At 49.0% G+C, this 235,019-nt stretch overlaps 2 protein-coding genes and 2 long non-coding RNA genes across 18 annotated transcripts; 2 read left to right on the top strand and 2 right to left on the bottom strand.

Moving 5' to 3' along the window:
• Positions 1-42,802: 42,802 nt before the first annotated feature.
• LOC144733838 (uncharacterized) lies at positions 42,803-52,518 on the top strand. Its single transcript, XR_013588430.1, has 3 exons — positions 42,803-46,267; positions 48,064-48,389; positions 49,348-52,518. It is a non-coding gene; the product is annotated as an uncharacterized LOC144733838 (long non-coding RNA).
• Positions 52,519-54,602: 2,084 nt separating this feature from the next.
• On the bottom strand, positions 54,603-108,282 carry LOC144733837 (immunoglobulin superfamily member 11-like). Of its 7 annotated transcripts, XR_013588425.1 has the most exons (8): positions 107,980-108,282; positions 106,275-106,399; positions 96,819-96,869; positions 94,958-95,024; positions 93,319-93,476; positions 68,551-68,764; positions 66,447-66,585; positions 54,603-56,810 (listed from the first exon to the last, which is right to left on the bottom strand). XR_013588425.1 is itself a non-coding variant. In XM_078615843.1 (6 exons), the coding sequence occupies exons 1-6, from the start codon at positions 107,999-108,001 to the stop codon at positions 56,774-56,776; spliced, it is 621 nt and encodes a 206-aa protein (XP_078471969.1). In that variant the 5' UTR covers positions 108,002-108,278; the 3' UTR covers positions 54,603-56,773. The 7 variants fall into 7 exon arrangements, 2 of the variants coding, with proteins under 2 accessions (XP_078471969.1, XP_078471968.1); XR_013588426.1 differs by lacking the exon at positions 94,958-95,024 and having other exon boundaries at positions 107,980-108,280; XR_013588428.1 differs by lacking the exon at positions 106,275-106,399 and having other exon boundaries at positions 107,980-108,279.
• Positions 108,283-111,655: 3,373 nt separating this feature from the next.
• On the top strand, positions 111,656-183,142 carry LOC144733836 (NXPE family member 3-like). 2 transcript variants are annotated; one of them, XM_078615841.1, is made up of 7 exons: positions 111,656-112,362; positions 113,562-113,712; positions 114,010-114,366; positions 137,133-137,500; positions 140,549-140,604; positions 140,892-141,116; positions 180,177-183,142. In XM_078615841.1, the coding sequence occupies exons 2-7, from the start codon at positions 113,587-113,589 to the stop codon at positions 180,710-180,712; spliced, it is 1,668 nt and encodes a 555-aa protein (XP_078471967.1). In that variant the 5' UTR covers positions 111,656-112,362; positions 113,562-113,586; the 3' UTR covers positions 180,713-183,142. The 2 variants fall into 2 exon arrangements, with proteins under 2 accessions (XP_078471967.1, XP_078471966.1); XM_078615840.1 differs by lacking the exon at positions 111,656-112,362 and adding an exon at positions 112,899-113,151.
• Positions 183,143-201,027: 17,885 nt separating this feature from the next.
• On the bottom strand, positions 201,028-224,615 carry LOC144733834 (uncharacterized). 8 transcript variants are annotated; one of them, XR_013588418.1, is made up of 7 exons: positions 223,215-224,615; positions 222,701-222,785; positions 213,808-219,050; positions 213,294-213,378; positions 204,609-204,745; positions 204,180-204,393; positions 201,028-201,940 (listed from the first exon to the last, which is right to left on the bottom strand). It is a non-coding gene; the product is annotated as an uncharacterized LOC144733834 (long non-coding RNA). The 8 variants fall into 8 exon arrangements; XR_013588420.1 differs by having other exon boundaries at positions 224,147-224,615; XR_013588416.1 differs by having other exon boundaries at positions 222,701-224,615.
• Between the last annotated feature and the right edge of the window lie 10,404 nt (positions 224,616-235,019).

The following is a 235,019-nucleotide window of genomic DNA, read 5'->3' as shown; positions in this document are numbered from 1 at the left end:
AGTATGTCCCTCAGAGGGCGCTAGCGCGGGGGACCCCATCACTCGGTTGGCGGGGGCCAGGCGGGAGCCAACCGACGCGGTGGAGGAGGGAGCGGAACAGGCGGACGTCGCGCTCCACCTGCCTAGCGAGGGCGGGGGGTGGACGTCGGGCCCCACAGTTGAACGTATAATTATTTCTGACATAAACGATGCCATGCCAATCACAGTGGTATTCGGAGCTTCAGAAACGCGAGTACCCTCAGCACTGCACTGGACGAGTCGCGTGCCGCATAGGAACAACATTCGCACGGGCTGTGTCAGATAATCGTGTGTGCAATAAACGAGGAACTCCTGATTATCGTACCAGTGAAAGAGCGAACCGGTGGCATTGATGGCATTTGTTGCAAAAAAAGCAACCAACCTTCACAACATAAACTTACGGCAGTTGCAACGGATGTGGGGGGCTCCATCTATGCTCGGGTCTGTAACGTGGATCTGTTTGGGGGATATGCATCAGGCTGATGACAGCTTCCCTCAATTCTGGATGTTCCACTGCCGCCATTCATCGGCAACAACCGGTGTCGAAAATGCTGCAATTTAGACCACTTCATTTTAAACCCGTGCTGGAGGTTAAACGAAACTTTTTTTTATTGTACCAGGTAAAGTGTAGCTATACCTGGTAAAGGTACCAGTTGGAGCTTTACCAGGTAAAGCTCCACTGAGCGACGTCTTTCTTTTTCAGAAGCGCACCTGGCTATCACAAATGATAGTTCAACTAAGTGGTTTATTGCGTGGAAATTATAGACGCATAGAGACGCACAGAGACCCATAGACTCAATTTAAACTAAATATATTTTAAAATTTTACCAGGTAAGGCCCACTGAGCTGTATAGCTCTATTTCAGCAGCGCACCTGCCCACATGATAGCTCAAGGAAGTGGCTTATCACACTGGATGTAATTACCGGCAAAATGTCACCGGATACTCGAAATGTAGTGGGTTTACTCTACAACACACAACCGGTTAGTGCTGAACTCGTAACTAATTAGCACGTTTTGTTTACGTTACAAACCTTACTGATTGGCTGTGTCGGCTGGTGGTGGGTTTAACGACACATTTATACTTACGTGATCTCACCAAAAAACCCTCTATTATGGAGATATATTCTTGTAAACTGAACTATGATAGCCATTCAAGTTATATGAGGATATTAAAAACTATTTACCTTTTTGGCTCTCAGTCTGTTACAGGTTGACCACCCCCCCCCCTGTATAAGACAGTGTGGGGAGTGGTGGCGCAGTGGCTGGCGCTGAATCCGACAACCCAAGTTCGATTCCCGCTCGCGGCCATTCACACTGACAGCGAATATCTGAACCAGTAATTGGACTTCCTCGAGGTCGAGTCAGCCTCAAATGAGTACCGGGTGGGGTGTGTAAAGTTCAGTTACGGGGGAGACAAAGGCGGATGGTTGTGGTGCTGTTCGCTCACCCTCCTCGTGTGCCGTGCCAGCCTTCAAAGCACCTCGTTAACAGCACTTGCCCCAACAGTCTGCATTGGTTATATGGGGAACCTTCGTATGTGCGTGTGGAGCCGTGACGCAGTGGTCAGCGCACTGTGCTACGAACCGAGTTTGATATCGATCAGCAGCGGGGAGTGGGTAACCGCATCCTGGATACCACAACGAGTCTGGGGGTTGCCCCTAGGTCGACTCCGACTTAAACGTGTGTGTGTGGCGTGTGTAAACATCCGCCATTGGGGGGATACAAAGGCGTCCGGGCGTTGTGCGATTCACACCGCTCGACTCAGAGGTGTTCGCTAACAGCACTTGCCCCATCAGTCTGTTTAAGGCTTTCACGGGGGACCTGTGTCTTTAGGAACGTTCACACTTGTGGATGTTGCTGAGTGATGCGCTGTGCTGAAACCGGCGATTCGAGTTCGATTCCCGCTGACGGCCCCCATCAGTGTCAGGGGCTATCTGGACTGGAACTCGGGCCTCTCCGATGTCGATGCAACCTGGAAATGATTGCCTGGTGCAGCGTTTAAACATCAGCACTTGGGAGAGACAAAGGCGGCCGAGCGCGTGTTTGGTCTGCACTCACTTCCTCACCAAGTGAGTCGATCTCCAATCGCTCTTTTATCGCTATTGCCATAGTGGCTGGTCCCGTGAACTCCACTCTCATCGAGTCCTCTACTCACGCTGAGGTCTACAGACGTCCACCACACTGCGTTCCACCACCACCAACACCAGCACACTGCAGGTCACCACAACTCCCCCACTCACTCATTTACACACACACTCACATTCATTCACTCATTTACACACACAATCACTTACCCACTCATTCACACACACACTCACCCACTCATTTACACACACTCACCCATTCACCGCAGGTCACCACACCTTACCCACTCACTCATTTACACACACTCGCCGACTCACTCATTTGCACACACACTCACCACCACTCACTCACCCACTAATCCAACCACTCACACAATCTCCAATTCACTCATTTACAAACTCACCCACCAACTAGTCCACTCTCTCACTCACTCACACACTCAGTCACTCTATTATTTATCAGCTCGTCGACCCGTGGGGGTGTGTGTGGGGGGAATGCGCCTCAACCGCGGTGGCCGAATGCCCCACGCCGCGACCATACCATATTAAGGCCGGTCGCAGCGCCGCGGCGCAACGTAGCGTCGGGGGAGGTCGTCCAATTCCCTGATCGCCGGAAACCGTGAGAGTTAATCCCGATAAGGGTTTCTCGGATAAAAACCGGTCGATCAGGTGATCTCCCCTTCCAGCTCTATGGGTGGGGGGAAAATGCGTGCGGGTGTGTTCATGTGAGGTGAGGTGAGGGGGACGATGGGTTGGCTCCGTTGCTTGGTGGTGGCGAAGTCGGGGATGGGGCGCCTGCCGAACGGCTTCGTGGCGGCGGCATCACACATGCAATGCATGCAGGAGCAGACGGGTGTCAGCTTCTTCATGCGTGGAGTGCAGCTCTGCTACATCTTCACACTCATCTTCTGTCAACTTGTAGCAGGTTTACTCACAGGTCATGGACAGCACCTTGCCATGCAGCATCTCTTTGTATCGTGGGAGTTTCCACTCTTCCACCAGAAACTTGATGAGACTGGTCTTTTTGGAGGGACTGCACAGGAATGTTCTCCTCTGCTGGACGTGGTATCCCCCTGCAAGGTTCTTGTACTGGAGAGTGGTGTCTGCACCCCGGTTCAGTCGTTCAGCATCTTTGATCGAAGTCTGTCGGTAGACATCAAAAACAACATCAATCCTTTCACTCTGCCCCCTCGTGGAGGACCTGGGTCAATGCTGACTCTGCCACCTATGCAAAGGTTTTGTTGTTGCCATTCATTTCTTTAGACCAAGCTCATCACATCAATGATGGAAGTAGATGGGGTTGGGATGTCTTCTGCAGGAGACACATTCTTTTCAAGCTCTCTGGCAAGTGCAGCCTTGTTGGTTTTTCTTAGGGACCCGTCAGCATTTGCCAGTGCCCATGGCAGTGGGTCCAATGGGTGGGCAAGGATATCCTTCAAATTCACCTTTCTGCTTTCAACTACCAGGATCATGTGGCTGAACAGGTTTGTATCTGCTTTCAGAACCACATTCTGTGCTTTCTTTCCTCGTGCTGTTTTTGTGCTGATATTGGAGAATGTCTTCAGACTTTAATTCTAGATTTGAAGCTTTCGTGACTGCAAGGATTCATATTCTTAGGTTTTTTCGGTAAAGTCACGTAGGTCTTCAGACTTTGCTTGGTCATCTTGTCGTGGAATTTCTCAGATGGTGGGCCCTCAGCTAACCTTGTTTGCTTCAATACCTGGTAGGCCTCCTCTCTTATCCCCGGTCACATCAGGTGGAGCCATGGTGCCATTGGAGAGGCTCTCTCAATTTAATGGCTGCTTTGGCTATAACATCTTGAGCACCGATACTTTTCAGGGTCTGCAGCTCCCTTTTGAGAGACTGATTTTCTTTGGCAAGTTCCCTCATGAACAGGTTATCTGGATAGAGGAGGAGTTTTTTTCCCATCAGGGAAGATGTGCAAGACTCCAGCAAACGCACTCTCCAGCGTTCGCCTTATGTGCTTCTTGGTTGAGTTATTGGCTTGGACAATGCCTAGGGAGTTCATTGAAGCAACCAGTCTAGAAGTGAGATCAGTCATTGTCATCACTTGATGATTGCCAAAAAGCTCCATCCTGATGAAGAGGAGCAGCTCATTGTATGACTAATTCACAGCAGCTTCGTACTGTGCTGCAGCATCATTATCTTCATTGCTAGTGTAGTAGGTTCGAATTAGGTGCACACACACGCAGCTTGGAGGCAATACTATTTATTAAACGGTAAGTAATATAACACTGTACATGAGGTGTTGACCACCTCCCTCAACTCTGGAACGCGACACAGACTGGACCAAGCAGGCAACGGCCTGCCTGGCCCAGGACGACGACTCGGGACTTGACGACCGATGATGTCTTCACTTCGGAGTAGAGTACAACAGCCTCGCTCTGCGTTCACACCACGCTTATATCTGCTTTGGCGTGGCCGGCTCCGCCCAGGCGTGGCTGGCTCTCTCCAGGCCACGCCTCCCTTCCCAGGACACGCCTCACTTCCCCCACCTCTGGGAAGGTCCGGATCCCTCCACCACGTGACCCCCCAGGCACCCCGTACGGGCCGACACAGTAGTGACCGTTCTATGTCACTACACTAGCAACCTCTTCTTTGGAAACCTCCTCTTTGACGTACAGTCGAGAGCATGGCCTGTGGTCATGCCCTTCAGCTGCTACAAGGTCTCTATTCACAATGGCAATGATTCTGCTGTCCGTTTTATTTGTGACTGCACTCCTGATCTTTGCATCAGTTTGCAGTTCTCGACACTGTGTAGTGAGTTCAACTGAAAATTAGTGAGTGGGCGAGTGGGTGAGTGTGTGTGTGTGTGTAAATGAGTGAGTGGGTGAGGTGTGGTGACCTGCAGTGAATGGGTGAATGTGTGTGTGTGAGTGGGTGAGCGAGTTATTGTGTGTGTAAATGAGTGAATGAGTGTAAGTGGGTGAGTTGTGGTGACCTGCAGTGTGCTGGTGCTGGTGGTGGTTGAACGCAGTGTGGTGGATGTCTGTAGACCTCAGCGTGAGTAGAAGACTCGAGGAGAGTGGAGTTCACGGGACCAGCCACTATGGCAGTAGCGATAAAAGAGCGATTGGAGATTTACTCACTTGGTGAGGAAGTGAGTGCAGACCAAACACGCGCCCGGCCGCCTTTATCTCTCCCATGTGCTGATGCTTAAACGCTGCACTAGGCAATCATTTCCAGGTTGCGTCGACCTAGGGGAGGTCCGAGACCAGTCCAGATAGCCCCTGACACTGATTGGGCCGTCAGCGGGAATCGAAGTTGGATCACCGGGTTCAGCACAGCGCATCACTCAGCAACATCCACAAGTGTGAACGTTCCTAAAGACACATGTCCCCCGTGAAAGCCTTAAACAAACTGGTGGGGCAAGTGCTGTTAGCGAACACCTCTTAGTCGAGCGGTGTGAATCGCACAACGCCCGGACGCCTTTGTATCCCCCCAATGGCGGATGTTTACACACGCCACACACACACGTTTAAGTCGGAGTCGACCTAGGGGCAACCCCCTGACTCGTTGTGGTGTCACAGATGCGGTTACCCACTCCCCGCTGCTGATCGATATCAAACTCGGTTCGTAGCACAGTGCGCTGACCACTGCGTCACGGCTCCACACGCACATACGAAGGTTTTCCATGTAACCAATGCAAACTGTTGGGGCAAGTGCTGTTAGCGAGGTGCTTTGAAGGCTGGCACAGCACACGAGGAGGGTGAGCAAATAGCACCACAACCATCCGCCTTTGTCTCCCCAGAAACTGATGTTTACACACCCCATCCGGTACTCATTTGAGGCTGAGTCGACCTAGGGGAGGTCAAATTACTGGTTCAGATATTCGCTGTCAGTGTGAATGGCCGCGAGCGGGAATCGAACTTGGGTTGTCGGATTCAGCGCCAGTCACTGCGCCACCACTCCCCGCACTCACCGAGTGTTTATACAGGGGCGGTGGTCAACCTGGAACAGACTGAGAGCCAAAAAGGTACCCGTGAGTTTTGCAAAGAGCTAAATGTGTCTATAATATAATATCCTACAGCTTTAATGGGGTATAGTTTTTAATATCATTATATAACTTTAATGGCTATCATAGTTAAAAGTTTTCAAGAATATAACTCCATAATACAGGAGTTTTTTTGCTTAGAATTCGAGTATCCGGTGACGGATACTCGAATTGTCCCCTAGAGGGACCGGCATTATTGTTCATCCTGAAGAAACCTTCGTCTACGTCCTACCGAGTCTCCAACACGTGGACCTGAACCCGAGCTGTGGTCCCGGTCCATAGTACCTAGTTACGTTGTAATTAGTGTAGTTAGCCTGGTGGTCACCACCGGAGGTTGTTATTCTGTTAAGGGGCAGTGACCCCGGGGTGTTGGTGTTAAGTAAATGTGTTGCCTCCAAGTGTACGTCTGCGACTCAGTTGAACTCACTACACAGAGGTCGTGGGCGTGGTTAAACAGCGAGCAGAGTCAGATGGGACATGGACGGAGAAATTGTGTAGAGAAAACCCAGATTTGCCCCATGCGCAGCGGACCGAACTGCGGTCGTTGTTGAGTGAATTCTCCGACGTTATCAGCCAAAGGAAATATGATATTGGGCACACTAACTTGTTGCAACATCAAATTGATATGGGCGACGCAGCTCCAATTCTTCAGAACTCATATCGGCTGAGTCCTGTTGAAAAAAAACATGTACACCAGGCGTTGGGGGAAATGTTGGCCGCAGACATAATTTCACCTTCAAACAGCCCTTGGGGAGCCCCTGTGGTGTTGGTTAAGAAGTAGGATGGCAGCTTGTGCTTTTGCGTTGACTTCTGCATATTGAATAAGGTCTCGGTGGCAGACGCTTACCCGCTGCCATGTAAGGACGACTCCCTGGACATGTTGGCGGGCACTCTTTTTTCCACTCTGGACCTACTTTCGGGATTTTGGAAACTTTCCTTAGACGAATCTTCCAAGCCAAAAACGGCATTCCGCACGCCCCAGGGACTTCCAGTTTAATTGCCTCCCAATGGGATTGCATTCAGCCCCGGTCACTTTCCAATGCCTTATGGAATTGGTGCTGGCAGGACTACAGTGGGACTCCTGTCTAATTTACTTGGGCGACATCATCGTCTTTGGCTGAACATTTGACGAGCATTTGCAGTGGTTACAGACTGTGCTCTCTTGGATACAGTCAGAAAACCTTAAATGAAAACCTGCCAAGTACCATTTGTTACAGACCTCCGTGCGGTACTTGGGCCACTTTGTTGGATCTGGACAAGACTGCGTGCGTGCGTGAATGGCCAACCCCCAAGTCGGTGGGCGAGGTGCGCAGTTTTGTTGGGTTTGTGTCATAATACCGGAGGTTTGTTCCACAGTTTGCGATGGTTGCAAAACCCTTACATGCCCTGATGGGTAAGAATCAGAAATTTAAATGGGGCCAAGATGAGGAGGCCACGTTCGCTGTGTTGCGCGATCGCTTTTCCAATGCGCCTCCTCTTGACTATCCAGACTTTTCCCTGCCATTCGTACTAGACACGGACGCTAGTGACATGGGCATAGGGGCTGTCTTGTCCGAGATTAAGAACATGGTGGAACGGGTGATTGCATAGCGGAGTCGCATCCTGTCACCCGCTGAACAGTGATATTGTGTCACCCGCAGGGAATTGTTGGCCAGGGTGTACTTTATCCAACAGCACAGGCCATATCTCTACGGCAGATATTTTGTTGTCCGCATGAACCATGCGGCCCTCTAGTTCTCTCTGAGAGTGGACCAGCCATCCGGCCAGCTCTCTCGATGGTTAGAAATACTCCAGGAGTATTCCTTCCAAGTGGTTTACCGCCGGGGTGTGAGGCACTGCAATGCCGATGCATTATCGCGCTTGCCATTGAACGATCGCTGTGCATGCTCGTCAGGTGCAGGCCAGTGTAGATTGCCTGCGCGTGGGTCACCTGGGGTCATAGTGGCCTCAGGTGACCTGTCGCCCCCCCTGGCGGGCGCACATAGGGATGACATGCTGGGCCTCACGCAGGCAGAATGGGGAAAGTTGCAGATGGAGGATGTCTCCCTCTTGAACTTGCGACGCTGCGCGGATTCTGACCACAAAAACCCTGGCTATAAGGGGATCTCTTGGTTCGTCCTTCGGGAAGGGTTGCTAAAGTGGTGGCAGGAGGTTTCTGGGCGGTTGTCTATCGTGGTTTCCACAGGCCTGCGAGGCAGGTTATCGTGGGCAGTGCATGCCGACAAGCTGATGCACCTTGGCCATCGGAAAACCTTGCTTATAGTGCAAAGAGATTTCTATTGGCCGTGGATGTCTACAAATGTCTTCCATTTCATCAAAGGTTGCACTGATTGTGCGTTCAACCCCCTTTACAATCTATCACGGTGTCTCGTGTTAATGAATTGGTCACGCTGGACATCCTGGGGCCTTTCCTGACTACGCAAAATGGAAATACATTTCTCCTTGTCAGGGTTGAGGATTTTTCCTGGTGGCCAATGGCCTGGCCATTCATTGCCCGACCAAACAGCTGCGTCCATAGCCAATGCATCTTTGCACGGGTATGTGATGGATAAGGGGGCTCCCGAGCAGCTTCTGGTTAGAATTTCTCCTCCAAGCTGCTTCGGGAAGTGTATGATGTACTGGGCACAAAGAAAATCAGAACGTCACCATACCATCCCCAAACAGATGGTATGGTGGAATGCCTGCACCGGACCCTGACATCAATGTTGTGTCAGGCAGTTAATGAGGCACAAACGGATTGGAATTTGCACGTCCCGGGAACAGGGTGGCCCCACATGCCTCTACGTGATTCTCCCCATTTTGTTCTCATGTACAGCCGGGAGAACGAGGCCGCTATTGATGTACAATTGGGATTGGCCTCAGGGAGAAAGGGGGCGGCCGTGCCCACCACCTTGCAGGTCACACTGTGTTGTGTCTCTGAAGCCCACGAAGCAGCCAGACAAAACCCTGCAAAGACGGAAACCACTAACGAAAAGAACATGGAGCGGTACAAGCATATGGTTAAATGGGCGTTAGGGGACAGGGCATGATTATACTACCTTCAGGTACCACTGGGTACGTCCCCCATGGCAGGGTCTTGTCGAGGTGGTGAAAGTCAGGAGGCCCCAGTGTGCGAAAATTCGCTGGTTTGGTCACCCGTCATGCCTGAAACCATACGTTCGGCTCCCTGTTGACAGCTCACCACCAAGCCCGGTGCGGCCGATGTCTGGGGTGCTTTACGAGCCGAGGCAATCGGACAAGGAATTTGTGTTTCAGGGGAAGTGCGTTATTCCACCCACAGTTCCCAAGTCCCTGATGCCAGGGAAAACCGCAAGAAGCTGCCGCACGCGATGGACTGTTGGCTGGAGCCCGGTCAACTTCCTCGGAGGAGTCCAGAGATAAACCCGACCCTTCAGGGCCTTTGTGCAAGCCCCCGTTGTCCGCAGAGGCGCAGAAATCCACTACAACTGATGGACTGGCGTCGAGAACCTGATCTAAATGTGTCCGGTTCCGCTGATCGGGTCTCCCATGCTTATGGCGGATTGTATTTTTGTGTGCAGTGTCCCGCCCTATTGTCGTCGGTTGTTGTGAGTCAAGATGAGATTGGGGGGGGGGGGGTGATGTTGAGACAGTGTGGAGAGAGAGACAGGGTGTGTGTGGAGACAGTACGTGGAGAGGAGACAGTGCGGGTGCAGGGACAGTGCGTGGCCAAGTGGTCACGAGGGATAATTACAGGAGGGAACCATCGGGGAAGATTGGGATCGGTTGAGGCAATTCCAGAAAGGAGACGTGGCCGGGGGCAGAGCGAGGCCACGCCAGAGAGAAATATTAGGCCGTGGGTGTGATTGGGGTCGTCTGTCTCCACGCCTTCGCTGTCTTCAGGCCATCACTGTCTTCACGTCGCCGCTACTCATGTGTTATCCTCGCCCAAATATATGTATGGTATCCTATCCCAAGTATCTGTATACTAGCCAAATATCTGTATGTTACTCCTAGCCCAAGTATCTGTAGGACACGAGATTAGGTTATCTGCACGACGCGCCTTAATAAATGAATAAAGAATACTACAGAGGTTGTCCGAGAGTCATTAGACAAGTACGGCCGGAACTGCTTCCATGTGAAGACTACGGAAATACAATTCCTGCCGGGCCAAACAGTAATTCAGCTCGGCCCCTGTCAGGGTCCGGCTGGCATATGCAATGACATGCTCCATGTGACAGAATGGCTCCCAACATACTGCTGCAGGCACTGGTGTCCAAAATAACACCTGCGGAAAAGTCAGGAATGAGGTCATCCTTGAGCATGGTGATGGCCACTTGGCAGGCCTCCGTCCAACTGTAGACGTCCTTGGGGGGAAGTAAGTTTGGTTAGTGGGCGTGCAATCTTACTGAATCCCTTCACAACCCAATAATAATAAGGGGCCAGACCCAGGAATCACCTGATCTCTGTCACATGTCTGACCTCGGCCACTCCACCAGGGAGCATACCTTTTCTGGGTCGGTTCGCAGCCCTGCTTCACTCACGCGGTCCCTGAGGTTCCCACCTCGTGCTGCGTGATACATCACTTACGCGGCTTGAGTTTGAGGTGAGCCACTTGCAGTCATTGCAACACCTCCCGCAACCTGGACAAGTGTTCAGGCAGGGATTTACTGAACCCTATCATGCCATCCAGATAAATCAAACAGTGGCGGGGTGGTTGTTGGGGCGTGGTTTGCGCAAGGAGTAGCTTCAATGCTGTGGCATCACACATGCTTTAACAGATTTTGTTCCACTGGAAAGAGGGGGTTAAACGGGCGCGGTAAGGGCTAGAGAGAAGATGGAGTGATCTGTTACAAAAGGGTGTGGACATGAGTGGACTTGCCGATGACTGGTACCAGCTGTGTCAAGATCGGCCTATGTGGAGGAGGCTCGTGAAGGACGCTACTGGGTAGTTGGAGGTAGCCGCCCTCCAGCAACAACAGAGGACAGAGGAGCGATTCTCACAACAACGAGCGGAGTGCCAGGTGGCTAAAAGTCAGCAAGTTAGTACAGCAGGGAGCACAGGTTGTGCATTGGCCAATCATCTCAGTCAGTCAACCCAGGGTACCAGGATCTGTTATATTACCTGTCAACGGGCATTCGACACTTCACGTGGCCTTAACGTGCACATAGCCTGGCACAATTGCCGTGGTGACGCTACCGCTACTTAGTGGTAAATGGCGGTAGTTGTTGTTGGTGAGAGGAGGCTAATGGGGTGATTGGAGATGAGCGGTGGTGTGTGGAGTGAGTGGTGGTGGGTGGGGTGAAAGGTGGTGAGTGGGGTGAGTGGTGGTGTGTGGGTTGAGTTGCGTCAATGATGGTGAGTGGAGGTGAATCCGGTCAGTGGAATGAGTGGGGGTGAGTGGAGGTCAGTGGTGCTGTGTGGGCTAAATGGGGTGAGTGGAGGTGAGTGGGGTGAGTGGGGTGAGTGGAGGTGAGTGGGGTGAGTCGAGGTGAGTGGAGGTGAGTGGCGTGAGTGGAGGTCAGTGGTGGTGTGTGGGCTAAATGGGGTGAGTGGAGGTGAGTGGGGTGAGTGGGGTGAGTGGAGGTGAGTGGGGTTAGTGGAGGTGAGTTGGGTAAGTAGGGGTGAGTGGGGTGAGTGGGGTGAGTGGAGTGAGTGGGCCTTATCTGGTTAAAATAGAAGTAGTTTTTAGTTGAAAAGCGGAAGGAAGTCATGGCGACGTCTCCTAGCGTTGTGCAGGTGAACAGTGAACCAGAACAGCACGCGCTTTAGTCGTGAGCTTGCATTTTCCACTGCAAGTCTGGACTGAGATTATTTTTTGGTATTTTAAACTAGCCTCCTTATCGCTTTCGTGCAGCCTTTAGTCGGCTGTGGTATGGGTCGCCTGCTCCTTGCCTACAGATTGGATCACTCACTGGTTGGAAATCCGCCTCCATAATGGTAACAACGCAATGAGTCCCAACTGATAAAATTTTAAACCAGGGACGTGATTCCATACCTGATGGCTTTGGGGGAGGCCGTCATCATCCAGCAGTTGATTAACCAAGGCTACTACTGCTGATGACTATGTAGACGCTGCCCTTCCATTTGTATCTGAACGCTCTAAATGACCCTTGTGAGTTGTTGACCCCAATGTGTCCCCTTGTGCCTCGCTTTGGTCAATCGGGACTGCAGGCTGGCTGAGTATGTTACCGACACACACAGAGAGAGAGAACGCAGTCAGCCCAATAAGCTGACTCGAACTGTGAGCGAGGAGTTCAATAATAATAACGATAAGCACAGTTTATACAACCGACAGCACGATTTATAATCGATTTATTTGGGGTCAGATGGCCGTGTAAGTTAAACGTTGTGTCATACACCCCTCCTCCACCCGACACGAACACAATACACTTGTCACGTAGTGAGCAAAAATTTAGAATTACTTCTTCACCAGCAGCTCACCACTGGTAAAGTTGGAGAGCGATGCACAAAGACTAATATCCCTGCAGAGCCTTTCACAGACTGTTGGGGCAAGTGTTGTTAGCGAGCACCAATGAAAGCTGGCAAGGCACGCGAGGGGTGGGTGGCCTTTGTCTCCCTAGTGGCGATGTTGACACACCGCACCAGGTACTCATTTAAGGCTCAGTCGACCTAGGGGAGGCCCAGGACCGGTCCAGATAATCGTCACTGATTTTGGCCGTGAGCGGGAATCGAATTCGGATCGCCAGGTTTGTAGCGCAGCGCCCTAACCGCTACATTACCGCTCCCCACTACACTACACACAGACACACATAAACACAAAGACAGACACAAAGACAGACACACACACACACGCGTTCATAGTTGTGTACGGTTGTTCTGGTCGAAAGTTACAGCCTACAGGGTCAGGGCAAGTTGCCCAGAGTCTTGAAGAGGCCCTCCAGTCCCACTGTGGCCTCCCCACCCCCAAAGCAGTGGGGCCCGGGGCGGTCTCCCCGATTCACCGTACCCTGGGGGAGGACTCCGTCTCAGGAGGTGGCAGGCAGTGATAGGCGAAGTTTTACGTGTTCACAAGTAAAATATTTGTTAGATTATACAAATAAATTTTGAAAAAAACGTCGCAATATATTTTAATGTGAGGTCACATACATTTACGTGGTCACGCAGGTTATTCGTATTAAATTAGTTATACGAAACCAATTGGTAATGTTATCGAGGCATGTGCATACCCTCTCTATTGTGGTTGTTAATGTTTTTTTTCCTGGTCCTGATACCAGATCCAAAAGATATCCCTCGCTGGCAGCGTGTGACTCATGGTTACAGAAGGATTATATTATCACGGATGTACAAAACATACACACACACAGAACGTGGTTATCCCAATCTCCGGTAAAACACAGAAGGACGGCGTGGCTTAGCGGAATAAATATTCATTGGTTATTTCGGTAAAGTCACGTAGATAGAAAATTACTATAAAGTGAATAAAAAACAAAATAAAAAAAATAACATAAATGTAGACTGTAGCCTGGTTCTTAATCGGAGTGAGTGTACTGGTAGTCTATAATGTAGACTGTAGCCTGGTTATTAAGCTGGGTTAGTGTACTGGCAGTCTATAATGTAGATTGTAGCCTGGTTCTTAACCTCAGCGAGCATACTGGCAGTCTATAATGTAGACTGTAGCCTGGTTTGTAAGCTTGGTGAGCGTATTGGCATTCTAAAATGTAGAGCATAGCAATGGTTACTTAAACTGAGTAAGTGTACTGGCAGTCTATAATGTAGACTGTAGCCTGGTTCTTAACCTGAGTGAGCATACTGGCAGTCTAGAATGTAGACCTATTCTTGGTTCTTTCAGTAATAAAAAATAAGAATAAAATAAATATAGATAACAAAAATATAAAAACAAAAACCACGACGTTTCGATCACAAGACAAGCGATCGTCTTCAGGAGGAAAGAGGGAGATGGTCACCTAAGGCAACCGTTTATAAAGATTTCAAAATGGGCGTGGCAGAAGAGCAAAAGATCCTGTGGCGCAACGAAGTGGGCGGGGCATATGTGCCCTGGGGCAAGACAACAAGAAAACGACACAAATCAAGTCATGGCTTGACCTGTGCTCCCCCGACAAGAGAACACAAATCAAGTACCGACCCAAAGTGGTTGATGACATCTTTACAATGATTGCTGATTTTATAACCATCCTCTCGGTTGAAATTGCGTCTGTGTTTGTATATATGGATGGCTTCATGATCGAAACTTTTATGATAGCCACTGGATTTGCAAAGTACCATCGTCTTAGAGAAATCAATTTCCTGTAAGCCAGCCGCATTAAAATAATGATCAGCCATGGCAGAAGTATTGGTCCTACCATGTTTCAAATCTGCCTTATGCTCACGAACACGGTCCGAGACATGTCGCTAAGGTTCCCCAAAGTAACTGCTGCTGCAGATTTAACTTAGTTTGTAGATGCTGGGATATTGCATGTCAGGAATCTTGTCCTTTACAGATGGATCAGATCACGAATTTTATGTAATGTGTTAAATCGGACCTGGATCTTGTGTTTGTTCATTATTTTGGAAATATTTTTAGCTACCCCTGCTATGTATGGCAGGGTGATGGTTTTGATTTGATCCTCAGATGGCTCCTTCCTCACGTACTCCTTCCTCACGGTTGTGGTGATTGCTTTGCGGATTGTATAGTCAGAATATCCATTCGCCTTGAGAGCCTGGTGTACTTGTTTGAGTTCACTAGTTAGGTGTTCATGGTTAGAGATACATTGAGCTCTATGGTGTAGCGTTTTGGTGAGGGAATTCTTCTGGGATGGATGGTGGTAGGAATCAGGCTTTAGGTCGGCGTCAGTATGGGATACTTTCCTGTAGACAGAATGGCTCATTGAGCCATCTGGTCTCTTTTTGATTAGGACATCCAGGAAAGGTAGCATGCCATCCTCTTCTACCTCCATGGTGAATTTCATGGCTGATTGTATGGAATTGATGTCGTTGAGGAATTGGTTCATAGCCGGTCGGCCATGTGGCCAGATGACAAACGTGTCATCCACGTACCTCTTCCACAAGGATGGGTGTAGAGTGGATGCCTGGATGGCGTCTGTCTCAAAATTTTCCGTGAAAATATTGGCTACAACCAGAGATAAGGGAGAACCCATTCGGGTGCCTTCAGTTTGTTTGTAGCATATTCCATTCCAGGTGAAGTATGTGTTGGTGAGGCAGTGTCTCACCAGGGCTGGTACATCAGCATTCAATCCTTGTTGGACCAAATCACTTTCGTCATCTGGCCACATAGCCTCCCAGCATTGAACCACTTCTTGGACCACATCAATTCCAGACACCCATCCATCAGATTCACTATGGAAGTGGAGAAAAATGGTAAACTACCATTCTTGGATATTCTGTTTGAGAGGAGACCTGACGGATCCTTGGGACATTCTGTCTACAAGAAAGCCACCCACACAGATTCCTACTTGAAACCGGATTCCCACCACCACCCATCTCAAAAGAATTCTCTCATCAAAACGCTATACCACAGAGCCCATGGCATTTCTGACCAACACCACCTGGCCGGTGAATTAAGACATGTACATCGGGCCCTCAGGATGAACCGATACTCTGACTGCACCATCCGCCATGCTGTTTCTCCCACCATACATAAACAGCCACATGAAACTCCGACCAAAACTATCACGTTACCATACATAGCAGGCGTGACCAAAAAGATCTCCAAAATTCTAAACAAACATAAGATCCAAGTCCGATTCAGTACAGTGCATAAAATCCGTGATCTGATTCCATCTGTGAAGGATGTCGTTCCCGACTTACAGCAGAGGTGTGGACTCGAGTCATGTGACTTGGACTCGAGTCAGACTCGAGTCATGAATTTGATGACTTGCGACTCGACTTGGACTTGCATAACAATGACTTTGTCCCACCTATGAGATGTGGACTCGAGTCATGTGACTTGGACTCGAGTCAGACTCGAGTCATGAATTTGATGACGTGCGACTCGACTTGGACTTGCATAACAATGACTGTGTCCCACCTCTGACTTACAGTATCCTGGAGTCTACAAACTGAGTTGCAGTTGTGGTGATTGCTACATTGGAGAAACGAAACGTCATGTTTCTGATCGTGTCCGCGAGCACAAGTCAGATCTGAAACACGGCAGAACTGATTCTTCGGCCGTTGCCGATCATTGCTACAACTCTGTGGGCTCTCATGAAATTGTCTTTTCCGAGACCAAGGTGCTCTGCAAACCGCCTGGCTACCATCAAAGGTTTGTACACAAAGCCATACGAAGATACAAACACAGACATAATTTCAACCGTGATGATGGTTACAAACTGAGTAATCATTGGAAAGATGTGATTAACCATGCAAAAAAGATTTAATTACACTTATTTGGACCGTCTTATTTGACAGACAACTATTACAGGTTACTGATAGACAGCCAGTTTTGTTTAACCAGGTTTAGTTTTTCTTTTTTCACACTTTTGTTATGTAGGCTAGGCGTAGTCACAAACCGCACCTCTCCATAACAAAGGCTCAGTCTTTTGTTATGCAGTCTATTCTTAGTCTTAAGCCTCACCTTACCATATTAATGAAAAGTGTGCTGTTCCTGGCCCTTCCCCCCTTCAATCATTATATATACGGAGTGGTATCTCTTGTAATCTCTCATTTACTTGATACAGCTTTCGTAGCTGTGACGGTTCCACCTGAAGACGGAAGCTTGTGTTGCCTCCGAAACGTCGTGATTTTTTATTTTTATTCTATTTTACTTTTATTAATTTTCATTTTAATTTTTTACCCACTTGACTTTACCGAAAAAACCTAAGAATATGAATCCTTGCAGTCACGAAAGCTTCAAATCTAGAAAAGAAACAACTCTGATAATGATAATGATATGCACTGTCCTTGAAGTTGATTGGTCCACACCTATCGTGCGCTGTTTTTGAGTTGTCCGCCTTTTGGCGTCATCTGATCCAACACCAATGGAGACTAGGCTCTAAGAAAAGCTGTCTCGGGTGTGAACCAATCAACTCCAAGGCCAGTGCATATCATTATCATTATCAGAGTTGTTTCTTTTTGTTTGCATTTTGACTGCTTGTGTTGTGGTTATTGCAAATATGATCCCTTGTATAGAGGTGTCAGTTTTTGTACCAGTTGAAAGGGTAAAAACCTATGACTATATTTTGCCACTGGTAAAAGAGGTCTCATAGTGTAAATGCTTACCCCGAGCTCTCAATACTCTGATAGTGCGCTGTAGACTAGGCTCTAAGAAAAGCTGTCTCGGATGTGGACCAATCAACTTCAAGGACTGTGCATATCATTATCATTATCAAAGTTGTTTCTTTTTGTTTGCATTTTGACTGCTTGTGTTGTGGTTATTACAAATATGGTCCCTTGTATAAAGGTGTTCAATTTTTGTACCAGTTGAAAGGGTGAAAACCTATTATTATAGCAGAGGTAACCAAAAATATTTCCAAAATCATGAACAAACACAAGATCCAGGTCTGATTTAACACATTACATAAAATTCGTGATCTGATCCCATCTGTGAAGGACAAGATTCCTGACATGCAATATCCCGGCGTCTACAAACTAAGCTGTATCTGTGGCAGCAGTTACATTGGGGAAACTAAGCGACATGTCTCAAACCGTGTTCGAGAGCATGAGGCAGATTTGACACACGGTAGGACCAATACCTCTACTGTGGCTGATCATAATTTTAATGTGGCTAGCTCACACGAAATTGATTTCTATAAGACGATGGTACTTTGCAAGCCCATTGGCTATCAACAAAGTTTCGATCATGAAGCCATCCATATATACAAACACAGACGTAATTTCAACCGAGAGGATGGTTATAAAATCAGCAATCGTTGGAAAGATGTCATTAACCACTTTGGGTCGTGACTTGATTTGTGTTTTCTTGTCGGAGTAGCACAGGTCAAGTCATGACTTGATTTGTGTCGTTTTCTTGTTGTATTGCCCCAGGGCACATGTGCCCCGCCCACTTCGTTCTGACACCGAGACGAGCCGTGGCACTGCATGTTCTGTGCTTCACATTGGTGCTCTCTGACCCCAGGGCACATATGCCCCGCCCACTTCGTTGCACCGCAGGAGCTTTTTCTCTTGTGCCACGACCATTTTGAAACCTTTATAAACGACTACCTTAGGTGACGATCTCCTTCTTCCCTCCTGAAGACGATCGCCTGTGTTGTGATCTAAACGTCGTGGTTTTTGTTGTTTATTTTTTTTCCTCTTTTTTTCTCTTTTTTTACTGAAAGAACCAAGAATAAGTCTACATTATAGACTGCCAGTACGCTCACTCAGTTTAATAACAGTCTACAGTCTACATTATAGAATTCCAATACGCTCACCAAGCTTAAAAACCAGTCTACATTCTAGACTACCAGTACACTCACCGAGGTTAAGAACCAGGCTACAGTCTACATTCTAGAATGTCAGTACACTCACCCAGCTTAATAACCATTACTACAGTCTGCACTATAGACTGCCAGTACACTCACCAAACGTAATAACCAAGCTATAGTCTACATTATAGACTGCCATTACACTCACTCCGATTAAAAACCAGGCTACAGTCTACATTCATGTTTTTTTTAGCATTTTTATTTTCATTCAGTTTATTTAAATGTTTATAACTACGTGACTTTACCGAAAGAACCAAAGAACATGAATTCCTCTAGTCACGAACGTTTTAAGTGAAAATATAGCAGAAGAAAGTCTGAGATAGGAGGCACGGGGAGCTGGGAGGGACGCAGGGAGCGTTGAGTGCGACTCTGTGGGGGCCGTTGGCCCCCGAGATCCCTCCCTCCATCATCCCCTATTCCGTTTGTTACCCCACCTCCCTAATACCCGCTAGGGTTTCGCCGGCCTTCGAACGCGACGCCCTTACCCATACGGCTTCACGCAGCGCTCCCACGCTGCAAGCATACGTGCGCACGGCATCATCAATCATACGCCATACTCCCCCTCTTTACGCCGCTACATACAGCTCTCGCACGCTGCGAGCGTGCGCCCGTCTACAGCCCTGGGCGGCACTCGCCTCCACGTCGAATACCCACGTTACCAATGCGCACCCGTATCCGACACGTAACGACTGTATGCGCACTCACGCACACCGCTCCCCGCGGCACTCACTCACCACTGAATACTCGCGTTATGATCGCGCACCTGTATCGCACACGGAGCGAACGCACGCGCACACACGCAGCTCTACACGCGACACCCACTCTCGCGCCGCTCAGCGCAGCGCTCCCCCGAGGCGAGCCGCAGCGCTTCACGCGTTCACACCTCTCCACGAGATCACACGAGCACACGCAAGCGGGGCACACGCCGACACAACGACTCAAGTTGCCGCCGCCGTGCGCGCGAGATAAACCGTACAACAATGCGCAGCCGATTACGCGCTCGAGCCGCGGGGTTGGGGGTCAGGGGTCCACCACCGCGCCGCACTTTACGCAAGTAACGAGCACATGCAAGCTTGCACAAAGCTAACAGCTTCACTGTGCACCGCGGTTTCGCACACGCGAGCGGGGCGCACGCCGACACGACGACTCGTCCCCTCCCGCACTCGCGCGTGCACGTCAACACAAGTATCGTACAAGGACGATTCTCCTCTCACACGGCTGCGCAAGCACGCCAACACACAAAAGTGCTCTCCCCGGGCGTTAACACCCACACCTCCGTACCCGCACAATCGTACAGAGACCACGGCCTTTACGCATACAACGACCACACACCCGCGAATGCAGTGCACGCTAATACCACGTTCAAAAACACCCAACAACACGGTTCCGTTGCTACGCTCGAGATTTTATTAGCCCTTGTTAACTCACCGAGCCACCCGTGTGTGTGTGCGGGCCAGCAAGGCGCTCCCAACCCACTCTTTGGTGGCGTGCAGCCCTACTCTATGCCGCGCTCTCTGCTAAACCGCTTTCCTACCCGTCCTTACCCCGAGCTAACCCTCTCCCACGGATCCTACTCTCCGCTCTGAGGTGTTGTAAGGCGCGCAACACGATACCGTCTGTAGTCCCTGGTGACCTTGCGGCGCTCAGATCGTCCTGCAGACAATCTAGCGGCTCGCCCGATGACTCCTTCGTCGCCGACTCCGTGTCCAAACTCCAGAAGAAGAGACTTCCCTACTGCCCCTGCGTTTTCTTTTAAGCTATCCACATCAAAGGCTAGGCGCCCCCGTCCCGACCGCCTTGGTCTCTCGACCAATCCTGAGCCTAGGATTTCCCGCTCTTTTGCGATCCCGCCGGCCTTTGACCTTTCGACCAATCAGTCGTCCCGGGTCCTGATCCCAGCTATCTGCCCTGCTGACCCGTGTTTGTGTTTGTATGCGTTTCTAACTGCGGGGCTCTCTGAGCTCGCCGTGGTCGTGCGATCTCAAATCCGCCCACGGCGCCGCAGTGTTACTTGGCCTGGGAAGGGTCCTGTCCAATTCCCTGGCCCTGAGAAACCGTGGGGTAACCCCCCTTGGGGGCCCTCGGGTGAAAACTCAGGCTAGGTGACCCGACCACGAGGCCCTACGTGGGTGCGGGTGCGTGTTTATGTGGGGGGGGTGATGGGGGGCAGTGCGGCGGTGGAAGCAGGGCGGCTCCCTGGCTCGGCAGAGCGGCCCCGTCGCTGTGGCACCACATAGCCCCCCGGGGTGCCAGTCCCCGTCCCGGGTTGACTGGAGCACCTCGCCTGGGTTGCCCCCACGAGGTATCGCCGCGGGGTCCGCAGGATTCGTCCAGCCCTTGTGGCTGGCCTCGGGGGTGGCGGCTCCGTCTCCTGGGGCTCCGGCGGTGGTCTCCTCCTCCATTCCAACGGCTCCCCTCGGTCTCTGGCACCTGCGGGCTGGGGAACAAACTCAGAGGCGGTGGGGTTTAAGGGTCGCCGTCCTCGTCGCCCCCGGCCCCGCCCGGGGCCCCTCGGAGCCCGGGGCTCCGTGGGGCCCATATACTGCGCGAGGCCCCCGGGCACGGGGGGTGGGGGGACCCCGGGGTTTCGGGGTACTTGGACGGCGGGGCTCCCCCCCTCGGGGGCTGCTCGCCACGGCTTCAGTCGGCGGATGTTGACCACCATCTCCCGGCCCCTCTCTCCTCCCTGAATCAGCACCGTCCATGGTGAGATCTGCCGTCTCACAATCCAGGGTCCTCGCCAGTAGGTGGTCAGCTTCCCCACCTGTCCGGCACCGACGCGGGGAGTGTACAGCCACACCTCGGAGCCCGCAGTGTAGAAGGGGGGCTCCATACGGGGTCGGGCGCCCTGCTCTTGCCGCTGGTGCGCGGCCTCTCCGTGCGGGTAGGCTCGGCCCCTGGCCCCTCGCAGGGTCTCCAGCAAGTGCTCCACGGGGTGGCTCCCTTCCTCCCGTTGCGGCGGAGGGACACCGAACAGCAGATCTGCGGGCAGGCGAGACTCGCGACCAAACATCATTAGGAACGGGGTCTGTCCTGTAGATGTGTGAGCGGCGGTGGTGTAGGCGAACAGGGCATAGGGGAGGTGTTCGTCCCAGTCCTGTTGATTCGCGGCCGCCATGCGTTTAAGCTTCCCGGCCAGAGTCTGGTTCATCCTCTCTACCATCCCGTTCGCCTGGGGGTGATACGCCGTGGTTCGGTCCTTCTGGATCCCGAACTCTCGGCACAGTGCCTGGAATAGTTCGGCCTCGAATTCACTACCCTGGTCGGTAATGACTCGTTCGGGGATCCCGCACTTAAGTACGTAGTTTTCCACGAAGGCCCGGGCCACTACGAGGGCTGTTTTATCCGGGATAGCCACCGCCACGGGGTAGCGGGTGAAGTACTCCACCGCTACGAGAATATATCGGTTGCCCCGGTGGGATCGTGGAAAGGGCCCCTGCAGGTCGATTCCGACCAACTGATTCGTCCGACTGACTCGGAACGGCCTCAGGGGTACCTGGTACCTCGCCGGCTTTTGCCCACACTGCTGACAGGCCCGGCAGCCCTGCACCCAGGCGGCCACATCTTGCGCCAATTTAGGCCAGAGATACTGGCGACGCAGAGTCTCCCGGGTGCGCCGTTCCCCATCATGGCCCCCGAGCGGGTGGTCGTGTACCAGTCGTAGTAGTTGGGGTCGCACATGGGCGGGAACGCAGATGCACCCCGGCTGCCCAGCGTCGGCCAGTTCCCTCACCACCCCGTTTTCTACACACAACCGGGCATACAAACCGCTCCAGGGCCCTGGTAGTGCATCCTTCTTCTCTCGCAGTGCCGCCTCCACCGCCGCCAGATCCGGATCCCGCTGCTGGGTTTGTCGCAGCTGCTCGTCGTCCAAGCCCGGGAAGGCGCAGCCGACATCCTCTTGGATCCGCCCGGTTGGGGTGGGATGATCCTTCTGTCCCTGGGCGCCTTCTGCAGGGGTTCCTGCGGCGCACACCGCACTCTCTCTCGGGGGGGGGAGTTTAGTTTCCGCGCGCTCCTTGGGTTCTGCTGCCTGGCGGCAGCGTCCCCCCGTGAAGCACGGGCAGGCGTCTCCCTCCCTCGTCTCAGCGCGCACCGCGGGCCGTCTTGACAAGGCGTCCGCGTTCGCGTGTGTCCGCCCCGCTCGGTACTCGATTTGCAGGTTGTACTCCTGCAACTGCGCCAACCACCGGGCCATCTGCCCCCGCGGCTCCTTGAATGTAAGAAGAAACTGCAGAGCATAATGGTCAGTGCGTACGCGACATCTCCTGCCGTACAAATACGGCCGGAACTGTTTGCATGCGAAAATCACGGCGTACAACTCTTGGCGTGTCACGCAATAGTTCAGCTCGGCCCCGCTCAGGGTCCGACTGGCGTACGCGATGACCCGCTCCGTCCCACCCTGCACTTGCGACAGCACCGCGCCCAGCCCACTGCTGCAGGCGTCAGTGTCCAAAATAAAATCGGTGGTGAAATCTGGGAAAGCCAAGGTGGGGGTGTGGGTGAGGTGGTCTTTGAGTGTGGTGAAAGCCGTCTGACAGGCCTCCGACCACTGATAGGGGTTCTTAGGGGAGGTGAGTTGGGTGAGGGGGCGTGCAATCTCACTGAATCCCTTTACAAATCGACGGTAATAAGTGGCGAGTCCCAAGAATGACCTGATCTCCGTCAGGTTCCTCGGCCGCGGCCAATCCACTACGGCACGCACCTTCTCGGGATCGGTGCTCACCCCTGCCTCGCTGACTCGGTGTCCGAGGTACCCCACCTCGCGCTGCGCAATGTAACACTTACGCGGCTTGAGCTTGAGATGGGCAGCTCGCAGTCGCTGGAATACTTCCCGCAGCCTGGACCAGTGTTCGGACAGCGACCTACTGAACACTATTACGTCGTCCAGGTAAATCAGGCACTGTTCCCACTGCAAGCCCCGCATCACCAACTCCATCAACCGCTGGAACGTCGCGGGCGCGTTAGTGAGTCCGAACGGCAACACTCGAAACTCAAACAGGCCCATCGGGGTGGTGAATGCTGTTTTTGGCCGATCCTCCTCCGTCATCTCCACCTGCCAGTAACCGGACGCCAGATCGAGGGTGGAAAAATACCGCGCTCCTGCGAGACTGTCGAAGGTGTCGTCGATGCGGGGTATGGGGAAGGCATCGCCGAGCGTGACTGTATTTAGTTTACGGTAATCGACGCAGAACCGGGTTGACCCATCCTTTTTCGTTACTAGTACCACTGGGGCTGACCAGGGGCTCGCCGAGGGCTGAATTATGTTATCGCGTAGCATATCCGTGACTGCCTCTTTGATCTGGGTCCGTTCAGGCGCGCCCACTCGGTATGCGGGGAGTTTGATGGGTCGGGCTGCACCTGTGTCAATTTGGTGCTTGACCAGGTCGGTCCGGCCCACGTCCGAATCGTGCTCACTGAACACGTCGGCGTACTCCCGCAATAACCCGCGCAGCTGATCGGCCTCCCCCTTAGGTAAGGCTGCCCAAGGCACATGTAACGCATCCTGCAGGGGAACATTCTCGGCTCGGGGGGTCGGGCCGACCCGCCAGGACAGATCCTGGCTGTCCTCGGGGTGGCCAGGGTCCTCCGCCCAGAGTGCGAACACCGAGTCGTTTGAGTGGCGAGCGTGCAGGGGGTGTACGGTGGCTACCGGGGTGCGTCGTCGTATCATTACCGGGGTACTGTGTGGGTTAAACACACGTATAAACAGCCGGCCCCCATCTGCGTTTACCAGTGTGGCTGACCCTACCACCCCGTATCGCGATGCCAACTCCGGGTGAGGAGTCAGCATTACCTCGCCCGAGGGTCGATGGGTTGGGTCGGTGGAGAGGGTTGCCACTGGCACCAGCATCTCGGCGAGAGGCCCGATGGTGACGGCCGACACCAGCGTAGCGGCCACGGGTGTGAAGCGTGGGCGATTCGGCTCCTGTCCTAGGAACGGAATCCGCTCCCCGCTGCCCTCCACCGTAGCGCATCGTTGCCGGGGCTGTACGTTAAGTCCCAACTTTTCCAGGAGGTCCGTTCCTGCAATGCACTCGTGGCACAACACACTCGAAACGTAGAATTCCTGTGTGCACACCTGGTTTCCTAGACGGACCTCGAGGGAGACCTTCCCCAGCAACCCCATCCCGGCTCCGCTTGCCGTGTGCAGCGCGCGATCCGGGGCCTGCAGGCAGCCCACGTCCACCCCGAGCATGCTGCAGTGCGCGGCGCTCATGAGAGAGGCCACGGCGCCCGTGTCCAGCAGGATCCGGGTGCGCTGCCCGTTCACCTGGCCTTCCACCAGCGACGTGGCCCCCGTTATCCCTGCCACCAGCTCCCGCAGCCAATCGCCCGAGGTCCCTGCGCCTTTGGGTGTTGTCGTTGTAACCTGTTTATGGATCACTCGCTCGCCATTATTATTACAGCTGGTTTGGGTCGGGTCTACGTCGATTTCATCCCCCGGTGGTCCCCTCTCTAGGGGGCCCTTAGTGTTTGACCTATGCATCTGCCTCGCGCGGGCGAGCTGAGGGCAGTCCCTCATTCGGTGTCCCCGTTGGTCGCATATATGGCATGGAGGGGGAAGGTTGGCGGCTCTGTGGCGAACTTTCTGCCCACTCCCTCCTCCCCCCGTGCGCTGTTGCTCATACTCTGCCTCTAGTCGCGCCACTCTCCCAGTTAATCCTCCTACCTCGGCTTGGACCGTCTCTACCATTGTCTCCAGCGTAGTCATGTGTGCCCGTACTTGGGTTACCTTGTTGTCTACTTGGGTTACCCTGTCACCTACCTGGGTTACCCTGTCGCCTACCTGGGTTACCTTGTTGTCTATCTGGGTTACCTGGCCGGAGACATCCTTTATACCCGTTTGTATACCGGCAACCCATCCCGGGGTTGTCTCGCGGGACACTGTAGGCTCTCTTTCCCGGTCCCTTACCGTCCTCGCGAGCTCCTGTTCCTCCTCCTCGTCTTCCGAGAGCAGGCTCGCAATGGCGCGCTCTCGTCCAGCCCCCGGAGCTGCGCGCGTTCGCTGTGAATTTTTTCACACTTACGCGCGCGCTCGACAAGGGCGTTAAAGGGAAGACGTGGGCAGTTCATGTCTGGCTGCCACCACGCCGTGCGAGACAGGTACCGCTGGATTTTCTCGGCGGCCAGTTCCTCAATAACATCAGTTGCGTACCCCGGGCGTGCGATCTTTGTTAACTCGCGCACATCCTCGGCGTAATCACGTAGATCTTCGCCAGGTTGGCGACGGCGCGCCTCTAAGGCCGATTTTGCTTCCTCCTCGTCACGCGTGCCAAAACGCTGATCGAGTCGGCGCATCAGCTCCTCTAGCTGTGTCTGTGCGCTCGCGGGTAACGCTTCTACAAAATCGGCTGCCCGCCCATCAAGATTCATATTAAGTTGACGTACTGCCTGCGCGTCCGTCCATCCATTTATTTCCTTGGCCCCTAAGAGATTGCGGGCGAATGCCTTCCACGAAGGGGCCCCCCGGCCGGTAAATATTAGTCTTATTTTAGCGTGAGGTAACGCGGGGGTCCATCCCACTTCTGACACCAATTTGTGGGGGCCGTTGGCCCCCGAGATCCCTCCCTCCATCATCCCCTATTCCGTTTGTTACCCCACCTCCCTAATACCCGCTAGGGTTTCGCCGGCCTTCGAACGCGACGCCCTTACCCATACGGCTTCACGCAGCGCTCCCACGCTGCAAGCATACGTGCGCACGGCATCATCAATCATACGCCATACTCCCCCTCTTTACGCCGCTACATACAGCTCTCGCACGCTGCGAGCGTGCGCCCGTCTACAGCCCTGGGCGGCACTCGCCTCCACGTCGAATACCCACGTTACCAATGCGCACCCGTATCCGACACGTAACGACGGTATGCGCACTCACGCACACCGCTCCCCGCGGCACTCACTCACCACTGAATACTCGCGTTATGATCGCGCACCTGTATCGCACACGGAGCGAACGCACGCGCACACACGCAGCTCTACACGCGACACCCACTCTCGCGCCGCTCGGCGCAGCGCTCCCCCGAGGCGAGCCGCAGCGCTTCACGCGTTCACACCTCTCCACGAGATCACACGAGCACACGCAAGCGGGGCACACGCCGACACAACGACTCAAGTTGCCGCCGCCGTGCGCGCGAGATAAACCGTACAACAATGCGCAGCCGATTACGCGCTCGAGCCGCGGGGTTGGGGGTCAGGGGTCCACCACCGCGCCGCACTTTACGCAAGTAACGAGCACACGCAAGCTTGCACAAAGCTAACAGCTTCACTGTGCACCGCGGTTTCGCACACGCGAGCGGGGCGCACGCCGACACGACGACTCGTCCCCTCCCGCACTCGCGCGTGCACGTCAACACAAGTATCGTACAAGGACGATTCTCCTCTCACACGGCTGCGCAAGCACGCCAACACACAAAAGTGCTCTCCCCGGGCGTTAACACCCACACCTCCGTACCCGCACAATCGTACAGAGACCACGGCCTTTACGCATACAACGACCACACACCCGCGAATGCAGTGCACGCTAATACCACGTTCAAAAACACCCAACAACACGGTTCCGTTGCTACGCTCGAGATTTTATTAGCCCTTGTTAACTCACCGAGCCACCCGTGTGTGTGTGCGGGCCAGCAAGGCGCTCCCAACCCACTCTTTGGTGGCGTGCAGCCCTACTCTATGCCGCGCTCTCTGCTAAACCGCTTTCCTACCCGTCCTTACCCCGAGCTAACCCTCTCCCACGGATCCTACTCTCCGCTCTGAGGTGTTGTAAGGCGCGCAACACGATACCGTCTGTAGTCCCTGGTGACCTTGCGGCGCTCAGATCGTCCTGCAGACAATCTAGCGGCTCGCCCGATGACTCCTTCGTCGCCGACTCCGTGTCCAAACTCCAGAAGAAGAGACTTCCCTACTGCCCCTGCGTTTTCTTTTAAGCTATCCACATCAAAGGCTAGGCGCCCCCGTCCCGACCGCCTTGGTCTCTCGACCAATCCTGAGCCTAGGATTTCCCGCTCTTTTGCGATCCCGCCGGCCTTTGACCTTTCGACCAATCAGTCGTCCCGGGTCCTGATCCCAGCTATCTGCCCTGCTGACCCGTGTTTGTGTTTGTATGCGTTTCTAACTGCGGGGCTCTCTGAGCTCGCCGTGGTCGTGCGATCTCAAATCCGCCCACGGCGCCGCAGTGTTACTTGGCCTGGGAAGGGTCCTGTCCAATTCCCTGGCCCTGAGAAACCGTGGGGTAACCCCCCTTGGGGGCCCTCGGGTGAAAACTCAGGCTAGGTGACCCGACCACGAGGCCCTACGTGGGTGCGGGTGCGTGTTTATGTGGGGGGGGTGATGGGGGGCAGTGCGGCGGTGGAAGCAGGGCGGCTCCCTGGCTCGGCAGAGCGGCCCCGTCGCTGTGGCACCACAACTCCACTCTGTAACTCGACAGGCCACTCTACGGGTTGACATTGCGGCTACGCTTACGGGATATTTTGGTTCTTTTTTTAATTCATACTGTTTTCGTACCAGGTTATTAGTTGATTAGAAGTTAAGCCTCTTAATTTTTGCATCCACTATAGAAAAAAAAGTGTTTTTGTTCGGAGTTAAATCGCGTAAATATAAATGTGTTGCTAACCCACTACCACCACCCGACACGGCCAATCACATAAGATTTGTCATGTAAACAAAACGTGGCATGTACGTGGAGTAAGAATTGGCATGTTTTGTTTACGTGACAAACCTTACTTAATTGGCTGTCGGGTGGTGGTAGGTTTAACGACACATTCATATTTATGCAATCTAACCAAACAAAAAGCTCTCTTATGGATAAATCCACAACAATTACAAATTGAGTAACGCGACGTTTCGCTGGTAATTCAATTCCAGCTTCATCGGGTGATTATTTGTTGTTGCCAGAATTAATTACACTCTTCTTGCCTTTATAGGCGGCTACAAGAAAGCAACACTTCAGTTATCAAAGACTAACACTTCTGGAAACATTCCCTTCCCAAAATGCCACGTGCATTGATAATGGGTGACATTGTTAAGCGTATTTCATCGACATTTAGAAATAATGCGAGTTTGGATTTAAGAATGGTTGTTTTTTTCTCCAATTCGACCAACACAATCAAATGATTCGATCAACTCTAATATCGCTTGTCATCTATCTTTTGTTTTAGAAGCTTTTTGTTCTTTCTTAGGTACGATAGAAGGTACGAATTTTCGGTACGATATATATTTTCCGAGTACGAAATACAAAAATGTAATCGTTCCATACCTAGCCACCGCGAGCGCTGCGGTGGCTATGAGATATTAACTACATCGCCTGGTATGCAGGAGGTCGAGGGTTCGATCCTGACCCCGACGATGCATGCTGCATATTTCGAGTTTAGGTGTCTCTCTCTCATCATCACGGTCTTGAGATGTTAACTGCCTCGCCTGGTATACAGCAGGTCGTAGGGTCAATCTCGACCCTGACGCCGGCTGTATATTTGGAGTTTGTTGTCCGTGGTTGCGTGGATTTTTCTCCGAGTCCTCCGGTTTTCCTTCCATATTTAGAGCCGACGTCACGCGTTTAGAGTATTTGTCTGCTATACATTTCCACATGATGATAAGCCACTTTGTTGAGCTATAATTTGTGATGACCAGGTCGCTTCTGAAAGAGAGCTATATAGCTCAGTGGGCCTTACCTGGTTAAATAAAAAAAAATTGCATAGTTATAGTTTAGAGACGGCATAAACGCAAACGTCGCGACGTTATAATGGAACACTTTCTCTATTGTTCTGGCGATGGTATAATGAAACAGCATTTATCGAATCGACGTTAAGCGGGGACTCTCTGTGCCCGCGGCGTTATGGGAACAGCATCAGCACTGGGGAGACAAAGTCAGCTGGCCTTGGTGCTGTGTGGGCCTTCATAGGTGCTGCTTCTGTTAGAGGTTACACAGGGAATTTTTGTCTCTCTCTGTACGTGTATGTGTGCTTTATACATTTACACTAACATCACTTGCCCTAACAGGCTGTGTGGGCTATACGGGGATCTTTGTCGTAGCAAATTTACTCGGAAACAAACAGGTGGCGTTTCCATTCTCTCAGCCACCAAATAAACTTTTTGTCACAATCAGCCATGCTCAATCCACTGCTGGATAAATATCAATGTGATGATGTCTCTACCCTGTGCGTGTTCTCTAATCTACGTATTCCGTTCTCTCTGTCTCTCAGTGTAATCACCATCGCCATGCTCTATCTTTGGCTGGATTGAGACAAATGTGATGATGATGTCTCTACCCTGCATGTGTTCTCTAATCCACGTGTTCATCTATCTATATCTCAATATGAACACCATCAACCATGCTTAATCCACTGCTGGATGAAGATCAGTGTGATGATGATGTCTCAACCCTGCGTGCGTTCTCTAATGCATGTGTTCCTCTCTTTCTCTGCCTCCCAGTGTAATTCCACGCATGTATCTTTCTCTTGCAAACCTGTAAGATTTTGTTTCCTTTTCTGTGTCGATGTTCGTCTTTCTGAACGCGCGTTACAGCACGTGGAGCACACGGATCCAAACCTCTCTCGAGCCAGCTTTTATTGTCAAAGTAGCAGAGAGAAGGCTGAGTGGCGGGTTTGACAGAGAGTGTTGAGGGGAGAGGTAGGAGAGTGCGTGGAGGGGAGTGGAGTGAGATGAGATGGGTGAGGGGAGTAGTGAGATGAGAGGGGAGAAGCAAGAGAGTGAGATGAGAGGGAAGAGGCAGGAGAGTGCGTCGAGGGGAGTGGAGTGAGATGAGAGAGGCAGGAGAGTGCGTGGAGAGGATTGGAATGAGATGAGAGAGGTAGGAAGGTGCGTCGAGGGGAGTGGAGTGAGATGAGAGAGGCACGAGAGTGCGTGGAGGGGAGTGGAACGAGATGATAGGGGAGAGGTAGAAGAGTGTGGAGGGGAGGAGAGTGAGATGAAAGGGGTGAGGCAGGAGCATGCATGGAGGGGAGTATGGTGAGATGAGAAGGGAGAGACAGGAGAGTATGGCGATAAGGGAGAGTTAGTAGAGTGAGATGAGAGGGGAGAGTCAATCTGTGAGTGCGATCACGAAATTAATCCTGGAGCAGGAGTCAGAAGAGAGACAGGGGGTTAATGATCGTCTCTGACACGGACATTATGAACCTGATCGAGAGACAAGCACACACACGCAGCTCTGCTCGCGCCTGCGTGAACAGCATCAACGCCGCCGCAATTTCCCCGAAAGGAAATCGAACTTCTCACCGAGCGAGCAACGTCATTGCGAGGAGCTCCAGCACGGAGCGGGAGACGCGAGCAGCGGGAGATCGAGGCCGAGTCGACCTAGGGGAGGCCCACGACCGCTATCGAGCACCGGTGTTGGGTGGCCGTGAGCGGGAATCGAACTCGCGTCGCCGTGGCCTGCGGCGCAGTAGTACGCTAACCGCTGCGCCACCGCTCCCCCGCGCCTGTGCGTCACACGGGTGAGAGACACGCACCCCATACCCCAGCAGTCTGTTGGAGACCACAGGTGTATCTTTTGTCTTAGTCTGTGCAGTGCGCTCAAGGCAGACTCGCGAGTACCGCTTTCCACCACGTGTATCCGTAGCGGATAGCGCGCAGCGCTACGAACCCAGCAGAGACCCGAGTTCGATTCTCGGAAGCGTGTTGTTTTCACTTTAAATCAGACGGCAGTTTCATAAAACAAGATCAATGCATTCTTTACTACAAGTTTTTGTTTTATTCATTAACAAACTCAATTTTCTTAACTTAAACATAATTTATACCGAAATTGGTGTTTTTTGGCATAGAGATCCGTTGAAAATTGATATATTTTAATTATGTTATCCGCAGCCATCCTCCCAGTCATTATCGCGGATAATTGAGAGTCTACTCTATTTGCCACTGCTATAAATGTCCATTCGGTGATTAGCCACTTCGTTGAGTTATCATTTGTGATGGCCAGGTCACTTCTGAAAAAGAGCTACACAGCTCAGTGGGTTTTACCTGGTAAAATAAAAGCAGTTTATAGTTGAAGGCGGCAGGAAGTCGTGGTGACGTCTCCTCGCGCTGTGCAGGTGAACAGTGAACCACAGAGCAGCACGCGCTTTAGTCGTGATAAAATGATATTTTTTACTTTAAACGAGTCCCCTTATCGCTTGCATGCAGCCTTTATTTGGCTCCAGTGTGTATCGCCTGCTCCTTACCTACAGATTGAATGACTCACTGGTTGGAAATCCGCCTCTACATTGGTATCAACGCAATGAGTCCCCACTGATTGAATGTTACACCAAGGACGTGAGACGTTGCCTGATGGCTTTGAGGGAGGCAGTCACCATCCAGCAGTTAATTGACCAAGGCTGCTGCTGCAGCATACTGAACCACTGTACTGCTCAGCCGCGCAGCTCAAGAAAATCGTTCAACGTCGACCACTCAGGAGCCGCGTTATAACGGGGGGGGGGGGCGCATTTCGCGTTATAACGGGGGGCACATTACACGTTATAAAGGGGGGCGCATTCCGCGTTATAATGGGGGGCGCATTCCGCGTTATGCTAATGCATTCTGGAATGGAAGAAGCACATTATTACATACCAAATAATGTCGACTATAACTATTTGATTTACACCGTGCCTTGGGTTTAGATGAACGCAGTTCGCACAGTGAAAGTATTCATAAAAACAATCAATTGAAAGATTACGGCTACTCACAATTAAGTTATCCTGCGTCTTTCATGCCGGGTCCATGAGTCTTGGATTTCCTCAAAGGGGTGTGGATCGCGCAACTTGATGCTGCTGCTCTATTGATTCGATAGCCAGATGCGTTAATGATCAGGCTTGGTCCAAGGTAGACCGCAGGTAGTTTATTTTTAATGAATGAAAAAATGTAACTCATTGTATCTTCATATTTAGTTTTACTTGTTTATCTGTTGATTAGGGGGCTCCTATACTCGGCATAACGCTGCCACGTCCACCCAGCACCTGGAGTTTAACCAGTTGCCCTTTCGCGCCCTTTATGCTCCTCTTCGACTATTCTCGAAGTGGAATCACGGGGGAGTGCTGCAGTCGTGTACTTGCGCAGTACAGCAGCGGACTGTGAGGCCCCTCTGTTGCCATCCAACATCCTGAAACTTTTCACCTTCGTCGCCTTTTGTACTATTTTTGCCTTCTCTGTGTTTAAAAAAAATATATACAGGATTTGTCGATTGCAGGGGGTCTAACCACCACCTAGTTGAGTGGAGGAAGTGAGCACCAAACGGTAGAACGTTGATTGGTTGAGCTCATTAAGGCAGAGTCGTAGGGCAGACTCCGCTCGTGGTGGTGGTGGGTTTGCTGTTGTCTGCCATGGCATAGTAGACGAGCCAACAGCAAGCAGCAGCAGAAGTCAGGGTCATAGAGAAACACGAGCAGGCACTTGGGGGAAAGTGTGGCTGGAAGTGGACCGATGATCGCCAACTAGTATCATTCATAATATAGGTTTTTGGGTCAGATCGCGTTATTTATAAATGTGTCGCAACCCTCCACCGCCCGACACGGCCAAACAGTAAAAAATGTGTCACGTTTTCGAAGGAAAAATTAATTGACTTCTTTAGCCCACCGGTGTGCTGAAGAGAGAATCAACAGCTTTTTAAAATTTGAGTACGACGTTTCGCTGATAATTACAATCAGCTTCATCGGGCAAGAATGGTGAAGCTCTCATGTTGCTTTCGGTCTTAAATAGAGCAGCATCAGGGTGACGTAATCAATTAATTTAATTCAATCTGGTGCAGTGATTCGCGGCAAGGAGGGTATTGTAATTATATAGATTGGTAATCATTCAATTGTTATTAATTGGTATTTGTTTCCCCTATAAGGAATAGTAATTGTATTTATTTGATAATACGCTTCCAGGCCGCACTAAGCCTGTAGCTGTCAGAGCGATTGAAGTTATTTCTGTTTCTCTCAATTTCAATGGATTCTCTAATTAGTCTTGGCCAGTAATAATTAGTTTTACACAACACTTCAACGTTATCAAAATCAATTGAGTGTCCTTGTTGACAAGCATGCTCTGCCACTGCCGACAGTTGTGTTTGGGGTAATTTAATGTTTCTTTGGTGTTCTTTTAGTCTTACATTGATGTTGCGTCCCGTCTGTCCAATATAGCATCTGCCACATAAACAATAAATCCGATATACACCTTCTGTTGATAATTTAGGCAATTCGTCTTTAGTGCCAGATACTAAAAACGAACAATTTAAAAACAAAACCGTAATGAACTTATCTTACACTGTTTTAACCAGTGACATGATTTCTGTCTTTTCTAAAGGCCTTAACTTAGCCGTTACTCCACGCACAACTCCAGTGGATGAGATAATTGCTGAGGTAGAATCAGCAGTAAGACTACTTCCACATAATGAGGCAGAGATGACTAGACACGAGGTTGCCAAAATAATTGAGAATAGTAAAGTACCAAAATTAAATATTAGCTTGAACGAAGCAAAAGCCTTAAGAGAGCTCCGATTAAATAGAGATATTCAAATCCTGGCAGCTGATAAAGGCCGCACTACTGTAGTGATGTCACGAGCTGATTATGATGATACAATTAAAGATTTACTAGATGAAAGTACCTACATTAAAATTAAACGAGATCCAACCAATACTTTAGAACGTAAGACTACTGCAATCATTGCAAATTCATTAATTCCTAAGAATGAGCAATACCGAATTAAGCCAAGGGCTTCAAAACCACCGCGATTGAATGGGCTACCAAAGGTTCATAAAATCGGCATCCCATTACGACCCATAGTCAATACAATTGGCTCTGCCACATAAAAATTAGCAAAATATATAACTAAACAAATACAGCCCTACATCGGTAGGACATCTTCATTCATTAAAAATTCAGAACATCTTGTGAATGTGATTAAAGATTTCAAACTTAACCCTAATGATATTCTGGTGAGTTGTGATGTGATTTCTCTATTCACTAAGGTTCCAGTGAACGATTCGCTTAAATTACTTGATACACTGGTAAAGAATACAGGTTTACCAAAAGATGTTCCAGAAACTAGCTGATCATTGTTTAAATAACACTTACTTCTTATGGAGAGGCGATTTCTTTAAACAAAGGGAAGGAGCCGCAATGGGCTCTCCTTTATATCCTGCTATAGCCAATCTGTACATGGAGAATTTTGAAACAAGAGCATTTGCCTCGAGTACATTAAAACCATCCTTTTGGTTTAGATATGTTAATGACACTTTGGTTGTCTGGCCACATGGTAAAAATGCACTTAATGATTTCCTAAATCATCTCAATGCACAAAACCCGGCTATCCAGTTCACCATGGAAATGGAGGTATATAACAAACTCCCGTTCCTAGATATTTTGCTGGGACATGGTCTTAATGGCAAAATAACACACAGCGTTTACCAAAAGCAAACGCACACTGATGCCTATCTGAATGCAGATTCACATCATCACCCAGCTCAGAAATCGTCTCTTATCAAAACACTCATACATCGGGCAAAAACAGTGTCAGATGGTGAGAGTCTAGTGAGAGAGATGAAACATGTTAAAGAAGCACTAAGGCAGAATGGCTACAATAATGCTCAAATTAACAGAGCACTGAAGGCCAAATCACGAACGCAAAGCAACACTGCTGAAAGCGATAAGATTGTTCAAACAATCAAAATTCCATACATCTCAGGAGTAACTGACAAATTAGCCCGGGTTTTGCAAAAGCAAAACATTAAAGTAATATTTGGTACAGTGCACAAAATTCAAAAACTGGTATCTGGCACTAAAGACGAATTGCCTAAATTATCAACAGAAGGTGTATATCGGATTAATTGTTTATGTGGCAGATGCTATATTGGACAGACGGGACGCAACATCAGTGTAAGACTAAAAGAACACCAAAGAAACATTAAATGATCTCAAACACAACTGTCGGCAGTGGAAGAGCATGCTTGTCAACAAGGACACTCAATTGATTTTGATAACGTTGAAGTGTTGTGTAAAACTAATTATTACTCGCCAAGACTAATTAGAGCATCCTTTGAAATTGAGAGAAACAGAAATAACTTCAATCGCTCTGACAGCTACAGGCTTAGTGCGGCCTGGAAGCGTATTATCAAATAAATACAATTACAATTCCTTATAAGGGAAACAAATACCAATGAATAACAATTGAATGATTACCAATCTATATAATTATAATATCCTCCTCCTCCTTGCCTCGAATCACTGCACCAGATTGAATTGAATTAAATGATGACGTCACCCTGATGCTGCTCTTTTTAAGACCGGAAGCAACATGAGAGTTTCACCATTCTTGCCCGATGAAGCTGATTGTAATTATCAGCGAAACGTCGTACTCAAATTTTAAAATGCTGTTGATTCTATCTTCAGCACACCGGTGGGCTAAAGAAGTCAATTAATTTGTCCTTTGAAAACGTGACACATTTTTTACTGTTTGGCCGTGTCGGGTGGTGGAGGGTTACGACACATTTATAAATAACGCGATCTGACCCAAAAACCTATATTATGAATAATATTGGTCGCGAAAGTCTACGTGTTAAACTAGTATCATCATCACACGCCCACCATCATAATCGTCATCATTCAAGGTAAATACAACTTCTAAATGTGTTGATGTGTTTTGCCTCGTGTTAGTGTCTATTTCTATTACCGCACAATTTAAACCAAGCGTAAGGATATTATTTGTTAGCACAGTTCATCTAACGTTGTTGAGACGTTTTCACTTTCTCGGTGAGACCACATGGCTCACGTAGCGCCCCCATCGCTCAATGTGACAGACATGAGGAGTTCTCTCGGACGTGTCACTCATAGCCACCATCAGGCGTCTATCGAATTGATGCATTTGTATGAGTACAAACTCATAAGTGAACTGCACCTCATGGATTCCGTCCAGTTACAGACAGGTCTAATAATATAATCAGAGCGGTCACTCCTATCCGCTACAGATTAAACGATACAGATTTTCGGTTTCTATGAACGCATTTGCGATTCGAATAATCTTGAGTTGAGAGTGGTGATGCAGTGGTTAGCGTGCTGCGATAAGCACCCGACGACCCGAGTTCGATTCCCGCTCACGGCCAACACCAGTGACGATTATTGGAACCGGTCTTGGGCTTCCCCTCGATGTCCATTCACCCATTCTCACTGACCGGCGGTGGTGAAGTATGGTCGACCAATCCCCATAACTAGTTTTTCCTGTGATGTCGTCTTGTAAACCAAACCCAGATGGCGGAACACTGTCGAGGCTTTTGAAGTCAGCTGTCGGCTGTGAATCAGTTGCTGGATCTGACATTGGGACGTGACTGGTGGTGGCATCAGATGCATTAGCACCACGGTGGCGAGATGTTAACTAGATCGCCTGGTCGTGGGTTGGATGCCGACCATAAGGCTTGCATATTTGGAGTTTGCATGTATGCGTGTAGAATTTATTTCGCGCCGTATGTAGCCAACTGCGCTCATCAGAGGTGCGGGGTAAGGACAACAATCTAACACAAAAAGCAGTTTTAAAGAAATTAGTTTTCAATATATATTTAAAGTGCATAGCTCCAGTGACTTCATAATCTCCCCGTGGATTTTTTTTCCGGGTCCTCTGGTTTTTCCCTCCACATTAAGAATCAACATCGCGCGTGTAAAGCATTTGACTGCTTGTATACATTTCCACGCGATGATGATACGCCACTTCGTTGAGCTACCATTTGTGGCTCAGTCACTTTTGAAAAAGAGCTACATGGCTCAGTGTGCCTTAGCTGGTGAAATAAAAATAGTTGTTAACATAGTTTATTGGCTGTGACGACCTCCTGCAACCACGCGTGCCCTTTTCAAAACGTTGAATCGTTCCCCACGTTTTACCCCGATTGTGCTATCGACATATCGCGAGATATGCAACCTCAGAGCTACATCTGAAATCCCTTCCAATGACACTCCCCCACCTGCACTGCCACCCGAGAGTGATGTTCGTCGATTTACAGTCAAACCGCTATGTATTACAGTACTTCCCACAGCTGGGGTTTTCATAATGAGTCTGTGTGGAGAGAGACGGTGTGTGGTTGATACCCACGCATTAACAACGTTCAATGCTGGTCCCTGCATTCGTTTTGCACATTTTCCTTGTACAGAAAATGGCCCCATTGAGCACTTGGGTGCCACCGTGCCTAGGATAAGTTAACTACCTCGCCTGGTATGCAGGAGGTCGTGGGTTCAATCCCGACCATGACGATGCCTCTATGTTTGGAGTTTGCGTATTCTCCCCGTGGTCACGTGGATTTTCTCCGGGACTCCGGTTTTCTCTCGACATTTAAAAACAAGAGTTTGGCTGTTATACATTTCCAAATGATACGTCACTTCGTTGAAAAATCATGTGGTCAGGTCCCTTCTGCAAATATATATATATATATAGCTCTGTGGACCTTAATTGTAAAAATAAAATACAAATTTTAGTTTGAGTTTACATGACGGCTATTGATGGCGAGGAGTGTGTTCCTTAACTGGCACAGCTTTGAGTATTGCAATTTATCTCAGACACGTGTGTTATATCAGTTTGGGGATCATTAAGTGAACACAATGTACTTATTTATTGCTATACTCAGTGTGCATTGTCAGTCATGCAGAATGTACTGTAATATTGCTGAAGACATCGTGAGTGGTTCCATTTGTAGTGACTGGGAATGTCACTGTGTGCCGGCCTGCGAGGCCATGGCGGGATGTATACTGTTGTGTGTACACCCCGGACACGGGGTGTAGTACCAGCCCTAGTGGGGGCTTGGGTGAGCGCTGGTTAAGCGCGGTGGCACCACGCACAGCATGCGGTGCGGGCTCCCGTTGAGAGAGCGAGGGAGTGTCAGCCAGCTAGGGTTACATTGGGGGCATGATACTCTGGCTGACCTGGGGACATGTGACCGACCTGGGGACATGTGACCGGATGATACTGTAGGGGGGCCACCAGTGGAGGGGGTCAATGGGTGGTCACGTGGTCCGAGAAGAACTCTCGAGAGCCTTCGGGCAAGGGCGAGAGAGATCGAGAAGGTGGGTGGGGCAAGAGGCGGAGCCAACCCCAGCCCGGCCCGATATAAGGGGGGCCCTGAGAGGGGCTCAGGGTTCTTACTGTTGGAGAGGCAGGAGGTCCACGTCAAGCTTGAAGAAGCTTCCAGCCACGCGGTCCGGGACCCAGCTTGTGGTCCGGACCGGAATAGTGGAACCATATCTAGTTCCACCGTAGCGTGGTGAGTTGGGTGGTCACCACCCGAGGGTATATTGTGTTAATAGCTCTGGAGTATGTTGTGCAAATAGTTAATAATCGTGTTGCTCCTAAGACATCGTCTGCGACTCAGTTAGACTCACTACATATTCAGAGGCAGCCTTTGTCAGTCCTATCGTCGATAGGACTGACAATCATCATCAGAGATCCGTCGTCATCAGAGATCCGTCTGTTTGAAATTTTTATACGAACTCTGTTGCTCCTCAACAGCAGGAGTAGCAGGTAGCACGCGCATCGATCATTAGTATTCATTCTCGATCGAAAGTGTAACAATGAAAATCGTAATTTGTGCTTCATTTTGAGTGATTTATTCAATCATTTATTTTGTGAGTTTTAATTTACTAAACTGTGCGATGTCAGAGAAACCGAAGCGTGTTGTTTTAACTTTGCTTTAAGGAAAAGAGAGCCGCGGAAAATGGATATTTTTGGATTACCTGCGGTTTTTAATTATCCGCGGCCATCCTCCCCGTGATTAGCGCGGATAATCAAGAGTCTACTGTAAAGCCGTATACCACCCGCGTTTAAAGCAGAGGAATGCAGAGCGTGTGTTTCGCATCTATATTCGCTAGGATTCACCATTGCTATGCACTGTTTGCAGGACGGACTCAACAGCTTTAACACATTATATTAAAAAAAGAATAGGTTTTTACCCTTTCTGGCAATAACACAGTTGTGTTAAGATGTTCAAACGCCAAATAGATATGCCTTTTTGCAAGGAATCAAGTCTACATTAGCCACACAAACTTGTGGTGAACATTCACACAGACACTCTCTCATGTATGCATTGTCTTTGAAACTGATTGCCCTACAGCAGACAGCCTTCTTTATGGCCTTGTCTCACCACCAGTGTTAGACGAGAGAACGCCAAAAGGCAAACAGTAGCTCGAGTCGAGCAGCTATATCATGGGATACTTTTTTGCCAGTAGTGTAGGCGAATTCAGTTGCATGTTTATTTATGCCAATTTCACAGAGTAAAATAATTGAAAAACCAAAAAAAAGACAAAATCGAAAATATATGTATTACAAGAATGGGCAACAATAAGCTATTTTCAATAACAATGTAGTGATGATATGGATGAAATGTTTTTTTTTATCTAGCGGAACATAACTTTGCATCTGAGGTTTTGAATGGTTCAATCTAAATATGACACTAGAATTATATTTTTTCAGATCATATTTGGAGAATGTGATACCACTTACGAGTGTATCAGGGCCGTGTTATCCAATAGGCCGCAGTAAACACTGTGCCTAGGGCCTACGAAAACTAAAGGACCTACGACAAACATTGGACCATTTTAATATTTGTGTAGTGACTCACTCGTAGACAGGGTTCTTAAGGCACCTTCTTTTATTCTACATGTCAGGGAACAACAGACACCCTACGTACTTATACGCTGGTCACACATCCGTCTCTTTTGAAGGCACTACCTAGCTAGTACAGTTGACAGGCTGTCTAGCTAGAGGCGTCTGAAGGTGGTCAAGACGGCAGCGACGATGGTGACGAACAGCGACACCGCGAGGGGATCCACTTCCAGCAACAGCCCCGAGTTCTCGACCCGGACCCCCTTTTATTCTCCCGGCGTGGCCTCGCTCCGCCCTTGCCACGCCCTCTTTCTGGAATCGACTAGTAGGTTCCCGGGCTTCCAGATGGACCCCTTCCTGGGCTTTTCCTTAAATCTCCTCACCCCTGTATATACTCCCTCTGCTGACGTGTACTGCCCCCTGTTGCCAGTACCACTGTAATAAAGGACTCCGTCATACGATGTTGATCTCCGTTGGTCCTTTATTTGTGTTCGCCTTCCACTCACCCCGCTGGCCTCCTCCTCGGCCCAGCGTCGTCTCTCCTTGCGCCCCGCGCACTCTGCAGCTACCCTGCTGCTCCGCTCTGCAGCCACACTGCTGCTCCGCTAGCCCTGCAGCTATTCTGCTGCCTGTGCAACCTCGCACCCTCTGCTAGCCTCCGCTAGCTCTGCAGCTACTCTGCTGCTTGTGCAACCTCGCACCCTCTGCTAGCCTCCGCTAGCTCTGCAGCTACTCTGCTGCTCCGTGCAACCTCGCACGCCCTGTGCTAGCCTCCGCTAGCTCTGCAGCTACACTGCTGCTCCGTGCAACCTCACATGCCCTGTGCTAGCCTCCGCTAGCTCTGCAGCTACTCTGCTGCTCCGTGCAACCCCGCACGCCCTGTGCGCCCCGCACACTCTCCCTCTGCTCTCTCCGCACCCAGCTGGCTGGCGTCGTCCGGTGAGGATAAAAGGGGGGGCAAAGGAGAGATCGGGCTCTCTTACTCCAGCGCCAGGCGACAAGACGCAGCTCCAGCCCAGCGACCCGGACGTCCGTGAGACGCACCGAGGTACGCTGCGAGCAGGGGATCAACGGACCGCCGTGAGCACCTAACAGTGAGTAAGGAGGTGAATTAGAATCATAGCAGATAAATCGGGAATAGGCATAAAGGTATCAGCGTAGGCCAGCCTCGTCGACTCACTGATTTAACACCTAGTTCCAGGTAGCGGACAATAAATCATTAATAGCGAAGCGTGGCCTCGTGTGATCTCGTGAGCGGTGCGAACGCGTGTAGTGCTGCGGCTCGCCTCGTGGGAGCGCTGCGCAGAATGGCGCGAGAGTGGGTGTCGCGTGTAGAGCTGCGTGTGTGCGCGTGCGTTCGCTCCGCGTAGGATACAGGTGCGCGATCATAACGTGAGTAGTCAGTGTGGAGTTGGAGTGCACGGAGCTGTGTGTGTGTGCGTACGTTCGATCCGTGTGGGTTGCAGGTACGCGATTAGGAAAGGGAGGTATCATGGTAGCGTAAAGGGGGCATAATACTACTCGGTATCTAACCATGCCTACTACGCGGACCCGCGGTGGAGGGGAATCCTCGAGCGACGGCTCCCACACCATGGGTGAGGAACCGAGCAGCGGTTCGCTTAGCAGCGGGGGGGGGGCGAGGGATGATGTTAGCCCGGCCGTTAGCATTACCGAGGGAGGGATCTCGGGGGCCAGCGACCCCCACACTTCCACGTGCCCCTGACTCCTCCCTCTCGGATCGTCACATCCGGCCTGCCCATTTACGCTCGCATTACACCACCTCCCCCCCGTAAACAAAAATCCAGCCGTCCTCGGCTAAAACAGGACAAAATAATGCGAGCGAAGGCATCACAATCAGTAGTCCCCCAGACACAACAGAGATTATAACAACAACAACACAAGTAACGAAAGGGGAGGGATCAGGATCCGGAACAGAACACCGGCCCGTCCTCCGCGCAACAACAACAAGAATAAGAATGGAACAATGCACAACAACGGCAACCGACACGCAAGAATGGCCGACGCGCATAACCCAGGAATGTGGTGTCTTAGAGCGTGTCCATGTTGCTGTTCCATCCGCTAGGCTCAAGTCCAACGTCAAAGAGCAATTGGTAGAGCAGGAATGATGAACGGGCGCCCAATTTCTCCTTTAAGTCCTCATCCAGTTAGCACACCAGGTAACACCCAGTGTGTCAGGCGCCGAAGATCTGTGACGAGAAGGAGAATCCAACCCCCTGAGGCACAGCACAACAACGCACATCCGCATGTCGTACACGACAGCCACCCAAACCCAGGGTAGTGGAGATGATGTAAATCCGGCCCGCTTAAGAAAACCCCAATAAATACCCAAAATAGACGCCCCAGTATTTACATTTTAACAACAATATTATTTACACGTGACTACAACAACAACAAAAATTCCTGCTCTTGCCCACTAGCAGTCCTCTCTTGAGGACCAGCACAGACATCTCACGTACACAGCATGTACCCACTGTCACTCTCAATAAAGCCCCCAGTCGCACACCCTCGCGTGGAGAGAGCCACGCTCCCCAGCGGTAACGTTTAACTCGCCATAACCCTCACCTTGGTCGTCAAACCACAGCATACTCTCGGCTAGTGCAATTTCGGGGATGAGCAGCAACTCGGCCATGCTCCTCCCTTATTATCCCATCAGCGATGGACACACACCAGCATCTTATAGTCTGACGCTTTATAGCCAAGGGAAGATTCATCCCTCGGCAAGGCCAGACACCATCGACCCCCCCCCCCCCCCCACGGGGCAATGTTCCCTTATACATTCAACAACACCCTAACCCAGAGCGGAACAAGTCCGCGGCCCTTCCCGCTGGAGGACCCGCATAGAGAATCCCTGCTCCATGCCAGCCAGGTTACCCCGTTCGCTGGCACGTAACAAAACCTCCACTCCAGAATCCCGTGAGCCCCCGGCACACCAGGTTCAGTCTGCCACCGCACAACTGAACCACGACTCCCCGAGCCATATGAGCACACGGACCATTAATTCGAGACATACCACGGAGTGTCTTGCCTCCGGGCTGTCAGGTCAGCCATCAGCCATAGGCCGATGTGAGCACAACTCGGGCATCACCCACTCAACAATGGCAGGCATATACAGATGAAATATTTGCCCCACCGAGGGTTTCCCCGCGCGCTCAAAATGGCGGCCCCCTGCACAAAGCGCATCGTCGCAATTTCTGGAGCGCACTCAAAATGGCGGGCCAACGTGCGAACACGTCGCCAGATTTCCCCGTGCGTGCACCCCAGCTGCCCTTTGCTGGGGGCACAACACACATTCCCCGTCACGTTTTAACAACCCCCCAATGATAGGACGCACAGCCGCAGCTCGCTGCGCACAGCAGTCGTATCGGGGGATTTTTTACCCATATTTGACCAAACACATTTCTTACACACACCGACTCGCAAAACAACCCCTGGCCGCATGCAATCAACAGAATGAGCGACGCCACTTGGCGGCAATTTACGGCCCCTTCACCCTTAACAGCAGAGTCACCAACAACAGCATCATTGCGCACTCTCATCGCGCGCCCTCTCTCTCAACAAGCGCAATTACCCATGAATACACACGCAATCTCGTGTGCATAAACACCCATACAACCACATTTTTGGGTCCCCCCCGAATTTTTACCAATTTCCAAACAGGTACGCACAATTAATGACAATCCCGAACCCAAAGGTCAAGCAATGCACCGCACTCCGTATATCCATACAAAACAGTGTAAACAGCACATGCTGTTTACACAAGCGTACATTTAAGCACAATAGCAAGCAGATCTGCAGGCAACCATAACACCATTAACTCTGTCGCACCTTGCAGCAACAACAAAAATATTCTCTCTTTTGCAATCAACCACATCGCACACGGAACCTTGCAGCAACAACACACCAAAAAAATTTTTTTTTTTCAATTTAGCACGTCGCACACGGCAACCCACGAGATGGTAGCAACGCGGGATTCACTACGCAACCGAGTTAATAATTAACTTCGCCATGAAGATAACATCTCCTTGCCACAACGCACACACACTAATTGACACCGAGCAAACAAGCAGATAGCGCGTCCATTGTCAACACACACACACAGCCCGAACCGCGCTCTGCACGCTCGAGACATGACAACAATCGCACCCCGGCACACGCTAGATGGGTGAGGTGTGTGTTAGGGCCGGGTGCGTATCGTTACGACTCGCCCGGGGCAGCAGCAAGCAGAGGACGGCAGGGTGGTAACTTGAGACGCCTCGCAGAACTCGTTCGGTGACTTGACTGCTCCGGTGTCTCGCACACGAGCCAGGACGGAAGAGCTCCCGCCCCAGCTGCAGCAGCGTCGGCGTCCTCTCCTTGCGGCTCCTCCTCGCAAAACAGCAGCTCAGCAACAGGCTGCACACCACGCGGCGCCTCCAGATGGCAGCGCACGGCCGCCTCTCCGCCGCGATGTTGAAGATGGCGGCGTCTTCCCGCCGCGGCGACGACAAGATGGCGGCTTCCCGCCGTTTCTCCCCGACCACACCCAAGATGGCGGCGCCCTGCCACGTGTTGGAGAGGCGGGAAGCGTGGGCCAGGCCCCAATGGCGGACGGCTCAGCCCCACTCGGAGGCTCACCGCTTCCAGGCCCGTCGCGTGGCCGATCCGGCCTCGTCGCCGGCGCCACCAGGGTGACAAAATCCAGCAGACTGGCCCGCAGCGATGCAAGTTGGACCCCCACGTGGCCGCTGGAGGACGTGTGCCGACGGCCGTTTTTTCGTCGTCAGAAGACGTAACAAGTGGGTTATGCTTTTTCAAGTGCTCGGCCCTCTTCCTCGATGTTATTTTGCCTTGAAAAAGTCCACTCTGACACCAATGTAATAAAGGACTCCGCCACACGATGTTGATCTCCGTTGGTCCTTTATTTGTGTTCGTCTTCCGCTCACCCCGCTGGCCTCCTCCTCGGCCCAGCGTCGTCTCTCCTTGCGCCCCGCGCACTCTGCAGCTACCCTGCTGCTCCGCTCTGCAGCCACACTGCTGCTACGCTAGCCCTGCAGCTACTCTGCTGCCTGTGCAACCTCGCACCCTCTGCTAGCCTCCGCTAGCTCTGTAGCTACTCTGCTGCTCCGTGCAACCCCGCACGCTCTGTGTGCCCCGCACACTCTCCCTCTGCTCTCTCCGCACCCCGCTGGCTGGCGCCGTCCGGTGAGCCCCCTCAGCCTCCAGGCTGAGGGCACGGCGGCCACCCAATGTGGTCTCCCTCTTCACTCCCTCGACTCTTCAGATGTCTTCCTGTCTCCTTCCTATAACCTCACCCCCACGTGACCCTGACTCCACCCTCTTTCACGTGACCCTGACTCCTCCCTCTCGGATCGTCACATCCGGCCTGCCCATTTACGCTCGCATTACACCACTTTGCCGTCAGCAGCCCGTGTTATTACATTACATTTTGTGATAAAAAATTGAACCAAGATATATTTTTGAATGCATATATTTTTTATGGCTGCTCGTTGCAATTAATTTGCAGTGGTAACAAGTCGTTGACTCGTTGTAAGTGAGGCATATTACTCCTAAAATAACAGTCAATTTTAAAGCAACATGGCGCTTACCATGCGGTCGTCCTGTCAGAACATTTAATTTGTTTTCGATGAATATGAATGGCATCCTTTTAAAGCTGTGTAATCCGATATGATCATCGTAGTAAAAACATTGTTGACATTTTAGCTCATAATATTTTTAGGCTTACCTTGTTTTTTTCCAATAATTTCAAATTAATTCTGCTTATCTGCAGCACATAGTCGAATGAGGGCACCGTAACGACATCCATCCAGCGGCTGGACGAAGTTCTGCGTTAAAAAAGCGGAGTGACAGTGGCGGTAGTAAGATGGGCAGCAGAACCAGCTGTAGGAAGTTATCACTGAAGGCCTATGAAACAAGTACCTCGGGCCACCTAGACGAACCTTCATCCGGCCCTGGTATGTATAAACACATTCTAATGTGCATCTATTAAGACAAATTGCTAAACATGCAATGTATCTTTTTCCACAGGTTATATATTGTCAAATTCAATATATCACATTCCTGCCAGCCATTTTTCTTATGCCATGTGATGGTTTTTCCTCTGGCAACCTTCGCAATGGGAATGTCTTCATCAAAGATTTAAGTCCCAGCAATCACGAGTGGCATCACTAGGATACAAAAAGTGGCTGTCGCTCTGCAGATGGCTCACAACTTGAGGGTGCATTCTACAGGTAATTCCACAAAGCTTGAGATGTAATGAAACGCCTAAACTGTACACACACATACTTATGCCTTCACATCAATGCTTCATTCAATGGCATTAAACTACACAATGTATGGATGCATCTGCACAATTATAACGGTGCATCCATTAATGCATCTTGAAGTCACAAAACATGCATCCTATGGCATGTGTAAGGATTCGATGATTCTATACTTGCATGTTGCTCTTATGTGTTCAGCTCACATTGCCCTCCCCGTAGCCACCAGAAGCCACTCCATTCACCACAATGTACGGATGATTGATTGTTGAATCAAATCGCGACAATGAATACCTTGTACCCCGGATTGCTCTCAACGAGAGAAAAACACGTGAAGAAAAATCATGTGCACGTATGGGTAATGTAAAGATTTATGAAAAATAAGAATGGGTTTTTACCCTGTCTGGCAATGAAACGGGAGTTCTTTCAAGGTTTTCAAACACCACGTAGATGTGTTTTGCAAGGCATCAAGTCTGCATTAAACACATGTACTTGTGGCAAAACATGCAAACAAACATAATGTATGTGTAATAAAGGTCGCGGAGGCAACTTCTGGAATCAGGCTTGTTTAGTAACTTTCTTCCACAGCTCTCATCGTACGGGCTCCTCTGCTATCTGACTCCTTCACGCTGTTGGCAGACAGCGTGAGAGGGAGGGATAGAGAGTCAGAGAGATGACCGTCACGGCCACATGGCAGGCTCTGGACCTGCGCTCCCGCGTGGCTTCTCCCTTCGTTCGTTCCAGTTCTGACCACGTGTTGCCCGTCTCCACCCCTTTTAATCCCTGGATCACGTGGTGCCTCTCAGCCAGTCCTGGGTAACCTCCCTGGAATCTTCCAGATACCATCCTCCGGTCCCAGGACCACGCCCCTAACTCGTCCCCCCATTGGCTGTGGCTGAAGCCAGCAGGGCCAATCATCTCCTTCCAGGTGTCACCTTCACATTACGTCAGGGCCACGCCTCTACTCCTCTCCCCATTGGTTATGGGCCTGGACCGGTAGAGTCAATCATTATCAATAAGGTGTGACCACTTAATCACCCAGGTGTACCCTCACATTACATATGCATTGCCTTGGTAACTGATCGGCCTACACCAGAGACAGCCTTTTATATGGCCTTGTCTCACCACCAGTGTTAGATCAGAGAATGCCAGTACAAGACAATGCAAATATCACTACATTATACAGTTACATTTATGGGACCCACAAGTACATGTGGTTTATGCAGACTCGATGCCTTGCAATATATATCTATTTGGTGTTTGAAAATCTTAACACAACTCATGTTTTATTGCCAGAAAGGGTAAAATCCATTATTTTTCATAATTTTGGATACTGGCAAAGAGGTCCCCACAGATATATGTAAAGCTTACTAACATGCGTTTATCCTCGACAGTAATGAATTAGGATTACATAAACTGACAGGCAGCTATCAGGACAAAAACGCAAATGAATGTTGTGAAATCATTACTTTTGGTTCTTGCATGGATTGCGTCCGAACATTTTTTTTACTGTGGCTTGATTTTTTTTTTTACTGTGGCTTGATTTTTTTTATTACTGTGGCTTTGTTTTTGTCTTCAGTTCAGTAAGCCCCCCCCCCCCCAATCGCAACACAACCTCACGGCCGAGCCTTTGCTCACAGAGGATAACACGTGGCAGGGTTATCCTGGTCCCATGTTTACACACAGACGACACATGCGTGGTGCATGGTCACTTTTAACCTCGGTTGGAGAAAACCGTTTACCAGCAGTGTCCTCTTCTCCCACAGGCACCGCTGCTGCTGCCACCCAGGTCATAGCATCGGCAGGGACATCAACAACTCAACCGTATCTTACCCTTGCCGTAACGGTGTGGACTCTGGTCTTCCTTCTGTTGCTGCTGGTGCTTCTGTACTCGTGCCATCGCCACTGCTGCCACAACAGTGATTGGTGCTGTTGGAGGAGACTCAGAAGTATTTGTAGCCGCAGCGGTGAAGGTGGTGGTAGAAGGAGTATCAGAGAGGGTCACCCTACGGCACAGGGGAAGGAAGGCTCGGACGAGACGCTGCACCCTGCTGCTGGAGAAACGCGCCCCGTGGAGCTGGAGATGAGTGAGGTTTGTGAAATCCTTATCCTTAAATCGATCTCAATCTCCATGTTTGTAGATATTTAGCTGGGTGGTGGAGTTGGTGGCCACCGTGGCGCCCATGGAAGAGGTGGGAGTACCCAAACTTTGCCCCACCACCACAGGCGACCTGCTGATCGACTGCCTCTGGGGGAAGGGGGGGGGTATGGAGGGATTTAATCAAATTTCTAGAGTGCAGGTCACCTTGGGTTGTGCTGCTCATCAATGAAACCACGGCAGCATCTTTGCATCACAGTGGAGCCGCGTGGTTTGCGTTGCTGCCCTTTGCTGCCCGCCGCCACGGCATGGTGGGATAACTCCACCATACAAGCGCGTTGGCCACAACCTACCCTCTCGGTGTGCCGTGTCGATCTTCGTAGGTGCTACCAGCCACGGTGGCTAGGATATGTTAACTACCTTGCATGAAATACAGGAGGTCGTGTGTTCGATTCCGACCCTGACGCCTGCTGTATACTGTATTTGGATTTTGTGGTGTCTCTCTCTCTGCCCATGGTGAGATTTTAACTACCTCGCCTGGTATACAGGAGTCCGTGGGTTTGATCCCGACCCTGATGCCTGCTGTGTATTTGGAGTCTGCGTGTATCTCTCCCCGTGGAGCAAATTGGCAAAGTAGGGGGCACAGGTGGTGCATCGGCCAGTGATCTCAGTCGGCCAACCGATGGAACCTGGGTCTGCCCGTGACCTCCTCCTGCACCTAGCCTAGCACGGCAGTCAACCAATAGTACCTGGGTCTATCCCGTCACCTCCTCCTGCACCTAGCCTGGCATAGCAGTCAGCCCATGACCTGTTAGTAGAGAGCCTTAATATACTGCAAGGGGCTTCCGAGTGCACCTGGCCTGGCATAGGCGTCGTGATGACCTCATCACTTATACGTGGCGGTATTGGTATTGGTGTTCATGTGTGAATTTGTGTGCGTGAATGTCGACAGATCGTGTATGCAAGCCTTCAAACGGAGCCTCTCCCTCCTGGCACGCAGGCTCACGGAGCTCCCGTAGAGGACGTGACAACGGTATATGCGACTATCGTGGCATTCGGTGGGGAGAACGAACTTCCAGACTGAAGAAATGAACCGGCGTGCATCACTAAGTGGCGGAGACGTCACCACGTGCGCTTGTGCTAGGCTAGGTGCACTTTGAGGCCATCACGTGAAGTGTTGAAGTCCCGATGGCAGGGGGTCACGCGACAGACCCAGCAGGTACCATGGGTTTGACTGACTGAAACGACTGGCAGATGCACCAACTGTGCTCCCCACTGTGCCAGGCTAGGTGCAGGAGGTTATGAAACAGACCCAGGTGCCATGGGTTTACTGTTGTGCCAGGCTAGGCGCAGGAGGTCGCGGAACAGATCCTGGTGCCATCGATTTTACTGAGTTGGCTGGCAGATGCACCACTGTACCAACTCGGTGCATTTTATTCGCCCGGCGCTCCGCTCGTTGTGAGCGATATTCATTTGCCGTCTGTAGTTGCTGGAGGGCGATCCCTCACCTAGCCAGTGTCAAGCCATTGTCACGCCGCAGTTGAAGAAGGCTGGAGCAGACACTTCTGACGTGAAAACTACAGGGCGAAGCTATTATAAATCTTGTGGCTATTCTTGGGCGTGAAAAAAATCTCATCCCGAGTCTGCAGTCAGCGTGCCAGCTAGGTCACTGAAGAGACATCACTCCTGAAGTTTAACCACGACACTTGCATGGCAGCCGCCTACACATGGCCGGATTGAGGTTCTTGTATGCCCTCGGTACTTCTGTTTCGTAGGCCTTCGGCGATAACTTTCTACAGCTGGTACTGCTGCTCATGTTACTACCTCCGCTGCAACTCCGCTTGTTTCATGCGATACTTCAAATTGTGAAAGGGAGCCTTCTTTTTCGAAGCTAAAGCTGATTAAAAAATATCTCTACAACCAACCGTAGGACAAAAACGCTTGTCTTCCCTTTGCACTGCTCTCTATTGAGAATGAGATTGTGCTAAAACACCATTATAAGATGTTATTTGCAAATTTAGCAATTCATCTCGAAAAGTTCATCTCCAGTGTTAAGTTCTCACCTTATTCAAAAACCGACTGACACGACTGCCTCTTTGTATATACATTATTCCTATCCTTGCTATATAAATATATTTGTTCAAGAAGATACCTTGGTAAAAATTGTTATCATACAAACAACAAAGCAACATGGTCAACATTTTTATTCGTAGACCCTTTATTTTTCGTAGGCCCCAGGCACTTTGCCTACTGTGGCCTATTTGATAATACGGCCCTGTACCCACAGTAAAGCCGTCTTACCGGATCTGTGTGATTCGGTTTGACATGGACGAGCTTGACACCTCGGGTGATCGCCTGCAGAGCACATCCGGACTTATGGGTGCCGTGACCTCACGGACTGAAGTCTTCACTGCGAGTCGGCCACATGCGGTGTGACATTTGCTCGAGGCCAGTCAATGAGACTACAGGTGTCACGCGATTCCCCGCAAGGAAGTTGATTCAGTCCAGTGTGCTTCACCACCAGATGTCACGGTATCAAACTAAACTAGTTTTATTTTTCTCTCCGCCTAAAGACGACCGCTTGTGTTGTAATCAAAATGTCGTCGTTTTTTATTTTATTTTTTATAAATTTGAATCTATCTACGTGACTTTACCGAAAGACCCAAAGAATAGGTAAAGCCCACTGAGCTTCCTAGCTCTTGGCCACACGTGATAGCTCGATCAAAGTGGCCTATCATTACGTTCAAATGGAAAGAAGCCAAATACTCTAAACGCGTGATTGTTGATCGTAAATGTGGAGGGGAAAAAAATTGGAGGACCCGGATAAAAATCCATGTGAGCACGGGGAGAGACACTGCAAACTCCAAGTGTACGGCAGGCGTCAGGGTCGGGATCTAACCCACAACCTACTGTATACCAGGCGAGGGAGTTAATATCTAGTAACAGCTTGCTGTCGTACGCCGGACACACAACTCTATCTGCATTTGTATGGCTCGCATATTCCACGCCTGATATCAGAATATGTATTTATCTTGTAGATACCCAGATGAGCTACTGAGGATCGTTTTCATGTCCAGTTGGGGTACGGGGTCAGAGAGTTAAAACAAAAAACAATACAAATAAAATAAAAGATACGAGAGCAAAGCATCGAAAAGGAAAGCAAATCACAAAAAATACTTAAAATAGATAAACGTAAAGCACGTGTGTATGTCCGTTGAACTTCGTTCGCACCAACCACTGCACAACGATGGATGGATCAAAGTTATCAGAATTCATAGAATCACCACCTAACGTGAGTTGCTGAATGTCAGCTCAACGTTGACAAGGACGCCGATACACATTTACGCTCGTAAACATAAAAAATTTAATAAGTAAAAACCCACATGAAGCTGTCCAAACACAGCTTACAACGCGAACGGCTCTGCTTCCAAGTCGCCTTGTCGGAGAGTGATTGCAGACTCACGTATTTTGCTGCGATACAGCGGACATTTATTAAATTCCCTTTCGTAACAACCCGTTTTGGGAATAAGGGATTGCACAAAAATCCGTGGCCTATGCAAGAAATAACCTCAGTTATTTGGCTGTCTAATGGAGGCGGGCCTACGATACGATTATTGGATCGGTTATAATCAATTATGTTCGAGGGCACCGATAACCTCTCTGAAATAACCTCAGTGAGGACAGCTTGCACATAGTCTCAGTGAGGACAGCCTGTACACAGAGACTCAGTGAGGTCAGCTTGTGTAATGTGAGGTTACACCTGGATGATAATGATAGGCTCTGCCGGCCTCAGCCCGCAACCAATGGGGAGTCGAGCCAGGGGCGTGGCCCTGGAGCTGGACAGTATCTTCGGGAAAGTTCCAGGAGTGTGGCTGAGGATTGGCTGCGTGGTATCACGTGGGCCAGGGATTATAAGGGGTGGAGAAAGACAGCACGTGGTCAGTGTGTGTAGGAACGAAGGGGGAAGCCACGCTGGTGCCGTGGTCCCGAGCCAGCCACGTGGCGGGCCGCGGCAGTCTCTCTCTCACCCTGTCAGCCAGCAGCGGGAAGGAGCAAGGGAACCGAGTGTACGAATGCGGTGGAAGGATGTGAACGGAAAACGAATAAACAACTCAATTTCGGAGCTTTCGTGACTGCAGGAATTATTCTGCCCCCTCCCTCTCTCCACCCCGCCCCCTCTCTATATTTAAGGCCTCGTCACAGAAACGACCTCTCTCTTTGTGCTGATACGTGTTCTCTCTCTCTGTGTGTGTCTTTGTGATGTCTGTCTGCTTGTATGTCTGTCTATAGTTTTCTGGTTAGATTTTTGTTGCTATTTCTTTTATACCTGATGAAGATTGCTTGTGTTGCAATCGAAACGTCGTAGTATGCTATTATTTAATTTATTATTTTATCTTTATACGTGTCTGAACGGGATTTATTACACTTGTACACAGAGACTCAATCGAGTCACCCCCTAGTATTGTCTGTGAGCTCACCTCTATATCGAGAGCTTCCATGCTGATTAAATTCTGTAGTTGCTTGACCGGACTCAATGTGTTGTATGTTACGCAAAACTAAACGCTACATGATGAGGTATTCAAAAGTTGGCTCCGCCGATCAACATGTGTAGGGAATCTCCACTGGCATGGGGTGGGGGGGGGGGGTCTGTGATGAATGGGCTGTGTGCATGTGTAGTGAGTCCAACTGAGTCGCAGCCGTTATCTTGGGAGCAACACTATTTCGCATTAACACGTAACACAACACGATCTACACTCGGGTCTCGAATGCCCATCTAACCACGCTATGGCAGAACTAGACACGGTTCGCTATCCCAGTCCGGACCACAAGCTGGGTTCCGGACCGCGTGGCTAGAGGCTTCCTTCTCCCCATCGTGGATCTTCGTAACACCAGCACACGAAGAACCCTGAGCTACTCACAGGGCCCTTGTTATATGCCCCCAGGCTGGGGCTGGCTCCGCCCTTCGTCCCGCCCACCTTCCAGGCCTTTCCAGCTCCTTCTCGAAGGTTCCCGAGAGCTCCTTTGGACCACGTGACCACCCCTCGGCCCCCGTCCACCGGTGGCCCCCCTCCAATATTGTCCGGTCACGTGACAGCAGGTCAACCAGTGTATCATGCCCCAAGGTAACCCTGGCTGGCTAATGCTCCCTCTCGCTCCCTCACAGGGAGCCCGCACTGCACACTGCTCACGTTGCCTCCGAGCTAATCCGCGCTCACCCAAGCCCCGCTAGGGCTGGTACTACATCCCTTAACCAGGGTTGCCCGTAATGACAACACATTACCGGCCGTGGCTTCGTAAGAAAGAGTGACGAGCAACGGCAAGCAATCAACCTGGAGGAAGGGCGGAAAAGCACCAAGCATCGAACAAGCCAGCATCGCAGAGGACCAGCTGCAAGCGCAATCGTGCACCGCCAGAGAGCACGGAGCAGGAGAGAGTGCGCAGCCAGCGCCACCAGCTCCACCGAGCAAGGGTGGCTGCCACCAGCGAACGAGCTACGAGCACATCTTGCATCGCCAAAGAGTACGAGCAGGAGGAAGGGTGTCAGCTGCTAGCGGACGAGCTGCGAGCGCGATCGAGCACCTTCAAAGACAAGCGTCGTGCTGACTCAGCTCATCCAGCAGTGAAAGGAGCCTGCAGCTGCCGCCGAGCGAGAGAGAGCGAGGAAGCCGTGTGTATGATACACCCACACTCACACCACTCATCGCAACAAGGAATGCCCAACCTCGACGTCTGCTTAACGCAAAGAGTTGAGCAAGGAGACAATCCACCCACACACACATAACGCGCATATTGGGACTAATGAGAGTACTCCAAAGTTATCTCTGTGTTTCAAAAATGGTGGCCATCCTAAGGTGGTGCATCAACTATTAGCTGATCATGAAAAGCATTGCTGCCCATTGAGTTACGTGGGATATGGTCGTTTAGAAGTATTTTTGTCATTCTTTTTGTTAATTGCATAACTGTACCAATGAATTAATTGATGAAACTAAACATTTAGAAACTTATGTTACGAATCTACACACTCACAGGGAGACTTGTGTTGAAATCTTTTTTTTGATGACAGAATCTTGCCCGCAAATTTATTGAAGCCTTAACCAATTGATAAGCATTTGCTAGACAAGCAGGCACACTGCCGCACACCATTGTTCCAAGACATTTCGTTAATTGCATAATATTACCAATGAATCCATTGAAGTCTACTTTTGCTTTCAGAACATGTTTCTTTATTGCTGTTCGTATGAATATTGTTACATTCATTTTTAAGAACTTTTTCCTATCGCCGTATATGCTTGCTTTACTCTGAGGAATTAATCGATTGCTCTGTTATCCAGTTTAACAAACGTAATCATTGAGGGTTAAATGTACGGATCAATGAGGAGAACATCTCCAGGAGTACTGTGTTGACAATTCCAAGCAAAAGAGTTCGTATATTCGAGTGTTATGTTTTTTTTGTTTAGAGATTAAAGTTGTTTAACACAGAAGTGTCTGAGTAGTGCCTTCCTAAGTTCATGCATAATAATCTTGATTATAAGAACTGTATCCTGCGAAGAGATTCGAATTTTGAGACCTGACATAAAAATACTAAAACATAATCAGTAAAGTTAAAGTGAAATTCATTGTATTATCCCGATTGATAATACAACCCTAGACAACGAAGCCGAGCTTAATCAGCATACTAACATCACACTTGCATAACTTCATACCATTAATTGTATTATCCGGATTGATAATGCAACCCAAGACAACGAGGCAGAACCCAATTATCATAATTGAATACATTATCATAATTGCATACACTTGCATATCATAATACAATCACAACTCTCTAATTAGTATACATTACGTGCATAATTGTATAAATTAACATAGCTTTGGAAAATTATACGTTTTTCCATTTTGACTACATTTTTCTTATTTTAGTCATTTTTCAAGACCCGATATATGCAACACGGAGACGCACAAACACGTCGGTGAATCCACTTATTTTGCAATAAAATAATGTGTCATAGGACGCCATTCCACGAATGATTAATTATCGAAGTTTCTGTGGACCCTGCTGTTCCCGTGGATTAAAACGTCGCCCATGACAGTTCATCTGGCAGCAAGACAGCTCTGCCTCCTTTGCATGTTTGTTCCTCGACATTTGTTTAGGCTGCAGCTTGGAAGTGACCATTAATAACCAACTCAAGGCAAGCCTGAAGGTTCTTGTAGGCCATAGGCACTTCTGATAATTATCATATTTTGCTACTGGCAAAGGAGGTTCCAATGGTGTAAATGCTTACCCGAGCTCTCATACTCTGATGGTGCATTGTCTTTGAGTTGTGCGCCTTTTGGCGTTATCTGGTCCAACACCATGTGAGACTAGGCTATAAGAAAAGCTGTCTCGGTTGTGGACCAATCAATTTCAAGAACAGTGCATACATTATCAGAGTTGTGTTTTTTGTTTGCATTCTGACCGCAGGTATTGTGGTCAATGCAAATTTGACTCCTAATAAAAACAGGTGTCAGTTTTGTTACCAGATTAAAGGACAAAAAGCCAATTATCATATTTTGCTACTGGCAAAGGAGGTTCCAATGGCATAGGCACTTCTGTTAGTAGGCCGTCAGTGATAACTTTCTACAGTTGGCACTGCTGCCCACTCGCTTGGTTGTGCGAAAAACACAAAAGGTGTTATTGATAATTTTGCAATAAAAACATCTCGAAAAGTCCACCTACAATGTTAATTTCTCGAAACTTATGAAAAAAAACGATTGAAATTACTCTGCCTTTTTGTTGATACACTGTGCCTATCCTTGCTATATAAATATATTTATTCAAGAAGATATCTTGGTAACATTTTTTATCGTACAAACAACAACAAAACATTGTAACATTTTTGTTTTCGTCAGCCCTAGGCACAGTGCCTACTTTGGCCTATTGGATAACACGGCCGTGACCCAGAGAGAGAGATGTCTCGTCGAGCTTGAGAACACGGTGGCTAAGAGATGTTCACTACCTTGCCTAGTACACAGGAAGTCGTGGCTTTGATCCCGACCTGGACGATACCTGTTGTATATTGGGATTGTGCGGTGTCTCTCTCTCTCATTCTCCATGATAGCATAGATTTTTCTCCGGATCCTCCGTTTTTTTCCTCTACATTTAAAATCTACGTCATGCGTTCAGGGTATTTGTATGCTGCTAAAAATGTCCACGTGACAATAAGCCACTTCGTTGAGCAATCATTTGTGGCAAGATCACTTCTGAAAAAAGAGCTGCATAGAGCAGTGGGGCCTTGCCTTTCCCACACCTCCGATCTGCATGGTTGGCTGCGCACGGTGTAAAAGAAGTTCTAAATAAATACCTGGAAAAAGAAAAATAAAATAGATGACTTCTATGTTTAAATGGCATTGAGGGGAACTTCTTGCTCAGTCGATCTATGAAGGAACAAGAGAGACAAAACAATGAGCTTCAGTTTTGAGAGTAATAACAATAGATGAGTTTGGTGGATTCCATTTACGATATATTAATTATTTGGATGGGAATGGTGGGTGTATAACACATACTTGTGGCTGAGAGACGGGAGTCATAATAATAATGATTGTCAGTTTAACAGGTAGGAGGCTTTCACAAACCAATATTATTCATAATAGATGTTTTTTTGGGTTAGATCGTTTAAGACCGAAACAGGGGAAGGATTTCTCCCCAACTCTGGCTGTTGCCTGATGAGGCTGAATTGTAATTATCGGCGAAACGTCACAAGGGTACTGGAATTGTAAATGTAGTTGTGGGTTACTCTCCAACACACAACCGGGAACTAATAACTAATTTAATAGTAGGTTTTTACCCTTTTAACTGGTACAAAACTGACACCTTTATTCAAGGCATCATGTTTGCAATGACCACAACACAAGTAGTCAAAAAAGCAAACAAAAAGAAGCAACTCTGATAAGGATGATAATATGCACTGTCCTTGAAGTTGATTGGCCCACACCCGAGACGGCTTTCTTTAGAGCCTAGTCCCCATTGGTGTAGGGCCAGATGACACCAGAAGGCGTACAACTCAAACACAGTGCAATATCAGAGTATTGAGAGCTCGGGGTAAGCATTTACACTATGAGATCTCTTTTACCAGTGGCAAAATATAATAGTAGGTTTTTACCCTTTTAACTGGTACAAAACTGACACCTTTATTCAAGGCATCATGTTTGCAATGACCACAACACAAGTAGTCAAAAAAGCAAACAAAAAGAAGCAACTCTGATAAGGATGATAATATGCACTGTCCTTGAAGTTGATTGGCCCACACCCGAGACGGCTTTCTTTAGAGCCTAGTCCCCATTGGTGTAGGGCCAGATGACACCAGAAGGCGTACAACCAAAACACAGTGCAATATCAGAGTATTGAGAGCTCGGGGTAAGCATTTACACTATGAGATCTCTTTTACCAGTGGCAAAATATAATAGTAGGTTTTTACCCTTTTAACTGGTACAAAACTGACACCTTTATTCAAGGCATCATGTTTGCAATGACCACAACACAAGTAGTCAAAAAAGCAAACAAAAAGAAGCAACTCTGATAAGGATGATAATATGCACTGTCCTTGAAGTTGATTGGCCCACACCAGTTAAAAGGGTAAAAACCTACTATTATATTTTGCCACTGGTAAAAGAGATCTCATAATTTCGATTTAAAGCTTTCGTGACTGCAGGGATTCATCTTCTTGGTTCTTTCGGTAAAGTCACGTAGAAGGGAAGTAATAAAATAATAAAAATAAAACATAATAAAACAATTCTCACGACGTTTCGGCCACAACGCAAGCAGCCATCCTCAGGCGAAGAATGAAACACCCCAAGCTTGGAGCGTATATTTAAGCTGGGTTAGAGGGGGGGGAGGTGGGAAGAAGAGCGCCTAAACAAAATAATTTGCATATCAAGAGGAATTCAGCATATGGAAAATGCGTAGGAGGTGGGCGGGGGGGGTTCCAAATCAATACTATGCCCGTGCATTATGCAGGATTAGCAGCATCAAAGGGGGGGGGGGAAGGGGGGGAGCATTAACAAAGGAAAGGAATGTTAATAGTATGTAGCTGTAGTTACTAAACAACCACGTAAAAAACTACAGTATAAACTGCATGACAAACTAAAGTATAAACTACATAGCATCATCAGTAAACTAACTATACTCTACAATAAGCTGAGTTACTAACAGTAAGTAATACATGAAAAATTCTACGTTGTAAAAAATTATATAATATGCTTCCATCTAAACTTTATTCTCTTACATCACACGCGTCTATACCGTACTATATACTTCCATAGGCAAAACCAACATTAAATTACATACTGTATTGCTATAAACCACCCTATACCTTATACATTTTTAATATAACACTATGTATTATTCTACCCACCCTAATGTGTATCAAAATGGTTTATTACGTCCTTCCAGTGATTGCTAAGCCAGAATCCATCTTCTCGGTTAAAATTGTCTCTGTGTTTGATATGCAAATTATTTTGTTTAGGCGCTCTTCTTCCCACCTCCCCCCCCTCTAACCCAGCTTAAATATACGCTCCAAGCTTGGGGTGTTTCATTCTTCGCCTGAGGATGGCTGCTTGCGTTGTGGCCGAAACGTCGTGAGAATTGTTTTATTATGTTTTATTTTTATTATTTTATTACTTCCCTTCTACGTGACTTTACCGAAAGAACCAAGAAGAAGATCTCATAATGTAAATGCTTACCCCGAGCTCTCAATACTCTGATATTGCACTGTGTTTGAGTTGTACGCCTTCTGGTGTCATCTGGCCCTACACCAATGGGGACTAGGCTCTAAAGAAAGCCGTCTCGGGTGTGGGCCAATCAACTTCAAGGACAGTGCATATTATCATCCTTATCAGAGTTGCTTCTTTTTGTTTGCTTTTTTGACTACTTGTGTTGTGGTCATTGCAAACATGATGCCTTGAATAAAGGTGTCAGTTTTGTACCAGTTAAAAGGGTAAAAACCTACTATTATATTTTGCCACTGGTAAAAGAGATCTCATAGTGTAAATGCTTACCCCGAGCTCTCAATACTCTGATATTGCACTGTGTTTGAGTTGTACGCCTTCTGGTGTCATCTGGCCCTACATCAATGGGGACTAGGCTCTAAAGAAAGCCGTCTCGGGTGTGGGCCAATCAACTTCAAGGACAGTGCATATTATCATCCTTATCAGAGTTGCTTCTTTTTGTTTGCTTTTTTGACTACTTGTGTTGTGGTCATTGCAAACATGATGCCTTGAATAAAGGTGTCAGTTTTGTACCAGTTAAAAGGGTAAAAACCTACTATTATATTTTGCCACTGGTAAAAGAGATCTCATAGTGTAAATGCTTACCCCGAGCTCTCAATACTCTGATATTGCACTGTGTTTGAGTTGTACGCCTTCTGGTGTCATCTGGCCCTACACCAATGGGGACTAGGCTCTAAAAAAAGCCGTCTCGGGTGTGGGCCAATCAACTTCAAGGACAGTGCATATTATCATCCTTATCAGAGTTGCTTCTTTTTGTTTGCTTTTTTGACTACTTGTGTTGTGGTCATTGCAAACATGATGCCTTGAATAAAGGTGTCAGTTTTGTACCAGTTAAAAGGGTAAAAACCTACTATTATATTTTGCCACTGGTAAAAGAGATCTCATAGTGTAATAACTAATTAGCACGTTTTGTTTACGTGGCAAACCTTACTGATTGGCTGTCGGGTGGTGGCGACGGGTTTAACAACACATTTACACTTACACAATCTAACTCAACAAAACTTCTTATTGTGAATAATAATAATAATTTCGATTAACAAAACGTGCATTTCGAAACGCTGGGAATTGGGAAGCATGCATTTTTTTACGTAAAAAAGTGATTTATTTTATTTTATTCTTGCATTCATAGCAATATGTTCATGAGCTGACCGCCAATGTTGAAGTCTGATAGCCACCAAAAAAATTGCCTCAGGCCAGAGATTTTGTGCAGTTTTGCCATTTCTCTAGTACAAGAGCGCAGACTACGGTGGCTTATGATATGATCCATAGGTTGGCTTGCATGACAAACTATCGCATTTCTGTGGCTTATCTTGAATGCATCTCCGTGAGTTCAGAAACGCAGTCTGAAAGCTTGCTGAAACAAACTAATTTGTTGCAGCGTATTAAGGCAGACTAAACACCAGTATTTTCAGGACATCCTTGGATTCACAAGGTGATCCCAAACGTATCTGTTAGACCCTGAAGGAAGGCCCTTGAAGGTAAAAGGTCTGAGACTGCGAGTTGCAGTCGCCTTCCTGATCAAGTTGGGTAACTCCGGCATGGATCTGCCAGTCCAGTGGTATGATTTTCGATCCACCAATTGACCAATCACACCCCACCACGAAACATTAATTTAAAATCCTACATATTTCAGACATTGAAGTATTAACCTCTATATATATCACTTCTATATATGACAAAACAACTTCCTCTGGTGATGGTGCCGATGGCCCTTCCCAACTTTGCACTTCATTGATGGGGCAAACCCTCATTGCAAAACGCCCAAGGCCAGGGAGTCGGAAACAACAATAACAAGAAGAGGAATTTTGATAAACTGGACTACCATGGTAAACTGGACTGCCATGGTAAACTGGACTCCCATGGTAACCTATTGTTTTGATGCCTTGCACCAAGCTTGCATTTCGTGGTAAAATATCAGCAAAAATGTATGTACCCTATGCAATTATAATTTTTGGTTAATTGTGTAGTGACATAAAATCGGTCAAGTAGCAGCTGGCAGGGAAGGGGATCTACAGCTTACAGCAGCCTTGACTGACAGCAGGCCACGTGATAGACCAGAGAGGGATCTAGGGGAAAGGTTACGGAAAGGGCACATCGAGAACCTGCTAGTAGGTTCCAGAAGGGGGCGTGGTCGGGGCCGGAGACAGGCCATGCTGACAATATAAGAGGGGCCCCGGGAGGGGACCTCAGGGCTGTCGTTTTGAGTGGGATCCCATCGTGCTGCTGGAGTCTTCTCCTCGCCTTCGTCTTCCTCTGCCCTGCTGACCTCTGCTTCCTCGGGCCCACAGGCAAGTCGTGATGCATCAAACACCCGGCCACCACAGTCACTTCACGCATCTCCCTGTTCGAGCGCGTCGGGTTCGCACACTGCTATCCCTCATCATGTCACGGCGCGCGAACGTCGGATTTCGGCATGTAATGGGTGGCCGCAGGGCGTGGGGCAATGGACTGCATTGGCACAATGTGTTGTGGCAGCGGCGGTGGGATCGTCCACTGTTGTCGGGTTCGTGCAGGGTGTCGAGCTAAGGGTGCTCATTGATATGGGAGTGTCGGCTAGTATAATTTCAGAACTTATTTATAAGTCTTTGCCGCCGAGGTCATATTGTCTTAATCCGGTGAATAGTGCATGTGTTGCCGCTAATGGCAGGAATTTGGGTATTATCGGACAGATATTGGCGACAGTACGCATTGGGGACATTTAATTGGCGGGGCCAGTGTTGGTTTCTCAACATTGGCCAATCCCTGTCTGTTGGGCACCGATTTCCTCAGAAGGATGCCCCTTTAGATCCTCGTGGATAAAGGGTGTATTGAACTGGTCTCAGGGCGGCGGTTGGCATTTTTGAAGTCCCCAACTTGATTGAAGAGGCCCGACGCCACGGTTCAGGCCCTAGTGAAGGAGACCGTCATGGTTCCTCCAGGCGCTCAGATGTTGGTGCCTTTGTGGCTGCAGAAGCAGCTTGATCACGCAGACACCATTGGAGGGGTCCTTTTAACCCCTTCAAACAGAGTGATTCGGGGTCTCGCGTTGGTGGGGGCCCAAACGATAGTATGGGGGGACCAGGATCCCTTTCTGCAAGTGTTGAACGTCGGGCTTGGGCACCGTGGTGGTGCAGGCGGTTACGGTCTTGGCCCACATGACGATTGCGTGTTGTGAGGAGGCCAGCGATATAGCCGCAGAGGTCGTTGCCATGGTGGAGCGGGGAGGCAAGTCAGATGAGGCTTGGATGGATGTGCTGTGTAAAGAAACTTCTAAGTTGTCCGGTGAGCAGCGGGGCGAGTTGCGTGCATTGCTCCGGGAATTTGCTGATATTTTTAGTCAGGAGAAATATGATATTGGCTGCACGTCACTATTGCAGCACCATATTTATTGATATGCATAACACCGCTCCTATACGTCAAAATTCGTATAGGCCAAGTCCCAAGGAAAAGGACCATGTTCGCCAGGCGGTCGACGAAATGTTGGCTGCCGACATTATCTCTCCTTCCACCAGTCCGTGGGAGGCTCCCATTGGTTTAAAAGCGGGATGGGAGTTGGCATTTTTTTTGTAAATTAAGTCTCCGTGGTGAACGCATACCCGTTCCCACGGATGGATGACTCCTTGAAGGCCCTGTCGGGTGCGCAGTTTTTCTCCACCCTCGACCTGCTGTCAGGGTTTTGGCAGTTGCCTTTTGATGTAGGTTCCAAACCTAAAACCGCATTCCGAACACCCCAGGGATTGTTCTAATTTAACTGTCTTCCGATGGGTCTTCACTCCGCTCTGGCCACATTTCAGCGATTTATGGAGCAAGTCTTCAATGGGACTCGTGCCTCATTTATTTGGATGACGTAATTGTGTTCGGACGCACGTTGCAGGAACACTTGCAGCAGTTGCAGTCGGTGTTTGTCAGGGTGCGGGCGGCCAACCTTAAATTCAAGTCGCAAAAGTGTCATTTTTTGCAGACATCGGTTTGCTATTTGGGCCACATTGTCAGCGAGTCTGGGATAGCTACAGATCCCGATAAAACTGCGTGTGTGTGCACATGGCCGACCCCCCACATCAATGGGTGAAGTCCGCAGTTTTGCTGGGTTCGCGTCATACTACCGCCGGTTCCGACCCAAGTTTTCGACTATCACTAAACCGCTCCACGGGCCAGAGATGTCAATGGGAGGAGGAGGAGGCCGCGTTTGTCGCACTGCGTGATGGCCTCGCCAACGTACCTCCCCTTGGATACCCCAATTTCTCTCTGCCGTTTGTGTTGGATACAGATGCCAGCGACACCGGAATCGGCACTGTACTGTTGCAGGTGAACGTTGTGGAGAGGGTTTTCGCTTATGGAAACCGTGTGCTGTCCCCCGCAGAGCAGCATTATTGTGTTGACGCACCGTGAATTGTTGGCCATTGTGCATTTTGTACAGCAGTACAGGCCGTACCTTTGCGGAAGGCAATTTATCATGCACACGGATCATGCGGCCCTTCAATATGCTTTGCGGGTTGACCAGCCGTCAGGCCAACTTTCCCGCTGGTTAGAAACTTTGCAGGACTACTCTCTCACGGTCACCTACAGGAGGGGTGCACGCCACTGCAACGTGGACGCGTTGTCGCGGTTACCGCCGAGGGACCGCTGTGCATGTTTGATGGGTGTCGGCCGATGTAAACCTGCAGCTGCAGGATATCCGTGCACTGTTGTAGCGTCGGTTGATGTTCCACCACCCGCGGCAACCGCTCCCTGTGACAACATGATTGGTCTCATGCACACTGAATGTGGCTGCCTTCAGGTTGAGAATGCATCCTTATTAAAATTACGGTGTCACGTTGGAACGAGAGGTAGTAAAAAGGTACCAGCAGGAATGTCTCTCATAGCCCTTCGTGATGGGCTGTTTGATGGGGTGGGATGAGAAATTGCAGTGTTATTGCACGGGTTGTCCACATAAAGTTAATGCGCCTTGGGGTGCGGAAAACATTGTTTACCTTGAAGCGTGACTTCTTTTGGCCCGGAATGTCGAAGGATGTGTACCACATGGTCAGCCACCGTTGTAATCCATTGTGATGTCTCGTATTAACGAGCTCATTGCCCTCGACATCCTCGGCCTGTTTCCCGCCGCTCAGAGGGGAAACAAATTCCTTCTTGTCGGGGTGGAATATCTGTCCCGGTGGCCGTTGGATCAGTCGGCCGCGTCCATCACGGACACATGGGTACGTTTTGGAGAAAGGGGCCCTGGACCACCTCCTTACAGACCAGGGTCGAAATTTTTCATCAGATTTGTTAAAGGAGGTGTGCGACTCCCTGGGCACTAAAAAGATCCGGACATCGTCCTACTACCCCCAGACTGAGGGGATGGTAGAGCACTTGCACAGGACTTTTACGTCCATGCTGTGCCAACAGGTTAACGAGGCACAATCTAAATCTTGACTTAAATCTTTCGTGACTGCAGGAATTCATATTCTTGGGTATTTCGGTAAAGTCACATAGATAGGTTCAAAGAAAATAACAAAAAAATTCACAAAAACTACGACGTTTCGATCACAACAAACTGAAGATGCCCGCTTGTGTTGCGATCGAAATGTCGTAGTTTTTTGTTATTTTGGGTTTTATTTTTTTAACCTATCTACGTGACTTTACCGAAAAACTCAAGAATATGAGACAGTCTGACTGGGATTTGCACATTCCGCATGTTCTTGCCGCGTATAGAATGGCCCCCCATGCCTCAACATGGTTCTCCCCCTTTGTCCTCATGTATGGGACGGGATGTGACTCCCCATGGAGGCTCAGTTAGGCATGGACCTGGGTGAAAAGAAGGTCGCTGAGCCCATGCCCATGAAGCTTATGATCAGGCGGCTGACGGAAGCGCAGGAGGCATGTCAGGGAAATTCTGCCAAACAGCAGGCCGCCAATGAGAAGCTTGTAGGACTCTGTGAATCCGGAAACCCATGGACCCCTAGGGACAAGGCATGGATACATTGCCCCCAGGTACCCCTGGGCACATCCCCTAAATAGCACCTGCCATGGCACAGCCCGTTGAGGTGATTGAGGTCAGAAGGCCGCATTGTGTGCGTATCCAGGTCGGTCGCAAGCGCCTGAGTGCCGGGTGTCTGATGTGTCCAGCGAGCCAGGGCGAGCAGGCTTGGAGGGTGCGCCTCAGCAGGATTCCATACAGATGGACTGGGGGCGACAGAACTGCTGTCATCTTCTTCTTATCCCTCATCTTCTTCTCGGGAGGGGGCCGCGCCCATGAGGCCATTTATGCATCGTCCCCAGGGAGTCCATTCTTGTCCCACCTGAGGGCCCAACAATGAGAACCCGCTCCAAAAGTGTTAGATTTCGATAACCCACCTCTCTTTATAATCCCTGGGATATGGGTTCAATACTGTGGGTTCTCGCCATAAATTGATAATTCTCCCTGTTGGTTTTCTATTGTTCTTGAAGCTTCCTGCTATGCGGGTGAGTGATGTCAGCCGAGATGGCTTAATTTTTTTGTTTTTACGGGGGGGGGGGGGGGGGGGGTGTGATGTAGTGACATATAATCGGTCAAGTAGCAGCATAGGGCTGGCTGCTGGCAGGGAAGGGGATCTGCAGCTTGCAGCAGCCCTGACTGACAGCAGGCCACATCATAGACTAGAGAGGGATCTAGGGGGTTACGGAAGGGGCACATCAAGAACCTGCTAGTAGGTTCCAGAAGGGGGCATGGCCGGGAGCAGAGCCAGGCTACGCTGACAGTATAAGAGGGGCCCCGGGAGGGGACCTCGGGGCTGTCGTTTGGAGTGGGATCCCCGTCGTGCTGCTGGAGTCTTCACCATCGTCTCCGTCTTCACCATCTCGGCGTCGCCAGTCAGGCAGTCTACCAGCTGTCCTAACTGGAAACCATAGTTACCAAGTGTAAACTGTTAGGCCGTGTTAATATAAATAATTTCCATTGTTTAAGCACCAGTTTTGCCTACAACTCTTAACGTGTTATACATTCCATTGTTGCATTCATCCTCCGTTTGGGTCACTTTGATGCTGTTGTCTTTCTAGGCTTATGCATCGCAGACCCCCTTGAAAACTAATAGGGGGACTGGCTAAAACGCGACTTTGCGTGTAACAAATTAAAGTCTATTGATATCATTTTTGTCAGCAGAAAAATATAGCTTGTATTGCGATCGAAAAAATTGGTTTTTATTCCATTTTAATTTTTTATTCATTTCATTATTTTATCTTATTATTTGCTATGTGACTTTACCAAAAGAACCAAAGAATACAGAAAAATATATCCGAATAAGTGTGAGCTACATAATCATGGAACCCGTAAGACATGCAACTTTCTCGTACCTCTGCGTGATATCTTGTTGTGTAGATTCAGATTTCCACTTTTTACAGACATAGTATCCGAAGGCACCACTTAGAAGACAAACAAGGACTGCCACTGAAGCTATACTTATACGGATGTAAGGTGACTGAGGCACCGATTCTGGAAACAGACAGACAACAGCGAACGTTACGTTGCAAATTAGTAGCTGATTCTCCACTGCAATTCAGAGCAAACCTAATCTATGAACAAAACCATTTATATTGTTCCAGGTAAGGCCTACTGAGCTGGATAGCTTTTTTTTAACCGACCAGGCCACAAATGATAGCTCATTGAAGTGGCTTACCATGTGGACATTTGAACCTTATTGGGTCCCATAAGCTCTCACATAAACATTATAATATAATGTAAACAAAAACTTTGCTCTTTTTTACCAACGGGTTTGAAGGATGTTGGCAAGTGTTGTCTTGTTAAACTATGCCTTTAAAACTGAAAACTACTTACCTGCAGTACCTCTATTTAAATACACTATCGAAAACATAATTTCCCCCCCCCCCTCTGTCAATCATCGTGTTTCTCAGTGTGGATTTGTGAACATACTTTGTAAACAATACATAAAATTGTACCCGTTTATAATGTGCTGTTCATATTGTAACAAGCATTTATACCAATGTTACTATACATAGGAGTCGGTCGCCACTCCTCTTATCCACATTGGTACGAGTGGTATGTGGAAACTATGGCTTGACCGCAAAAAAAAACTATCTGCACAAATGCATACGGACAAAAGAAGTATTATCAAACAGGAGGAAGTAACGGTGCAATGCATTTCATCTGTAAAGTATCTGCAGGTAATAGGATTGTCATTGATTGATCTTGGCTGCAGACATTGGTAGGTCACAAATAAACACATTTCTGCGAAGGGAGCTGGTAGGAACGTTGGGTTGCTCGGTCAATGGCCAGGGTCAATGGCGGCGTGGTGTATTTCGCAAATATGCCCGACTGTGAGGGCGGGCACAAGCCGGCGTGAGTAGGTTAAACGTTGAGTTTTATAAGGGCACCACAGGGTGATCAGCCCCTCCCCACCCAGCCCCACCCCTCCCACCCCCCACCCAGTCCCACCCAGCCCCTTCCCACCCTCCCCACCCAGCCCCTCCCCACCCTCCCCACCCAGCCCCTTCCCACCCTCTCCTCCCCACCCAGCCCACTCAGTCCCTCCCCACCCTCCCCTCCCCATCCAGCCCCTCCCTCCCCACCCAGCCCCTCCCTCCCCACCCAGCCCCTTCCTCCCCACCCAGCCCCTTCCTCCCCACCCAGCCCCTCTCTGCATGACGGACACAATAATCCCCTGTTGGCTGGTGTAACCAGGAGGTTCCTAACAGTATAATGAAGATAATAGAGCAGTTTCACTGTATTATGCATACCGTTATGACAAATAAAGGACTAAAGTCGTGTAGGCAGTTTGAGCAGCTTTGGATAAAACTTATGATCCTGCCCATACCCGAGCATGGAGTGCATTCGCTTGTTCAGCTCTTCTGCGCATTCGTCCTCGCTGTTGTGCTTGGATGAAATGACAACAGAATGATCCACGCCAGGTGGGTCGCGGCGTTTACGTGTGTGGTGGGACGGAGTGGCCAAAAATAAATACATTAAGTACGATTTTGACTTCCGTTTATTCTGGACCACGGGGTCCCGCCATAAGGTTCAACTGTATTTGGGCTGCTGCTATAAACGTCCACGTGAAAGAACGCCACTTCATTGGCCAGGTCGCGTCTGAGAAAAATATATGCAACTCAAAGGGCCTTTTCGGGTAAAATATACAAAATAGTCTGGTTTCTAGAGCTTAAAAGGCATCGACTCTGAGCAAATTAAACAGTGAGCTTTTAGCAAGCGAAAATAAAACATGACCCGACTTGACAGTATTTTCTGATCGTTTCATCTTCATCAACCAAAAAATGTCGAGGGAAAAACCGGAGGACTCGGATAAAAATTCATGCCACCAACACGAGAAGAGAAAACTTGTGGACTCCAAATATATAACAGGCATCATCAGGGCCTGGTACAGAACCCAAGACCTCCTGACTAACAGGCAAGGGAGATAGCATAGACGTGGTGCCCCACACTCACCGTGTCCCCCGTCCCTTGCGGCCACCACCTCCAGGATGAGCGATGTATGACCCTCATTGAAGGAGGGCAGCAGCAGCACTTGGCACAGGTAGGATCCTGAGTCGGAGGGCCGCACGTCACGTATAGCGATGGAGGCGTTGCACAAGTCGGTGGTGCCAAGCCAGTGAGCTCGCTCCAAGAAGGTAACCTCTCCCTTGCTGTTCTTCGAGAAGATCTGCAACGTCCAGAGATAAAGTAAAGGGTGAATTGATAAATCGTCATCACACCGACAACCAAATACAAATTCCCCTTGTATAGCCTTAACAGACTGTTGAGGGCCAATGCTGTTAGCGAGCAGCACCTATGAAGGCTGACACGGCACATGAGAGGGTGGGTGGCCAGCACCACGCCTGGCCGCCTTTGTCTCCCGAGTGGCAATGTTTTAAACATTGCACCAGGTACTCATTTGAGGCTGAGTCGATCTAGCGCAGTCCCAGGACCGGTTCAGATGATCGTCACTAGTGTTCGCCATGAGTGGGAATCGGCCTTAGGTCACCACGTTCGGGCTGATGGTAAGGCCAGACATCTTTGTAGCACGCTCCTCTTCTAGCAGCAGCGCCTCCAACTCCTCTGAATGAGCAGCAATCACCAGATCATCAGCATACATAACGTGGTTAACCAATAGGGAATGTGGGGGTCGCTAGCCCCCGAGATCCCTCCCTCGACAATGCTAACGGCCGGGCTAACATCATCAATCGCCCCCCCGCTGCTAAGCGAACCGCCGCTAGGCTCCTCACCCATGGTGTGGGAGCCGTCGCCCGAGGATTCCCCTCCACCGCGGGTCCGCGTAGCAGGCATGGTTAACCACGTACGCGCACACCCCCACACAGCTCTGCACGGCACTCACTCAACACTGACCACTCACGTTAGGATCGCGCACCTGTATTACACCCGTCGCGAACGTGCGCGCACACACGTACAGCTCCACACGCGATACCCACTCTTGCGCCGCTCTGCGCCGCGCTGGCCGCTCACGTTACGATCGCGCACCTGGGGTACGCCGATTTCGCACGCCGAGAGCTTACGCAAGTAACGAGCACACGCAAGCGGGGCACACGCTCGAGCGAGAGCACGTAAAACCCCCCTCTTGCGCGGCCGCGCGTTTATACAAATACACTGTGCGATCCCCGGGCGTTAACACCCACACCTCCGTACCCGCACAATCGTACAGAGACCACGGCCTTTACGCATACAACGACCACACACCCGCGAATGCAGTGCACGCTAATACCACGTTCCAAAAACACCCAACAACACGGTTTTGTTACTACGCTCGAGATTTTATTAGCGCTTGCTAACCAACCGAGCCACCCGTGTGTGTGTGCGGGCCAGCAAGGCGCTTCTAACCCACACTCTGGTGCCGTGTAGCCCTATTCTATGCTGCGCTCTCTGCTAAACCGCTTTCCTACTCGTCCTTACCCCGAACTAACCCTCTCCTACGGATCCTACTCTCCGCTCTGAGGTGTTGTAAGGCGCGCAACACGATACCGTCTGTAGTCCTTGGTGACCTTGCGGCGCTCAGATCGTCCTGCAGACAATCTAGCGGCTCGCCCGATGACTCCTTCGTCGCTGACCCCGTGTCCAAACTCCAGAAGAAGAGACCTCCCTACTGCCCCTGCGTTTTCTTTTAAACTATTCGCATCAAAGGCTAGGCGCCCCCGTCCCGACCGCCTTGGTCTCTCGACCAATCCTGAGCCTAGGATTTCCCGCTCTTTTGCGATCCCGCCGGCCTTTGACCTTTCGACCAATCAGTCGTCCCGGGTTCTGATCCCAGCTATCTGCCCTGCTGACCCGTGTTTGTGTTTGTATGCGTTTCTAACTGCGGGGCTCTCTGAGCTCGCCGTGGTCGTGCGATCTCAAATCCGCCCACGGCGCCGCAGTGTTACTTGGCCTGGGAAGGGTCCTGTCCAATTTCCTGGCCCTGAGAAACCGTGGGGTAACCCCCCTAGGGGGCCCTCGGGTGAAAACTCAGGGTAGGCGACCCGACCACGAGGCCCTACGTGGGTGCGGGTGCGTGTTTATGTGGGGGTGGTGATGGGGGGCAATGCGGCGGTGGAAGCCGGGCGGCTCCCTGGCTCGGCAGAGCGGCCCCGTCGCTGTGGCACCACAGGAACCATCCATCGACCGCACCCGCGGAACGATTGGACAGAGAGAGAACACGTGGTCTCCAAATATACAACAGGCATCGTCAGGGTCTGGGATCGAACCCAAGAACTCCTGCATACCAGACGAGGGAAATAACATGTCGCCACCATGGCACCCAGACTCAGAAGCACTAGGAGTAGGAACCACACTATGGGCGGGAAGGCAGCAGCAGTTACGCAGTGAACCGGGGCTACCAACAATTGCCCCAAGCTTTGCCGGCCCTCTGCATATGCAGGTGTTGTGTTGGAGAAAATCTGAGCAGCCAGAGAAAACCCACGCGTGCGTGCGAGGGGGAAACACTCAATCCCATCGTACAGACAGGTGGAGTCGGCACGCACTCTGCTGCTGTACCACCTTCTCCTGACAGAGCCAGGGGTATGGCTCCTCCTCGATGCCCACCCATGGGTATAAGGAATGGGTATAAGGAACAGATATAGATTAGTCCACACACTTTACTGTACCTGTGGTGCCACAGCAAAGGAGCAACTCTGCCAGCGCTGCTATCCCCTCGCACCCCCCCCCCCACACGAACGCACGCACACCCCCACTAAACACACACATGCACCCACGTAGGGTCTCGTGGGGGATCACCTGGTACCCTGGGTTTTTACCCAAGGGGCCCCTCGTGGGGACGTCCCACGGTTTCCCAGTGCCAGGAGATTGGCCGACCCCCCCCCCCCCCCAGGCCGAATTGCATTGCGGCCCCGTGAATTAGCTTAAAATTGTATGGGCACAACGAGCTCACCAAGCAAACCGCAGTGAGAACGCACCCAGCACAGGGGAATAGGGCCTTGGGGGAGCAAAACACCCAGCGAGCAATGCACGAGAGGAGGTGGGAGGGAAATTCCTGAGCTGACTAAAGCTAAACCTTAACAGAATGGCCACCCCGATGAAACCAGTTGAGTCCGGGGGAGAGGACGGGTGCGCAAACAATGGGTGAAGGTACGCCGGCGGCGCCGCGCCAGGTAGGGGCGGGGCATCGTTTTAAAATCGAAAGGTAGGCGCCCGAATGGTCGGCGGGGTAACACCACGTGACCCTGGATTTTTGGATTCGGAGGAGACAAAGAGAAGGAAGCAAAAAACGTTAGTCAGTTCTCCTCGAGTGGTTCAGCTACCTCAGGGGTCCTCAAACTACGGCCCGCGGGCCACATGCGGCCCGCTGAGGACATTTATCCGGCCCATGGTCACTAATTGGGCTGCGCTTGTGAGCACTAATTGGACTGCGCTGGTGAGCACTAATTGGGCTGCGCTGGTGAGCACTCATTGAGCTGCGGCGGTGGGCACTGATTGAGCTGCGGCGGTGGGCACTCATTGTGCCCACCGCACTGCGATCTGTGAACAAAACTGCAGGTGTAATTAACTTTTTAATGGCACCCGCACACCAGTGTTAGCCTGGGGTAAAAGCGGAGTTCCCCCAATCAGACTGCATTGATGGGCAGTGCAGTCTGTATGTCTCTGTGTGGGCAAAGTTATTGCTGGTATATTGTTTTTGTAGCGTTGTATATATATATTGGTATTTTACTAATAGCAATTTTGACTCCCTAGGAAACAATGATGTCAAGAAAGAGAAAAATTGACTCGGAGTGTAGGATATTCAAATAACAGTGGACTTATGATTACTTTTTCATGCAGTACAAGGAAAGAGCTGTGTGTCTGATATGCCAGAATATAGTGTCTGTGTTCAAAGAATACAATTTACGTCGACACTATGAAACTCAACATAAAGATGATTGTTTGGTCGGAGAAGTGAGAAAAGATAAAATATTAAAACTGAAAAATACATCTTCTTGGTTCTTTCGGTAAAGTCACGTAGAAGGGAAGTAATAAAATAATAAAAATAAAACATAATTTTATTATTTTATTACTTCCCTTCTACGTGACTTTACCGAAAGAACCAAGAAGATGAATCCCTGCAGTCACGAAAGCTTTAAACCGAAACTGAAAAATACATTAACAACTCAGCAAAATACTTTTGTGAAGCAGAAGCAGCTAAATATTTCATCACTGCGAGCAAGTTTTCAAGTTGCCAAGCTAATGGCGTGCACTGGCAGACCATTCGTGGAGGGAGAATTTGTTAAAGAATGCCTTCTTTCTGTTTCCAAAGAGATGTGTCCAGAGAAGGCCGATTTATTTAGTACAGTGAGTCTTTCAGGACCTACAATTACACGGAGGATTGAAGAAATGGGAGACAATTTGCATCAGCATTTGCGAAACTCCACAAAAAAACTTTCCTATTTTTCCTTGGCACTCGACGAAAGCAATGATGTTCGTGATTCTGCACAACTTCTAATTTTTATTCGTGGGACGAATGACTATTTCAAAGTCATAGAAGAGCTTGCTGCACTGCAAAGCATCAAAGGAACAACTACAGGAGAGGATATCTATGAAAAGGTTTGCCAAACTGTGAATGGTTTGGAGCTGAACTGGGCTAAACTAGCCAGCGTGACAACTGATGGTGCTCCTAGCATGGTGGGGTCTAAGAAAGGAGTAATTGCTCGCATTAACCAAGAGATGGACAAACATAACCATTCTCATCCAATAGCCATACACTGCCTCATCCACCAACAAGCGCTGTGTGGTAAATCACTGAAGTGGGACTCTGTTATGAAAGTTGTGGTATCTTGTGTTAACTTCATTAGAGCTCATGCACTAAACCACAGACAATTTCAGGAATTTCTGTCTGAGCTAAATGTTGACTATGAAGATGTTCTGTACCACACAGAAGTCCGTTGGCTGAGTCGAGGGAGAGTTTTGAAACGTTTCTATGACTTACTTCCACAGATTACAGCTTTTCTGCTTTCAAAAAACAAAAAAGTACCAGAGCTCAATGATGCAGAATGGAAATGGCACCTTGCCTTTCTGACAGATGTAACAGAGCTACTCAACAGTTTCAATGTGCAACTTCAAGGAAAGGGGAAGCTCATCTGTGATATGCAATCACATGTCAAAGCATTTGAAGTAAAATTAGGCCTCCTCATCAAACAAGTGAAGGAGGAAAACTTCTGCCATCTCCCCACAACTCAAAATCTATTAGCGGAAAAACCATTGGTTGCATTCCCAAACAAAACATGTGTGGATTCACTGGAAAAATTGCAAAAGGAGTTCCAATTTAGATTTAAAAAGCTTCATCTCCATGAACAGGACATACAGCTTTTCCGTAACCCATTTTCTATTGACATTGAAAATGTGGATACAATTTACCAAGTGAAACTGGCTGAACTGCAGAATTGTGACTCTCTGAAAGACGCATTCAAGTCAAGCAGCCTTCATAATTTCTATGCATCTCTCCCCTCTGAGACATATCCTCATCTCAGGAACCATGCACTCAATATGGCAACCACCTTTGGCAGCACTTATGTCTGTGAACAGACTTTTTCCAGAATGAAACATTTGAAATCTCCAACCAGATCTAGACTAACGGATGCACACTTGCATCACTTGTTACGACTAGCAGTGACAAATATGTAACCGAACATTGGCCATCTCATTAGCCAAAAGCAGGCCCATAGTTCCCATTGAAATACTGGCAAGTTTGTTGATTTAACTTTACTTGTTCTTCATTTTAAATATTGTATTTTTCCCGTTTTGTTTCTTCACTTCAAAATAAGATATATGCAGTGTGCATAGGAATTTGTTCATAGTTTTTTTTTAACTATAGTCCGGCCCTCCAACGGTCTGAGGGACAGTGAAGTGGCCCCCTGTTTAAAAAGTTTGAGGACCCCTGAGCTACCTGGTCGGACTCCCAGCCACTCGCAGCGTCCGAGCGACGCGGGTGAGTGCTGCTACGACTCGACCCCAGGCAGAGACCTCTCGGTCCCTCGTCCCTCCGACTCCCACCGCATCCGTGTGACACCGTGAGTACATCCGCGGGGTGAGAAGTAGCGTAAGGGTCCACCTAGGGTTTGACTAGGAATAGATTTGGCGCTGCTCGCTGAGAATTTTTCTCCGGGCCATGCAGGGTTTTTCTTCAGGCGCACCAATAATAAACTTTAGTACAGAACACCGACACCGCGTGATTTCTGTATGTGTGGGAAGAGCGTAGGTGTGGTGTGAGTACGTGCATACGTGTGAAGCGCGCGTGTATTCAATCAAACGATCGCTGACGTTCGCGTGCGTGTTTACATAGCGTGTTTTAGGCAGTGTGTTCTTGTAGCGACCATAGCACTCAGCGGTGGAACGCGCGAATATTATCGTCAACCCGGCCGTCGTTTTTGCCCTTGTGCCCGTGCCCGCGTGCGTGTTCGCACTGCGGATTGAGGCCGACCCAACGGGAGGTGGGGAGAGACGCGTGCATATTCATACGGCTATTTTTAGCGCGAGCCGTGGTGAGCAACCTGCGCAGGCACGCGCGAGCACGCAGCCATCTCCGGACATTTGGGGGTAGTGTACGTGGGGAGTGTGTAGGATAACTCCAGACGTGGTGAGCAGCGTGCACCTGCACAGGCACGCGCATGCAAGTAGCCACCTCGGCATTAGTGGTGGTGCACGTGGGGAGTGTGTGGGATAACCCCAGGCGGTGGGGAGCCAGCCACTAGCCATGTCCCTCAGAGATGGACGCTGGTGCGGGGAGACCAATCACCCGATCGGCAGCAGCCCGGCGAGAAGGGGCGGAGAAGGAGGGGGGAGAGGAGGAGGGGGGCCTCAGCCTCCACATAATGGTGTCAGAAGTGGTACGACCCCCCACACCTCAAAGAGAGAGAGTCGCCCCACCCCAAGCTAAGGTAAGATGGGTATTCACCAGGCAAGGGATTCCTTCATGGAAGTCGTTTGCCCACAACCTCACATACGCAAAATATATTAATGGCTGGACGGACGCGCAAGCGTTACAACAGCTAAACATGCATTTGGATGGGCGGGCAGCCGACTTTGTAGAAGCGCTACCCGCAAGCGCGCAAGCGCAGTGGGGTGAACTAATACACCGACTCGACCAACGCTTCGGCACGCGCAATGAGGAGGAGGCAAAGGCGGCACTAGATGCGCGCCGCTGCCAGCCTGCCGAGGACCTCCGCAACTACACCGAGGACGTGCGCTCGCTAACGCAGAGCGCAGGCCCGGGGTACGCTGCGGAAATAATTGAGGACCTCGCCGCTGAGAAGGTCCAGCAATATCTGGCTGGCACCTCGTGGTGGCAGCCCGATGTAAGCTGCACGCGCCTTCCATTTAACACCCTTGCTGAGTGCGCACGTGCATGCGAGAGACTCGCCAGTGAGCACGCAGTTCCGAGGGCTGGGACGGGAGCGCACCATTGCGAGCCTTCTTGCAGAGCAGGAAGAGGAGGAGGAGCTCGCCAGGATGGTAAGGGGGGAGCGAGGGAGCCTCCGGGACCCCACGAGACAGCCCCAAGATGGATGGCAGGGCTACAGACTGGCATAGGGGATATAGCCGGTCAAGTGACCCATGTACGCGAAGAGGCGAACCGAAATATGACCAAGCTGCATTCTACAGTTGAGACAATCCAATCCGAGATGGGAGAGCTATGCTCCACGGTAGGGGGGCTGACCGGGCAGGTGTCTCAGAGTCAGAGTTCGGGCAGATGCGGAGAGGGAGAGGAAGTGGGCAGGTGGCCTCCTACGGAGTCGCCACCCTCCCCCGGGCGTGTTATTTATGCGACCGTCAGGGGCATCTCGTGAGAGACTGTCCCCAGATCACCTGCGCTAGACACACGCCAGGGTTAAACACCAACGCCCCCTAGAGAGTGGACCAACTAGGGGTCCAATCGACATGGTCCCAATACAGATAGACGATAATAATAATAATGGTGAGCAATAATAATAATGACCTCCACGCAGATGCCGACAACAACACCCAAGGACACGGTGACTGCAGGCGACTGGCTGCGGGAGCTGGTGGTGGGAATCACGAGGGCCACGTCGCTGGTGGAAGGACAGGTAAATGGGTGGCGTACCCGGATTCTGTTGGACACGGGGGCGGTAGCCTCGCTCGTGAGCCTGGCACACTGCAACGTGGTCGGGGTGACGTGGGCCGCCTACAGGCCCCGGACCACGCGCTGCACATGGCGAGTGGAGCCGGGATGGGACTGCTGGGGAGGGTCACCCTGGAGGTCCATCTCGGACGCCAGGTGTGTGACCAAGTATTCTACGTGTCGAGCGTGTATTGGAAAAGTTGGGGCTCAATGTACAGCCCCACCAGCGATGCGCCACCGTGGAAAGCAGCAGGGAGCAGATTCCATTCCTGGGACAGGAGCCGGATCGCCCCCGCTTCACAACCGTGGCCGCTACCCTGGTGTCGGCCGTCACCATCAGGCCGCTCGCAGAGATGCTGGTGCCGGTGGAAACACCCTCCACCGACCCCGCACACCGAACCATCGGGTGAGGTAATGCTGACTCCTCACCCGGAGTTGGTGGCATGGGGTTGTGGGGTCAGCCACGCTAGTAAACGCGGATGGGGGCCGACTGTTTATGCGAGTATTTAACCCCCACGGTACCCCGGTAATGCTGCGACGGCGCACCACGGTAGCCACAGTAGACCCCCTGCACGTACGCCACTCTAACAACTCAGTGTTTGCTCTCTGGGCTGAGGACCCCTGCCGCCCCGAGGACAACCAGGACATGGCCTGGCGAGTCGGCCCGACTTCCAGAGACGAGGTCGTCCCGCTGCTTGACGCGCTATATGTACCCTGGGCAGATTTACCCAAGGGGGAGGCAGATCAGCTGCGTGGGTTATTGCGGGAGTACGCCGACATGTTCAGTGCGCACGATTCGGATGTGGGCCGGACAGACCTCGTCAAGCATCAAATTGACACAGGTGCCACCCAACCCATTAAACTCCCCGCATACCGAGTGGTTGCACCTGAACGGGCCCACATTAAAGAGGCAGTCATGGATATGCTCCACGATAACATAATCCAGCCCTCAGCGAGCGCCTGGTCTGCCCCGGTTGTACTGGTGACAAAAAAGAATGGGTCGACCCGGTTTTGCTTGCCTAATCGAAAGTTGAATGCAGGTACCCTCGGCGATGCCTTCTCCATCCCTCACATCGATGACACGTTTGAAAGCCTTGCAGGGGCTCGATCTAGCGTCCGGATACTGGCAGGTGGAGATGGCGGAGGAGGATCAGCCAAAGACCGCCTTAACCACCCCGATGGGACTGTTCGAGTTCCGAGTACTCCCGTTCGGACTTACTAACGCGCCAGCGACATTCCAGCAGTTGATGGAGTTGGTGATGCAGGGCTTGCAATGGGAACAGTGCCTAATTTACCTGGATAACGTGATAGTGTTCAGTAGGTCCCTGTCTGAGCACTGGTCCAGGTTATGGGAGGTGTTCCAACGACTGCGAGCAGCTCATCTCAAGCTCAAGCCGCGTAAGTGTCATATTGTGTAGCGCGAGGTTGGGTACCTTTGACACCGCGTCAGCGAGGCAAGGGTGCGCACCAACCCGGAAAAGGTACGCGCCATAGTGGAATGGCCACGGCCGAGGAACCTGACGGAGATCAGGTCATTTGTGGGGCTAGCCACTTACTATCGTCGATTTGTGAAGGGATTCAGCGAGATTGCACGCCCCCTCACCCAACTCACTTCCCCTAAGAACCCCTATCAGTGGACGGAGGCCTGCCAGACGGCCTTCACCACCCTCAAGGACCACCTCAACCATACCACCACCCTGGCTTTTCCTGACTTTTCCACCAATTTATTTTGGACACCGATGCCTGCAGCAGTGGGCTGGGCGCGATCTTGTCACAGGTGCAGGATGGGACGGAGCGGGTCATCGCATACGCCAGCCGGACCCTGAGCGGGGCCGAACTGAATTATTGCGTGACCCGTCAGGAACTGTATACCGTGATTTTCGCATGTAAGCAGTTCCGGCCGTATTTGTACGGCAGGAAATGTCGCGTGTGCACTGACCATTATGCTCTGCAGTTCCTCCTCACATTAAAGGAACCACGGGGGCAGATGGCCCGGTGGCTGACGCAGTTGCAGGAGTATAACCTGCAAATCGAGTATAAGGCTGGGCGGACGCACGCAAATGCGGACACCTTGTCAAGGCGACCCGCGGTGTGCGCCGAGACAAGGGCGGAGGAGGCCTGCCCGTGCTTCACGGGGGGACGCTGCCGACAGGCAATGGCCCCCTGGAGCGCCTTGAGACTAACCCCCCCCCAATTGAGAGAAAGTGCCGTGTGTGCCACAGAGGTCCCTACAGGAAGAGCCAGGGACCCAGTGGACCGCCCGGCTGGCACAAGGCCCACACCCTGGGGCTCGACGGGCAGCTCAGCCCCGCCCGGTCGGATCCAAGAGGACGTCAGCTGTGCGTTCCTGGGCCTGGATGACAAGCAGCTGAGACAGGCCCAGCAGTGGGACCCGGACCTGGCGGCGGTGGTGGCGGCCCTGCGGGATGAAAAGGTCGTCCTGCAGGGACCCTGGAGTGGTTTGTATGCCCGGTTGTATGTAAAGAACGGGGTGGTGCGAGAACTAACCGAAGCCGGGCAGCCGGGGTGCATCTGTGTTCCCGCCCAGGTGCTGCCCCAGCTGCTACGATTGGTGCACGACCACCCGATCAGGGGCCCTGATGGGGAACGGCGCACTCGGGAGACCCTGCGTCGCCAGTATCTCTGGCCCAAATTGGCGCAAGACGTGGCCGCCTGGGTACAGGGCTGCCGCTCTTGTCAGCAATGTGGGCAGAAACCGGCGCGGTATCAGATGCCCCTGAGGCCGTTCCGCGTCAGCCGGGCGAACCAGCTAGTTGGGATCGACCTACAGGGGCCATTTCCACGATCCCACCGAGGCAACCGGTATATCCTCAGGGCGATGGAGTATTTCACCCAATCGGCGGCATCCCGGCGAGAAGGGGCGGAGAAGGGGGAGAGGAGGAGGGGGCGTCAGCCCCCACATACCACCTTCTCCTGGCAGTGCCAGGGTACGGCTCCTCATTGATGCCTTAAATGTGTACCTGGCACAGTGTGTGATAAATATCAGCACTGGGAATACAAAGGCGACTCTGCGTGGTGTTATTGTTTTACCACCCATCCCCCTGTGCGTCAAGCTGGCCTTTATTAGGTGCTCGCCAACGGCACTTGCCTCAATAGGGTGTTGAAGGTAACAAGGGGGATATGTGTGCTTTTGTCCCTGTATTTCCATGACGCTATGTGTTTCTTTAGTGTTTTGGAAATCCCCATTCACTCCCTGGATCGAATTACCCTTTGTAGGGGAAGATGAAACGATCAGAAAATACTGTCAAGTCGGGTCATGTTTTATTTTCGCTCGCTAAAAGCTCTCTGTTTAATTTGCTCAGGGTCGCTGCCTCTTAAGCTCAACTATAAACCAAACTATTTTGTTTATTTTACCCGGTAATGCCCACTAAGCTGCCTAGATTTTGCTTGGATGCGACCTGGCTAATGAAGTAGCATCCTTTCACGTGGACATTTATAGCAGCAGTCAAAATCGTACTTAATTTATTTATTTTTGGCGACTCCGTCCCACCACGCACATAAACGCCACAACCCACCTGGCGCGGATCATTCTGTTGTCATGTCGCCCAAGCAGCAACGACGAATGCGCAGAAGAGCTGAACAAGCGAATGCACTCCATGCTCGGGTATGGGCAGGATAATAAGTCTTATCCAAAGCTGATCAAACTGCCTACACGATTAAAGTCCTTTATTTGTCATAACGGTATGCATAATACAGTGAAACTGCTGTATTATCTTCATTATTATTTGTGACCTACCAATGTCTGCAGCCAGGATCAATCGATGACAATCCTAGTACCTGCAGATATTTAACAGATAAAATGCGTTGCACCGTTAATCCCTCCTGTTTGATAATACTTCTCTTGTCCGTATGCATCTGTGCAGATAGGTTTTTTTGCGGTCAAGCCATAGTGCCCACATACCGCTCATACAATGTGGATGAGAGGAGTGGCGACCCACTCCTATGTAGAGTAACATTGGTATAAACGCTTGTTACAATATGAATAGCACATTGAAAACGCGTACTATTGTATGTACTGTTTACAAAGTGTGTTCACAAATCCGCACTGAGAAACACGATGATTGACAGAGCGGTGTGAATTATTATTTCGAAAGTGTATTTAAAAATGCAAGTAAGTAGTTTTCAATTTGGGACCTCCTTTGCCAGTACCAAAATATACCAATAGGGTTTTCCCCTTTTTTTCTGGCAACAAAACTGACACCTTTTGCAAGGAATCATGTCTACATTAACCGCAATACTTGCAGTCAAATGCAAACAAAAAACAATACTCTGGTAATTTATGCATTGTCTTTAAAACTGATTGGTCCACACCAGAGACAGCTTTCTTTGGAGCCTCGTCTCATATGGTGTTCGACCAGATGACGCCAAAAGGCGCACAGTTCAAGACAACGCACAACCAGAGTAATAAGGACTCGGGGTAAGCAGCTACAATTTGGGACCTCCTTTGCCAGTACCAAAATATACCAATAGGGTTTTCCCCTTTTTTCTGGCAACAAAACTGACACCTTTTGCAAGGAATCATGTCTACATTAACCGCAATACTTGCAGTCAAATGCAAACAAAAAACAATACTCTGGTAATTTATGCATTGTCTTTGAAACTGATTGGTCCACACCAGAGACAGCTTTCTTTGGAGCCTCGTCTCATATGGTGTTCGACCAGATGACGCCAAAAGGCGCACAGTTCAAGACAACGCACAACCAGAGTAATAAGGACTCGGGGTAAGCAGCTACAATTTGGGACCTCCTTTGCCAGTACCAAAATATACCAATAGGGGTTTTCCCCTTTTTTCTGGCAACAAAACTGACACCTTTTGAAAGGAATCATGTCTACATTAACCGCAATACTTGCAGTCAAATGCAAAAAAAAACAATACTCTGGTAATTTATGCATTGTCTTTGAAACTGATTGGTCCACACCAGAGACAGCTTTCTTTGGAGCCTCGTCTCATATGGTGTTCGACCAGATGACGCCAAAAGGCGCACAGTTCAAGACAACGCACAACCAGAGTAATAAGGACTCGGGGTAAGCAGCTACAATTTGGGACCTCCTTTGCCAGTACCAAAATATACCAATAGGGGTTTTCCCTTTTTTCTGGCAACAAAACTGACACCTTTTGCAAGGAATCATGTCTACATTAACCGCAATACTTGCAGTCAAATGCAAACAAAAAAAATGCATAAATTACCAGAGTATTGTTTTTTGTTTGCATTTGAGGCTTATATTTGGGGCTTATATCCAGCTATTTCCAACATTTTCTGGCGGTCTCGGGCCGATCGGGTGAAAAAGGAAAAAGACACCGTCAGCCTTTTAAGAAAAATAGCTACGCTTGAATTCAGCGGACCGAAGCACGAGGATGTAATTATCAATCCGTTCATCAGCAGTGTTACTGAGGAGGTGTGGTGAGTTGCTGACACGCCAAAGCTTTCTGGAACTTTGCGGCGTTCAGAAGCCTTTTTGGACCGGCCCAGATCTTCTGGAGTTCATTTCACCATCAGAATCAGAATATTTATTTCTACTGGAGGAAACCGATGAGCTATAAAGCTCTTTTTTAGATGTCGAGTAGGGGCACGGGGTAAGAACGTAACAACAAACAAAACACAAATATAATAGCAGTGCAAAGCACAAGAAAGGTAAACAAATCACCCACATATACAAATAAAACTCACCCATAAATGGTAGGCTTCCATTGACAGACTATATCGCCTTGCAGTCAGTACATGCAAAAGGAGATAAATTTACATCATTGACTGACACAGAGTTTGACCCTGGTTGCGAGTTGAGACTTAGATGTACTGGGTAAACCCCATGGAACCCAGAATTATCCAGCAGATCTGATGCGAAACCGTCTGAGGGGTCATCAATCGAAGCGTTAAAGTCCCCCAGCGCAATAGTGCGGGGGATTTCCAGCACCAAAGGTGAGTCTACATCAGAGAGGTCCGGGATATAATTTGCCCGGTCTCCGGCTGGCCTGCATACCAGGGTGAAGTACAGAATTTGATCTCCACCGAGGGCGCAGAAAACTGTCAATAACATGGTGACTTTTAAAAGAAAGCATGCAATAGATCAGAGGCGTCCCTGGGGTACGGTGTATATGGGCGACCGCCCCGGGCCCCGTCACCTTTGACTACTCATTGGCTATTAACAGACTGTTGGGGCACGTGTTGTTACCGAGCACCTATGAAGGCCAGCACAGTACACGAGGGGGTGAGTTGCCAGCAGCACGCCCGGCCGCCTTGTCTCCCCAGTGGCAATGTTCACACATCGCACCAGATACTCATTTGAGGCTGAGTTGACCTAAGGGAGACTCAGAACCCGTTCAGATAATCGTCGCTGGTGTTGACCATGAGCGGGACTTGAACCCGGGTCGCCAGATTCGCATAGCAGCGCGCTGACCACTCAGTCACCACTCCCCCGCACACAAACACTGATTACATGTCACGTAGGATCGCTCCTCTGAATAAAATAGTTCCGCAGCTCAGTTTGTAAGTGCGAGTTGGCGTTTTAAATTGATGTAAACAAAATAATACAGCATATATAATGGAAGCTTTCGTAAGTGCAGATATTAGTAAGTCGGGTATTTGTAAGTCAAGGACTGTCTGTACTTGTGGTGAACCATAGGTATAACTGCTCTCATAACCTGCATATTTGATTAACCGGCACAATCCGTTCCCCATAGATGCCGAATAATAGAGCGTTTGCAATTCTATGAATTGTTAGAGCTAGGATTTAGCCAAACTAATTGAAGAACCAAATGAAATGTCATTGGTAACTGGGTTGAGCCCATCACCTCATTGCAATCCAGAAACCACATTAATCACAGGCAAAGGCTGATACCTGGAATTGAAACCAGGATCTCAGCTGTAGTTTCACAGCGCTGACCTCCCACCCGACTACTTTATTATTAGTCTATGAGCACTGTTAATCTATGGGAACTGTAAGTCTATGGAAAATGTTAGTCTATGGGAAATGTTACTAAATTGAGAATCAAATTAAATGTATATAGTATATGGGCAATGTTAGTCTATGGGAAATGTTACTAAATTGAGAATAAAATTAAATGTATATAGTATATGGGAAATGTTAACCTATGGGACATGTTAGTACAGTAGACTCTCGATTTTCCACGCTAATGACGGGGAGGACTATCATGGACAATTCAAAATAGCAGATAATAAAAAAATATTCATTTTCCGCGGATCTCTATGCCAAAAACCACATGATATTTCAGTAAAAAAAATGTATTTGCTAATGAACAATACAAAAACTTGTAGTAAAGAATGCATTGAACTTGTTGTTTTATATAACTTCCATCTGATTCAAAGTGAAAACAACACGTTTCCGTTTATATATCAATCGCACAGTTTCGTAAATAAAAATAAATCCAATAAATTACTCAAAATGAAGCACAACTGACGATTTTGATTGTTACTCTTTCGATTGAGAACGAATACTATCGACCCATCGATGATGCGCTTGCTCAGTGATAACACTTTCCTGCTCCTGCCCAGCACAAGACTTTGCCCACTAAGTGTACAGCAGAGCGACGCCAATCGACATCAATCAAACTCCGGCGCTGTTGTAAAGAAGATTATTAAATTGGATTTAAGGGAAAATCCATGAGTTATTAATTTATGTCAAAATCTCAGGTGCTCAGGTAATCGAGAGTCTGTTGTGTGTGTTTATATACAGAGAGAATGTACCATGAAACGGCACAATTGAACAGTGCCACACAATGGGGCGCCAGGTGCAAGTTTTACAATGGCAACCATCGCAACTGTGCACACAAAGCTAAATAAAGTCCTGTCAACAATGTGAACGATTGGGTGCAACCGGCGGAACATTACATGCACAGTAGATACCGTGAGCAGAGCTAAACTAAAATTCTAAATTACAGTTTACGCATTGGGATCCTAGGATGTAATGCGCATAATTAATTTGAATTATTAGTAGGAGTTGATAATCGATTATCCGGCTTCCAACATTATCCAGCGGTCCCGGGCCAATCCGGAGAAACCGGCAAAGCCGCTCCAAAGGCTGTGAACCAGTCTGGCGATCGGCACCGTGCGCCTGACAAAGTAGCTACGCTTGATTTCAGTGTTAAATAGTCTATACAGAACATTATACACTACATACAACACAATGAAAATACTGCTCGTATATGTTTGATGACTAATAACGACAGTAATACAAACAGAATATAAAGTGCAATCTGACGAAAATAGTAGCCTTCGCATCAGTCCGGCGATCGTCAAAACACAAGTTGTTGAAACAAGAGCTTAGTAGTAATAGCACGTTCATCACCCCATGATGCTGAGTCTTCGAGCTTGGAGTGGCAAGTATGGTACAGTAAATACAGAAACTTTTTACAGTAGGATATTATTTTTGTCTCCATGCATGTTTATTTATGACACTTTCACGTAGTAAACACATTTTAAACAAGACAAAAAGCATTTACATACATAAAAACATGTTTTACAAAAAGGTGCAAAAATAAGCTATTTAAATCCGGCGCCCCCACTCCTCCGAAGCCGGAGGATAATTAGTCGATAATTGACTAATTTTCATGTTGTCAGGAAAAGCGCACTGAGCTACTACTACTCGCTCTTTTATCAGAAGCCACCTTGCTATCACACAATGTCTCAAGGAAGAGTGGTTTATTATCGCCTTGTGGAAATGTATAGCGGTAGCCAACGACTATAAATGCGCGATGTTGATTCTAAATCACCATTTATTGACGCGCTGCTAGGGCTGGCTCCGCTTTGCTGTTGCCAGTCACCCCACGCAGGCTGTCTGCCGCTGTTTACCGTTTAAACAGCGGTCTCTTATCACAAAGCGGCCAGGTGCGTTCACATCCTGGTTGGTTGGGTGCTGGGATGAAATACAGGTGGGGCGGTTAACTCAGCCAAGTGTCGTCCCTCCCGGGGCAGGTCGATAAAATAACAACCACTTTGTGAGAAAAACATCAGCGGTGGTTTGTCTTTTTATCTTATCTCATTTTAATTTATACAGCAGCCTAACTAAAGAGCTTAACGTATATTTACTCAATTGTACAGCAGCATGCTGTTATTAGATGAGTTTATGAGAAGGATGGTAAGTGCGTGAATATGATGATAATCATGACAGTAACAATGAGTGGTTAATGATGAGCGAGTGTGATGGATGGGTAGGGGGTGGGTTTTGCTCAGCGAGGGAACATCAGTGAGTGTGTTTTAAGGCACGAACCGAAAAATAGACGCTTATGTCGATTGTTTGACGTATAGGAGCAGCTTGTTTCAGTCTCAGGTACTGGAATTGTAAATCCTGTTGTAGGTTTGTAGTGATTTAAACTGAGTCGCAGACATAATCTTGGAGGCCACACATTTATTTAACACCAACACACGGGGTAACTGCCCCTTAACAGAATAACAACCTATGGTGGTGTACCACCAGGCTAATTACAACGTAACCAGCTACAACGGACCAGGACCAACAGCTCGGGTCCAGGTCCACATGTTGTAAACTTGTAGAACGTAGGACGTCGACGAAGGTTTCTTCAGGAAAGACAACAGCGCTGGCCCCTCTGGGGTAACCGGCTTATATTCTCTGCAGCGTGGCTGGCTCCGCCCTTGGCCACGACCACCTTCCAGAATCCTCGAGCAGGATCTGGACACTGACCATGTGACCACCCCGAGCCCCCACTTGGGGCCCCTTTATAGACATTAAAATTGTCACGTGTCCTCTCAGGTCAACTAGAGTGCCACGACCTTTAGTAACCCCATTTCAATGGCCGGCCCTCCCACACCCTATCCTGTAGGGGCCGGCACTGCACGCCAAGCGTGGTGCCATCCAGCACTATCGATCGGCGCTCACCGAGCCCTTCTACAGCCTGTACTGCACCCACATCCTAGTGGTGTCCGCGATGTCAATACAGGTTCACTCTCCAACACACAACTGGTAAGTGCTGAACTAGTAAACTAGTTGCAATGTTTTCTTTACGTGACAAACCCTTACTGATTGGCTGTGTCAGGTGGTGGGTTTACATTTATGCGATCTGACTCAAAAAAACCTCCATTGTGGAAAATAACATCATAATAAAATAACATACACACCTGCCATGATTGTTAATCTGTCGGATCAGTAGCTACGTGATGCCGATCCCTCTGAGTGGCAGTGTTAGGAGTGCATCCATACCCCCCCCCCGGCCGCTGGGTTCAGTAGGAACAGGGGGACCATCTTGATCACAGCTTCTTAACAACGTAGAGGACCGCAGCGCTTGGGTCAATGGCGAAATGTTAACTACCTCGCCTGGTATACAGGAGGTCGTGCGTTCCATCCCGACCCTAACGCCTGTTGTATATTTGGAGTTTGCGGTGTCTCTCTCCCCGTTATGGCATGGATTTTTTTCCTGGGCCTCCAGTTTTTTCTGCACATTTCGAATCAAGAGTATTTGGTTGCTGCTATATATTTTCACATTTTAAGCCACTTATCATGTAAAAGCAGGGGCCAAATTCGATTCCTATTTGCACCCACCAACACAGGTGATAATTATCTGAACCGGTTCCTGAGCCTCATGAAGGTCGACTCAGCCTCAAAACGAGTTAGTGGTCCAGTGTGTAAACATCGCTGCTATGGAGACAAAGGTGGGTGGGCGTCGTGATGGCCACCCACCCCCTCGTCTCTTGCCGGCCTTCATAGGTGCTACTCGCACAGCACCTGGGCGAATAGTTTGTAAACACTCCAGGGGGGATCTTTGTCTTGTTTGTTTATATGTCCTGCAGCTTGGTGGGTCTGAGAGCAGGTGTGTTGATGGTCTGGCAAAAACGACCCCCTACCTCCTCGATGGTGCCGGACGGCAACGCTGTGGTGGGCAGTGCTGTGGAGGAGGGCCTATTTAGATTGGCCATTCCCCTCATGGCAATTGTAACCACCACAGCGGCCAAATGGGGGCTCAGGATGGGTGCGAGGGGCGGGTAACTCCTCCACCTTTAATTAATTACCACAAAACCACGACTGAAAAATGTAATTAATAAGCTTGTGCCGGAGGCCCCGGGGGGGGGGGGGGGGGGGGGGCAGTCGTCTATGACGTCTCAGGGCCAAACCCCATTTGGCAGAGCCAGGAGACTGAATCCTTACCCTCGGAGCTCCTCCAGAAATAACAAAAAACCAATGCCACGTGGAATGTTTGAATGCTCACTGCGGAGTAGAGGCTGCCACTCCTCTGTTGGGAGCTGGACCGGTATCGCCTGGATCTCTGTGATATTCAGGAGGTCCGGTGGACTGGCTCTGGCTCCTGCCACCATGAGGGGTGGACAGTCCTCTACTTGGGCAGGAGACTGCCAAACAACAGGGAGTGGCTCTTCTTCTGAACAAAATAATTAAGGGGGCATGGGAGCCCATGGGCTTGTAATTACCAACACGGCATCAGCGCATCCACACAACATCATGGATGCATGCCGGATCCAAGCAAAAACATCTGCTGGACTACATAATGATGGAACAGTGGATGCCGGCCCATGTCCTTGACACCAGGACCTACCGTGGAGCTGATCTGCCCACTGACCCATCGACTTGCCATCTGTAAGATGTGCCAGACATTCTTCCACTCCGGTGGTGAGTGTACACCCAGGACCCCATTCAAACCCAAAGTAGCATGGTCTCAACAAGCTGATGAAAGTTAGAAGTGAGCATTTGCGGCTGGGGTTGTCATCGTCCTCCACTCCTCCGGATGTCGAGGGGAAATGGGCGAGATTTAGGACTGTGGCTAATGCAGCTGCAATGATTGCTTTGGCTACATGGTCTAGACTTCCCCGGAGACCCTGTGTGACAGAGGAGGTGTTCAGGCTGGCTGATAAAAAGCGACAGGCCCACTCTCATCGGCGACAGCATCCCACATCGGAGAATGAGGAGGCTTACCCGCAGCCTTCGCTCAGAGGTTCAGAGAGCCGTGAGGTGCTGCAAGGATGGGTGGTGATCACGGGTTGATGAGGAGATGGAGTCTGCCTCAATGGCCCATGATAACAAATCGCTCTTTAACTCCATCAAAAGAGTAACACTTCCTACCATCATTAGGGGAAAAACGGTGATCCAATCTCCAACCCCCAGGAACAGGTTAGCAGATTTGCTGAGCATTTCTGTGAGGTCCTGGGGAAGGGGAAATCCCTCAGCCTGGAAAACAACATGGCACAAAGTGGGGATGACCCTGCTGAGGCTGCGGTGCCTCAAATATTGGAAGAAGAAGTCACCTCCTGTAAGTGGCTGACTGAGGTGCCATCTGTTGAGGAAATACTGACGGCATTCCGGAGTTTGAGACCAGGAAAGGCACCGGGCAGAGATGCTCTCCCAAGCGAAATGCTGAGGGAGGGTGGCGTTTGTGCACAGACTGCCCTACATGACATCATAACAACAGTCTGGATGACTGGACGGGTTCCGCAGGATTGGAAGGATGTCATGGTGGTCCACCCCCTTTAAGAAGGGGGACCACACTGACTGTAACAACTACAGGGGCATCTCACTCCTCAGTGTGCCGTGAAAGGTGCTGGCAAGGATTATTCAACATCGCCTTGCTAGGCACGCTGAGGAGAGGATTGCAGAGCCCCAATGCGGTTTCAGGAAAGGGCAGTCCTGCACAGATGCCATATTTTCTGTCCCTCTGCTACAGCAGCGGTGTAGGGATTTCCAACAAGACTTACTCTCTGCTTTATTGACCTGGTCAAGGCCTATGATACCATCAGTAGGCCTGGGCTCTGGGTTGTTCTTCGTGCTTTGGAAGTCCCTGACTCTCTGCTCACGATCATTAATGACCATCATGATGGTGAGCGGGCCCGGGTAAAATTACGTGGCCAGGAGTCGGAGCCAATCCTTGTACACCTTGGGGTGCGACAGGGATGTCCTCTAGCTCCCACATTATTTAACATCTATTTTGACCACGTAGTTTGTGAAGCCTTCAATAGCTGTACTGGAGGAATTTCCATCTGGTACAGATACAATGGGAGGCTGATCGATGCCCAGGTACGGTCAAGGGATGGCTCCCTATTTCTCAACCATGTTATGCATGCCGATAATCTGGTAATTGCTGCTCACTCAGAGGAGGAGTTGGAGGCACTGCTGCTGAACCTGGAGCTTGCCATTAAGAGGTGGGGCCTTACCATCAGCCCCACCAAAACTAAGCAAATACCTGGGTATTTTTGTGCCATCAGACACTCCACCCCCACAACTCCCAATTGATGATGGGGCAGTTGTGGAGAGAGTGGAGAGTTTCCCATACCTGGACAGTGTGCTCATGACCGGCTCCGGTTTGACAGCAGAGGTCTTAGTCCGAATCAGTCGAGCGGCATTATCTTTTCATCTGTTGCGTAACGCTGCTGTGTGGAAGCTATCTGCTCTGTCGCTCTGCATGAAGCTTCAGGTCTTCTCGGCCACACTCATTCTCTTCCTTCTGTACATTTGCGAAACGTGGACCCCTCTGGTGGAACATCTGCGCCGGTTAGAAACATTTAAGGTGGCCTGCCTATGATCCATCTTGGGTTTAACCAGGCTGAATTGTGTGAGTAGCTCACATATCCTTGAAAGGTCTGGACAAAGTCCCATCCGGCAGGTAAGGCTGCATTGGCTGGATCATTTAGCCTACATGCCCAGCCACGGCATGCCTAAACAGCTTTTGTTCGGCCGGATCGCGGGGGCTAAATGGGTGCGGCATGGGCGCGAGAAGAGATGGACTAATGTGGTACAGGAGGATGTGGAGCTGAGTGGACTTTCCGATGATTGGTACCAGCGGTGTCAAGATTGGCCTCTGTGGAGGAGGCTCGTGAAGGACGCTACTGGGCAGTTGGAGGCATTCGCCCTCCAACAACAACAGGGGGCAGAGGAGTGACACTCACAACAACGAGCGGAGCGCCAGGTGTCTAAAGCACAGCAAGTTGACACAGTAGGGGGCACAGGTGGTGCATCAGCCAGTCATCTCAGTCAGTCAACCCTTGGAACCTGGGTGTGCCCCGTGAGCTCGTGCCAGCGGGCGTTCGATTCTTCACGTGGCCTCAACATGCACATCGCCTGGCACAAGCGTCATGGTGATGTCACCGCCACTTAGTGGAGAATGGCATTTGTTGTTGTTACGACCTGCATTAGAATCAACACACTTGTGCCTGCTGCTATACATTTCCACAAATAGTGATAATCTACTTCTTTGAGCTATTGTGATGGCCAGGTCGCTTCTGAAAAATAGCTACATAGCTCAGTGGGCCTTACTTGGTAAAATAACAAAAACGTATAAAAGATACAGTATACAGTGAGGGAAGAAAGTATTTGATCCCCTGCTGATTTTGTACGTTTGCCCACTGACAAAGAAATGATCAGTCTATAATTTCAATGGTAGGTTTATTTGAACAGTCAGAGACAGAATAACAACAAAACGCATGTCAAAAATGTTATAAATTGATTTGCATTTTAATGAGGGAAATAAGTATTTGACCCCTGTGCAAAACATGACTTAGAACTTGGTGGCAAAACCCTTGTTGGCAATCACAGAGGTCAGACATTTCTTGTAGTTGGCCACCAGGTTTGCACACATCTCAGGAGGGATTTTGTCCCACTCCTCTTTGCAGATTTTCTCTAAGTCATTAAGGTTTCGAGGCTGACGTTTGGCAACTCGAACCTTCAGCTCCCTCCACAGATTTTCTATGGGATTAAGGTCTGGAGACTGGCTAGGCCACTCCAGGACCTTAATGTGCTTCTTCTTGAGCCACCCCTTTGTTGCCTTGGCCGTGTGTTTTGGGTCATTGTCATGCTGGGATACCCATCCACGACCCATTTTCAATGCCCTGGCTGAGGGAAGGAGGTTCTCACCCAAGATTTGACGGTAAATGGCCCCATCCATCGTCCCTTTGATGCGATGAAGTTGTCCTGTCCCCTTAGCAGAACCCCCCCCCCAAAGCATAATGTTTCCACCTTCATGATTGACGGTGGGGATGGTGTTCTTGGGGTCATAGGCAGCATTCCTCCTCCTCCAAACACGGCGAGTTGAGCTGATGCCAAAGAGCTCCATTTTGGTCTCATCTGACCACAACACTTTCACCCAGTTGTCCTCTGAATCATTCAGATGTTCATTGGCAAACTTCAGACGGGCATGTATATGTGCTTGCTTGAGCAGGGGGACCTTGCGGGCGCTGCAGGATTTCAGTCCTTCACGGCATAGTGTGTTACCAACTGTGTTCTTGGTGACTATGGTCCCAGCTGCCTTGAGATCATTGACAAGATCCTCCCGTGTAGTTCTGGGCTGATTCCTCACCGTTCTCATGATCATTACAACTCCACGAGGTGAGATCTTGCATGGAGCCCCGGGCCGAGGGAGATTGACAGTTCTTTTGTGTTTCTTCCATTTGAGAATAATTGCACCAACTGTTGTCACCTTCTCACCAAGCTGCTTGGTGATTATCTTGTAGCCCATTCCAGCCTTGTGTTGGTCTACAATCTTGTCCCTGACATCCTTGGAGAGCTCTTTGGTCTTGGCCATGGTGGAGAGTTTGGAATCTGATTGATTGATTGCTTCTGTGAACAGGTGTCTTTTTACAGGTAACAAGCTGAGATTAGGAGCACTCCCTTTAAGAGTGTGCTCCTAATCTCAGCTCGTTACCTGTATAAAAGACACCTGGGAGCCAGAAATCTTTCTGATTGAGAGGGGGTCAAATACTTATTTCCCTCATTAAAATGCAAATCAATTTAAAACATTTTTGACATGCGTTTTTCTGGATTTTGTTGTTGTTATTCTGTCTCTCACTGTTCAAATAAACCTACCATTAAAATTATAGACCGATAATTTCTTTGTCAGTGGGCAAACTTTTTTCCCTCACTGTATATACTATGTATATTATAAGATAACATAATGTTTTGGTAGTGCCGGATCATTGAGACGGTGACGAGCGAATGCTGTCCAATGGTCGCACTGCAGAGTTTCAAGTTGACATCGTTGCTATGATTTTTTTTCATTAAACCCTGACTTGATGACCCACTCGAGCAGGGAAAGACCCACTCGGAGTGTTTGATAATGCACAGCAAGAGCGGAGCACACGTTTACGGCTGAGCGGACCTAGGGGGCAGTGATGGTGGCCACCTAATTGATGAATTTGTATACGTTATTTATTTTATATTCAGTGACTTTCTTAACCTTTCCTATACTTTGCACTGCTATCGTTGTTTAAGTTTAACATGTAGGCTTCACGATCGATATTATCCATAATAAGTTTTTGGGTTAGATTGCATGAAAATAAATGTGTCATTAAACAACTCTGGTTGTTGCCTGATGAGGCTGGTTGTTGTAATTACTGGCGAAATGTAAGAGTACTCGAATTGTAAATGTTGTAGTGGGTTTATTCTCAAACATACTGGTTTGTGCTGTACTAGTAGCGAATTGGGACATTATATTTACATGGCAAACCTTACTGATTGGCTGTGTCGGGTGGTGGCGGCTTTAACAACACATTTATATTCACGCGATCTAACCAAAAAACCTCTATTATGGATATCGTTTTTTTGTGTATTGTGTTTGTTTACTGTCGTTACTTTCTGACTCCCCCGCTGTCCACCGTGCAAACTTTTCCTGGACATTCGTGGAAAATAAAAAATACAGAGCCTTATCATAGCCCATGGGGTTTATCCAAGCTCACCTTCTCTTTGCTGCTATTCAATATTCGTAGCCAGTGAAACTCGAAGTGCTCACTGTTCTGATTGCACGTGTAGTTGCATGGCAGGATGGCGGACTCCCCAGTGGCAGCGCTCACCCACTGCTGCACCCACACCTCGAAGAGCCCCTCACAGCGGGCGCCTGCAAGAGAAGACACGTTGGCCAAGTGATGGTAAGAGGCATCGTGGTGTCCGGCAAAAACCCCCTACCTCCTCGTGGTGCCAGACGGCAATGCTATGGTGGGCAGTGCCATGGGGGGAAGGCCAACTTAAATGGGCCATTCCCCTCATGGCATCTGTAACCACCACAGCGGCCAAATGGGGGCTCTGGACGGGTGCGAAGGGCTGGTAACCCCTCCACCTTCAATTAATTACCACAAAACCACGACTGAAAAATGTAATTAATAAGCTTGTGCCAGAGGCCCTGGGGGTAGAGGCGTCTATGTCGTCTCCTGGCCAAACCCCATTTGGCGGAGCCAGGAGACTGAATCCTTACCCTCGGGGCTCCTTCAGAAACAACAAAAACCACTGCGGGTGGCCACGTGGAATGTTCGAACGCTCACTGCGGAGAAGAGGCTGCCACTCCTCTGTCGGGAGCTGGACCCGTACTGCTTGGATCTCTGTGGTATTCAGGTGGTCCGGTAGACTGGCTCTAGCTCCTGCCGCCATGAGGAGTGGATAGTTTGTCTACCCTTGGCAGGAGACTGCCAAACAACAGGGAGTAGCTCTTCTTCTGAACAAAAGAATGAAGGGGGCGTGGGAGCATGACGGTGAGGTGTGGGAAGCTGTAAGCCCCAGGCTACTATGGGCTCGCCTTCCCATAAACCAGAGGCGAGGAGTGGTGGTGGTGGTTACTTATGCCTCCACTGAAGATAAACATCTGTGGAGGGATGCAGGCAAGGCCGATGAGTCAGATGCCTTTTATGTTCTCCTGTCACAGGTGCTAGCTAAAGTGGCCCCTCAGGATAGAGTCATCTTGTTGGGTGACTTCAATGCCTGAGTTGGTCATGATGCTAGCACCTGGTCAGAAGTGATTGGAAGGCATGGGCCAGATCAGCTCAATAACAACGGTAGGAGGCTGCTAGATTTTTGTAAGCCCATAAGCTTGTACTTACCAACACGGCAATGCCGCATCCACACAACATCATGGATGTATGCCGGATCCAAGCAAGAACATCTGCTGGACTACATAGTGACGAAACAGCGGATGCAGGCCCATGTCCTTGACACCAGGACCTACCGTGGAGCTGATCTGCCCACTGACCATCGACTTGTCATCTGTAAGATGTGCCTGCCATTCTTCCACTCCGGTGGTGAGTGTACACCCAGGACCCCATTCAAACCCATAGTGGCATGGTCTCAGCTAGCTGATGAAAGTTGTGAGAATTTCAGCATCACTTACGGCTGGGGTTGGCATCGTCCCCGACTCCTCCTGATGTCTAGAGAAAATGGGTAAGGTTTAGGACTGTGGCTCATACAGCTGCAATTGCTGCTTTGGGTACACGGTCCAGACCTCCCCAGAGACCCTGGCTGACAGAGGAGGTGTTCAGGCTGGCTGAGAAAAAGGGACAGGCCCATTCTCATCGGCTACAGCATCCCAGGTCGGAGAATGAGGAGGCTTACCGCAGCCTTCGCTCGGAGGTTCAGAGAGCAGTGAGGCGCTGCAAGGATGGCTGGTGGTCGCGGGTATCTGAGGAGATGGCGATCCAAAATCACTCTTTAATTCTATCAAAAAAATAACCTGCAACGCCACACCTATTATGATAAATAGGGGAAAGAATGGTGATCAAATCTCCGACCCCCAGGAACAGGTTCGCAGATTTGCTGCGCATTTCTGTGAGGTCCTGGGAGAGGGGAAATCCCTCAGCTTGGAAAACAACGTGGCACAAAGTGGGGATGACCCTGCCGAGGCTGTGGTGTCTCAAATATTGGAAGAAAAAGTCACCCCCTATGAGTGGCTGGCTGAGATGCCATCTGTTGAGCACACCCGAGACAGCTTTCAGTTGGACCAGATGACGCCAAAAGGCGCACAACTCAAAGAAAATGCACCATCAGAGTATAAGAGATGGTGCATTGTCTTTGAGTTGTGCGCCTTTTGGCGTCATTTGGTCCAACCCATGTGAGACTAGGCTCTAAGGAAAGCTGTCTCGGGTGTGGACCAATCAACTTCAAGGACAGTGCATACATTATCAGAGTTATGTTTTTTGTTTGCATTATGACTGCAGGTATTGTGGTCTTTGCAAACATGACTCCTCGTAAAAAAGGTGTAAGTTTTGTTGCCAGATAAAGGGTAAAAAAACAATTATCAAATTTTTTTACTGGCAAATGAGGTACCAATGGTGTAAATGCTTAACCCCGAGCTCTCATACTCTGATGGTACATTGTCTTTGAGTTGTGCGCCTTTTGGCGTCATCTGGTCCAACCCATGTGAGACTAGGCTCTAAGGAAAGCTGTCTCGGATGTGGACCAATCAACTTCAAGGACAGTGCATACATTATCAGAGTTATGTTTTTTGTTTGCATTATGACTGCAGGTATTGTGGTCTATGCAAACATGACTCCTCGTAAAAAAGGTGTCAGTTTTGTTGCCAGATAAAGGGTAAAAAAATAATTATCATGTTATTTACATATCAGCCACGGAGACATAGCAAGGTATAAATCACGTTGTTAAGTTTGATTTTATTTAGTGCAAGTGTAGGGCAGATAAGAGGCACATCCGATTCGCATGGTTGGCTATGTACAGTGCGAAAGAAGATCAACACACACATAGATATATTACCGAGCCCACTCTTATCAAATATCAGAGGGAGGTGCCAGGCAAGAGGAATCGATGGACTCATGCAATTTGTACTCGTATATATTATTTAGTTGTATTTAATGATCTTCTTAGCTTTCCTATACTATGCACTCAATGTTTGTGTATTGTTTGTTGTAACTTTCTGACCCTATGCCCTTACTGGACATCTATGAAAAAGACCTTCATAGCTCATCCGATTCTTCCAGGATGAATAAAGATTTGGATTTTCATTCTGCCTGGGTGGCCTCCCGTCTAGACTGGAAACTAGAATGCTTTTATACAAGGCGTGGTGATGTGGTCAACATGCATTTGGCTGCGATACATTTCCATGTAACGATAAGCCACTTCATTCAACTATCATTTGTGATAGCCAGGCCGCTTTTGAAAGATAATTTTATATATATATTTCAGTGAGCCTAACCTGGTGAAATAAAAGTAGCTTTTATATTTCAAAAAAAAAGTGTTGACGTGATGAACAGATGTATAGGCAAATTAATTACTGCTGCTTAAGAATAATTCACACATTCTCAAACAGATCTGTTTGGTAAGATTGAGATGAGACGGAAAAAGAAATTGAACTAAGAAAATGTAATCTAGCTGACAGCTCGGGCCCAGTAAACAATGCAACGTTGGGTCAACGTCCGGCGAAAGGGACCAACATTGCATTTGGTGTGATGCAAGCACTTACACACGAGAAAGTAGAGGTAGATCAGAGTTTGGCATCTCCTGACAGAAGCTTCTGTAACACAATCAAATGGCATTGATTGATTACATAACGGTTTACAGACTCAGAATATTTATTTCGACTCCAGCAGGTGGAATCCGATGAGCTATAACGCTATTTTTCACACAGGTGTCCAGTAGGTCAGAAAGTTACAACGATGAATACAATACAAAAACGCTGATAGGAGTGCAAAATATAGGGAAGGTAAGCAATTCACTAAATATAATAAACATATGAGTACAAATTGCATAAGTACATCAATTTCTGCCGCTGTTTTAACACCAAATGGAATATTGAGCAAGTCAGCAAAACAACAACAGCAACAGTCCCAGACCACACAAAGACAACAACACAGTCCCTCAATACAATGGCACATTAAGACTGAATTATCGATACAAGGGGTAAGGATCAAAGTTTATAAATCACATTTGCAAATGTCGTTGTGTCCAGCACTAATCTCCCTTTTAAGAATATTTTTTATAAGGAAGCTTTACGATCAGAGGCGTAGCGAGGGGGGGGCAGGGGGGTACATATGTCCCCGGGCGCCAAGGTAAAGGGGCGCCAAAATGAGGCTTACAACGTTACATAACTTATTGCGGCGGGCGCGGCAGCCTGAAACTGCTGCACAAATCTACACCTCAACCTAAAAGTTTATATATCCCGCCACACACAGCCTACATGTCATGTAATTACATTTTGGTACGCGCGCCTATTAAGAACTTACATGGAAAAACGTCCCAAACAACAGACAGGCGCAGTCTTTCAGCCTTAGTCACTGGTCTGTTTTTTGGTGGCAGTAACTACGACGGCCTATTTTTAGTTCTTATTAGTGACACCACGCTCCAGGCGGCTGCAGCAGCCAGAGCAGCCCACGCACGTTCAATTACATCAGCATGGTTTAAACGCCGACTAACGAACGGAGAGGAAGTGAATCGTTCGTGGCTATTATATTCACCAATCAATAAAGCTGCTTACTGTTTTTGTTGTCTATTATTTACATCATCGAGTTCAAACTCACGAGCTTCGTTTGAGTTAACAAACGGTTTCAACAAGTGGAGAAAGCCAGAAAAACGAAATTCTCATGAAAACAATCCTAGCCACCGCACAGCTTTTACTGCATGGAAGGAAGCCGAACGAAGGATAATTGATGGTACTGGAATTGACGCAGTGGTTCAAGCTCAGATTCATTTGGAAAAACAACGTTGGCGAGATATATTGCAAAGAATACTCACCTGTATTAAGTTTCTGGTTTCACAAAATTTGGCACTACGTGGCCATGAGGAAAATTTGAATGCGGATGAGAATTAAAATGTTGGAAAAATTATCGCGCTGATAAAACTCGTTGCGCAGTATGACCCATTGTTAGCAAAACACGTACAGCACGCAGGAGAAAATCCGGGATCAGTTTCTTATTTGTCACCGGAAATCCAGAATGAATTCATCCACATACTTGCATCGCCTGTAAAGAACCAATTGTTGAGTGATATCACGAAAAACAAGTACTACGGTATCTTACTTGACTCAACTCCTGATCTAAGACATCGGGAACAGCTTTCTCAGGTCATAAGATTTGTGGATGTGGATTTTGAAACTAAAAAAGTAACTATCAAATAATTTTTTTTAGGTTATATCGATATACATGCAAAAGATGCAGCAAGCCTAGAAAGAGTCATCGTCGAAAGACTTAAATCTGACAACATACCTCAAGCCGACTGTCGGGCACAATGTTATGACAATGCTGCTGTGATGACTCGGCATATATCCGGCCTTCAACAACGAATATGTGACAAAATCACAGAGCATTGTCAACTGTGACAAGCACTGCTTAAACTTAGCAGGAGTACACTCAGCTAAACAGAATCCACATTTCGTCACATTTTTTGGAACAGTTGAAAGTATATATTTGTTTTTCTCTCGTTCAACAATTCGTTGGGAAGAGTTAAAAAAGCTGTGCCCATCACAGTAAAGTGGGAGTCTGAAACATGCTGGAGTGCACGATCAGAAGCTGTTAAAGCTATCTATGAAGGACTGGATGAACTAGTAGGGCTGCTAGACAAATTATCGGAGGACATAACTATAACACCTGAAACCAGAAGCGATGCAGAACAGTTACAGGCATGCGTATTCAATTTTAACTTCATAGTTTTATTACATTTCTAGAATGTCATTCTTGGAAAAATATATCGTGTTCAGAAGCGCTTACAGGGATTTTTGGAAAACGGGGCATAGATACAACAGGATCCTACTATGAACTTCAAGGAAGCAGCAACTGATCTTGAATCTTTGGAGCATGAATTTGTCAAGCTTCGTGATGATTTGAGCCAAGTTGCTGTAGAAAACGCCAAAACAAGATGCACAGCCTGGGGGATAGATGTGGACAGAAGAAGATGCCAGGAGAACTGGCAAGAGATGCAGGACTTTCAGCAGAAGAAGAAATTGCGCGCGTTATGAAGAGCGTACTTTATCGACTTCAACAGGAGATGTCAACACGGTTTTTACGACTAAAAGACCTGAAGACAAAATATGGATTTCTGCTGGACGTCAAAACTCTTCTAACCGACACAGATGTCGATGCAATTCGTCTAAATTGCACATATTTTGGAAATTTCTATGACACCGACATCAATGGCCACGAACTTTTCACAGAAATTGGAGATTGCTAAATGCTGCTCAGTAACCGGAATGAAGTTCTACCAGAAACTCCTTTGGATCTTCTTAGTTTTATTGTGTTTTATGGAGACGACATATTTCCGAATTTGCGAATTTCACTGCAAATTTTATTAACAATAGCAGTTTCAATTGCAAGCTGTGAGCGGTCATTCAGCAAATTGAAACTTATTTTGTCGTATTTGCGTGCTTCAATGGGACAAGATCGTCTCAGCGATCTTGCTCTTCTTAGCGTTGAAAGAGAAACATTGCAAAAAACAGATTTTGATTACATGATTGACCAGTTTGCGACAGTGAAATCAAGAAAAATTAATCTTTTGTAGACTATGTCAACCAGTCTACGACAGTGACTGAGTAAGCCATGTAATATAATTTCTATAAATTTGCTTCTTTAAATACAATGTTTCATTAAAATTTAAATTGTTATTCCTTATTCGATGTAATAGGAAAATGTGATTAAACGGGGGGGGGGGGGGGGGGCGCCAATTTTATAGTTCGTCCCCGGGCGCAAAATATCCTAGCTACGCCTCTGTTTACGATACTAAGGTAGGAAACAAGGCTGTCCAAAACGATGGTGCTGCAATATCAACAGCAATACCCCGGTTTACGTGTTCCTGAAAGGTGCGAGGACGAACATCGAAACAACGCCAATCGCTGCCATTTAAATACAGAGAACGGTGGGTACGCTGTTAATGTGCGCATCTTCATGTATGGATTTCTATGAGTCTCTATGCGTCTTTATGGGTCTCTATGGGTCTCTATGGGGTTCTATGGGTCTCTATGTGCTCGTAATGTCCACACGATAGCCACTTCATTGAGCTATCATGTCGTGTGCTCAAGGTCACTTATGAAAAGGAGCTACATAGCTCAGTGGGCTGCATGGCACCACCACACAATGACGTTTGACTGCGCAAAACAAGACAAAAACTCCCCCTTTGTCACCTGCAAGCTGTTCCCACCGATATTGATTACACCGACAAATATCCTTCCCATGTAGTCTTGAACAGGCTGTTGGGAAAAGTACCAATTGAATTGCTTAAACGGTCTGCGAATATACGATCGCAAATATACAGTCTAATCTCCACCACAACGGGTGAGTGCTGAACTAGTCACCAATTGGCATGTTTTGTTTACGTGACAAACCTTACTCATTGACTGTGACAGGTGGTCGGTTTAACGACACATTTATACTTAAGCGATCTAACCCAAAAAAACCTCTTATGGATATTTGTCGCGAAAGCCTACTCCGTGTAAACTAAATAGACAGCATATTACACAAAGACACGTACAATATTAATTTATTATTTGAAATGAACGCGATGCTGAAAAAGGCACGACATCATGTGCATTTATTCAATGTTCCGGCTGCTCAGTTTTAATGCAGTTAAAGAGATATCCATCCACCCATCCCTCCATAGCTCTTTCCGGTAAATAATCAGCGAGCATGCTCCTGGCCTCTTACCCGGACGTGCAGTGAGCATCAAAGACAAAGATCCCCCGTGTAGTCTTAACAGATTGTTGGGGAAAGTGGTGTTAGTACGCAGCAGCACCACCTTTGAAGGCCAGCACAGCACACGAGGGGGTGGGTGGCTATGTTGTATATGTAGTGGGTTTAACGCGCGCAGGGGTTTGCAAACAGTGCGCACGCGTGTGTGAGCTGGGGATAGTGATGTCACGTTAGGGCGAACAGGTGCAGACAAGGAGAGCAACAAGAAAGACAACCAATTAAGATGCATAGCGGTGATTGGCTGGCTGCAAATGCAGATACGGGGTAGGCGCCTCGCAGGCGGCTGATGGAGGCAATAAGCGTGGCGGAGACACCTCGTGAGCGACAGCTCAACGAGGGCCACCTGAGGTCTCTTAATGAGTTAGAGGATATAAGCTGATGTGCGGAGAAACGCAGTTGACTCTTTGGGTCTCTGTGTGTTTATGTTCTGTCTCTCTCCGTGTCTGTTTTTTGTCTCTCTCTCAAATTTAGTGCTACCTGATGACGGTTGCTTGTGCTATTATTTAATTTATTTTCTTTCTACGCGACTTCACCGAAAGAACCAAAGAGTAATTCCTGCAGTCACGAAAGCTTTAAATAAATTTTAAACGCAGTTGAGTTTGTTAGAGTAAAGACGAGAGAATTCAAGAGAAGTCCGGGACCTCGCCCTCCACACCTCGTCCTCTCCAGCGGTGTTGGCTGATCCCCGGCTGGAGGCAAGGGCGAGGTTGGAGGAGTGAGGGTAGACATGCTAGCAGTAGAGAGGCTAACGGAATCCTAAGTGTGAATGTGTGAAGGTTAGCAGTAGAGAGGCTAGCGGAATCCTAAGTGTGAGTGTGATGTGGCTAGCAGTAGGGAAGCTAGCAGAGTGTATAGTAATAGGCTAGTAGTGGAGAAGCTAGCAGAGCGTATAGTAATAGGCTGTCAGTGGAGAGGCTAGCTAGCAAAGTGAGAGAGTGAGCGGAGCGTAGCGTAGCAGGCGAGCAGCGCAAGGGGAAGAGTTGCTACGGAGATACATGGCGTTGAACGCGAGGAGTTCTGTTCGAATAAAGTGACGCAGGAGAAAAATAAGTTTCCCGTGTGAAATAAAAACACTACATCTCTATCTTTTTTTTCTAAAAGGGAAATTTGTGAATATGCGTGTCTGTTCAAAATGATTAGCGTACTTCCCGACATGCAACAAACTTGAAATTTGCCATGTGAGTACTTTCCAGACTGTACACCATGCAAGAATTATGAAAATACACTTTTGCATATACCCGTGTGCGGAAGCGTAACAGCGGAGTGTACCTGCTGATCACGGCTAAAGTGAAATACAAATGTGTTGCAGGTCTAAGGCTTTCTTATCGCAGAATTGGTTTATTATTTGAGTCGTTTACTGTGCGTATGTGTGTGCCTATGGACGCGCGCGTTTGTGTGTGGGGGGAGCGGTAGTGTAGTGGTTAGCGCGCTGCACTACGAACCCGGTGACCCGAGTTCGATTCCCGCTCACGGCCACCACCGGTGACGATTATTAGAACTGGTCCTGGGCCTCCCCTAGGTCGACTCAGACTCAAACGAGTAACTGGTGTGGTGTGTGAACATCGGCACTGGGGAGAAAAAGGCGGCTGGGCGTGGTGAATCCAAGTCCCGGGCGAAGCCGGGTAGTAAAGCTAGTATATTATCACATTTGTTAATTATTTTAGTATTTTATCATTTTATTTTTTTATTTTTTAAAATCACAATATCTGCAACATTCAGCACCACGCCCGACCACATTTGTATCCCTAATGGCGATGTTTGTGCACTGGAACCAAGGTACTCATTTTAGGCTGAGTCGACCTAGGGCAGGAGGCCCAAGACCGTGCGGATAATCGTCACTGATGTTGGTGGCTGTGAGCGGGAATCAGACTCGGCTCGCTGGGTTCATACTGTGCCACCTCCTCGGTCCCTCCGTCCCATACAACGGATGGCATTGTCCACAAGGATCTTATTACAGTACTAGCAGAAGTACTCGGCGTTGCTCGGGTGATTCCAAAGAACACAGGATGAGATGTTACTATCCTTTGTGCAAGCACTTCCAAGAGTTCATGAACAGTGAGCCTGGTGAAATTTGGGGAGCGCATCATCAGTAGTGACCCTTTGGTTCCTAGGGTGTTTCGGCCTTTCATACTATACACCCTCCCCAAAGGCGGCCAGCGACAGGGTGATAGCTTTCTGCCCCGTACTCATAGATGATGTCCCCCATCCTCTCCAACTTCTTCTCCACTGTGCCTCGAAGTTTCTCGAGGGTCAAGGTAAGGTCAGTATTCACTGTTTCCCACAACTTCTTGTCACTCGCGCCAGGCCAATTCACATACGGTCTGTGCCCTGGTAGTCTCCTCTCGATTGCAGGTCTCGGAGGCTGGGTGAGTTCCACTCCTGTTGTTGGTTCCACCTCAGTTGTTACTTCGGTGCTTGAGTTTACGTCCTCCATGACAGTGGTACTGATGCACTGCAAACTATGGTTTGCGTCCAGTTGCTGTGCTTCATTCGACTGATTTGATCGCTTTCGCAGAAAGTAATCAATGCGAGGCCTCTGTCTCTCTTTACCCAAACACCCCTTCTTCCCCTGGTGGATCCTCAACCCATGGTGTGATGTAACTTTCCTCCAACCACAGACACATACCTGCATCTGTTTGTGGCCTGCTGTTGCAGCGGAACTTGTGACAGTTGCTGTGGTGTTCTCTTGTGCTGTGCTCTCATTACTCGTAGTCGTTTCCGGTCCAGTCGTTACCATGTTGTCAGTCGATGAGTCATCTTCCGCCCCCGCTCTCGCAGACTCTAGGGGTATTCTCGTATGTTGACTTTCTGTAGCTAAATCGGGTGTTTCCAACATACTGCGAAGCATGGGAAACAACAGAAATGGGAAGCTAACCCATGACTGTCCCAGTAGGGTCTATTCCCTCCTGTCAGCCGTCTCTCCGTGCCGCCACAAGGACTTTCCCCTGTTGTCAGCTGATCTTTCTCAGCAGTCACTGGACAAGTCCAGATATTCAGATTCCAAAGAACACAGGATGAGATGTTACTATCCTTTGTGCAAGCACTTCCAAGAGTTCATGAACAGTGAGCCTGGTGAAATTTGGGGAGCGCATCATCAGTAGTGACCCTTTGGTTCCTAGGGTGTTTCGGCCTTTCATACTATACACCCTCCCCAAAGGCGGCCAGCGACAGGGTGATAGCTTTCTGCCCCGTACTCATAGATGATGTCCCCCATCCTCTCCAACTTCTTCTCCACTGTGCCTCGAAGTTTCTCGAGGGTCAAGGTAAGGTCAGTATTCACTGTTTCCCACAACTTCTTGTCACTCGCGCCAGGCCACTTCACATACGGTCTGTGCCCTGGTAGTCTCCTCTCGATTGCAGGTCTCGGAGGCTGGGTGAGTTCCACTCCTGTTGTTGGTTCCACCTCAGTCGCTGGGTTCATACTGTGCCACCTCCTCGGTCCCTCCGTCCCATACAACGGATGGCATTGTCCACAAGGATCTTATTACAGTACTAGCAGAAGTACCCGGCGTTGCTCGGGTGAAAAATATATTTCTTAATAACCTTACATATATACACAGATGAAATAAATAAATAACGTTGAATAACACTAAATCGATCATTAAACCACTTTAAAGGTGACGGATAAAAAAACTGACATGCCTATTCCCATCGCGGGGCACGGGACGTGCCTCCCGGCAAATCCCTCGCAAGCGAGCGTACACAGACGGACAGACAATTTTTGAGTACGACGTTTCGCTGGTAATTGCATCCAGCATCAGCAAAACGTCGTACTCTGAAATGGTAATTGTTGTGGTTTCACGCTTCAACACACCGGTGGGCTAAAGCAGTGAACTATTAGTCTTTTATGAACGTGACACTTTTTTACTGATTGGCCGTGTCGGGTGGTGGAGGGTTACAACACATTAATAAAAAAGGCGATGTAAACCCAATAACGTTGTTTATGAATAATGGTCGCAAAAGCCTACGTGTTACAAATTGACTAACTTTACTTAATAAGCAGGCTACAGTCTACATTATAGACTGCCAGTACACCCACCCAGCTTAATAACCAGGCTACAGTCTACATTATAGACTGCCAGTACGCTCACCCAGCTTAATGACTATTTGTACAGTCAACATTTAAAAAATCGATTATTGGCGCGTCCGGTTTAAAAGTAATTACACAGTTGTTTTTTCATCAGAAATGGTAATTCTTGTGGTTTAACGCTTGAACACACCGGTGGGCTAAAGCAGTGAACTATTAGTCTTTTATGAACGTGACACTTTTTTACTGATTGGCCGTGTCGGGTGGTGGAGGGTTAGAACACATTAATAAATAAGGCGATCTAAACCCAATAACGTTGTTTATGAATAATGGTCGCGAAAGCCTACGTGTTACAAATTGACTAACTTTACTTAATAAGCAGGCTACAGTCTACATTATAGACTGCCAGTACACCCACCCAGCTTAATAAGCAGGCTACAGTCTACATTATAGACTGGCAGTACGCTGACCCAGCTTAATAACCAGGCTACAGTCTACATTATAGACTGGCAGTACACTCACCCAATTTAATAAGCAGGCTACAGTCTACATTATAGACTGGCAGTACGCTCACCCAGCTTAATGACTATTTGTACAGTCAACATTTAAAGAATCGATTCTTGGCGCGTCGGGTTGAAAAGTAATTAGACAGTTGTTTTTTCATTTGTATGTAATGTTTGAAGGTTTTCATAAGATTTTAAATGTATTTTCCCCCCAGGCAACGCTGGGTATATCGAGTTTATACCACAAAGTCGTCGCTTGACACGGGTGGGGTGTCGAGGCCTAGTACCGTGCAGAGCCTCCGGCCTCGCCTAGATTGCCCACCCGGCTGAGGCTGGGTACCGGGGCCGTTACCCCCCCCCCCCCCCGCGCTACAATAATACTGTGTAATCGCTATAATTTTATTATCTACCGACCCTATAATAGTAATTGCACACATTGTGGTGGGGGGGGAGTGAAGAGGACATGAAACTTTGATGAATTTACCTCAGAGTCGCGTGGTGGGTGTCGAGGCCTAGTACCGTGCAGAGCCTCCGGCCTCGCCTAAATTGCCCACCCGGCTGAGGCTGGGTACGGGTGCCGTTCCCCCCCCCCCCCCCCGCGCTACATTAATACTGTGTAATCGCTATAATTTTCTTATCTACCGACCCTATAATAGTAATTGCACACATTGGGGTGGGAGGGGAGTGAAGACGACGTGAAACTTTGATGAATTTACCTCAGAGTCGCGTGTTAATGCGTGCGCATATTTTTTACGGGAATTAAAAATGGCGTCCACCCCGCAGCGAATGCGTCGCTACCCGTTGCCAGGGGCAACCGCCGTCCAATGAAACTGCATATGGTCTGGCGACACACAGACACACACACAGACAGACAGACAGATTTGCGATTTTATATATATAGATAGACAATACAGTTACAAGAGTAACAAAACCCCTATGTAGAGACGCGACTGCAAAAGCTGCCAATCAACAAAGGCCTATTGAAGTAAATACACTGAGAGATTACAGCGCACAGACATGAGTGTTGAATTGAGCCGAGTTGTTGAGATCAAATTTCGATTTAAAGCTTTCGTAACTGCAGGGATTCTTCTTCGTTCTTTCGGTAAAGTCACGTAGAAGGGAAATAATAAAATAATAAAAATAAAACATAATAAAATCAAATTATCACGACGTTTCGGTCATAACACAAGCAGCCATTCTCAGGTGAAGACAGCTGTCTGAAAGACAGCGCTCCAATGAACACTGCTATGCTTCTAGATTTGAAGCTTTCGTGACTGCAAGGATTCACACTCTTAGGTTTTTTCGGTAAAGTCACGTCGGTAAAAATAAATAATATAAATAATAATAGAAATAAATTATAATTTTACCCCGGGGTACCGCCGTAAGGCTCAATTGCACGACTGGATTGTCTTTAGTGCATCTCTATAATGCTATCTGCCTCTATCAGTGGAAAAGTGGAGTCATGGACACGACCTCCTGGCTCTGACATTCCTGCATAAGGTCATCAACAGCAGCTGGCCGATGCTGCACTGCATCGCCTGCGAGGATGGGAAATTAAAGACAGCCAGTGCTGTGCGATTAGGGCCATGCAACCCAAGCTATGGACCGCACAGTAAAATCATATAGACACAGATTACTTAGAGACTTATAGACACAAAGAGACACAGAGACTCATGGATACAGGGAGACACAGATACATAGAGACTCAAAGACATGGGGAGACAGGTAGACACAGGGAGACAGATACACAGACTCACAACGACACAGATACTCATAACGACACATACACTGAGACTCATAGACATAGGTAGACATAGATAAAAAAAAAAACTCATCGAGACACAGAGACTCATCGACAAAGAGACACGGCACACGAAGGGTGGATGGCCAGCACCGTGCCCGGGCCCCTTTGTCTCCATAGTGGCGATGTTTACACACCACACCAGGTACTAGTTTTGAGTCGACCTAGATGAGACCCAGGATTCGGTTCAGATAATTGTCACCAGTGTTGGTGGGTGCGAGCAGAAATCGAACTCGGCTCCTGCGTCGTTCACAATCTCCATTGTCCCTCACTATGCCCCCCCCACCTCCCTGTGCTCAGACAGGTTTCCGCTCTTTTTCCCTACTGGCTACCCTCCTTTGGAATAAACTCCCACTCCGCATAAAACAAGCAGCTTCACGAACCATGTATTGTTCCCCCCTTGAGATTGGTCTATTTTCAATATCGTACCCCTCTCCTACTTCCCTCCGTTTTATCACCAATCCTTGTCATCCCTTCCCATCCCCCTTTTCCATAAGCCAATACTAATGTAAAGTGATTTGACAAAATCGCTAAATACAATCCTGGATAAGATAATGCAGCCGTGCTACCCGCTGCGCTACCGCTGCCTGGGTGTAGGCTACACACACACAGACACGCACCTGCTGCTGTTGGTGTCTTCATGTCGATGCCTCACGGTAAACTGCGCTACGTCCCATTGTTTCGCAACTCTCTCCCGCCTCCCAGCCCGCGCTCATAATGGGCGTGTCTTAGACCCTTGGATAGGATTTTAAATAAATACATTTGATCATCAATTATCCGGCACGCGATTATATCTGTAAAAAAAACAATTAAATGACTGCACTATATACATCACCCCATGCAGTCTTCGAGATTGGAGTGGTAATTATGCTACAACAAAAACAGTAACTTTTAATAAAAAAAAAATTGTCTATTTGTATGTTTATTTTTGCCAATGTCATACGGTAAAAAAAAATGTAAACGCAAAAAAAAAACATATACACAATGCCTAAAACATGTTACGCAAGAATTTTAAAAGTTAGATATTTTAAATAATAATGATGATTTGTGATTTTCCGGCGTTTTTTTAAATCAGACACCCCCTTCCTCCTTAAGCCGCTAGTTGATCATCGAATATAATCGATTATAATCGGACGCGGGTGCGGGGAGGCCGATCACCCGATCAGCAGCAGCCCGGCGGGAAGGAGAGGAGGAGGAAGGGGGAGAGGAGGGGTGGAGCATCAGCCCCGACAGAACAGTGTCTCGCACCTCGCCAGCTCCCCCCCTGCACTGCTGACACGGCCCCAAAAGCACCTATGGCTGCGCGCTGATGTGCCGCCTCCTGAGCCGCTTTTGTTACTATGCGGCCACATCCCGTTCGTTCTCTCATCACTTATACTGGTTGGGACCCCCGCCTAATCATCTGTGTCCGGACCAAACGCTGCTCGCCCCCAGTTGGTCCACTCACTGGGGGGTGCAGGAGTTTAATACCGCCGCCTTCACGGCACCCCTGTTTGGGCATTCCCTTTTGAAATGGCCCGGCTGGTTTCCCTGAAAACATACCAGATCACCCTAAGGCACTCAGCGCCCAGTGTACCAGGGGCCCTGGCGGCCCACCAGGGCCCACTCTTGGTCCAGACGTACCTCTATCTCACTGACACGGCGTTGGAGAAGCCGTGCATCATGCTGAACGCCCCCACGTCCCGTCTGAGCACCCCTACATCCCATCCAAAGGTCCCTACATCCTGGTGTAGAGTTTCCTGCTCCTGCTGGATGTTAGTCACCCCCTCCTGAATACCACACACCCAGGCGGGGCGTGGTCTCAGTTGCGGCCGCTACCCGAGCCGAGTTCTGCCAAGCCGGGGTTTGTCCTCCTCTGAGTCATCCTCTACCTGAAGGGTCGCAACAGCCCGTCCAGAGTTTGCGCGATGTCTGCACGTGGGCTAGGAAGATATTCTCGCACTAATGCACTCGGTCCATCAGTGCAGTCATGCCAAGTGTATGGGCATGCCCACCTCGTCCTTCCACCACTCAGTGGCCCAGATGTAGCGCAGAAATCGAGCCCGCACGATGCCCCATACTGACCTCACGTCGTAGTCTGGGTGCGCCAGCTGCGCCAAGTCCAGGAGGTCCTCTGCAAAAGTGCGGATGTCCTCACCATGGTTGCGGATCCGGGTCTCCAGGCAGGTCTCAGCGACATAGTGCTCCACCGGCTCAAAACCGCTGGTGGAGGGCTTCCCGCAACTGACTGAAATTGTTACTTACCCCATGCAGGAGGACCCGGGCAATATGCAAGGAGACACTTTAAGGGACTATGTACTGAAATTGACGGCAACAACATGGAAACAGTTTAAGTCAAAGATCGCCCACTAACGACCATACAGGAGAACATTTCATCGACAACAGGAGAGGATGGAAAACCCCACAGCACAGAATTTGAGCTCTACAATGACCTCTTGATAAAATGGGACTCAACGAACAAGTGCCGTCGATTGGTTGTGCCAACATCACTGCGGGAGACACTCATTAACATGGTCCACACAGACAGACCTAGGGGTTATCAAAACAGTGGAAACCATAGAATGCCACTACTTTTGGCCAGGGATGGTGCAAGACATACACGCATACATACAATAATTATATTAGTGCAGATACAGGTGGGACAAAATAGGTGGTTTGTTCACCCCTCTCGGATGAAATTCTGCCTTTCTGAGTCAACCAACCTGACATACACACAAAACTCACCACAACCACCAGAAGGCAGCAACGTCCCATCAGGCTCCGATCTGTCTGTACCGCTGCCGCCTGTGCACCCGTCTTTATCCAACCAGACGTTGATCTTTCCAGGAACGACGATAGCGCCTGAACCCCAAGATCTGCGGCAACAAAAAAGCAAAACAGATTGACCGTATGGGTGATTGTTTATTACAGGGCAAATTCGCATATGCTCCACACCAAAATACACCAGTTTCCAGAAACCATGAGACAATGGGCTTCCATCACACCTGCTATACACACACAGACACACAAACACGCGATTGTCCACGTCTCATTACACACGCACCTCATCATACACAAAACAATCACACGCACTCAATCCAAACCAACCACGTCTTGGCTCATCTTCTTCACACAACTGTGTTGGTGCACCTCGCCGCCGCCAGGTGTCACCTATATGTTGTAAAGTTAGACAGACGACACCTGTTACCTTAGTGCGTCCCATGCAATCCGCAAAATACATTATTCTGATTATTGGTACTTAGAATAGACATGAGATGTGTTCCTTCCCAAATTACGTTGTTATTACTGTTCTGCATTACTGTTGTTACAAATCGAAATTCCTTGGACATCAAAGGGTTTAAATTTCGATTAAAGCTTTCGTGACTGCAGGGATTCATATTCTTGGTTCTTTCGGTAAAGTCACGTTGGCGCAGTCCAGTGCAGTCGGCGTCATCTCCTCTTCGTGAATTGTCTCCACGAGTCGTACAAACCTCCACTTAGTCACCAACCACTCTTTGTTGTTACGCGTTCGTTCTTAAACGACGGTGCATCTTCACATCTCTATTTAAACGGATCCACTGCTGCTATCACCACTCAGCTTCTCACCTCCTGAGGGCTCCTCTGTAGCTTATTGCGATGGTTCTTAACGTTTACTGCAGTCTTGCACCTCTTTGGTTCTCAATCTTTAAAAATGTATAATGTTAATAAATGCATAGGTGTGTATGTGTGTGTTTGTGTGTCTCTGTGTTGTCTCTCTCTGCCTGTGTGTCTATCTGTGTGTCTCCGTGTCTGTGTTTTGTCTCTCTCTCAAATTTATCAATCTTTGAAAGAACGTAATCAACCAGGTAGGGTGTTGACTGTTGTGTTATCCGACTCTCTGTGTTATATTGCATTGTATTTCTAAGTTTACTAGGTTTGTTTTCTACCTGATGACGATTGCTTGTGTTGCAAACGAAACGTCGTATTCTATTATTTAATTTATTTAATTTCTACGTGACTTTACCGAAAGAACCAAAGAGTGCATAGGTTTGATCAAACAAAGTAGGTGGACTTTGTTTCGATGATTTACCTTCTAAAAAACTCTGGCATGTATTGCACCCCCACAAAGGGCATCTCGCACCCCCAGGGGGTGCGTGATGCACCCCAGGTTAAGAACCACTGGCTTTTTGCTATCAACCTATCACAGCTGTGTTAGAGCTTCTCCTCTGCTGCTTCTCCGCTGCCTCCCACTACACGTTAAGTGGTGGCTCTCCGTCTTGCTGGTCGGGGTCTCGTGATGATGGGGGCGTCTCTCCAAGGGCCCGATGTGAACCACGCACGCAGCGCCCACGCCACTGGCGATCTGCCCACAGTCCAGTGGTGGCGAGCGTGGATTTACTAGCATCGTGCATTGACCAATGTATACTTATTAATTATTTCATTTCTTATCCGATTTTTCCCATGAGAAAGATACGTGCTGTCTATCTCTGTTTAGTGTGAGGCAATGGACAGCTTGACAACTTATTTGGACCTCCATAGCTTCCCCATCAATCTGTGCTCCTGTGTCGGTTAAAAAGGTAGTTCACGTGCATTTGGCCTCGTGTTTCACTCCGGGTACGGCAAAGCTGATCGGTATCACGAGCACCTGGAGTATGGGATGATGTCTCTGACACGTTTTTAGCCAACCTCAAAGCCTTTCCACAGGGTTCTCATTGTCACTTGTCTCTCAAATCAAGTTGCGATAAATTTTAAATTAAACACCACGACACTTTAATGACGTCTCAATGCCCAAGGCAGGTAACGTCACGCGGCGAGGGAGTGTTCGTCTCTTACATTGCGAGTCCTTTATGAGTGTGACTGCAAAGTGTACTCCACTTATTGACCTGCGGTGCGAAAGAAGCTCAACATAGATACGTACATACTCTGACACCCGAGAGGTACCTCCAGCGAATGTCAGACGTTTATTACTGTACTCGATATAAACCCATTGAGTTGTACAGCTCGGATTCAAGAGCGACTTGGCCAATAAAAGCAACCACCTCTCTGTAAGTAGCAGCAATACACCACCGCTCAGCAGTTACCGCAGTATCATGTTCCACGATACCATCTTCATACAGTCACCATCATCCATAGTCAGCTGGATGTTATAATACACCTTGAAATTGCACGTGAACTGATTTCATCGCTCCATCTCCTCTGTAGGCGTTCTGTCAGAAGCGTTCCTATCCTTGGCTGCTAAGCTGTTATTATTTCGTGACAATCGTCCATCCCTTCGTGCCATATGTCCAGCCCAACCTCATTCACTTTTGTTAATAGTTTGGATGATATCATGACCCTTTGTATCTTCTACAGCGCGTGAGTTTATTTCTCTCTGTCTCTCAGTGTAATTCCGCGTAGGCATCGCTTCATGTTTATTTGTGCAAAGTTGGCGTTCTATATTATTCGTCATTGTTTGTCAGCGGCCGTGCTTCAAACTTCAAAGGAACGTTGCCCGCTGGACAGAACGAGTCACAGTGTGACCTGCTCGTGTCTATGGTTCTATCGGTGCTGGCTCTCACCCTCTGTGGATACGAGGAATGGCAATCACCCATCCGATGTCCATGGGTGTGAACTTTGTACTCGCAGTTCATCACTGTGCTTTACTGCACTTTATGGTTGTGCTTTATTGCACATTTTTCTGTGCTTTACTGTACTTCCAGTACGAAAACAATGACTTAACATTGCTTATTGGGGATGCTGCCATGGTGATGTGGCAGGTGTTAGTGGCATGGACCGATGGTTACCAGACTTGACAGGCACACTCTGCGCTGGAGTAGCATAGGGCGAATGCTGAGGTATTGATTGTGGCTAGATGTGCTGTCTACAGATCTCTATGTGAGTCTTTGAGTCTCTGTGAGTCTGTGGGTATCGATGTAAGTTTGTGGGTCTATATGTGAGTCTGTGGATCTCTATGTGAGTATGTGTGTCTCTATGTGAGTCTGTGGGTCTCTATGTGAGTCTGTCGGTCTCAATGCGAGTCTTTAAATATCCATGTGCGTTTGTGAGTCTGTGTTTCTATGTGCATCTGTGGGTCTCTATGCGAGTCTGTGGGTCTCTATAAGTAGATGCGCCTCTATCTGAATCTGAGGACCTCTATGAGTCTATATGTTGCGTTGTGGGTTTATTTATGTCTGCTCTATTGCTGAAATGATGAGATAAGTAATTGCTTGCAATGATTGCTGTATTTTCTCTCTGTCTCTCTTAGGAGATAGGATATTGAGTGGAGGAAGATGTCTGCATACACTTTTGGTACCAACCTCAGGCATTACCTTGATAAGCGTTGGCGATCACCGTCTCGGTTGGCAATGTGCTCAACATTAATAGGTGTGATGGTGTATCTAAGCATTCTCTATTGGGTAGGTATTAATTATTATTATTTTAAATCATATTTATATTTATATAACCTTACTTGTGCTGGTCACATTAATTATCATTGGTCATTGGATTTCCATAGTCCTCAGGCAAGAGGTGCTGTTTACTTTCACTGGCTGTGATTGACTGACTTACAGAGAGATCCGTAGAATCAGACAGAGACATACAGACCCACTCACCCACATCGTGACTCAGACATTCATGTACAGACCCAACAATTGACTGCAGCAGTGCGGTTGTGTAGAGACCCATATGTGCTCAAATCAATTGTATCGTTTTAGTTTCCCAGGCACAGTGACTCCAGACTGGCACCGCTTTACCACCAACAACAAGGCAACAGTAGCATCAGCTCTCGTGTATCTCTCAAAGACGCGTCGCCCGTGTTCACCCACAAACACCGCCTTGGCTGTACCCTGCTGCGATGGCCTCTGCCATTGACCATCGAGCCGCTCCACTTCTCTTCGGCCATGAAGACGGCGGTGCGGGTCGTTAACGAGAGGCGGAGCGTCGCTGTGGGCGACTCAGTGACGCTCCACGTGGAGATGATGGACGAGAGCGGCCGAAGCAAGGGCTACGGCTGCGACTTCCTCCTGGCTCGTGTCTACAACATGGCGCTCGGCAACGCGGCCACTGGACAGGTGATCCTTCTCCTGGCAGCAGCAGCAGCCAGCCACCATGTTACCACTTTCGACGAAACCAGACCTGTTACGCATCATCAATTTCCGTCTAATTTCAAATCTCCAATATATACCTGAGCGTGCAATGGGCCGTCCATAAATTACATCACGCACCTAGGGGTGAGAGGGGGGTCAGACATTTGTGACGATGTGTGACGAGGGGGGGGGGGGGGGGGTGAGAAATGTGACGTCACATCAAAATGCACAACTTTAAATTAATATAAACAACACGTTCTACTTAATTAAATATAATTGTTATAACAACACTCATTTTGATTAATTTTCGTTATTAACTTTTTGATTATTTAAATGTATTAAGGTCACCTTTTATTTATAGTATACATTATATTATGATGTTAAACATAAGAACGGAAATCAAACTACGTCACAATTTTATAGAGAATAATACTTCGTCAGGAAGAGGAAATGCAAATACAATTTTAATGCAATCGTTATATTAAAAACGCTTGATAGTTTCGAATAATAATTTTTAAAACGTAAGTACTATTATTCCTGTCATATCAATCGAGATAATTTTAAATCACACACATTTGTTAATTCAATATTAATTTTTTATATCGGTATTGAATTTGTATACTATTATTATGTTATGATAACATTTATAATAATATAGAGAGAAAAGTTTTTGGATACAAAGATATTAATCTAGAGTTGAATTTTTCGTGACTGCAGGGATCCATACTCTTTGGTTCTTTCGATAAATTCATGTAGGTATAAAATAAAATAAATTAAATCACGACGTTTCGGGCGCAACACAGGCGTCCGTCATAAGGTGGGACAACCACAGCAATAAAAACATTGCTGAAGTGGGCAAAAGGGCTGCTGTAACAAGAGGCTATATAGGTAAGAGAGGGGGGAGGAGCCAGGGAGGAGCGATAGAGAGTGGGGGTGTGGAATAGGGGGAATGGAGTGCTGCAAGTTAGAGGGATTAAGGGCGAACAAGGCACGAGCATGACAAAATGCCGGGGAGGGGGGGGGGGGAGTTGAAATGTTAGCTATTTTTACCCAGAAAATGGCGTCATGCATTTGTTTCGCCATTGTCCTACTGATGTAGAGGTGTATTGGTACGGATGGCAAACAAACACAAGGGGCGTGGTTATGGCCGTACGCTGAGAAGGTGCTTACATCGACGTCCGCACCTGCCATCCCCCACGGCCCCCCCCCGGGGGGGGGGGGGGCGATTGCTTTATAAGGTGGTGAGCCGGAGGGCTCGGGGTCGAGTGTTAGCTTTAACCAGCAAAGATTGAAGACCAGCTAGAGTAGGCCCTGGAACTCCCCTGGCTCGCTGTCCTTGTCAGGACCGACAAGGGAAAGCCGGTGGCGTGGCCCCGAGAGCCTAGACCGATGTTCTTATAAGAGCCGGTCTGGAGACTCAGGGTGCCATAAATCCCAGCTTGACCAGGGCTGGGATAGATAGCCTCCCTTAGCTCTGTAGTGGAGGACCTGGGAGTAGGCTAGCCGGGTTAGACGTTGGGTCTCCCTGTTAGATGGGTGAAGGGGCCGATACCCCTTCAAGTGTTGTGTATCCCCGTCTCTGTAAATACGTTGGTGTTAATAAATAAGTGTGCCTCCAACTACGTCATCCAAGCCTCCTGCAACTTACTACATCTGGTGTCGGAAGTGGTCTTTCAACGATGGACACACGAGGGACGACTCGTACCAGGGAGCTGGAGATGGAGGACACCTCGGCCGACTCGGCGCCCGAGATGGCCAAAGTCGGATCCGAGCAGCCGGGGTCGAGTACACCCACTCCGCAACGCCAGGAAGGGTGGGGAGCGTCGGCTGAGGGACTTCGGCTGGCTCACTCCCGCCTGGCGGAGCTGCTCTACGCTGCGGCCGCCACGTTGGAGGAGATCACGTGGCTGGGGGCTGGAGAAGCTGCACGGGGCGACGGCGGCCGACACGCAGCGCCGCTTCCCGCCATCTCAATGCGGCCCGCAGTCAAATTTCCCGCCATCGCTACAGTGGGAGCAGAGGGCGGGGCCGGTCTACGTCAGGTGACCGCCGATTGCCAAGCAGAAGCCGCAACGTCATCAACACCGGCCAGCGCGTCACCAACGGAGCGACCGGCGATGCCATACGCTCTGCCCACCCACACTGTACCGAGTGCCGGGAACGATGGGGCGCGATCCACGACCACGGACGTCGCATTACAGCAGCGACTACCGCCCCTCAAAGAGTTCGTGGGCGAGGACGGGGACTGGGGAGGCTTCAGAAGACGGTTCCCTGCTCACCAGGAAATGGCGAATTGGACGGACGACGAAGCACTACGCGCGCTGCCAGCGATACTCGACAATGACGCTCTGGCAACCCTCACCTCGGCGCCAAAGGAAAAGCGCGCCACACTGCAGTTGGCGCTGCAGCTTCTGTCCGCTGTCTACGGGCCGCCTTCGGACTGCAGGCAGTTGTTCCACGATCGCCATCGGGGCGCCAAGGAATCGCCCCTGACTTTCCGAACAGCTCTCCTGGCCCTGGCGAAGGCAGCTTTTCCGCGGATGGACGAGGAAGGAGTGGACGCCATGGTGACTGAAAAGCTGTTGCTGCTGGCGGACGAGTTGGACGTTGCCGTCTTGGCATAAGACATGTGTTCCTTGCTGGTCGCGCGCCACATTCACACAAGTTTGCGGTCCCTGCGTCGCAAGGCCAGCAAGGCGGTGGCCGGGTATGCCATGGCGGCAACCACCCTCCCATCGGAGGAGGTCTGCGCGGTGGAGCGGCCGGTGGAGTGGAGATCCGCGGGACCACAGGCTCGGAACGGACCGAGCCGCCAGGATCAGCCCAGGCCGTCTGGGGCGCTCACACGCTGCTACAACTGTGGCCTTCAGGGCCACGTGGCTTCAGGATGCCGGGCTCCTCGACGGCGCGGAGCGACGCCTCGTCCGGACGCCGCGCCGCCTCTACCCAAGCTCCAGCAGCAGAATACGGCGAGTCGTGGCACCTCACATGTTTGGCCTACGCACACACCTGTCACACACTCACTCACTGCAATGAACAGGGGTCGCAAATCGCCAGGTGTTGCGTCGGAGTGTTCCGAAATGCGGCGGGCGCTCCAACCGGGGCAGTGGTCGGAGCTCGCCCATCGTGTTGTTGCCGCGTCGGCGGGGTCGTCGGTCGTGGTCGGGCACATTGATGGGGTTGAGGTGCGGGTTTTAATTGATACAGGAGCATCGGCGACTATTATATCCGATTTAATTTATAACATCCTTCCCGTTCAAAGCCGTCCTTTGCTCCCTGTTGAAGTTCCATGCTATGCTGCTAACGGGGGCTCGCTGGGCATCATTGGGCAGATCCGCGCGCAAATTTGTATTGGGGACATCAAATTATCCGGGCCGGTATTGGTCTCCTCCTCGCTAGCGGTTCCGTGCCTGTTGGGGACGTATTTCTTGGCCAAAATGCCTATCCGTATATTGATCGACCAGGGTTGCATCGAACTCCCGTCCGGCCGACGTATAATGTTTTTGTCCTCCCCCGCTACTGAGCGTCGGGCATTTGCGACGGTGCAGGCGCTCATGGCGAGGACTGTACGCGTACCACCGGGAGCTCAGATGCTCGTGCCTCTTAGGTTGCGTCGGCCGTTTGCTAAGGGAGTTGCGGATCGGGGGGTCCTGTTGGGACCATCTAGAGCCGGGGTCAATGGACCTGATTTGCTAGCGGCTCAGACCATGGTGAAAGGGGACGGGGACCCCTTCATTGCCGTCCTTAATGTGGGATCGCGAACGGCCGTGGTTCCTCAAGGGACCGTGCTTGCACATGCAATGCCGGCGCCCTGTGAGGAACCGGTCGTGGGTCAGGTGAGCACCGATCCTCCATCGCGACCGCATTCGGACCGTGATGAGTGATGGCTGGATGCGCTTTGCGCGGGATCAGTGGACCTGTCCGACTCACAGCGTGGGAGGCTTCGAGTTCTCCTGCGCGAGTTTTCCGACGTTTTTAGTCAACACAAATTTGATATTGGTTGTACTAAATTGCTGCGACACCATATTGACATGGGTGACAGCGCGCCAATCCGCCAAAATCCTTTTCGGTTGAGTCCCGCCGAAAAGGATCATGTCAAATCGGCCGTAGACGACATGCTAGCCGCGGATATTATATCCCCTTCTACCAGCCCTTGGGGTGCACCGATCGTTTTAGTGAAAAAACACGACGGCTCACTGCGGTTTTGTGTCGATTTTCGTTGGTTGAACAAGATTTCCATAGCCGACGCATACCCGCTTCCTCGGATGGATGAATCGCTTGATGCCCTAGCGGGGGCGCGGTTCTTTTCCACGTTGGATTTGCTTTCTGGATTCTGGCAGCTCCCTCTGGATGACGAATCTAAACCTAAGACTGCTTTCTGTATGCCGCACGGCCTTTTTCAATTTAACCGCTTGCCGATGGGGCTACATTCTGCGCCGGCAACTTTTCAGCGGTTAATGGAATTGGTCTTGGCGGGGTTGCAATGGGATTCATGTTTAATTTACTTAGACGATGTCATCGTCTTTAGTAAAACATTCGATGACCACCTCCAGAGGTTGCGTGCTGTTTTCCTCAAAATGCGGGCTGCCAATTTGAAATTCAAACCGCAGAAATGTCATTTGCTCCGCGAATCAGTGCGGTATTTGGGTCACATTGTCGGACGCTCGGGGATTGCCACGGATCCCGCCAAAACGAAATGTGTCAGCTCCTGGCTGACTCCCACCTCGGTGGGGGAGGTCAGGAGTTTCATTGGGTTCGCGTCGTATTACCGACGGTTTGTAGCTGACTTCACTACAATTGCGAAGCCCTTGCATGCCTTGACGTCCAAGGGAGTCAAGTTTCATTGGGGACCGGAGGAGGAGGCTGCTTTTCTCTCCCTCCGGGATGCCCTGGTGGGGGCTCCGCCATTGAGTTATCCAGATTTTTCACAACCCTTCTTGCTCGATACAGACGCAAGCAACACGGGCATTGGGGGCGGGCTTTCGCAGCTCATTGGGGGTGTAGAGCATGTGGTAGCTTACGGTAGTCGGGTGTTGTCTCCGGCGGAACAACGGTACTGTGTTACCCGTCGTGAACTATTGGCGATCGTTTATTTCATTCAGCAGTACCGCCCATATCTGTACGGTCGACGTTTCACCGTCCGTACAGATCATGCGGCGCTGCAGTACGCCTTGCGGATTCAACAACCATCGGGACAGTTGTCTCGATGGTTGGAGATTCTCCAAGATTTCGATTTTGTGACCACAAATCGTAAGGGCGTTCGCCACACGAACGCTGACGCTCTGTCGCGTTTGCCACCCACCTCCGAGTGCGCTTGCCTCTTGGGTTCGGGGCGTTGTAGACCTCTGAATGTGATCACTGATTCGGTCCTTGCGGCCGCCGCCGATGCGCCTTCGACTTCGGGTCCTATCGAGCAAGAAGGGAGGGATTCCTTGCTGGGGTTGTCCGTGGCGGAGTGGGGACGCCTCCAAATGGAGGACACCTCCCTCCTCGCTTTGCGCCATCGCATCGGAGGGGTTGGTCAGGGGGCGGCAAAAGTTGACTCGTGGGGGTTGTTCCAGGGGCTTTTAATGCACTGGGACGGGAGATCCCGCCGCCACCGGCTGGTGGTGCCTTCCGCATTGAGGGGTAGAGTGGTGTGGGCTGCGCATGAGCGGCTCCTTCACCTGGGGACTCACAAGACCCTTGCCATGCTCCAGCTCGATTTTTCCTGGGCGGGCATGGCAAAGGACGTGGGTGATCTCTTGGGGTCGTGCACTCAATGCGCGCAGCGGAAACCACCGGCGAGGGGGTCCAACCCTCCGCTGCAGTCGATAAAAGTTTCCCGGATTAACGAGCTCGTTGCACTGGATATTCTCGGGCCATTTCCCGCTACACCTAGGGGAAATAGGTACTTATTGACAGGGGTTGAATATTTCACGAGATGGCCTATGGCCTGGCCCCTAGCTAACCAGTCGGCAGCAGCCATCGCGGAGGCCTTTGTCCAGGGCTACGTCCTCGACAAAGGTGCTCCGGAGCGCCTGCTGACCGACCAGGGTAAAAAACTTTTTTCAGGGAAACTCCTCCGCGAAGTGTGCGAGCTCCTGGATATGGAGAAAATTCGGACCTCCCCATATCACCCGCAAACTGACAGGATGGTGGAACGGCTACATCGGACTATCACGTCCATGCTGTCCCAACAGGTCTCTGAATCCCAGACCGATTGGGACCTTCACATTGCGGGGGTTTTGGCAGCCTACAAAATGGCTCCTCATGCGGCCACCGGATTTTCGCCTTTCTTCCTGATGTATGGCCGCGAGGCTAACCCGCCTGTTGCGACTCAGCTAAAGCTCTCGACGCCGCATGCAAACTCTAAATTGTCCGACCACGTCAAATTTAACATCGATAAATTAACAGAGGCGCGGGAGGCGGCCATACAGAATTCGGAACTCCGCCAGAGGGCGAATGAGAGGCTTAGGCTGGGTCGGGCACATGTGCTCCAATGGAAACCGGGGGACAAGGCGTGGTTGCACTGTCCCCAGGTACCACTGGCGACCTCGTCTAAGCTGGTACGGCCGTGGCGGGGGCCCGTGGAAGTCGTGCAGGTCTTGCGGCCACAATGTGTACGCATCCGATGGGGAAAGCGTCGGTGGTACGTGCACCCCTCCAGGTTGAAACCGTTCATTGCGCCCCATGTTCCTCACACACACACGCGTGGCCAAACGTGTGAGGGGTCCACCGACTCCCCGAATTCGCTGCTTTCGACTGACTTGTCACCGACTGTTCCACCTCCAGGTGCACCGGGATTGATGTGCCCACGTCCTGCGACCCCACCCGGGGGGGTCGGGGGTCGCTCATTGGACATACCGGACGCTCCCACACCCGAACTATTGACACCCACCACTGGTCCAACCGGGGCTGCCCCTTATGACGGCCCCGCTGCAAGAACGCGCGCCAAAACGCGCAGACTTTTATGAGGGCGGCCGCTGGGGGGGACCTTGCGGGGGGCGTCCTGGGCGCTTGTATATATGTTGTGTGGTTATGGGATGGGGTATTTATTCGGGGGGGGGGTGCGTCGGGTCGGGTTTTTTTTGTTTTTTTTCCCGCTGTTGGTTGCTGGTTATTGTTGTTGTTGTTAACGTTACGTGAGGCACACGCGAATTCGGGGGGGGGAGGCATCTTGTTGGGATTTTGTTGCAGCCGGGGACGGCTGCGGGCTGTACAGAGGGGGGGTGATGTAGAGGTGTATTGGTACGGATGGCAAACAAACACAAGGGGCGTGGTTATGGCCATACGCTGAGAAGGTGCTTACATCGACGTCCGCACCTGCCATCCCCCACGGCCCCCCCCCCGAGGGGGGGCGATTGCTATATAAGGTGGTGAGCCGGAGGGCTCGGGGTCGAGTGTTAGCTTTAACCAGCGAAGATTGAAGACCAGCTAGAGTAGGCCCTGGAACTCCCCTGGCTCGCTGTCCTTGTCAGGACCGACCAGGGAAAACCGGTGGCGTGGCCCCGAGAGCCCAGACCGATGTTCTTATAAGAGCCGGTCTGGAGACTCAGGGTGCAGTAAATCCCAGCTTGACCAGGGCTGGGATAGATAGCCTCCCTTAGCTCTGTAGTGGGGGACCTGGGAGTAGGCTAGCCGGGTTAGACGTTGGGTCTCCCTGTTAGACGGGTGAAGGGGCCGATACCCCTTCAAGTGTTGTGTATCCCCGTCTCTGTAAATACGTTGGTGTTAATAAATAAGTGTGCCTCCAACTACGTCGTCCAAGCCTCCTGCAACTTACTACACTATGAACCATGAGTGACTGAATTTAACCATTTAGGATCTTTGATTTAACTACGGAGTTCCCTTATAGAAATGAAAAAAAAATATTAACCGCTCACGATTCAGTATATCGTGTGCACGATTTAGTATTTTAAGCGCAAAAAATAATAAATTGTGCGCAAGAACTAATCATTCTACTCTTTGGTTCTTTCGGTAAAGTCATGTAGAAAGAAAATAAATTAAACAATAATAGAATACGACGTTTCGATTGCAACATAAGCAACCATCATCACGTATGAATGAATGAGAAAAAAAAACATAGTAAACTTAGAAATATAATGCAATACAACTCAGAGAGTCGGCTAACATAACAGTCAATACCCCACCTGGTTGATTACGTTCTTCCAAAGATTAATACATTTGAGAGAAGGACAAAACACAGACACGGAGACACAAAGACAGACACAAGCAGAGAGAGAACATACACAGAGACACAGAGAGAGAAACACAAAGACACAGAAAGACAACACATCTGTGTCGAGGCCTTAAATAGAGAGAGGGGGGTCAGATGGTGGGGCGGGTAGAGAACAATGAGAGAGTTGTGTGGAATTCCTGCCCATAGCAGGTGGATGACCCTGGAAAATAGACTTACAAACAAGCGCAGAGAAAGCTAATTTAGTAAAATTAGGAAGTGTAATGCAATGCAACAACAGAGAGTCGGTTTACACACAGTTAACGCATAGCCTGGTTGAATACGTTCTGCCAAAGATGGCTAAATTAGTAGTTAAGTGTGAAACAAACACGGCAAATCCTCCCCGTAGAGGTGGTTCAAACTAGATTCGAAGCTTTCGTGACTGCAGGAATTACTCTTTGGTTCTTTCGGTAAAGTCACGTAGAAAGAAAACGTCGTATTCTATAATTATTATTTAATTTATTTTCTTTCTACGTGACTTTACCGAAAGAACCAAAGAGTAATTCCTGCAGTCACGAAAGATTCGAAACTAATCATTCGCACAAATAAAAAAAATTGCGCATATAATTTAAATTTAGTTTTTTTACATGTTTCTATGAAGGTGCTCCATACTAGCTAATTTTTTTTTTAAATACTTCGTATCAGTTTCAGTTTGAGTTAATTGAGTAATCATAGTAATCAAATAACCATAGAAGAGCTAATCAAATAATTCATCAATTTAACGCCATCTATATAAAAAAAATATTCAGGCTGGTCATTACTTTCAACTCAAATCATAGTTAAAATATACAATATTTATAATAAAAAATGATAATTTAAGTTTATATTACACCAATAAAATAAAAAAATAAAAATTTTGTACCGAATTGACCGCTACGATGCATAAAATAAAATGTACCAATGTCTTTTTTAAATCCTTTATATTAAGTTCGCTTGCTTGCTTGCTTACGACCGTGTAAATCTTGCGGTCGTTTTTTAACCCACTTCCTGTGATCCAATCGAGCTGACATTTTCCACACAGACTCGTTGTGCGTGACAATTAATGTTCGTGAAAAAATTTTTTCCAAAATTTTACACTTTTTAGGCAAAAACAAATTATTTTACATTTATTCAAATAGAACTCATTCATGGCTTTGGCTGAACGTCACAGTGTAGGAGCCCAGAGCGTGACACCTCCACAGGCCCTGACGGAGTAGCGCAGTTGGTAGCGCCCTCGCTTCCCATGCCAAAGGTCGTGGGATCGATCCCCGCGTCCTCCAAAGGCGAATATATTTTTTTACATTTATTCAAATATAACTTATTCATGGCTTTGGCTGAACGTCACAGTGTAGTAGCCCAGAGCGTGACACCTCCACAGGTCCTGGTGGAGTAGCGCAGTTGGTAGCGCCCTCGCTTACCATGCCAAAGGTCGCGGGATCGATCCCCGCGTCCTCCACAGGCGAATATATTATTAAATCCTTTATATTAAGTTCACTTGCTTGCTTGCGCGCTTACGACCGTGCACATTTTTTGGTCGTTTTTTAACCCACTTCCCGTGATCCAATCGAGCTGACATTTTGCACACAGACTCGTTGTGCGTGACAATTAATGTTCGTGAAATTTTTTTTCCAAAATTTTACACTTTTTAGGACAAAAATATTTTATTTAATTACCAATTGCTTAATGGTGGCATGCAATCATCTGACCCATAGGTGGCAGCCATCTCAAGCCAGAGAACGAGAGTGCTCTAGCCGCCACACATATAAAGGATTTATAGTGAAAATCTTTGTTTTTACTGGTTATACTTGTTATGCATATGTGCTGGCATATCCTACAAAGAGCAGAAAGATTTGCCAAGACGAACTGGTTGAAAAGTGAAATGAAATAAAAAAAAATTATCCAGATTTGCCAGTTAAAGTTGATCATTGGTTGCAAGAATTAAAGGCGATTTCCACCGCAAAAAAAGGAGCACTTCTTACGTTTTGGGCAAAAAAACATCATCTGCCAATAAAAAAATACCCAAAATGTGCCTGTCGAAATACCGCAGAATTCTGTATCGCAGTCTGAAGGACAAGTGACCGATGCTCAGGCTGATGATTCAGCGCTTAGTACGAGTAATTCAGCAACATCAAGAATACCATTGGAACCTCCTTTGCCAGTAGCAAAATATGATAATTGTTTTTTTACCCTTTTATCTGGCAACAAAACTGACACCCTTTTTTTACAAGGAGTCATGTTTGCACTGACCACAATACCTGCGGTCAGAATGCAAAAAAACACAACTTTGATAATGTATGCACTGTCCTTGAAATTGATATGTCCACACCCGAGACAGCTTTTCTTAGAGCCGAGTCGCACATGGTGTTGGACTAGATGACGCCAAAAGGTGCACTAGTGCGTCATCTGGTCCAACACCATGTGAGACTAGGCTCTAAAAAAAGCTGTCTCTGGTATGGACCAATCAATTTCAAAGACAGTGCATACATTATCAGAGTTGTGTTTTTTGTTTGCATTCTGACCGCAGGTATTGTGGTCAATGCAAACATGACTCCTTGTAAAAAGAAGTGTCAATTTTGTTGCCAGATAAAAGGGTAAAAAAAACAATTAACATCAAGAATTGCTACAGCCCAGCTGCATTTGCAGTCACAGATTGACATTCTGAATTCTGATCTGGTCGGCTTGTACGAACGCCAAAAAAGTGGAATGCTTACACAGCAGCAGGATGTGGAACTGACAGAGAAGAAGAAGAAAACACTGAATTGGAAAACCAGTTGAAGAAGAAAAAGGGTGATCAAAAAAGAGCACAGAAAGCAAGAGATGAGAAGAAAAGAAAATTAAATGCACTAACTAGATGTATATTTAAATGCTCTGTTTGAAGATAATCCCTACCTACGCACATCTCTGAATGTCAGGGCCAAGTCTGGTAGGCCTAAAATGGAGGAATTGCTATGCATGGATCGGCATCGCATGAAAGAAGGCAGAGCGATGTGTACAGAAGCATAAAAACATTAGATCAGCTGGCTGAACAGTTGAAGATGGATGGCTTTACAATCAGTAGAAGTGGACTCTACCTTCGTCTTTTGCCGAAGCGCAGTTCATCTCTTGAAGGGCAGCGTCATGTGTCAATGGTCCCTGTGAAACTCAGAGCACAGAACGATCACCATGCCAAACATATCGACGGTTTGTTTTGTACGGCAACGATAAGGTACTTGGAAGAGTTGGCGTCCATGCTAGGCCCGAACGATGTGTGCTTTGTGAGTCAAGACGACAAAGCTCATGTTCCAATAGGGTTGACCGCTGCTAACAAGCAAGTTCATTGCTGATGCACGTCGAGTACATGTGGGGGCCGTTGGCCCCCGGGGTCCCTTCCGCCAGCATCCCCTATTACGTTTACGTTACCCCACCTCCCTATTACCCGCTACGGTTTCGCCGGCATTCGAACCCTACTGTTACAGCCTCGCGCCGCGCTCCCACGCTGCGAGCATACGTGCACACAGCATCATCAATCAATCGCCACACTCCCCCTCTTTACACCACTACGTACAGCGCTCGCACACTGCGAGCGTGTGCCCGTCTATAGCCCTGTGCGGCACTCGCCTCCACGTCGAATAACCACGTTACCAGTGCGCATCCGTATCCAACACGTGACGAACGTATGCGCACTCACGCACACAGCTCCCCGCGGCACTCACTCACCACTGAATACTCGCGTTATGATCGTGCACCTGTATCACACACGGAGTGAACACACGCGACACCCACTCTCGCACCGCTCTGCGCAGCGCTCCCCCGAGGCGAGCCGCAGCACTACAGAACCACTGCGTACACACGCTCACCTACGCGCTCAGCTCCGCGCAGCGCTCACTCACGTGGCGAACCACTGTGTGCACCCGCGTACCCACACGCTCACGCTGCACGGCAAGATCACGCGAGACCACGCTTCGCTATTAATGATTTATTATCCGCTACCTGGAACTAGATGTTAAATCAGTGAGTCGACGAGGCTGGCCTACGCTGATACCTCTATACCTATTCCCGATTTATCTGCTATGATTCTAATTCACCTTCTTACTCACTGTTAAGTGTCCACGGCGGTCCGCTGATCCTTGTGCTAACAGCGTACCTCGGTGCGTCGCACGGACGTCCGGGTCGCTGGCTGGAGCTGTGTCTCGTCGCCTTGCGCTGGAGTAAGAGAGCTATTTCCCCTTTTTGCCCCACTATTTATCCTCCCTACATCAAAGGGAGGCTGCGCTGAACAATGGGCTCGTGCACCTCGAGCCCGCGCACGGCGGTTCCGGCGCTTTTGATATGCTAATCAGTGAGCGGCGTTGGCGGCGTACATCCTAATTACTCCCTTACCCTTCCTAACAATGGGGCCTGTGCGCTCAAGCATAATGTTCCCAACCCTCCATGACTATGCGCAAGAGTCCATGCGGTCCCGCTATTCATGCTGTCCCCTCCCTCCTCCGCCTGTCTCGTCGACCCGTGGGGGTGTGTGTGGGGGGAAAATGCGCCTCCACCGCGGTGGCCGAATGCCCCATGCCGCGACCCCACCATATTAAGGCTGGTCGCAGCGCCGCGGCGCCACGTAGCACGGGGGAGGTCGTCCAATTCCCTGATCGCCGGAAACCGTGAAAGTTTAATCCCGATAAGGGCTTCTCGGATAAAAACCGGTCGGCCAGGTGACCTCCCCACGGAGCTCTATGGGGGGGGGGGGGGGGGAAATGCGTGCGGGTGTGGTCATGTGAGGTGAGGTGAGGGGGACGCGGGGTCGGCTCCGTCGCTTGGTGGTGGCGAGGTCGTAGGTGGGGCGCCTGCTGAACGACTTCGTGGCGGCGGCATGACATAGCCCCCCGAGGTGCTGGTCCCCGTCCCGGGTTGACTGGAGCACCTTGCTTGAGCCGCGCCCATGAGGAAACGCTGCGGGGTCCGGGGGGTCCGTCCGGACCTTGTGGCTGGTCTCGGGGCGGGTGGCTCCGTCCTCTGCAGCTCCTGCGGCGGCCTCCTCCTCCACTCCAGCGGCTCTCCCCGTCCTCCGGCACCTGTGGGCTGGGGCACAAACTCAGAAGCGGAGGGGTTTAGGGGCCGTCGTCCGCGCCGCCCCCTTGCGGGGTCGGGGCGTCTCGGGGGCCCGGCGGGGCCCATGTAGTGTGCGAGGCCCCCCAACACGAGGGGTGCGGGTACTCCGGGATTTCGGGGCCTTCGGGTGACGGGGTCCTCTCTCGCCGGGGCCGCTTTCCATGGTTTTAAGCGGCGGACATTGACCACCGTCTCTCGACACCTCTCCCCGCCATAAATTAGTACCGTCCAGGGGGATATCTGCCGCACCACGGTCCAGGGTCCCCGCCAGTAGGTCGTCAGTTTCCCCACCTGCCCGGCCCCGACGCGAGGGGTGTGTAGCCACACCTTAGCGCCTGTCAGGAATAAGGGGGGTTCCATGCGGGGTCGGGTGCCCTGTTCCTGCCGCCGATGCGCGGCTTCCCCTTGCGGGTATGCTCGGCCTCGGGCTTCTCGCAGGGTCTCCAACAGGTGTTCCACGGGGCGGCTTCTCTCCTCCGGCTGGGGGGAAGGGACGCCGAATAGCAGATCTGCGGGTAAACGAGACTCACGGCCGAACATCATTAAAAACGGGGTTTGTCCCGTCGACGTGTGTACGGTGGTGGCGTAGGCGAAAAGGGCGTAGGGGAGGTGTTCGTCCCAATCCCGTTGATTTGCAGCCGCCATACGTTTGAGTTTCCCCGCTAGGGTCTGATTCATGCGTTCTACCATACCATTCGCCTGGGGGTGGTACGCTGTGGTTCGGTCCTTCTGGATTCCGAATTCTCGGCACAGTGCCTGGAACAGCTCGGCCTCGAACTCGCTACCCTGGTCGGTGAGGACTCGTTCTGGGATCCCGTGCTTGAGTACGTAATGTTCCACGAATGCCCGGGCCACCACCAAGGCCGTTTTATCAGGGATGGCCACTGCCACGGGGTAGCGGGTGAAATACTCTACTGCGACTAGAATATACCGGTTGCCTCGATGGGATCGTGGGAATGGCCCCTGTAGATCGATCCCGACCAGCTGATTCGTGCGGCTGACGCGGAACGGCCTTAGGGGTACCTGGTATCGTGCCGGTTTCGGCCCGCACTGCTGACAGGCGCGGCAGCCCTGTACCCAGGCCGCCACGTCTTGTGCCAATTTGGGCCAGAGATATTGGCGACGCAGGGTCTCTCGCGTGCGTCGTTCCCCATCGTGGCCCCCGAGTGGGTGGTCATGCACCAGCCGTAGCAGCTGGGGTCGCACCTGGGCAGGAACACAGATGCACCCCGGCTGGCCGGCCTCGGTTAACTCCCGTACCACTCGGTTCTGCACACACAACCGGGCATACAAACCGCTCCAGGGTCCTGGTAGGGCGCTCTTTTCCTCCCGCAGGGCCGCCTCCACTGCCGCCAGATCGGGATCTCGCTGCTGGGTCTGTCTCAGCTGCTCGTCGTTCAGGCCCGGGAAGGCGCAGCCGACGTCCTCCTGGATCCGTCCGATCGGGTCCCGAGCCGCGGGTCCCGCGCTTGCCGGGCGGTCGACGGGATCCTCGGTGCCACCTGTGAGGGTCTCTGTGGCGCACACTGCACTCTCTCTCGCTAGGGGGGGGGGGTCAGTGGCCGCGGCCGCTCGGGGGTCCGTTGCCTGCCGGCAGCGCCCCCCCGTGAAACACGGGCAGGCCTCCTCCGCCCTTGTCTCGGCGTACACCGTGGGTCGCCTCGACAAGGCGTCCGCGTTTGCATGCGTCCGGCCAGCCCGATACTCGATTTGCAGGTTGTACTCCTGCAACTGCGCCAACCACCGGGCCATCTGCCCCCGCGGCTCCTTGAATGTAAGAAGGAACTGCAAAGCATAATGGTCGGTGCGTACGCGACATCTCCTGCCGTACAAATACGGCCGGAACTGTTTGCATGCGAAAATCACGGCGTACAACTCTTGGCGGGTCACACAATAGTTCAGCTCGGCCCCACTCAAGGTCCGACTGGCGTACGCGATGACACGTTCTGTCCCATCCTGTACCTGTGACAACACCGCACCCAGCCCGCTGCTGCAGGCGTCGGTGTCCAAAATAAAATCGGTGGTAAAATCGGGGAAAGCGAGGGTGGGGGCGTGGGTGAGGTGGTCTTTGAGAGTGGTGAAGGCCGTCTGGCAGGCCCCCGTCCACTGATAGGGGTGCTTAGGGGAGGTGAGTTGGGTGAGGGGGCGTGCAATCTCGCTGAATCCCTTTACAAATCGACGATAATAGGTGGCGAGCCCCAAAAATGATCTGATCTCCGTCAGATTCCTTGGCCGTGGCCACTCCACTACGGCGCGTACCTTCTCTGGATCGGTACGCACGCCTGCCTCGCTGACGCGATGCCCGAGGTACCCCACCTCGCGTTGTGCGATGTAACACTTACGTGGCTTGAGCTTGAGATGAGCCGCTCGCAGTCGCTGGAACACCTCTCGTAGCCTGGACCAATGCTCAGACAAAGATCTACTGAACACGATCACATCGTCCAAGTAAATCAGGCACTGTTCCCATTGCAAACCCCGCATCACCAACTCCATCAGCCGCTGGAACGTCGCGGGTGCATTGGTGAGTCCGAACGGGAGTACTCGAAACTCGAATAGTCCCATCGGGGTGGTGAATGCGGTTTTTGGCCGATCCTCCTCCGCCATCTCCACCTGCCAGTACCCGGACGCGAGATCGAGGGTGGAAAAGTATCGCGCTCCGGCGAGGCTGTCAAAAGTGTCGTCGATGCGAGGTATGGGGAAGGCGTCGCCGAGCGTGACTGCGTTCAATTTACGGTAATCGACGCAGAACCGGGTTGACCCATCCTTTTTCGTTACTAGTACCACCGGGGCTGACCAGGGGCTCGCCGAGGGCTGAATTATGTTATCGCGTAGCATGTCCCTAACCGCCTCTTTGATCTGGGTGCGTTCGGGTGCGCCCACTCGGTACGCAGGGAGTTTGATGGGTCGGGCTGCACCGGTGTCAATTTGGTGCTTAACAAGGTCGGTCCGACCCACGTCCGAGTCGTGTTCGCTGAACACGTCGGCATACTCCCGCAGTAACTCGCGCAGCCGATCGGCCTCTCCCCTAGGTAAATCCGCCCATGGTACATGTAACGCGTCGAGCAGGGGAATGACCTCGGCTCGGGGAGTCGGGCCGACTCGCCAGGCCAGGTCCTGCTCACCCTCAGGACGACCGGGGTCCTCAGCCCAGAGTGCGAACACCGAGTCGTTAGAGTGGCGTGCGTGCAGGGGGTGTACTGTGGCTATCGGGGTGCGCCGTCGCAGTATCGCTGGGGTATTGTGGGGGTTAAACATCCGCATAAACAATCGGTCCCCATCTGCGTTTACCAACGTGGCGGATCCCACAACCCCATACCGTTTTGCCAACTCCGGGTGAGGAGTTAGCATTACCTCCCCTGATGGTCGGAGCGCGGGGTCGGTGGGGGATGTTGCCACCGGCACCAGCATTTCGGTGAGCGGGCCGATGGTGACTGCCGTCGCCAGAATAGCGGTCACAGGTGCAAAGCGGAGGCGCGTTGGTTCTCGTCCCAGGAACGGTATCCGCTCGCCGTTGCTCTCCATGGTGGCGCATCGCTGGCGGGGTTGCACGTTGAGTCCCAACCGTTCTAGGAGGTCGGTACCTGCGATACACTCGTGACACAACGCACTCGACACGTAGAACTCCTGGGTGCACACCTGGCTGCCTATGCGGACCTCTAGGGTGGCTCTCCCCAGCAGCCCCATTCCGGCTCCGCTCGCAGTGTGCAGCGCGCGGTCCGGTGCCTGCAGGTGACGCACGTCGACCCCGATCGCGCTGCAGTGCGCTGCGCTCACGAGCGAGGCCACCGCACCCGTGTCCAGCAGGATTCGGGTACGCACTCCGTTTACCTCTCCTTCCACCAGCGACGTGGCCCCCGTGATCCCCGCCACCAGCTCCCGTAGCCAGTCGCCAGGAGTCACCGTTTCTGTGGGCGTTGTTGCTGGAACCTGTGTGGAGATCACTCGCTCGCCATTATTCTCACAGCTTGTTTGTGTCGGGGCTACGTCGATTTCACCCCCCGGTGGTCCCCTCTCTAGGGGGGCCTTAGTGTTTGACCTTAGCTCTTGTCTAGCTCGGGCGACCTGAGGACAGTCCCTCCTGAGATGCCCTCGCCGATCGCACACATAACACGCCCGGGAAGGGGTGGCGGCTCCGTAGTGGGCTCTCTGCCCACTCCCTCCTCCCCCAGTGCGCTGCTGCTCATATTCTGCTTCTAGAAGCGCTATCCTTCCAGTTAGCCCTCCTACCGTGGAGTCTAGTTCCCCCATCTCGGATCGGATGGTCTCAACGGAGGATTGCAGTTTGGTCATATTCTCACCTACATGGGTTATCTTACCGTCCATTTGGTCTACCCGGCCAGCAATATCTCCCATGCCGGTCTGTAACCCGGCTACCCACCCTGGGGTGGTCTCGCTGGGTCTCTGGGGCTCACTTGCCCGTCCCCTTACTGCGATGGCGATCTCTTCCTCCTCGTCGGAGAGTAGGCTCGCTACGGCGCACTCTCGTCCCCTCCCTCGAGGCTGCGCGCGCTCACCCGATAGTTTCTCGCATTTGCGCGCGCGCTCGACGAGGGTGTTAAAGGAGAGGCGTGCACCGTCTACATTTGGCTGCCACCACGGGGTGCGTGCCAAATATCGTTGGATTTTACCGGCGGCGAGGCCCTCAATTATTTTGGCCTCGTACTCTGGGTACGCGAGCTGGGTCAACATGCGTACATCCTCGGCGTAATCTCGCAGATCCTCGCCGGGCTGGCGGCGGCGTGCCTCTAAGGCCGCCTGCGCATCCTCCTCGTCATAGGCGCCGAAGCGCCGTTCGAGTTCGCACATTAATTTTTCCCACTGAGTTTGTGCACTTGCGGGCAAAGCTTCCACAAAGTCAGCTGCCCGTCCATCTAAATGTATCTCTAACTGCTGCAACGCCTCCTCATCCGACCACCCATTAATCTTTTTAGCCCCCCTGATGCTGCGGGCAAACGATTTCCATGATGGAATTCCTTTGCCCGTAAATGTGCATTTGATTTTAACCTGGGTTGGGGGGCCTCTTTCCCTTGGGGGTGCGGGGGATCGTCCCGTTTCTGACACCAATATGTGGGGGCCGTTGGCCCCCGGGGTCCCTTCCGCCAGCATCCCCTATTACGTTTACGTTACCTCACCTCCCTATTACCCGCTACGGTTTCGCCGGCATTCGAACCCTACTGTTACAGCCTCGCGCCGCGCTCCCACGCTGCGAGCATACGTGCACACAGCATCATCAATCAATCGCCACACTCCCCCTCTTTACACCACTACGTACAGCGCTCGCACACTGCGAGCGTGTGCCCGTCTATAGCCCTGTGCGGCACTCGCCTCCACGTCGAATAACCACGTTACCAGTGCGCATCCGTATCCAACACGTGACGAACGTATGCGCACTCACGCACACAGCTCCCCGCGGCACTCACTCACCACTGAATACTCGCGTTATGATCGTGCACCTGTATCACACACGGAGTGAACACACGCGACACCCACTCTCGCACCGCTCTGCGCAGCGCTCCCCCGAGGCGAGCCGCAGCACTACAGAACCACTGCGTACACACGCTCACCCACGCGCTCAGCTCCGCGCAGCGCTCACTCACGTGGCGAACCACTGTGTGCACCCGCGTACCCACACGCTCACGCTGCACGGCAAGATCACGCGAGACCACGCTTCGCTATTAATGATTTATTATCCGCTACCTGGAACTAGATGTTAAATCAGTGAGTCGACGAGGCTGGCCTACGCTGATACCTCTATACCTATTCCCGATTTATCTGCTATGATTCTAATTCACCTTCTTACTCACTGTTAAGTGTCCACGGCGGTCCGCTGATCCTTGTGCTAACAGCGTACCTCGGTGCGTCGCACGGACGTCCGGGTCGCTGGCTGGAGCTGTGTCTCGTCGCCTTGCGCTGGAGTAAGAGAGCTATTTCCCCTTTTTGCCCCACTATTTATCCTCCCTACATCAAAGGGAGGCTGCGCTGAACAATGGGCTCGTGCACCTCGAGCCCGCGCACGGCGGTTCCGGCGCTTTTGATATGCTAATCAGTGAGCGGCGTTGGCGGCGTACATCCTAATTACTCCCTTACCCTTCCTAACAATGGGGCCTGTGCGCTCAAGCATAATGTTCCCAACCCTCCATGACTATGCGCAAGAGTCCATGCGGTCCCGCTATTCATGCTGTCCCCTCCCTCCTCCGCCTGTCTCGTCGACCCGTGGGGGTGTGTGTGGGGGGAAAATGCGCCTCCACCGCGGTGGCCGAATGCCCCATGCCGCGACCCCACCATATTAAGGCTGGTCGCAGCGCCGCGGCGCCACGTAGCACGGGGGAGGTCGTCCAATTCCCTGATCGCCGGAAACCGTGAAAGTTTAATCCCGTTAAGGGCTTCTCGGATAAAAACCGGTCGGCCAGGTGACCTCCCCACGGAGCTCTATGGGGGGGGGGGGGGGAAATGCGTGCGGGTGTGGTCATGTGAGGTGAGGTGAGGGGGACGCGGGGTCGGCTCCGTCGCTTGGTGGTGGCGAGGTCGTAGGTGGGGCGCCTGCTGAACGACTTCGTGGCGGCGGCATGACATACAGTTAGTCTGCCTGACCATGACTGGGTTGTGGCCGCAGAACACAGCTAATTCCTTCGGTCTATGCCGGAATCCAAAATCATTTTAATGGTCTAGGAAACCGAGAAGCTGTTGGTTATTTGGGACCGACCTACATAGCAATCAGATCTGGAAAACCCTCGTCATCAACAGCATTCAGCCATGGATTTGATTTCCAAAAATTACTTACTATTGAGGAGTTTGACGTCATTACAAGGAGTGGTATTGATCAATTGGTCAAACCAATTTTAGTGTCGACAGTTGATGGTGGCCCGGACGAGAACCCGAGATACCAAAAAGTGATTAAGGTTGCAGTCCACCATATTCTTCAGCACGATTTCGACGCTTTATTCCTCGCTACCAACGCTCCAGGAAGAAGCGCATTTAATATGATCGAGAGAAAAATGGCGCCACTCAGTAAGGAACTTACTTGATTGATATTACCACATGACCACTGCGGGAGTCATTTGATCGAAAGAGGTATTACCATCGACGCTGATTTAGAGAAGAATAATTTTAAGTTTGCAGGAAACACTCGAGCCGAAATTTGGTCACAGTTGATTGTCGATCATTTTCCGACAGTGGCTGAATACATCGAGCCAACAGAGTCTGAGCTCCAGGAACAAAACCTCTTGTCCAGAGATCAGAAATGGTACGACGTCCACGTACGATCAAGCAAATACTTGACACAGATTGTAAAATGCACCGACAAGTGCTGTTTGAAACCAAGAAGCTCCTATTTTAGTGTGGTAACAGACAGATTTCTTGCTCCTCCTTTACCAGTTGTTGAAACAAGCGAAGGTCTTAAATTTCCAGAACAGACAACAGACGGAGCATCTCATAAATTTCCATCTCTGTTTGCAGCACAAAGTTTGAAAGTGGATGACATCCTTCCTCGCTCTTCAAATCATTATCGGTCGATTCCATATGACTTGTACTGTCCGTCAATACAATCCGTGCTTAGCGATAAAATTTGCAAGAAATGTCACACATACTTCGCGTTGTTAGTCATGCTGCGCATCCACTGTAACACACAAGCAGGAATCAATTATTATTCCACCCAAACGCATCAGGCCACAGAGAGTCGCTGCACGTCGGCAACGTAAACTAATGGTTGTAATCGCGAACGAAGAAAATGGAGAGAGTGCAGATTGGATAGACGATGAAGAGCTTGATCTGAATGAAATATCCATTCCACAGTATGAAGAGATCCATGTGTTCCCTATTTATTCCATGAAGGAGCATTTTGCCTCTCCATGGGAGAATGGAGAAGCTTACATTTTGTATTTGTTTTTAATGATTGTTATTAAACATTTGATTCTAATGATTCTACCAGGGCTTTTCATTCTGTGGAATGAATATGTGACTGTTATAATTGTACTCTCCATTTTGCTTCGTTCTACTACAAAGTTTCAAGTATGTTTTTATAGTTACAATTACTTTTAATATTTGATAATTATAAGAGAATTTCAATATAAGATTCTGAACATCTGCAGTTTTAGTTAGACGATGAATATATTCAAGTGAATTTTATGCAAAATTTCAGCTTTCCAACACCTCCATTTTCAACGGTTTTACTTAACTTGACTCCTATGTTTGTCGTGGTCAAATCTTGTAAGCGACATTTTGTCTACTTCCTGTTGTGCAATGAATTCCAAATTCTGCACACGTACTCAGATCCGGTGACAATGCATACCTGTATCAAAATCGACATCAATGAATCAATTAATTGGCTATTTTAAAGAAATTAACATTTTGTATGGACGGCTCATTAATTAAATATTTTGATTTGAAGCTTTCGTGACTGCGGGAATCCATACTCTCTGGTTCTTTCAGTAAAGTCACGTAGATAGAAACAAATAATAAAAGAAAGCACGACGTTTCGGTCGCAACACAATCGTCCGGCTTCAGATGAGAAAAATTATCTGCTATTGTGGCTTTATATAGGCACGGGAGGAGGAGTTTGGCTGTAGGAGTTCGGCACGGGAGGAGGGGGAAGGAGGAGTTTGGCTGTAGGAGTTAGGCACGGGGGGAGGAGGAGTTTGGCTGTAGGGGTTAGGCACGGGGGGGAAGGAGGAGTTTGGCTGAAGGGGTTCACAGGGGAGAGGGGGGAGGGTTTGTGGCGTGCATGGACGGGTGGGGCTGGAGAAATGAGCAAGTAAATGGACTTGTAGTATTCGGACAACAAGACACAGGGGTGGGTGAGTGAAAATCATAGCAATTAAAACTTAGCACGGTTTATCACATCCTTCCAATGATTGCTCAATCTGAATCCATCTTCTCGATAAAAATTTGTCTGTGTTTGTATATCTGGATGGCTTCGTGAACAAATCTCTGATGGTGGCCCGAGGGTTTGCAGAGCTCCTTGGTCTCGGAGAAAACAATGTCATGTGTGCCCACAGCGTTGAAACAATGATCCACCACCGCCGAGGTGTTGATTCTGCCGTGTGTCAAATCTGCTTTGTGTTCGCGAACCCGGTCTAAGACACGTCGCTTCGTTTAACCAATGTAACTGCTGCCGCAGCCACAACTCAGCTTATAGACACCAGGACATTGCATGTCCGGAATTGCATCCTTCACCGATGGGATCAAATCACGGATTTTGTGTACTGTATTGAACCGAACTTGGATCTTGTGTTTTTTAAGATTTTGGCAATCCTTTTGGTAGCCCCTGCTATGTATGGTGAGCGTTTAGAGCTGGCGAGCAAGCTTGATGGGCGTTGTCGTATGCATGCGGGGCAGGTGACGGACTACAACAACGAGACGTACAGCGTCCACTTCAAGTTCTTGTGGCCCATCAACAACTTACTTGATCTATTACAGTGAGCGTTTCGAGCTGGCTAGAAGGCTTGACGGACGTTGTCGTTGTATGTATACGGGACAGGTGACGGACCACGACAATGGGACATTCAGCGTCCACTTCAAGTTCCTGTGGCCGGGCGAAAACCGCCTCGAGATCAGAGTGGTGCACCACAGTGAGGCGGTGGGCGTGCTGGAGAGGGTGAGGGAATTCGAGACGGACAAGGTCGGCTTCAGTGGCACGTTCGTGTCCGGGCAGGTCAAGAAGACCACTCGGTGTCACTTTCGGCTAGACACCACTCAAGAGGTGTGCAACTTCACCGACGAGCTGCTGGGTGAGAGATGGGCGTGCGAGAAGCCGGACAACATGTCCTGCCACTCGTGGCAAGGCCACTCGTCGTTCTACAAAAGACAGCGGATATTTGCCGATGAGAAAAGCGGACTCTTTCCGGGGTAAATGGCTTCGCACCGAATGTAAAATTCACGTTCGTTTTGTATATTTTTTATTAGCCTCGAATCACAAATGTGGACGTCTCTCCCAACAGTTGCGAGAAGTTGTGCAACCTGTTTCTATGCCCGCTTGTATGTTACAATCCTTACTAAGCTGTTTAATTTTCTGATGCGAAACAGTGGTATCTTTTTTTACCTCTAAATGTCATTGTTTATCTGTGTGTGTGCGGCCCAAACTTTTGTGAAGGATTTGGCTCCCAAACTGTGGGGTTTTGCGTTTAAAAAAAGTAGCCAGGTACCACGCCGTAAGCCCCGTGGTGAGCCAGCGCTATTTAGTTTTCCCGTCCGTCAACCTTAAAGTAGTTGAATTAGCGATTTAGTGCTGTTTTCGTTAAATTATTTATTATTAGCGCGCGCTCGACCATACCAACTCACACGCCTTTGGTGGGGGGGACTGCCCCTACCAAGTCACACGCGTTCGGTGGGGGTGAGGGGCCATTTCTCTTTCGTGCGGACACTGAGCGAGGTAATACACAAGAATTTAGAACTCCCTTCAAACATACATCTATCTTATTTTTCTCATTTCTATTACTGTTTTTTTTCATAATACAGCGTAAACATTAACCAATGTTTTATGACAGTAAATCTACACGATGTAACACGCTTATTCCCCTGGCTTCTAGCAGTAGCATTTAATTTCCTTAAGACAAAAAAGTCCAACCAGTGTGTCTTTCTTGCTCACAAACTTTCCTGTTGTGAGCACGACTCTAAGTCACAAACTATTATTACTTTGTTTTAAAAAAATGTCACTTTCGATCGCCGCTAATTGTTCAAACAAGATGTTTAATTCCCCTGCATACAAACTGCTCTATTTCAGGTCGCGAGGACAACAAAGTACAGCCATTGTCTCTGTTGCCTCACAAACTTTCCATTATCTGCAGGGTCGTGAGCCTCCCCTAGTTCGGCTCAGCATCAAATGATAACCTGCTGCGATGTGAAGTAAACATCGCCACCGGGGACTCAAATTTATTTATTCTTTACACTGTTTATTAACGCTTCTGTAAATGTTATTGCAATGCATCACTGTTAATTAAATAACTATCTCCATTTCGCATTCGCTGGTCATATTACAAACCAACATGCCAGCAACAACGTCGTGAACGTACTTTAATAATGCACCTTTTTTACGCATTTATTTAACTTCTTATTTCTAACTTTCCCTAACGTCACGCACATTGCTTCTTTCGTTACTGTCACGTACATAGACCAATTGCCATACAATATTTAATGTTACTACTAAATAAATTAATACTATTACACTTTTAAAGTACAACACTTCCACTTATCTACACTGCAGCCTGCTTCTTGATCGCTCTCAGAGTGCTGGGCAGTATGTAATGTGGCCTGTTGCCTGCTTATTAATTAAAAGTCAGTCCACTGGCAGTCTATTATCTACACGCTAAATGTTGCTATTAGGCACGGTGAGTGTATGCCAGTCTAGAATGTGGACTGTTGCCTGCCTTTTTTACCTCGGTCAGTGTACTGCCAGTCTTTCATGTAGACTGTAGCCTGCTTTTTAAGCTGCTGACTCTATTGCCAGCTTACTATGTCGACTGCAGCAAGGCTCATGTAATTGAGTCAGCGTACTGGCAGTCTATAAACTAGACTGTAGCCTGCTTCTTAATTTAAGTGTGTGTACTTCTGCTCTATAATGTAGACTTATTCTAGCTTCTTTCTGCAATGTATTTCAATTGTTTCGTTTGCTCACGTCATGCTATTTACTGATATGTAGTACTGCGATGCTGATTTCTATATTATATTGCTAAATACGTTGGACTTTCTTTGCTACAGCTGCTTACATTTCGTCTATCGTTTTGTTACATTGTTGGGAAATGCAACCATTTTCAATTTGGCGTACTGCACCTTTTCTTTCCACCCAAGCGGGGAGCACGCAGGGAGGTTCAATGCCCCAACTTGTGTTGAGGTTCCTGTTCTTACGGTGGGTGAGGAACATTGTAAGAGCGACATTGTGGATTTGAAGTTAAAGATTTTGGCAAAATCTTAAACAAACACAAGATCCAGGTCCGATTCAACACATTACATAAAATCCGTGATCTGGTTCCGTCTATAAAATATGTGATTCTGGACATACAGTACCCTGGCGCCTACAAACTGAGTTGCCTCTGTGGTAGTCGTTACATTGGAGAAACCAAACGACATGTCTCGGACCGCACCCGTGAGCACAAAGCAGACCTAAAACACGGTAGGACCAACACCTCGGCCGTGGCAGATCATTGCTATAATTCAGTGGGCTTACATGGCATTGACTTCTCCAAGACAGAGATTCTCTGCAAGCCATCTGGCTACCATGAGAGATTCGTTCATGAGGCTATCCACATATACAAACACAGAGACAATTTCAACGGAGAAGATGGATTCTGGCTTAGCAATCATTGGAAGGATTTGATCAGCCATTTCGGGTCTTAATTGATTGTGTTCACGCTTACGGTGACTTTCAGACCGCATTCCATTATCTTCTTCTCCCCCCTCCTCTTTTCCGAACATATATGGACTCGTCCATCTGACCAACTGCCAAATCGCTGTCCGTGGTGCTGACGTTAAGAAAAAAAACGCCACTTTTTTCAAATGTTCTTTCTGTGGATTTCACACCTGATGATTGCTTGTGTTGCAGTCGAAATGTTGTGACAATTTAATTGTTTTATATTTTTTATTATTTAATTTTTTCCCTTCTCCGTGACTTTACCGAAAGAAGCAAGAATATAGTGGAAGGAGTTGTCTGTCACACATACAGGGAAGCTTGCAATGTTCGTGGAATTGTTGAGGATGATCAGCATCTTGATAAAGCTATGACAGATGCTTCTGTTGTACAGTCCCCTTCTCAGCTGAGATTGTTCTTCTGCATAATTCTTCAAGTTTGCAGCCCATCTAACCCCATTGGACTCTGGCACAACTGATTGCTCAGATGCCAATGTTTGTGAGATGTGTGAGTGCATTAACTGAGAACTGAAAATCTTACGTTTCTCATTGCAGTGAAAGGCTGTTGCCAATTAACATTTCCTATCGCGTGAACGAGGCACCAAGAGATGGTAAGGTCGCTCGTCTACTTCACCATATTCTGATAATGCATTGTCTTTTGTAGTGTACTTATAAGCTCTCTTCTCTATGCACCCACCACTACCATCATCATCAACACCACAACCACGATCATCACCACCACTACCATTATCATGACCACCAGAATCATAATCAGCACCATCACTACCATCATCATGAATACTACAATCCTCATCATCAGGAGCAACAATAACACGACAATTCAGCGATCGTGTGAATCGTGTCTGGTAACGTTGATCTCATGTCGTCCACAATTCAGCGTCGTCGTCATTACCTCCATCATCAAAGCGCTGCGTGCCCGGTCTTGGCAATCCGCGTCCAAGTGGATACTACATCGAGAATGCGTGGCAGTCTTCCTTTTGCGATGTCACGCACTTTGACACTGCCGAGCAGATAGCGCCGTGTCTACGGCACAAGGACATCTATCTGCTCGGGGACTCTACCATGAGACAGTGGTGGGATTATCTGCAAACGTTTGTTAACGGTAAGATATCATACCTTTTTTTTAAACATGTAGGGCTAAAACTCCCAAAGCGGTCAGCAACAAAGAGCACTCGAATATCTTTTTTACTCAAATGTGAGGCGGTGCATATCTTATGGAGAGTCAGTGGTGGAAATTCACCATACCGTGTTTATAACAGACAACCTTGTTGTCTTCCCCACACAATTTACTAATTTAATCAACCTCTCAGAGTGATGATGACGATGGTAATAATAATGCAACTAGTAATGCACACAAATTTTCGATCAGACTGATGTTTGAGCAAAACTGGATGGTGTGGAGCGCAGTTCAGAGCTACCTGAAGGTTATCTAAGACATCAAGAACAGCCTTGTAGAGCAAATGATAATATTCAGTCACACACTCCGTGATTTCAGGATGATTATTGAGTGACATCCCATGCAGGATGGTGAGGGGTTTTATATTAATGACGCCACGTGTGAGAGAAGACATGCACAGAGGGTGAGATGACAGAGAAGAGCGACTTTGCACTTGAGCTGGGCAGAGATGCGGGTAGCCAAGAGCGTTTTTTCATTGCATTGGAGGGGTCCGTGTGACTGCCAGTACTGAAGACAGCATATGACAAATAGTTTAAGCAGTCGTAGAAGTTTTTTGACGTTTATTGCTATAGCCCAAACCATGATGATGATGAGAACCAATAATTCAGCAGGAAATTATTGTTAGCCACAGTGGTCGGAGATTATTCGCAATATGTGCCAGAGAGCTTTTATCCACGTCGTGTGACATTATCACGTCACATATTTATTACAACTTTGATCACGCAGGAAGAGAGAGGAATATGATATTACGAGATTAACCTCGTGTATGTATGTTCAATTTCTTTATGCAGCTAACTATTGTATATTTTGTGATTACATTTGTTCAATAAAATATGAAGTAATAAAATAATTTGTTAATTTATTTATTTAAGTGTAATTAATCTAAAATGTGTGTGTTAAGTGTAATTAATAATGTGTATGTAAAAAAATAATGATTAATACATGTGTGTGTGTGTATGATTATGTGTGTGTGATTATATTTATTGGCTCTCTTGTTGTCTCGGGGTATGTATCACGAATCGTGATAAAAACCAATGATTATCGCTGTAACATCTACTGATCTTCTTGGTTCTTTCGGTAAAGTCACGTAGAAGGGAAATAATAAAAATAAAACATAATAAAATAATTCTCACGACGTTTCGGCCACAACGCAAGCAGCTGTCCTCAGGTGAAGAACAGGTCTGTCGGAAAGACAGCGTCTGAATGGGCACCACCAGGCTTGGCAGCGTATATTTAAGCTGGCTTGGAGGGGGGAAGGGGCGCCTTGACAAAGGAATCTGCATATCAAGAGGAATTTAGCATATTTATGGGAAATGCAGATATGGGATTAGTCACTATTTGTGGAATGCGTAGGAGGTGGGGGGGGGGGTTTCAAAGTCATATTATGCCCGTGCATTATGCAGTATGCAGGATTAGCAGCATCAAAGGGAGTAGGGTTAGCAGTAATAGAGGGAAGGAATTTTAATAGTAAGGGGCTGCAGCAACTAAACCACCACGTAAAAAAAGAAAACTAAAATATAAACTACATCAGTATCATCAATATACTAAATATACTCTCCAATAAGTTGAGCTACTAACAGTAAATCATATATTACAATTCTATGTCGCAAAAATATAATATGCTTCCAGCTAAACTTTTTTCTCTTACATCACACGGGTCTACCCCGTAGTATATACTGCCATAGACAAACCCAACATTAAATTATATACTGCATTACTATACACCACCCTATACCTTAGACTATACATTGCAATATTACACTATGTATTATTCTACCCACCCTACTGTATACCGCACTGGTGTATATTCACTATACAATTACGATACTATATATTACCTTATACATTATATTAAACATTACACTTTTATACTATTTATTATTACACAATCTGCTATACACTCTACCATTGACCGTCGCGTGAAAGGTACTAAGAGGAAGCAACAAAATATGTCAATGGGAGAGTGGTGGTAGGAGACTTGCAGCGGAGCAAAGAATCCATTCCCTGCAGAGAATAAAATATATATATTCAATGCCAGACTGTGGTCTGAAAGTCACCGTAAAAGTGAACACAATCAGTTAAGATCCGAAATGGTTTATTACGTCCTTCCAATGATTGCTGAGCCAGAATCCATCTTCTCGGTTGAAATTGTCTCTGTGTTTGTATATGTGGATCGCCTCATGAACGAATCTCTCATGGTAGCCAGATGGCTTGCAGAGAACCTCTGTCTTGGAGAAGTCAATGTCATGTGAGCCCACTGAATTGTAACAGTGATCTGCTACGGCTGAGGTGTTTGTCCTACCGTGTTTCAAGTCTGCTTTATGTTCAAGGATGCGGTCCGAGACATGTCGTTTGGTTCTCCAATGTAACTGCTACCACAGAGGCAACTTAGTTTGTAGACGCCAGGGTACTGTATGTCTGGAACCACATCTTTTACAGACGGGACCAGATCACGCATTTTATGTACTGCGTTGATTCGGACCTGGATCTTGTGTGACCCCAGCAATGTAGGGTAAGGTGATGATTTTGAAAGGCTCCTCAACAGGATCCTTCTTGATGGTTGGAGTGATGGCTTTGCGGATTGTGTAGTCGGAGTAACCATTAGCCTTAAGAGCTTGGCGTACGTGCTTGAGTTCACTGGCAATGTGTTCCTGGTCGGAGATGCATTGGGCACTATGGTGTAGAGTCTTGATGAGGGAATTCTTCTGGGATGGATGGTGGTGGGAATCCGGTTTTAGGTAAGCGTCCGTATGGGTGGCTTTCCTGTAGACAGAGTGTCTCATTGAACCATCATGTCTCCTTTTAATTAGGACATCCAAAAAGGGTAGCTTGCCATCTTTTTCGACTTCCATGGTGAATCTGATGGCTGGGTGTATGGAATTGATGTGGTCGAGGAATTGGTCTAGAGTAGGCCGGCCATGTGGCCAGATGACAAAAGTGTCATCTACGTACTTCTTTCATAAGGTCGGGCGTAGAGTGGCAGTCTGGATGGCGTCAGTCTCAAATGTCTCCATGAAAACGTTGGCTACAACCGGAGATAGGGGGGAGCCCTTTGGGGTGCTCTCAGTTTTTTGTAGAAAGTACCATTCCAGGTGAAGTATGTATTGGTTAAGCAGTGTCCCACCAGGGGGAGTTCCTCAGCATTCAGTCCTTGATGAACCAAGTCTTCAATGATTGCGATGGTGTCAGGTATAGGAACTTTGGTGAATAAGGAACCACATCAGAACTGACAAGCAGGTTGTCCCGGGTCACGTAGTATGTTTCCGCCAATCCTCGTTAGCCTCCATGGAATATTCCAGGCTCCCTCGTAAGCTCCCGGGACCACGCGCCTGACTCATCTCCCCATTGGCTGTGGCCAAAGCCAGCAGAACCAATCCTTACATCTGTCACCTTTCCATTATGTCAGGGCCATGCCCCTAGGCTTCCCCCGATTGGCTGTAAACCAGGACTGGCAGAGCCAATCATCATGACGAGTTGTGATACGTCAGTGAGCCGGATATATCCTCACATTACATTACCCCCCCCCCCCCCCCGGTGTAAAAAGTCAGCCGTCTTGGCTGTTAAAAGGGTGACAAGCCGAATCCCATTTGGATAAATATTAGGGCGTCTAAGACGCATTAACAAGGTAAGGGGGGAGTAGGCGTCTACGCACCGGGGAATTCAAAACCTTTAACAACAGACATACATTAGGGCGCCCCTGTAGCGCAGTAACAACAAGGTGACAGACCGCAAGGCAATCAATACTTGCGAAACGGAAGAGATTTCGACCGCGTACGCGACGCCGGACCCTCTCCGTTGTTCGCGCGTGGTTGCCTCGCCGACTGATCAGCAGGAGGTGGTTACTGTGGAGTAGAAGAGAATGTTCGGTTTCCGTTGCATCTGGGACAGGTCCCGTTGCAGGAGGGACGTCCCGGGTCTCGTCGTCCCTCTAAACCTGTTCATCTGCGGGGGGTATAACACAGCCCCGCTGGGGATCAACGGGTGAGGCAAGTGGCACATTCGGCACGCCAGACCCCGGCAGGTCAGCAAGTGGAGATGAAGAGTCAGCATGCGGGTCAACATAAGGTTTCAGTCGCGACAAATGGACATACCAACGACGTTGGCCGTACTGGATGCGACCACTCTGGGGATTCTGAATGTCCACTAGCCTCACAGGCCCCCGCCAAGGCTTGTGCAGTTTAGGGGACGTGCCCACTGGCACCTGAGGGCAATGGAGCCATGCCAGATCGCCCACCGACCAGGGCATGTCAGTTCGCGATCGACGCGCATACCTCTCGTTCCTTGCCTGCGTATGGGCCGTCGCACATCTGGCGGCCTCTCGCGCCTCCGTAACCCGTTTAAGCGAGTCCCGTACGTGATCAGGCAAGGAAGGGGATGGTTGTTTACCCGCCGCACCCAGTTGCACATCAATCGGGGGTACATTCTCACGGCCATACATCAGGAAAAATGGCGAATATCCTGTGGACGCGTGCGGAACCATGCGGTATGCCGCCAGGACGCCCGGTATGTGCAAGTCCCAATCGGTTTGTTTTTCACTCACCGTGTGACAAAGCATGGCCGAAAGGGTGCGGTTAAACCGTTCCACCATGCCATCCGTTTGCGGATGGTAAGGGGAAGTGCGGATTTTTTTTGTGCCCAGCGCAGCGCATACATCCTTGAGCAATTTGGAGAAGTTACGTCCTTGAACCTTGAGCAGCCCTTCGGGTGCTCCTTTATCCATGACGTAACCATTCAAGAAAGCCTCGATGATGGACGAGGCCGTTTGGTCAGGCAGAGGCCAGGCCATAGGCCAGAAAAAAAAATATTCGACCCCGACCAAAAGGTATTTGTTTTCCCTAGCCGATGGAGGGGACGGGCCCAGGATGTCCAGAGCAACTAGCAATTAATATGGGACAGCGCAATCGAATTTAGTGGTGGAACATAATTTTGACGAGGCAGTTTACTATTTGCACAATCATGGCATGACCAGATAAAGTTAGTGACATCTGCCGTCATGCCGAGCCAAAAGAAATCCTGCTGCATCGCGGCCAACGTTTTCTGCACGCCGAGGTGCATCAGTTTGTCGGCGTGCAGAGCGTGGAGCAGGTCGTGGCGAAGGGATGTCGGCACAACCAGGCGTGAACGGTCAGACAATCCATCCGTACACATCAATAGTCCCGCCTGGCCCCGGAACATCTGCCATTTCCATCCCGCCAAATGAGATCTCGGTTTCCCAATCAGTTTCCGCAGCGGAGCCAGAGTGGCATCGGCCTCCTGCTCGCGTAGCCACACCGAGTGCGGCAAATGCAGCGTATCGTCGGCGCCAAAGGGTACATCCTGGCCTTCCTCGTTCGACATCGCCCCCATAACTGGACAGGGCGAGGTAGGCAGCGCTGCACAGCGGTGCGTACCCGTCAGACAGGCGCAGGGAGGAGTCGGGGGCAACCTGGAGAGAGCGTCCGCGTTGCCATGGCGAGTACCCTTGCGGTACGTGATATCGAAGGAAAATTCCTGTAATGATTCCAACCACCAAGCCAATTGACCCGATGGTTGGTCCAATTTAAACGAAAATTGCAAGGCCGCGTGGTCAGTGCGCACGAGGAATTTCCTTCCATACAGGTACGGCCGGTACTGGTGAACAAAATGTACGATTGCTAACAGTTCCCGTTTGCGTCATGCAATATCGCGTTTCGGCAGGGGACAGAACCCTGCTGCCGTATGCCACCACTTGCTCAACCCCGTCTTTCCGTTGCGACAAAATGGCTCCTATGCCGATATCGCTAACATCCGTGTCAAGGATGAACGGCTGGGAAAAGTCTGGGTAGTCGAGCGTAGGCGCGGTGGCGAGGTGATCTCGAAGAGATTGAAAAGAGCGCTCCTCTTCCAGGCCCCATTTGAATCTCTGATTTTTCCACGTCAGAACATGCAGTGGCTTAGCGAGCGTCGCGAAGTTCTTAACATAATGGCGATAGTAGGATGCGAACCCAATAAACCGCCGTACGTCGCCCACCGAAGTGGGCATGGGCCACTCTCGGACACACGCCGCTTTCTGAGGGTCCATGGACACACCGTCCGAGCTGACGATGTAACCCAAGTATCGGACGGACCGTTGCAAAAGGTGGCATTTCTTCGGTTTAAATTTTAGGTCAGCCGAGCGCATCCTCTGAAAGACAGTCTCCAGGCGTTGGAGGTCTTCTTCGAACATGTGGCTGAATACGATGATATCGTCCAAATATATAAGGCATCTTTCCCACTGCAGCCCCTCTAGCACCAGTTCCATCAAGCGTTGGAACGTCACCGGTGCCGCATTCAAGCCCATAGATAAGCGGTTAAACTCAAAGAGGCCTTGTGGCGTGCGGAACGCCGTTTTTGGTTTGGACGCATCATCGAGGGGAAGTTGCCAAAACCCAGACGACAGGTCGAGGGTGGAGAAAAAATTTGCCACTGACAAAGCGTCCAACGAGTCGTCCATCCATGGCAAGGGGTATGCGTCTGCCACGGATATCTTATTCAATCGGCGGAAATCTACACAAAACCTCGTCCCACCATCCTTTTTCTTAACCAGCACCACCGGCGCGCCCCAAAGACTGTTGGACGGCGAAATTATATCGGCCGCCAACATGTCGTCCACCGCGCCGTGCTCGTGTTCCCTTTCAGCAGGGCTCATGCGATGCGGGTGCATACAAATCAGTCCCGCCGCACCGGTGTCAATATGGTGCGACAAGAGCGAGGTATGGCCCAGATCCAAATCGTTTTTACTGAAAACGTCAGCATACTCCAACAATAATGAATGCAAAGTGCTCCTTTGCGTGGCCGACAAAGATGTATTTTCCCCGCACAAATCTGCGATCCATCGATCATGTGAACGATCGTATCGAGGCCCACCAGCGGCCATTTTAGTGGGTGGTTTACCCTCAAAGCTGGTGAAATCGGTAGTGGCGTGAGCTAATACCGATCCAGCCGGGATGACGACCCGGTTCGGGCCCCCATTTAACACTTGTATGAACGGGGCCTGACCAGGCCGAACGATAGTTTGAGCCGCTACTAGGGAAAAGGATCTAGCCACCGAATTCGACGGGGACAACAGCACACCCGTCGCATCGTCCGCAGCATCCAAAGGCTTTCAGTAACGCAGCGGAACACGCATTTGCGAGCCCGACGGCACCTCCACCGTGGCAGTAACAATCGCGTTAACCGCGTTACCCGGGGGTGAACGGCCCAGCAGGGAAGGCAAGAACGACATCCTATGCCCCCCTGGCATTTCTAAGCAACCTTGGTCTACGAGTATCTTAACTGGCATGCGGCACAAGAAATCGGTGCCCAATAGGCATGGGACGGTCAGTGAACGATAAATCAACACTGGTCCCTCCGCGGTGATATTCCCGATAGCAATGCGCACATCAACTTGCCCCAAAATACCCATGCTACCCCCATTAGCAGCAACGCACGTGTCATTAACCGGTCGGATCCATGACGTAGGAATGGACAGGAGATGAAAAATTACATCGGAAATGATGGTGGCAGACGTGCCTGTGTCCACCAAAATACGAACATCGATCCCATCGATGGTACCCCGTACCGTCGATGAGCCCGACGCGGCTGCTATCACACTACGGGCCAATTTCTTGTGTCACAGAGTGCGGCATCGACACAGGTGTACCACAATTTCCGTCTGGAGCGCAAACATGTGTGCGAGTGGATGGGTGATGTGACAAGACCTGCCAGGTGTCCAATGTGTGCCGACTTGCCCGAGGGTGTCGTGGATTCGCGTCCAGTGGAGGAGATGGAAGCCGGCCCGGCCGGAGCTGAGAAGGCTGAGGTCGGCAGTGGCAATCCTGGGCGAAATGGCCTCGTCGGCCACACTTAAAGCACGTGGCCGTTGTCGCCCGGCGGTCGGTCGTCCCGGGCCCTGCACGTGGTCAACCAGTCCCATCACGCTGGTCGCGCAGCCGGCGTTTCGGGACCCAGCGAGGAACAGCAGCCATCACCTCGTCGTCGCCGGAGTCATCGGAGCCATGGACGACCCGACGTGGAGACCACCCCAACGGTGGACCGTCTATTTCGGGATTCCCCGTCCATGCCGCCATTTGATCCCAGTGCTTCAGGTTGAACTTAGCGTCCAAGCAGCGTGCCGCCTATCGCGACGTAAGCGGTTTGTGGCCGCATACCGGCAATGAGATGTTTAGTTCCTGGGCCAGCTCAATCATTCGGGAAAGGATGAGAGGATCCAGGAGATCAGCTGACGAGTCGGGGTAGGCGGCCATGGCCAGCGCTAACAGCGCCCCCCGGTAGGCCAAGGGCGATTCCTCTGGTCCTCGACGACGTGACATAAATTTCCTGGTAGCCGCCGTCGGCGGTTCGTAAAACTCCGCCATTTCCGTGAAAGCGTCACGAAGCGTCTTCTTCTTGGTCGCCGGGATGGATCGGAAGACCGCCAGGGAGACATCATCTAGCAGCGTGGGCAGTGCCTCCAGTGCCTCCGCCTCCGTCCATCATATGGAACGAAAGGCTGACTCGAAGCGCCACGTGAACACACTCCAATCGCCCCCCGGCGACAAATTCCTTGATTTGAGGAAGGCTGTCTGCGGTGAATGTTCGACGCCTCGAGCGTCTCCATTCCCGCTTCCCGCGTATTTCGCGGCACCGTCAGAATGGCGTCCGGCGGCCCCATGGCGGCAGCCCCGCCCAAGATGGCATGCGGCGGCTTCATCGCAGCAGCCCTGCCCAAGATGGCGTCCGGCGGCCTCGTGGCAGCAGCCCCTCCCATGATGGTGTCCGGCGGCTTCATCGCAGCAGCCAAGATGGAGGCCTCTCCCTGCGCGGCAGGAGCAATGGCGGATGTCGATTCCCACTATAAATCCTGGTCATCGGCACTTGGTTGAAATCCACGTGGCCGACCGAGGGCCGCTGAGGATGCGACCGCCGTCACCAGATTCAGCAAAATCGCACGGAGCGAATCAATTTGCTCCGCCAGTCACCACCATCCCTCGTCCGCAGTCGAGGACGTCGCTTCTCCAGCCTGTCGGCGATGAGCGGCGTCGGGGAGAGCAGCAGCCGGAGGCAGAGGACCTCCCAGCAGCTCGTCCTCGTCTGCTTCAACTTCTTCCTCCGACGGAGGGTCCGGTGGGTTCTTCTTCTTGAGGTGCTTGGACATCTTAAAGGATCGTCCACACGGTCTCAAGAGATACTTCTGACACCAATGTAATAAAGCTCGTTGAGGCGACTTCTGGAATCCGTCTTTTATTTAACTTGTATTACAGCTTTCCTTCACGCTGCTGACAGGCAGCGTGAGAGGGACAGATAGAAAGAGAGACACACTGCCACGTGGCAACCCGGAACCCCGCTCCCACGTAGCCCCCTTCCTCTGTTCGTTCCCGTTCTGACCACGTGCCGTTCATTTCCACCCCTATTTAATACCCGGGTCACATGGTACGTTTCCGCCAATCCTCGTTAGCCTTCATGGAATATTCCAGGCTCCCTCGTAAGCTCCCGGGACTACGCCTCTGACTCATCTCCCCATTGACTGTGGCCAAAGCCAGCAGAACCAATCCTTACAGCTGTCACCTTTCCATTACGTCAGGGCCATGCCCCTAGGCTTCCCCCCATTGGCTGTAAACCAGGACCGGCAGAGCCAATTATCATGACGAGTTGTGATACGTCAGTGAGCCGGATATATCCTCACATTACACAACATATGTAAACATCAATGGGTTCTGGATGATCATAAAAGTGTAATAACGACTTGACACACTTCTCTTGAGATGTCACTTGACATCAGGCTCCACTGCAACAGCCCCGAGTCTCCCGCGCATCTCCCTTATATATCAACCGAGGCCACACCCCCCTTCTCAATAATTCTCACTGACTCTGGACGCTCGCTCCACCTGCAAACTCTATATTGTCCTCTTCCGTCACCTGACCACACTCCCTTCTCGATCATTCCCGTAGCCACCAGTCCCTTTGCACTCACAACTTAAACCCCTGTCATTACCTCCCGTGGCCACTAGTACATTCACACTGCAGCTGACTCCCCTGTCATTACCTCCCATGGCCACTAGTCCACTCACAGCGCATGTAGGCTCTACTGTCATTACAAAAGCATTAATGGTCAAATCGCACGATCATGCAGACCTTGAAAACGGTAATATTTGTACTGAACTCGTGCTCATGAAATGCGTATCAAATGGCTATAAAGCATCAATGATTAGATCTCACGATCACGTGATTAAAATGAAACAATAGGCTTTCTTATGGTTACTCAACAATACACAATTCCATTGTTACGGTGTGCGATGCATGCAAGCTGAGATTCTTCTTGGTCCACAGCCTGTACAAGGTACAGTTAAAAATAGTGAGTGAGTGTAAAGTCAATGTTCTTCCTGCTGTCTTCTTTCTTCCCGAACAATACCACAACGATGTGTAGAACTGCAGGCTTGGTCCACAGCTGCAGTGCACTCTCGGCCACGCTGCTCGCTGCTCCTTCGCAGTGTTGACTCACTCACTTGATTGAGGTGTGGTGTGTGTGTTTGTAGTGATGTTTATTGTGAAACGGCCTTCCTCCCTCTGGGTGTCCACATATCGGTTTATCCCTTCTGCTATTGAGCCTCGTTTTCCGAGTTCGAGCCCCACTCCCAACCAACGAGGAATTTCAAGTTTACGTAATAAATTCCCTAAGGCACATTAAGGCCCGAAGCTTCTCCCATCTTTGGGCACGTGGTACATCCATCGGGTCAGCCTGGCTCCGCAGATATCCTGGCGCCTGATGTCAGAACCCTTATCAACTCTCTCCCTCTGCTGGAGGTCATCCCAAGATTTGCGAGAGCACAGACACACTTAATTGCCCCGAGGTGTGGTGTGTGTGTCTGTAGCCATGTTTATTGTGAAATGACCTTCCTCCCTCTTTCGTTCGACTCATCCTTAAAATTAATTATTGTTGCAGCATGCAATGACAGCCACTGGGAAGACAAAGGCGATCGGGTATATGTACTGTATATGTACTGAATAATAATATTCTTGGTTCTTTCGGTAAAGTCACGGAGATAGAAACATTAATTTAAAATAAATAGATAAAATATTAAATAAAAGCAAAAAACCACGACGTTTCGATCGCAACACAAGCGGTCTTCATCAAGCGGAGAGAAAAGAGCCTCCAAATGCAACTGCTTATAAGGGCTTTCAGAGTGAGCAAAGCTGTACGCCGTAAACAGCATGGGCGGGGCAGCCAGTGCCAATGTAGGAGCAAAGCACCAGAAGTACAAGTAGTACAAGTAAAGTGAGTGCGTTAGACAATGGGGGTGAGGGAGGGGGCAGAGACAGGGGGAAATAGAAGGGGAGAGATAGCGGTGAAGCTAAAGGTGAGGGCGTAGTCCAAGTGTGTTCAATAATGGGGGAGGGGGTAGAGATTGGGGAAAAGAGGGGGGATTAGAGATAGGGGTGGAGCTGAATGCGAGGGCGCAGTCCAAGTGTGTTAGACAATGGTGGGAGGGAGTGGGTAGAGATACAGTGAGGGAAAAAAAGTATTTTATCCCCTGCTGATTTTGTACGTTTGCCCACTGACAAAGAAATGATCAGTCTATAATTTTAATGGTAGGTTTATATGAACAGTGAGAGACAGAATAACAACAACAAAATCCAGAAATACGCATGTCAAAAATGTTACGAATTGATTTGCATTTTAATGAGGGAAATAAGTATTTGACCCCTCTGCAAAACATGACTTAGTACTTGGTGGCAAAACCCTTGTTGGTAATCACAGATGTCAGACTTTTCTTGTAGTTGGCCACCAGGATTGCACACATCTCAGGAGGGATTTTGTCCCACTCCTCTTTGCAGATCTTCTCCAAGTCATTAAGGTTTCGAGGCTGACGGTTGAAAACTCGAACCTTCAGCTCCCTCCACAGATGTTCTATGGGATTAAGGTCTGGAGACTGGCTAGGCCACTCCAGGACCTTAATGTGCTTCTTCTTGAGCCACTCTTTTGTTGCCTTGGTCGTGTGTTTTGGGTCATTGTCATGTTGGAATACCCATCCACGACACATTTTCAATGCCCTGGTTGAGGGAAAGGAGGTTCTCACCCAAGATTTGACAGTACATGGCCCCGTCCATCGTCCCTTTGATGCGGTGAAGTTGTCCTGTCCCCTAATGCAGAAAAACACCACCAAAGCATAATGTTTCACCTCCATGTTTGACGGTGGGGATGGTGTTCTTGGGGTCATATGCAGCATTCCTCCTCCAAACACGGCGAGTTGAGTTGATGCCAAAGAGCTCCATTTTGGTCTCATCTGACCACAACACTTTCACCCAGTTGTCCTCTGAATCATTCAGATGTTCATTGGCAAACTTCAGACGGGCATGTATATGTGCTTTCTTGAGTAGGGGGACCTTGCGGGCGCTGCAGGATTTCAGTCCTTCACGGCGTAGTGTGTTACCAACTGTTTTCTTGGTGACTATGGTCCCAGCTGCCTTGAGATCATTGACAAGATCCCCCCGTGTAGTTCTGGGCTGATTCCTCACCGTTCTCATGATCATTGCAACTCCACGAGGTGAGATCTGGCATGGAGCCCCAGGCCGAGGGAGATTGACAGTTCTTTTGTGTTTCTTCCATTTGCGAAAAATCGCACCAACTGTTGTCACCTTCTCACAAGCTGCTTGGCGATGGTTTTGTAGCCCATTCCAGCCTTGTGTAGGTCTACAATCTTGTCCCTGACATCCTTGGAGAGCTCTTTGGTCTTGGCCATGGTGGAGAGTTTGGAATCTGATTGATTGATTTCTTCTGTGAACAAGTGTCTTTTATACAGGTAACAAGCTGAGATTAGGAGCACTCCCTTTAAGAGTGTGCTCCTAATCTCAGCTCGTTACCTGTATAAAAGACACCTGAGAGCCAGAAATCTTTCTGATTGAGATGGAGTCAAATACTTAGTTCCCTCATTAAAATGCAAATCAATTTATAACATTTTTGACATGCGTTTTTCTGGATTTTTTTGTTGTTATTCTGTCTCTCACTGTTCAAATAAACCTACCATTAAAATTATAGATTGATCATTTCCTTGTCAGTGGGAAAACGTGTAAAATCAGCAGGGGATCAATTACTTTTTTCCCTCACTGTAGGGGTGGAGCTGAAGGCGAGGGCGCAGTCCAAGTGTGTTAGACAATGGGGGGAGGGAGGGGGAAGAGATAGGGACTGCGCCCTCGCCTTCAGCTCCACCTCTATCTCTACCCCCCCCCTCTCTCTCCCCTTATCTCTACACCCTCCCTCACCCCATTGTCTAACACACTTGGACTGCGCCCTCGCCTTCAGCTCTACCCCTATTTCTACTCCTTCACCCCCGTGAACGGCCACGACGAGCCTTCCCCTGATGCATGTAGGCACAATGATGCTGTAGCGTTGTAGCCTGCCGTCCCAACACATATGCAAGCTCCCTTTTAAGGACAATGGGGGCTACCCTTCACCGTCCCGAGCTTTCCCCTAGCACACCAACACGGCAGCGCATTTTTAGGAGGGAAGCGTCCTCACCCTGGAGGCGTGCCACTCAGAGTTGGACAACCCCAAAGCAGCATTACAAGGGATGGGAGCATCGGGGGAAGGCGCCGACACCGAGGCGACAATGGGAGCGGATGACTGCACATCTGGCGACCCACAGCGGAGTGAACCCAATAGGCAGGCGCAATGGCCGCCCGATTAAAGTCACGACAACGCGTCGGCGTTAGTGTGCCGCGTCCCCTTACGATGTGAAACTCGGAATGAATAATCCTGAAGGATTTCCAACCAGTGCAATAGCTGTCCCGGCGGTTGGTCAACGTGCAAAGTGTACTGGAGGGCGGCATGATCGGATCGCCACTCAAATGTTCTGCCATATAGATAGGGCTGGTACTGCTGTACGAAAAAACTATGGCGAGTAGTTCCCGGCGTATAACACAATAATGCTGCTCGGCCGGCGAAAAAAACAGCACGCAGTTGGGCAAGATGTTCCTCAAACGTGCGACCGAACACAATGCCATCGTCTAAATATATCAGGCAGGAGTCCCACTGGAGTCCCGCCAAAACCAACTCCATCAACTTTTGGAAAATAGCCGGGGCCGAGTGTAAGCCCATCGGGAGTCTATTGAACTCGAACAGGCATTGTGGCATTCGGAAAGCCGTCTTAAGCCTGGATCAATTATCAAGAGGCAACTGCCAGATTCCCGAAAGCAGATCAAGTGCTGAAAAGAATCGCGCCCCCGCCAATGCGTCCAGTGAATCATCCATATGGGGCAGGGGATATGCGCCCACCACAGAAACTTTATTGAGTTTGTGGAAGTCTACGCAAAGGCGCAGACTCCCATCGTGCTTCTTCACAAGCACTCCATGGACTCATGGACGGGGATATGACGTCGGCAGCCAACATTTCGTCGACAGTGACCCGTACATGTTCTTTCTCAGCCAGGCTCAGCCGGTAAGGGTTTTTCCGGATAGGGGGAGAGTCATCGCTATCAGTATGGTGGCTCAAAGGGTGGTGCGACCCAAATCAAATTTGCCCTGGCTGAAATCATCCCCGAATTCAACTCGCATTGCCCGCAATGTGGACCTCTGACTGTGGGACAAATCCCGATTCTCCACACAAAGAGCATCAGCCCACTTAGTATCGCCATATCGCACACGCACGTCATCACGTGAACCATCCATGGCTCCACCGTACCCGCCAGAATAACTGACGTGGCAGGACCAACATTTAACATCTGAATAAAGGGCTGGCGATCCCATGACACCAGCGTCTGCGCCCCCACAAGCGCTATCGCTCAGGCTGCTCTATTAGACGGAGCCAACATGATACCCCCTCGGTGTCCTCACGATCAAGCGGCTTACACAACCGCAGAAGGACGAGCATCTGCCCCCCTGGGGGAATCGTGACTGTATCCATAATGAGCGCCTGTACCGACGCACAGACCTTGTCCGAATCAGCGGGCGACGATAAGAACGCAATCCGCCGCCCCAAAGGCAACTCCAAACACCCGCGATCCATGAGGATTTTTGGGGCATCTTCCCAAGGATGTCCATCCCCAACAAACACGGCACCACCAGGGATTCAAAGACCAGGATGGAGCCTTGCAAAGTCATGCCCCCGATGGGTCCCTCCGCCACTATCTGACCCAAAATTCCCAGCGAACCCCCATTAGCTGCGAAATAGAGAACGGAATTGGGACGCAACAACCGGCAATGGGCCGGAAAAAATTTGAAAATCAATTCAGAAATCATGGTGGTGCAAGCGCCAGTGTCATCCAGGATCCACACTTGAATGCCCTGAATGGTACCAACAACTGTGGATGACCCGGCGGCCACGGCCACGACTCGACGGGCCAACTGCGACCACTGGTCATGCCCGAGAGGCCAACTCTCACCCGACGCCACGGACCCTTCGCGCGGCGCAACCTGATGAGGAGGAGTAACAACTGTATGTGGGTCAACGTGATCGAAAGATGCGTGAGGTGAGAATGAGGGCCAAATGTTTGTTGCACTGCGACTCACCTGGGGACCCTTGGCAGTCATTGGCAGACGAAGAGACGTATATGGCGGCCCAAAGCGTCCCCGGCGCGGCACCCGGCACTCCACGGTGACGTGTCCTGGCTGCCCACAATGGAAGCAGACACCACGAGTAGAACCCCGAAGGGGAAGGTAAGGTGGAGGACGGTCGCATCTCCATTGGCGATCAGCAGCTTGCCTCCGACCTCTGCCGCTGGCCACGGCGGCACAAACTGGGGCAGACTCATCCTCCTCCAAAGGCTCGTGCCCGTCCGCAGGTGCAGCATATGCCACGAGGTCCGAGCATTTCTTCATCCCGAGGTGAGACTGAATACATCGTGCAATCACGAGGGACGCTGGATCGTCCTCCTCCGAAGCAGGCAGGGCGACATTCAACTCCTCTGCCAGCCCCAACAGTCTGTCCATCACCAGGGAATCGATGCCCGCCGCCTCCATCTTCGGAAACACTGCCTGAGTCAGCGACAAAAAGGCGCTTGTGAAGACGAGGGGCATCTCGTCGTTCCACGAACCTGTTATGAACACAGGATTACGGGTCGTAGACGGCGGCCATCTCCTTCAAGGCCAACGCCAGCGTGGAGCGCCGTGCAGGCGGAATGGCACAAAATTCCGCCAACGCGTCGTCGAGAGAGGTGGGGAGCGCCTTCAAAGCCTCTTCCTCTGTCCACCCCACCAAGGTGCAGCTCGTGGAGAAGCGGCGTTTAAATGCCTCCCAATCCCCGCCAGCCGCCGTGAATTTGCGCACGAACAGGAGTCAGCGATGCAGCGCAAAATGACTGCCGCTCGATCCGGCGGCGTGGCGGGAAATTTATGCGCCCGGACGGCGGCAGCAACAGCGCCATCGCCACGTGGTCCCAGCCCAAGCTCCTCCATTGATGGCTTCCCAACGTTGAGCTTGCCGACCAAGTCTGCCGTGGCGCCCAGCAGATCAGCAAGGCGAGCGCTGGCCACCCGACGCTCCTGCGACGGCGACGGGTCCGCCGTCCGGATCGCGCAGTGCTGTTCCGCCGCTGGCGAAGCGTTGGCGGGACTCTCCGGGGCTGCCATCCCCGGGGCTGTCAGCGGGACGAGGTTTCCGTCGTTGTCCTCTTCTCCCGATGAGTGCCTTGTAGGATGCTTATGGTGTGTGAGCATCTTGCCTCACTCTCGGTAAGTGTAAATCTAGTGATTGCCACTTCCGACACCAAATGAGATGGTTTGATAGAGGCGCACACCCTGAATTAGGGAGGCAACACTATTTATTTACTCAACATGTGATAACACTGCAAATAAGGTGGTGACCACCGACCTATCCTCACTAACATCCGCTAACACTCGCTAAGACCGACACTCTGATACAACGTGACTTTACCGAAAGAACCAAGAAGATGAATCCCTGCAGTCACGAAAGCTTTAAATCGAAACTCTGATACAACTCGCGTGACCAAGCCAGGAGGGCTACTGCTTGGCCACGCTGACTTGAGGCTTGACTCTTCTCTTCATGAGGCCGTCTTCACGAGGCGTCTTCATCCCGGACCCGAGCAGCCCCGCACCAGGTGCGGAGCCCGCTTATATGCGCCTCACAGTGGCGAGGCCACACCCCGGCAATGCCCACCTTCGAGAACTCTCGAGAAGGCTCTTCTGTCCACGTGGCCCCCAAGGTGCCCCCAGGGCCCCCGGCCCCCACCTTGATCCGGTCACGTGTCCAGTCGGGTTCAGCCAAAGTGCCACGGCCTCACACAACCCCGGCGGTACTGACCCATGTCCGCCAGACCCCCCGACCCGGCCATGACGTCATTCCCGCATGCACCCATAGTGACGTCATGTGTGTGTATACCCGCACGGTAGTGACGTTCCCCCCACGTATTGACGTCATGCGTGTGTGTAGGCCCACATTGTAGAAACGTTACAAGCCACTAGACTTGTACTACTTGTACTTCTGGTGCTTTGCTTCTACATTTGCGCTGGTTGCCCCGTCCATGCTGTTTATGCCACACAGCTTTGCTCACTCTGAAAGCCCTTATAAGAAGTTGCATTTGGAGGCTTGCCCCCTCTTTTCTTCTGCCTGATGAAGACCGCTTGTTTTGCTATCGAAACCTCATGTTTTTGTGCTTTTATTTTAAATTTCTATTTTTATTTTAATAAAAAAAAGTTTTTATTTTCTATTTACGTGACTTTACCGAAAGAACCAAGAATATGAATTCCTGCAGTCACGAAAGTTTTAAGTCAATATTGAATAATCCTTTGGTTTAATACTTCAATACAAAACTTCCATAATTCGTTATGAAGTTGATTTGCTTTACCCAGACCTAATGGCACTTATGTATGTGTAGTATTGTGAATGACGGCGGGAGACCACTTGACGGGTAGCACACTTTATTAACACTTGTCTTGCCACAATAACACGTGTGGTCACTACAGCTCACGCTACATGTTCCACCCGACACGTGTGGTTACTACAGCTCACGCTACACGTTCCACCCGACACGTGTGGTTACTACAGCTCACGCTACACGTTCCACCCGGCTACACACACACGGGCATTCCAGCCCCATAGCATCCGGGGGAACCTACAGACCCACCCCAGCTTGGGTATGGGTCACGACCTCTGGGTCCCGCGGACCGGCCCTCACACGGACGTCCGGCCCCGGGTCCCAAGGTCCCGCCTCTGAGCCACACAGGGTCCCGGTCCCTACAAGGACAGCGGGACTAGGTGTCTCAGGGCCCTATCTCTTCCTCCTCCGTCTTCTGTCTTCACTGGTCACCAACTCCCCGAGCGCCCACGCGCACCGCCTTATATATCCCTCCGCTCCGAGGAGATGGAGCCTATGCGGACTGCGATGTGAGCACCCACCTTAGTCGACCAATCACCACGCGCTGCCACACGATCCCTTCACTGTCAGCGCGCGTCACCAACACACAGCCAATCACCACCACATAACCCATGACCCCGCGCTGACCTACGATCCCTCACTGTCAGCGCGCGTCACCAACACACACAGCCAATCACCACGCGCTGACACACGATCCCTACTGCCAGCGCGTATCACCACTACATCACCCCCTCCCACATAGCTCGCAGCCGGCCCGGCTGCTAAGCAACAACAACAACAAAAAACCCCACTCCCCAAGTGTGCCCCGTAACACAACAACAACGCAACACAACGACACAACACAACACAACAACAACCTATGTACAAACCGACACGCAACACAATAAAAGTTATTCCGAAAAAAACAGACGTGTCCAGTGTCTCCTTGACTACCGATCCCCCTTCCGCTCGCTCCTTGACCGGGGTGATAGAGCGGTCGAACGGACGGGGAACGTAGTGACGAGACGATCCGGCCGCGTCGTCCCGCACCCCCACCTCATTTATTTGGTCAAGAAAAGTTGCGCGACCTAGCGCGAGTCTGCCTGGCCGGTCCGTCGTATGGGACGGGACGCTGTCGACCGTCCGGTGGCTCCGGCAGCCCAGGAAGGCACGGTTCGGGCCTGGAAGAACCGGCCGTGCCGCGGGGATCCGGTCGCCGGTGGTCGGCAGCCGTCAATTCCAAGACACCTGGGAGCGGATCAGGCGAAAACATGTGAGGATCAGGCGGAGACATTTCCCTCCCCGGGTCATCGGTCACATCACATGCTCGGTCCTCACGACACAAAGGAAGGCCATATGGAGGCGAGAACGGTTTCAGCCGGGAGGGGTGAACGTACCAACGGCGCTTTCCCCATTTTATCTGAACACACTGGGGGCGTGCAACCCGCACGACCTCCACGGGTCCCCGCCAAGGCCTCAACAATTTAGGCGACGTAGCCAAAGGTGCATGAGGGCAGTGCAGCCAGGCCCTATCGCCCGATTTCCAATTGTGCACGGACACCTTCCGTGCACGCAAGCGCTCGTTGGCAATTTGCCGAGACCTCGAATTAAGCCGTGCGGCCTCCCGTGCCTCGGCCAGTTTTGCAATGTTAAATTTAATATGATCGGCCAATTTGGAATTAGGCCGTGGCACGGAAAGTCCCAGCTGAGTCTCCATGGGCGGATCGGCCTCCCGACCGTACATCAGATAAAATGGGGAAAACCCCGTAGCTGCATGGGGGGCCATTCTATACGCGGCGAGGACCCCCGGGACCTGCAAGTCTCAGTCAACCTGTGCCTCGCACACCTGCTGGCACAACATGGAAGTTAAAGTCCTGTGGAGTCGCTCCACCATCCCATCAGTCTGTGGGTGGTACGGGGAGGTACGCACCTTTTTAGTACCCAAAAGGTCGCAAACCTCCTGCAGCAATTTACTCGAAAAATTCTTTCCCTGGTCGGTCAGCAAGCGTTCGGGAGCCCCCTTGTCCAGGACGTAGCCCTGGACAAAGGCGTCCGCCACGGCCGCCGCCGACTGGTTGGCGAGTGGCCACGCCATAGGCCATCGGGTAAAGTATTCCACACCAACCAACATGTACTTGTTACCCCTAGGCATGACAGGAAAAGGCCCCAAAATATCCAGTGCAACGAGCTCGTTAGTGCGCGAGACCTGAATAGACTGCAGCGGTGGATTTGACGCAACGGGCGGTGGTTTCCGTTTGGGGCAATCCACACACCCCTTCAGTATATTGACCACATCGCTCCCCATCCCGGGCCAATAATAGTCACGCTGGAGCAGAGCAAGCGTTTTGTTTACCCCCAGATGCAAGAGGCGTTCGTGTGCGGCCAGGACAACTTTGCCCCGCATAGCGGAAGGCACGACGAGTGCGTGCCGCCGGGACATATTGTCCCATCTCATTAGCAGGCCCTGCTTGAGCAGCCAGGAGCCAGCTCGCTTTCGACCCTCCTCGGGACCCCCCGCCCTGCGACGCAATGCGAGCAGGGAGCTGTCAGCCATCTGGAGTCAGCCCCACTCAACAAGAGACAGTGAGAGTAGCGAGTCCCCTCCCGCAGAGGTAGCGGGAACGTCAACCATCGGCGCATTCGCGGCCGCGACCAACTCACTCTCGGGAACAGCACCTGGCGATTTACAGCGCGCCGACCCCATCAAGCATGCACATTCGGGACGAGGCGACAACCGCGACAGGGCATCCGCGTTGGTGTGGCGCAACCCCTTACGGTAAGTGGTCGTAAATTGATAGTCCTGGAGGACTTCCAACCACCGTGACAGTTTGTCGACAATGTGGCCCAAGTACCTCACGGATTTTCGAAGAAGGTGGCATTTAGCCGGTTTAAACTTCAATTTAGCCGATTGCATCCGCAAGAACACCCCTCTTAATCGCTGGAGGTGTTCCTCAAAAGTTTTACTGAAAACAATGACATTGTCTAGGTAAATTAAGCAAGTATCCCATTGCAGACCCGACAAAACCAATTCCATAAGGCGCTGAAATGTCGCAGGAGCGGAGTGGAGTCCCATGGGCAACCGATTAAACTGGAACAGGCCCCCTGGGGTCCGGAATGCTGTCTTAGGTTTAGACTCGTCGTCGAGTGGCAGCTGCCAGAATCCCGACAGTAAGTCAAGTGTAGAAAAATACCGCGCCCCGGACAATGCGTCCAGGGACTCATCCATTCTGGGGAGCGGATACGCGTCAGCCACGGAGATTTTATTCAGGCGACGGAAATCTACACAAAAACGCAAGGACCCGTCTTGCTTTTTAACCAGAACGATAGGTGCTCCCCACGGACTGGATGAGGGCGAAATGATGTCGGCCGTCAGCATGTCATTGACGGCCGATTGAATGTGTTTCTTCTCGGCAGGACTCAGCCGGAAGGGATTCTGCCGGACTGGTGCCGCATCGCCTGTTTCAATGTGGTGGCGTAACAGGTCCGTGCACCCAATATCATATTTGTGCTTGCTGAACACATCGGAGAATTCGATCAGCAGAGCGCGCAGCGCACCCAATTGCACCCTTGACAAATCACTGGAGTCCGCACACAGCGAATCGACCCATTCAAGGTCATCACCCGATAGAATTTTCTGCGCCGGGACGGGATCAACATGCGCAATAAGGCGCTCTTCCGCAGGGACCCGTGCCGCGTGAGCAAGCACGGTGCCCTGCGGAATAACGGCCGGCCGCGAACCAGCGTTTAGAACCATAACGAACGGGTCCCCGTCAGCCCGAACCAACGTTTGAGCCACCGCCAAATCCAGACCCCCGACAGCTCTATTCGATGGACCCAAAAGCACGCCTTGTCCCGCAGTCTCCCCACCCAATGGCTTCCGCAACCGGAGGGGTATCAACATCTGCGAACCCGGAGGCACGTGCACCGTCTGTGTCGCTAGCGCTTGGATCGTAGCGCACGCCGTCCGTATTTCAATAGGGTTAGATAAAAATGAAATACGGCGACCCGATGGCAGCTCAATACAACGTTGATCCACGAGAATTTTAATGGGCATCTTAGCCAAAAAATCTGTGCCCAACAGACAAGGAACCGGTAGGGAAGAGGAGACGAAAACAGGTCCCGCCAATTTAATATCCCCTATGCAAATGGTCGCCCGAATCTGACCGATAATACCCAACGAGCCCCCATTTGCCGCGTAAAATGGCACGTCCACCGGAAGCAGAGGTCGACATTGGACGGGGAGAATGTTATAAATGAGGTCGGAAATTATAGTCGCCGACGCTCCCGTGTCCACCAACACCCTGACCCCGTCTATGAATCCCGTAACGACCGACGAACCGGCCGACGCAGCCACTATTCTGTGGCCCAACTCGGACCATTTAATGTCCCCCCGGTCCCGTACAAACCCCCCTCTCCAAACCGAATCCCCGACCCCCAATCGCACATCCTCCACCGCAAAGCGACGGCCCATGTGTGTCGTGTATGTAGGCCGAGCATGTGAAGTGCCGCGACTTGCCGGGGGTAGTTGGGACGACTTGGGGCCTTGGTCGTCGTCCAGCCGAGGTCCCGTGGCGCGCTGACGTGGAGCGCGGCACCCGGACGCCACGTGGTCCCGGAGGCCGCAGTTGTAGCACGTGATGAAGGACGTCGGAGGTCTCGGTTGCTCCAGCTTGCGGGTCGATCGTAGAGGCGAACGACCCCCCGACCTCCAATCCCCCGGTCGTACTGCAGCGAACGCCTCCTCCCGTGGGCGAACGACTTGGGGCTCGGTGACCACCGGGCCCGGAGCTGAGACCGCGGCAGCAGTGTAGACGACCACCTGTTTCCGCTTCAGGACCTCGTGCGCCTGGATACTCGTTGCAACATGCAACGAACATATGTCCACTTCGTCGGCCGTGTTGATGGGGACCCCCAGGTCCTGCGCCAACTTTAGCAGTTGTTCCAAAACCATAGCGTCCTGCCCCTCTTCGTCCATACGAGGGAACGCGGCGTCGGCGAGAGCCAACAACGCCGTGCGGTAGGCGAGCACGGTCTCCGTGTCCGCCTTCCGTCGCTCGTAAAATTGGTGGCGGCAGGCCGAAGGTGGTCCGTACACTTTGGCCATGAGGCCCAGCGCAGCCTTGAGCGTGGAGCGGTCCGATCTCGGTGCGGACCTAAAGGCCGCGAGCGCGTCGTCGTCCAACATGGCAGGCAGTGCCCGCAGCGCCGTAGCGTCGGACCAGGCCGACATCTCTTGATGTGCGAGAAATCTTCGTTGGAATGCGCCCCAGTCCCCGCCTTCCGCCTTGAAGGCTGTCAACGCGGGAAGACGCTGCTGGAAAATGATGTCGTCCTCTGCCCCGTGACTCTCCCGCTTTGCACCGTCGATCTGCGAAATGGCGGCCCCTCTGGCGGGTGGCTGATGGCGGCCCGTAGCAAGCGCTGATGACGTAAGCGGCAGCGATTGGAGGACTCCCGCCACGTGTTGCTCGCAATTCCCGCCAATAGATGGCCGCTCAGCAGAAATGGCGGGAATTTCAAAGTCATTTTGGCGGGAATCTGCGAGGCGAGCCCTTTCAATGTCCGTCGACGTTCTCGCTCCTCCAGACGTGGTGATTTCCGCCAGGATGGACGCCGCGGCGAGTAGCAGCTCTGCCAGGCGGGAGTGCGCGTCGCGGAGTCCGGCATCAGCCCCAGCCGCTCGTTGGGCGCCCATGAGGGGTCCTGTGGCGCCGGCATCTCCTCCTCTTCTCCCCCTGAAGCCTGCTGGCCCGAGTCGTCGTGGTTTTCCTCCCGGTCACGCTCGTGAGTCCGATGAGTCTTCCTGGTATCCATGGCTGGAAGACTGTTTCACTCCTGACGCCAGTTGTAGTATTGTGAATGACGGCGGGAGACCACTTGACGGGTAGCACACTTTATTAACACTTGTCTTGCCACAATAACACGTGTGGTCACTACAGCTCACGCTACACGTTCCACCAGACACGTGTGGTTACTACAGCTCACGCTACACGTTCCACCCGACACGTGTGGTTACTACAGCTCACGCTACACGTTCCACCCGGCTACACACACACGGGCATTCCAGCCCCGTAGCATCCGGGGGAACCTACAGACCCACCCCAGCTTGGGTATGGGTCACGACCTCTGGGTCCCGCGGCCCGGCCCTCACACGGACGTCCGGCCCCGGGTCCCAAGGTCCCGCCTCTGAGCCACACAGGGTCCCGGTCCCTACAAGGACAGCGGGACTAGGTGTCTCAGGGCCCTATCTTTTCCTCCTCCGTCTTCTGTCTTCACTGGTCACCAACTCTCCGAGCGCCCGCGCGCACCGCCTTATATAGCCCTCCGCTCCGAGGAGACGGAGCCCATGTGGACCGCGATGTGAGCACCCACCTTAGTCGACCAATCACCACGCGCTGCCACACGATCCCTTCACTGTCAGCGCGCGTCACCAACACACAGCCAATCACCACCACATAACCCATGACCCCGCGCTGACCTACGATCCCTCACTGTCTGCGCGCGTAACCAACACACGCAACCAATCACCACGCGCTGACACACGATCCCTACTGCCAGCGCGTATCACCACTACATATGTGTAATAAAAGACTCGACCACGATATCTGGCTTGTCCTTTATTTGGTTCGGTTTCTGTTTCCCACACGGCAGTCCTTTATTTGGTTCTTTCCACACGGTGCCGACTCCGCTGTCGCTCCCGTCACCGCCAACAGCCCCGCTGTTGGTCTCCGTCGCTCCCGTAGCTCCTTAGCAGCCCCGCTGGTGTCACCCTCACGCAGCCCCTCCGGCTGTACTCGCTGCAGCCTCCTCTCTGGGTCACTCCCGTAGACTCTGACAGCCTCGTTGCTGTCTCTCTCTGTCGCTCCCGTAGCTCCTGGCAGCCTCACCGCTGCCTCCCTTACACAGCCTCCCTGGCTGTACTCGCTGCAGCTTCACTCCCTCCAGTAGCCCACTACTGTCTCCGGGGTTGGCCACCGCTGGCCGACGGTGCCACCCCTCCTTGGTTTGCACGGCGTGGCCTCACCCTTTTCCAGTCTCCCACCAACTCCCTTCTCCTTCCGGTTTCACCGCTTAAGGACCCGAACCTTCCTCCCACGTCACATGACTCCACCTCCCCGTGACGTCACATCCGGAAGGTCGCTTACGCCCGCATTACACCACCCTCCCCCGTAGAGAAAAACCCAGCCGACCTCGGCTGAACAATACCAAACCATAATGCGGCGAACCGACCTTCCACACCAAAGGACACAAAGCATGCAATATAACAGTAAGAACAACAACACAACATAACAATCAACGAAACGTAAGAGATTTAGAACGTGTGCGGGTCGCCGGCCCGTCCCGGACGGTCGGCGGCCCACCCGCAGAACGGGAACTTGATGGAGTTTGAGGAGTGACAGGGCGTAATCCTCCTGTCGCTGTTGGAAGTCCACCAACGTCCCGTGTCCCTGAAGGATTAGTCTCGGGCGTGTCCCGCGAATGTGCTTGCAGCGGGGTCGGAAGGGCTGCAGGGCTCGAAGTTCCCGCAGACCTGGCAGGCGCCCTCCGAGCAGGGCCCCTCGTCACCCGCGGTGTCACGGCTGGTCTGCCTGGAACAGGTACGACAGGCGCTCTAGCAAGATCAATGGACGCAGGCAGGGGAGAGTCGGCAGCAACAGACCCCGGCAAGGCAACATTGGGAGATGACGCATCATGTAGGGGAGCAACATATGGTTTCAAGCGCGACGTATGAACAAACCAGCGGCGAGATCCAATCTGAACACGCGCTGACTGTGGGTTGGGAACCTCGATGAGGCGGACGGGCCCTCGCCAAGGTTTGTGCAATTTAGGAGAGGTTCCCGGCCGTACCTGCGGACAATGGAGCCAGGCCAGGTCCCCAACCTTCCAGGGGCACTCCCCCTTGGAACGTCGAGCATACCGCTCGTTCCTGGCCTGGGCTTTGGCCGTAGCCACGCGGGCATTCTCCCGCGCCTCCGTGACCCGGCGAACCGTGTCATGAATGTACTCAGGGAGTGGTTTACGAGGTCCTCTCACCCCGGTTCCCAATTGCACATCCATCGGCGGCACGTTTTTCCGACCATACATAAGGTAAAACGGCGAATAACCTGTAGCCACATGAGGCGTCATCCCGTACGCCGAAAGCACCCCAGGGATGTGCAGATCCCAATCTGATTGTTGTTCACTCACAGTATGGCAAAGCATGGCAGACAATGTCCTGTTTAGCCGCTCAACCATACCATCCATCTGCGGATGGTATGGGGATGTCCGTACTTTCTTAGTCCCAAGGCCCGCGCACACTTCCGCCAATAATTTAGAAGAGAAATTTCGGCCCTGGTCCGTGAGGAGTCTCTCAGGCGCCCCCTTGTCCATAATGTACCCAAACAAAAAGGCGTCGGTAATGGCCGCGGCCAACTGGTCGGGCAACGGCCAGGCCATCGGCCAACGGGAGAGGTACTCAACCCCAACCAGCAAATATGTATTACCCCTCGCCGATGGTGGGAAAGGTCCCAATATGTCCAGTGCCACCAATTCATTAACCCGAGACACCTGAATTGACTGGATAGGCGGCACGTAATGATGTTTAGGCGGCTTACGTCGGGCGCAATCAGGGCATGCGCGCACGTGCCCTACGACATCTGTCGCCATGCCGTGCCAAAAATAATGACGTTGCAACGTCAACAAGGTCTTCTGCACACCTAGATGTAAGAGAGTGTCACAATGGAGAGTTCTAATCAACTCGTATCGCAGGGACGTTGGTACCACCAGACGCCAGCGTTCCTGGAACCCTTCCCTCCACATAAGCAGACCATCTCGGAGAGCGGTTTCCGGCCCCACAGCCGTACTCGAACTCCCATTATCCCCCGCAGACCGCTTCCGCAAGGACAACAACGACTCATCCATCATCTGTTCCCGAATCCACACAGACCGCGGCAGATTCAAAACCCCGTCAGTCGGTCCCGGTTCCATCGGAGCATCCGACTTCTCGACGGCCAACGCAAGCGGCTGAGGGGGGGGTAGAATCGGCGAACACCTATGCGTCCCCGACGCACATTTGCAAGGGGCAAGCCGCGGCAATCTGGAAAGTGCGTCTGCGTTCGCATGGCGCACCCCCTTCCGATGGTGAATTTGGAAGGAAAATTCCTGCAGCGTGTCCAACCAACGCGCCAACTGGCCGGATGGCTGGTCCATTTTAAGTGCATATTGCAAGGCCGCATGATCCGTACGCACAATAAAGGAACGACCGTAAAGGTACGGTCGAAATTGCCGTAGGAAAAAAACAACAGCCAGAAGTTCTCTGCGAGTGACACAGTAGCGGGTTTCCGCGGGAGGCAAGACCCGGCTACCATACGGCACGACGCGCTCTACACCCCCTTTAGACTGAGATAATACCGCACCAATACCTGTGTCACTCGCGACCGTATCAAGAATGAATGGGTGATCGAAATCGGGATAATCCAATGTTGGGGCCGTAGCCAATAGATCGCGCAGACTCCGAAAGGCCGCCTCTTCCGGCTGTCCCCAAGCAAATTTTCGTCCTTTACCCATAAGGAGATGCAAGGGCCTCGCGATTGTCGCAAAATTCGGCACAAATCTTCGATAATACGAGGCAAATCCCAAAAACCGGCGAACATCCCCCACGGTGGCCGGAGTTGGCCAATCCCGGACGCACGCCGTCTTTTCTGGATCCGTGGACACCGCCTCAGCACTCACAATGTGCCCCAAATAATGGACGGACCGTTGCAGTAGGTGGCATTTCTTTGGTTTGAATTTCAAATTCGCAGAGCGCATCCTCATGAACACTGTCTCCAGCCGCTTTAAATGTTCATCAAATGTGCGGCTGAAGACAATAATATCGTCCAAATATATAAGACATGTCTCCCACTGCAACCCCGTCAAAACGAGCTCCATCAACCTTTGAAATGTAGCAGGGGCCGCATTCAATCCCATCGGAAGGCAGTTAAATTGAAATAACCCTTGCGGCGTACGGAATGCGGTTTTCTCCCGTGAGGACTCTTCAAGGGGAAGCTGCCAAAATCCCGAAGAGAGGTCCAGTGTAGAAAAGAACTTAGCCCCCGACAATGCATCAAGGGAGTCGTCCATACGCGGCAGGGGGTACGCATCCGCCACCGATATCTTATTCAATTTCCGGAAATCAACACAAAATCGCAATTTGCCATCCTTTTTCTTAACCAAAACTACAGGAGCGCCCCATGGGCTGTTAGATGGCGATATAATGTCTGCAGCCAACATGTCTTCCACTGCCCCCCGAACGTGTTCTCGCTCAGCAGGACTCATCCGATGCGAATTCAATCGAATAGGGGCAGCGTCGCCCGTATCAATAAGATGGTAAAGCAACGAGGTGCGCCCCAAATCCAAATCATCGGAGCTGAACACATCCGAATACGTCAATAACAATTTACGAACCGCACCACGTTGATCCATGGACAGGGAAGAATTTCCGTCACATAAGTCAGCAATCCATCGATTATCTGAACCCCTTGGCTCGGAAACACCAGCAACCACTCCCTGGCTATGCAGACAATCCTGAGTCGCAAATGCCGTAGTGACATGTGCCACAACCGTACCAGCCGGAACACGGACGTTTTCCACACCCGCATTAAGCACCTGTAAAAACGGTAATTGATCCGGCCAGACGATGGTCTGTGCCCCAACTAACGCCAACCCGGTTGTTATCGTGGCGGACGGTGACAACAAGACCCCAACTGCTCCTAGCCGATCAGGCAGGGGCTTCCGATACCGCAAGGGAATAAGCATCTGTGAGCCAGGTGGGATGTCCACAGATGCGACGGACAGCGCCTGCACTTGTGCGGCCGAAGCAGGTCGCCCCCAGGGCGACGGCAGAAACGAGATTTGACGGCCACCCGGCAATTCAATACAATTCTCATTAATTTTGATCAAAATGGGCATCTTAGCCAAAAAATCGGTGCCTAATAAACAAGGAACCGCCAAAGATCTTGAGATTAACACAATGCCCGAGGCGACACATCCCCGATAGATATTTTAGCGTCCACCTGGCCCACGATACCCATGCTACCCCCGTTCGCAGCGACGCACGACCCGTAAACCGGACGCACGGCCCCCGGTGGGATGCCCAACAGATGGAAAATGACATTTGATATAATAGTCGCGGACGCTCCGGAGTCGACCAAAATGCGCACGTCCACCCCTTGTATAGACCCCGGTACAGTGGACGAACCCGTAGCGGCCGCGACGACTCTCCGTGCCAATTTGCGCCACTGCGTCACCGAGCGACAAGGCCCTGTCGATGGCCTTTCTTTAACAACAACATTAGGATCGCACAACGAAGGTGATGGGTGAGGTGCAAAGCCTTGCCGGGTGTCTGGTGCGTGCCGACTTGCCTGTTTCGGAGGTTCTTTGGTCGGCTTGTCTGTTGATGAGGCCTCCTGCTGCGGCGGACCCGGGACGCGGGCCCAGCAGTCCTTGGCGTAGTGGCCCCTACGCCCGCAGCGGAAGCAGTAGACATCGTTGCGCCGAAGCGCAGGCCTTGCATCCCGACGGCCCCGTACCGGTAGTGTAGCGCGCGGGCCCGGCCCACCGCGTCCCGACCATGGAGCAGAGGCGGCCGTCAGCTCCTGAGGGCCCCTCTCATCCGGCACGTAGACCGCCTTTGTAGGGTCCCAACCCAGAGCGCCACCCTCTGCGACGGGCCCCCCCGTCCACGCCGCAACTTGCTTCCACCGACGGAGGTTAAACTGCGCATCCAGACATTTAGCTGCCGCCCGGGAAGTGAGCTTCTCATGCCCACACACAGGCATGGGGATCCCCAGATCCCGAGACAGCTCCAGCATTTTACCTAAGATGAGAGGCTCGAGCAGGTCCGGTGGCGTCTCTGGATATGCTGCCATGGCCAGCTCCAGCACCGCACCCCTGAATGCCACGGGCGATTCCTCGGGTGCTCGTTGTCGTTGAGCAAATCGCCGATGCGCATCGTCAGGTGGCTCGTAAGCGTCGGCCATTTCTTCAAAAACTCCACGTAAAGTCTTCTTCTTTTCGGCCGTTATGGAACGGAAAAATCGAACTGATTCGTCATCCAGTAGAGTCGGCAACACTTCTAAGGCCTCAGCATCGGTCCATCTTGCAGAACGTACCGCCGCCAAGAATCTGCAGGCGAAAGCGCTCCAATCGCCCCCGATGGAGAATTCTTTAACTGTGGTAAGATGGCGACTCCGACTCCTCTTCACGCCGTCCTCCAACGATGGTTCCTCTGGTGGTAAATTCAAAATGGCGTCGGCCCGCGGCGTGGCCAAGATGGCGGTTTGGCGCCGCGGAGCGCGCAAGATGGCGGCATCGTGCCGCGTGGCTAATGGCGGCGGCAGGGCAGACAACGTGGCGGCCCGTGGACCACCTTCTGCTTCCTCCGTCGTCGTCCTTGGCGTGACGAGATGACACAGCTGCGCCAGGACGTCCTTGAGTGCCTCCAGTTGCTCCGCCATCTGCTGCCATCGTGGATCAGCGTCCGATGATGTTGGCGGGCCCGCTCCCGCGGCGACATCTTCAACTCCAGTCCCCGTGCTCGCTTCAGCAGGGCTCTCCTCCACCACCCCAGCAGAATCCATGGTTGGAGGGAGGTCGTCGTCGTCGGACGAAGAAGCCGATGCTGGCGCCGGAATAATTTTCTTTCTTACTTGCTTCGACATGCCGTTGCACTTCTGACACCAGTGTAATAAAAGACTCGACCACGATATCTGGCTTGGTGTCCTTTATTTGGTTCGGTTTCTGTTTCCCACACGGCTGTCCTTTATTTGGTTCTTTCCACATGGTGCCGACTCCGCTGTCGCTCCCGTCACCGCCAACAGCCCCGCTGTTGGTCTCCGTTGCTCCCGTAGCTCCTTAGCAGCCCCGCTGCTGTCACCCTCACGCAGCCCCTCCGGCTGTACTCGCTGCAGCCTCCTCTCTGGGTCACTCCCATAGACTCTGACAGCCTCGTTGCTGTCTCTCTCTGTCGCTCCCGTAGCTCCTGGCAGCCTCACCGCTGCCTCCCTTACACAGCCTCCCTGGCTGTACTCGCTGCAGCTTCACTCCCTCCAGTAGCCCACTACTGTCTCCGGGGTTGGCCACCGCTGGCCGACGGTGCCACCCCTCCTTGGTTCGCCCGGCGTGGCCTCACCCTTTTCCAGTCTCCCACCAACTCCCTTCTCCTTCCGGTTTCACCGCTTAAGGACCCGAACCTTCCTCCCACGTCACATGACTCCACCTCCCCGTGACGTCACATCCGGAAGGTCGCTTACGCCCGCATTACATATGGATAAATGGATGTTTATTAAACATGCAACTAGTCGTAGTCAAAACCTAACTATATGCTGTATTGTCATGTAACAATATATCCTACCCCCAAAGTTAACATTTAATACCATGATGTTTAAGATTATCCATATGCATGAGGTTCAAAAGCATTTGAACGTTTCAACTTTCCAGATGCCAGGGTTTGTTAATTCAAAAAGAGAAGGCAAGGTACATTATTGTCTTTTTGCATTGTATTTGCCCTAGGTTAGGCAGCGAGTTTATAGTGTTTTGCAATGGGTCCTCCCTTGTGTAAAATTTATCTCTCAGAAATTAACGTGGGTCACTCCTTGCCTCTGCAAGAGTTATTCCTTCATGGCCTGTCATGAAAGTGTTCCTCCTTTACCACATGAGATAGGTTAATTCCCGGGAAGCAAAATATACTATGGCTTCAAGGCCCTCCTCAGCTCTGGTTATTTTCATCCTGCCTGTTTGATCGATGTCTTTTGTATTCTGTTTCGCGGCTTCTCATTCTCGTGATGTTTTGGCTTTGTCATCTGGTTTTCCCGACTTTCAGCATGCAGGGGACGCATATTTGTCTCCAAGGAGCTATGCCATTAAAATAGATAATATCACACTTACTCTTTTTTTGGAAAAGGCATATATACAACACAACCATACTAATCGGAGGTGTGGGGAAAAGACAACAAACACGTAAACAACTGTTCTCAAGAAATGAGTTTTCAATATAGATATGAAAGTGCATGGCTCCAGTGACTTCCTAATGTTGAATGTGTAGTGGGCTCAAACTGACTCGCAGACGTACTCTTTGGAGACAACACATTTATTAACACCAACACACTAACACAAAGGGGTAACTACCCCTTAACACTATAACAACCTATGGTGGTGGACCACCAGGCTAACTGCACTAATTACACCGTAACTAGCTACAACGGACCGGACCCCAGCTCAGGTTCGGGTCCACGTGTTGGAGATTCTGTAGAACGTAGAACGTGGAGTCTTCAGAATGAACGACAACAGCCGGTCCCACTGGGGGACCAGGCTTATATCCCCAGTGGCGGGGTTCGCTCCGCCCATAGCCACGACCACCTTCTCGAATCCTCGAGGAGGATCTTGACCTGGACACGTGATCATCCCTAGCCCGCCTTTGGGGGTTCACGTGTATCCACCACCGGTCACGTGTCCTCCGGGGTCAACCAGAGTGCCATGGCCCCTTGTAACCCCATTCCGTGCCCCGCACTCTCGTACCCTTATACTGTCGGGGCTGGCACTGCACGCAGAGCGTGGTGCCATCAATCACTGTCAGTCAGCTCACCGAGCCCCGCTAGGGCCGGTACTGCATCCACATTCCAGTGGTATCTGTGATGTCAATTCATCGCACGCCGTGCCTCTCCCAGGCCAGCTTCACACAGTGACATCCAACGATGTCACTACAAACAGGTGAGCGTTCCAGATGGCCGAAGAAACATCTGAAAGTACACAATGCGGTGACCATCTTTGTTTGATGGTTAGCCAAAAACTGCTGTGAGGATGATGGAAATTCGCGTGATGATGATTTATGCTCATTGAGGAGATCAGCAGGGTATTGTGGTTCATTTATTGCAAGCACTTTGTGTGTATACTGAGTGCGACCTCATAATATATTCGTTCGTTAACCGGAAGCCAATGCAGCTCGACGAGCACTGGACGGACATGGCAACTCGTCTGAGGAGCTCTGCATCTGGAATCTCAGGAGCTTAACCTCGTCATCACTTTGAGTGATCCTGCATGAGAACCCTAAATTCAGAGATTAGGACTTTTTGACTAGGACCTTGGGGTTTCCATCTCTTATGATTTGACTTGAGTGTTAAAATGAAAGAGTGCTATCTCTTTGCCGAGAGTCGTGAATTTCAAATTTGAGTGCTAGACTTTTACCTTGACCTATATTTCTTGAACAGTGTTGCAATATAGTAAACAAATAGTGTGACGATAATGACCAGATGTATATGAAAATTTGGGTGAAGGTTTTTATTGAGTTATAGAGAGCGAGTATTGAGTGTGTATAAATAAATAGTTTAAATTCAAAAAGCAAAAGCTTAACTGGAACTATTCTCACGTGCGATTGCTGACTGGCCGGGTTGTCTGCACTCTACAGCTACTCAGGAGACCCGCAGGCCCACTCTCACGTGCGTAGAGGTCATGCCTGGGCATGCTGAGGGTTAGGTGGGGGAACACAGGGGGGAGGGGGGACCACATCCGAGGTGATTGTAGGGGTCACGCGTGGATGCCGCGACCGCACCCAAGGGGAATTATTGAAAAAAGGCGATAGGGGAGATTGGGGGGGGGGGGGGGCAAGAGGGAAATTTTGTGGGAAAAGGGGAGGGGCCTGGAGACACTGGTGGAAAGTCCCAGAAATAAAAAAGGGAGAGAGGCTACATGAGGAATTTGTTGGTCTGGAGCTCATGGCTGGGTTGAAGGAGTGCGTGCCGCGTCACCTGCCCTGCAGAGGGTTCGTGCTGCGTTGCTAGGAACAATGACGTTGCCTTAACCGGACGAGTCGTGTGGACGCCTCTGGTCGAGAACAGAAACTGCACGTGGATCCAGAAACATGATTCACGATATGATTGGCAGATACAAGCCCCACTGGTCTAGATTCGAAAGAAAACTGTCTTCGGTGTGGACCAATCCGTTTCAAAGACAATGCATATGCTATCAGAGTATGATAATAGGTTTTTCCCCTTTCTTCTGGCAACAAAAACAGGTTAAGATGTTTAAACACCAAACTGAAACTTTTTACAAGGAATCAGGTCTACATTAACCACAATGCTTGTGGTCAGAATGCAAAAAAACCATACTATGATCATATATGCATAGCCAAAAGGCTGTACGCCTTGTGGCGTCCTCTTGTCTAACACCGTTTGAGACGAGGCTCAAAAGAAAGCTGTCTCTGGTGTGAATCAATCGTTTCAAGGACTATGCATATAAAATCAGAGTATGTTTTTTGGTTGCATCCTGACCACAAGCATTGTGGTTAATGCAGACATGATTCCTTGTAAAATGTTTCAGTTTGGTGTTTTTACATCTTAACACCTGTTTTGTTGCCAGAAAAAGAGGGGAAACCCTATTCTCATATTTTGGTACTGGTGTAGTGTTATAAGGACGGACTTCTAAACTTCTTTATGGCACACACTGTTTATTATCTTAATAGACAGTCCCTATCACACTAAGGGGTATATGGTCCCCTCACCCGTTATCCTCAGAAGGTACAAGCCTCCGGACCTTGCAGGCTATCTAATCTCCCTGCTCTCCCAGCATCCTCTGGCGGGACCTAGGGCATCTCTCCCCGACCACTGGTTACTCTGAGCCCTAGCCCTGATAAGGGCTGGAGGGATTGGTCCAGGGTCCTAGACGTTTTCGGCCGACTTGGGTCTTCGTGTAGCAGAACTCCCCTGAGCTCTCAGCGCTCTGGTTTTTATACCTGTTCGTGGCCGGGTTGTCCAATCCCCGGCCACCTTGTGGAACCCTGCAATTGGTCCTTCCCAATCTGGCATTGGATCCTATCTCACCCCATTTGACCCTGATCGTTTGGTTGAGCGGGAAAACCTTGTTTACGATCTGCTCTCACAGTTTGCGAGACCCTGACCGTTTGATTGAGCGGGAAAACCTTGTTTACGATCTGCTCTCACAGTTTGCGAACAGCGAGTAGTTAACACCACTACATCGGCAAAGGAGGTCCCATGATGGTCTAGCATTGTTATGATGTCTTTATAGATAGCGTGTTCTTCTCGTATATGTGTTATTCCAGAGTGTATATGTATTTTTTTCACTACGAGTTGCTGATTAGCATTGCATTTTTCATATGTAAAATGCGTACAATAAGCAGATAACTAATGAAAGTAGGTAAAGTCACGTAGAAGGGAAGTAATAAAATAATAAAAATAAAACATAATAAAACAATTCTCACGACGTTTCGGCCACAACGCAAGCAGCCGTCCTCAGGCGAAGAATGAGAACATTATCAAGCTAGGAGCTTATATAGGTGTAGCGAGGAGGAGCGCCTTAACAAAAGAATGTGCATATGAAGAGGAATTTAGCATACCAATGGGCAATGCATAGGAGGTGGGCGGAGGGGTTTCAAAGATCATTATGCCCATGCATTATGCAGGATCAAACAGCACCACGGGGGGGCGCAAGGAACAGCGTTAATAAAGGAAAGGAATGTTAGTGATATGTAGCTGCATTTGCCAAACAACCACGTAGAAACCAAAGTAAAAACTACATAAAAACTAAAATATAAACTGATACTTACTATACTCTACAATAAGCTGAGTTACTAACAACAAATAATAAATTACAATTCTACGTCGTAAGAAGTATATAATATACTTCCATCTAAACTTTATTCTCTTAGCATATACAGTACTATATACTGCCATAGATAAACCCAACATTAAATTATATACTGTATTGCTGTAAACCACCCTATACTTTATACATTTTAATATAACACTATGTATTATTCAACTCACCCTAATGTGTATCGAAGTGGTTTATTACGTCCTTCCAATGATTGCTAAGCCTGAATCCATCTTCTCGGTTAAAATTGTCTCTGTGTTTGTATATGTGGATCGCCTCATGAACGAATCTCTCATGATAGCCAGATGGCTTGCAGAGAACCTCCGTCTTGGAGAAGTCAATGTCATGTGAGCCCACTGAGTTGTAACAGTGGTCTGCCACGGCTGAGGTGTTTGTCCTACCGTGTTTTAGATCAGCTTTATGTTCACGAATGCGGTCTGAGACGTGTCGTTTGGTTTCCCCAATGTAACTGCTACCACAGAGGCAACTTAGTTTGTAGACGCCAGGGTACTGTATGTCTGGAATCACATCTTTTACAGACGGTACCAGATCACGGATTTTATGTACTGTGTTGAATCGGACCTGGATCTTGTGTTTAATCAGGATTTTGGAGATCTTTTTTGTGACCCCAGCAATGTAGGGTAAGGTGATGGTCTTGACAGGCTCCTCAACAGGATCTTTCTTGATGGTTGGAGTGATGGCTTTGCGGATTGTGTAGTCGGAGTAACCATTAGCTTTAAGAGCTTGGCGTACGTGTTTGAGTTCACTGGAAATGTGTTCATGGTCGGAGATGCATTGGGCTCTATGATATAGAGTCTTGATGAGGGAATTCTTCTGGGATGGATGGTGGTGGGAATCCGGTTTTAGATAAGCATCCGTGTGGGTGGCTTTCCTGTAGACAGAGTGGCTCATTGAACCATCAGGTCTCCTTTTGATTAGGACATCCAAAAAGGGTAGCTTGCCATCATTTTCGACTTCCATGGTGAATCTGATGGCTGGGTGTATGGAATTGATGTGGTCGAGAAATTGGTCTAGAGCAGGCCGGCCATGTGGCCAGATGACAAAAGTGTCGTCTACGTACCTCTTCCATAAGGTCGGGCGTAGAGTGGCAGTCTGGATGGCGTCCGTCTCAAATTTCTCCATGAAAATGTTGGCTACAACCGGAGATAGGGGGGAGCCCATTGGGGTGCCCTCAATTTGCTTGTAGAAGGTTCCATTCCAGGTGAAGTATGTATTGGTTAAGCAGTGTCTCACCAGGGGGGGTACCCCAGCATTTAGTCCTTGATGAACCAAGTCTTCAATGATTGCGATGGTGTCAGGCACAGGCACCTTGGTGAACAAGGAAACCACATCAAAACTGACAAGCAGGTCGTCTGGGGACAGGGCAATCCCCTTAAGCAGTGTCTCACCAGGGGGGTACCCCCCCTGGTGAGACACTGCTTAACCAATACATACTTCACCTGGAATGGAACCTTCTACAAGCAAATTGAGGGCACCCCAATGGGCTCCCCCCTATCTCCGGTTGTAGCCAACATCTTCATGGAGAAATTTGAGACGGACGCCATCCAGACTGCCACTCTACGCCCGACCTTATGGAAGAGGTACGTAGACGACACTTTTGTCATCTGGCCACATGGCCGGCCTGCTCTAGACCAATTTCTCGACCACATCAATTCCATACACCCAGCCATCAGATTCACCATGGAAGTCGAAAATGATGGCAAGCTACCCTTTTTGGATGTCCTAATCAAAAGGAGACCTGATGGTTCAATGAGCCACTCTGTCTACAGGAAAGCCACCCACACGGATGCTTATCTAAAACCGGATTCCCACCACCATCCATCCCAGAAGAATTCCCTCATCAAGACTCTATATCATAGAGCCCATTGCATCTCCGACCATGAACACATTTCCAGTGAACTCAAACACGTACGCCAAGCTCTTAAAGCTAATGGTTACTCCGACTACACAATCCGCAAAGCCATCACTCCAACCATCAAGAAAGATCCTGTTGAGGAGCCTGTCAAGACCATCACCTTACCCTACATTGCTGGGGTCACAAAAAAGATCTCCAAAATCCTGATTAAACACAAGATCCAGGTCCGATTCAACACAGTACATAAAATCCGTGATCTGGTACCGTCTGTAAAAGATGTGATTCCAGACATACAGTACCCTGGCGTCTACAAACTAAGTTGCCTCTGTGGTAGCAGTTACATTGGGGAAACCAAACGACACGTCTCAGACCGCATTCGTGAACATAAAGCTGATCTAAAACACGGTAGGACAAACACCTCAGCCGTGGCAGACCACTGTTACAACTCAGTGGGCTCACATGACATTGACTTCTCCAAGACGGAGGTTCTCTGCAAGCCATCTGGCTATCATGAGAGATTCGTTCATGAGGCGATCCACATATACAAACACAGAGACAATTTTAACCGAGAAGATGGATTCAGGCTTAGCAATCATTGGAAGGACGTAATAAACCACTTCGATACACATTAGGGTGAGTTGAATAATACATAGTGTTATATTAAAATGTATAAAGTATAGGGTGGTTTACAGCAATACAGTATATAATTTAATGTTGGGTTTATCTATGGCAGTATATAGTACTGTATATGCTAAGAGAATAAAGTTTAGATGGAAGTATATTATATACTTCTTACGACGTAGAATTGTAATTTATTATTTGTTGTTAGTAACTCAGCTTATTGTAGAGTATAGTAAGTATCAGTTTATATTTTAGTTTTTTATGTAGTTTTTACTTTGGTTTCTACGTGGTTGTTTGGCAAATGCAGCTACATATCACTAACATTTCTTTCCTTTATTAACGCTGTTCCTTGCGCCCCCCCCCGTGGTGCTGTTTGATCCTGCATAATGCATGGGCATAATGGGACTTTGAAACCCCTCCGCCCACCTCCTATGCATTGCCCATTGGTATGCTAAATTCCTCTTCATATGCACATTCTTTTGTTAAGGCGCTCCTCCTCGCTACACCTATATAAGCTCCTAGCTTGATAATGTTCTCATTCTTCGCCTGAGGACGGCTGCTTGCGTTGTGGCCGAAACGTCGTGAAAATTGTTTTATTATGTTTTATTTTTATTATTTTATTACTTCCCTTCTACGTGACTTTACCGAAAGAACCAAGAAGATGAATCCCTGCAGTCACGAAAGCTTTAAATCGAAATTTAATGAAAGTAGGTTGCTGATTACATTGCAACGTTTCTTATCATCATCGCAACAAGACAGATATGGAGGTTAAAAAGGAAGTTATTTGTAGGCAATTCGATTCACTGTATTCGGCACGCATTGCAGTCCAGCTCATAGTTTTATTTTCAGAAGGAAGCAAGCCAGAAAGTTGTCATCTTGATAAATAGCTGAGCTTCTTTGCTGTAATTGGAGGAAGCAAGCACTGTCGTAGGTTAATGGATATCAGGCCTCAGTCATTAACCTCTCCTGCTGAATAAAGGCATTATATGAATCTAGAAATGACGAGATAAGAGCTACAAACAGGAGTTGAATAATGCCTCAATGTTTCACTCGATGATTGCATTGTGCGTGCATTCATACAGATGTGGACAAGTCATCGGGCCTCAATCGTGGGAAGAACCAGCCAAGATATGCTTTTGACAACAACACAAACACCACACTCCGGTGGTACTGCCACGGGTACCCGGTGATCACGCCCTACACGTTCACAAGGGACATCGAATATGTCTCGAAGCGCATAGACGCTATCGGCGGGGGAGACAGCATCGTCATTGCGATCAGCCTGGGTGCTCATTTCACCGCCTTCCCACTGATCTTGTTCCAGCGAAGGCTTCTGAACATCAGGGCGGCGGTGGAGCGGCTGCATGCGCGATGGAGTCCCCGGGCCAGGGTGGTGGTGAAACTGGCCAACACTCGCAACACGGGCGACAACATCGAGGTGTTCAACAACTGGAACACATTTCAGTTCAACAGCGTGATGCTGGAGGCATTCAGGGGTCTCGAGGTGGCGTTTGTCGATGCCTGGGAGATGACTGCGTCGATCAGCATGCGGATGATCCACCCCAGCGACTGGGTCGTCAAGAATCAGATTGACCTCTTTCTATCTTACATCTGTTGAGTCTACAAATGCAATATGCACCGCAAATGATGAGAAAACCTCATGTCACCGAGTAAATTCTTCGTGCAGGGTGGATGGAGTTGGTGGTCTAGACAAGGCTAAGAGCATTCTGCATGCAATCCAGTGGTCAGGATTGTAGCTGTGCCTTGCTGATATTTCTGGGAACACCTTTCAATGTTGCTTAATTTAATGTCTGATTGATCCACATTCTTCACCAGTCACCAATGATGCACACAGAGGCCTATGGACTGATATAGATTGATCTGTGATTTAACAGGAATCTCAAGAACAGGTCTAGTGAGTTGATTGCCTTGGCCCGGTCACTAATAACTGTAGAAAATATTTTAAAATAATCCTTATGCTTAATTTGATAAATTTTGACCTTGAGAATGAACATTGGTTTGATTGTGATGCGATTAACATTACCCGCATGCACAGATCTGGTGGTAAGTGCTGACCTTTGCAGTGCAAGAAACAGTGGTCACTGAAGGGAACCTAAAAGCAGTTACGCGATATCCACTTCTGTGGGCCGCTCCAAATGGATTATTTGACTAATGACAGGTCGCCCACAGCATAGTCAGTACAACATTTAGGATCTAAGAAAAGAAACCGCGATGTCTGGAACGATACGATGGAGGGCGACTTCATCGACTAAACATTTAACTATCCTAGCAACTGACTTTTAAAATACCAGCTCGACTTGCTTTTTTGTTATTTTACTTCAAGTATTTCATGTATTTTCGTGACCAATTACTCGTACACTTTGGAATGAGTGTATTGCATTAGTTGTTTGAGTACTGACATTATTTTCACATGCAAAAATCCCACTGTGTAGGTTGTCCTAGTTATGCTGTGTTGTATCTCTCCAAGTTATTTCGGGGTTGTAACCTCATCATGAGATTGAACACGATGTAACACGATGTAACCCATCTACAGCCACAATTGTACTGCACTGGAAAAAAGCGTGCATTAGCAGTTTGTTAACGTATAGCATCACCATAGAGTGGTGGTTCCAAACGCTGTGTTACAAATGATGTAAATTCGTGGCCAAATCTGTACATAACATACTTAAAAATAACAAACAGTTCCCGCGTTTATGACACTGGGTTCCTGGAAACCCGTCGTAAAATGGATCGTTGTAAATCTGACCCTATTTTCCCAAAGACAATCGAAACAGGAGAAACATCACTTGCCCAATGTGTTTTTTTCCCTTTATATCAGCCGTATTTAACAGGATGTACTGGGTTGGAATCTTCAAAAACAGTCAAGAATAATCAAATCTATACCACAAGTCACATTAGAAACCAGCCTGACTCTGTTCAAATGTGTTCGCAGTCATGTTAGATAATGCGTCGTAAATCAAGTTTGTGTCCTAAATCTAGGTTCTGCGATCCATTGTGGCATTATTTAAACGTCGTAAATGTGGGTAGTCGAAAATGGAACCGTCATAAACTCGAGACAGCCTGCATAGAGGCCACTCAGGGCGATATATTTTTTCATTGCCAATGATTTCTCACCAGCGATGTTGAATGCAGTTTCATTCAGTGTGTAATGACAACAGCACTCCTCCAAATACCCCGTAGCCATGGTTAACGGAAAAAAATCCATCATCTCCCTTCCCACTTTCCACGCTACATTTTTAGTTTGTGACTCCTTCAGTGGTGTACATGTTTGTGCAAATGTAGCAGTATGAGTTTCACAATTTTTTTCCCGGCATAGCCTGTTCTAAACCTGTTTCTTGAAAAATATTAGCAGGGGTTAATCATATGGATTGTTGTCTTCAATCTGGTACCTTGAAGCATAAGTCTTGCAAGATACACGATATGAAAGCAGGCTTTCGTGACTGCAGGAATTCATATTCTTTGGGTTTTTTGTTGTTGTTTTAGTTGTTTGTTTTATATTTTGTGTTGTTTGTTGTTTTTTGTTATTTTATTTTAACCTTTGTACGTTACTTTACCGAAAGACCCAAAGAATACTGCAAATGATATTGGCACCGTGGTGGCGAGATGTTAACTTCCTCGCCTGGTATACAGAAGGGCGAGGGTTTGATCCCGACCCTGATACCTGTTATATATTTGGAGTGTGCATGTCTCTCCCTGTGGTCACGTGAATTTTTCTCGGCGTTTATAGCATTTGACTGCTGCTGTAAATTTCCACACGGTCATAAGCCACTTAGTTGAACTACCATTTGTGGCCAGGTACGCTTCTGAAAAAGAGCTACATAGCTCAGTGGGTATTAACTGGTAAAATAAAATATTTTATGTATAGTTTCAATTGTTTAATAATATCTGCCCGTGTCCAAGCAACTAGCATTCACCGTGAACAACTTTCTGTGAAGAAGAAGAAGCCCGCTGGGCTTGAGCCAGTTCTGGACGAGCCTGTTACAAATCATACATTTGTATTAAAGGACGACCTTTTAACCGCTCGCAATTTGACAGCCCTGTGTGAAGATATAGGGAGCGAACACAAAATCTATTGTACACACTGAAGTTCCTTGGTTGTGACGGGGGGAAAGTACTCTCCCGCCTTGTTTAACTGCGCGAAGAGGTAAAATCTATTGGCACGACAGTTCATAATAGTAGTTTTTTTGGTGAGATCACGTAAGCATAAATGTGTCGTTAACCCACCACCACCAAACACAGCCAATAACTTAGGTTTGTTACGTTAACATAAACGTGCCAATTAGTTGCACTTCTTAGTCGTGTATCGAAGGATAAACCCACAACATTTGCAATTTGAGTACCATAACGGTCGGTCGTGTGTTAAAGGGTAAACCCACAACATTTGTAATTTGAGGACCATAACGCTTTGCTGGTAATTACAACAACCAGCTTTATCGAGCGAATTGTGCCGGAATTGAACGTTTGTTATTAATAGCATTGGTCGTGAAAGCATGCGTGTTAAACTGAACGACAGTTGCTGTCAAGTCTTCGATCTCTCGGACCGAGTGCAGTAATTTTTCATGGCTTGCTCAATTGGTATAACCAGCTAATATTTTCAGCGTTCTGAATGGGCTTAATCTTGCTTTGCATGGAAAATCTGTCCCCATCTTTCATGTCCGGGACAAAGTAAAAGCTGTTTAAGTGAAGACGGAGATGTGGTTTTCCAGCCTCCATCGCCCAGAATGTTTTTACATTTTTACAACTCTTGCTGATTTCCTTCTTACGTCCGTGGAATAAATAGCTGGGCACATTGTTGAAGACGAGCGCACCTAACTAGGCCTTCACGAGCAATTCGGAACGAATTTCCAAGAACCAGACACAGGATCAGAAATCCATTTGGAAACGAGGACCACAATGAATAGATCAGTGGCAAGCTTCTACCAAAAGAGATGGACTATATTGTGGGATGCTGAAGCTCATTGTCAGCGAGAAAAGTTTGACGGACTTTGGTCTTCAGGTGAAAGTCAGAGTATCCTGGGCTCGCCCACACAGTTCTGAAGCACCAATTGCCTGTTTATCTAAACATACAACTGCGGAATTAGATTTTCAGCACTTATAGGGTTGAAAACAAGACAGAGAAACCTGCCAAATGTGGAGACCGAAATCTTTTCTTAACATAATTTATATAGCACTTTAACCGAGGTGATTCACAGAGAATTAAGAACGGTACAGCGTGTGTGAATGTATGGGTGGAGATAAGGTGAATAAAATATATGAGAGGAAGCAATTGGGGCGAATCTGTGATGCGTGAATTCGGTGAAAGCGAAATTGATTAAAGTAAAACGATGTTGAATAGATTGAATGAATTGGGTTAATAAGTGATAGCTATATCATAAGAATATCGGACTCAAGCTCTCCAGCCTGAAGCGAGGCATCCCCTCACTGGCGTCTCGTCAAAAGCAGCATCATTCTTTCCATTAGAATGGCAAATGGAATTGGACGAGGTAAGTCCAGTGGTGGGTTTAGGGGTTATATGTTAAGGTGGTAACATATCTATATACGCCCCACCCACCAAAAAACACCTTATAGCTGTGTATAAAAGTGTTTTTATGTTTCGTTAAGATTAATCATTTTTAATTCGTAATATTTAGAGAAGCGAATGCGGTTTTTTCACTAGGGGTTGTGTGCTGAGGAGTGGTGGTGCACTACGAAACTGGCTATCTGGGTTCGATTCCCACTCATGGCTACCAACACTATTGGCGATTATTGAACCGGTTCTAGGCCTCCCCTAGGTAGACTCAGTCTCAAATGAGTATCTGGTGTGGTGTGTAAACATCGCCACTGGGGAGACAAATGCGGTCGGGCGTGGTGCTGGCCACCCACCCCATGGTGCTCCGTTCATGCTTTCATAGGTGTTCGCTAACAGAAGTTGCCCCAACAGTCTGTTAAGGCTATACGGGGGATCTTTGTGTTTGGGGCTGGGTGTTCTGCGGAAATGTTTGCATTGACTGAGTGGTTCTGGGAGCCAAACAAGTTTGAGAAACACTGCCGTAGAGGAAACTACGTGTCTTATTTGCTTATCACTTTCTCTGCTAACCTGAGTTCTACTGGATCAACAGCCCCCCGTACTGTGCATTGAATGAACAAGGAGGCTGCCTCTAGCGCCACCTTGTGGTGGGAACGAGCCGGTGGCCACACAAGTCAATCATCTGCTGTTGTCTTCCCACTATCTATAATGTTGATATTATACAGATGAGTGTTATAATTGTAAATGGCTGAGAAGTGGTATGTAATGTATGTTGAACTTCTAACACAGACCGTACGTAGCCAACCATGCTATTCGGAGGTGCGAGGTGGCAATTTGTGATTGCTGTGTTTTGCCTCTCAAGACTAAGTAAGTTGTGGTGAGGCTCCATGCTCAAATAAACCAGCCAGAAAATAAAGCGGTGATAGGTTGGTGTACAGCACACTCCATTGGAGACTGCTGGAGTTTCCACGGTGCCGAGATGTTAACTCCCTCGCCTGGTATACAGGAGGTCATGGGTCGATCCAAACCCTGACGCCTGTATATTTGGAGTTTGCCGTGTCCATCCCTGTGCTCGCATGGATTTTCATTCGGGTCCTCCGGTCCCCCCCCCCCCCCCCCCCCCGATTTAGAAGCAGCATCACGGGTTTGGAGTATTTGGTTGCTGCTATAAATTTCCATGCAATATGCCACTTTGTTGAGCTATTATTTGTGGGCATGTTCCTTTTGAAAAATAGCTATAGGGCTCAGTGGGTCTTACCTGGTAAAATAAAAAAATAGTTAAGTGATTAGTCCCCTTTAAAGGACCATTTTGGAAGTAATTGATTCAGAATATACATTTATACTGTGCTCTTCTTCACACATATCCAGTAGTTTCATAGATGCCCAGTGATGGCGAGGAGGGCCATCTACCGGAGGGAAGAGGTGACAAATTCGCTCTACACAAAGTGTAAATAATTTGGTGTTAGGGGGGTGTTGGAACAAAATGGGGTTGGAAACACTGAGTCGTCACAACAATCCCCATAATCCCGAGGAAGAATCTGGATACGATTCTAGATTTGAATCTTTCGTGACTGCAAGGATTCATATTCTTAGGTTTTTTCGGTAAAGTCACGTAGGTAAAAAATTTAAATTAATAAAAGTAAAATAAAATAAAAATCAGGACGTTTCGGAGGCAACACAAGCTTCCGTCTTCAGGTGGAACCGTCACAGCACGCTTGCTGTATCAAGTAAATGAGAATTCCAAAAGATACTACCCCGTATATATACTGGTTGAGGGGGGGATGAGCCAGGACAGGCCCCCTTTTTATTATTATGGTAAGGTTGGTGCGGCTTGAAACTACGGCTAGTCTACATAACAAAGGACTGAGCCTTTGTTATGTAGACTGGCTGAGAGGGGGGGGGGGGGGTGCCAGAGTTGTTAAAGTGCAACTGCTGCTAATGGGACCGAGCCTCTGCCATATAGATGGTAAAAGCAAAAAAGCAGGTCAGGAAGAAACAGCCTCCTGCTATGTTGCTTGGTGGGTAAAACTTATAGCAGGAAACCAGCGTGTGAAAAAACAAAACAAAACTGGCTGTCTTTGTGACGGTTCCACCTGAAGACGGAAGCTTGTGTTGCCTCCGAAACGTCCTGATTTTAATTTTATTTTTATTTTATTTTACTTTTATTAATTTTAATTGTTTACCTACGTGACTTACCGAAAAAACCTAAGAATATGAATCGGGATACGAGTAAAACTCGCTGAAGTGTGAAATCCTGTGTGATTGGCCAAACTCCCTATATTCGGAAGGATGAGCACAATATCTGTAATGCCCAGTCGTGGCTAAGGTTGCCTTATCTAGGAGTGTGTGTCTGTGTGTTTGGGACCGTGCTAGGACATAGCCGGGAGTGTGTGTTCGAGTTTTTATGTTGTACTATAATTTGAGTGTGACTTGCTGTTTACGAGCTACCATATGCAAACGTGTAGGGTGGCTTGCCTACAAACAAACAACGGCAGACCAAATTTCGGTTTAAAGCTGTCGTGACTGCAAAGATTCATCTTCTTGGTTCTTTCGGTAAAGTCACGTAGAAGGGAAATAATAAAATAATTAAAATACAACATAATATTAAAGTAATTCTCACAAAGAAATGTATTTAATAATGTTTAACTTTTATTATTTTATTATTTACCTTTTACGTGACTTTACCGAAAGAACCAAGAAAACGGCAGACCACCCTCTTTATGTCACAATACACGCACGAGTGACTTGGCTAACCAAACATATTATAGGGATGCCTGCAGAGGTTTATGACTATTGTACACTTATTGCAATATTGCAATAGGCATGCTCCTTAAATGGAGGAATAGCGAAACTATACAAACTCTCTGTTTAAGCCCTCTCGACATTGGAATCATACTGTATCGCTATGCACAGGAATAACAGGTCCCTGCGGGGTGGGCTGGTAGGAACGAATAACCAAAGAATATAAACATAATGTATTATTACACCTGTTTAGCCAGGAAAGCCTCACTGAGTGTAAAGGTTTTACTGGTAGGAACGAAGTGAACCAGCCTACAATAGATTATATCGTCCGTCCGATGTCCGATTAGGTGTAGCAACATCGCCCCCTACTGCAAACACTTGGCAGGACCCTACAAAAACCTTTAGACTCAGTGACGCTTTCCTGGCTTAACAAGTGTAACATTCCCTTATAATTCCCTGAGATAGCTTTTAATTAAAACATTTAAATTTAAAATTAATTCCCTGAGATAGCTTTTAATTAAAACATTTAAATTAAAAATTAACTCACAGCGGCCTAAAGCCTACAGCTAGGCCTAAAGCCTAGAACTAGGCCTCAAACTCTCCCTTCGTATTGTACCCCCGCGTGTGTGAAAGGGAGTTAATGTTTAACAATGTTACATTCCCTGATGTTTTTAAATAGAAACATTTACATTTAAAGCTTTTACATTAATAATTAGAACATTTAAATTAAATATTAACTCACAACGGCATAAAGCCTACAGCTAGGCCTAAAGGCTAGAACTAGGCCTCAAACTCTCCCTTCGTATCGTCTGATTAGGTGTAGCAACATCGCCCCCTACTGCAAACACTTGGCAGGACCCTACAAAAACCTTTACACTCAGTGAGGCTTTCCTGGCTAAACAAGTGTAATGATACATTATGTTTATATTCTTTGGTTATTCGTTCCTACCAGCCCACCCCGCAGGGACCTGTTTGTAGGGTCCTGCCAAGTGTTTGCAGTAGGGGGCGATGTTGCTACGCCTAATCGGACAATACGAAGGGAGAGTTTTAGGCCTAGTTCTAGGCTTTAGGCCTAGCTGTAGGCTTTAGGCCGCTGTGAGTTAATTTTTTATTTAAATGTTTTAATTATTAATGTAAAAGCTATAAATGTAAATGTTTCTATTTAAAAACATCAGGGAATGTAACATTGTTAAACATTAACTCCCTTTGACACACGCGGGGGTACGATACGAAGGGAGAATTTGAGGCCTAGTTCTAGGCTTTAGGCCTAGCTGTAGGCTTTAGGCCGCTGTGAGTTAATTTTTAATTTGAATGTTTTAATTAAAAGCTATCTCAGGGAATTATAAGGGAATGTTACACTTGTTTAGCCAGGAAAGCGTCACTGAGTCTAAAGGTTTTTGTAGGGTCCTGCCAAGTGTTTGCAGTAGGGGGCGATGTTGCTACACCTAATCGGACGGACGGGCAGACGGACGATATAATCTATTGTAGGCTGGTTCACTTCGTTCCTACCAGTATAATGATCAGCTACCACCCTCTGCTGTTGACACTGTGGCAATGCCATCAGCAGCCCAGTAACAGGCACCGTTGGTTCCTCTTCCATTGGAGACAATGGACTGGACTCCACATCCCAGCTTATGATTAATGTAAGAGCATAATTCTGGTGCATGGAGCAGTAGTGCAATGCCGGTTGTGCTGGGCTATGAGCCCGAGCCAACATGGGTTTGATTAACGGTCGTGGCGAGTGATACACTCGTGAGGGCCTTTCTCGTGTACTCTGTGAACGCCACAAACACATGCGGTTGCGTCGCTTCACAAATGCAATTGGTTTCCCTCCCATCACAACTCGATGCTAAAATGTGAATTCTGAATGATAATTTAAATCGCACTTGCAAGTGACATGCATCTGTGTCAATTGCACATCGAAATCCAATAATAACAATAAGAGGCAAAGCGGGAGGGAGTAGCAAAATCAGACGCATTGTCGCAGTCAGTGAACAGCACAGAGCCACCCATCCAATCAACAGCCTAGGGCCACCCATCCAATCAACAACTCAGGGCCACCCATCCAATCAACAGCCCGGGGCCGCCCATCCAATCAACAACTCAGGGCTACCCATCCAATCAACAGCCCAGGGCCACCCTTCCCATTGATGGGATACAATCATCCACCACCGTGAGGGATTTGCCAAATAAGAAGAAGATCAAGATACACAGTGGCGCGAAGCTCTATATTTTATTACCGTGGCTTTAATAATGAGAATGAACAATGACATACGACCTCTAAACATCTGTATACACATCTAAAATAACATCCACTATGCTTTGACTTCATGAAATATAGATATAAAGTAAGAATGTCACTGTGCAAATTGACTATGCATCATTCTTGAACAGCTCTTAAAATAATTCCCCACAAACAATAGTATACTGTACATTAAGGGGGAGCAGGGAAGGGGCATGATGAGATTAGGAAGTCTTGTGAGAGTTACAATTGGATTGAAGCAGTCGTATTTAGTTGCTTTATATGGCATGCATTATGTGTTAAATTTGTCTGAATGGGTAGAGCATTGGTTTGCACTTGAAGGAATCAGAACATTGCAAGTTAAAAAATATCATCCAGAAGTCAACATAACCCATAATTCCCCGGGGTTTAATGCAATCAATTCCACTTTCTGGGAAGCCGATAGCGTTTTAGGATAAGGATGTTCAATTGGGTTGCATACAATTTGTGTATATGAAAATTTGGGTGAAGGTTTTTATTGAGTTATAGAGAGCGAGTATTGCGTGTGTATAAATAAATAGTTTAAATTCAAAAAGCAAAAGCTTAACTGGAACTATTCTCACGTGCGATTGCTGACTGGCCGGGTTGTATGCACTCTACAGCTACTCAGGAGACCCGCAGGCCCACTCTCACGTGCGTAGAGGTCATGCCTGGGCATGCTGAGGGTTAGGTGGGGGAACACAGGGGGGAGGGGGGACCACATCCGAGGTGATTGTAGGGGTCACGCGTGGATGCCGCGACCGCACCCAAGGGGAATTATTGAAAAAAGGCGATAGGGGAGATTGGGGGGGGGGGGCAAGAGGGAAATTTTGTGGGAAAAGGGGAGGGGCCTGGAGACACTGGTGGAAAGTCCCAGAAATAAAAAAGGGAGAGAGGCTACATGAGGAATTTGTTGGTCTGGAGCTCATGGCTGGGTTGAAGGAGTGCGTGCCGCGTCACCTGCCCTGCAGAGGGTTCGTGCTGCGTTGCTAGGAACAATGACGTTGCCTTAACCGGACGAGTCGTGTGGACGCCTCTGGTCGAGAACAGAAACTGCACGTGGATCCAGAAACATGATTCACGATATGATTGGCAGATACAAGCCCCACTGGTCTAGATTCGAAAGAAAACTGTCTTCGGTGTGGACCAATCCGTTTCAAAGACAATGCATATGCTATCAGAGTATGATAATAGGTTTTTCCCCTTTCTTCTGGCAACAAAAACAGGTTAAGATGTTTAAACACCAAACTGAAACTTTTTACAAGGAATCAGGTCTACATTAACCACAATGCTTGTGGTCAGAATGCAAAAAAACCATACTATGATCATATATGCATAGTCCTTGAAACGGATTGATCCACACCAGAGACAACTTTCTTTTGAGCCTCGTCTCAAACGGTGTAAGACCAGAGGACGCCAAAAGGCTGTACGCCTTGTGGCGTCCTCTTGTCTAACACCGTTTGAGACGAGGCTCAAAAGAAAGCTGTCTCTGGTGTGAATCAATCGTTTCAAGGACTATGCATATAAAATCAGAGTATGTTTTTTGGTTGCATCCTGACCACAAGCATTGTGGTTAATGCAGACATGATTCCTTGTAAAATGTTTCAGTTTGGTGTTTTTACATCTTAACACCTGTTTTGTTGCCAGAAAAAGAGGGGAAACCCTATTCTCATATTTTGGTACTGGTGTAGTGTTATAAGGACGGACTTCTAAACTTCTTTATGGCACACACTGTTTATTATCTTAATAGACAGTCCCTATCACACTAAGGGGTATATGGTCCCCTCACCCGTTATCCTCAGAAGGTACAAGCCTCCGGACCTTGCAGGCTATCTAATCTCCCTGCTCTCCCAGCATCCTCTGGCGGGACCTAGGGCATCTCTCCCCGACCACTGGTTACTCTGAGCCCTAGCCCTGATAAGGGCTGGAGGGATTGGTCCAGGGTCCTAGACGTTTTCGGCCGACTTGGGTCTTCGTGTAGCAGAACTCCCCTGAGCTCTCAGCGCTCTGGTTTTTATACCTGTTCGTGGCCGGGTTGTCCAATCCCCGGCCACCTTGTGGAACCCTGCGATTGGTCCTTCCCAATCTGGCATTTGGATCCTATCTCACCCCATTTGACCCTGATCGTTTGGTTGAGCGGGAAAACCTTGTTTACGATCTGCTCTCACAGTTTGCGAGACCCTGACCGTTTGATTGAGCGGGAAAACCTTGTTTACGATCTGCTCTCACAGTTTGCGAACAGCGAGTAGTTAACACCACTACATCGGCAAAGGAGGTCCCATGATGGTCTAGCATTGTTATGATGTCTTTACAGATAGCGTGTTCTTCTCGTATATGTGTTATTCCAGAGTGTATATGTATTTTTTTCACTACGAGTTGCTGATTAGCATTGCATTTTTCATATGTAAAATGCGTACAATAAGCAGATAACTAATGAAAGTAGGTTGCTGATTACATTGCAACGTTTCTTATCATCATCGCAACAAGACAGATATGGAGGTTAAAAAGGAAGTTATTTGTAGGCAATTCGATTCACTGTATTCGGCACGCATTGCAGTCCAGCTCATAGTTTTATTTTCAGAAGGAAGCAAGCCAGAAAGTTGTCATCTTGATAAATAGCTGAGCTTCTTTGCTGTTATTGGAGGAAGCAAGCACTGTCGTAGGTTAATGGATATCAGGCCTCAGTCATTAACCTCTCCTGCTGAATAAAGGCATTATATGAATCTAGAAATGACGAGATAAGAGCTACAAACAGGAGTTGAATAATGCCTCAATGTTTCACTCGATGATTGCATTGTGCGTGCATTCATACAGATGTGGACAAGTCATCGGGCCTCAATCGTGGGAAGAACCAGCCAAGATATGCTTTTGACAACAACACAAACACCACACTCCGGTGGTACTGCCACGGGTACCCGGTGATCACGCCCTACACGTTCACAAGGGACATCGAATATGTCTCGAAGCGCATAGACGCTATCGGCGGGGGAGACAGCATCGTCATTGCGATCAGCCTGGGTGCTCATTTCACCGCCTTCCCACTGATCTTGTTCCAGCGAAGGCTTCTGAACATCAGGGCGGCGGTGGAGCGGCTGCATGCGCGATGGAGTCCCCGGGCCAGGGTGGTGGTGAAACTGGCCAACACTCGCAACACGGGCGACAACATCGAGGTGTTCAACAACTGGAACACATTTCAGTTCAACAGCGTGATGCTGGAGGCATTCAGGGGTCTCGAGGTGGCGTTTGTCGATGCCTGGGAGATGACTGCGTCGATCAGCATGCGGATGATCCACCCCAGCGACTGGGTCGTCAAGAATCAGATTGACCTCTTTCTATCTTACATCTGTTGAGTCTACAAATGCAATATGCACCGCAAATGATGAGAAAACCTCATGTCACCGAGTAAATTCTTTGTGCAGGGTGGATGGAGTTGGTGGTCTAGACAGGGCTAAGAGCATTCTGCATGCAATCCAGTGGTCAGGATTGTAGCTGTGCCTTGCTGATATTTCTGGGAACACCTTTCAATGTTGCTTAATTTAATGTCTGATTGATCCACATTCTTCACCAGTCACCAATGATGCACACAGAGGCCTATGGACTGATATAGATTGATCTGTGATTTAACAGGAATCTCAAGAACAGGTCTAGTGAGTTGATTGCCTTGGCCCGGTCACTAATAACTGTAGAAAATATTTTAAAATAATCATTATGCTTAATTTGATAAATTTTGACCTTGAGAATGAACATTGGTTTGATTGTGATGCGATTAACATTACCCGCATGCACAGATCTGGTGGTAAGTGCTGACCTTTGCAGTGCAAGAAACAGTGGTCACTGAAGGGAACCTAAAAGCAGTTACGCGATATCCACTTCTGTGGGCCGCTCCAAATGGATTATTTGACTAATGACAGGTCGCCCACAGCATAGTCAGTACAACATTTAGGATCTAAGAAAAGAAACCGCGATGTCTGGAACGATACGATGGAGGGCGACTTCATCGACTAAACATTTAACTATCCTAGCAACTGACTTTTAAAATACCAGCTCGACTTGCTTTTTTGTTATTTTACTTCAAGTATTTCATGTATTTTCGTGACCAATTACTCGTACACTTTGGAATGAGTGTATTGCATTAGTTGTTTGAGTACTGACATTATTTTCACATGCAAAAATCCCACTGTGTAGGTTGTCCTAGTTATGCTGTAGTGTATCTCTCCAAGTTATTTCGGGGTTGTAACCTCATCATGAGATTGAACACGATGTAACACGATGTAACCCATCTACAGCCACAATTGTACTGCACTGGAAAAAAGCGTGCATTAGCAGTTTGTTAACGTATAGCATCACCATAGAGTGGTGGTTCCAAACGCTGTGTTACAAACGATGTAAATTCGTGGCCAAATCTGTACATAACATACTTAAAAATAACAAACAGTTCCCGCGTTTATGACACTGGGTTCCTGGAAACCCGTCGTAAAATGGATCGTTGTAAATCTGACCCTATTTTCCCAAAGACAATCGAAACAGGAGAAACATCACTTGCCCAATGTGTTTTTTTCCCTTTATATCAGCCGTATTTAACAGGATGTACTGGGTTGGAATCTTCAAAAACAGTCAAGAATAATCAAATCTATACCACAAGTCACATTAGAAACCAGCCTGACTCTGTTCAAATGTGTTCGCAGTCATGTTAGATAATGCGTCGTAAATCAAGTTTGTGTCCTAAATCTAGGTTCTGCGATCCATTGTGGCATTATTTAAACGTCGTAAATGTGGGTAGTCGAAAATGGAACCGTCATAAACTCGAGACAGCCTGCATAGAGGCCACTCAGGGCGATATATTTTTTCATTGCCAATGATTTCTCACCAGCGATGTTGAATGCAGTTTCATTCAGTGTGTAATGACAACAGCACTCCTCCAAATACCCCGTAGCCATGGTTAACGGAAAAAAATCCATCATCTCCCTTCCCACTTTCCACGCTACATTTTTAGTTTGTGACTCCTTCAGTGGTGTACATGTTTGTGCAAATGTAGCAGTATGAGTTTCACAATTTTTTTCCCGGCATAGCCTGTTCTAAACCTCTTTCTTGAAAAATATTAGCAGGGGTTAATCATATGGATTGTTGTCTTCAATCTGGTACCTTGAAGCATAAGTCTTGCAAGATACACGATATGAAAGCAGGCTTTCGTGACTGCAGGAATTCATATTCTTTGGGTTTTTTGTTGTTGTTTTAGTTGTTTGTTTTATATTTTGTGTTGTTTGTTGTTTTTTGTTATTTTCTTTGAACCTTTGTACGTTACTTTACCGAAAGACCCAAAGAATACTGCAAATGATATTGGCACCGTGGTGGCGAGATGTTAACTTCCTCGCCTGGTATACAGAAGGGCGAGGGTTTGATCCCGACCCTGATACCTGTTATATATTTGGAGTGTGCATGTCTCTCCCTGTGGTCACGTGAATTTTTCTCGGCGTTTATAGCATTTGACTGCTGCTGTAAATTTCCACACGGTCATAAGCCACTTAGTTGAACTACCATTTGTGGCCAGGTACGCTTCTGAAAAAGAGCTACATAGCTCAGTGGGTATTAACTGGTAAAATAAAATATTTTATGTATAGTTTCAATTGTTTAATAATATCTGCCCGTGTCCAAGCAACTAGCATTCACCGTGAACAACTTTCTGTGAAGAAGAAGAAGCCCGCTGGGCTTGAGCCAGTTCTGGACGAGCCTGTTACAAATCATACATTTGTATCAAAGGAAGACCTTTTAACCGCTCGCAATTTGACAGCCCTGTGTGAAGATATAGGGAGCGAACACAAAATCTATTGTACACACTGAAGTTCCTTGGTTGTGACGGGGGGAAAGTACTCTCCCGCCTTGTTTAACTGCGCGAAGAGGTAAAATCTATTGGCACGACAGTTCATAATAGTAGTTTTTTTGGTGAGATCACGTAAGCATAAATGTGTCGTTAACCCACCACCACCAAACACAGCCAATAACTTAGGTTTGTTACGTTAACATAAACGTGCCAATTAGTTGCACTTCTTAGTCGTGTATCGAAGGATAAACCCACAACATTTGCAATTTGAGTACCATAACGGTCGGTCGTGTGTTAAAGGGTAAACCCACAACATTTGTAATTTGAGGACCATAACGCTTTGCTGGTAATTACAACAACCAGCTTTATCGAGCGAATTGTGCCGGAATTGAACGTTTGTTATTAATAGCATTGGTCGTGAAAGCATGCGTGTTAAACTGAACGACAGTTGCTGTCAAGTCTTCGATCTCTCGGACCGAGTGCAGTAATTTTTCATGGCTTGCTCAATTGGTATAACCAGCTAATATTTTCAGCGTTCTGAATGGGCTTAATCTTGCTTTGCATGGAAAATCTGTCCCCATCTTTCATGTCCGGGACAAAGTAAAAGCTGTTTAAGTGAAGACGGAGATGTGGTTTTCCAGCCTCCATCGCCCAGAATGTTTTTACATTTTTACAACTCTTGCTGATTTCCTTCTTACGTCCGTGGAATAAATAGCTGGGCACATTGTTGAAGACGAGCGCACCTAACTAGGCCTTCACGAGCAATTCGGAACGAATTTCCAAGAACCAGACACAGGATCAGAAATCCATTTGGAAACGAGGACCACAATGAATAGATCAGTGGCAAGCTTCTACCAAAAGAGATGGACTATATTGTGGGATGCTGAAGCTCATTGTCAGCGAGAAAAGTTTGACGGACTTTGGTCTTCAGGTGAAAGTCAGAGTATCCTGGGCTCGCCCACACAGTTCTGAAGCACCAATTGCCTGTTTATCTAAACATACATCTGCGGAATTAGATTTTCAGCACTTATAGGGTTGAAAACAAGACAGAAAAACCTGCCAAATGTGGAGACCGAAATCTTTTCTTAACATAATTTATATAGCACTTTAACCGAGGTGATTCACAGAGAATTAAGAACGGTACAGCGTGTGTGAATGTAACGGTGGAGATAAGGTGAATAAAATATATGAGAGGAAGCAATTGGGGCGAATCTGTGATGCGTGAATTCGGTGAAAGCGAAATTGATTAAAGTAAAACGATGTTGAATAGATTGAATGAATTGGGTTAATAAGTGATAGCTATATCATAAGAATATCGGACTCAAGCTCTCCAGCCTGAAGCGAGGCATCCCCTCACTGGCGTCTCGTCAAAAGCAGCATCATTCTTTCCATTAGAATGGCAAATGGAATTGGACGAGGTAAGTCCAGTGGTGGGTTTAGGGGTTATATGTTAATGTGGTAACATATCTATATACGCCCCACCCACCAAAAAACACCTTATAGCTGTGTATAAAAGTGTTTTTATGTTTCGTTAAAATTAATCATTTTTAATTCGTAGTATTTAGAGAAGCGAATGCGGTTTTTTCACTAGGGGTTGTGTGCTGGGGAGTGGTGGTGCACTACGAAACTGGCGATCTGGGTTCGATTCCCACTCATGGCTACCAACACTATTGGCGATTATTGAACCGGTTCTAGGCCTCCCCTAGGTAGACTCAGTCTCAAATGAGTATCTGGTGTGGTGTGTAAACATCGCCACTGGGGAGACAAATGCGGTCGGGCGTGGTGCTGGCCACCCACCCCATGGTGCTCCGTTCATGCTTTCATAGGTGTTCGCTAACAGAAGTTGCCCCAACAGTCTGTTAAGGCTATACGGGGGATCTTTGTGTTTGGGGCTGGGTGTTCTGCGGAAATGTTTGCATTGACTGAGTGGTTCTGGGAGCCAAACAAGTTTGAGAAACACTGCCGTAGAGGAAACTACGTGTCTTATTTGCTTATCACTTTCTCTGCTAACCTGAGTTCTACTGGATCAACAGCCCCCCGTACTGTGCATTGAATGAACAAGGAGGCTGCCTCTAGCGCCACCTTGTGGTGGGAACGAGCCGGTGGCCACACAAGTCAATCATCTGCTGTTGTCTTCCCACTATCTATAATGTTGATATTATACAGATGAGTGTTATAATTGTAAATGGCTGAGAAGTGGTATGTAATGTATGTTGAACTTCTAACACAGACCGTACGTAGCCAACCATGCTATTCGGAGGTGCGAGGTGGCAATTTGTGATTGCTGTGTTTTGCCTCTCAAGACTAAGTAAGTTGTGGTGAGGCTCCATGCTCAAATAAACCAGCCAGAAAATAAAGCGGTGATAGGTTGGTGTACAGCACACTCCATTGGAGACTGCTGGAGTTTCCACGGTGCCGAGATGTTAACTCCCTCGCCTGGTATACAGGAGGTCATGGGTCGATCCAAACCCTGACGCCTGTATATTTGGAGTTTGCCGTGTCCATCCCTGTGCTCGCATGGATTTTCATTCGGGTCCTCCGGTCCCCCCCCCCCCGATTTAGAAGCAGCATCACGGGTTTGGAGTATTTGGTTGCTGCTATAAATTTCCATGCAATATGCCACTTTGTTGAGCTATTATTTGTGGGCATGTTCCTTTTGAAAAATAGCTATAGGGCTCAGTGGGTCTTACCTGGTAAAATAAAAAAATAGTTAAGTGATTAGTCCCCTTTAAAGGACCATTTTGGAAGTAATTGATTCAGAATACACATTTATACTGTGCTCTTCTTCACACATATCCAGTAGTTTCATAGATGCCCAGTGATGGCGAGGAGGGCCATCTACCGGAGGGAAGAGGTGACAAATTCGCTCTACACAAAGTGTAAATAATTTGGTGTTAGGGGGGTGTTGGAACAAAATGGGGTTGGAAACACTGAGTCGTCACAACAATCCCCATAATCCCGAGGAAGAATCTGGATACGATTCTAGATTTGAATCTTTCGTGACTGCAAGGATTCATATTCTTAGGTTTTTTCGGTAAAGTCACGTAGGTAAAAAATTTAAATTAATAAAAGTAAAATAAAATAAAAGTCAGGACGTTTCGGAGGCAACACAAGCTTCCGTCTTCAGGTGGAACCGTCACAGCACGCTTGCTGTATCAAGTAAATGAGAATTCCAAAAGATACTACCCCGTATATATACTGGTTGAGGGGGGGATGAGCCAGGACAGGCCCCCTTTTTATTATTATGGTAAGGTTGGTGCGGCTTGAAACTACGGCTAGTCTACATAACAAAGGACTGAGCCTTTGTTATGTAGACTGGCTGAGAGGGGGGGGGGGGTGCCAGAGTTGTTAAAGTGCAACTGCTGCTAATGGGACCGAGCCTCTGCCATATAGATGGTAAAAGCAAAAAAGCAGGTCAGGAAGAAACAGCCTCCTGCTATGTTGCTTGGTGGGTAAAACTTATAGCAGGAAACCAGCGTGTGAAAAAACAAAACAAAACTGGCTGTCTTTGTGACGGTTCCACCTGAAGACGGAAGCTTGTGTTGCCTCCGAAACGTCCTGATTTTAATTTTATTTTTATTTTATTTTACTTTTATTAATTTTAATTGTTTACCTACGTGACTTACCGAAAAAACCTAAGAATATGAATCGGGATACGAGTAAAACTCGCTGAAGTGTGAAATCCTGTGTGATTGGCCAAACTCCCTATATTCGGAAGGATGAGCACAATATCTGTAATGCCCAGTCGTGGCTAAGGTTGCCTTATCTAGGAGTGTGTGTCTGTGTGTTTGGGACCGTGCTAGGACATAGCCGTGAGTGTGTGTTCGAGTTTTTATGTTGTACTATAATTTGAGTGTGACTTGCTGTTTACGAGCTACCATATGCAAACGTGTAGGGTGGCTTGCCTACAAACAAACAACGGCAGACCAAATTTCGGTTTAAAGCTTTCGTGACTGCAAAGATTCATCTTCTTGGTTCTTTCGGTAAAGTCACGTAGAAGGGAAATAATAAAATAATTAAAATACAACATAATATTAAAGTAATTCTCACAAAGAAATGTATTTAATAATGTTTAACTTTTATTATTTTATTATTTACCTTTTACGTGACTTTACCGAAAGAACCAAGAAAACGGCAGACCACCCTCTTTATGTCACAATACACGCACGAGTGACTTGGCTAACCAAACATATTATAGGGATGCCTGCAGAGGTTTATGACTATTGTACACTTATTGCAATATTGCAATAGGCATGCTCCTTAAATGGAGGAATAGCGAAACTATACAAACTCTCTGTTTAAGCCCTCTCGACATTGGAATCATACTGTATCGCTATGCACAGGAATAACAGGTCCCTGCGGGGTGGGCTGGTAGGAACGAATAACCAAAGAATATAAACATAATGTATTATTACACCTGTTTAGCCAGGAAAGCCTCACTGAGTGTAAAGGTTTTACTGGTAGGAACGAAGTGAACCAGCCTACAATAGATTATATCGTCCGTCCGATGTCCGATTAGGTGTAGCAACATCGCCCCCTACTGCAAACACTTGGCAGGACCCTACAAAAACCTTTAGACTCAGTGACGCTTTCCTGGCATAACAAGTGTAACATTCCCTTATAATTCCCTGAGATAGCTTTTAATTAAAACATTTAAATTTAAAATTAATTCCCTGAGATAGCTTTTAATTAAAACATTTAAATTAAAAATTAACTCACAGCGGCCTAAAGCCTACAGCTAGGCCTAAAGCCTAGAACTAGGCCTTTTGTAGGGTCCTGCCAAGTGTTTGCAGTAGGGGGCGATGTTGCTACACCTAATCGGACGGACGGGCAGACGGACGATATAATCTATTGTAGGCTGGTTCACTTCGTTCCTACCAGTATAATGATCAGCTACCACCCTCTGCTGTTGACACTGTGGCAATGCCATCAGCAGCCCAGTAACAGGCACCGTTAGTTCCTCTTCCATTGGAGACAATGGACTGGACTCCACATCCCAGCTTATGATTAATGTAAGAGCATAATTCTGGTGCATGGAGCAGTAGTGCAATGCCGGTTGTGCTGGGCTATGAGCCCGAGCCAACATGGGTTTGATTAACGGTCGTGGCGAGTGATACACTCGTGAGGGCCTTTCTCGTGTACTCTGTGAACGCCACAAACACATGCGGTTGCGTCGCTTCACAAATGCAATTGGTTGCCCTCCCATCACAACTCGATGCTAAAATGTGAATTCTGAATGATAATTTAAATCGCACTTGCAAGTGACATGCATCTGTGTCAATTGCACATCGAAATCCAATAATAACAATAAGAGGCAAAGCGGCAGGGAGTAGCAAAATAAGACGCATTGTCGCAGTCAGTGAACAGCACAGAGCCACCCATCCAATCAACAGCCCAGGGCCACCCATCCAATCAACAACTCAGGGCCACCCATCCAATCAACAGCCCGGGGCCGCCCATCCAATCAACAACTCAGGGCTACCCATCCAATCAACAGCCCAGGGCCACCCTTCCCATTGATGGGATACAATCATCCACCACCGTGAGGGATTTGCCAAATAAGAAGAAGATCAAGATACACAGTGGTGCGAAGCTCTATATTTTATTACCGTGGCTTTAATAATGAGAATGAACAATGACATACGACCTCTAAACATCTGTATACACATCTAAAATAACATCCACTATGCTTTGACTTCATGAAATATAGATATAAAGTAAGAATGTCACTGTGCAAATTGACTATGCATCATTCTTGAACAGCTCTTAAAATAATTCCCCACAAACAATAGTATACTGTACATTAAGGGGGAGCAGGGAAGGGGCATGATGAGATTAGGAAGTCTTGTGAGAGTTACAATTGGATTGAAGCAGTCGTATTTAGTTGCTTTATATGGCATGCATTATGTGTTAAATTTGTCTGAATGGGTAGAGCATTGGTTTGCACTTGAAGGAATCAGAACATTGCAAGTTAAAAAATATCACCCAGAAGTCAACATAACCCATAATTCCCCGGGGTTTAATGCAATCAATTCCACTTTCTGGGAAGCCGATAGCGTTTTAGGATAAGGATGTTCAATTGGGTTGTATAGAATTTGTGTAATAAAGACATCTGCTACTAGACGTCTCCCGATACTGCATTGGAGTGGTTGAGATATGACGTTGGGTACTTCGAGTAGCTGCAGCATTTAAGCGAGTGCCCTGCAAATGCAAATTATTATCGACAGGCAAATTCTATATTGATAGAAAATATCGATTGCCGTATTCGTACCCTGTTGGACTAGCCACGACCACGAGTTCTAATTGGACTACATCGTTTTCTCCCCGCAGTCCCCTGCGAGTTCTCCTGTTTCCCATCGCCATCGCAAGAGGCATACGCCCCCAAGCAGCACAGACACCACGCCCATCGTCAGCACGGCCAGCGAGAGCCACAGGCAACACGGCGGCTTGGAGGAAGAGGGGGAACTTGGAGTGACTGAGGACGAGGAGATGGGTGAGTCTGCAGAGAAGGAAGAGAGTCAAGATCGGTGGTTAGAGCGTTATGGTGCGCATGTGCTGTTATCTCCTGTGTTATATACAATCGCATGCCCATGTAATGCCCCTCGTAACAATCGGGGACAACTCAAATACTTCTATAACCACAATAACATTTGATACTTGAAAAAAAGTCCCGTAGATATAACTGCTGGACCTGAGATATACGTGTTCTGATACTTGCATTGTCTTTGTACTTTTCGTCTTTTGGCGTTCTCTGGTCCAACACTCGTGGTGAGACAAGGCGATAAAGAAGGCTGTCTCTGGTGTAGGCCAATCAGTTTCAAACAATGCATACATTATCAGATCATGTTTGTGTTCACGTATGTTTTGCCACAAGTATGTGTGGTTAATGCAGACTTGATGCCTTGCAAAAGATATCTACGTGGTGTTTGAACATCTTAACACAACTCATGTTTTATTGCCAGAAAGAGTGAAACCTATTATTTTTAATCAAGAATATTACAGTTAATTATTACCTTGATGCGTAACACTGAATATGTAACTCCACAATAACTATCACTAGGGCCGACTATCTCCTCCATCCACATGGCCACTCAGCCATGATACCTGCTGTATATTTGCAGTTTGCATGTTCTCTCTCCCCGTGGTCGCGTGGATTTTTTCCGTCACACGTTTAGAGCAGGGGCGGTTTCTTCATTAGGGCGATTGGGCGACGCACCACCAATGTCATTCAACCACAGAGCTATGCTAGCCGTTACTGTGCCTTTGGATATAGTCCAATCAGCGTCATGTCACGTTCTGTGGAGTACTGCCTCTTTTTGGGCGATTTCACTCCGGCTGAGAATCGCCCAGAGTGGTCCCATAGACTTACATTCAAAGATGTTTTTTTTCGAACGGGGGGCGCTGCAATGCATTCTCTATGGCTTCCGGGAGGGCTCGCACTAACGTGCTTACGTCATCATACGTAAGCACGTTTCATCCAACAATATTATTTGTCGCCACCTAGTGGAATCTTTAATAAAAGACACTTGAGTGGATTGTATTAATAGTGAGTATAGAAACAGACAAGATGTATTGTAAGAGTCACTTTATTTTTCATTAATATTAAAGAAGTGAAGTTGCCTTTACATGCTTAAGCTGTTAATTTATCCTTTGCATGGGTGGACATTATCCTTATAAATCATCCAGACATTTGCCCCCCCTGAGAGATTTTGCAGGAGCCGCCACTGGTTTAGAGTATTTGGCTGCTGCTATAAATTTCCACATGGTGATAAGCCACTTCACTGGGCTATTATTTGTGGGCTTGTGGCTAGGTTGCTTCTGAAAAGAGCTACAGAGCTTAGTGGGCTTGACCTGGTGAAATAAAATACAAATTGTTTAAGAGTACCTTTTACCCTAGCCCCACCCCATGACATCACCCGTTATCTTCACACCCATTGGGCCATATGACTCAGAGGCTTTCCACCCCTCTCTTCTCTACCGCCTGTCCATCAAGACCGGTGGCCTTGATAACTCCAACCAGTTTCCCCTGGGCCAGAGGGTCGATAACCCAATATAACAAGAAGTTACACTTTAGGTAAAAAATAATCATAATTCAAGAGCTGCAATGCCACGTGAATATGAGACGGTGGTCCTTAATAAATAACATCATAGCCAATACACGTGGTGTCAGGAGGGATAAGCATGGCACACCTAAATGAAGTGGGCTGCCCATGCTAACCCAGTTATGACTGCCAAATGGTGATCAGAGAAGCAATTGAAATGGAGATAGATCTAAACAACTTCAATAATGAGGACCGTTATAAACTAAGTGCTGCTTGACATCACATAAATAACAAGTTAATATTTACACTGCACTATAAACTACACTCAATTACATTTCAACTAAACCAACAAATCTAATATACACATCCAACGAGACAAGCAGTATGATTAGATAACTATGCAACAGCAATACCATACAACAAACTGCAATTTTAGTTAATGGTTCGAATAGTGGAGGAAAATTGTTTCAATTAAGTAACATATGAAAAGTATCCAGGCCCGAATTACAAAGCAAATGAGAATGGTCCATGCTGCCGCAATTGGTGACGTCATCATGGCTGATACTTAGGCACCACGTGGCCTAACCAAAAAACAATTACTGATCAAATTTTAACTGTACAAGTGGCGCAAGTGTACGTGTGGTGCAATGACAGCAGTTACTTCTCTAGGCTTTTACTGTTTCTCTACAAATGTACTTGCGGTACTTGTGGTGCTCAAGATCTCCACGACGGTTTGATGTGTTGTATTCCAGTCGAAGCTGTCACAGCTATAGACACCACTGTCATCGTCGGTGGCTTTCTTGATGGTGATGGAGCCGTCCCCATTCTTCAGGTCTCCAGAAAACTCCACTCGGGGAAACAACGGAGACTCGGGGCAAGGAGGATTTTGTTTCTCAGAGCAGAATAAAATCTGTATGGATAACAGATGCACGATATGAATTAAATGTATAATCACAGCAATAATTTAATTATTGCGTTTGGTGCGTTATATATTTACACTAGGCGTTTCCCTTTGTTTCCAGTCGGAGTAAATGCGTTGAGCAATTTTAATCTCTTTTCTGGACTCGTACAACACGACTGAGCCACTTAATAATGAGTGGTTGAAAGAGACTGTTACACACTTACGGTTTCTCTTTCTTTAAGCTCATCCAAAGTTTTGTATTCCCAACGTAGTGAAGTAAACACACGTGCCACTGTGAAGGTACAGCTCAGCTTCAGATCTTGCCCTTCCATCTGAGTCACACGATGCAACTTTTTGTTCACTGCGGGGGAAACAGTTATCTTAGATTCATACTCTTAGGTTTTTTCGGTAAAGTCACGTAGGTAAAAATAAAGAATAAATAATAATAAAAATAGAAATAAAATAATAAATCACGACGTTTCGGAGGCAGCACAAGTCTCCGTCATCAGGTGGGACCGTCACAGCTAAATTTACTGTATCAAGTGAGGAAAAATCCAAGAGACAAGCTCTTAAATACAAGTTCAGGGGGAGGGGGGAAGGGGCTTATCTGAATGTGGTAGTCAGGGAATGGAACGGTGGGGGGGGGCTAAAAGGGAACACTTGGTGCACCTCAACTTGGGGTTGCGGCCGATGTTGGCTGCCAAATCCCACTGGACGGTGGGGTGGGGGGGCTAGAAGGGAACAATTAGTGCACCTCAGCCCGGGGTTACGGCCGGTGTTAGCTGACAAATCCAAAATACAAAATAGCAGTACTGTTAAACGCTGGTGATGTCAACACTCGGTAAAGTAGAATAGTACCTGTCAAATAAGATGGTACAAATATGTGTAGTTAATTTTTTTTACATGGTTAATAACATGTTTCCAATGATTACTCAGTTTGTACCCATCATCACGGTTGAAGTTATGTCTGTGTTTGTATATCTGGATGGCTTCGTGTACAAACCTTTGATGGTAGCCAGAAGGTTTGCAGAGCACCACTTTCTTTCGTGTAATCTCTGCTTACTAGACTCCTCATCCATAATCTCCCGGATCCCCTCCTCTCTCCCTTCCTTGCCCTCTTTGTCCTCCCTCCACCCAGACGCTGCCTCTGCCATCTTGCATTCTACCATCAACACATCACTTAACCTCCTTGCTCCCCTGTGCCCTCGTTCCCATTCTGCAAACCCCCCCAGCCCTGGCTAACCCCCTACATCCTATCAAGCCGTCGCTCTCTGCACAGATTAGAGCATAAGTGGAGGGCTTATCCCTCCCCTTCTTCCCTCTCTAATTATCTCTCCCTACTACGGCCAATACTATCTTCACTGGAAGTAGCCAAACAGAATTACTTCCACACTCTAATTTTTCCCTTTCCTCTCATCCCCACCTACTCTTCTCTACCCTTAATATCCTTCCCCACCTTACCTCGCTTCCCTCGTCTTGTTTTATGTTCCCTCCCGCCCGCTCCGCTATCAATCTGTCATACTCTTAACCGTTCCATCCTCTCCATGTGCAAAATCCCGCTTCTGCTCATTTTCCTTACTTGCCCTCTTCCACTAGGGCAAACTTCCCCTCCACATTAAGCAAGAACCCTCCCTGTGTAGTTTCTGCTCCACCCTCAAGACCCAGCTCTTCTCCATGGCCCATGCTTCTCTCGATCCCTAGGTACCCCCGTAATTCCCGTAACCCACTAACCTCCCTCTCCATACCCCATCCCTTTTCACCATATCACCTTGAGCTACCGTAATTGCACTACTCATAACCCTTGTAAAGCGCTTTGGATAAAAGTGCAATATACACATAAGATGAGATAAAGTAGAAAATACATTATTGTAACCCCCGAAATTAATAAAATTTGATGTGCTTAATAAAAATGGCTGGCTTTCAAAAAGAAAATTAAACATATCGAAAGGAAGCCACCCACTTTCATTCAGTACGTAACATTTTTTTAATTTCTGGGTTGAAAATCATGTATTTTCTATTATAGAGTGGAAATAAAAGTGTGTGCATTGAAAAAATATTTTTGTACCTATTTTTTACCATAAAAAATAGTTTTACTATTTAACTACTATTTTATTTTACTAGTTAAGGCCCACGAGAGCCATATAGCTGTTTTGCAGAAGCGACCTGGCCATAAATGTGAGGGGGGCAATGAAGTAGCTTATCATGTGGAAATTTATAGCAGCCAAATACTCGAAGGAGATGTTTCTTAATTTTGGAGGGAAAACCCAGAGGGCCCGGAGAAAAATCCCCGCGATCACGGGAATGACATGCAAACTCCAAATATACAGGTCTTAGAGTCAGCATCGAACCCACAACCTCCTGTATACAAGGCTAGATAGTTAACATCTCGCCACTGTTAAGAATAGCATCACTGTAACCCTCAATGCCGATTAACAAATCACCCGGACTTGGAACGTGCCCGATCTGGGCAGACCTCGAAAGCCAAGCAGATGTGACCATGGACAGTGCCTGGATGGATGCCCACCATGCCCAAAAAATGTTGTCATAGGGCTGCGGGGCCACGTTGTGGTTATATAAATTTTAACTGTGCGTATATGTGGTGGCCGCCTTTACCAATCCGCATTGACCATTTGATGTGAAGTATGGTGAAACGACCTCCACAACCAGCAGGGCATGGGGAGGCCCTTATTCAGCAGTGGATTGACCAAAAATTAGAATCTATGCTGCTAAGGGCATTGTGTGGCGGTCATCTTCACTAGTGGAAATGCTACATTCCCAGAGCAGGGACAATTTTAAAAACCACGGACAACTTCGTACAAAGTGCTACCTATTTTATGACCCTGTAGAGATGAAAATGATGGCTTGCCTATGTCAACCCTTAACCATATAACAAAAAATTAAGCATACGCATTGCTATACAACAACAGTCTATATAATGAAAGGTTAATAGCTATTACAATTAAAATAATGATCACCCCGATTGCAAAGTAGTGAAAAAACATTTATAACACGATATGCATGAAATGTGGGATTGTCGTATTTGCAATCATTTAGTACTGTACTGTATGAAAGACGACAAGACATATATGAAGCGACTCGAATGATGAACGACTCGGAGCCTCTTTTATTAGCGCACAGTAACAATACTAGGTCAGAGCTTCGTGTTTGGTCTTGAAGTTCGTGCCTTCCCTCGAACGTCCACTCTCCTTGTGTTCTCCCCATTTATATCTGTCGAGCCCCCTTTCTCGAATGTTCCCTCACTGTTTTTCCCCGAGCCAATCCCTGTCATTCTCCTGTAATGGATGCCAACCAACGCCTCTGGGTTCCACTCTGTTTCCCACCAATGCTCGTTCAAACCCTTTTCCTCCAATCACTTTAAAGTCTGCTTCCCAACCAATCACTGTGGAGGCCTCTTTCCGCTAATCGGAATCCTTGGCCTATTTTAGAATAACCGTTATGCTACACATTGGTTTGGGCTGAGTGTTTGTTAATTTCGGTCATTGCATCACCCCCCCGCCGCGCCCCCCCCCCCCACCCCACTTTGAAAAAAGAGCCATCCCGACTAACTTCAGGGAGGAATTACCAACCTACAGAGCATGGCGAGCCGAGGGGAATTCCAACCCAGAACGTGGTGATACGATATACAACATTACTGTGTCGACAGTGTGGCAATAAACAATTTTAGCAGCGCAGACATTGCACCTCCCATAATTAGGAATAACGACAATAGGATTATGGGATCAAGGGGTGCAACGGTCTGCCGCGCTGATCAGTCTATTGTCAGAACCATCGTATGCATTTTGCGTGGGTTCTTGTCATCGGATCGGCATCCTCTGCAGGGTCCCGCTCCGAGGGGTCCTGGGTCATACTGAGCTCTATGGGAAGCACAGGGTCATGCACTTTTGATGTGGGTGCTGCTGTCGGCCATAGCAGCTTGTCGTACACCCCAGACTGCGGCGAAACAGGGCATGGGGATGAGATGTTCAGGTGATTATGGAAATACGGATTTAGGTGCGATGGGTGAATGTACCAATGGTGATGTCCCGATTACACACGTATACATTGCGGCCACTTGACTTCAATTATTTCAACAGGGCTCTGCCATGGTCGATGCAATTTTGGGGAGGTATGTAGTGGGACCTGTGGACAATGCAGCCATGCCTCATCACCAACTGACCATGTAAGTGTGTGATTGAGTGGCAATTTGTGTCATTCATTTGCGGCCTGGGCATTCAATTTGTTTGCCATTGCCGCTGTCCGTGACCCATGTAGTCGGTCCAGTGTGACCTACAAGGACACCAGCTGACCTGGCACGCCTTTAGGAATGTTACCCAGCTGTGTCTCTATGGAAGGTTCATGCTACCTACCGTACATGAGGTAAAAGGGGGAAAACCCCGTGGAGGCATGTGGCACCAGTCTATATGCTTCCAAGACCCCAGGAATGTAAAGATTTCACTTGGTTTTCGTCTCATTAACGACGTGGCCGAGCATCGCTGTCAGGGTCCTGTTCAGCCGTTCAACCAAACCATCCGTTTGAGGGTGGTATGGGGAAGTATGCATTTTCTTTGTACCCAATGCCTCACTTACTTATTTCATGAGTTTAGACAAAAAATGTCGTTCTTGATCAGTGAGGAGCTGCTCTGCAGGGCCTTTGTCCATCATGTATCCATGAAGGAACGCATCAGTAATTGATTCTTCCATTTTGTCTGGCAGCGGCCATGCCATCGGCCACCTTGTTAGGTATTCTACCCCTACTAGGAGAAATTTATTTTCCCGTTATGAGAAATTCATTGACTCTGGAGACAACGATCGGTTGTAAGGGAGGCTGTGACCTGTGCCCCGGTGGTTCTCGACCAATGCACTCTGTGCACCACACGTCAAAGTCATTTACATCCGCAGACATGCGCAGCCAATAATAATCCCGTTTGAGGGTCAAGAGTCTTTTGTGATACCCAAGGTGCAGCAACTTATTTGCATAGACCTCCCGCATAAACCTGCCTCACATGGATGTGGGTACCTCCAGGCATCGTCGTTGAGTGATCGCATTCCACCGCATTAATCCGTCATGCAACACAAAGTCAGATCATTCTAGGATTTACTTGGTGATGCAATGGTAGCAGGCTCGCGTCATTGGCTTGCAGCTGACTCCATTCCGTATAGGTCAGACCGAACGCGTAGTCCCTGCACGGTTCCTTTGATGGTGGCTCCATGGGCTGAACTGCTGTTATCATCACCAGCATTTCCGGGGTATACATCTGCCCACACCTAATGTACACGCATACGGTTCCTTTTGACGGTATTCAGCACTTTAAAGAAAAGCACTTATATCAACAATCATGGGAAAATTTTGGCAATCATAATAGGGATAGCATTATGCATTTAATCGTAAACCATGACTACGTTTCTCACCGCTCATCCTGAGTATAGGCATGTTTCGCTCAGGGCAGCAGAATGGGCGATAATACTATATTTTAAGATTATAACTTGATTTGAAGCTTTCGTGACTGCAGGAATCCATACTCTTTGGTTCTTTCGGTAAAGTCACGTAGGTAGAAATAAAATAAAATAAAACAAATCACGACGTGTCGATCGCAACACAAGCCATCCTCATCAGGTGGAGATAGCTGTGGTGGCAAGAGGTTATATAGGTAAGAAAGGGGGAGGAGCAAGGGGGGAGAGAGAGAGAGGGGGCGTGTGGGGTGGGGGGCGCGTGAGCGCTAGGAGAAGAGGACGTGAGGCTGGGGGGGGGGGGGGAGTGGGCGGGCCTAGAAGTGGGAAGCTGAGTGTGGGCATGGGGGGGGATACAGAAAAAAAGGTGCTTGTAGACCGGCGGGTACGATGGAAACAACCACAACCAGTTAAGGCATTACCTGGTTAATAGCATCCTTCCAATGATTGTTTAATTTGTATCCATCTTCTCGGTTGAAGTTACGTCTATGTTTATATATCTGGAATCTACAAACTGAGTTGTACCTGCGGTAGCAGTTACATTGAGGAAATGAAACATGTCTCGGACCGTGTCCGCGAACACAAGGCAGATCTGAAACACGGCAAAACCAATACCTCTGCCGTAGCTAACCATTGTTATAACGCTTTGGGCTTGCTTGATATTGTTTTTTTCCGAGACCAAGGTACTCTGCAAACCTTCGGGCTACTATCAAAGGTTTGTTCATGAAGCCATCCAGATATATAAACATAGACATAACTTCAACCGAGAAGATGGATACAAATTGAACAATCATTGGAAGTATGTTATTAACCAGGTAATGCCTTAACTGGTTGGTTGTTTCCATCGTACCCGCCGGTCTACTAGCACCTTTTTTTCTGTTTCCCCCCTGTCCACACTCAGCTTCCCACTTCTAGCCCCGCCCACTTCCCCCCCCAGCCTCACGTCCTCTTCCCCTAGCGCTCACGCGGCCCCTCCCCCTACCCCACACCCCCCCCTCTCTCTCTCCCCCCTTGCTCCTCCTCCATTTCTTACCTATATAACCTTTCCACGGCAGCTCTCTCCACCTGATGAGGATTGCTTGTGTTGCGATCGAAACGTCGTGATTTGTTTTATTTTATTTTATTTCTTCCTACGTGACTTTAACAATAGCAATAGTAGTAATTATTATTGTAATTGTTTGTCCCACACAAAGAAGGAACAACAATAGCCGCTCTTGCGCCTTGATGAGCGGCGATTTCAGCGCTCTTTTCATTGGTCATAGGCTGGCCAGCATCAGCCACACTGTTTGGAGAAGACGTTTGCCCGCGTAGCTGGGCGTGACCATTAATTATTTCAAAAAGGGGGGTAAAATGTAGGCGTACTAACTTTTAAATTAACTAAAAAAAACGAATAGGCCTAGGATCTCTGATGTGCGAAACGACCCACAGCGGCCATCGGACCTACTCTTGCACTCAGAGAGATTTTGCCAGCAACGAGGAGGTACGACTATCCTCCTCTACCACTGGAAGGATGATCCCCAGTTCTCACACTAGTGACAGCAGGCGTTCTGTCACCAGTGAATCCAGCACCAGGCGATCCTGCCACGGGAAGGCTGCTTGGGCTAGAGTGAGCAGCGGGCTGTGGTACGCCAATGGCTACTTCCCCTCCCTCCATCGCCGGCTCTGAAACTTAGTTTGCACTGGAGGGAGTATTGTAGATCTCGGCCATCTCCTGGTATGCAGCCGCCAGTGTGATCTTCCTCTCCTTGGGGATGACATCATAGACTTGTAACACGTCATCGTTGAGTACGGTGGGTAGCGCTTTGAGGGCTTCCTCCTTTGACCAACTCAAAATATTGTACGATGCCTCGAATTGTCGTGGAATGCGCTCCAGTCCCTGCCAGCGACTACGAACTCACGTACTGGGCCCAGTTGCTTCGTTATTCGGCTGGCTCCCCCGGGGTCACCTGGTTCTCTTGAGCCTGGTGACCCACTCTGGCTGGCGGCCTGCTCTCTTCCGTCTCCGCCGTTCTCCGCCTCCTGCTGCTGTTGCTCGACGGATGTCTGGGGTCCGCCTCTGCCAGTTGAGAGCCCAATGTGGGAAAATAGGCCATCAGTGGCCTCGCAGCAGGTGGCACCTTCCCCTGGTTCTGTGCCATGCCGGGTCTCTTTTGCCGCTGGGGTAGGTTTAAGGGCCTGCGATTCTTCTGCACCCCGTTGGAGCAACGTTGTAACTTATTGCAGTAAAGTGAAGACTGCGTTCGTCAGTTGGTACACGTGGCCCTCCAATCGTTCCCATCTCTCGGCCGCCTGTGGATCTGCAGGGTTGAGAGTTTTTCCTGCCAACATTTGGCAATGCAACTCCGGTTCCACACCGTCGTTGTGCAGGCCAGCAGGCCAGCCGGCGCAGCCTCCATTTATCGGGCCATCTCCAGGCTATGCAGTTTCGGGGCATGTGAAAGAGTTGCGGATCCCTATTTGACCTCGTTCATAGTCCCGTTGGGCAGTGTTGTTTCCAAACCAGGCAAGACATCGCTTAGCCGATCCCACTGCTTCGACCACTGAAAGACTGGTTATTTTCTTTCTCTACAAGGTAAGGTCTTTATTTTACAGCACAGGTCCACACCTTCGTTCTCACTTTTTCCTGCAATGCCCCAAACTCCACCTCCCGCTCCATCTTTTAACCCCTTCCTGGCTCCGTCCCTCACCGCACTCCGTCTCTACCAATCATCACATCTTACCCGCACCTGGCCTAACCATCCCATCTGACGCTCTCCCAACCCTCCAGCTCTTTTCCCTTTTTAATGTTCCAGCCAATCCTCTTGCTCCCTGTGCCCTAACCAATAAGAGTGTCGAGTGTTTGCTCCAGCCTCCTTGATTACTCTGTCCCAGGGATCGTGTGGGACAATCATTACAAATAGATATTCTGATTCTGAATAATTATTTGATTAGGTTACATGTGTATTACATCATTACTAATCCACATTCTGTGTACAACATTATCCACATTCAATCCACGTGGATGAAGGCCCCTTTAAGCCACTGCCGTCTCTCAAAATCCTGCAATGTATTCAAATTAACCAAGCACATGCATACGAGATTATATCATCGTTCCATTTCTGACGAGACTGCTGGCAGAAGGGCGTCCACTTTAGAAGGGAGAGCCCCTCTGAAGGGTAGTCTACTTCACTTCAACGATGACCACAAGGATTGGATGAGGGGTGAGATGCCCGAAATTGGACCCACCATACGTGACACGCTGATTCACTGTAGTGTACCTATTAATACACTGATGGGTGGACGATGGATGGGGCATTTCTGAAAGGTGAGAAATAGAACCAGCGAGTTCTGGATTGCAATAGCAGTCTGCTTATACCATTACTCTTCAATATGATCTGCACGTGTAAATGAAGGCACTTAACAGAGTACACGATATGGTGATTGAACTATCACACTGCATGCACAATCATAATCATACGCACCAGCATGAACATGATGCAGAATCAGCAACATCATCACCATAGGCAGTACTCCCATTGTAATGACATCCATTCCTATATTGACCATCTGTACTCACACAGTGTACAAAGACCGAATTTCCCAATGACTTGTAGTGAGTGCTGTTAGCGAGCAACAATTTTTTATTTCGAAAAATATTTTACCAGGTAAGGCCCCCTGAGCGATATAGCTCTTTTTCAGAAGCGACCTGGTCACACATGATAGCTGAAGTAGTTTATCACGTGCAAATTTATAGCAGGCAAATGCACTAAACGCGTGTTTCTGAATGTGGAGGGAAAAACCGGAGAAAAATCCACGCGACCACGGGGAGAACATGCAAATTCCAATTATACAGGCGTCAAGGTCGGGATCGAACCCACGACCTCATGTATACCTTAACAGGTGGCGAGATGTTTACTATCTCGCCACCTGTTAAGGCCAACACAGTTCACGCGAGAGTAGCGTGGTCGGTTTCCATGCCGACTGATGGTTACTCACCTTACCAGGTATCAATTGGAGGCTGAGCCGACCTAGACCAGATCAAGAAGAAGTTGTGACATCGTTCGCCATGTTCTGCTCGCAGTTTAATGCAGGCGAGTTGGTTTGGAGCGCAGTGCGTCAATAAGTGCGTCAGTGGTCCTCTCCAACAACACGCATGCTGCTCACGGTTACGTCACGTAACGGTGGTCTCAATACATGCAGCTGTGAGATTTGGGTTATGTGAAACGTCTTTATCAGATGATCGCCAAAAGTGATTATAATTTGTTTACACAAAGGAATGGAAAACAGAGGTGAGAGTCCGATAAGGTAGGGCAGGAAGTCAGGAAGGGTGCCAGCCCCTCACAGCACTTTGCAAATATCACCATTTTTTCTTAACCAGCTTTTTTAAAGAAATAACCTGGCCATAAATGATAGCTCAACGAAGTGACTCGTCGTTTGGAAGCGTATAGCAGCCAAAGAATCTACGCATGTTTGTAAATGTAGAGGGAAACCCAGAGGACCCGGAGAAAATTTTACACTACACGGGACTGCACCTGCAATATACAGTACAAAAGTAATGACACGCGCATTCATATTGTATGTGGAGGGACCAATTATTAATGTGTAAGAGCAGCTCTAATAATAGATGGATACAGTGAAGAGGGAGGGTTAAATAATAATAATGAGATACACATGTACATACAGATTCCTGGCAAAATAAGAGACTCAAACAATTACATACATGCACTCTCACACTCAATAGGGGCACGCAAAATCACACTCACATTCCTTAAAATACATTTATAACAAATTATGTTTACACATCCCACCAGATACTCATTTGAGGCTGAGTCGAGGCCCAGGACCGATTGAGATAATCATCACTGGTGTTGGGCATGAGCAGAAATCAAACTCGGGTCGCCGGTTTCGTAGGGCAAACACACACTCACCTTGCCAGGTCTTAATTGGAGGCTGAACCGACCTAGAGGTGACTCAGAACAAGTTGTGATATCGTTCGCCGTGTTGTGCTCGCAGTTGAATTTGTTGGGGCCGCTCGCCCCCGCGGTCCCTCCTTACTGCAGGGTTCCGTCGTTTGCCGACCCCTCGCTGGTCTGCGACCAGCTGCTGCCGTCGCTGGGCTCATCGCCCGACGGCTCCCTTCCCTGGTCCGCCCCTCCGCGAGCTCGCGTGAGAAGCATAGCTCGTCGCCCGCTCTCGTTCACCTGTAAACGCTGCGTTGTTTCTCCGCCAAGCACACGCTCTGAATAGGGTCAGGGGTCGGACGACGCTGTCCTCACACCGCGTGAGTCCCCGCGGCGATAGACGGAGCGGGTACCTGCGGACGCACCGACCCCTCCCCCCCACGCTATGAGCGCACACACCTGCACACAGCACCACGTGCTTTCACTCACTCGTAAGACCACTCGAGGCTGCGCTGGGTTTATTAATGGTTTTACCTCGCTTCCCTCGTCTTGTTTTATGTTCCCTCCCGCCCGCTCCGCTATCAATCTGTCATACTCTTAACCGTTCCATCCTCTCCATGTGCAAAATCCCGCTTCTGCTCATTTTCCTTACTTGCCCTCTTCCACTAGGGCAAACTTCCCCTCCACATTAAGCAAGAACCCTCCCTGTGTAGTTTCTGCTCCACCCTCAAGACCCAGCTCTTCTCCATGGCCCATGCTTCTCTCGATCCCTAGGTACCCCCGTAATTCCCGTAACCCACTAACCTCCCTCTCCATACCCCATCCCTTTTCACCATATCACCTTGAGCTACCGTAATTGCACTACTCATAACCCTTGTAAAGCGCTTTGGATAAAAGTGCAATATACACATAAGATGAGATAAAGTAGAAAATACATTATTGTAACCCCCGAAATTAATAAAATTTGATGTGCTTAATAAAAATGGCTGGCTTTCAAAAAGAAAATTAAACATATCGAAAGGAAGCCACCCACTTTCATTCAGTACGTAACATTTTTTTAATTTCTGGGTTGAAAATCATGTATTTTCTATTATAGAGTGGAAATAAAAGTGTGTGCATTGAAAAAATATTTTTGTACCTATTTTTTACCATAAAAAATAGTTTTACTATTTAACTACTATTTTATTTTACTAGTTAAGGCCCACGAGAGCCATATAGCTGTTTTGCAGAAGCGACCTGGCCATAAATGTGAGGGGGGCAATGAAGTAGCTTATCATGTGGAAATTTATAGCAGCCAAATACTCGAAGGAGATGTTTCTTAATTTTGGAGGGAAAACCCAGAGGGCCCGGAGAAAAATCCCCGCGATCACGGGAATGACATGCAAACTCCAAATATACAGGTCTTAGAGTCAGCATCGAACCCACAACCTCCTGTATACAAGGCTAGATAGTTAACATCTCGCCACTGTTAAGAATAGCATCACTGTAACCCTCAATGCCGATTAACAAATCACCCGGACTTGGAACGTGCCCGATCTGGGCAGACCTCGAAAGCCAAGCAGATGTGACCATGGACAGTGCCTGGATGGATGCCCACCATGCCCAAAAAATGTTGTCATAGGGCTGCGGGGCCACGTTGTGGTTATATAAATTTTAACTGTGCGTATATGTGGTGGCCGCCTTTACCAATCCGCATTGACCATTTGATGTGAAGTATGGTGAAACGACCTCCACAACCAGCAGGGCATGGGGAGGCCCTTATTCAGCAGTGGATTGACCAAAAATTAGAATCTATGCTGCTAAGGGCATTGTGTGGCGGTCATCTTCACTAGTGGAAATGCTACATTCCCAGAGCAGGGACAATTTTAAAAACCACGGACAACTTCGTACAAAGTGCTACCTATTTTATGACCCTGTAGAGATGAAAATGATGGCTTGCCTATGTCAACCCTTAACCATATAACAAAAAATTAAGCATACGCATTGCTATACAACAACAGTCTATATAATGAAAGGTTAATAGCTATTACAATTAAAATAATGATCACCCCGATTGCAAAGTAGTGAAAAAACATTTATAACACGATATGCATGAAATGTGGGATTGTCGTATTTGCAATCATTTAGTACTGTACTGTATGAAAGACGACAAGACATATATGAAGCGACTCGAATGATGAACGACTCGGAGCCTCTTTTATTAGCGCACAGTAACAATACTAGGTCAGAGCTTCGTGTTTGGTCTTGAAGTTCGTGCCTTCCCTCGAACGTCCACTCTCCTTGTGTTCTCCCCATTTATATCTGTCGAGCCCCCTTTCTCGAATGTTCCCTCACTGTTTTTCCCCGAGCCAATCCCTGTCATTCTCCTGTAATGGATGCCAACCAACGCCTCTGGGTTCCACTCTGTTTCCCACCAATGCTCGTTCAAACCCTTTTCCTCCAATCACTTTAAAGTCTGCTTCCCAACCAATCACTGTGGAGGCCTCTTTCCGCTAATCGGAATCCTTGGCCTATTTTAGAATAACCGTTATGCTACACATTGGTTTGGGCTGAGTGTTTGTTAATTTCGGTCATTGCATCACCCCCCCGCCGCGCCCCCCCCCCCCACCCCACTTTGAAAAAAGAGCCATCCCGACTAACTTCAGGGAGGAATTACCAACCTACAGAGCATGGCGAGCCGAGGGGAATTCCAACCCAGAACGTGGTGATACGATATACAACATTACTGTGTCGACAGTGTGGCAATAAACAATTTTAGCAGCGCAGACATTGCACCTCCCATAATTAGGAATAACGACAATAGGATTATGGGATCAAGGGGTGCAACGGTCTGCCGCGCTGATCAGTCTATTGTCAGAACCATCGTATGCATTTTGCGTGGGTTCTTGTCATCGGATCGGCATCCTCTGCAGGGTCCCGCTCCGAGGGGTCCTGGGTCATACTGAGCTCTATGGGAAGCACAGGGTCATGCACTTTTGATGTGGGTGCTGCTGTCGGCCATAGCAGCTTGTCGTACACCCCAGACTGCGGCGAAACAGGGCATGGGGATGAGATGTTCAGGTGATTATGGAAATACGGATTTAGGTGCGATGGGTGAATGTACCAATGGTGATGTCCCGATTACACACGTATACATTGCGGCCACTTGACTTCAATTATTTCAACAGGGCTCTGCCATGGTCGATGCAATTTTGGGGAGGTATGTAGTGGGACCTGTGGACAATGCAGCCATGCCTCATCACCAACTGACCATGTAAGTGTGTGATTGAGTGGCAATTTGTGTCATTCATTTGCGGCCTGGGCATTCAATTTGTTTGCCATTGCCGCTGTCCGTGACCCATGTAGTCGGTCCAGTGTGACCTACAAGGACACCAGCTGACCTGGCACGCCTTTAGGAATGTTACCCAGCTGTGTCTCTATGGAAGGTTCATGCTACCTACCGTACATGAGGTAAAAGGGGGAAAACCCCGTGGAGGCATGTGGCACCAGTCTATATGCTTCCAAGACCCCAGGAATGTAAAGATTTCACTTGGTTTTCGTCTCATTAACGACGTGGCCGAGCATCGCTGTCAGGGTCCTGTTCAGCCGTTCAACCAAACCATCCGTTTGAGGGTGGTATGGGGAAGTATGCATTTTCTTTGTACCCAATGCCTCACTTACTTATTTCATGAGTTTAGACAAAAAATGTCGTTCTTGATCAGTGAGGAGCTGCTCTGCAGGGCCTTTGTCCATCATGTATCCATGAAGGAACGCATCAGTAATTGATTCTTCCATTTTGTCTGGCAGCGGCCATGCCATCGGCCACCTTGTTAGGTATTCTACCCCTACTAGGAGAAATTTATTTCCCCGTTATGAGAAATTCATTGACTCTGGAGACAACGATCGGTTGTAAGGGAGGCTGTGACCTGTGCCCCGGTGGTTCTCGACCAATGCACTCTGTGCACCACACGTCTAAGTCATTTACATCCGCAGACATGCGCAGCCAATAATAATCCCGTTTGAGGGTCAAGAGTCTTTTGTGATACCCAAGGTGCAGCAACTTATTTGCATAGACCTCCCGCATAAACCTGCCTCACATGGATGTGGGTACCTCCAGGCATCGTCGTTGAGTGATCGCATTCCACCGCATTAATCCGTCATGCAACACAAAGTCAGATCATTCTAGGATTTACTTGGTGATGCAATGGTAGCAGGCTCGCGTCATTGGCTTGCAGCTGACTCCATTCCGTATAGGTCAGACCGAACGCGTAGTCCCTGCACGGTTCCTTTGATGGTGGCTCCATGGGCTGAACTGCTGTTATCATCACCAGCATTTCCGGGGTATACATCTTCCCACACCTAATGTACACGCATACGGTTCCTTTTGACGGTATTCAGCACTTTAAAGAAAAGCACTTATATCAACAATCATGGGAAAATTTTGGCAATCATAATAGGGATAGCATTATGCATTTAATCGTAAACCATGACTACGTTTCTCACCGCTCATCCTGAGTATAGGCATGTTTCGCTCAGGGCAGCAGAATGGGCGATAATACTATATTTTAAGATTATAACTTGATTTGAAGCTTTCGTGACTGCAGGAATCCATACTCTTTGGTTCTTTCGGTAAAGTCACGTAGGTAGAAATAAAATAAAATAAAACAAATCACGACGTGTCGATCGCAACACAAGCCATCCTCATCAGGTGGAGATAGCTGTGGTGGCAAGAGGTTATATAGGTAAGAAAGGGGGAGGAGCAAGGGGGGAGAGAGAGAGAGGGGGCGTGTGGGGTGGGGGGCGCGTGAGCGCTAGGAGAAGAGGACGTGAGGCTGGGGGGGGGGGGGGAGTGGGCGGGCCTAGAAGTGGGAAGCTGAGTGTGGGCATGGGGGGGGATACAGAAAAAAAGGTGCTTGTAGACCGGCGGGTACGATGGAAACAACCACAACCAGTTAAGGCATTACCTGGTTAATAGCATCCTTCCAATGATTGTTTAATTTGTATCCATCTTCTCGGTTGAAGTTACGTCTATGTTTATATATCTGGAATCTACAAACTGAGTTGTACCTGCGGTAGCAGTTACATTGAGGAAATGAAACATGTCTCGGACCGTGTCCGCGAACACAAGGCAGATCTGAAACACGGCAAAACCAATACCTCTGCCGTAGCTAACCATTGTTATAACGCTTTGGGCTTGCTTGATATTGTTTTTTTCCGAGACCAAGGTACTCTGCAAACCTTCGGGCTACTATCAAAGGTTTGTTCATGAAGCCATCCAGATATATAAACATAGACATAACTTCAACCGAGAAGATGGATACAAATTGAACAATCATTGGAAGTATGTTATTAACCAGGTAATGCCTTAACTGGTTGGTTGTTTCCATCGTACCCGCCGGTCTACTAGCACCTTTTTTTCTGTTTCCCCCCTGTCCACACTCAGCTTCCCACTTCTAGCCCCGCCCACTTCCCCCCCCAGCCTCACGTCCTCTTCCCCTAGCGCTCACGCGGCCCCTCTCCCCCTACCCCACACCCCCCCCCTCTCTCTCTCCCCCCTTGCTCCTCCTCCATTTCTTACCTATATAACCTTTCCACGGCAGCTCTCTCCACCTGATGAGGATTGCTTGTGTTGCGATCGAAACGTCGTGATTTGTTTTATTTTATTTTATTTCTTCCTACGTGACTTTAACAATAGCAATAGTAGTAATTATTATTGTAATTGTTTGTCCCACACAAAGAAGGAACAACAATAGCCGCTCTTGCGCCTTGATGAGCGGCGATTTCAGCGCTCTTTTCATTGGTCATAGGCTGGCCAGCATCATCCACACTGTTTGGAGAAGACGTTTGCCCGCGTAGCTGGGCGTGACCATTAATTATTTCAAAAAGGGGGGTAAAATGTAGGCGTACTAACTTTTAAATTAACTAAAAAAAACGAATAGGCCTAGGATCTCTGATGTGCGAAACGACCCACAGCGGCCATCGGACCTACTCTTGCACTCAGAGAGATTTTGCCAGCAACGAGGAGGTACGACTATCCTCCTCTACCACTGGAAGGATGATCCCCAGTTCTCACACTAGTGACAGCAGGCGTTCTGTCACCAGTGAATCCAGCACCAGGCGATCCTGCCACGGGAAGGCTGCTTGGGCTAGAGTGAGCAGCGGGCTGTGGTACGCCAATGGCTACTTCCCCTCCCTCCATCGCCGGCTCTGAAACTTAGTTTGCACTGGAGGGAGTATTGTAGATCTCGGCCATCTCCTGGTATGCAGCCGCCAGTGTGATCTTCCTCTCCTTGGGGATGACATCATAGACTTGTAACACGTCATCGTTGAGTACGGTGGGTAGCGCTTTGAGGGCTTCCTCCTTTGACCAACTCAAAATATTGTACGATGCCTCGAATTGTCGTGGAATGCGCTCCAGTCCCTGCCAGCGACTACGAACTCACGTACTGGGCCCAGTTGCTTCGTTATTCGGCTGGCTCCCCCGGGGTCACCTGGTTCTCTTGAGCCTGGTGACCCACTCTGGCTGGCGGCCTGCTCTCTTCCGTCTCCGCCGTTCTCCGCCTCCTGCTGCTGTTGCTCGACGGATGTCTGGGGTCCGCCTCTGCCAGTTGAGAGCCCAATGTGGGAAAATAGGCCATCAGTGGCCTCGCAGCAGGTGGCACCTTCCCCTGGTTCTGTGCCATGCCGGGTCTCTTTTGCCGCTGGGGTAGGTTTAAGGGCCTGCGATTCTTCTGCACCCCGTTGGAGCAACGTTGTAACTTATTGCAGTAAAGTGAAGACTGCGTTCGTCAGTTGGTACACGTGGCCCTCCAATCGTTCCCATCTCTCGGCCGCCTGTGGATCTGCAGGGTTGAGAGTTTTTCCTGCCAACATTTGGCAATGCAACTCCGGTTCCACACCGTCGTTGTGCAGGCCAGCAGGCCAGCCGGCGCAGCCTCCATTTATCGGGCCATCTCCAGGCTATGCAGTTTCGGGGCATGTGAAAGAGTTGCGGATCCCTATTTGACCTCGTTCATAGTCCCGTTGGGCAGTGTTGTTTCCAAACCAGGCAAGACATCGCTTAGCCGATCCCACTGCTTCGACCACTGAAAGACTGGTTATTTTCTTTCTCTACAAGGTAAGGTCTTTATTTTACAGCACAGGTCCACACCTTCGTTCTCACTTTTTCCTGCAATGCCCCAAACTCCACCTCCCGCTCCATCTTTTAACCCCTTCCTGGCTCCGTCCCTCACCGCACTCCGTCTCTACCAATCATCACATCTTACCCGCACCTGGCCTAACCATCCCATCTGACGCTCTCCCAACCCTCCAGCTCTTTTCCCTTTTTAATGTTCCAGCCAATCCTCTTGCTCCCTGTGCCCTAACCAATAAGAGTGTCGAGTGTTTGCTCCAGCCTCCTTGATTACTCTGTCCCAGGGATCGTGTGGGACAATCATTACAAATAGATATTCTGATTCTGAATAATTATTTGATTAGGTTACATGTGTATTACATCATTACTAATCCACATTCTGTGTACAACATTATCCACATTCAATCCACGTGGATGAAGGCCCCTTTAAGCCACTGCCGTCTCTCAAAATCCTGCAATGTATTCAAATTAACCAAGCACATGCATACGAGATTATATCATCGTTCCATTTCTGACGAGACTGCTGGCAGAAGGGCGTCCACTTTAGAAGGGAGAGCCCCTCTGAAGGGTAGTCTACTTCACTTCAACGATGACCACAAGGATTGGATGAGGGGTGAGATGCCCGAAATTGGACCCACCATACGTGGACACGCTGATTCACTGTAGTGTACCTATTAATACACTGATGGGTGGACGATGGATGGGGCATTTCTGAAAGGTGAGAAATAGAACCAGCGAGTTCTGGATTGCAATAGCAGTCTGCTTATACCATTACTCTTCAATATGATCTGCACGTGTAAATGAAGGCACTTAACACTGAGTACACGATATGGTGATTGAACTATCACACTGCATGCACAATCATAATCATACGCACCAGCATGAACATGATGCAGAATCAGCAACATCATCACCATAGGCAGTACTCCCATTGTAATGACATCCATTCCTATATTGACCATCTGTACTCACACAGTGTACAAAGACCGAATTTCCCAATGACTTGTAGTGAGTGCTGTTAGCGAGCAACAATTTTTTATTTCGAAAAATATTTTACCAGGTAAGGCCCCCTGAGCGATATAGCTCTTTTTCAGAAGCGACCTGGTCACACATGATAGCTGAAGTAGTTTATCACGTGCAAATTTATAGCAGGCAAATGCACTAAACGCGTGTTTCTGAATGTGGAGGGAAAAACCGGAGAAAAATCCACGCGACCACGGGGAGAACATGCAAATTCCAATTATACAGGCGTCAAGGTCGGGATCGAACCCACGACCTCATGTATACCTTAACAGGTGGCGAGATGTTTACTATCTCGCCACCTGTTAAGGCCAACACAGTTCACGCGAGAGTAGCGTGGTCGGTTTCCATGCCGACTGATGGTTACTCACCTTACCAGGTATCAATTGGAGGCTGAGCCGACCTAGACCAGATCAAGAAGAAGTTGTGACATCGTTCGCCATGTTCTGCTCGCAGTTTAATGCAGGCGAGTTGGTTTGGAGCGCAGTGCGTCAATAAGTGCGTCAGTGGTCCTCTCCAACAACACGCATGCTGCTCACGGTTACGTCACGTAACGGTGGTCTCAATACATGCAGCTGTGAGATTTGGGTTATGTGAAACGTCTTTATCAGATGATCGCCAAAAGTGATTATAATTTGTTTACACAAAGGAATGGAAAACAGAGGTGAGAGTCCGATAAGGTAGGGCAGGAAGTCAGGAAGGGTGCCAGCCCCTCACAGCACTTTGCAAATATCACCATTTTTTCTTAACCAGCTTTTTTAAAGAAATAACCTGGCCATAAATGATAGCTCAACGAAGTGACTCGTCGTTTGGAAGCGTATAGCAGCCAAAGAATCTACGCATGTTTGTAAATGTAGAGGGAAACCCAGAGGACCCGGAGAAAATTTTACACTACACGGGACTGCACCTGCAATATACAGTACAAAAGTAATGACACGCGCATTCATATTGTATGTGGAGGGACCAATTATTAATGTGTAAGAGCAGCTCTAATAATAGATGGATACAGTGAAGAGGGAGGGTTAAATAATAATAATGAGATACACATGTACATACAGATTCCTGGCAAAATAAGAGACTCAAACAATTACATACATGCACTCTCACACTCAATAGGGGCACGCAAAATCACACTCACATTCCTTAAAATACATTTATAACAAATTATGTTTACACATCCCACCAGATACTCATTTGAGGCTGAGTCGAGGCCCAGGACCGATTGAGATAATCATCACTGGTGTTGGGCATGAGCAGAAATCAAACTCGGGTCGCCGGTTTCGTAGGGCAAACACACACTCACCTTGCCAGGTCTTAATTGGAGGCTGAACCGACCTAGAGGTGACTCAGAACAAGTTGTGATATCGTTCGCCGTGTTGTGCTCGCAGTTGAATTTGTTGGGGCCGCTCGCCCCCGCGGTCCCTCCTTACTGCAGGGTTCCGTCGTTTGCCGACCCCTCGCTGGTCTGCGACCAGCTGCTGCCGTCGCTGGGCTCATCGCCCGACGGCTCCCTTCCCTGGTCCGCCCCTCCGCGAGCTCGCGTGAGAAGCATAGCTCGTCGCCCGCTCTCGTTCACCTGTAAACGCTGCGTTGTTTCTCCGCCAAGCACACGCTCTGAATAGGGTCAGGGGTCGGACGACGCTGTCCTCACACCGCGTGAGTCCCCGCGGCGATAGACGGAGCGGGTACCTGCGGACGCACCGACCCCTCCCCCCCACGCTATGAGCGCACACACCTGCACACAGCACCACGTGCTTTCACTCACTCGTAAGACCACTCGGCGTGGCAGGCCTACGTTATCGTCCCTGGGTCTGTACCCGATCTATCGGAGGGATATGTTCTAGGCGGCTCTGGACTCTCTAGTCTCTTTCCCAATACCCTCTTTCCACTTACTCACGATTAGGTGCCCACGGTGTTCCGCTGATCCCGTCCTAATTGCATACCTCGATGCGTCGCACGGACGTCCGAGTCGCTGGGCTGGAGAGCGTCTCGTGGCCTGACTCCGGAGCAAGAGAGCCTCTACCTCGCTACATCCGCTTTTTATCCTATCTCCCCCGCCCCCCCGCCCCCCCGGGCCCTTACGCGCGGCGTGCATTGTAATTATCCTCCTCCATAACAATATTCATGCGCGGCGCTTATTCTAATTATGCTCCTCCATAACAATGCTTTATGCGCGGCGCTTATTCTAATTATGCTCCTCCATGACAATGCTTATGCGCGGTGTGTATTCAAATTAGTCCTATTCTTATGCCCCTCCATAATAATGGGTGGTCGGTCTGACCGCGCCGGAGCACGGCGCCTTTGTCATGCCAATTAGTCGTCTCGCTCCTCCTCTGCCTGCCCCGTCGATACGCGTGTGTGTGGGGTGCGTTTCAACCGCGGTGGCCGAGTGGCCCCTCGCCGCGACCATGCAATCTTAATGCCGGTCACAGCACCGCGGTGCGAATTAGCGTTGGGGGAGGTCGTCCAATTCCCTGGCCGCAGGAAACCGTGAAGATTATCCCGGTAAGGGCTTCTCGGGTGAAAACCGGTCAGCCAGGTGACCTCCCCTCGCAGCTCTATGGGGGGGAAATGCGTGCGGGTGTGTCTATGTGAGGTGAGGTGAGGGGGAAGCGGGGCCGGCTCCGTCGCTTGGTGGTGGCGAGGTCGTAGATGGGGCGCCCGCCGAGCGGCTTCGTGGCGGCGGCATCACAAATGCAGGTGAGTGGGTTTGGAGCGCAGTGCGTCAATAAGTGCGTCAGTGGTCCTCTCCAACAACACGCGTGCTGCTCACGGTCACGTCACGTAACGGTGGTCTCAGTACATGCGGCTGTGAGATTTGGGTTACGTGAAAGTCTTCATCAGATGATGGCGAAAAGTGATTATAATTTGTTTACACAAAGGACTGGAAAGCAGAGGTCAGAGTCTGATAAGGCAGGGCAGGAAGTCAGGAAGGTTGCCAGCCCCTCACAGCACTGTGCAAATATCACCATTTTTAAATCCTTTATATTAAGTTCGCTTGCTTGCTTGCTTGCGTGCTTGCGTGCTTGCATGCTTGCTTGCTTACGACCGTGTAAATATTTTGGTCGTTTTTTAACCCACTTCCCGTGATCCAATCGAGTTGACATTTTCCACACAGACTCGTTGTGCGTGACAATTAATGTTCGTGAAAAAAAAATTCCCAAAATTTTACACTTTTTAGGCAAAAAAAAATTATTTTACATATATTCAAATAGAACTCATTCATGGCTTTGGCTGAACGTCACAGTGTAAGAGCCCAGAGCGTAACCCCTCCACAGGCCGTGGCGGAGTAGCGCAGTTGGTAGCGCCCTCGCTTCCCATGCCAAAGGTCGCGGAATCGATCCCCGCGTCCTCCACAGGCGAATATATTTTTAAATCCTTTATATTAAGTTCGCTGCCACGCATATAAAGGATTTATAGTGAAAAATTTTGTTTTTACGGGTTATACTTATTTTAATTTAACCAGCTCTTTTTAAGAAACGACCTGGCCATAAATGATGGCTCAACGAAGTGATTCATCGCTTGGAAACGTATAGTAGTCAAATAATCTATACGCATGTTTGTAAATGTAGAAGGAAAAACCAGAGGACCCGGAGAAAAATCCACATGACACGGACTGCACCTGCATTATACAGTACAAAAGTAATGACACGCGCATTCATATTGTATGTATATGGACCAATTATTAATGGGTAAGAGTAGTCCTAATAATAAATGGATACAGCGAAGAGGAAGGGTTAAATAAGAATAATGAAATACATGTACACATACAGATTCCCGTCAAAGTAAGACTCAAACAATTACATATATGTACTCTCACACTCAATAAAGGCACGCAAAATCACACTCACATTCCTTTAAAGACATTAACGACAAATTATGTTTACACATCGCACCAGGTGTTGATTTGAGGCAACATCATTAGTAAGTACAGTATTTTTTCAGTATTTAAACTATTTATTATCTAGGAATGTTTTTGCATCGGGTATTTAAATGTTTGTCAATTATTTTGCTTTTAGTTTATTTGTCATACATGACAACTTATTTCAATTGTGTTGTGTCTATTTTTGGCTGGCATGTACCATTATTTAGGTAAGGCTTAAGAATTGAATATCGCGGTTTTGCCTTGCGACGCACTTTCCAAGAAAGTATCTGTGCTTCATTCTCCGTTGCGGCTCTTACGATTTCTGTTTGTTTTGCGATTACTATGAGTCATTTCACTATCTGGGAGTCTAGCGCGAGCTCATCGATGCACTACGCAGCTAGTACTTGGGTTAGTTGTGCCCTCAAAGCCTCTTCGAACCAGCACACAAATATATTCTGGTCTCCCTCCACAGCTACAAATTTTTGCACAGGATCCAATTGCTGATGCTGCCTAGAAGCCCTCATCTCCCGTCTTGTAGGCATCTCCTGTTGCCACTGTTGCTGTTGTTGGTCATGACCCAGAGCCCAAAACAGCAGCTGCGGCAAAAGCTCTTGGGACAGCAGCAGCGACCAGCGGCGGTGACAGTGGCGAGACACGGGATGTCAGCTGGGCCTAAGGAGTCTCCCGCAAGAACAGGCAGCTGTGTGGGCAACCCCAGAAACTAGCTCAGGGCCTGCGGGAGCACCGACGGCATCCTAGACATCTCGGCAATGATCAATGCCAACAGTCAGACAGTGGGAGTGGTAGCAGCTGCTCCTCGCTTTGCACCCCAGGGGATCTTACCTCCCTTCACCAGCCGCTGCAGTGGAAGGGTGACAGCTCTCACACCAGCCAATTCACTAGTTCTTCAAGCAGAAGTAGGCTTTCCCAAGCTGCCCCTGCTGTGGGCACTGGGGTCACGAGGACGTCTTTCAAAGCAGTGGGGGTAGTTGCCAGCATCAGTGCCAGCCTGGCGAAAATGCCAGGGAGGAGAGGGGCCCTCGGGCTTTGCTCGTCCGGCTCCTCCACGTCGTCTCTATGGGCTCTTTGGGCGATTGTATTGTTGGGTGCTGTGCTGTAACATTATAGACAAATCCTGTCACCCCAGGGTGATGCGAGGTGGCCGGGATTACGTGTGATAAGAGGGGGTAAGCGGTTATGAGGGGAAATCCACCAAACCCTCCATCTGATGGAAGCCAAGGCCAACTCGTGCTCCGTCCGTGGCAGACCAGTTGGTGTTGGGTGAGGAGTTAGTAGACAGGGCGGTGCATGATTAGTGGAAATAAAGATCTACAAAGAAGTCAGGGCTTATATAAGAAGTCAGGGCTTATATAATGAGGGTGGGACCAAAAGTTGCGTATTTAAGACAGCGCTTCCCGTGTATGGTGGGGGGGGGGGGGGGTGATCGACGTTCACCGGGGCCAAGGTGCTCTTACAGAAGAGCAGCTGCTGCAAAACGCTGCTTGCAGAGTGGGCAAAAAAATGGGCGTGAATGCTGTTGTACTTCGTCGCTATGAACAGTGTTGAGAGTACCAAGCAAGGCCCGAGACTGCCGCTGTGTGGAGCCATTAAGAGCACTGTTGTGAGTGCAAACCAAGGCTGAGGTGGATTCTACGTTGAATCCTGGGAGTGCTGCACTACAATTGGGACCTGGGGGAATCCTGAGGCTGTAAGTGACCTCGAAAGTGGACTCGCATACCCTGAGCTTCTGCTGCATTGCTTAGTCACCCAGGAGTGGAGTATGCCCCGGGGTTGGTGCGAATTGTCTGCACGGTGGTCTGTGATTTCCCTATCCGTGCTGTGTTCTGTGATCGCTCTCTTTGTCTCCGCGGTGTTCTGTGATTCATTATCGACACGTCAGGTCGCTTTGTTGAGCTGGTGAACTATGGGGTTATGTAAATGTGTGATCTTACTGTTGCCGAGAGTTTTGATGAGTTGGTTGTATTTGGTTGTCAAGAAATTATTAAACGCCACAATTGGTTCGCATCCTGTGTATAGTGTGGCAATAGTGCATAACGAATCAAGGCATAGTTAATTTATCCAAATTTTGTTAAGATGCTTTGTGTTCTGGAAAGAGTTATTTTCCTCCTTTCGGAGGTCGTTAAAGTACGTTTAAATATCAGCATTGGTGTCCTATAAAAAATATTGAGGACATTTCATGGAAGAGAATATGGATCCAAGCTCCTCTCTCTCCGCCATATTAACATACCCCCCAAGGCTGCTACCAGATGAAAATGAGTTCACACGAGGCAATCTTTGGGCTAGGATTTTATTGTAATTCCTCACAATACAAAATGTGCTTACCTGTAGGATGCATCCTCCCCCCTCATTCTGCCCATTTTTCCGGAACCTTCCCATCAGTTTCTATAAATCATCTTCTATTTCATTCCTGCCAAATTTTTATCCTGCAGTCGTTAGCCAATTTGCTACCCCCTTTCTTTCCGACCATGTTATCCTGTCCTTACCTAACCCCAGTGTGTCCCTACATGACCATTATACATGTGTAGCGGGCTCAAACAGAGACTCAGACGTGCTCTTTGGAGGCAACACATTTATTAACACAAAGGGGTAACTGCCCCTTTACCAGATAACAACCTATGGTGGTGGACCACCAGGTTAACTACGCTAATCACACTGGGAATAGCTACGAAGGACAGGACCCCAGCTTGGGTCCAGGTCCTCGTGTTGATGACTCTTTTCTGATCTAGAATGTAGATTCTTCAGGATGACAACAGCAGCCAGTCCCACTGGGGGTCACCGGCTTATATGCTCCGTGGCGGGGCTCGCTCCGCCCCTAGCCATGCCCACCTCCAAACCTCGAGAAGGATCTCCACCTGGACACGTTATCGCCCCAGCCCCCCTTTGGGGGTCCCCAGGTAGATACCTCTGGTCACGTGTCCTCCAGGTTCAACCAGAGTGCCATGCCCCCCTTGTAACCCAGTACCGTGCCCGGCACTCTCGCCCTCTATCCTGTAGTGGCCGGCACTGCGCAGAGCGTGGTGCCATCTGTGACTGTCAGTCAGTGCTCACCCAGCCTCGCTAGGGCCCGTATTGCATCCACATTCAGGTGGTGTCAGCGATGTCAATACATCGCACGCCGTGCCTCTCCCGGGCCGGCTTCACACAGTGACATCCAATAACGTCACTACACATGTGCTCGCCAAGCCCCGCTAGGGCTGGTATTACACACAGCCACCCACACAGTGCTGTCCACGATGTAGGAACATCGAACGGCACGACCCTTCCGGGCCGGCACCATGCAGTGACATCCCTGATGTCACTACATATGTATTGAGCCTGGTGAAATTCCATGAGCTTCAAAGCTATTTTTCACAGATGTCCAGTAGGGGTGGGTCAGAGCATTATAACAACAAACAATACAAAACCACCATAGAAGTACAAAGTACAGGAAAGTAAAACAAAATTACTTCAACAAAATATACAAATAAAAGTAAACTTAATTTTTTGCATCTTACCAGGTAAAGGCTACTGAGCTGTTAGCTTACTTTTCAGAAGGGGACCTGGCCATCACAAATGATAGCTCAAGGAATAGGCTCATCATCAACACCAACCAATACAGAAACTGAAAAAAGTGACCGAATAAAAACTGTAAGCAAATCACTAAAAAATAAATAACCAAATACAAATAAAGTATATACGTTCAAATTGCATAAGTACAATAATTTCCCAGCTTGGACAAGGCAGCAAAACCAAAAAAACAGTCCCAGACACACCGAGCCAACACCACACAATAGTAGCTCCTCAACACAATGGCACATTGACATTAAACGAGAGGTGATACACGGGTAAGGATCGAAGTTACAAACCACATTGCAAATGTGGTTGTATCCAGAACTGATCGTCCACTCCAATATATTTTTGAAAGATTATTTACGATGTTAAGTGAGGAAACAAGGTTGTTCCCAAACTTTGTGCTGCAATGGCAAAGGCTTTGTCACCCATTCCTAGTCTTCTTCTCGGGAAAGTTAAAAGGCAGATGGACGTCTTAGTTTTCTTGGGTTTGACAATGGGTCTTGGAATTGACAATGAGAGGAAGAGGACCACGTGGATCAGGTAACGTAGCGCAGGCTGAAGCCATCGCAAAAAGCCGGTTTACGTAGCCCAATACAATTATCCATTTTAACACGTTCATTGATATCCATTACAATGTATCTGCACACCTTACCCCCCCCCCTCTCCTCTGGCCTTCGTACCTGATTGGCTCGTAAGTGACCACATCTTATTTATCCCTCAATTTAAGACCGAAACAGGAGAATTTCTCTAAAAATCTCGATATCGCCTGATGATGCTAGTTGTAATTACTGACGAAACGTTGTACTCGAATTGTAAATGTTGTGGGTTTACTCTCCAACACACCGGTGTGCTGAACTAGTAACGAATTGGCACGTTTTATTTACTATTTGGCTATGTCGAGTGGTGGTGACGGGTTTAACGACACATTTATATTGACACGATCGAACCCAAAAACGCCTATTATGGGTAATGATCCATATTTTGTGTATGTCGTGCACCCTTCTCCACCTGACACCACCCAACGATGCTTGTTGAATTCAGCCACATTTCCCAATAAGATTTGTAACTTTGATCCATACTTATATATTGATAGTAACAATTGAATGTGAAATTGCATTGAGGGACTGCTACTGCGTGTTCTTCCCTTCGTCTGGTTTGGGACTGCTTTGCCTAAGCTTGCAATTATTACTCTTAGTTCTTTCGGTAAAATCACGTAGGTAAAAATGAAATTAATAAAAATAAAACAATAAAAATCACGATGTTTCGGAGGCAACACAAGCATCCGTCATCAGGTGGGACCGTCACAGCCAGATTTGCTGCATCAAGTGAGGCAAGGATTCAAGATGTAATCCCTTAAATGCAAGTTGAGGGGGGAGGAGAGGGGGGGGGAAGCTCATCAGAATGTGGTAGCCAATGAATGGAACGTATCGGGAGGGAGGGGGGCGGGGCTAAAAGAAGGAACGAAGTGCTACGTAGAACGTATCGGGAGGGGGAGGGGGGCGGGGCCAAAAGAATGCACGAAGTGGTACACGAGAGTCGGCGACGTGGACATGGTTGTGCGCAAGCAACTATTGTTGCACACGCCAACGTATTGGACGGAGAGGGGGAGGGGGGGCCAAAAGAGAGTGTGGGGTGCAAGTGTACATGGACATGTGTATGTACAAGCACCGGTTGATACACATGATAGAAAAGAACGAAAATGCCCATGTTTATACCAGTGCTGGCTGAACAATAAAGAGAGTACTGTTAAACACTGGGGATGTTAACACTCGGTAAAGTAAAGTAAAATAGTGCCTGTCAGATAAGATGGTCCAAAAATGTGTAATTAAGTCTTTTTTGCATGGTTGATAACATCTTTCCAATGATTACTAAGTTTGTACCCATCATCACGGTTGAAATTATGTCTGTGTTTGTATATCTGAATGGCTTCGTGTACAAACCTTTGATGGTAGCCAGAGGGTTTGCAGAGCACCTTAGTCTCGGAGAAAACAATCTCATGAGAGCCCACCGCGTTGTAGCAATGATTGGCAACGGCGGAAGACTCAATTTTTCCGTGTTTCAAATCTGACTTGTGCTCGCGGACACGATCAGAGACATGACGTTTCGTTTCCCCAATGTAACAGTCACCACAGCTGCAACTCAGTTTATAGACTCCAGGGTATTGCAAGTCAGGGATGACATCCTTCACAGATGGAATTAGATCACGGATTTTATGTACTGTACTGAATCGGACTTGGATCTTGTGTTTGTTTAGAATTTTGGAGATCTTTTTGGTCACGCCTGCTATGTATGGTAACGTGACAGTTTTGATCGGAGTTTCAAGTGGCTGTTTCTGTATGGTGGGAGAAACAGCTTGGCGGATGGTGCGTTCAGAGTATCCGTTCATCCTGAGGGCCCGATGTACATGTCTCAATTCACTGGCCAGGTGGTGTTGGTCAGATACTCTACTTCCCTTCACAGGCAAGACCTCTTCGGCAGTACTCAACTCAACCCAACTAGTCTCTTTGGTCAAGGACATGGTATTATCTCCTGATGATATCCTTGTCAGTTTTGATGTAGTATCTCTGTTTACCAAAGTTCCAGTGCCTGACACCCTAACAATAATTGAGGACTTGGTCCAACATGGATTGAATTCGGATGTACCTGCGCTGATTAGGCATTGCCTCACCAACACTTCTACAAACAGAATGAGGGTACCCCTATGGGCTCCCCCTTGTCACCAGTGATAGCCAACATGTTCATGGAAAAGTTTGAATCAGACGCCATCCAGACATCCACCCTGCGTCCTTCCCAGCATTGAACCACTTCTTGGACCACATCAACTCCAGACATCCATCCTTAAGATTCACCATGGAAGTGGAGAAAGATGGCAAACTACGATTCTTAGATATTCTGTTTGAGAGGAGACCTGATGGATCCTTGGGACATTTTGTCTACAGGAAAGCCACCCACACAAATTCCTACTTGAAACCAGATTCCGACCACCACCCATCTCTAAAGAATTCTCTCATCAAAACGCTATACCACAGAGCTCATGGCATTTCTGACCAACACCACCTGGCCAGTGAATTGAGACATGTACATCGGGCCCTCAGGATGAACGGATACTCTGAACGCACCATCCGCCAAGCTGTTTCTCCCACCATACAGAAACAGCCACTTGAAACTCCGATCAAAACTGTCACGTTACCATACATAGCAGGCGTGACCAAAAAGATCTCCAAAATTCTAAACAAACACAAGATCCAAGTCCGATTCAGTACAGTACATAAAATCCGTGATCTAATTCCATCTGTGAAGGATGTCATCCCTGACTTGCAATACCCTGGAGTCTATAAACTGAGTTGCAGCTGTGGTGACTGTTACATTGGGGAAACGAAACGTCATGTCTCTGATCGTGTCCGCGAGCACAAGTCAGATTTGAAACACGGCAAAATTGAGTCTTCCGCCGTTGCCAATCATTGCTACAACGCGGTGGGCTCTCATGAGATTGTTTTCTCCGAGACTAAGGTGCTCTGCAAACCCTCTGGCTACCATCAAAAGTTTGTACACGAAGCCATTCAGATATACAAACACAGACATAATTTCAACCGTGATGATGAGTACAAACTTAGTAATCATTGGAAAGATGTTATCAACCATGCAAAAAATACTTAATTACACATTTTTGGACCATCTTATCTGACAGGCACTATTTTACTTTACTTTACCGAGTGTTAACATCCCCAGTGTTTACCAGTACTCTCTTTATTGTTCAACCAGCACTGGTATAAACATGGGCATTTTAGTTCTTTTCTATCATGTGTATCAACAGGTGCTTGTACATACACATGTCCACGTACACTTGCACCCCACACTCTCTTTTGGCCCCCCCTCCCCCTCTCCGTCCAATACGTTGGCGTGTGCAACAATAGTTTCTTGCGCACAACCACGTCCACGTCGCCGACTCTCGTGTACCACTTCGTGCATTTTTTTGGCCCCGCCCCCCTCCCCCTCCCGATACGTTCTACGTAGCACTTCGTGCCTTCTTTTAGCCCCGACCCCCTCCCTCCCAATACGTTCCATTCATTGGCTACCACATTCTGATGAGCTCCCCCCCCTCTCCTCCCCCCTCAACTTGCATTTAAGGGATTACATCTTGAATCCTTGCCTCACTTGATGCAGCAAATCTGGCTGTGACGGTCCCATCTGATGACGGAGGCTTGTGTTGCCTCCGAAACGTCGTGATTTTTATTCTTTTATTTTTTATTAATTTCATTTTTTACCTACGTGACTTTACCGAAAGAACTAAGAGTATGAATCCTTGTAGTCACGAAAGCTTCAAATCTAGATCTTGCAATTAGTATTGAAAAATCGGAGTTATATATACATATTGTTATGTTTCAATTCATTGTATATATTTAGTGACGTGCTTATTTTGGTTTAGTTTCTTGTGTGTTTTTATTGTGTTGTTGTAACTTGCTGACCTCCCTACTGGACATCTGTGAAAAAAAGCTTTATGGATCATCGGATTCCTACTCCTGGAGTCTAAATAAAATTCTGATTCTGAATAAATATGACACGTGATGAACAATCCCACGTGCCAATGTATGACTGCGTCAGCACGACCACGAGTGATGTTGGAGAGCGAACCACAAACATACACACATTTGACAGTTGTAAGCCGACATTTCGCTGGTAACTACCAGATAATTGTGGGTTATATCTAGCAGTGAAACGTCGGACAACCCAATTGTTA

The sequence above is a fragment of the Lampetra planeri genome, chromosome 48 (assembly GCF_965212315.1).
Source record: "Lampetra planeri chromosome 48, kcLamPlan1.2.h2, whole genome shotgun sequence".
Classification (NCBI taxonomy): Eukaryota; Metazoa; Chordata; class Hyperoartia; order Petromyzontiformes; family Petromyzontidae; genus Lampetra; species Lampetra planeri.
Note: the sequence above shows the minus strand (reverse complement) of the source record. Positions and strands in the feature narration are given on the sequence as shown.

Bases quoted from the DNA above. Each gene is read 5' to 3' on its own strand.
- LOC144733837 (XM_078615842.1), bottom strand. From the start codon at position 108,001: ATGAAGACACCAACAGCAGCAG. The intron at 93,477-96,818 runs GTAAGTGCTTGC...CTTCTCTTGCAG, and splicing joins CTACCTCTACTTTCTCGTGT to GCGCCCGCTGTGAGGGGCTC. The intron at 68,765-93,318 runs GTGAGCTTGGAT...TGGACGTTGCAG, and splicing joins TGAATAGCAGCAAAGAGAAG to ATCTTCTCGAAGAACAGCAA.
- LOC144733836 (XM_078615841.1), top strand. From the start codon at position 113,587: ATGTCTGCATACACTTTTGGTACCAACCTCAGGCATTACCTTGATAAG. The intron at 114,367-137,132 runs GTGATCCTTCTC...TATACGGGACAG, and splicing joins GCAACGCGGCCACTGGACAG to GTGACGGACCACGACAATGG. The intron at 137,501-140,548 runs GTAAATGGCTTC...TTCTCATTGCAG, and splicing joins AAAAGCGGACTCTTTCCGGG to TGAAAGGCTGTTGCCAATTA.